At 37.6% G+C, this 260,572-nt stretch overlaps 1 protein-coding gene across 1 annotated transcript; it reads left to right on the forward strand.

Moving 5' to 3' along the window:
- Positions 1 to 40,517: 40,517 nt before the first annotated feature.
- On the forward strand, positions 40,518 to 243,327 carry LOC113080606 (roundabout homolog 1-like). Its single transcript, XM_026252764.1, has 31 exons — positions 40,518 to 40,611; positions 93,762 to 93,848; positions 123,543 to 123,869; positions 198,670 to 198,827; positions 203,585 to 203,705; positions 204,305 to 204,443; positions 204,588 to 204,715; positions 207,272 to 207,280; positions 208,817 to 208,941; positions 209,320 to 209,491; positions 212,316 to 212,521; positions 215,905 to 215,986; positions 216,469 to 216,637; positions 216,930 to 217,096; positions 217,241 to 217,362; positions 218,327 to 218,561; positions 220,174 to 220,295; positions 222,250 to 222,421; positions 225,060 to 225,263; positions 227,534 to 227,560; positions 228,478 to 228,520; positions 229,677 to 229,831; positions 231,723 to 232,085; positions 232,832 to 232,942; positions 235,115 to 235,250; positions 235,974 to 236,213; positions 236,299 to 236,771; positions 237,121 to 237,285; positions 242,054 to 242,338; positions 242,432 to 242,637; positions 243,304 to 243,327. The coding sequence occupies exons 1-31, from the start codon at positions 40,518 to 40,520 to the stop codon at positions 243,316 to 243,318; spliced, it is 5,058 nt and encodes a 1,685-aa protein (XP_026108549.1). The 3' UTR covers positions 243,319 to 243,327.
- The last annotated feature ends 17,245 nt before the right edge of the window (positions 243,328 to 260,572 follow it).

Consider the following 260,572-nt stretch of genomic DNA (forward strand, 5'->3'; position numbering starts at 1 on the left):
CATCCCTTTAATTGATCCACTACTGATACTTTAAGTGTACACTGTAATTTGTATGCATGTATTTATTTATTTTTGAAATTGTAAATTACATAATGATTATTTGTTCAGTACATTTTTAAATTTTATTGGAGCATGTTTATTGGATTATTGGATTAATGTGCGATTTGCCATTTCTTTGTAGCTATATGTTAATGTACTATATCGGTTTCCAAGTATAAATTGCTAGTATTAAAAAAATGACAAAGAAACAGCAGGTAACACATTGAATTAAATGTTACATTTATAAGTAGAAAGACTGAAAAAATATATATATATATTTTTTTACAGTTTATGTTTAAAACAGTGAAATAATTTCTCAAGGCCAGATTTTATTCCTTCTCATAGTGTTATCAGTTTGCCACACCACGTATCCAAATGCCCACGCCAGGATGGCTTTCTAATAATGCCAATGTTTCTGGAAACATCGCAAATCAACATTAGCATCATGGCTGTGGGTTTTACACCAGAAAATGTAAAAATGTAGATAATTATCAGCTGTCACTATAACTTGCCAGATTTGTGTTTTGTGAAACTAGCAATTATTTACGACTAGCATGTTCTACTGGCAAAATGAACATTCATTTTGATATTTCGAGCAAGAAAACATTCCTTCCGTTCAAATTATTTGGCTCAGAGGTTTCAAACCTTTGTTGTTTGTTCAAAGGTTTCGCCTCAGGCGGAGTGATGCGTTCCACTTTACTAGAGGGGAACGTCAGCGTTTTCGCACTTATCTTTTAATCATGTTTGCCTAAAACCTAATTGGAAAAATTATAGGGTCTCAATTTATTTAATGCAGATCTCAGCATAACTCACAGAGGTAACAATCTGTATTTGACCCATATTGTGGAACTGATTCAAATGAGAATGGTATGCAAATTAGAATTGCCTCCAAATGATCAAATTGTGCATTCTAAAATACAGAAATAATTTATTTTAATTTTGAATAGAACTTGAAAAAGACAAGAAAAGCAGACACCTGTTGTGTGACTCACACTTAAATGTTTTGCTGGTCACCTCCTGTGTCACAAGATTTTTGTGTTGAGAATTTGCTTGATCTAAATGGCAAGTGCTTGTATTTAATTTGATTTCTTTGCAAATGCGTGAATTATCTCTGTTTGAGCTCTGTTGAATGCCTGCCTGGAGACGGATGGAAAGAACAATTTGAAAGCTCAAAGCAGAATAATTAATGTTTGCAAGCCAATACAGCATTGATTTTTCTCAAACATTTTAGTTTGGGTTTGTTATAAACATCCAGCTGCAAGTATTACAATTCATAGACCCATGGACTGCTTTTATAGTGCTTTTATGACCTTTTTAGAGTTTAACAAATCGATCTAATGTCATAGTTTTTAACTCTATAGATTAACTTCCACAGAAAATGAACAGAATGGCATGAAGGTGAATAAATAATGACAGGATTTTTATTGTTAGATGTGAGTATTCCTTTAATGTTTTAAAATTCCAACTGACTTTTATTTAATAGAATGTTCAGCATTCAAAAAGTATCTGAAAGAAATTACATGTCTGTAATATTTGCATATTTATTCTGATTGTCCTTCTAGGATCGGTTCAGGTTTTGCTTGTTATGCATTGATTCCCATGCATTCAACGAAACGACAAAAACAAGAAAATGTGTGCTGATTGTCATGACAAAAGCAAATTGTTTTGTGCATTTCCTTCTTACCAAACCAAAGCCTAAAACCTTAGCTTATCGTAACAGTATTTCTTTGGTATTGGTATTCCCTTTAGGCAGTGAAAATCTTATTTCCTCTTGAAAGTTGTATTATTAAACAAAGTTACTGCATCTTAAAAAAGTTGTCTATACATTTTCAATTTCAAAGCTATTGGAACATTTATTAATGATGAAAGGTGCATTTAGTGTTCATAAATTTTGAATTATTTCAATTATTGAGCACTTTACCATAAGTTAGTCCTTTTGACATCCGATCCTGATACTTTTAGTCAAGTTAAATCATTCTACTCAACTGTGTTCTGAAAAGCACATTAAATCTCACTCCTATTGAAGTGTATTAAATAATGGATCTCCTCACCCACCAGCCACTTTTTTACTTAAGTTCTCTCTTTTTCTCGAACGGGCTCTTGCGATCGGAAATGCAGACTCAGGGGTGCCAAGCAAGCCTCTGAACCTCAGTTGGTGAGAGCAGTGGATGGGTCATGGGACGAAGGATTAAAAGACTCTTCCTGACTAGAGGAACTCTCACGTAGACCGGCACACGACGAGTCAGTCGTAGCCTCGGGCAGCTGCTCGTTTGTGGTTTGCCTGATTGAAGAGGAAAGACATGAACTAACAACTGATCTGAAATCCATCAGTAGTTCCAACCGCATCTTTCCAAAGTTTAGATGGGTCTTGAAGGTGAAGTTTCTGACCTTCACATGACAGCTGCGTAATGCACTGTCTAGACTTAATCTAAACGTACATTTGAGTCCTTAGCAATACAGATTCAAAATTGTAATGTGCAATTAATAATTTCTAAAATTCTGTTACAAATTATAATCTATTTAATATCATGTACTGTTTTTCTTTTCCCATTGACCACAAAAGTGAATGGCAACTGGGGTAATCTGGCTAAAATGCTAAAAAGAACTAGTTTGTATGTGGAAACCTGTTTCTGCCACAGTATACAATTCTGACTTTTTTTAAATTGCAAGATTTAAATTTGCAATTCCGAGTTATACATTTGGAATTGCAGGATATAATCTCATAATTGTGAGGGAAAAAAGAATCAGAAATTCAGGTATAACTCTAACTCTAACTCTAATTCTAACTTTTATCTCACAGTTCAAAATTTTTCTCAACATTCTGACTTAATATCTCATAATTCTTTTTTTCCCCCTCCATCTTGGAATTTAACATAAAAAAGGTAATTGCAAACTTTTATCTCATAATATTTTTTTCTCACAATTGATAGATTATATCTCAATTATATATCTTTTCTCTTATAGTTTATAACCCACAATTATGAGTATATGTTATGAGTTTTTATCTTGCAATTCTGACTTTTTTCTCCAGTTTCTATAGTTTCTATTTCACATTTCTTATTTTAAATTAAAAAAATTGGGAGATATAAACTGGAAACTTGCGAGATATGAAAACAAGATTCCATACTGTACATATGACTCATGTGCTATTTGTTTTGGTAATCAAAATTTGATTAATTTCTTTTGAAAATCATCAATTCTGCCATTGATTTAATTTGCACTTCAGTTTGTCACTCTGTGGTCAATAATGAAACACTGCAAGGTTATACAGTTTTCAGTCTGTATATTTGGATATAATATAATACTTTTTTTTCAAGAACTGTATGATTTTGTAGAATATTGAAATAGAAACCACCAGAAGGCCATCCACACTTTGTGAAATCAATGCTGCAACACAATAAATGTATTGTGGTGACTAATTCCTTTGATTTGTGTTTGGCTAACAGGTTTTTTAGCCCATGGGGACAGACGTCTTAATTGGAGAGGATATGGAATTGTAGAGCTGTGAAGATGATGACACGGGCCTCTTCCTCTCCGGTTTGCCTGCAGGGGTCTAGATGATTTCATTCATTTGCAAGTTGGCTGCTGCATTCATGCGGTCCTCCTGTGATGTTTCATTATGTTTTCAAACAGAAGAGCTCTTTGGTATGGAAATAACTTTTCATGGGAAAAATCTCTCTCTTTATGCCTTCAACACACACAATGCAAATGAAACATGAAACCTAAAAAGCAACGTTTCTGTTATATTTTTAGAGAAGCTTTCAGAAGCCATGCTCAGGTGAAAGTAAGACGCAGGAGACTCTGTCTCAAGGTGCAACTGTAAAGGATTTTCCCAAGCAGACTAATTAAAGACATCAGGTTAGCTAGACACATTTGACCAAAAACCAAAAATATATTTTTATATATATATTCAGGAGTTTGTATTAAGTAAAACCGTACCATACTGTTTTTCATGAGCATAACACATTGTGTGGCTTAAATTCTTAACTTAATCACATAATAATAATTTAAACCTAGTACTGTCAGTACTGTAAAGCAACCGCATAGAACACCAAATTGAAAAAAAATATATAATAATATAATAATATTAAAATCATTTTAATTTCCAATTTTAAATTTAATTCTGACAGTTTTGCCCTGAGATATATTTATTAAAATTAAAATCACTTTTTTTTGGCACATCTTTTATGGACACATTTCACTAATGAATTGGGTTTTCGATTTCATTTTTATCTTTTGATTATTGTATTTACAACTGGAAATATATGGAAACATATTTTTCACATGTCAAGTGCTTGCTCTGTGATATAATTCCCCGTTTGATGAACGAAGATGAAACGGTGCCGTTTATCATTACAGTTTCTTTCCCAGCATGCCTTCAAATCTCACACTTTCAGCGTACATTACAGACACAGCCCATCTGCTGAGGTCAAACCTAGAGTCACAGAGCAGAAAGCTGATGAGAGAATAAATTTGTCCCAGTGGGAAAAAGCAGAACTGCATATGTGTGTGTGTGTGTGTGTGTGTGCATGAGTATATACAGACCCTGAGGTGGGAATGCAGGTACACGATACTACCGAGAGTCAGGACGCCCAGGAGTGAACCCAGCTCCAAAGCGCTCTTATTGATGCTGTTGCCACAGAAACCAGGGTCGAAGGGCTCAAGTACACACACACAAAAGCACATCTGTGTTCACCTGTGCGCACACACACACACAGTAATTGTTATTCTCAGGCACTCTCAATTGTCTGCAAATGGGTTAGTGCTTTTAAACAAGAAGCAGGTTTTTGAAGAATCCATTTAGATTTTAAAAGAAGAAGCTACTGTTTGCAACAAAAACCTGAAAGTGACCTGAAATGAGGGGTCAGCTTTTTGTGCCCAGCGAATACGTTTATAGTACTTGTGATTGTGAGATTGAGATCTCTCCCCGCAGTCTAAAACAGAGGGCTGTATGTAACGCCGGGCTGAACATGAAAGTCCTGGTGGAGAGCTCTGTAGGACTCATCCCGCCCGAAGCTGAAACCTGTCTCAGATATTTCAGCTTTGAGTCCCCCATGAGCCCCTTTTCATGTTGGTGCAGTTAAGAGCCTCATAACCCACAGAAGAAAGCATTAAGCTTCCAGCGTGAGAGAGGCTGGGAAAGAAACAGCTTATCAATCACGTCGCCGCTGTACCGGCTCTGGGTGTAATTCTCTATCAGGGGTTTAAAACTTTACAGGTCGTCCAGAAACTAGAATCACTGGCTGGAAGCTTGAGGATTGTTTGGTGTTATATTGGGCAGGTTTGTCTCCCAATGTCCTAGATGCACATAAAGATCTCCCAAATGCAAAAAAAAATAATTCAATTTTTACAGATTTTTATTTTAATCTTAGCAGTCTTTCCCTGAGACAAGAGAACATGAAATATAAAAAAATCTGCTGCATTTTATTTTTCGCTGTACACAATGCATTAAAAAAATTAAAAATAAACAAATAATAAATAAATATATTGATATGATGTCTGATTTGTGATCTAGAAATTATTATTAATTGTATGCAATTTTTGCCCCCAAATAAAATAAAATAATAAAATAATGTAATGAGGGTCTGAAATTTGATTTGATCTGAAAATCAAAAGTTGTGGAGAATATCTTAATCATTTTATGAAATAGCCCCCCTCCCCCAAATAAATTTGACTTATATTTAAAACAAAACAAAACAAATGTATTTATTTACTATTATTTTTTATTTATTATGTATGAAAGTCTAAGACAATACTGAGAAAAGTATTTTTTTTTCCAAATCGTTGTTTATATACAGTTAAAAAATAAAGAAAATCCTGGAGATCTCTGACTTTTAGATGGCACTACTTGTACTTCGTCACACACTCCTCCTCATATGTAGTGCAAAATGTTGGGGGTTATATAAGCATGCAAAAAAAGCATTCATGGATGTGCATGAAAATCGTTGGCATACTTTTTTCACCATGGTATGATTTGGGACGCTCTATTTCTATCCTTTCATGCATGTAGTATGAATTAGTATGCAGCGCCAATCCAGATATCTTTTACTGTTTAATAAGACACTAATAATGATTGTGAATGTGTTCTATTGTGTCCAGGTGCGGTCCTTCGGCCAGGTGGTGGGATCCGTATCTCATGCATATGAATGAGTCTGTTAAAATGGAATTAATATTTTTACCACGTCGTTGCAGGCCTTACGGCATGCAGCTTGGATTTATTGTGACCGAATTCTGTCTCCCCGAAAAACAACATCGACAACAATGCCAGAGAAAAGATGCCAATCTTAACGTCTAACAGGAATTGTGTGAGACAGAAAGAAAGATTGTAGATGAGGTCGAGTGTATTCAGGTATGTGTTTTGTGTGCGTGACCCTTGAGCTCACAGGTCTATTTGAGTCCAACTTTTCGGCGCAAGGATAAAATTGGATCTTATTTGAATACGGTCACTGGGGAGAACAAGCCGACGTTTGCTCAGGTGTTTCATGAATTTAATTTAGTGTTTTAGAGAACATCCAACTGTGCGGCGGAGATGGCAGCCCCAGCTTAGCATGCTGGCGCTGAGGAACTGGCACCACGTCTAAATGACACGGACGTATTGAATGATAAACAGGAGGCGAGCTTTGTATCACTGCAAAACTCTGCTGTTTGGCAGCTCGGATCTGGCAGAGCCAAATTCCAATATGTTTCTCATCTGTCTCATCTCATCTGAGCGGAGAGAGAAAAGGAGACGGGCCGGGAGAGGGAGAGATGAGGTGCAGGTGTTACGGAATAAGATCTGAGATGAAATTCTCAAAGGTCACAACCTGTATATCAACTCCACTCGCAGAAACATTGAGACACCAAGCTAAGTCTCTCACCTCAACTGCCCTTCTCCATCCACTGGAATCCACCGCTCAGAGTGAGCAAATGAGACTGGGAGAGTGGAATCGAGTGTGTGTTTGTGTGTGTGTGTGTGTTTGTGTGTGTGTGTTGCAGCCAGTGGTCTTCTGAAATGAGAAGGCAAAATCTCCTCTCTTTAGTCCAATGGAAATTAATTTTTAATTTCATGTTTACACAGTTTACACAAGTAGAAAGCACACAGAGCATTATTTTACATTGCACATGGGACTCAGTGAGCAACCAGTGCCATATTATATTATGAAAATATTATTTATTAAAACCAGTCTTAAATATTGCTTGAAAATATTAGTTTAATATGAATACAGTGCCAACAACCAGCAAACCACAGGTTTTTATGTACGTATTATTTATATTCAACTTCTTTTTGCATCATTAGTCATCAAATCCTCTGTAAACACCACAAGGGTAAAGAGGGTCACAGCTATGGACATGTAGCTTTAATTTACCTGAGAACCTGTTAAAATCATTCACAGTTCAGTTTGGTTCAAAAGCAACCAAAAGTGGTTTATTTTAACCAGTTTCAACCATTCTGGGACTGACCAGTTGCAAATGTGGTTGATATGAATTTGGGCTAAATGTCTTTAAACTGCAATTCACTTTCAGTGTTTTTCCAGTTCTTTTCTCTTCCTCTGGCCAGTTCAGTTTATCTGTCAGCTCATTGAGATCACAGACACATCTCATATTCAGAATGTTCCTCAATCCTGCGATGTGCTTCAGTCTTGTGTGTACATGCTAAGAGTTCATGTCAACATCAATACTACATTCATATATCATGAGTTGACATTTACACAGCATACGTGAGTAGGCAGAATCATCAGTGTTTCATGGCTGGGGGAAATATGAAGCATCAGAATGCTTTGTACCGCTTATTATGACCTTTGGAGGCTGGGTTCAGACTTCTATTGCTCCAGACGACAGGTTTAGACCTGACCTTTAACCAACTGCTGCCTCCCATCACAAATATTGTCTGGAGCATCATCTGTTGGTTGTCCACTGGTCTTCATGATGTGCCTTTATCAATGTCGTTGTAAAGAATGTTCCATTGTTATTTCTGAGCAATTTACATTTATGCATTTGATCCAAAGCAACATAAACTGCATTCAAGATTTATATTTTTATTAAATTCATGCATTCCCTAGGAATCCAACTCGGTATTGTTTGAGCTACAGGAAGGCTGTTAGAGTATTTCTGGTTAAATGAAACCAGATGAAACACAATAGGCAGGTTTATACATTTATAATCAATAAATACAACTTGTTTCAATCTCTATATATCACTTGTTTCACAGATGGCCATATTAAATCATATTCATACTTTTTTCGCAATGAACAGATTCATGATGATTCAAAGAAGTTTGAATAAATGCATTTTGAAGATATAATTAAATCAAGTAGATGCAAACATTTTTTTGTTTTTGTGAGTGCATAAATCTTACATTTTTTAATGCTCATTTTTGGTTTCAGCTATTTACTTTAATTTCGTGTTTTTTTTTGTCTGCTTGTCATGATTTTTCATTTTGCAATTTCTTTGGCTTTTGGATATGATTTCTGTTAGCATTTTGAATAGCATCAGTAGAAGGACACTTTTGGACCAGATGGTGTAGTTCTGCCTCAGCGGGGGCTAAACAGGGCTTTGACCCCTTGCTTGTGTCCTTGTATTGTTATCCTCCCTATTTGTGCCTCTAGTTCTGGTTTGTTCATCTGTTAGTGGGTTTATAAGTGTCAAAACAGATAAATATTTTTACAGCAGGTTGCTAAAATGTTGTCACATGACCTTGTATGTTGAATTCTACGAGTTGCATCCAGAAAAATAAAAATAGCTTTACATTTTAATCCAATTTTATGTAAAAAATCTCTTCAGTTTTGGTAGCTCAGTTATCCACATTGCATTGTTGTAATTCATATACAGAAAATGTTACTCAGACCTCAAACTATAGCTACTGTATAACCTGCTTAAACTGTATGGAAAAGTCGGCTGGCCAGAATGGTCTTTCTGATGAAGTGTGGGGTGGTGTTGGCGCAGTGGATAAGACACATGTCTTTGGTGTGAGAGACCCGGGTTTGAATCCACTGTGAGACACCAGTGTGTCCCTGAGCAAGACACTTAACCCCTAGTTGTTCCAGAGGCGTGTGACCTCTGACATATATAGCAATTATAAGACTAAATGTCAGCTAAATGAATAAATGTAAATGTAAGTTTGCTGAGCAGATCTCGTTGCCTAAGCTGTTGAAGCAGCAGGATGGGGACAAAGCAGCACACCAGTGTCCCAAACACAACATATGCTGATCTTATCAGCAGGGAGAACCTCGAAATTAGGTTGATTACACACGACTACACCTGCACAACAGAGAACAGTGCTGTTATGGATCTCACAAGTCTTTTAACAAAGACAGTGTTGTGGTGGCACAGGGGTTTGTTTTATTTTCACTCACACACACACAATCACATATAATGGGAAAGAGACTCGTGCTTACTCTGAGACTCTGACCTTGACAAAGAAAAAGAGCTCACTTCAGCAGTTCTCTCCCCGAGTCTCTCATGATCATCTCTACAGCTCTGCTCTCTTTCTCTCCCTCCCTCCACATCTGTCTGTTGTTCTCATCCTCCTGATGCACCAGCACAAAAGCTCTGCCGTGCCCGTGTGTATTTACTCTCTGCACTGCATTTTGCATCTCTGTGTAAATATGTGATTTGCCTTTACACCACTGCATAATGAAACACCACATTACCATGAGCAACACTATATGGAATAATTACTAACTATTGTTAGTTCAGTACTAAAATAATGATTAAAGAACCTTCAAGCTGCATTTTTACATAGGAAAACAAACAAAACTTGTACACAATATTGCCTTTATTCTTCACTGGAAATCTGCCTCTGTGCTATAGCTCTCAAATCCAAATATGGCATCAGGTGTTATGGCCTTTGATGTTAATTAAATCTTTAAGGGAATATTTTATTATACTAAAATTATATTGTTTTATTATTCTTTTACATTTCTGTTTTATTTTGCCATTCTACGTCATATTTTAAGGCATATTTTATTTTATTAAAATTATTCTATTATGTCATATATATATATATATATATATATATATATATATATATATATATATATATATATATATATATATATATTAAAATTGTATTATATTAAATTGTATGTTATTTTGCCATTCTATGAGGTCACATTTTAATGGAATATTTATTTTATTACAAATTATATTTTTTATATTAGCCTATATTAAATTTATATTTTTTATATAAAACATGTTTTTATTTTATTTATTTGTATTTTATTGGTCTATTAAAAAAAAAAAAAGTGACTTCCATAGACCTAAATAGAGCATATTTGTGCAGACTACTTCTACTTATTTGTTTTTGAAGCTAGCAATGAAGACAGCAATGGTCACTAACTATGAACTGTCATTGTATGAAAAAAAAGCTGCTGGAAATACATAAAATTTTTTAAAATGTCTAGCATCTGGGTTAAAAACAATGAGAAGTTGTGTTCATTTTGACAGAAGTTTTATTTTCTGTGAGAACACATCTGTTAAACTATTAAAAGTAGCTCAAGCCTTAAGCACATGCAAATCAACAAAAACGCCCTTGTCACCCACACTCACTCACTCACCCAAAAGCGCTTCCGGGAGACCAAAGTAATATTTCACTTCCTAAAAAGACTAAAATGAGCAACAAATACTGTGTGCCGCCATGAGCACTTCTAGAGAACGCAGTCAAGGGTTCGCCGGCAGTGGATTATGAACGGTGGAAAGGTTTAGTGAGTTGTAATTAAGAGCAGTCTAGGTGGTGACTTGCAGAGCTGAGATAAGAGGGTTTCTGAAGCGCACCGGGTGTAATTAAGTCTATTTGCTGCAGCAGTTAAAGCCTCCAGCCTGTAAACACAACGAATTACACACTCAACTTCCCCTGTGCTTCTAGAAAGTGGAACCAACACGACCAAATTTAAGATTAGCAATGAGCGACAAATATTTGGATTTTATATCATAGAGATATCTTAGAGTAGCCTACTATGTAAATAGCAATCTGCATTAATGCTATAATCATGCAACATCAAAGTGTACCAGACATTTTCTGTTTTTCATAACAAATACTGTCATTTAATTTAGTTAGATTTGATCTAATCATGGTAAATAGCTATTTATGCTTTTACCTGTGATATTACTGTGGAAAAAAACTTCCATAAAGGCAATCTGTATGTGAAATCTGAGTGATGCAGCATTGACTCATTTCTACTTTATACTGAGACTACTTTATACTGAAACACCTGACACGCAGGGGCTCTTGTGATTGTCAGGCAGACTTTTAATGAAAATGATCGGTATTCACATAAACACAAACACACAAATCACCAGTCGAGGCAGACAGCCTTTAAACTCATGCCAATCTGCCTTTTACACACCAGAGATTTATTGAATCTGCAAGACTAGGGGAAAAAAACACCCAGGAAGAAAAGACCCAGCAGGGGTTAAAATCAATCCGCAGATTAGAGTGAGCCGTAAACAGAAAGTGCAAGTGGGAAAAAAGTTTTCCTCAAGTAAGTTTAACTCCATATAATATAACTGGAAAGTCTCCAGCTCTCAGCAGAGGCCTTTAACTCGCCGGTGACTCTGCATCTTATATCTGTAGAGATGATAAATTAGCTCTCATTCAGCATTTCACCCCAGCAGCTCTAATTCATTAGTCTACTTTCTTGTTCCACATCAATACCCACAGTTCATTATCTTCCTCTGGCTGGTCTACATTAGGCAATAGCATGCTAAGGATCTCAAGCGCAGGATGGAGGAAATTGATGCTACACATATACAGACTTTAAACAGAACAAGCTGTACCTGTGTCGAACACCTCAAGAAATTAGCCATCGTGCTTTGGAAATAAAAGATTCCCTAGAATCAAATCAGTCTGGGCATTTTATCCAAATGCTGAGAATATTATTCGAAATAATAATTCAGAGACTCGTGCACATGAATTGCTTATGCACAGATTAAAAAAGATGAAAACCTGTCACCCGGCCCTGCATTATCATTTTAATAACCAAGAAGACACAAGTGAATATGATCAATATAGAGAGCATGTTTGGGAGGAAAGAAAGACTTACACGCAGGGAGAATTGCAGATTGATTCTCAGTAATCATTTATAATCATATTAAATTTTCATGCGAGCAACGGGATGAACTGTTAGGGCATTTGCACAGAAATTGTCTATTTGCATACGCCATCACCATTTCTCAAACATGCACAGATAGACCTAGACTGTGAGCGGCTCCTTGTTTCTGTCGCATCAGCGGATGCACTCAGTCATCCTGAAAAGGTGTTTTAACTAGGTGATTGGATGGCCTTTCCAGGTTGTAGTGCAGGTCTGCGGAGCATGTTTACAGGGGCTGGATCCTCCTCCTCGACAGACCCTCATAAAAACCATAATCCTTTATACTGACAAGGCATTTCGCTGCAGGCCTGACAAATATCTCCCCAATCCATAAAATGCCTGTGTAGGTTTTTCCAGTTGGTACAACAGAAAAGGTTTGTAAACCTGCGGTGCTCCTGGATGCAGGATGTTTAAACCCTTATCTTTGTGCATTGATATTTTGATGGCGTGTTATCTCAACAGGGCTCATGTGAATATTCTATTATTTCTTTGTTTGATGTTGTTGGGCTAACTATTTAATGGGATATGTATTATGAATGAAATGGTTTGACCTGCAGAAGCAATCGGAGCAATCCCCGGGACAGAAAAGGGAAAGGCGGATCAGTGTTTTAACGTAAATGGTAAAAAATCCCACTGAGTAGATGCATGGAATGCTGGGTGTTTTTGAAACTAAATTGCATCTCCTGCGGAGAGTATTAATCAGTCTGTTTACCAGCATCATTCATGCAGTTGATTGGAAGACAATAGGATGCAGCTCAATTTACACCTAATTACTGTTTTAATGTGTGTTATTAAATACATTGCCATGTCCCAATTAGCAGAAGCTGGGCTCATACATCACACTAATTGATATCTAGTGCCTGCTGCACTAGTGGCTGTATTGCAGGAGAATTCCCAGAGTAGCCCACATGGCCACTGAGTAAACGTGTGAACCAAGTTATTGTCATGTTTTTATGTATAGCACCAAAGCCAGGGGCCACAGAGCAAAAATAAGGACTTTTCAAACCAACGCAAAAATAAAATTATTTTTCTAGAAAATTATGTTGATTGAATTATGTTAGATAATTAACAGGGTTTTTTTCATGTGTACTTTTTTAATATTAAATATTCTGTTTATATTATATTTTCATATTATTTTTAGAAATCACCAAAATCTTACCCAAACACTTATCTTGCACTTCATTTTTTTTATTTCTTTATTTTTTTAATAAAATTTTCCTATTCATATTTAACAAATATTAACAAGTTTTACTTCCAGTTTGAATATTTTGAACCTTTTTGAATCTTACTTCCATCACCTACTCTTTACATGCACAAAAAATATATTCTTAAACGCTATGTTAAATGCTATAAAAAATTATTTTAAAAGTAAAGAGAAACATTTGGAGGAGACAACTTTGACACAGTGATGAAAAAAACATAACCTCATGATCTATTTTTAATTCAGTTTAAGATTGTTCAACGACTCTTCCTATAAAAACTATTTGTCACATTATTAAATCTGGTTGTTTTTATTGATATGTGTTAAGGTCTCCACAGAGTGTAGATAATAGGCTCATAAATTAGCACTAACAGTCTCCATCTCCAGTCATGATGATGTCATGCAGCTGTGAGGAAAAAGAGGTAAGAGAGGCCAGATGCTCTATCACCAAAAATAACACAACACTGCTGATGGACAGCTGCGAATAAAGTGCCAGTGCCACTCTAAGACCACTTCGCCCACTGTGATTGTGTTCTCTGTTCATCACCGCAGAAGAAGATAGAGAGGGAACCAATCAATAGCCATTTCACATCTGCACCCTTGATGTGATCCTAATCAAAGGGCAGAACCTCTCTTTCACCTGTCGTTCCTTCACTGACATCAGACCATCCTCTCACGCGGTCTGCTCATCTGTTGCCATGGCTGTGAGTGGGCTTCTGAAAAACAAACATATTATTACACAGACTAAAAACACAATCAATATTGTTAACATGTTTATGCACCGTTGGGCTTGAGAGGGCTAAATATCAGCAAATAGTACAAAGCATGGGATGAATATCTAGTTTAAGGCTTAAAGGGACAGTGAAAATCCTGTTACCGTCTACTCTCGTAATTTGATTCGAACATCAAGATTTGTGGATTTGTTGTTTTATTTTTGTGCACATGCACAAACTTTTATCTCACACATGCTTTTGAGTGTTCAAACATGCTGCATTTTTGTTACACGCAAGAACCAACAACGCAAACAAGTCATTCTAAAACAGCTCTCACTCTAAATTCTGACTGGATGTGCTTCGTTTGAGCACATATACAGTAAGAAGGTGTAAAATAAATGAGAAAAGCAGCTCAGAACATTTGGTCTTTGAAGAATTTCATAAGCAGTGATCAAGTGCATATTGAAATCTTGACTGCAAACACTAGTATTTTTGTGCATCTGAATGCACTTTAAGAAATGGCTGGAATCCTAGAGGAGACATGAGGTTTGCATATTTATTAGAACGGTTTAATAAAATGATCTTATTTGTGATTTTTCTTTTCTAGATAGACAAATAGATGATAGACAGACAGACAGACAGACAGATAGATAGATAGATAGATAGATAGATAGATAGATAGATAGATAGATAGATAGATAGATAGATGAATAAAGAGTTTGTGCAAACATCAGTGTGTTTTTTTTTTTTTGGCATGCTAACCAATCACAGAGCCTGATTTTAATTGATCAGCATATTGAAAGTGTGAGGTGGAAAGAGGCTGCCCTCGATCCAACCCCAGCGCATCCAGAACTTAATCAAATGTATATTAGCACACACAGGCTCTCCAAAATCAACAGCGTAGGCTTTCTTCTTTGATTCCCAAACAACAGATGAATAAGCTGTTGACTCATGTAGGGAGAGGCAGTTCTGCGGCCTTGCATGCGAGCGAGTCAATCCAGACCCTTCAAAGAACTGCATTAGCTTTGAGCTTCTCCACAGCACAATGAAAGCAATTCAGAAACGCTGGTGTTAAAGGAAACCGGCTCACCTGGGACTGGAGTCATCCGTCCCCATTTCCCCAGCTAATAGCTTTTGGTATTGGAAGTTAATTTTGTGTTGGAATTAAATTATATAGCATGTCAAAACAAATTAACGTCCAGTGGCGAGCAGGTGCTTTTGTTGACAGGCCGAGGGAATTTGTAATGTAGTGTAGAAAGCCTCAAATGCATTAGTATTGCGGTCCTGTGAATGATGCTAATACTCCAGGTTTGTCCTCTTCATGTCCTGTCTGTGTACGTGTGGATGTGGTTTTCTGACCTGAAGCACAAACAAACACAAGAGGACCATTATTCAGGATCCATGCTAGGCATCTTTACACAATACAGCCAACTATGATGTTGTTTGACAGAGTAAAAAAAAAAAAAAAAAAAAAAAAAAAAATATATATATATATATATATATATATATATATATATATATATATATATATATATATATATATATATATATAGTAATTTATGGTTGCATATTTTTTTTAAATTCATAATTCTGTTTATTATTTCATGTTTCTAAATTAATAATTTAACATAAAAAATCTATGCATTTCCAAATATTATTTTTGCAGTTTTATTTTCTGTGTAAATGATAAACATGGCATTTTAACTCACACCCAGTCTTGTGTATTCAGACTTTGTCATGCAAAATAAAGTCTGGTCCTCCCTGCAGTTTACTCTGGGTTTAGTCTTCCTCTGCTGAAGGACTGGCATGACAGCTTGCAGCTATTGATTAAGCCTGTGGGACAGCAAAAACAGATTAAGGCTTAAGGGTTTCCATTCAATGAGCCAGACCTTCCAATGGCTCCTGACTAATACAGATTTATTATTTGCAATAAGAGATGATCTGGTACTTTCTCTCCTGATGAAAAGTGATTTGGCTATTTAAAGGAAAAATTCACCCAAAAAGAACAATTAAATAATTTACACTGCAATGCAGTGACAGTTTATAATTTTTAAAGCTCAAAATTTGACAACAACAACAACAAAAACACCATAAAATTTTACATATAACGTGTGAACTAAATTGTCACAGATGGATGGATGGATGAATGGATGGATGGATAGATAGAAGTCAGAGGGTTCGAGGGTGTGAGCGAGAGAGAGAGTACTGGACTGTTTTTGAAGGAAGTATAAACTCTTGAAGCAGCCAGAGGGCTAAAGACTCTCTCTCTCGCTCATTACTCACCAATAATCTACTCTGGCTCCCTGATGAAGGTCACAGTGAGTCCTCTCGTCTGTATCATATCCTCCGTGTCTCTGCATGCATACTAAACACAGTCTCACTTAAAGAGGGGGTACGGAGGGGGGCTAGGGTCACAAGGTCACCATTTGCTCTTTAATTATGCCAACAAAAAAGGCTGACGGTGGAAGGTAAATATAGTCTAATGAAGCTTGGCAGACAGGAAGTAACTATCAGCCTGATGGAATCTGCTCTTTGTGGCTCATCACTGCTGGATGAGTTTAAGAGGACTAATGAGGATATTTAGGAGAGAAAATAATTAGGGAAGGTTTGGAATGAACTGATCGCAAAGCGAGTAAGGATACCTTTTCTTTCATACTAGTTTTCTCCTTTAACTTTCCTATTTGTCAAAAAAATGAAAATCATTTTTGGATCTGATATATGTGTATTTACAGTAGCATCCAAAAGTGTGAGAACACTAGTGAAACCCCATAAAATAATGGATTATATAGACTGTAAAGGTGTGACAGTCACTCACCTGCTTCTTTCTTATTGTCTTTCAACCATAGCCGCACTGTGAGTGGGATTTATTGAGCCTCTACATGGATCAAAATCCTCCTGAGAGAGAGGAGCCATTATGGTGACAGTTTGTGAGGTGCTTTTGACTGATCCATTAAGGTTTGAACTCACACCATGATGTGAGTTTTAATGAGACCGGTTCCATGTCAGGGTCTGGGTCCCCAGCAAAAGCACCTAGGCAGGGATAAAAAGGAAAGACGAAGCATTATAGGCAGAGAAGTTCACATGCGAGATGCACAACCTCCTAATATCCAAAGTCTGACATCCAACTCAAACCGTTCCACGTTTGTCTAAGAATTTCCTTGTCTTAAATTCAGATCTGACAATATTTCTGTTAAATACCAATGTGTCCATCTCAAGCTGGCAGAAGTAAATGAAAGGAAGCCTTTACATAGTCACATTACACTTTTATCTTCAAAGTGCCATGAGAGCCCAGATGGAATAGATCTTGTATTTTGATTGAAATTATTTCATCTCGGCCCATCTGTTTGCTTCCAAGCCTGAACCTCCAGCATGTGTTGCCTTATGCTAGAAGGAAACTCTAAAGATTGTTGCTAAAGAGTTCAGACTTCATGTTTTGCCAAATTTGAATATTTAAACTGACTTACAAAGGTTACATTCGGGAACCTAAGAATCAAAACACATCGATAGCTTGCGTCCAGGTTGTTGTTGATGAAGAACTTGGGTCTCGTCTCCATGGACACTCTCGGATGGAAGCCCATCGAGTCATCTGCAGTGAGAACTTAGCTGTCTCACCCTCTCCCACTAACCAGCTGTCTAACCAACTGCATCAAGCCAGAAGGTTTTCTTTTTTTCTCTCTCTTTGAAATGCACTACATGAAGCTTTTAGATGGAAACTTTGTCCCTACAGAAAAGGCCAGGAAATGAGAATTGTGTTCCTGAATAAACTGGGGTATAGCCTGTGCAAATATCAGCAGGGTGAAAACTTTCACTCCAAGCAATCTCTTGAAAGGATCTCTGGTTTTGATGCAGGTAGGGAGCATTTCAAAGCCCCAAGTAAAAAAACAACATGGGGCCACAAATGTGTGTGGAAGTCCATTTGGATTGCTATTGTAATGCCCTTGACAACTGCTGTCTGGCACACCTGCTCACTGCTCTGCCAATCTGCTTGTCAGCTTTTCCAAATGTTTACATGCATGCAAATTAGTTTTTATGCATGCTTAATAACCTCTTGTCCACTCATAATAATATGATATCAATAACTAATCATCTAAGTTTGAGAAAACAACTCACTTATATCAATTTTGCAACATGTCTTCTTTTGAATTGCGATGAGTATCGGAATTATTATTATTACTTTTTAATGGGGCTTTTATATTTTTCGATTGCCAACTTATGATTGCCAAGATTATTTCGAGTTTAACCGATGTGAAGTTATATGCCAATTTTAGCTATTTTAGAAAGGCTTTGAGCCTGATTCATTGAATCAGAATTTTGTTTGAACTTTTACGACTTTTGACGTAAAGCCTCAAGAAAAAACTGACATTGGGGTCACAGTTGTGTGTGAAAGTTCATGCTAGGTCCCATGTGACCACTGTTACAATGCTCTTGACCACTGTCTGTTTTAACTAACTGCTGTCTAGTAAACTCTCACACAGCTCTGTCAGTCTGTTTGGCATTTTTTTTTCAGTTTGTTTAAATGCATGCAAATTGTTTTAAAGCATGCTAAATAACCATTTGTCCACTCATAATCACATGACATCAATAATTGTCATCTAAAGCTTGAGGAAACAACTCAGTTACATTAACTTCAATTTCTGAAGTCAACTTCAATTATCGTGTCTTCTTTGGAACTCTGATAAGTATCAGAATTATTGGGACTTTTATATTTTTCCAATAGAGGCATTTATGATAGCCAAGATTTTATTAAGTCAGAGAAATTTAGTTTTTTTTGGAAAACTTTTGATGGCATAGCATTTCAAAGCCTCAAGAAAAATAAATATATAATAAAAAATTCTGACATGAGGGCCAAGATTTGTGTGTGGAAGTCCATTTTAAGCTCTGTTTGACTGTTACTGTAATGATCTTCAGCACTGTTTTTACCAGCTGCTGTCTAAAACACCAGCCTGCTGCTCTGCCAGTCTGTTGGCAGCTTCTTGAATTGTTTAAATGCATGCAAATTACTTTTTATGCATCCTAAATAACCGTTTGTCCACTAATAATCATATGACATCAAAAACTGTTATCTAAAGCTTGAGGAAACAACTCACTTGCATCAACTTCAAGACTGTTATTTGTGTCTTCTTTGAAACTGCAACGAGTAGGCGTTATTTATTTATTGGGACTTTTATAGTTTTACTGGCAGTTTTTATTAGGTTCATCAAATTTCTCAGGAGAATCTCGCCCTGAAAGACACAGTATTACTGATATTCACACTCATCCATCATTGTGGCTTGACAAGATGAAAACACTGAGACCCTGAAAGCAATTACTCAATAATGTAGTTACAGCTGCCTAATGTGAGGGACTCAAAACTGGAGGACTACACCAAGCTCAGGGCGCTTCTGATGAAGGTTTTAATCACAGGCGAAGGGACTGACCTGCCTTTGGGGTCGCCAAACATTACATGGGATGGAGTGTCTCTCTATATTTTCAGATGAGGTGAGTGGCAGCACATTGGAAATGACGGGCGTCTCTCCCATTCCCTTTGGATGTGACCCAACTCCTACAATGGTCAGCCCTGGTAAATCTATTGTGTGGGTTGCTGGAGCACAAAGGTCTGTTTAATTCTGTGTGGATCACTTGGTCCTGCCAATGAATGACAAGTTATTGACCCTAAATGCTGTATCTACAAATGGGTTGAACATTTTACAAATAAACAACTTCATGTTGTGGACAAAGACACGTAACAGTGTGAATGACTGAATTCGAAAGTAAGAAAGCTTAATATTAATAAATTAATGTCAGTTCATAATGCATATTCGATTTAGGAGTCACGCTTTTAATTTAACTACATGCCGATGATTAATTACCCTATACACCCATGTCGAAAATGAATTAAACACCCAGTGAATTAATATTTGCGATGTGCAATAAAGACAACATAATTCAATATGCAAAGAAATCGAGAAATCACCATTAATAAACCATTGTTTTACTCATTACAGTTCAAAAGAAGACAGAATGCAAAATCAATGTCAAAATTTGATGTTGATATAGTAAGAGCACTGCTGGCACAACAATATGGTAAAAGACACTGAGGTTCAATCAGTACTGAGATATATTATTGACAGTTTAGTTCATTAGAAAATCTGTAGGGCGTTTATGGTTGCCAAGCAATGTAGCAACTTAGGCCTATACCAAATTCAAACACTTTAAACATGTTTCACTAAATAAGAATTTAGAGTCCATTCACCATTCACTGCTCTTTAATACAGTTTATTAAACCAATGACAACAGTAAAACCTCAAGTGGCTTGCTTAAAAAAAATAAAAAAAATAGAAGAAAAAATGATTGAAAAATTACTGTTCAGAAAAGATTAATTTCTTGTAAAATGCACCCCAGTCATCTTTGTTTTAATTTCAATTTTGAAAAATCATTTTTACAAATAATTTCCTCAAAGCTGCGAGACACACACCAAAAGCCATCTTTTTAGGCCTATTTATAATATTTTACAGCTTTGAGTTTAGATTTATTGTAAGTACGACTAAACTGACAGTTTGATTGCATTCTGTGCATTAGGGTGAATGGATTGTAGAAAAGATGGACGAGTGAAGACGTTTCCCGGATGATATAATGCAATGCTCGCGGTGCAGTAACTCATTAAAGTTTAGTGGCGCTGCGGTTCAGCTTTAGGACCCGGGGAAGCAGAGCACAGTGACAGCGCGTGGAGAGGTCGGTATGCTTTACCGCGTACGCACCGCATCAGCAGCGCATGAGAACGCGCCTAAAGACACTATCCACCGGTACACTCCGGTGCTCGCCTCGCTTTTTTTCTGTGTGGCTGAACTGCCATAGACTAAATCTCACCTTCGTTTCCCAGCGCATCTAAATTTCCAGGTGCTGACGATCCATTGGAAAGTTGCGCGCTGCTCACTAGAGAGATGGAAGAGTAGTTTGACTTCTGTTCTTGGAATTATCACGCATCGGCTGTGATCAGGAAAGTGGGTAAGAGATTCTCTTTTCATAATTGCGTTTTGTGCACTAAGTCCTTTCTGTCAACTTGCATAATTGCTTGCGTTTTGGGGGTGTTCGGATTTGATTTTTGAATAGAAGTGTCTTGAACTGAACTTTCTACTGGATATGTATTGCATGCAACAGAAATTTTGATTAATAAATAAATAAAAATTAGATGCAATCAGTGTTACAATTTTATCAGTCTACAGAAGGATGCCCATGGTTTGGTGCTGCATTTAGGACACTGCATTGAAAGTGGAAAGGTGTTACCTTAGGTATAGGTGTAGCTTTTCTGCCTGATCTCACTTTTCTAATTGTGTCCTAATGTAGTCAGATTGATTTAGGTTGATTGTAGTTGTTGGACTTGGAACATATGAATATAATCATTTGGTTTAGATGTGTGTGTGTGTGCGTGCGTGCGTGTGTGTGTGTGTGTGTGTGTGTGTGTGTGTTTAATATTATTATAAATGGGATGGACTGAAGCACTTATATGCATGGTAGAGATATAGATAATTGACTAGATCACCATAGCTACTGCTATTATCATATGACATAATACAAGCTTTTTAAACTTTGATTGCAATAATTTGATCAAGTAATATGTGATATTCTCAGAGAGAGACACTTGTGATTTAAGTCTGTTTGAATGTCTAATTGCTTCTGCAGAGTAAGGTTTACTATAGACTCATGGCCCTGAGATCAGAATTTTGCTTAGACTTGCAATGAGGAGAACAGTAGACTGCTGAAACAGCGTGCAATTACACTGCTTATTGGTGGTATGCCATTTAACCCACATGTTACAGTATGTATATATATATTTTTTTTCCTCTAAACTAATTAAACCCCAGCAGACAGACATTATTAAAGCTTTAGCCTGCAATTTCACCACAGAATAGCATGCACTTTTCAGACTATTATGATCAATTTGATCTCTTCAAAAACACATTCAATGCATTTTTGGTTTCTGTAAGGGTTTTATCATAAAAATAGGAATGTTAAACTGATATATAGGCATATATTTTAAAGCTATTTAAGAGGTCCGTGTCTCGAGTCAGAACACTCATGTCTTGAGATCATGAAATTGGGAGCTGACTCTGGTGCTGAACATGTGTTGTTTAGCCCTTTTAGACAGATTTTCCATTTTAATTCCTGTTTTGAAGTTGAAATTTAGTTCTTTGTTACATTCTAAGATAGCAGTCATACATATATTTTTGAGCCATTAAAAGTGGCTTGGTGTCTGTAAAACTCCAGACAGAGCATGAGAACAGTCCTCAGTGTGTGAAAGTGAGAGCTGTCCCTACTGAAAGTTTTAAAGAAGAGCCAGGTGTGCTTGGAATACATAGATGTTTTTTTAATGGGTAACGTCCTTCATAAATGTATGAAATGGAGAATACGTCCATGAATTAATCATCGCTCTCAATGTGCCACGTTTGTTTAATCTAGTTATTGGAATATAGTCTTTTGTACTATTCTGCGCTATGCCCAAGAGAAATCAACCCAGTGCGGTCTTTCAATAAAGCTGAAAATATTTCAAATTACAAAATGCATGACCTGCTACAGTTCATTATATATGTAATCAAGCCTCAATTAAAATCGATGGCGAGGAGACATTGAGCTTTGCCATTGTGATTCTTTTCTAATCACAGCGAATGAAAGGCAGCTTCATCAAAGATCAACATTTAATTTTCTTTGCATGAGTATGAAACAGTTCGAGCTCTGAAAAAAAAATAGTGAACAGATGCCACCAAAGTGATTGTATGGCCTCTCATGGCATTTGCATGTGTGTGCATGTGTTAACCACACAAGACATACAGTCTCTAAGGTATTTGGGCTGTCAATTTGATCTCATTTAGTGTTGTTATCCAGCCAGGTGCTGTAATTTAAAATTCATCGTTCCAGCACACTCTTCATTTGATGATAAAGTACTTTTTGGTGCCCTTTTTTGGAGTCTCTCTAGGGGTCCTTTGGCAGCCCAGTAAAGTGTGACCAGTTTTAAGTCCTATGAATTGTATTACTCTGGGTTTCGATTAAAGACTGAATTTGAGGGTTCTGAAGGAAGCAGGTGGACCAGTGGTCTGTAAAATACTCTATTCCTCGCCTCTATCTGGGCTCTTTAGGTGGCTGGACCCATGCGTGACCTCCATAATGTCATGTGTTTCACCTCAGTGAGTTCTTCCCTGGCACGCCAATTTCTAGACAGCATTGCTTGATAGACAGTTCTGGACCAGAGCCAAAGTCGCTAGATTGCCATCTCTTCTTCTATCTCATTTTTCTTCTTTCTACTGTGTGTACGTCCGCAGGAGGTCTGACAGGAATTGTGTGACAGAACAGACTTTGCTTGGCTGGTGGTGTTCGGAAATATAATTTTGTAATCTGACATACACTACATGGCCAAAAATGATATGACCACCCTTAAACATGTAAACATATAATCTATCTAAACATATTTTTAAATGTAATTTAAATATAATTTTCAGCATCATTTCTCCAGTTTTCAGTGTTATCCTTCAGAAATCATTCTAATATGATGATTTGCTGAAACATTTCTTACTATATTATCAGTGTTGAAAACGGTGCTGTTTAAGAATTTTTAGGAACTACTGAAAAATTTTCATTGGTCAACAACTATATCTTAACAGAGCCTATTGTTGAAATGGTAACATCCTGAAATTATTATGGAAATTTGTTAATTTGAGCTGTTTTGCGAGCTTAAGAAGTTGTAACATTGGTGGAAAAGGGCCGTATTGATGATTTGTGTGAACAAAGTCACAATTTTAATGGTTTCAACACATAGGAGGTGAAAGCGCTTTGAGGTAAGAGACATCTGCTGACAGAGTTTGAGCAAATTACTGACACACATAATCCATGCTGTTTACCAAAAATCACAATCATTTTAGTAGTGGAAAGAAATGTAAGATTGGGCAGATGCTTAAGCAAAAGACCAAGTGTATAAAGGAATTTGTCTGCAGATTAAAATTTCCCAAATTATATAGTTTTTCAGTATTTTGTTATGCAGATATAGATGTGTTATGGTAGCAATACAGATGAAATATGCTAAGTTGTTGTACATGGTACTGGAAAAAGTAATCAGTCAATTTTACTGTAATTGGTTGTGTTTCATGTGTGAAAGTGGATAATTATAGAGAATTATAGATAATTGTGTGCCTTAGGGTTGGGCCACAACAGTAATGGCTGACAGACATTACAATGTTGAACCTGTATCGTTCAGAGTTGAAGTTGAAAATATCTAGTGGAAAATGAGAATGTTATGTTTTTAATGCTAATGCTTTCTAATTACAATTAATAAATGTACCTGGATGCACTTTTAGAGGGACGCAAAATAAGTACCAATAAGTACATCACTGCAGTTTCCAAAATAAATGAACACTGGAGGCAGTAAAACTCCTTTTATTCCTTTTCACACAAATGTACAGAATTTCGATTATTAAATTGCGATTTTTGCAAAATCATTCTTATGACTTCAAAACCAATATTAATATCCTGGGAGATTTGTAAACAGATGCTTTTGAATGCTAGTATTTCACATATTGAGCTTCATATCTATGTGTTTTCATAGGTATTCGGTTTGTTCGGTAGCTCACGGAGTAAGAAGATCTACTTGAGAGGCGAGGAGCTCTGGCTCAAATCCTGTCTAACCACGGTTCAACAAAACAGCTCAAATCTGCATATTAGAAAAGTTCAAATGGCACAATTGCATTGGCAAATGTGTTTTTATATCAGTTGAGCATTTGTTAACACTAAACACTTGGTTAACCTAGGCCTTGCCTAACCTGTTAACACTAGGTTTAGGGTTGGGTTTGGTGTAGGGCATATTTCCAACACGATAGAGAATTAACTTTTAGTGACAGTTCTCAGATATTTGAATTCTGAACTGCCATAATATGTACCAGAACTAACATAATAAAAACAGTAATACGTAGCTATATCAACGTCATAAAAACGTGCCAGGTTTCAAGAATGCAACCAGTGTTTTAGCGCTTCTCAGTGGACATTTAACTTTGAAACTGCAGCGAAACGTGCAGTAAGGTACGTAAAAATAGTGTTGCACAAAAAGTGCACAGAGGTACGTTTTTTATGAGACCAGGTTTGTTTTGGCAGATGTCCAGCTAGTGAAAGTAGTTAGGGACTGTGTTTGGGAATCAGGGGTTGGAAAGCAAAAGGTGGTTCTTGAGTGAAACAGTATTAACATGAATTGTATCATCATTCTACACCTGTCTGTGCTCGATACCACACCCCCACGGTCGCCATGCCCCTTGCCACTTCCGATCAGTCTCTGTTGCCCTTTTCTTGGATAAATGCATACAATCCAAAGAGGAAGGCAACTCCAGTCCTCACGACAAATCTGAAGCTTATCACAGAAATTGGATTTTATCCTCCATGCTGCAGCCAATGGGGACGTGCTGATACTGTCTGGTCCGGACCGTGGAGGTTAAATGTCATGAAATGTCTAAGGATTTAGAATTGGAAATGGAAATTTAGCAATTCTACAAAAGCGGGGCACACTGTATGGTCTGTTCTCGGGAAATGACTGGTTATCAGCGGACTTATCGTTCAATAACCACAGACCTGAATAGCCTATGGCTGTTAATAAATCTCGCTCGCCCTCTTTCTCTCCTCTGCACTCGCTCTCTGTCTTTGGGGAATTGTGGAGATAGATTATTTGTTGCGCATGTGGATGTGATCAGATGTCCTCTGGGTAGGTTTGCCTGAATTGTTTCCTGTCTTGTACCGCTGTCCGGAGGAAACCCTGTGTGCGTAACAGATGTCAGAGACCCGGTTTTGTGACCCCTGTGTAAGTGTGTAATCTGAAGGGAAGGCCTGACAGATCGTAGCCCTCACCCTGATGTAGAAAAGTGCCACATATTCTGTCAAGCCCTTAAACAAGCAAACAGAATTGTAGAAAGAATGCATATATGAACTATAAAGTGCTTTTTGTCTGCTGCAATTCTTGATCCAAATAGGGTTAGGAATTTTGAACTCCATTTTAGAACTTTGGTAGAGCATAACAACTTTTACAGAAATATATTGTTTGAATCCAAAATACTTGGACTACAGTGCATAAGTCAAATGGCCCAATTTTTTATGCAATTTTGGATTTTCTCCATTTTGAGCATACTCAAACAGTAAGTGATGGCAAAGTCATGGGTTTCTGTTTCCAATGAATCTAGGATAAATGCATGATGGCGTATTGAAAGCCAAATGCATGTTTATTTTAGATAGACATGGTCACTATTAACTATTTACCTGAATTTTTCCTTTTGTTTTCCATGGGAAATAAGACCTTCCATGACTTTGAGGGAATAAATAATGTCAGAATTTTTATTATTGTTGAATTGTTCCTTTAACCCCAATGCTAACTCTAGTAGAAATGATTTTTTTAAATGTCACATTATGAGATGAAATACAATTAGCTGTAAATATATACAAATTCATAATTAAATAATTTATAAGAATTCGTTAATTAAACAAATGCTCATTATGTCCTTCATTTTGCATAAAAGAGCTTCAATACATATCGTATGAAATCTCTAAGCTGACATATCTTAGTCATTATCTGCTTGTAGTTTATCGTAGCCTTTGGCGCGCCCCACAGCATCACCGTGAGGGATGTGACTGCAAAGTCATCGCACTAAGCACTGAGAATATCATAACAGCATCAGCGGACACCCTACAAACACTAACAGTTTAGAAAAAAAAAGTCCCAGTTTTTTTCATTTGTATCCTCAGCTGAGTGGTGTTTCATAATTTAGCAGGTTTTAATGTCATAAAACAGCTTGGGGCTCAGCAGGGGTTTGGGGAGATAATTGGGGTGTTTTTCATCTTCACTGGTTTTTAATGTGCTTTTTAAGTCAGGACTTTCCTGTGGCCCATGTGAAGTACAGTCAGCGCTTCTCATCTCGGTCTCTGGAGGGGGAAGCGGGTGGTTGTGGGGGGCTCTTTTCAAATGGTCACTCCAGTAGGTGCTTTTCTCTTTCTACAGTCAGGCATGAATTGAAAGAAGCCACTCTTCTTTCAATGACGTCTCTCATTCTGTCAGGCATTAAAAATGTCAGTTTTACCATAAAAATGAAGATTATTGTAATGTAGTTTTGGCACAGTGAACTGTTCCATTACAGACTAGTTGTGCATGATGATGTTGAACTTTTCTAATGTTTTTCTAATTGCTAATTTATTCTCAACTGTTTTTTTTTTTGCACCTCTGTAAAATTAGATGTTCTTAGAGTAGTTTTAATTCATTGTTTTGTGTATACTGTAGGTAGTTTCTTGCAGGCCCACCTTCAAGTCTCTGTCGACTTGCAAATTTATGAGATTTTATTTACCTGTTTTATAAAATTAATAGCCCACCTCTTGTTAACAAGCCATGCAATTCATATTTGTAGCACAAACATGGTTAGTCAAAAAAGGATTTTTCTCATTGCTGCGCCTTGCAGGACATCTTATATTTTGTATGTACTGCTATGTATGTGCCATTTCTGAGAGTGTAAACTCCTCAATGCGTGTGTGCGCTGTCTGTGGTATTTTGTGCTTCACACCACAGTAAATGTGTCAAACAAGGCTTAACTCATATGCTAGACAGCATTTTCTCTAGGGTGTTCAGTACTTCAGTGTTCAGAATTGAATTGAGAATACGTTTAAATTCCAGTTCAATTCCTGATTTTGAACCGACAAAGCAGTAAGAGAAAGAAGTAGAGGTTTATCAATAGGTTATTATGGACAGTCTCTTAATTTTGATCTGGGGACATCTTCCAGTCATCTATACTTAGATCTGTGCTCATTATACTTTCTCTTTGGCTCAGAGTTAATATTTGCATACCGTCTTTCTTATAATTAATGGAAAACACAACGAGTACACAATAGCTCTGCCAACTGGTGCTCATGAATGTCCCAACTGCTGCAATAACAATCAACTGTCATAATAGCAATGCATTAACAGTATCTCAAACGAATTATAATGACAAACACTGTTTTCCAAATCTTAACTAGCCAACTCGCTGCCAGTTTGAGGAGACACTTTGGCTAGTCAGTGTGCCAATTTGTAGTGCAGATGACATGGACAACGCTTTAGTTCTGTGATATTTTTTCCAAATTGTTGGCATGGCAGCTGGTTTCTACAAAGCCTTACAAACATTGCATACTGGGTTTTGTGGTCAGTTGCTTCCCAATTACTCGCTTGCATCTTTTGGTTGAAAACCATTTACTGTTCACCAATGATTGAGTTTGGGTTCTTGCTGCCAATTTGATCTCCATGTCAATTTTTTGCCCGTAGAGCTGATCAAAACTCTGTTAGGCTCTTTGTTGCCAGGTTGGCCTTTTTTTAATTAAACTTACAGTGACGCTACAGCTTTCCTCCACCACTCGCAGTCACATTCTAACACAGCCACAGCAGTGAATCACAGCTTTATTTGAGACAATAAAGTTTGATGTGACAGGTGTACTGCGCAAACTGATAACTCATCCATCAAGTCCAAACCACTCAACACTCACTTTCCTCAAGGTCAGCAAAGAACAACGGGCAGTCACATGTGAACCTCATTCAGCTGCTTGGTTTAATAGGTACAACAGTGTTGGTAAAACATTGAAGTACTTCATCAATTTGCATAGAACTGTTCCTGCAAATAATTTGAAGTGCTTGTATGCACCAAAAACATTTTAAGTAAATTTTGTGCATGGACTCTGAATTTAGACATTTAGGTTCATGTGACATTGAAGTCTGGAGTAATGGTGTTCAAAAATTCAGCTTTGCATCACAGTAATAAATTACATTTTAGAATATATTAAAATAGAGAACATTTATTAAAATTGTAATATTTCACAATATTTTACAGTATTTTTGATCAACTAAATGCAGCTTGATGAGGATTAGAGACTTTCAAAAACATTACATGATTTTACCAACCTCAAACTTTGAGATCAGTAGATCGATTTAGAAGAATCCTTCAGCTTTTGGGATTTAATGCTTTGTAAAAGACCAAACGTAAAGACAAAAGAAGATGAATCACGGAGCATGCATTCAAATCAGAGTGTGCATTCGGTTGAATATGGGTCCTTAGGTTATTGATGCGACTTGTCAATAGTGTAGGTGAATGACTGATTGACTTGGAAATTGTTCTCAGGCCATTTGCATGCAAGTTTAAATCAGCGACTAACAAAGAACAAAAGTTTGGGTTAAAGGTCAGGTGAGGATTATGGGTGAAACTGTTATTCTATCCATCTTTGGCCCTGGGATAAATGCCCCGGATACTTCCAATATTTCCCATTTCTCATTTAATGGAACATCATTTGACATTTGCTACTCAAAATTTGTCAGTATAATGAATGCTCTGCTGTCTGACAAATAGTTCACTGCCCTGAGGTTCTGGCCAGACGTCAATTTCGGTTTGTTAATGGTTGGATTTAATGTCCCCCTCTGTCTCTTTTTTTTTTGGAGTGAGCTGATGGGACCATCCTGCCGTTTGTCTGTAATTACGCCCGGTGTACATCACCCAACCTTTCCCAGCAGGCTTTGGCAGGGATGCTATTATTTTACAAACTGGCCAGCTTTCCCCTTGAGACAGTGTTGTGTTTTAGAGAGACACCTCTGTAAACAGTCCAGTAGTGTCACATAGCCAGACTTTTGACTTGCGACATTTAGTTTGGCCCTTTTTGGAGTTTATTCTGGCCAAGAGACTTTCTGGCCAGCATGTAAAGACTTCAATAAAGACTGTACAGAAAGCGGCAAACAAAATAGCCGAAAATGTATTTCATAGATTTGATTTGGTGAATGCAGTGGAAGAAGGCAATGGACTAAAATGCTTTCTCCTGTTTATTCATTGCACTTTTTTCATTTTTGCAAATATAAAAATATAAAAAGTCATGTTCAACTTGACTTTAGTCTGAAACTTTTTTTTTCAGTGTGCAGACAATAATTCTGATTTTTGGTTTGAATTTGATATTGACATCTGTGTATTATAGTACATTGTAGTGTTTGTAGCTTTTATTTTTATATTTTCAATTTTCCTTTTCATTTTAGTTTTTCTTTTTGTTATTTATTTATTTTACGTTTGCCTTTTTATATTTGTATAATTTATTTAAACTTTTTTTTTTAAATCGTTTTATTTAATTTCAGCTTAATTTCAATGAACGATAATTATTTTGAATAGTTTTAGTTAACACTGTTAACATCTAGTTCTTCAAAACCAGTCATTATTTCAGTCTGGCGCTTTGTGATCAAGACAGATTTTTCTATTCAGAATGCAGTTGGCTTATGAAATGAAGCCACGCCTTTATACAAAACCCCTCCCCAAAGCCACACCCTCCACCGGTTTCCAAAGGAAGTGGTCCACCATAGATGTCCATGGTCAGCATTCACCTTGAAGCCATTTCCGTCATCCCTCCCCCAGATTTTTTTACTTCCAAAAAATTCCTTTCATCCACAACATACTTTAGAAAAGCCCTCCGCCATCTGTAATGCTTTCAATATTTCCTGACATGCTCTATTAGGCCCCTTAATGTAGTATTATAACAAACACAACTGAGATTGGCTACACCGGCCCCCCATCCGTCTGCCTGCGTGTCAGCAAGTCAAACTAAGACGGATGGAGGCCTGCCTCCACCCCAGCTCCTGACCAATGCCTTGGGGCCTCTCCCCTTATTGAAATGACCTAATGTAGATTCAGACTCGACAGGGAGGGATATCTATCTATATCAACCTGCAGGAGACAGAAATGTGTGTGTGTGTGTGGCAGCTTCTTAAAGAAAGAGTTGGGTTGCTGCTGTGTCTTTGTAATTGAAAGCAAAAGAGAAATAACCCTGTGGAACATTAAGCAGGACGCTTGCCTCTGGACACAAGAGGTGGACATAAGGAGAAATGTGAAGAATGAAGGGGACAGGGGTCATAAAATGTATGTCTGTAACACCATGGGTCATTTCATTCATACCTTTGTTATTTTTTGCTTTTGTCATTGGATAAATAAATGGACACATGAAGACGTACAAGTGAAGTATATACCTTGTCAAAACTGATGTGTATTGCTGATGGAGATACTCATTTTGTTGCTTTTGTTGACTCTGAAAGAAGGCTATGGTGATAATGTTAACAAAGATAGCAGTAGCAGCAATGACAAAAGTCTTGCAGTTTGCCGTGTATGTTGTGAATAGGAAATCGAGTTTCATTGATCTGTGGTGGCGTTTTTTATTGTGTTTCAAATGGATTGTTTCATTCAGTTTGTATCAATTCAATTTGATCTTCCAAGGTTGCATTTGGAAATAAACGTCATAACTTTCCTTAAAATATAAATACAGTATATTTGATTTATTACGTTTCATTAAGGCCTTATTTAAACAGGTCTAGCAAAAAATGGTTAAATGCTTGCTTAATGGCTTTCTTTATTTTTAAAGCAAATAAACCAGCAGAACAGTGAATAATTGGATCTGTGATTTGCTTTATGAGTAATCAGTGCTGAGAAATGAATTGAGAACAGAAAAAGAGATCAAAATTGATTTTTAAAATGGGAATTTAAGTGACAAATATATTAACTGAAAAACACAGTTGGCCAGACGAAAACATGTTAGCTTCAACTAAATATAAAATGAATAGTTTATCCAAAGTGAAAGTTCTGTCACCATTTATTCACCGTCATGTCATTCCAAACCTGTGTGATTGTGTTTTGCTGAATATTCACACAACCAAAACATAAGTGAGACCAGAAAATTGACCAAAGAAGCAGCCATGCTGCACACTACATTTTTAAGTCTTCTGAAGCCATACAAAATATCTCTATGCAAGGAGCAGACCAGAACTGAACCTGTAAACATGGCATATTGTATAATAATTGACATCAAACTGGTGATGTGTCTGCTTATGCCAAGTATTCCAAGTGAACCTCTCCATTAGTGTTCTATACAGAAGAAAGAACATCATACACTCTTCAAAATGGGGTTCCTAAAAGAGCCTTCCAGTGAACACTACTTTTTTAGAAGAACCATGGTTTTCTTTCTTTTTAATAATCTAAGGAATCTTTTAGTCATTTGAAATGGTCTTCCAACAGTCTTGAAGGAGTTCCCCGAGAGATGCTTAGCTCTTGTTGACCCTTTTGCCTTCTGTCTGGGGTCCAGCTCACCCCTAAACCATCTCGATTGGGTTCAGGTCCGGTGACTGTGGAGGCCAGGTCATCTGGCGCAGCACCCCATCACCCTGTACTGTAATTCATGTACATCAAATGATCTCAAAAAGAGGAAAAAAGTCCATGTGTAGGCTTAAATATCCTTGACCTCTGCTCCCACATCTTCTCCCAATCTAATTGGGTTTTCTTGGACCTACTCCGTGATCCAAACCTCGCAGTGCAACTTCATACAAGTCTTATTATTATTATCAACAGCGCTTTGAAATCTATTCATAAAAATCACACAGCCACATGAAAGACCAGTATCTCATACAAATAATTTCAATACACAATAGAGAATGACTTGAAGCGTGCATTTTTATTGCCTGCTCTTGACTTCCAGCATTTCGTTTGACTCCAGCTCATCATGGCCTTCTTAAAAAAGGAGTCACATCCACAGCGGTCTCCTCTGATTAATCTACGAATCCTGAAAGCGCATTAAGATGTGATTCATTTCCCACACAAATGCGGCGAGTTCCACACTCTCTTGGCTCAATAACCTGCAACTAATAAGCCAATTTATGATAATATACCATTGGTGAACACAGGCGGAAACTTAATTTTGCCCTTGGAGTGAAATAACGAGAGTTCAGGTGTGACTGCAGGCTTTGTTTATGATCGCAGATATGCAAATGAGGCTTTTGTGTTTTCCTTTGTATTATTGCTCATCAGGAACAATTATGTAGGACACTAGAATGGCCAAGTACCCTCTTCATCTCTCAGGTGTTTTTAATGAGGATCCAACCCTTGATCTGTTAGAGAGCATTTGATTTGGGAAAGGGCTGTTGAAATGTTTCAAGCTGTTTGCGAGCTGGCGAATGGGCGTTTTAAACATGGATATCACATTTTTTAAGCCAAAAAGCAAAGTAAAAAAAAAGCCAAAGCTGTTATGTTCTCTTTTAGTGTAAAACTGCTTAAATAATTGTGTTTTTCGACTGTACATCAGCTTTCTAATTAGCTGAGGCTTATGGGAGGTGTAATCTAAATATCTATTGTTATTAAAATGCATTATCTTTAATTAAGCTTGTGTGATACTGCTTACTGATACCGATAGTGCAGTGTCATTTATTTATGAATAATCTTGTGAATTCATCTGAGGAGCTTAGCAAATCAGTCTGTCTGAGTTAATTATGGTGTACGAATGATATGTTTAATTGTCGGAGCTGAGTTATTCGCTGTGAGATTTCCCTCAGGATTTAGAAATCACATAGACTACTTTTATATCTGTTTTTTTTTTTTTTTTTTTTAGAGCATGTCTATAACCAATGTGAACACTTCTCATTTTCTTTGAATGTGTGACGTCATGCGTTGCCGAACTGAATTGTGGATTTGTCTGCATCGTGCCACTGGCATTGAAAATCTATCAACTTTTCACGCGCCAATGGAGCTGACAGCCAATCAGATCGCCTTATGCAAATAGCCTAGCTCAAGTGTTAACCAATTGCGGTCCAATGTAATTGGCTGTTGTCACTATGACGATCGCATCTGCTCCAAGCTCAGACATGCCCTGCGTTAGAGTTTCATGGAAGAAAATTTATACTGGTTTCGAAAGTAAATTAATTTCTTGCAAAAACTATAAAATAGTGGCTTATAATATCTTTAGATCTTTAGCTTTAGCTTTGCTCATTTTGATGCTCAAGCACATCTTTTGATAATGCAGTTACTATCAAATCACTAAATAATGGGAAACACACAAATCAAAAAAAAAATAATAATAATGTTCCCATGAGGTCCAAATCTTCCAGCATTAAATCTCTTAGAAACAGGAATTTCTAGAACTTACAGACTGATTTTTTTTTGATGATTCCTAGTATTCCTCACACCTTACAGTGAACTTTGTTTCAACTATGACAGCTAAAGTTAAGTCATGTATGTATTTTTAGTGACAGTCACTTGTTTTAAATCATAACATGTCATCCTCCGGTGAGTGCCGGCATGCCGGAGACATCCCGAGTGTTTTCGTAGCGGGACGGTGACAAGTACCAGCGCAGAACAATGACAAGTGGCATTTAGGGATGTGTTTGCAGCGCACTACTCTGGTAATTAACATCGTGCAACCTCCGTGCTTACAAAGCATCGCTCTTAATTAGAGTTATGATTGCAGTAGGGCAAAACCGGCGATCCTTGCTCAGGATAATGACTGCTACAGTCAGAGTGGCAGAAGCTTTATTGTTTGCACGCTGGACTTCTGACATCTGGGATACAAAGCGGCACAATAGAAAGCTAGCATTCTTTGTTCTTTCTCTTGCTGATCCAATCAGAACAGGCAAATAGAGCCCAGGCATCTTCCAAATGAGACCCTCTCTCAGCCTGAGCGGCACAGACACCTTTGAATTGAGCAATAATGTGGAAAATCTCCTTTCTGTTGAAGGATCGCACACATGTCCTGTATCAAGATAAGCTTGTGTGCTGCAGTGAATGCAGCTTTTGAAGGTCATCTTTCCCATAATGCATCTGTCTATAACTCATTTCAATGATAACGACAGTTATCAGTGGTGAAACAGAGTTTTATGTGGAAGCCTTAAGTTTATGTCTCACAATTCAGAATTGCACTTTCCCCCCTTACAGTTCATAGTTTATATTTCACCATTCTCACTTTTTTTCTCACAATTCTGAGAAAGACTAACTAAAAAAAAAAAACAACAACATTAAATTTATGTAATTTTTTTTACATCGAACAATTTTGTGTTTATATCTCTCTGTTTTGACTTTTTTTCTGAGTTTACCTTGCAATTCTGTTGTTTGAATCCACCATTGATATTTCCATGGCTTTAAAGCTTGAAAATAGCATTAAATGTTGTTTCTGGAGCTTTTAGGCAAATTAATTGTCCAGTGACGTCTGTCTTGATGGAGGACAGCTCTTAATTCTGTCATGATTCCCCCATCCTCCTTCTTGGCAGACAGTTGGGACTAATTCATCAAATTTAGCTTGCAGACTGGGGGGACCATGGTTTTCCTCTTCCTCTCCCTGCAGGATATAATCAGCTTTTAATTTCTCCACGAGCCTGCAGACCAAAAGACGGATAACTACGGTTGGTCCCTTCGGTGACTGGGCCTGTCTGCCTCCTTGTTGGCCAGGAATGCTCTGTTGCTTTTGCAGGAAATTAATCGTAATTTTGGCTCGGCCTGCAGTTTCTAATAAGAGGCTTGCATGCACAGACACTGTCAAGTCTTAAGCATAATTTCCCCAAACGTTTCCACCAGGGATACCCAGCGTGTCTTGTTACCCAGGCTTAACAAATCTTTTGAATAAATGTTGGGCTATAAATATATATGAAGAGGTTGATGGTTTTTCCTGTTCATGGTTGATTTCGGTAAATGTAAGCAAGATGGATTATGTTGACTATGCTTTTCATACTATTCTGGACCTTGACAGTGTATTTTACTTGGCAGTCTATGGGACAGTCACAAGCCTCCTGGTTTTCATACAAAACATCTTAAATTGTGTTCCAAAGATGAACAAATCATTTATGGATTTTGAACGACATGGGAGTAAGTGATTAATGACCAAATTTTATTTTTGGGGTGGACAATCCCAAAATGAAAAATCCCTCTCATCCCTTGGAAAAGTAATAGCACACCTTTTCTGAACAAGATGCACAATTCATGTCCTCAGCACCGTTACACTTGCCAAAGTGTTAGGGATTTGTTCAAAGTACAAAGAAAATATATGCTTGCCTTAGCAAAAAGACAGAGAATTTTAAAAATGTTTCCATAGTTTGAACCCAAGTGAAAGCTCTCTCAGCCAGGTTGATATCTCCGACCTTGGTTTTGTAAGCAAAGGCCTGTCACCGTGTTGGGTTGCACTCAAGATTCATAGCGCATTGCCCTTCTTCCATCTTTCTCTGCACAACCCTGCAAGAGTGTGAGAAATGGGTGCTTGAGAACGAGAACGAGTGTGCGTGTGCTCGCATAGCTTGTGCAAGCACATCATGATTAGTGTGTGCTCTCCTGCTGGCCGACAGGAGCTAATATACACTGAGAGGAACAGACGGTGTGGCGTTCCTGCAAAGCGAAGCTGCAGGTTAATCCTTTTATTGTAATGAAGTGGCAGAAATATTAATGCACTGTAAACACAGGATGTTTAAACCCTGTCCGTCATCTTTATGAGGGCGGAGCTGCGTGGAGAAAGCCGAACGGCACCATCCATAACAAACATGACATTGACTCTGCAAAACAGCTGAGCATTCACTTAAGGAGATTGTCCTAACGTCTGCGGCAAAGCCTCGTTCCTTCCTTTTCCATTGCTTGCTCACTTGACTGCATTCACACAATGGATACCGACGGTGTGTTTGTAGTATGTAATGAAGCCTGCTATCCGAATTCGTCTATTCAACAGCTTCTGAGGGGCAATTTTGCCAGAAGACTAGTTGTGGCACATGATTCAGCAGCTCTAGCGCAGAAGCTTCTCCCCCTCCTCCAAACTCATCTCCATGCTCCGCGAGCTTCACTGGCCTCACATGCTGATAACGGATTACAATAATCAAAAAGCTGAATGTCTGAGCATGAAATTGTGTTTGTTCGAACAGTTTGATATTTATTCAGAGGGCTTGTTGGAGAGTGTGCATGGAAATTGAATGCCAGCATAATGTTTAAGACTTTTACTGCATCGTACCACTGTGAGTTAGAGCATTTTTCAAACATATTAATGGATGTTAGAGATTTTATTGATTAAATACGTAAAAAAAAAATACGTTATAGTATAGTTGAGAGTGGATGGGATAAATAGTAAATGACCCTTGTTGCTTGTTTCAGATTTGGGCAAAAATATTAATTTTTTAATGTGACTTGAAATTGGATCGGCCCGACCCAACAAGATTTTGACTTTCCAAAAAGAATTTACTAAATTTAAATTCAAAATAATTTAACAGTCTTTGTTGTAATTTATTTTTCTTTCCCAATTTTGTGGAAAGATCTGGGAAAGCATTCTGTTATTTTTCCACTGTTTCCACATTGTTCCACTGTTATTTGTCTATCTGTTTGGCTGAACAATCATACATCATACAATTCTTTTTGTTGATGCTGGTGGTGCAGAAATGACAGATTACCCATTAAATTACCTTTATCTTAAATAGCTCAATTCAAATTCAGTAATATTAAAGGCATTCTCAATGAAAGTGTCCAGACCTGCTTATGTTGAAGTATTTGTGTTTGCCTCCAGGCCATGGCTCCTCTACGTGATTAAATGCTGCCCAGTCTAAACAACCTGCTTTCAAATTAATGAACAAGGAGGAGAAAAGGCCAGTGGAAATGCAGTGCTGGAGGTTTCACTGAAATGCCTGGAAATCATGAACAATAGGCGAATATGTGTTTACTCACTATCCTGGCTGTAGTCCCGGGGGACAGCATCTGTGTTGTCCAGATAGTGCACAGTGTAGCTCTAAAGCATGAACAAGAAATGAATACGTAAGCGTGCCGCTATAGAATGCTTTGCTCCTTATGGCTTGCATTGCACACTCCTGTCGGCGCATTGCATTATTCCCTTAAAAACGTCTCGGTCAGGCTAATTGAACCACCAGCCACCTTCCCAATAAAAATGCCAGTCCATTGGGAAAAGCCAGTGCTGGGCAAAGATAATGATTGTGATATTGTGCATCTCCGTTTCCTTTCCATTTGGACCATAATGGAAATGGAGGATGATTTAGATTTTTAACAATCGCAGACCACTTTGTTATTCATCTGCTTTGTTCTCCCTTTCCTTCCCCTCCCCAGCTCTCGTAGCATCTGGCTCCCTGGGCTGAAGTTACAGGGAGCTCCTAGGCTAGAAATTGGAAGATGAAAGGCGAGAGATTAAGCTGAAAGGAACAGTGGGTGTTGTCAGAGGTAATCTGAAGTGCATTTGATTTCTCAGAGCCCTCTGAACACTTTCCTGCAATAATTTATCGGCTATATGCCTCCACCTTTAACACGCCAGACGCCCCTCATGAGATGTGAAGAGACCTATTCATGTGGAAATGGTGTCATGTCATGTTGGAAATGAAAGCAGTGTGTAAAGGAAATGACAGTTTAGTCGGTGTCTGCCAAACCTCAAAACAGTACATGAAGGGTCGGGTGGCTTCTGACTTTGTTCACGTCACCCACTATGACAAAAGAAACTCCAGAAGTAGAAGAAAAAGAGATGGGGACACCAAAAGAGCTGCTATTTCTCTCAGAAAGCACTTGTTGTGCATTTGTTAAAACTGAAATGTCTTCATCTATTTCTTGTTGTACCTTTTTTTTATTTTTTCCCCCATTCAAATACAGAGTTTTACTGTGAGTCGGTGAGGTTTGGGCCTGGTTGTGGACTTATTTATTTATATTTTTGGTTAACTCTTTCTATAAGTGTTGATCCACAGAGATCTGTTGTCCAGATGACAGATGGAGGACTCATTCAGGCTGGAATTTGACACGGCATCTTTGTCTGAAATGTTTTTAGAATTTACCTTTACTTTTCATATTTGCATACATGTACATACATGTCTTGCTCATAAATAAGTATGTGTTTGCAAAGATAACCTGGAGAAAAGGGTTTTTGCAGGCTCAGGTCTGTTTGTTGCTGATTGGCCCAATCTATGTGCATGTAATTTGGAAAGAGGATGTCCTACACATTAATCTTCCATTATCTTCAATGGTTATATTCATTAATCAACAGAATTGAATAATTACTCTTAGCTGTCTCCTCTGCCTGAACTCATTGGTGCAGTGTGTCAGATGAGGAGGCCATCTTGGTGTGGCGCACCTCCTCTGACCCGCCGACAGTGGCATCTCACCGCTGGTAATTGGGTGTTTATCTGATCGCTTGTGAAAGACGCTTTTGGCTGCTTATCTGACACAATTATCTGGAAGAATTCAATCCCTCCCTCCTGTGTCCACCACAGAATACTCGGAGGAAGCGGACCTGAGTGTTTAATGAATGAAAGAACCCCAAGAGCTGCAGCTCGCAACTCGCACTCGACCGTCCGGTTTGTAGTGAATGCGTCTGTCATCATGGCATGCAAATTATGCAATTGCTAGGCACAATAATTCTATCAGGCTGCCAGAACACTAGGGAAATAAGAGATGATAAGGTACGATTGTGACAATGAGACGGCCGGTTGCTCCAATCAGATAGTGGAGCTCTAGACTGCTGTTTCAGCTCTGTGGCCAGGAAACAGTCCATTTGGAGACAGGGAGAATGTTTACTGTACGTCCTATGATAAGAGTAGAATAAAGCCTTTCCGTCAACAAGCTTACTCTGTCTACCACAAACAAGACATCATTGTTAAAGAGAATTATGAAGTGTTTTAGAAAAGTAAAGATGTCTGTAAATAAACTTTCAATATTTGATTAATATAAAATTGTAAATTAATTATTTAATTTTATTATTTTTTTATTTTATTTTACATGTAGCAAGTTGATTTGGTTTGTGCAAAGTAATTTCATATTTCTGGATCAGTTGTGTTTTGTCATGCGTTCTCTCATCAGATATAAAAAATATTATTGCATCCAAAGGATGTGATGCTTACTCTTTGATTTTGGGTTTCAGATCGGTCTAGGCTGGCATGCAATCTCAGTGCATTTGTATTCTGCAGATGGTTGTTTAGCGTTACCAACAAATTAATTTTGAACCAACAGGCAATATTCCTACTGGGCATGAGATTTCATATAAGTCTTGAGCATTGATCCACATAAGTTTGGTACATGAGAGAATAGGTTTTTAATCTTTCAGTCTTCTGTATCACAAAATTCACCTCTTTAAATCTGATTGTCTTTTGACACCAGACCTCAATAACTACATTTTCTGTTGATTTAATGCATCTATATTAAGCAAAATATAAAAAATTTAATGATATGTATAATTGACCACCAACCAGTGTTGTTTTTGTATCATTGATATGCTTTTATGTTTTTGTTATTTTGAAATAGATTTTATTTATATTTTCTGTTTTCACTTTCAGTTTATTTAAAAGTTTTATTAATTTTGTTGTATTTGTCATGCTCTTTTTGTTACTAATATACCAACATTTTTTTTTGTGTGTATTCATTATTTATAAATGTTAATTATTTTAGTCCTTAAAGTTAAACTAAATGAAAATTTAATTTTGTTTTGTATTAATTCAGTTAAATGTAAATTCGAAAAAAAAATTCAGTGACATTATTTTAAGTAAAAATATATATATATATTTCTATAGTTTTAGTCAACTACGACAGCCTTGCAAACTAGATATTTTATGTGAAACTGAGTCAATGAATCACTGAATCACTGATTATCTCATCCAAAAATGCATTAACAGAAGTTTTCAGCATTTAATTCCTTTGATTTTCTCTTTCTCTGTCTAGATTTAACTTGGAGACATCCAGGGATGCCAGCTCTGTAAGAATCATGCAGGTCACATGGTCAGGTACCACAGTCCTCATCATTTCCACCTTGCTGCAGTTTGTCCAGTCAGAGCTGTCGGAAGGTCCTTTGGTTCCAGGTAAGCGTGCATGTGCCCTGTGTTTAGTGATTTGATTCCCAGGTTATTCCCAAGCTACGTTGAACAGACACATAAGCCTAATAATTGCATCTGAACTCTAAAAAAAAATACTAAAATAACAGTTGTTTTTTTTGGGAACGCAAAAAATATCCTGACTTTATATTCTGCAGTGCAGGCTTATGTGCTTCTTTTATGTGGCTCTGGTGTGTTTTTCCCACTTCGTCTGTACTTCCAGTCGAATGATGAACTGTCTGTTTGTGTGATGGACACCATTCAAGGGATTGTCAGATCAACTGGTTCTCTATTTCAGGTGAATGATGAATAATGTTAAATGAAAGGAGGAATTCAAGATAAACGACAGACATCAGTCAGGAGTGACTGCTGTGTGACTGTGTTCCTTTATCATGGGTTTAAGAATTGAAGCGGATATATTAACTTGCATGAGTCACATTTGAACCGCTGAGCTTTTAAAGGGACAGTTCACCCCAAAATCATTTACATAGCCTCATGTTGTACCAAACCCATGTGACTTTCTTGATTTAGAGGAAGGTTCTTTTTTTGTCCTGGCTGTTCTTGTATTGAAAGTAAATGGATACTGGTTCTGTGAATCTCCAAAATGACAAAAATGCACCTTAAAATTGAAATAAAAATTGGATACTCATCTTTGACATTTGGAGTTTAGGGTCTGAATGATTTAAAAAATATATTTCTTTATTTTAAAATGTCTCCTATACTCACCAAAGCTGCATTTATCTAATCAAAAATACAGTAATTATTTAAAAAAATTAATTTTACAGTTTTGTGTTGTAATATATTTAAAAATGTAATTTATTCCTGTGATGCAAAGCTGATTTTTTTTTAGCATCATTAATCCAGTCTACAGTGCCATATGATAATTCAGAAATCATAAAAAATTGCAGATTCGTTGCTCAAGAAACATTTCTGATTATTATCAGATTGTGTGATCACAGAAAAAAAATCCACGTGGGTTTGAAATTACATGAAGGTGAATAAACTAAGACAATTATAAATATTCATTGTATGGGAGAACTATTCCTCTAAAGCTACACTTATTTAAAACCTTTTTCCATCTCCTACACCTTAACCTAAGGACACCTGAGTGAGGGTGTCATCAGTTTTTGCATCACTGGCAGCATATTGTTTGTTCCCTGTAAAGCGTAGGTCCTCTACATAGGTAGCTCTTTTTGGTCGTCTGTATCGTCGTTTATAGCCTTTTCCTCCTTAATTCACATCAGCCCGGATGATATCTCCCCAAATCTCCCTGTTATTTAACCATTTTCCTCTTTAATGCTACACACTCCTGTCCAGTATGATTCCCTCTCCTCACTTGTTTACCTTCCCTCCTTCTCATCTCCCTCCGATCCCTCTCCTTTCACCGTATTCCTTTGCCTGCTGCTTTAGAAACAATTTACTTGTCAGCTCAGTCTGTTGGTGTGCGTCTCTCTGGGTTTAATGTTCTTTTCTGGTGTGCTGTTGGAGGCGGCTGTAATTTCAGTCGCGAGCAGGCGTGCGGTGATGCCTTTTGCTCGCTGTGAGCCTGTACTGATAGCTGGAGCCCGATATAGCAGCGTTAATGAACAGGGCTGAGCGAGGCGTATCCTGCCTGAAGTCCAATTCACTCCACCTGATGCGCAGGAACCGCCGCTGAGCTGTAAACAGATGCTGAAGCCCCACAATGAGCAGTGTGCAGCTGAGCATGATGGGTTGCATTCTGCAACCACCTGACAGTCTCAGAGTTTCATTGTTGAAACTGGTTCGTGTTGTGATAGCTGTAGACTAGATTAAGATGCACATTTACGCACAAGTGTCGCTTTTCTATAACAGCTGTAGTCTTTTAATTTCTCTTATCTCTTTGCAGATTTATTTTGAGATAATGACTGTCTAGCTGTACATTATCTCTTATATATAGGTTTGTAAACTGTTTGTTAGTTTTTATACATCGATATCTATAATATCTATGAGAAAGTGAGAAAAGGGGGCCTTGAAGAAGGGGAAAAAAAAATCACAGGTGGACTATGGGTCATTGCTAGATATCTGACCAAATGTATAACACAGCAGATTTGGTAGCTGTGCATCATGGGAGCAGGCACTTGAAGGAGAAGACTTGAAGGCATCCCTCATGCACTGCTGACAGCAGCACTTTGGTCTGCATATGTTCCGTTGCCCTGCCACACCAGGACGCTCCGTCAGTGTCCTACCCTCTGTGATTAAATATGTAGTTAATACAGCGCTATAAGATTATTGAATTACACCACAGCCACTGTGACCTTTTTTGAAATTACAGGGTCAATTGTGCGAGACGACCGCAGCACTTTATAACAGGTGCCGGCTGGAACACAGCCTGAAGGAGAATACATTCACACCGCTGATGACCGGCTCATACTCTCTGAATGCCACTGGAACATTAAATAGCAACAATATCACAGCGGCACTTTCCTGTTTATCACTATTTATTGCCATATCATTATATTCCCTATATTTACACTGTATCACTATATAGCTCCCACATGGGCATTTTACCCAATACTGAAGGGTTTTTCCCTTATTCCTGAGGTAAAATGCAACTGTTACAGCTTTACCCCACGTTTTTTAATATTTGTATGTATTTAAAAGAAAAATAGTGAATTGTGACCAGATTTGAACCTGTATTGCCGACCCAAGCACCATGGCTCAATGCATTAGAAGTGTTTTGTTTTACACCCATCTCTAATATTTTCTAATGGTCACTGTTTGAGTTTTAGCTCATTTCAGCCATTTCTAACCTCTTTAAATGATGTTTGTCGATGTTCTGTTCCAGTTCCTGTTTTTACCCTAGCAAACCATTTTCCCTAGAGGGTTGTGTAAACCAATCACCTCAAAGAAGAAGCCGAGTTTGTCCGATTTCATCCAAGCCATCATCTCCACTTGTTCAGATCCACCATTCACCTAAATGATGTGCAATTTAACCGGTAATGTCCACTCTTGGCACACAGCGCAGGAAAGCTTTTTAGCAATGAGACGGGTACAAATCACAGCACTGAGGGAACGCTTCTCGCAAATGCCCTCACCTCTGAAGAAGAGCAGTTCAACATGACTTTGCACAGCACTTTACAAATTGCCTTGTAATTGTGTTTGTTTGAAGAACGTTGATTTCAGGGCCATATTTTCATTTCTTTTGTAGTCGGAGACAGGGCTATTTTTGAAACACTGGATTGGACCGGGGTTGATATAGACAAATACAGAGGGAACAAATAGAAAATTCTACGAAAGTCATTTAGTGCTGAAATACTAAGCAAGCGTCTCTGTAATTTAGTGAGGAAAACATCTGATATTGAAGATATTTACAGGTTTTCAGGTTTATTAGGAAAGTTCTGTGTTTTGCACGATAAAGCAACAAGTAAAGAAAGCTATCCTTCCCATGTAAATAAGAACATTTAGTTTAGTGAGTTCACTAAATAGTTGTAGTATTCGGACTGCTGTATTTTAGTTCAGAAAGCATGCCTTTTCCTATTTAAAGGACTTTTCTAAAAATATACTGTACTCACCTTCAGATCATCAAAGATAATTAAGTCCATCATTAAAGCTGTTTTAACAGATCGAGCACCTTTATTTATGGATATGCAGTTTAGCTTCACGGGATGTAAATAGAGTTATGTGGATTATTTGTAGATTATTGTGATGCTTTTATTAGCTGTTTGGACTCTCATTCTGACGGCACCCATTAACTAGCAAGTGATCTAATGACAAATTCTATTAATCTATTCAAATGAAGAAGCAAACTCTTCTACATCTGCATTTTAAGGTATAGATGTATGACTGACAGGATATATTCATGACAGGTCCATGAATCTGAGGGATTTGTGCATGCGTGAAATGTTTTTTGAGCATAATTTTCATTACCAGAGTTACCTATTATTTTAGTGAATCAGGAAAAAAAAATGCAAAAGTGCTTGCATAGATGATGCTATATCAGCAGGCACCATTTATGTTTAGTGAAGTGCATTCACACATTAGATGATCTGTACAGATTAATAAAGGACAGGGGCGGATCTACCGGGGTGGCATAGTCTGATGGCAAATGCCACCCTAAAAGAAAGCCTTGCCATCCCTGCTGCCACCCCAGTTGGCAGTAACGAATTAAAGGTTATGGCCAATTTGAAAATTTAAGAGCGCGAATCTTTCATGATTTGTGATGCCGCTCCGAACTCCCGAACTGATTCAAATGATTCGCGATCCCGCTCCGAACTCCCGAACTGATTCAAATGATTTGCGATCCCCAAACTGACTCAAATGATTCACGAACCCGCTTTGAACTCCCGAACTGACTCAAATGATTCGCGAACCCGCTCCGAACTCTCGAATTGATTCAAATGATTCGCGATCCCCATAACTGACTCAAATGATTCGCGATCCCGCTACGAACTCCCGAACTGATTCAAATGATACGCGATCCCCAAACTGACTCAAATGATTCGCGAACCCGCTTTGAACTCCCAAACTGACTCAAATGATTCGCGATCCCCATAACTGACGCCAATGATTCGCGATCCCGCTACGAACTCCCGAACTGATTCAAATGATTCGCGATCCCCATAACTGACTCAAATGATTCGCGAACCCGCTTTGGACTCCCAAACTGACTCAAATGATTCGCGATCCCCATAACTAACTCAATGATTCGCGATCCCGCTCCGAACTCCCAAACTGACTCAAATGATTCGCGATGCCCATTACTGACTCAAATGATTCGCGATCCCGCTACGAACTCCCAAACTGATTCAAATGATTCGCGATCCCCAAACTGACTCAAATGATTCGCGAACCCGCTTTGAACTCCCGAACTGACTCAAATGATTCGCGAACCCGCTCCGAACTCCCGAACTGATTCAGATGGTTTGCGATCCCCAGACTGACTCAAATGATTCGCGAACCCGCTTTGAACTCCCAAACTGACTCAAATGATTCGCGATCGCGCTACGAACTCCCGAACTGATTCAAATGGTTTGCGATCCCCAAACTGACTCAAATGATTCGCGAATCCGCTTTAAACTCCCTAACTGATTCAAATGATTTGCGATCCCCAAAATCTAATAATTTAAAAAGTATTAATATACTGTAATATTTTTGTTGTTGCTGCTATAAAAACAGACTTAAGCCATCAATAGCCTTTAAATGGCTTAAAATGCATTATATAAAAAATAATGAGGCAATAATGATTGGTTAATAATAACACTGTTAAAATACATAATGTAGGCAAATACAAAATAAACAATTTCTGTACATGTTATTACAAACACCATGTGATTGCTGCTGTTACACTTATAGGACAATCAAATCCTTGTTTAGGCTACTGACCAAACATTTCATTCAAATATTCACTAAATATTTCATTTTTGGACACCTTTTTGCTATAGATGACACAGGCTTTATAATTTCTTCAACAAAAAAACGTGCATATCACAACCCTTACAAAAATAAACCATGGTTTTATCATAGTAAAACTGCTTAGTTTCCTTTTGCATGATTTCTGAATGCTTGAGACTATAAAATAAATTAGAGTCATAATAAAGTTATAGCCACAGGTAAATGTCAAGAGCTACAATTGTAATTTGTAAATAATACAATTTATTCATTTAGTTTTTTATTTGATTAAAGTTATTTTTCACCCCCATAGTAGTTTTTTTTTTCCATCATCATATTTGAGGAAGGAGGGCACAACAATACAGTCCTGCTTAGGGCACCCATTTGGCCAGCAGCGGCCCTGGAGGTGTTGTTATACACATCTCTGGGAATGTGTGCTCTACCACACACACACACACACACACACACACACACACACACACTGAAGCACGCGTGGTGTTTTCAGCTCTTCACTATATTGATGCATGATGTATGCTACACATGTGCACGTCATGAGAGGATTTCACCATTTCATTTGATAAAACTATTTGTGCCTATAATGTTTATTTATTAATTATTATTGTCAGCTAATAAAACCTATGCTTCAGGGACCATATTCATATAACATCTAAATCTAAATGTAGCTCTTGACTGGTTGAGTTAGATGACGATTAACACTAAACAGTAGAAAATCAGTTGAGTCTCCCCAGCTGGAAATGGCTGTTAAAATCTTGTGTTTCTTATAATAAATGGACATATTGATAACACTGAACCTTTTATACTGCTCTTAATTACATGTCGATGCATACTGTATGCATTAGTGAGTGTGGCGGTGCTTATGGGGTATGGTCACTTATTCCTTGTATGTTTGTAATGTTTGTTATAACTGTTTCAAATGCAAGACATTGATTTCATGAGATTAAGTTTGTAAATGATAGCCTGTGTCCTTTTTTAGTGTGCACATATACTATTTATCATCAAACTGTGATAACTGTGACTAAATTCAGTATATATACGTCTGCCATATGTTGCCACCCCTCAAAACTTCCTGCCCCCTTCTCGCCACCCTATCAATATTTTTCTAGATCCGCCCCTGATAAAGGATAAAATATCATCTTATGATGCTTGAGTTAGAGACATGCATTTAATGTCAAAGGCCTTTATGATCTATATTTATTGAACGATATGGACTATAGATTAGGATTGTGTAGTGCCATGTCTATGTCATAGCTTAGTAATACCCAAGGGTCTTTGAAATACTCACCAGTCTTGACAGGAATGTACCTTAAGATCAACACACAACATGGACATGCTAACCTTAGCAGGAGCAGGAAAGCAACCTAACAGTGCCAGACTCATGCAGTTATCTCTCTTTGAGAACCAGTGAGTTAACAGGCTTTCCTGTAATTAAGAAAAGGATAAAAAGATGGAGGAATATGAGCCGTCGTTGTGTTTTAAAGTGCTGACAGAACAAACATTTAGAGCCTACACACTGGAGTTATCTTGGGAAATCCTAATAATTTTCTAGATAATCAAGAAAGATGCCTCGTATGCATTCGCTCCTGGAATTCAATTCTGTTTGCAATCGGCTGAGGAAATCTGAAGCAGAAAACATATTTTTACAGATTCAGCGTTGATAAAACATTGATAATATATTCTTTTTATGATCTCATACATACAAATGACACCAACTGGGAATATATACATAAAAATGACAATATCCAACACAGTTCAATTTGTTGGTTAATATTTGTATAACAATACAAATTACTGACTATCACATGAAATAGAAATGGGTGTTTTGTTGCTTGTTTGTTAGCCTTTTGGATATTTACTTGCTATACTCCTTAAAGTGGACAACACTGTGGTACACTAATGTTCAAAAGTCAGTTTTTTCTTTTATAAATTACTATTATTATTCAGCAAAGATGCTATTAATTGATCAAAAGTGATACATTGTTACAAAAGATTTCCATTTCAAATAAATGCTGATCATTTGGACTTTCTAATCATCAAACAATCCTGAAATCGGACTGTTTGATGAATAGAAAAAAATCACAGTTTTCACGAAAATATTAAGCAGCACAACTTTGTTCAACATTGATAATGATAAGTAATGGCTGATGAAAATTCTGTATTGTCATCACAAGAATAAATTGTGTATTAAAAATATATAATAGTTAAAGTAAAATAAATATTTCACAATAGTAATCAGCTTTTACTGTATTTTTGATCAAATAAAATACAGTCTTGAGACTTGTTTTCTTCCCTTGGATTGATTTCTGTTTGTTCATTCATTCACACAGGTTCCTTCAAGTTTTTTTTTTTGAATAATTGGTTATGGGACTGCTTTATCCATCCATGCTTTTCCCCCATTTGCAGTTTGGCCTGTCAAGCATTTGATGAAAATCCTTTTTGGATGTGATATGACACATATCAGCCAAAAGCAGCAGCCACTCACTCATCTCGCTATGGAAGCTGATATTCAGCCATCACGATTTTTCTCTTTTCCATCTCTCCATCGACGTATACCCTGCGGACTCTCACCGTCTCTGTCAGCTCCCAGCAGGCTCTCTGCGGAGCGATGATGACTTATTCCTTGTAGCATTTGTTGTGTCTACAGAAATGATCCCCCCCGTTAAATCGGCACAAGTGAACGGTTTGCGACCGTACTCAAAATATCAAAGCAAAGTGATGAAAATCTCCTCGTTAAACTTCTCAGCTTCTGCAAAATGGTCTTGCCAAGCCAGTCAGTGTGAGTTAGCTACATATGTCTACTGATAATATCAGAAAATAGAGCATGCATTGTTGATTTGAAAGTCTCTGCCGTGGTTTATCTGTCATTGTTGTCAGAGCTTTCAAAAGTAATATATTTAAAGGGACAGTTCATCCAAAAATGACCCTTCTGTCATCATTTACCCACCCTTATGAGCTTTCAAGCTTCAAAAGGAATGCAAAAGTATCATAAAAGTGGTCCATACAACTTGTGCACTGTTCTGAAGTTCATTTGTGAGTGAATTATTCCTTTAAAACTCTTTTTTGTCCGTGTCTTTGTCTTCCATCAAACCTCACCCGCTGAAAACAAAGGACGGACAGGTTAGACAGGACTCTGTGATAGGAAATCCATGAGGTTACGTGCCAGGGTGGCAAATGAGATTCCCTGTCTTTCCGAACCATACATTCTCATCCAAGTATCATGTTTGAGAACATTCATGCCTATTTATTTTGAGAGAGATGTGGGTGTTCGGTTTCTGTCATCTCTGCAGATTTAGTTTGTGTGTGTGCTGTGATTTGCGATTTTCTGAAGAGGCCCACATCCTTGATGCCACCTGCTGTTTCCCAGCATGCATTCATCCTTCTGTGCATCTGAAAGACTCTATGGAATATGAGAGAGAGCTTGGAAATGCACAGAATTTTTATTACCCTGATGCAAAGACCTGCATGAATTTCCATGCTTGTTTAGGATGGTTATGCTGGTTGGTGGACAAACATAGTTATTTTTTGTCGATTTGACTGTAATTCTTCCGTGGAACACAGAAATATTTTTTAAAGAATATTCTAGCCACTCTTTTCAATATAATATAAGTGGATAAAGACTTCAAGACTGTCAAGATCCACAATGACAAAAAGTGGTCCATGTACAGTACTTGATTCCAAGTCTTTTAAATTAATCATAAAATGAGGAACAGTAAAAATTATTGGTCGCTGATTATCTTCTCTAGTAGATTGTTAATTAATCATTCTTTGAGTTGGATCTTTTCAGTGAATCAGTTGATTCAGTTCACAGGGGACTGCTTTTGGGGGATTTTATTTTTTTCATTTTTTATTTTACCATTAGAGATTTTAGATTTTTTTTTATCATAAGGTAATTTGTAAAAAAAAAAAAAAAGCAGAATTCTAACTGCTGTATTTTTGTGTTTATTTTGTTTTTATTCTGAGTTTATGTAAATGTAAATGTGAATATAGTCTTAGATGCTGACATGACAATAAAAAATAGTCCAAATCAGTCCAAAAATACGCCATGACAAGGAAAAAAACGTATATAAGTCGCATTGGACTATAAGTCGCAATTTTTTTAGAACTAAGAACCAAGAGAAAACATTACCGTCTACAGCCGTGAGAGGGCGCCCTATGTCTTCAGTAGTAGTCTACAGGAGCACTGAGCAGCATAGAGCGCCCTCTCATGGCCGTAGATGGTAATGTTTTCCCTTGGTTCATGTCTCTTGGTTCATGTCAAATTAATTTTGATAAATAAGTCGCACATGACTATAAGTCGCAGGACCAGCCAAACTATAAAAAAAAGTGTGACTTATAGTCTGGAAAATACGGTACTACTACTGTTACTACCTGAATTCGACATCCACTTTTCTCCTTCACTATGGTGAAGAGTGGCAAGAAGAAAAAATGTCATACTTTCTTAATTAATTGTTTTATTGATTTAGCAGGAAGTCCACCACCCACGCAGCCGCCTGGTCATGTGATCGTGTAGTTATAGAGTTTTGAATCTTTTCCCATTAGCTGATGAGTGAAGCACATTGATCCCTCTGCGAGGGGATTCATGAATATGTAGTGTTCTTCTAGCAAGGCTTGGTGTGGCCTCTTTTTTTAAAGTGCGGCATTTAGCGCTGCTTTTGAAAGAATCGAATGATGCCAGTTTCCATTTATATCCGTCTTTCTCTTCCTCTCCCAGGTGAGATATTAAAGATGATCTCCGATTTGGCAGCTCTCTTTCTTTTTAAAAGAGAAGCCATTTCAATCCTTTCATTTGTCAATCACAGCTCCGCCACGTCCGGGCCAGGAAATAATTGTCCACGTCTCTCCTCTTCCCTGGAGTGGCCGAGCACTTTAGCATGAGAAAAGAAAGCAAGCAGAGGAGGAGGAACGGAGAGGTGAGGGTGGAATAGATGCATGGCTGCATTGTTTTCATGACTCGATTTATGTTTACTATGCCAGGAGAGTCTCGGTCCGCCAAGGCAATCAGTGAGAGTGTCTCCTTACATTTACAGGAGGGTTTCTGTGTGTGATGCTGAAGCTTCTCACACTTCAACACAATAGCTGTTAGATTTCACCTCCTATCTTAGCTGCTACTCTCCTTCATGTCATTATTGTTTAAATAAAGACGAATATCAGTGATCTAGTTAAACTGTGCAAATAAAAAATGCCATAATTTGATGAATTTTAGTATTCAGTACACCCATTCTGTCATCATTTACTCACCCTCAATTTGTTCCAAACCTGTATGATTTTCTTTCTTCGGTTGAATGTAAAATCTTTTTTATGAATGTTGGTTGACGGTAGCCATATCGTTTTTTTCCCTATAAAGTCAATGGCTACCAGCAAAACTTTCCTTTGTGTTGTTCTAAAACTCTCATGAATCCCTTGACTGGCCTCTATCAGAAAACACATATACTACAATAATAATATTTACAAATACTGCACATTCATTTGATATTTAAAGTGCTTTAATGTATGCTAATCTGCTTGGTGATGCTAGGTGCATGAAAAGGACACACTTATTTTGCATTTTCATGTTTGGTTAAAGGCAGGAACAAAATATGTTACTATTTTCACATTTATGAAGAACAAAATATGTGAAAAAACACATACACTACCATTCAAAAGTTAGGTTGCAGTAAGATTTTAAGATTAAGATTAAGATTTTAATTTAATTTAATTTATTTATTTAGAAAAATACTTATACTTTTATTTGGCAATTTGCAGTGTTACAAACGATTTTTATTTCAAATAAATGCACATTATTTGAGCTCAACATTTCAACATTAAAAAAAATAATAATTTACATTTTTATTTAACTTTTTGTTTTTTTGAGTGCCAAATCAGTATATTCGAATGACTTCTGAATGATCACGTGACACTAGAGTAATGATGCTGAAAATTCAGCTTTGCATCACATGAATGAATAACATTTTAAAATATATTACAATAGAAAAACATTTAACAATTTTCAGCATCTCAGAGCTGCTTTTACAATTCCATACCAATACACAGCTGTTTCTAAAACACACAAACTTGTTGGATTAATCAGTGCTCTTATATTCAGAAGCATCCCCAGCTCTTTTAATTCTATACCAGCATCTACCCCGAAGAGTCTGAGTGTGTGTGTGTGTGTGTAATGTTAAGCATCTGTACACATGCTATGAAATATTGATGTGCATTGTGTCTGTATCTGTTTAATGAGCAGCTCAGGGGTTTGTTTAGTAGCCTGAAGGCTGGATGCTGTACTGATGCACAGAACTTGAGACCTTCCCATCAGCCCTCATCTCTTCTGATCCGTTCTTGGAGTTAATCTGGAGTGGTGCAGCTTTATGAGTCACGAGACTCGAGCGAGCTCTCCAGACCCATGCCGATGGCGACTGGCTCTCTGCTTTCTCCCAAACACTTCAGCTGCAAGCAGTGCTGCTGTTTCATATCGGCTTCTGTTTATTTCCTACAGAACGTGAGTGATATTGTGCTGTTCAGAGGCACAGGCTCATAATGTCTGTTAGGAAATGAAAAATAGAGAGTGAATCATCTGGCTTTATCAGCACTGTGCTGCTGCCTGGCCTTAATCCAATGTATCTCCACCTGAGGTTACATTTACCATTTCTTCAGTAACTCTCTGGGAAAAATTAATTTTAAGTTCTTACAGATGTTTACTCGACCATTATATTTAGTAAACTTTGATTAAAAAGTTTTGATGAAATCATAGAATGAGATAATAGGATTGCTATTTTTAAGTTGGTGTAAGGATGTTTTATGTCCAAGGCCTTGATTTCTTTGTATTAAATAATGGACATGTACAAATTGTCCTAATACCTTTTCATAAAGGGCTTTATCATTAATTTTAATTACTTTTCAAATGCCTTTTATAGGTTTTATTGTGTTACGAGACTCAGACTTTCCATCTTAAACAGTATTATTCAAACAATGCTAAACTAATTAATAATACAACGAATTGATAAATATTGTTTAAAATTTTAATGAATAAAATAACAAAAATATAAAAATACTATATTGAATGAAAAACAAAAAAGGTTTTTTTACAACATTTCTATTTTTTGTTTGTTGAAGTAAAATTGCTAAAAAATTAATAAAAATACTAAAGTATATATTAATAAATGCTATAATAGTATATAAATGCTACTAAATAACAGCATATGAAAATCCATCAAAGAATATGAATTATTTGATCTGAAAGCTCTGGAACAAAGAGTGACAAGCTATTTTAATGTTAATGTGAAAATTATTTTACCAACCTTTGTCAGTGTTGACCGTCCCAGCATGGTGACATCATTTCCACCCATGCAATTTTACAGCTAATTGTTTTTTTTCAAAGGTAAATGTACTTCCAGTAGTTACCAAGGAAACAGCAGCATTAGTGAAGTGCTTGAGATGAAATGAGACATGTGATGTGTCAAGACAACAAAGATAAATCTAGGTAAATATCAGCTGCTCTGAATATTTCTTTAAAGTGTTTTTTTTTTGTGCAGTTTTTGTCAGATTATGCAAAAATATAACAATGTCATTTAATTGTTTGTATTTTAAGATGCATTAAAAATAATTAGTCATTGCAAGACAAAGAAGTTGGCCATTTAAAAAAAAATGCCATTTACATTTCTATTACCATAATTTCCATATTAAAATATATGGAGATGTATGTGAAAATGTAATTTGCTCATGTCGTACATTTTCAGAATTCATGCATGCCCTTATGACTTTGTTCCTAGAGTAAAAAGTGTGTTTTAAGACTGTTTTCTCTTACAGGAGCCAGTGTGCGTATAGTTGAAGTAACCCCCTTGAAAATAATTCCTGCTGTTTACTCTCTCCTGTCTCCCTCGACTGTTACGTTTGAATAACAGCTTATGCATTTTGTGCTAAATTAATCTTATTGTAATCAATGTTGTCATCGCTTCTGTGGAGTCTCGGGACTCAGGTTGCCGTCTGAAAGATTATCTTGATTTGCAGTCGTACCTCTGCTGGTGTAGTCACCCGCAGAATCTTTAATTAAAAAAGATGTTCCCAGTGCGCAAAACACAAGTTTACTTGATCAATGACTCAAGAACAAACTCATTAAAATGCATCTCACCTTGTAGTTATATCTCATTTGTTATCTTATTGTCTCTCTCTTGCTCTCTCAACCCCACAAACGGTCACAAATAACCACAGATAGTCTGGAGCAAAATTCAGCCACCCAATCAAACAGAAAGGTTTCTTATTGATCATTTTGTCCAGTGTGGTTTAATGATCGTCATATTGTATTTGATGGATTCTTGTATGACACAAGATGAAGAAAGATACTTAGAACTAGCGATAAAATAATTGTTTGATATGCCGATGATATGAAATGATAAAACATTGTGAATTTCATGTGATTATTACACTATATATAATCTTAAATACATTGTAAAATATTTTTTGTAGATTGTTGGAGTACATTTTACAAGGAAATACTATTTCTGTTTTAAATGTTTTGTTATGTGTTACTTGCCATTTTTATACTTAGTTATAAAACGGATCGTTCCAGTCCTCGATTCTGATTGGTTGAGTCGCGTTCGAAGCAGTTGTAAATTACACTACAAACATACTCCTTTGTTTACTTCTGTTATAACACACTTCTCGATTGAACTTCAGCATGACATTGGCTTTACAGCAGAGACATAGTGCTGATGAAGACAAAACTTTGCTGAAATGTTATTGGCTCGCATCCCAAATCAGAAGCTCTGAGGGATGTTGAGGATGAGAACTCCACACATCAGTGAGATGAATTTCTGTAGAGATGTCATCATAATCAGGCCCGTAGCATGCTATGAGGCCACCGAGGTCCAGGCCTCGGTAAATTTCTCATGTTCGAAAATAAAAAAAAATTCTGATTGATTAATTTGCTACTAAACTTCTCATATGAATGTCTGAATGCATAATTCAGAATGTTTAGCGTCCGTGGAATGAAAAAAATTTGCTGTGTTGTGAGCGAGAGTCCATAATACTCTGTTATCTCTAACACTAGTGCAGAGATCTGTAGAAGTAACTTAGGGTACAGAATGAAATGAAATACGCAAACAATAGCCATTAAGAAGTCTTATGCTAAGTCATTCAGTATAGTTAAACTTTCACAAATCATGCTATAAACATTCATAAGAGCACTAGACAAAGTTATCAGCTATATAATGGTGATAAATAAAAACAATAACAGCAATATGTATGGTTGCATGAATAGTAAACAACTGATGAAATTATCCACACCATAAATATAGTAAAGTATTGAAGAAATGTCATGCAATATACAGGGTATGATTTAAAAATGAGCATCCCTCCAAAAACATTTACATTTCTGTCTCTTTTCAAGTGTTAGAGTATATAATTAGTTGTATTTATAGGGGTTATTATAGGACAATTCTATAATAAGGGGGTTATTATAGAAACCCACTGGACCTCACTAATTTTCAAAGCCTGACTATGGCCATGATCATAATACTGCAATTAGATTTGAGATCTGGTCTTTTTGCACATACACATGCATGTCAAGACGTGAATTTTATTGTGTGCCATTGTTACTTCACATAGTAAAAAAAACTAATTTAGATATAATTTCTGTCACATCTTTTAGACAAACACTTTAAAACTCTTGTGTGACTAAAATATCAGATTAATATTATAATTTATTTCTGTAAATTGTGTTAATTGGCTCATCAATCTGCAGGGCTTGTCAGTTTGAATGTGAGTGACGCTTGTGACTTTCAGGCAGTAAATATGGCTTGTGAGATGGGATCCGCATGCTTCTATCTGTCCTTCACATTAATGTCACGCTGTCATCTCACTGACGGGCCGCAGAGACACACACAGACAGAGATGGAGAGATAACACAGGTCATCTGTTCTTTCCTGTGTGGTGTGACCAGTGCATTCAGAACTTCTGCCTATTATTGTTCTTTCTGTGCATCTGTGATTTGCGTCACTTTGATCGAAAAGATTTTAAAGGTTTTTAAATATGTTTGTGTTTTAACTTCATGGCATGGCTGACTCACAGTGATATTACAGTATCAATAGCTGTTTTTCCATTCAAAGCTATGAATATAACCCACACACAAAATTAGAATATAGCATAAAACATTTGTAATTAAAGCAGTGTTTCCATCCAATGTGTTCCAGAGAATAAAATTGTAACTTCCTGGGAAGATTGCACACCCTATATTTATATTTAATTTTATATAATTTTATTTTATTTTGTTGGTTTTAGTTAACTGTTATAACCCTGTTGTTTCTACCGGTGGTTTCATAAGGTCTGAGGGCCCACAAGATGGTTCATAATGATTAATCAAATCATTACTTCTGACAAAGATCTTTTTATGACAGATTTTACACTGTTGGTGGGCAATTTCATGGTCTCTCACAAAGCTATGTGTATGGCTTGCTTTATGGGATGACAGGGGAATTAGTTCACGTTTGTTAACCAATACAGTGATTGATTCAGCTGAAATACCGTCTGACTGAGCTGATGGTTTGAATGTTGGCTCACTAATGAGGCAGAGAATCTTTAGAGCGACTCTATGATGTGAAATGTTCAATAAAACACGCTCTACTGAGGGTCTTTCGGCACAGGACTTCTGCCTACACACTGAAAACCCTTACTGTATATTGCGCAGCAGCTCAAATGTGTGTGTGTGTGTGTGTGTAAAGTTTCAGATTTTGAAATTTAGTATGAAATGCTGATGTGCTTTTAAAAGAATATAAACAAAAGCTTCGGAATTTGTTTATGTTTAGGCCTGTGTCGATTAGTTTCTCCTGCTAAGTTTTGTTGTTCCATAAACTAGAATTTTAACACATATGCATACAGTACAGACACACTCATTATGCACACACAAGCCTGTGAATATGCGACTCATAGATGCATGCACACACATACTTAACAAGCTCAGATATACATACAAATCTTGCAAAATCATGTGCACAAAGGTTATTGCTTTTTCAGATTAGTTTTATTTAAATACTAATGTAAATTTTTTGCAGTGGTTTTGGTAGTTGCAGTTCTCTGGAAATATGGCTTGTGCATTTTGATGTATTTTAGAATAAGTTTTAATTTGAGTATTTACAGCCAATTAATTAGATAAGTATGAACCTTACTGTCAGCACTGGAGTGCTCAATGACAATTAGATTTATTTATTAATTTAAATATGGTTACTTAACATAAACATTTACATTAAACACATTTAAGTTAAACATTTTCTTTTTTTACTCAAATAAAATGTCGTTTATTTTAGTTTCCTTTAGACTTGATGCTGCTGGATTTTTTACGTAAGTGAACGTTACTGAATAAGGATTCCTGAAATATCACTTCTGTCTCTGTGGCAGTGCTAGGCTCTATGAACTAAAATTCTGATGCACTTTCAACCTGTCAATCATTTTGCAAGTTCACAGGGAATCACAGATATGAGAAGCAGGAAGTTGTAAGCATTTGTTTGATGTTTGGGTTATAGAAAAGGGGTGTGCAACTTGGTGTTTTAATTTGTTTAAAATTAAAAACCTATATTTGAATGTTATATATTGAGATGTATATTCATATTTCATTTAAATATTTTATTGTATTTTCTGTTTTATTATGCACACATGCAGACTGTGGTGTGTTGTCATGTATGAAGGCTCTTTCCATCCTCCCGGTGTTGCTGTAGTATCAGATGAACTGTGTGGGGTGCTGCTGGGGGTGTTGTGGATGTCAGTCATTGACTGGCCCGGTGAATCTTTCAGCCCACGTGGAGCTTCGATCTGTATGGATTGTGTGTAGGCTGAAGGGTGAAGAACTACAGACTTTTGTAATTCTGGTCATTAATCACGCTGTCACCAGGGGTCCAGGGTGTCATCCTGTCCAGCTCGCCACACACTTACACACAGGTGTTATCCAGCTAAACTTCCGCCGACACTCTCTTTCTCTTTGGCAGAACATCTCTCTGTCCTTTTTGGCAGACCACACACATAAGCCTTGTGTCATCACTTCATCTGTCCTTGGTGTAGCTCAGATAGTGAACAGAGGAGGGCCGGCCGCCCTGTAGCAACCTGACAACTCTGAGTGGATGCCACTTAATGCTGTCCACAAGAAAAAATATACTATAGGGCAGACAGACTTATATGGATAGTGCATCCTAAAATAAATTACAATTTTGACATCATTTACTCATTTTCATGTTGTGACTGAATTTCTTTTATGGAAAACAGGGAACCAGGGTTACTGTACATACGTAATCTTAGATGTTCCTCTTCAGGAGCTTGAGCTGCGTCGAGAACGTTTGGGGAACGGAAATGCCCAAGTCGCCAGACTTTCAAATCTCTGCCTAGTGTGGAAGAGCACAGCTAAAGCAAGAGAAGGAGACAGGAGCCTGACAGAAATCGGGGACAACCCGTCCAATGGCCAACTTCAGAATGAGTGAGTCTTGACCCCCAATAGAGGGGAGATCATAGGACTCGAGGCTTAGGACAGCATCCTGATCACCTCTTAGCATAAGCTTCTTCTGGCCGGAGGCCTCAGCCTCAGCGCACCATGGAGGAAACATGTAACCAGAGGGTCTCTGCCCACTAACTGGCCACCGAGAGGGGCACGGTAGGCCGCCATGGCCACCATGTAGACCTTCAGGGTGGAGTGGGTCAACCCTGCGGAGAGCCTCCATTGGACTGATTACACACGTTATTCAGAAACGTCACGCTGGAGGCGTTCCCCAAACAAAATGTAGTCTATTCTGATATTGTTGCCCCAGCAACTGAATAGTTCATAACAATAGGGCCCAAATGTTAATATTTAAGGAATTTTCCATATTGATTATTCACAGGTGTTTTCCTCATATTTTGAATTGCACATTTTGTTGTTTTTAGACTTAAACAGATGTCTGTAAATTCAACCGATAATGTCCTGGCAGAAAATTGGCAATACCTTTTCCATTTTTTGTTTTGTTTTTGTTTTTATACAGAATTGTTTCTTACAGGTTACTGTATTAATTCATTGTATGTAGAATTTTCATTCTATATCAAGTCATTAGAATTAGAATATATAAGTCCACCAAATTCACTCTTGCAATTTTTTAAAAAGCTGAAGTATCTGGCTCAGGCAAGAATCTATTTGTCTTTGAATCACAGAGTTTTCATCTTTGGATGAACTGCAAGTGCAAATGCAACCATTCACTGTTACTGTGTTGGTTAAAGTGAGAGTTATTAGTCAGTTTTTTTTGCTGAGATGGTCATGTGACCAGCGTATTGTGTTATTGTGCTTTAATTGGAACTGTAAGCCAGCATGGTATTTTGGGATATTTTGGCACTGTAGATGGAGGTTTTTTTGTCTGTGAGTACATGTGTGTGAGTGTGTGTAGGCTTCCACAGCTGTTTTGAGGTAAAGGGCAACACATCTTCACCCTGACGCAGAAAACGCTGACGGTGCACGTGTCACGAAGTCAAGGTTACACGTCTGTGTGTGTTGGCATCACCCGTTTTTCAAGCAGAACATTATTTATTTATTCCACCTATTTATTTGTCTAATAGGTTTTCATTCCTCTGTGATGACCCAGTGATTGTCTGGAATCCCTCAGAGACTATGAGATCAATATGTTGACAGAAGACAAAGACAAGGGCTGTGTGATATGTCTTGACTCAGTACAGATGTGTGTGTGTGTGTGTGTGTGTGTGTGTGTGTGTTTTCATGTAATCATTGTTTAGTTTTTGCTAAAAAAAATGAATCACTGTTGTCATCACTGTTGACTGATTGACTTTCTTCTGTATAACATGAATATATTTTAAAGTCCATTTCAAACATTTTTGTCCATAAAAGTAAATGGGATCCAAAATGAAAGGAGATAATTTCATACTGAGATCTTTGAAATTTGATTTCTGATTCTGATATCTTTTCAAATCTGTTCAAAACAGTTTCAGATGTCTCTTCAGTAGCTCTAGATTAGACATATGACATTATCTGTTTTCAGAAGATAACTACCTTTCTTTTTTCTTTTTGTTGAAAGAAATCAATACTTTTCTCATTCACCAACTGATCAAAAGACTGTCGCAGCACAACAGTTTTTAACTGATAATAACAAGAAATGTTTATTGAGCAGCAAATCAGCATATTAGAAAGATTTCTGAGGATCATGTGACTCTGAAAGCTTGGAGTAATGATCCTGAAAAATCAGCTTTGCTGTGACAGAAATAAATTACATTTTAAAATAGATTTGAACAGAAAATTGTTATTTTAAATGTTAATAATAGTTCATAATTTTACTGTTGTTACTGTATTTTTATCAAATAATTGCATCCTTGGTGAGCAGAAGAGACTTCTTTCAAAAACCAGAAATTGTTTTTTTTTTTTTTATTAATTTCAGAGTACACCTTTAATATTATTGCTGTCTAAAATAAACAATTGAGATATTTTAGAGATCTCATTTATGGTTTTCTTTCCTCCGGGTAAGTCTCTTTTTCATACTCTCATTTACAGACTGATGTGTGAATAGATGTTCTAGACCCTTACACACTTCTCACTCCGTCATGCTCTTATCACATCTTCATTTCTCTGCTGACAAGTGTTTCTCTTCCAATCTCTGACATCACCAGTGTACGAGTCTCCTCTCTACTCAAAGCGCTTCTGAGAATTTGGCCATTCTGTATTGATTCCCCATCAATCAGTGGGCCACTTTGGGGTTCGGCCCAAAAGAATAATCCCTGTGTGTTGAGGGCCAGAATAAGAAGTGAAATTGATGGCAGAGAGGGATCGACTGTCTAGCGCTGGCCTTTGTCTGCACTCGTCTGTAGATCCCCTAGCATCAGGAACCCGTAATGAATCCCTGTTCTGAGAATTTCAATATTGATGAAGATGTTTCTGCTGACAGTGGATTTGACACTTGTACAAAGCATTTAGCCTTTTATATGTCAAATTTATAGTGGAATGCAAAAGCTTGCATTTAAAATGGTGCATTTAAAATCATTTTAATGAAATAATCAAAATACCATAGTAATATATTTCCATAAAAACAGATCAACCCGTGCATGTCTCAACGTCTGAGCAGGCCTTTATGAGTTCATCTATCATTATACTGATATAATTTGAGATTATAACCAACAGGTGGCAAAGTGTGGTGGTCTCACACAAAAGTATAGCACTCTACCTAATGGGATCTGTTGGGAAAGTTGAATTAATGGGTAAATTTAGTGCCATGCAAGGCCTTGCTAGTGTATTTGGTGCAGCATACTCTCTAGGAATCAGCAACAAGTAAAACGCAAGTCAAGCTCTATTGACCACATCTGCAATTACCACAGAAATGAATCAAACTAAATGTGTTTACAATAACACACTTCCAATGGAAGTCATTTTTTGTACTAGCGGGAATTATTTTCATCCTTAAATGCTGTCGATAGAGCTTAACTTGTATTTAACCCAGAATAGTCATCATTTTAATGCTGAAGTGGTTTATTTCACATCATACCTTACTCTGTTAGCCTTGTACAATTAGACTTGACAGCTAATTTAATCTGGATCCAGTGCGCTGATACAGACCTTGGTCCAAAGCTGACACATGCGATGATTTACCACCAATGGTCTGCAGCCTCAGACAGACAGCGGGCTTTTAGTGTATTAACACACAATAGCACGTACCTCAATACAAAGTCTTACTTCAGCACTGAGCTGCCAGCAACACAAATTGAGCAGAATTTTTTAAAGCGACTGACCTGCCGATTCAGCAAGTGAATTGTGGGCAATTTTGTTACCTCGCAGGCCTTTCAAACAATGCAGATACCATTTTGTTCTAGAAGAATTAAGCTAACCGAATGGGACCACTAGCTGGGGGTGTCAAGAAGACAAACGAATACAGAAATTTAAGCCAGGTCCATTTCCACATGGAAATGGTATCTAGAGACATCTCATAAGACCTTTAGCTCAAAAATAATGATCACCTCAGTTTTAAAGGCGGAGACTTAGAGAGACTTTCTCCATTTTTAAAATGAAGCCAATTATCCAGCCTTAAACCACCGTCTGACCCGGGTCTTTCAGTTAAGCATGTGCTCGTACCAGTGTCATGGGTACCCAATTAAGCTAGCCGGGGGAGACAGGTCCTCACTGCTGCTCTCTCACTCCCTTGCTTCCCCATTACGGAGTAAAAAAGTCAGATAGGAGGATGCCTCAGGTGGACTGACCTCCCGACCTGGTGAGGAAGGGGAGCAGTGCTTTCATGAGCCCTAGAGCCTACAAGTACCTGCGGGTTTTGAATTGAGTGTCTGTGAGAGAGAGGAAGATTAAGAGAGGTAAAGAAATAGAGAGAGATAATTCACAAGGGAGGAAGCGAGAGAGAGAAAAAAACAGGCCAATTCAGTGACTTTAGTTTTTCCCTATTTTTATATTTATGGAGTGCACACTTGCACATTTATCAGTGCATTGTCATTTACACTTTTATATAGATTGCTATGTCAAATATCAGTGGCCAAATACACTCTAAAATGATTTGTTAGGGACTACCACATTTAAATGCATGATAGAATACACTGTAAACTATTCATTAGCTCCAGATTCCAAAAATAACATCTAGTATCAGATCTAGTTTATAATTCATCTATAGTTTTGGCAAATGTTATCTTGCAAGTTGGCGTTGGTTGATCATATCTTTATCTTTCCTCCATGCAACGCAAACACAGCATGGGCAGTGATGTCTGATTTGCAACCAAATGACTCTTCTTAGCCATAAAGTTTCATAAAACCACCTCAAACCTGTTTGTGAGTGAACAGTTTAATTATTCAATACCAAGTTCACAAATGACTGCCTAATTGAGCTTAAGTCATTTGTAATTTTTGTTCAATTCTAAATAAACCGGGAATCATTACAGTGATATATACGTTAAATTTGTGAGATTTTGTTTACATTTGTGTTCAAATGACAATGTGTAATTAAAGATACAGTCACAATAAAATTATGTTAAGTGAAATGAATTATATACTAATAATAATAACATTTAAAATGTGATTTAATCTATATTTTATTGATTAGTTTTAAACATATGAGGTCCAATGGCTTGAACAGGACTAAAAATTCTTTGGATTTGAAAGAACCCTTAAACTTAAGTATGAGCAATAAAATAGGGATTCCTTAGCAAAACCCTGTCTGTGTCTAACATTGCAGCAATGATTATTTTATTATATACTGTGCCCAGTGCAACAGTAAAATGAGCAATAAGGAGCCTTTATGGCTAATTTAAGGTGTTATGTACAGCCCTGTTGTTTTCTTAAAGAAACAGAACGCATATAAAACCTTTGGCAGTCATAAAACTCTGCGAATTTATTTTATTTTTGTAAAATTAGCTTCTATGAGAGATCCTACAGTGGGTCTTAACAGAACCTGTGCACATGGTACATGGAGCATGAAGGGTGCAATTCTTGCACACAGAGTTCATCCGTGGCCATAAAATCATATGGCGTGATAAATCCTCCTCTTCCGCAGCCTCGCCTACATGCTTACTCAGTGCTTTTGATCACACGTGGTCCACTTGTCCTTTTCCCTGCTCTCTTTCTCTCTCTTTCTTAGACTCTTTGTCTCTCTCTCTTTCTCCTGGGCCGTCTCTCCATCTGGAAGGATGGCAAACAAGGGCTGGACCTCCATCCCCCATCTGTCTTTCTGGCCAGAGTTTGTTCGGTAAACTCAGAACTAACCATGTAAACAGAGGGCAGCACAGCCGATGGTGGACATCTGTCCAGATGAGCCCAGTGGAGACAGCTGTTGTGTGTTTACTGTTGAGAGTTCTTTTTTCTTCCAGGTGCAGACCCTCCACGCTGGTGCAGACCCTCCCTCAAGGACAGGGCTGCTGAATCTTACTGACCTTGATGTGTGCCTAGAGATTTTTTGTAGCTTTTTAAGGTTGATCATTGTGTTACATTCATGAGAGCTATAAAGAGCAGAGCAGATGACTCCATATGCCAGGGATAGGCAACTCTGTGTCCTGGAGGGCCACTATCCTGCAGAGTTTAGCTTCAGCCCTCATAAAAACTCACCTGCCTGTATCTATCTAGTAATCCTGAAAACACTGATTGCCTTGTTCAGGTGTGTTTAATTAGGGTTGGAGCTAAACTCTGCAGAACAGTGGCCCTCCAGGACCGGAGTTGCCTATTCCTGCCATATGCTTTCGAATCGCCTTCACGTGTTTGTTCGTTCGTTTGACTTGAAGCATTGTGGCGCACTTTGTTTTTTTTTTTGGATCAAGTCAATCGAACAAACAAACACGTGCACATATTTGCATCGCTTTGATTGTTCCCTCTAGATCTCACCTTCTCACACGCAGCCCCACGATTGGTTGATTATGTGCAATACCTGCATGTTATTGGTTTAACTGCTCTGGATGTTTTAGACAATATTAAAATCCTGGCCGGGACGTGTCCCGTATGAACAGTGCATATTGCCACCCTAAATAACAAGGACTTATAACTTATAAAATATCCAAATATATTTGATATAAAATAAAATATAAAATATAAAATGGCAATTGAACAGGTGTACACTTTATACCGACCGTACACTTTATCAGGTATTCCTGTTCAATTGCTTGATAACACAAATTGCTAATCAGCCAATCACTGGGCATCAACTGCATTTAGGCATCTAGATGTGGTGAAGACGATTTGCTGAAGTTCAAACCGAGCATCAGAATGGGGAAGAAATGGGATTTAAGTGACTTTGAACATGGAACGGTTGTTGGTGCCAGACGGGCTGGTCTGAGTATTTCAAAAACTGCTGGTCTACTGGGATTTTCACGCTCCTGTCAGCTAAGAACAGGAACTGGAGGCTACAATTCACACAGGCTCACCAAAATAAGACCATAGAAGACTGGAAAAATGTTGCCTGGTCTAATGAGTCTCGATTTCTGCTGCAACCTTCAGATGGAAGGGTCAGAATTTGGCCTAAAGAACATGAAAGCATGGTTCTATCCTGTCTTGTCTTCATGGTTCAGGCAGCTGGTGGTGGTGTAATGTGTGTGGGATATATTCTTGACACACTTTGGTTAACCCTTAGTACCAATTGAGCATTGTTTAAATGCCACAGCCTTCCTGAGTATTGTTGCTGACCATGTCCATTACTTTATGAACACAGTGTACCCATCTTCTGATGGCTACTTCCAGCAGGATAATGCACCATGTTCCAAAGCTCAAATTATCTCAGACTGGTTTCTTGAACATGACAATGAGTTCACTGTACTCAAATGGCCTCCACAGTCACCAGATCTCAATCCAGTAGAGCAGCTTTGGGATGTGGTGGACAGACAGACATTATTTTGTTGCCGTTGTGACAGAAGAATCCAAGAAAAAGCTCAAGGTTTAGACAAAGTCTCTAAAATGAGGTGAGACTGGAGGAAATTATCATAAAGAGTGCTTGTGACCGCGCTCCCGCTCAAATAGATTCAGAATCTCAGACAGACTGATAGAATCAACAGCGGCATTCTGTATTCTGTAAATGTGGAGGACAAAATCAGCTATAAATATGGATGTCCAACAATCTTTTCTTACCCTCTCCCAAAGACAAAAAAAAAATCCTATTCAGCAAGCTGTGAAGTACAACATTAAAACTAGAAACAGGAGCCCCCAGCCGCGATTAAGCTTCGGCTGAACCATAACCTGGTAATTGTGCTGGACAACTGCGGCCCCATGATGATGATCCAGGGTCGCGTTAGTGAGAGGATGACATGTTTGAGGCAATGAACCAAAAGTCCAAAAAATTAGATGATTCTTGGACACCTTCCTGCACGTCTGGTCCTCTGGACGGTTAGTCAAACCTTAACTGAGCAATTCATTAATGAGGACGCTGAGAGAAATTGGATTCACGCTTGAACAAACAGCCAGCAAACACAACGAGGCTCAGAGACGACGACCCTGCTGCATTTACATAATTTCGAGTTTGGGTTCGGGAATGGTATGATAAAAGTGTCATTAGGTCTTGTGTGACGAATTCGCGAGCGTGAAGATGAATTCTCTGTCGCCTTCCTTTCCACTAATATGCCATAAGACCTAACGTAATGAGTTCAGCTTTCCTATGGTTAATATACCCGTCTAGACGTATTGTCCCCCAAAATACATACCAGTGTTAGTCTTTATTTACAGTATGACCTGCCGTCCCCAGTGTCCTCTCATGTTATAGAATATATGATGTTTATGAGCTAGAAGAGATCGATAATTTAGCACAGAGAACAATATATTGGTAATAGAAGCTCTGCTTTAAGGAAAATCCTTCAGTGTGATATTTTGATTATTTTTTTTATTGCTTCCATATTGTTTTGACAACAAAAAACAATGAAAATGTTGGAAAGAACAACCAAAAGTTCTTTCAAGAGACATCCTCCATGTCTTTAGGTACAGATGACCCGAAGGTTAATGTAATTGCAGTGTTCATGTGCTGTGGCTCTTTCTTATGCAGCGCAGCATCTCACTTTTTGCTACAGGGAAACTTGCTGTTTAATTTCAAGTGTCTCAGAATAAACCTCTTGTTTGCTAAAATACTCAAAGTGTCTGATTCATGCAACCATATGTTTCAGATATGATCCCAGTCCCACCAAGACCACGAATACCAGTGTTTCTTCAATTATAGGCATGTTTATGTCCCAGGGTCTGATTCTGTTAAAACTGGCATATTTAAATTGTTTCTTTGAGGTACATTAAACATAAGGTCTAATTAAAATTCTTGGAATTCTTGGAAGACATAACCACTTTATTTATTGTGTGAAGTGCAGTATATTTATTTACTTATACATTTTCACACATGCATCCTAAATACACAAAATTAAAGTAGTTGTTGTGTGTAGTTATGATGCATACATTTCAGACAAGGAAGATATTTCAAATGTAATTTCCACCACCAATGGTATGAATGGTGATTTGATATGTGATGCAATTAACATTTATTGATACATAGAAAATGACTGAATTCTCCTGTGATGCATCTATATCCACTTTTGGACACTGTTAGTGAAAATATGTGAATCTGAAGACTGTGTTTATTTTCTAACTGTCCACAGGGTCGAAAGTGCCAGTGGTTGGAGAAACACCCATGCATGCACTAATCCTTGTGTTTCACCAGATTCGCTGTGACTTTTTTTCTGGCAGATCTCACCCTATTGTGATTTCTCTGGCTTACACAAGTAGCATTGTCCTCAGTTTTGATCTACAGCCCCAGAAATCTAATGAAACAACAATGGCAAAAAAAAAAAAAAAAACCCTGCCATAATTCCCCTGAATAACACACATTGGTCCTTCTATATCTGTACAGCAAATGTCATCTGGGCAGAGAGCTGTTCCATTCGTCAGTGGAAATGGCCCTAAAGACTACATCTAATGTACATTCAAGTGCAGTTTATTCTTCTTGCAACAGGGACTCAATGACACTTCCAACATCCAATCCGATTATTAAAATGGCTCCTCAAGCCACTCGTGTGTGGCGTCTTTTTTTTTTCATGATTACTGTCGTATCTAAGGCAGTAGCTCAGCAGCAGATGTCAAAGAATCCATTTTAAAAGCTTTGACCTTAACAGAATATGCCAGCAAATAGAGATTCGGCGTCTCCAATGACATTTCCCCGGCTTAGATAATACAATGGCTATAAAACCTATTTGGAATCACCCCTCACGGTTGTGGATTAAGCTGCCCTGCTTGATTAATTTCCCGCCTTAAATCTATCCAAGGGAAAAAATTTTTTGGAGCTTGTGTGGATGTTGAACTCTTTAGGGCAGAATTAGCTCAATGTGGTGGCTTTTGACTGGATTTGTGGTTCCTGGAAATGGGAAAGTTTTTAGGTGAAACAGAAATAGTTAACATTTAATTTAAAGTTTGTTTATATAATATGCAAATTTTGAGTCAAATCAAATGTTGTATTGATTAGCTGCACTGCTTTTGAACTATTTCACCCAAAACAATATATCTGTATTTATTTCCTCTCACAATTCTGGAACCCTGGCTAGTTTATGTTTAAGGGTCAGTATCAATTGTCTTGTCTTGGTTTGACTGTAGAATCATTCGAGCGTTGAGGCCTCTGAGCTCAATCTGGGACATTATTGAGTCTCGCTGTTTTGACACGTGGCTTTATTGAAAAATCCTGAGACAGTTATATCGAAAGGACGTCACTTTAAGAAGTGCCGAGATGGCCGTGTTGGAGAATCTATATCTAATAGGCCAACACAGAGCACACACAATTGAGAAAAATCAATGCCACTTTCACATCTGGCAAAACACTTGGACATACCTAAAGCACTGCTGTCTGTAGGTTTTCATCAGAATGAAGAGGGCTTGAAATGTTGCTGGGCTTTTTTGAGGGATATTAATATACTGTTGGTGTTATCTATCTATCTATCTTGTTGTTTATTGTCCTTCTTACAGGGAGGGTATATATTTATCCGTAACAATATCTCCCTATAAAAGATCGTTCAATGTCATGTTGGGGTCCTTGGGTTATTTTGTGGAATTAACTGGCTGGCTGTACATTTATCATTGACTTATGCATACAGAGAGGAGGAGACAGACTGCACTTGTTTGGGATTCAGATAGCAGTGCTTTAGCTTAACAGGAAGTAGACTGCTCTAGGGAAGCTTCTTGTAAGTTTTAAAACAGCAGGAGTGGACTGACCGCCTGCTCCTGTTCATCTTTCCCTTTCAGAGAGAGATTAGGAGAATCCGAGTTTGAGTCTGAGAAATCCACGCGATGGAGAAAAACCAAGTGTGTAGAAATGAAAAGTGTGAGCTTTTGTCTTGGGTCGGTAGGGAGTCCCCATCCAGCTGCGATGTGTCGACTTCTCCACCCTAGTGTTAATGTCACTTCACTCTACATGGACGCTATTCTAGCCGCAGAAAACGAGGTGATATGGAGGGAAGGATGACGGTCTCAGCTGCAGTGGTGGACGAAGTACACAAATCAAGTACTTGAGTAAAAGTACAGATACGTATAGAAAAATATTACTCCAGTAAAAGTAAAAGTACTACTTTTTCAATTTTACTCAAGTGAAAGTACAAAAGTACTCAATTTTTTATGTACTTAAGTAAAAAAGTACTGAAAGATAGATGTTTGAAATTTTATATAGGCTACTTAATTGAATTTTATACTAGCACATATTTTTTTTAATAATCATACTGCTCAAAATACCTGGGATTTTTTCCAAAATAACCACTATATGGAGTCAAGATATATTTTTGTTGTTGATATGGACTACATTGACGAGAGTAATATTCACTGTGAAGTTTACACTGTGATGTACCTGAGAGAAAACAGAGATGACCATCTGATTTTCACCAGTAAGAAAAAGTATTTTAAAGTTTGTTGTTTTACAGAACATCACAGTAATATATGACATGATAATAAGGCCTGAAGTAAGGAAGAACATTTTAAGGAAAATATAATTATATTTTCATAATGATTTTTTTCTTCTCAAATCTTGTCTGTGGTGTAAAAACACCCTTGGCCAAACGGGGTGCATCTCTTCCCCTCTTTGATAATTACTGTAGTTACCATGCTCTGAACATCACATCCTTTCTTTTGTATCTAGATGTAATATATATATATATATATATATATATATATATATATATATATATATATATATATATATAGGTGGTTGAATAAAAATATTTGGACATTATTTATAAAAAAATTACCTCAAGTTAGCACCAGCAAGCTTGTTAGGTAGACAGTTAGCATCAGCTAACAATATTTACTTATTTTCAGTACGGTTATGAATAAACATTCATGTCTGTCTACTCGTCTAGTTAATCCAAACAATATAACGTTACTGTTGATAAACAATATAAAAACAGACGTCACATAGTAGCATTTTAATAAAACTGTTAATATTTGAATTTGAACATGCACGAGTTATTTTACTTAAACTGTGTTAGTTTAATGTGTGTGTTTTTTTGTTTTGTTTTTTTACCTAAAACATAAGCTGATTGATGTGTCTGCATCGTCTGCACTCGAGCATTTCAGTGGGCTTAAACAGATCACTCTTTACAGCGGATTTAGTTCCCAAACAACGGACAATTTTGACCTAAAAATGATTTTCAGTTACAATAATTAATCCTAAATTTCGACATTAATAACTTACTTTTAGCAACATCAGACGCACCCGCGCTCACAAGATCTCCCGGTTCTTACTGACTCGCACTACACGGTTCATTTGAATCAGCGAGTGGTCGACTCCAGAACAGCTGCAATCGGATCATTCTAATTCGTAAACGAATCGTTTGGTGCGATTCGCGATCCGATTTAAAAGTATATTTTGAAAAGACTCAGTTCGTTCATTATGAATAAGACACCGCTTCTGCGTGTCGGAGCACGTGATATATTATAGGGAGTAACGATGTGTTTTATGAAATGTAGTGAAGTAAAAAGTACGATTTTATGCTTTGGAATGTAGTGAAGTAAAAGTAAAAGTTACTCGAAATAAAACTACTCCAGTAAAGTACAGATACTTGAAAAATGTACTTAAGTACAGTAACGAAGTAAAGCTACTCCGTTACTGTCCACCACTGCTCAGCTGATAACCCTCAGGAGTGGTACATGAGACGGAGCGGGTGGCTGTTAGCTCGGGCGCTGCAGGGTCACGGCCGGCGGGGTCATGCAGGGTGCCACAGGTGGGGTGCGGCTCGGTTGGCACTGATGAAAGAGAAGCGTAATAGATCTGCTCCCTTCCCCCAAGCCTTCTCTGTCCTAAAGCCACCTGAGCAAGTTTAAGATCCCTCCGCTCTCCTCCCCTCTCCAAACCTCCTACTGCGCCTCTCTGTTTCATCTGCCTCCATCTGAGCGAAAGGGAATTTCAGCAGAAATTAGTGTGTGGGTATGTGTGTGTGTGTGTGTGTGTGTGTAAATTGGAGCCAGAAGTTTGAAATCATTCTCTGGATTCATCTGTTAGTATGCTGGTTGTGTGTTGAATAATATTCTTTTGTTTGAATAAACTATGAATAGTATAAATAAGATATACTATTAACGAAAATATATCAATTGTAACATATCTAAACACACACACATATATTTATATTTCATTAATATATATCCAATATACACTGTAAACAATTATTTATTGTAAAATAAAACAAAGATAAAAGATAAAACAATGGAGTATGTTTATAAAGAAAATAATACACACACACACACATACACACACACACACACACACACACATATATATATATATATATATATATATATATATATGCATAACAATTTTTATTTTTTATTATTATTTTTGTCTTGTTTTATTTCATATTTCTTACACTGAACCTGTATTTCTGGCTTGTTTTTAATGAAGGTAAAACACAAAAATGAGTGCAATTACACATGTAATCCAGACAAAGTGCATATAACAACACAAGAGCTTGCTGTTTATCCCATGTGCAGAAATTTGACTTAGTTATGTCTCTAGTCACCCACTGGCCCATTAGGAGTCCATCAAACCAATGTATAAAAACATCCCCCTCCACCCATCCCCTCATGCTATCATGAATTCTCCTCCTGGGCTGCTCCCCGCCCTGCTTGGACCCTTTTAGGGTATGAACTGAAATTCAATCAGATGTTTAATTACATCTTAACACAGGTTCCTCGCAGCTGGCTCCTATTCCCCTGCTTCTGATTAAGGGAATTAGAAAAATGAAATTTATCAGTGGATTTGCATACTGCCACTGAGAAGGACCTGCCAGCACGTCTCAGGATGCTGTTGGGATGTCTCGCCCGGCCAGCCGTTGATCTATGTTTTTCTCTCTCTCTCTACGCCCCTGTAATGCTTCAAATGAGCCATAGGTAAAAAATAGCTGCTGTCTCGCACTGCACACTCAAAGTGCATGTGAATTCTCAAGAGTTTGTGATTATACAAACCCTCCTGTGTGTCACTGAGATTGGTGTAAGTTTTATAATTGTAGTTTTTATAGTTTTATAGTTTAAATAACTTAAAGGCTTAGTTCACCCAAAAATTTTAATTTTTGCCCCCCCATGGCATCCTAGGTGTATATGACTTTCTTCTTTCAGACGAATCCATCTGGAGTTATATTAAAGATAGTCTTTGATCTTTCAAGCTGTTTAATGCAACTTAGCGGGTGTTGCATGCATCAGTCCAAAAGAAGTTAAATAAAAAGCGATATACACATACAGGGATAAGTTTATACAGCTGCACATATGTCTCTCTCCCTGATAGCACACGCACATCACAGAGATGTCTATTTAACATTTGCATGTACTGTATATCTGCAAGACTTTTTTTTGATGAGTTTTTGCTCATCTGCAGTATGTCTATATACGATGTTTCCTGTCAGATGTCAAATAGAGGTTTAGAAAATGTCTTTAAGAAGTTTATGATTTAGAATTGATTTAAAACTGACATCTTAAAGACGTCTAGCAGATGTTTGTACACAGCAGATGATTTCCAGGTGAAGCGATCATTAACAGATGTACGTGTGCTATCTGGGCTGGCACATATGGTTTATGACTTGCTTCCTTCTGTGAATCATAAGAAGATACTTTGAGAATTATATCTCTCTGTTTTTTCTCCCATACAGTGTAAGCCAATGAGCTCCAATCTTCTTTTGTGTTATACAGTTTTGGAATGACATGAGTAAGAAAATGATCAGAGAATTTTCATTTTTGGGTGGACTATCCCTTTAAACGAGTACATTATGAATTTTCATTTTATTTAAGGCTAAGGCTAAGAGGTTAAATAATGAATTATGTCTTTCTATCCTCCATAGCCAAACATTTTAGCTACTTGTTTCTGATGAAAACACCCTCATATCATCCAGGCAACTTGCATCAGATTCAAACTTAAAAATAAAAAAAATAATAGTCTTAAATGTAGCTAAACTTTCTAGTTTTGTTCATGGGGTGCATGTGAAACCCTTTGATGAAGGTTTTTCTCCTGATTGTTTCATTCACAGCGGTTGAACTAAGCCAGTCCCGTCTTATAAAGACTCACCCTCACCGTAGCGCCCCATTGATCCTCCCCTAAATGATTCCTCTGCTCCTCTTCGAGGGCTTACAGGCTTATTGATGAAAGCGAGGTCCTTTGCGTTATGTATTCCAGTTTACCCGGGGTATTTGCATTATGGATGTATGTGTATTTACTTAGCCCAATTAGTCGCTCCATGCGCTAAAGGAGCCATTTTGGATGTTAATTTGAAAACAAACTGCATCAATCATTCACATTCTGCTTTTTGAAGAAGGACGTTAATTAGTCCCAATGAAACTCTATGATTGCCTGTTTAAGGCTGAGGTAATGCTCGGGTTTTCTGTCGAATTCAGTCCATATATATATATGGTGGTACAGAAAGTCTTTTTACATAACCAGTCATTGTATCAAATGCTAATATGGTGTTTTGGTAGTACTGAATTATTGCCATACTTACACCATGGTATTTACATTGCAACTTCCAGAAAATATCATACTTCTGTGTTGCATATCCAAAAACACATTATGAACATTGTATCATCTTTAAAATGTGCTACTTTTTGTAAAAAAATAAGTATAATAATCATATTTTACTGGTCAAAATACACCTAAATCCCAAAATAGCACACAGAATAAAACGTTCCTTCCCATTGTTAACAAAATCTGTGCAGAAATTCATTCTGAGCAGGGAACAGAAATCCTTTGTTGAGTTATTGACTGTAAGTGAGATGCTGCCATCTACCGGTTCAGAGGCGACTTACAGCTGCAGATAGTTGAGGGAACAACCTCACTGACCCTCTGCTGTATGATTGATTAAAAAGTTTTTCAGAGAACACGCTGTCATTGAAAATGCCTTTGAGAACACGATCCTTTGAGGAATTTTTATTCAAAGAGAGCTTTTTGAAGAGCCATTTGCAAATGAAAGGCTCTACTGGGAGTGTATTTTTTCAGCCATATCTAAAGATTATGAGAGTTAAAAGACATCTCTACTGTTCTACATGACAGTGAATGTATTGATATTAGTCTGACAAAGTAATGACTCTCTTTAGACTATTCTTATTTAAAACTACTTTTTTTTTTTTTTTTTTAATAGCTGCTGTCGCCTCAAACACTTTTTAGTAATGCATCCTACACCACAGAGGTGACAGGGGTCCTTTGGTGCAAAAATCCATAATGTGTGCCAAAAAGTAATACTTAGTTTACTTATCTCTGGTGGAGTTATACTTCTTCCTCAACACTGCCATCTGCTGAAACTACTGTAGAAATGGAGAGGATATGTAAAAAAAAAAAAAAAGATAAAGATGGGGAGGATTTTTTTAAATATTGTTTTGCAGTAATATTGTTATTATAAAACAAAATATAATAATTTAATATAACACTATATTTATACTATTGTTTATTTGGGGGGGGGGGGGTAGCTTTTAATCATGTTTTAATTGTAATATATATATTAGAGAGAGAGAGACAGAGACAGAGACAGAGAGGAGGGAGAGAGAGAGAGAGAGAGAGAGAATAATTTGAACATTGCCCTCTGCTGGTCAGACTAATGTTACATAGAGAAACTTATGCTGAGACTGAAAGAAAAGTATTAAAATCTTATATCAAACTGGAATAACTTATGATAAATGTATTTTCTTTATTACTGTGATTTGTTTTAGCAAGTAAATTAAGTTTCACATGAACGCAAATACACTGAGGAAAAAAGATCAGTTTAGCTTCCTGTAGATGCAGACGTACATCCTCCAGCTGTAATTACTCTTACCCACTTCAGAGCAGTAAAGAGAGACGCTAACAGAACTAAATCCGTTCTGCGGGCCGCTAAAGCAGCAGTAAATCTGCCCGTGTGCACAGCGCGGTCTCTCGTTGGGCTCTGGCTCTATTATAAGAAAGCAGACGATGCAGAATTCATCCGAGCAGCAGAGGAAGAGTTTTACACTTCTTCTGCCTCATCACTTCATTCAGGGCAGGTCATCAGTCTCTAACCTGCCATGTTTCATGGCTCTCTATTTAAACCTCTGAAAGAGCGACATTACTTGTTTAAGGTTGAGGGAGTTGCAGCCTAGACTTTCCGAGCAGTTATGTGATATTGTAACCAGCCATTCGCTGAGCTGTTGGTGGAGCTAATTGGTATTTAATAAATGTATATAATTTAGTTTTTACTAATGTTTGTTGATGAACCATTGTGATAATGCTTGCTACAAAACTTGTTTATGAGCTGACAAGCTTTGGTGGCCAAATTACATCTCATCATTCCTTGCAGCAGCACAAGACTGCTAATATGCATAAAGCAAAAATGTAATACTAAATGCACATCAGTTGCTCTTCGTTTTATTGCATTAGTACTAAGAAAGCTTTCTGTCTTCACCAGGAATCCAATTTGTTCACATAAAATTGTGAGTTTAGAAGAACTTCCCAGGAGAACATGAAGGCGGCATTAGATGCAAAGTAGCAGCTTCTAACAATTTCTAACAATTTCCGTTTCAGAGACCTTCAACAGTGTTCGTTTAGTATTCATTAAAGGCACAATATATCAAAACAAAGAAAGATGCAACGGTGGGATTTGCTGTGACTGAGTGTAGAATCATGGGAGTTGTGGTCTTCTTCCCTACAGCCAATGCAATCTGCTGGGATGAGCTAATCATTTATTAACGTAATAGAATGAAGAAGGGTGAGACTGAAAGCCGTTGAAGTGAAACGAATGATGTCTTTCTGAAAACAGGAATGAATTATTAAAAGTCCTAAACCATGATGCCTGGAGTCCAGGTCGTCAGGTTCTTACCCTCTAATTTTACAGATTCTGTGAAAAGAAAAAAGTGACCCCGTTCTTTGTCTCGAAATAAATAAGAAAGGCTTTGTGTAGTGCAAACTATAAAACAGCTCTTGACAATCTAACAAGCCTCATGATTACCCCGCTCACCTCATGAGTAATGGCTGCTGTTTGCCTGGTCTTGCATGCATTAACCTTCAGCCCACATCAGCTGTTAATTGATTCAGGCTCTCTGGAAGTGTTTCAGCCGCTCTGAATGAGGGATGCAGCTGGATGATTGTGGGGACGGAGCTGGTGTAACGTGGGCTCCTCATCTTGCACTAGCCCCGTGATATAATTTTTTAAAATAATATTGTACAGACAGGATAGAACAGTGTAGAGTGATTCCAATCAGGTCACACCACATAATATTGTAGGATTCATCAAATCCATTGCTAATACTTACTTGTGCTGTTGATTTTCTACCAGAAATGATGTCACTTCCTGCAGAATTTCCTGTAGCAGTAAGTGAGGTTGATTTCTGAGAACATAGCAAACACCTGTAAGTTGATTATCAATACAACAATGAAAACATTGTTTCTTTTTGCATGGCAAAAATAGTAAATATATATACATATATATATATATGAGACTTAAAAAAAATGTTATTGTTAAAGCCATTGTCTGTAATAAGATCACAGAGTAAATTTGGTGAAGCCTCATATATATATATTTTACAGCTCAGATGATGGACTGTAAAAAAGGGTGCAAGCAGAGGAAGAGATTGAATTGGAGATGCTGGATTTCCATTCACTCTGTGTGTGTGTGTTGGCGATTGAGCATCTCTAAATCACAATTGTGGAGTTGTGGACAAGGTCAACTGAAGAAAAACTCGGCTGCTTTTCTAGGGAGGCCACAGCTCGCTGCTGTTTTACTTATTGCTTCCAGCCTTTATATCTAAAATAGGTGACGTCCTGCCAAAAAACAATGAATGGTTTCAGGGTCATAATTCAGTTTTTGACTTATTTGCTTCACTCATGCATCCTCATATTATAGATCTCCTGTTTTGATGGTTGTTGAAGGGTTTTGGGCCAACTTTTGTTAAGAAATATTTCTATATCGTACATGTAAATTGTTATGCTGTTTAATTTTCTGTTGACCATTTGAACAAATGTGTCGTGGTTTATATTTTCATCCTCATCGTGGGCAGGTCTTATCTAAAAGTTGCTGTATTACTTGCCAAATGACATTATATTGGCAATGTGACATCTATGGTAACAAAGTAGGCCGCAGGGTCCTTGGCTTCCTCATAAAAGTAATTTCATTGTAGGAGTAATCATTAAAGTTTCATCAAAGCAGGGCTTCATCAGCTGCTAATGTAAGCTCATTTACTTTTTTCATATATTTTCAAGCTATCAATAAATGAAGAAAGGGCTTACAGCATCATGCAGCACTGTCACAAGGATCTAAATGGCATTTTAAGGTGTTGATGTCCATCTCCATTTATTTCACTTGATCAAAGAAACAAGCTGAAATTCTTGATCACACTTCAGCAAGCAGATGTAAGCATGTGGTTTAGTGTTTATCCAGAAATCTATGATTCCTGTTTGGTTAGTTTTTGTGTGTATGTGCAGAGAGTTTTTTGAAAGACAGCATGATATGTATGTATACAGAATATTAGTGGTTAATTAATGTTCCCGGAATCAAAATTAAGCGAAGCTATTGAGCAGCACTTTGTCATTTAAATGGTGTATGTCTGCATGTATGTATGTGCATGGAAGACTCAAAATAATATTACATAGTTAAAAGCTCATCCAAAAAGAAAACACATTTGTGTGTGAACAGGTGTGTGCTGTCTGTGGCAGTGGGCCGTGATGTTTGATGCCTGTGTGGAGCTTGATAGACACGCTTGAGTAACAAATACAACTATAATATGAGAGCATTTTGGGGATACATTTTTTCAAAAACATTGTACTCTCCCAAAACCTAACATTGTTAGAAAATTCAAATATTGCAACTAAAATCACATTGCAATTACAAAGTAGTAAGTTCCCAGGAGGACTGTAAAGAGCATTAATGTGTGAGCCTCTCTCACGTCAGGGAAGCTGTTACTCGCCTGACAAGAGCTGCCTTAATCGAACGTTTGCCACTTGTTAGCTTGAATTGACTTTCTCTCTTATACACACACACACTCTCTCTCTCTCTATCTCACACACACACTCAGTTGCCGTGGCTGCAGGACTCAGCCATCCACTTTTGATTTATCTGCTGTGTTCATATCAACAGAAGCTTCTCCCTGGTGCCTCTGATGAGGCGGCTGTAACAGGGACCGTCGCTGCTGTCCAGAGGTGTAGCAGTGTGCAGATATCTTTCTGACACCTGGCCATGCTGATCACCGACAACTCTCGTCTTCCAAATTGTCCAAATTGGATTTCAACTGGAGCAAGAGTGTGTCTAGAGAGCTGCTCGGCTGGCGTGGTAGTAAATATTCTGGAGTGACTGAGTGGGATGTAAAGATCAGTATTGTGCTGCTGAACCTGGGATTTCTTGACTCATCTTCTTCTGGTTTTAAAGTAGCAGCGTGCAGTTTATAGTGACACTTCTGAAGGGTTATACAGCTGGATGTGATGTGATGTGATGTGAAGCTGCGTGTGGATCTTTCTCTCTGGAGTCATACTGGAATGAAGGCAGTGCTGGTGTTACCCATCGCTCTCCTGCTGCTGGGGTCTGGACTGCGATCGGGCTAAGCTGGGATGGGGACAAGCCAGGGCGAAAAAAGGGTGGGTGGAGATGGAAAGGGGACAGGTCTCGTAAGTAACCGTCCTGCTCTTAATCCCTTTTTTTTGTCCTCAATACATTTTGGGGTGTTCCTGTGCCCTCTTCTTTCAGGATTTGTCATGTTGTTTTACTTTTCTTGCATTGCTGTGGTTTTCTCAGCCTCTGTTGAATGTTTTCTGTTGATTTCCATCATAGTTTTTTGTGTGTGTGTATGTGTGTGTGTGTGTGTGTGTGTGTGTGTGTGTCTTCTGCTATACAAAATACATTTTTAAAATCCCTGAATTTATTTAATTGAAAATGCAAAATATATTTTTTTCATGTGATGCAAACCTGAATTTTCAGCATCATTATTTCAGTCTTCAGTGCCACATGATCCTTTAGAAATCATTCTAATATACTGATGTAGTGCTCAAGTAATATTTCTTATTATTATCAATGTTACAAACAGTTGTGCTGCTTAGTATTTGTGTAGAATATAATGTGATACATTTTAAATACGGAGTGTCTATTTACACTAAATGCAAATAGCCCGCCTTGTTGGCCGAGGCTATTTACACTAACTCCCCACAAACGAGTGATGGGGAAAGTCAATACTATAAAAGACGGCTGTCAGTCATCAGCTCCAGTGGCATAGATGGTACAGTGCGTACAGTATTTAGGGTAGGTGTAGGGAGGGCTTTATTGTCCCAATAAGGTGGCATCCATTTAATAATTTGAATTAAAATGATATAATTTACACTCAATCCATTATTATTGCATACTGTTTTATAATGTACTACTATGATACTGAAGTGCAGTTTTGCCTGTATTTGAGTAGGTATTACAAATAGCAGAAAATCCTGTTATTTTAACAGTGTAAATAGAATGTATTACTGTCTGAACTTAGTGTAAACAGCATATTGTTAAAAATACTGCAAGTTTCACTTAGTGTAAATAGCATCCATCACTATTTGCACTTAGTGTAAATAGCATCTATCCCTGAGAAAATAAACTATTTTTACTTAGTGTAAATAGCCTCTATCATGCAAATAGCCACTGCCTTTTATATACTGTATATTTTCAGGATTATATATATTTTCAGGAACATTCAGGATTATGTGATGAATTTAACATTCAAAATAAATAAATATTTTGTAACAATGTATATGTATTTATTGTCTCTTTTGATCATTGTAATGTGCCCTTTTTGAATAAAAACATTTTTTTTCTTTAATTCCACTGGACAAAATCAGTCCCGCGCCAACATTTTTTTTTTTTTTCAACTGACTGTATTCAGCTTCACACTCCTCATTGAATGTCTTATGACAGATCATCAGTACAGAACCAAACAGAGCAGTCTGTTGTCTAAAGTTCTCCTCTTGCTCTTGTGCGTGATCAGTGATGAGCAGCGTGTGAGAGCCCAGTAAAAGCATGCACACTTAAGACGTCCATTAGTGATGTTTAGATGCAAGTGCAGGGCATAGAAGGCCTGTACTTATCATCAGAACTCTATCAACTCTTAGGATTGTCAGAAGACTCTTTGTGGGGACATTGAATGACTGCCAAAAAGTGTGTTTGAGGATTGCTGATCTGACTCTAATGCTTTTCTAGAGATATCCTGGCAAATGTTATTTTAATATTAAAAGCTGAACTTATTACATGCATAACTATTCAGTTATTTTAGTGTCTCATTCAGCAGCATTACACATATTGGTCCTGTTATGCATTCTTGCATGGACCAAATGTTTTCTGGTCTGGAGGCATCATAAATCATGCGCTGGTTACTGTCTGTGTGGCTCAATGTGGTTTGAGTTGTTTGAGATTCAGCATTTGGGTTCCATGTGGTTTCAAACTTGCGACCATCTGTTTCGTGACCTTTTCTCTCTGTGAACTATGATGGTGTGAAAGCAGAGTCAGGTGCATGCTGGAGAAAAGCTGAAAATATTTAGTGTCAGATTTATTTAGTTATATTTGGTTTATTAGAGTATCATTTGCTATTTTAACATACTAGGAGGACAAGGAGGTTTAGTTTAAGATTAATCATTATGCTGGGTACACACCAAAAGATAATCAGGCTGATTTTGGGCCGATTTCCCCCCTTTCGACAATCCTATCTATGTCCTGATTATCAGATTTTCACTTGGTGTGAGGTGTGTTAAGAGTGTCCGAATCATAAATATTCAACGTTTAATGTTTACGATCAGAAATCCTGATGTGTGGGGGGAACCCCGAGAAAAAACGTGTGCACAATCTGGAGATTATCACGTGAAACGAAACAATATCCAATCAGAAAGCGAATGATCACGTTCTTAGTGTGATGTAAGATCTGATAACAATTATTTAAAGTTTATTTAATAAGGCAATTTCAAAGAGAATAAGATATCTTTTCCAAGAGATAACTGAGAACAAAAATTATAAAAAAAAACATAGCTGTGTGATTTTCTGACCATTGCTCACCTCTAGCTCACTCGGTAACTTGTACAGATCATGTCCCCGCCATCTCAATTACTTTACCCAAACCCTTTTCTTATTTTTCCGTGAATTTTTGTGTGAAAATCATTCCAAACACTATCATTGCAATTTCTTCCTGCATATCATCCGCAATGCTTATTCTGAAGTCTCGCGAGATTTTGCGAGATTTCCTGTGTTCACAGTCGAGACTCTGAATGAAATGTGTTCGTGTGTGGTGTGTTGGTGTATAAATGAACTTTACAAAATTTGTCCACTAACTTGTGTAGATTCAGATTTGGAAAATATAAAACATAAGATTCTATTCAGATATTTTATTTTTACCTAATGCAATTAGAGATTTAACTTTTTAACCTGGCACGGGTCATGATAATGTGATTTCCCATTCATTTTCACCATTAGAATTTTCACCAGCTCCACTATGAATCACATTTCAATCTTTGAATGAAGTACTTTTATTATAGTACTTCAGTGGTAATATAAAACTAAATGTGTATATTATGTTTGTGTGTGTGTGTGTGTGTGTGTGTGTGTTTTGAGAGCATAGGAAGGCCAACTTGATTAAAACAGAAAACTGTCAAAATAAGTTTTTGACATTAACAGATCCGAACTTGAACGTGAAATTGAGAGACATCACAGCACCCTCAGGGGTCACTGAGGAAATGTTCAGAACTGTTACAAACCTTAAAATAAAGATCTTACAGAACCATGGCAGAAAGATAACTAACTAAAAATGAAATGCGGTATGATTCTGCAGAAGAAAACATCATATGTGTGAAATTTATCAGTGGCATTCCTCAGGGCTCTATCCTTGGCCCATTTTCACTTTGATTTACCACAGTGTTGATTTCTACTTTATAAGCGGACTTTCTTTTACTAATGGCTACATTACAGCAGAGAGCTTTTGAAAATAAAATGAGCATCCTTCCATTACCTATCAGAGTTCAGGAAGTGGTATCTGATGTGTGGTCTAATGATGCTCGCTCATAAAATGTCCATTTAGTCGCACATTCTCTAGGCTGCAATAACATGCATGAGCACAGCTCACCTTTAAAAGCGATAACGTCAGCCGTGCTCAGCGGCTTGCAGGTCACTGTCATAACCTGTAGGTAAACTCAAATGCATTGTTAACCAGATAAACACAAACAAACACAATTCTGGCTTGTGTTTTATATGAGGACAAACAGAAAGCGAAAAGAGGACAAGGTGCTCTGGGAAAGTTGAGTGGATGTGATAAATAAAACAAACATACTGTCAGGTCTTGTTCAGACAACAGAGTGAATATTTGATCCTTCTTCTAGAATGTTCTGACTAAAGGTGTATTTTATTTCCCTCGGTGGCTGTCAATTCAGTGATTGCTGAGGAGCAACATGATCTCACTGAGAGAAGAAATGGACACGATTATGACTTGTGAAAGCTCAGGGAATGCATTTGCTTTCGAGAGTGAGAACAAAGGCAGATGCTGTCAATTAATTTTTCTGTATGTATATTCAACTGGCTCTCCCTCAAGGCCTATGTAATTTCTCGCATTACCAAGTCCTTCAAGCAGCTAATGTATCTAAATGTGTACAGTATGAAAGCAGACACTTTTTTTACACTTTCACTTCTACCTGCTTACTTAAACTCAACTTGAAATACATTTTTGTATGTTAGAGCTATGGTGTAGCTTAGTATAGTGTGATAAGTAATTTCTGTGTTAATTATATATTTGAGGTATTTGGCTCACAAGATCACAGTTTATATGTCCTGTAGTGTGCTGTAGGATAAATAATAATAAAAAGCTGATCTAAAAAAAGCTATTCTTCTCTCATTTTAGTGTTAAAAGTACACGATTATTCATATGTTTAGGGTCATTAAGATATGTTTTTAAATACATTAATACTTTTTTTTTTTTTTTAGAAATGGATTAAGTTTATCAAAAGTGACATTTAAAATCACACTTTATATAAAGATAGATATTGTTAAAAAGATTTATAAAAAAAATATTATATGAAACAGTTATTTATTTGTTTGTTTATTTACATATTTATGTATTTATTTTTTATTTACATTACACTTTAATTGTAATTTATTTGTAATTTTTAATTTAAGCTAACAGGTATTAACCTTGCACAACAGTAACATCGATCTACATTTTAATTGGTATTCTATGTGATTGTGTCAGTGTGCTTGAGCAGGTGTGTGTGTGCTGTCTTGTCTTAAATATAGACAATGTGCATTAGAATAATAAAGACCTGTGCAATAGGCCAGCTGCTAATTAAAATAAGGACCCAGATGCACCGTCTCTCATTTTCAGTTTCACGTCTGCTGCTCTTTCATTCACAGTCTCTCTCACTCGCTCTCTCTGTGCTTCAGGAGGTTTGAGGTGTCTTTAATTAGCCAACAATGAGCGTTGAATCTCAATTACTGTACGCTCCACAAGGTCAGAGCTCAGAGTGACTACTGGCGAAGGGCGGCGCATCTGAACCTCACAGCATCTGTGGAACCAATTCGGGCTTTGGACAATTGAAATGAAATGGGTTTTTTAATGAAATTGCTTTTAATTGATCAGATTACCTGGGAAAATCATAGACGTTAGCATTGTGCTTTGTGTAATATCCTGTTGTAGACAGCATAGACATGTTGTTACCAACAGTGACAGACTGATATATCAGACTCAAATTCCCTACTCACATTTTTTTATAAAATACAGAGAGGGTTTTTATAGCTGGACTCTATCTCACGCTTTCCACCGAGAGGAATGTGACTTCGGACTTAGCAGGTTGTGAATCATGGAAGGAATTGAAACTTTCTTGGGCAGGAGCGAAAAAACAGGTGGATTAAGAGGATGAGAGACAGCCAATAAATTAAAGGCTCTGAGAGGCAGTCCATTAGGAAAGGGGGGGGGGGGGGGTGCCTCAGGGGCTCTTGGGATCTGATAGAGGTCATAAGGTCATAAGTCTGCTCAGGAAGGAACTTATGGAGTTCAAAGCAGATCAGAGAGTCCTTTGAAGAAGAGTTTTCTTTCCTTTACGATGCCCTCATTTTCACACATATATGAACACAAATATTGATTGTGCACACATGCACACTGCTGTAAAATACACTGTGTCCCGGTCAAGACACCTTCTCTTGGGATGACACTAACAGGAGAGAAGTGCTCCTCAAAACACATGTTGCTGGTATGTTACTTCTACATTATGATTTTGTTATTTGCTACTTGAATAGGTTTCTTAGATGTTGTTAATTGATCAGCTTTCTCTAACATAGTTTTACATAAAATATTAAGATTATCTTATGAAAGGTGATTCGTTTTCATTTGGCAACTCTGCAATACGACGGGATTATCCATTTCTCATTGGTATTTTCTTTTTATGTCGTATCATTATATTCATTAATTTATTTGAATAAATTTTGTATTTACCTTGATACAATTGTATTTATACATATTTTGTATTATTTTTCAGTTTTATTATTTATTTTTCTTTTTTTTATGTTTTAGTAGTTTTGTGTGTGTGCGTTTCCATATAGTTTTTATTATTATTTATATATTTTTTAGTTATTTTAGGTTTAGTTATTTTAGTACATCAAGTTAAACTAAATTTAAATATTGTAATGTAACTAGCTGAAAGTTTTTTTTTCATAATTAATTTTATTTCTGTTGAATGTAATAGCCCTCATATAGACTTTCCAATTGACATTGAGTGTCCCCACCCCCCCCCCCTTTTTTGTAATAAAATGTCTTGTTTTATTTATTATTATTATTATTTTTTTTTTTTACATTACTTGAATAGGAAGATTTTGACATGCTACATCTCTGACACTAGGGGCAGTATAATTTTTACCTCAAGGTTTAAAGATGAAGTATGTAATCCTACAATTCTCACCAAGAACTGGGGTCAAAATGTGAATTAACATGAGCATCGCTCTACAGTTGAGAATTTGGTGAGATTGTTGTTAGTAAATGCAAACTTGACTTCCTTTCCAACAGGTAAGCCTGGCTAGCCTACTTCCTTGTTTACATGAGCTTTTTAGATATAAGCTAAATTTTACTGGCTGGATTGTTACTGGAGGAGGCAATTGGAGGTATTGGAATTAATCATTATTTTGCTAGTTAGTCAAAACTAAGAGACTGTACACTGAGAAGGTGTGGAAAAGAGTTACAGATTTCAAGGCCTCAGAAATATAGGCATCTCTGTGGAATCCAATTTCTATTAGAGAACGAATCCCGCAGAGTGTGTCTTTGAAATTGTAATTGAAGATTACAACATTATTTCCCCTGTTATATTCCTTCTAGATCACTGGATGTTCACACATAGTTAGATGCTCTGATGTGAAGTTTCAGGACACTAGGCCTTTTATTAGGATATACTTTATAATTCTGAGCACACACCTAAATATGCTTCAGCAATGGAGCGATTCCGTTTTTGGCCACAATAAGGAAAGGACTTTATGACAGAAAAGCCATAAGCTGGTGGTTAAGATGGTGTAGATATAAGGAAATGAATGGCACATTCATGGCACATGGCACAAATGAATGGAAATTCGAGGACAAACAATGGGAGGTGTTGCTTTTCACCGTGGCCTCTCTTTTGTGCTGTTCTAGAGTGAGAGACAGGCAGAAATAAAGCTTTTGTTTTGGCCGATTTCTAATGCAATGGGTTAAGTATTGAAATTGTCGACTGGAGACAGATTTAAATAATTGCGAGACAATTTAAGAAATAAAAGAAACATGGTTAGATCAAAATGAACATCTCATTCTGTTCCTGAAACATAGTCATTTGCAGTAATGTTTTATATTTCCAGAGCTTGCATGAAGGGTCAGAAGGTGAATATTTAACTTGCACTGTAGTTTCTTGCAGTAAATGAGTTTGAGCAGTAATTAATTTGCATATACTTTGAAAAATAAAACTGTAGTATTGTATTTTTTAAATATGAGAAAAATGTAAGTGGCTATTGCTCTCCACCACAATCTGTTTCATAGAAAGTCAGCTATACTAAAACAACAGACATATTATTATTATTATTATTTGTCTTATGTGAATTCTTCTCTTCAAATCAATATGTTTGGTTTAGCCTATGGTATGGGTGTCAAGCCAATCGGCATTCTGGGTACATAACTAATCAACAGCTACCAATAAACAGAGGTGTTTGTTTGTTTGTTTAAATAAATTAATAAATAAATACTGGTCTAAATGCATCAGTATTTCAGATTAGTAAATGACATGCTAATATTTCAGGTTTAGTTTTGTTATAGAATAAATATATCTCTCTCACACACACAGACATATAAATTGTTGCTGTTATTATAAAAATAATAACATTATGAAATATGAAAAAAAATCACAAATGTTATTTTATATTATTTGTTTTGTACATTTTTATATTAGGATAAAATGCACATATTATAGAGTTTTTAACTTCATTGACCAACAAATAAATAAATACATTTTAAAGAATATTATTTAAATAATAAAATGTATTATTATTTTAAAAATATTATTTAATAAAATAGTATTATTTAAAAAAAATGTATGTGTTGAAATGTATGCACATTTTTCATTAAAAATGCTGCAATAAATAAATTAATAAAGTACTTGTAATATAACAGCTTTAAATTCATTAACACAATGTTACTAGAAAATGATGACGTCAATTTTCTAGCTTTTTTCAAATGTATCACAAATAATTTATGCAATTAGTGTGAATTGTGTGATGTCTGTGGGTGAGTGGTGAATTACAGTAGGGCGGAAGTTAACATCTGGTTTGTGATGACACTGTAACCGTCAAGGACATATAATACTGGTATTGTGTGAAACCAGGGATATGAAGAAGTGTGTTTGTAATCATATACACAGGTTAAAAGAGGTCTCCATAACCTGAAGGATCACATCACATCGTATGCATCCTGTATGTCAGCTAAAAACACTGACAGCCGGGTGGAGCACGCTTTCTTCTAATGTTTTCTAATGAGATGCGTCTCATTCTAATGAAATATTTCAATTTGTTTTATGACCTGTAATTATGCTGTCATCAGTCAGCAGTCCCTTCAGCAAAGACTCAAGCAAAAACAAGTTCAGGTTTGATTATGTGATGGGCTTAAAGAGTGCAATGACAAAAGAGGCTTTAGAAAATACAGCATTGTTTTTTTTTTCTGCAAGACAATAAGCTTGCATTTTAAAGATTTTCCCACAGTTTTAACATAATATAAAGAGTGAAAAAACGTTCATTTTTAAGCTGCATTATGAACAGTTAAGTACTACGTTACAGCTTCAGCAACATCAGGTTTAAACAGATCATTTATAACTCTTAAAAATGCACTTTAATGTCTTTAATAAATCACGTCATCATGGCATATTAAATACTTGTGAGTAGACCGCAATCCCATAAAATACTCCTCAGATTTCCATAGAAGACAGATTTCCTTTAGAAGTTCCCCACATCCATATCACTTGTGTTTGTCTTTTTGATAGTTTTATTGTGTCACTGAAATGTTATATGCAAATAATCATAATTGATATAATTTGTTTTATAACTCATAATCTCAGCTTCCCCGACCACCCACAAACGCCTTCCATCTTCCACTGCCCCGGAGCATAAATCATTTATACAGTGTTGATATACTGTGAATTCTTTACAGAGTAATCTTTCAGTAGGAATTACACCCACTCTGTCCCACAGTCCCCTCAGGTTAAAGATGGCAAATCCATTTAACAGCGTCATTCTCCTTCAGCCAAGATCTGTAAGCGAGGAGCTTGAGCTCTGAGACATTATTTCCTGGTATGTTGATAAAACAGAGCAGCGTTTCTCAGAAGGGATGCAAATTCTGCTGTCGAACTGTGGTGTCAGTGAAATGCATATACAGTAGTTCCACAAGTCTGTGCATGTAAAAGTGTGCGGATGTGAATGTTTGTTTGTGAGCCTGGAAAAGGCAGATAGGCTCTTGCTGTTTGTTCAGCTTGCCTGACTCTGGATCAGACGGCTGGTGAACTGTGACCAAAGCTTTCAGCTGAAAAATCACACTCTAATTATTCTTAAAGTGTAAATTATCTGCTCCGTTAGATCCCGTTTTTCATTTGAGTGAATAATTTAAAGAATTTCAGTATTCATTTTATTCTAATAACGTGATCCTTTGAAATCCATGACTGACTGTTAAAGGGCAGTTTATAAAAAAAAAAAAAATGAAAATTATATCATCTTAGGTTATTTATCTTTTTGATCTTAAACGCACACACACACACACAAAACAAAGTACATACCATATTTCAAATCTCATGAATCTTAAGCAATTGTTAATTAAAAATGACATTCTACCTGTATAAATCTTGAGAATTGTATTGTTTGGCTTATTTCTAAACCATTTGCGATGTTAAGGACATGTTGTTTTCCAGTTAGAATGCCACAGAAAGCCTCTATAACAATTATTGAATCATTTCAGGGTAAGTGAGGTTAGTACTGAGAGTATAAGTCATCTATCTTTCACTTTCTCCCTCACACATGCAAATAAGGCCAAGAATGTATCATCATTTAGTAGAGTTTTATTTTTTTTTAAATGAAACCTTGACTCTTTTGCCCACAACAAAGTGCAGCAGTGGTTGAAGATTGATGTGATTCAGACATGAACATGCGGTGGAATAATGCCGCTTCAAAGCCTGGAGCTCTGGTGAATTAGCAGAGGTTCTGTCACACTCTTAATAAATCTAGAAGAATTCCCCTGCTATTGTCATGGTGGCACGCAGCGGCTGTAAGCCTGAAGGAAGCTTGTACTGTTGAAAGCCCTTTTCTAATAGAAATAGAAATTTTGAAAGAACCGTGACCTTGAAGGAATGTACCCTGGACCTCAGAGTTAGTTTTTAGAATGAATGTCTCTGTATGACTATTCTTTATGGAGCAAATGATTATTAACATCATTTTAAAAGAACAACTTTGCACTCACCAAGGCTGTATCTTTTTGATAAAAAATACAGTAAAAACAGTAATATTGCAAAATATTATTAAAGCATCATTACTGATCTTGAGTGTCAAATGCTGATTTGCTGCTCAAGAGACATTTTAGAGTTTTATAAAGATATAAATATGATGCTTAATATTTTTATGGGTTTTTTGTTTTATACATTTTTTTGGGCCAGGAGTTTTTGATTAATCAAAAGTTCAAAAGAACAATGTTTGTTTGAAATAAACATAACCGTGTTAAAAGTCTTAGTCACGTTTGATCAATGTGTCCTTTCTGAAAAATTTTCATTTATTAAAAAAAAAAGTATAATCTTACTAACCCCTATACTTCTGAACAGTTGTGTAACTGGGAAAAAATTAATAATAATAATAATAAAAAAATAATAATAATAATAATATATATATATATATATATATATATATATATATATATATATATATATATATATATATATATATATATATATAGTTACACTTTTACATTTCAAATATATTTTTTATGTACTTTTAACATCTTTTCTTTGACCTCTGTGTCACCTTTTATTCATATTACATTAGAACAACAAAGGAAGCCATTGATTTGTATCAAAAACTTGATTTGAACTTGAGCCAACATAAGCACCAAGGCTCAATTTATCATTTTAGTGACTTGAGAATGGCTTTTAAGTACACAATTACCTTCAGAGACCAAATAAACTTGAAGAAGAACTCAGAGAAAAAACCTTGCAAAGTGTGTCTGTCGGATTGAAGGTGGCTTGTCCTTGTGGCGATCATTAATCATGGCTGTAACTCGGCTTTTATAACGCTGCATTCAACAGCTGTGCCCTTTCACCACAGTCTTCAGGACCTGAAGTGGCTTTTCATTTAGTCGTCACAGAAGAGCTTATTGTACTGAGAGCTTTAACCTCTGTGGCCTGAGCGATGCCCATCATTTGCTCTGTTTAGCTGCATGAGACCTCGCCAGCTGTTCTGACTTTCACAGGCCTGCCACGAGTTTGACGTAGATTGATTGGATTATTCCTAGTGCACTTGAACGCGCGATGACCGCGGTGACTCACTGAGCCACAAGCATTCGCACCGGTGCTATTCAGAAGTTCTCCTTGCAGAATTCCTGATGTTTTTGGACAGCAGTTGTTGGATGTGTTTCAGGTCAGGTGGTCAGCAGATGATTGGACTTGTTTGTTTGGCGTTTGCAAGCTTAGTTGAATATGTGAATAAGCACCTGGATAATACATCCAACCACGTTGCTTAAAATAAATGAGGTTGGGAAGCCCCTCAAAGCTAGTCTGCCTTGCTTTATTTTTGAATTAAGTCATATTGCTTGATTATCAGATGAACAGTCTTAACTTTGCATTAAACCTAATGGTGAGTGAATGTCATTGTCTTATTGCATTGACTGCCATTGAACATTTGAATAATGTACTGGGCATTTACGACACTCAACTGGAAGACTGATTCTAGTGGATATTGCAGTTCAATTTGAATTACTTTTTTTTTAATTAGTCTGACTTTAATTAATTTTACCTTTTATACCAAAATCAAGCAATCATGTTTAAAGGTATCAAACAATATTTAATGTTACTTTTTTTTCTTTTTTTTAGATCCCTTCTTACTGTGATTGGTTTGTAGTTTGAGTGATTATATAAGCACGTTTTGTTTTTTATTTCAGAAAAAGACAGAAAAAACACAAATTATATGTCTTTTAATATCTCATGTATTCATCTTATACATCAGTAAGATTGGAGAACACACTTCTTGCTTTAGGTTCCTGCTTCTTATTTTATTTCTTTACAGAGAAAGTTTTGTCATGATAGCACAGTTTAAAAAAAAAAAAATGCAATTAAAGATTTTTCATAAATTTCCTGGGATATCTGTTTTCTTATACAATAATGTGAATATGTGGAGAACAAATGAAAACTTCTTAACTAGATTCCTTTCTTTTGCCCCCCCCCCCCCCATTAATTATACATCTCTACAATATACTGTTATTGTTTCTATTTATATTTCTCTTAAGGTGCCTTAGGGGAAACATCTGAGACATTTGAACTTTCATTAAAGTTGAAACTTCATTACAACATAACAACGAATTACATTAGGTTTCATAAGCTTCAGAAGAGCAATAAAAAGTGGGCCAATACTAACAACCTCAAGAGCACTCTACTGTAGATATTGAATGTCTATAAACTTTATTTAATATCTAGATGGTCTGATTCTCCTAAGCTCTGCTTATCTCTTTCTTTAGACAAAACAGCAGATTAGAATAGTGTGCACGAGAACTTTAACATTATAAATTTGATTGATTTGATCATTGTTGGATTGTTGCTGGCACAAGCCAGTGAATATGATTATTGCTGCATGTATCATTAAATATGATTAATTTATGGTCTTGACATATCATCTAAACAAGTTTCCAACATGATCCAACATTAGGTATTTTCAGCAAAGTGGGTACATTTTGGATCTAATTGTAATCAGAAGTAGTATGTTCTTCATATGTGTGGTTTCAAAGAGAAAGTATGTTCTCTTCCTCTTTCCTGCAGACCAGCAGCTTTGTCCTTCCACACATTCTTTCAACATAATCTTTGTTAATTTGCAGTCTAGTTGCACTGTTCACATAGTTATTTCTCTCCGCACGTGTTCATTGTGTCCAGCTAAGTTCGATCATGTGACTTAATTAAACCCCTTTCATAAGTCAGGTCCTTTAAGCAGAACTAAAAATGAGAAACTGCAATCAAAAAAAGTGTTAAAGTGTACTGATTAATACTGTGATTCATTTTCTTAACATTTCCCCTGCCCTCTCCTGCCTTGAAAAATAATTAACCGAGTGATGGCGGACTCAACAAATGGCCTTGATTTTTAAAGCCATTGAGATAAACGAACCCAATTACTGTTGTTGTGTTTATGTCTGGGCCCGCTGTTATTGAACTAGTTCATCACCTTCTCCTTAAATCAATAAAGCCAGAAAACGAGAAAGCAGGGTGTGTGTCTGAAAATAAGTGGGCAGCCGGGGCTTTGGGGTGCATGGGGAACATCCTATGTGGACATGTCAGCTAGCCGCATAAGGTTTGGTTTAATTAGCCACCAGGGGAGGAAGGGCGTTTTGGATTGGTTTGTGTGGATCAGGGCCATTTGAATGTGAGGGAGCACCAGGTTTTTGTTTGTGTGTCCTCCAGGGCATCTGGGTACACCACCTGTCAATGAGTTGTGGAGCGTACTTTCTAAACCCTACCATAAATCCCAAATTCTACGGTCTGTGCAGTTTTGGAGCTATAATATTCAAGGTTTCCTTGTCTACATTGATTCCCCATGGGGATATATAATATTTGTAATATTTTATAAATATAATCAAGATTTCTATATATATTTTTTTTTAAGTTGCATGCATATTATCCCAAATAGCTGATCTATAGATGTAAATGTCAATTTTAAGCTTATACATTTGTGTGTAGTTGTCGTGTAGAATTTTGTGAATGTTGGCTATTCCAGTTCTTTGGAATTCTGTGGGTTGAGCAAATTGTGTAGAGACAAGTTTTATGTTTGTCAAGCATGTACAAATTAATTGATTAAAAGCTGTAAATATGTCTGTGCTTGTAGACCTGGTATTAAAATCTTATTTATTGAGTCATTTGCATCACAAAGAGCTCAGGTTTTGGGGTTTGAACAGAAGCGCTAATGGTATGGTGAAGTCAATATGGTGTCTATACACAAACAGACAGACTCAAGTAAATGTGTGAGTTCTACGTGTTTGCATGCATGCTGTTAAATGTTCATAAAGTGTCCTTTTACATTGCTAAAAGTGTACAAATGTTAAAAATGTGCAAACATGTATTTTCACTGCTTTAATGCTTCCAACACAAGCTAGCCAAAAGTCTCATGATGGTCTCGACCTTGAGATTCTGTGAATGTACCCAGCGAGGTGTTTGTTGAGATACTGCCATCTCAGCATAACGCAGGCTAAAAGTGGCATTTCACTAAACGCTTCAACAGAAGCGCTAGCTAGTGTGGCCCAAGTCATAAAACAGGCATTTGAATTCTCCTGAAAATAATTCAAACACTCAGTAATGACTTTAAAATGTTGAAACAGCAGCACTGTTCGTTAGAGAGCTCTAGCGACAGCGTGAACGAAAGGACAGACAGTGGTCACACTTCCCCGAGCTCTAAGTGCTCTCCAATGACTTCCTTTTGTTTTGCCTGTCTGCCTTTTATTCTCTGTAAATTATGTCAATCTTCATTCACGATCCTGATGGTCCTGACAGGATGCTTCCCAGTCATCTGGCCCATTCTGAGCCCCTTTATATTAAACAGGCTCCTTCACCTCCCCTCATCCCAAATTAACCCCATCAGTGCCCAACAATGGAAGTGGGCATGGCTCCATTCTGATTTATCCCACACTTCTCCATGATGGGGGGCATCTGCCACACCCCCTGCCTAGTCCTCCCTTTCTAAACCAGGCATAGAGGAGGCTGTTAGTCCGTCTTCCAGAAAAGCGACGTGCTGATTGAGGAATTAGTTTAGTCAATGACTGTATGTAGAGCTAAATAGGGTGTGTGTCAGTGACTTTGTGTGTGTCGGCCTACTTCTGCCCATGCGCTGCAAGAAGCCACACATTGTCACTCCTCAGACATACACATAGACGATCAAGGCTAACTGCACCTCTTTAGGCCTGTGAAGAGAAGGAAAATGCCACATTTAGGACTTACGCCCTTGGGATTCTCCAATGGATTAATGGCTAACAATTGATTAACACCTCGGAGCTTGAAGATTGAAGTGCTTTCTTGACATCATAATGCAGTTTGGAGATTGCAATTGCAGACCTTTTAAAAGTTGCTGTCTACAGAGCCTAGTGCTCCTCATCTGTTGGTATCAGGGATACTGGGGCGCTAGCATGTTGCCGTTGGCCCAATATTCTTTGCTCGAGGACTTAGAGTCTGTGTTACTTCCAACAGACACGGGGACTCAGGAGGGGACTAGCAATAGGGCCACAGAGGCCCCCACTGCAGAACACGATGACGACAACTCTCTGGGCTATACAGGTACTGCTTCTTATTTCTTACCAAAAAATACTGCTTTGTATTTACCATCGAAGAGCTTCTCTCAAATATCTTATTTACTTTAATTTATTAATTACTTTAAAACATATTTACTCTGTTGTAGGATACTTGCATGAACTTTTGACATTTTTGAAAGATAAATGAGGGGTTGCCTGGTGATAACATGGCGTTTTTATGTAGATATGACACGTTTCTGATCCAATCATTGCAGGTTCTTCTGTAGAGTCTCTTATTCCGCTTGGGTTTTTATGAACTTTGCACAACCTTCACCTTAAGTCTGTCAGTGCATCTGTATTGAGCGACATTTTCCCATTTATAATCTGTTTATGTTCTTTACAAATGTTACTTAAGTCAAGCTGTGGAAATTGGACACCCTTTCTATGTTATTTTCGGAAGATATGCCTGGAACGTTCTGATGCTTATGACACAAAGGTGTAGAGACAGCCAGAACCTCAATTTCCAGATTAAATGCACTCAGATGAAATGAGTCAACCTGCGAGAGGAGATCCCTGACCCTTTTTGCTTAAGTGGAAATAGAGTTCACCTTCTAGGGCCCTGGGGGCCAGAGCAGAGAATCTCCTGCAGTGTGTGTGCTGTTATGTTTGGAGAAAGCTTGCTAACATTCTGAAAGGCGGCTTTGGCTTCGTGGGTGATCCAGTGGAAGATGAGAATAGCTGGTATAGAGCATAGAGAATGACACTACAGCCTCAAGAGAGCACTTTGTTTCACAATTTCACAAGGACAGAGATACTGCCTGGCTGACTGTGGTAGAAAAAAGGTATTGCTTCGAGTATTGCTGTGGACATCTTTCCACTGACTTAGTCTTCCCAAACTCATAATACAGTTACAGAGCTAGAAGTTTGTAATGTTATGTATTGTCAGAAAACACAACAAACTCTTTTTATATGTGTATTCAATTACGTTTAAAACATTTACAGAGCTCTTTATAGAAATTACTCGCTCTGTTTTAGAACCTGTCTTCCCTCGTACACTACTGTTTGGGGTTGGTAGGATTAAAAAAAGTTTTTTACGTTCTTTAAAAAAGTCTGATATTGTGGAATATTATTACAGTTTAAAAATGGCTTTCTATTTTAATAATAGGAATTTTCAGCAGCCGTTACTCCAGTTTTCAGTGTCACATTATCATTTAGAAATCATTTGGATATTATTATTTGTTGTAAAATGTATTACATGTAATGTTCAATACTGGACCAAGAATAGTATATCTGCTATATATCTATATATTTAATTGCTATATGTTAAAGCACTGTACCCCTTCTCTTTTTTCTCCTGTTTTAAAATCAATTGTGCATCACATTTCTGTGACTGTAGAGCGTTCCAGATAAGTCACTTAGGATGTTCCATTTCAGCTAGTGTGTTGTCATAGAAAGTTGCCTATGTAAGTAGTATGAAACAAGGCAGCTGAATAGGCTTTCCAACAGAGCTGTAATCTTTGTAGACTACTTTTGTGCAAAGGATGGCCATGTATTTTTGTCTCGAAACCCCTTAGCTTCAAAAATGAGCATCAAAGTTGCATCATGTTGGATTCATCTTGTATAACTGTTTGTGAAAGCAAACAAATCTCTTGCGAGAGCACTAACAGTCTGTTTATTCCAACAGTCTGTCTTCAAACAGAGACTGTAGGAAAATGTTAGTCCAGACAACTTTTGCATTTCATGTGTATGCTATAAAAGCTTTCCGTACCTCTTATTGAAGACTGAATCTTTGAAATATATTGAAAATCAATTTATTGGGTGGTATGATAAAATATTTCATCTGTTTGTGATATGTAGTCTTCATCTTGATGCAACAGTGCTGCAAATATTATCATACTGTGATGCTTCCAAATGCACCTGGTTTTCTGGGCGGGACAGTCTGAGACTGAATTAGTCCCGTCTCCTGTGCATCCTCATAATGGGGTCCTGCCCAGGCCTTAGAGTCCTGACTTTGAAGGCCCCACAATCATTAGTATGACCTCCTTCCTAATGCCTTGTATTATTAGGGCCATGGCTTCTGCCTCAAGGGCATGCAAATGCAAATCTCCCACATGTTTAGAGTTACATTTTTCCACCCTTCGTGGAACACAAGCACTCTTACAATGGAGCTTATCCACAAAGCGTATTCCCCACAAAGCGTTTGCTTCTCCCAAGGGTGGAAACCATGGCAAATGCGGGTCCTTCCTTTAGGTCCGATCCCACTTGAGATGTAATTACCTCCACCGCAGTCAACCAGAGGGTTTTCGTCACATGAGGAGAGGATGTGGGCTCTTCTTATATTCATTTTCCAATCTCTTTTCATCACAAATCCTGGAGCTTTACTCAGCCCATCTCCCAGGAAATAGGGCCATCAGACTAAACTCTCAATGCTGAACCAGGCTAATTCTGTCCAGAGTGGCTGGAGTGCTGTGGAGAATGAAAGGAGCGGACTTGTTGGAGATAAGAAACTGGTCGTGTTGAGGTTCTCATTATTATGCAACACGTCTGTTTGGCATGGGATAAAGAATTTAAATGTGTTTATTATTGCAGCTGAGATTAGTATGGGTGAAGAAATACAAAATTGTCTCTTTGTTGCCAAATGCTAGCTAAGCGCTATTTGGTACACAAAATTAAATGGCTTTCAAAATTCCAAATAAGTAGTAATTTTTAAGCTTGAGGGAAAAGAATGTTCAACGACCCCCCTTCGGTGTTGAGTCTGGAGGTCCATATGGTCCCCTCATGACTGTCAAATGAGTTTGCACATGACTGGCAGATTAAAAAAAATCTATAAAATACTCTTGCTGGTTCCAAACAAGCATATTCAGAAATGCTGACATGTAGCTTAGAAAAATTCTGACGCACATCTGACTAGCCAATTGGTAGCAACGCTATATTTAAAATGCAATTTCCACATAAATGGCAACCTCTATCAGTTTACTTGAATATGGCAGAAAATCACCCCCCCCCCCCCCCCCCAAAAAAAAAAAAAAATTGAATAACTCAACAAGAGTACTTTAAAACTCTCCAAAACTTCCCAAACAAGAGGGTGGCTGGAGAATTTTGCCATGTGCCATTTGCCAGAGGCAAAGTTATGAAAGTGCATCCAAACAATTGCACATTTTACATTTGCACTGTATTTCTCTCACATGTGGTTTTGTCATGGAGGAGTGAGTTTGTTTAGTCATCACAAGCTGGACTCTCTGCTCGCTGGGGCATGAGAGTACATGGAGGGTGAAAGTTCTCGCTGAGTGTCATAAATCTGCATGGCACCTGCTCCCCCGCACTCCTTCGGCATGTGTTGTGAGGTCAGTGGCACCCCATAAGCTGTACATCATATTTATAGTGCTCATCGCTGCAAACTGCATGTTTTGGCAGCTGACGGCAGCAGGGAGACAGAAAGAACCCTTGCGGTGTTTCTGTCGGTGGAAGGACATGCTTTCAAATGCAGAGGACGTGAGAGAGGGAATGTAAGAAGTTTGGGAGGTTGACCATTGGAGCATGTGGGAAGGAGAGTGAGTTGAAAAGTAACTTTTTTGGGCATTACTGCAGAGATCCATCTCACATGTGAGTTCCAGGTGTTAGACCATGTCAGACATGTTGTAAATCCACCCGTTTGAGGTGCAGATAAATCCGCTTCAGAGAAATATATTAATTCACACACGCAGTAGGAGATGTTTTTGTACGTCAATGTGATTTGGAAAGTAAATGCTCAAGAATATGTCAGTTTCTCCGTAAATCAGAACGAAGCACCGTGTGCATTCCACATAAATTAAATCAAACTGAAATGCAGGGTTTTCAATATATTAGTTAGTCCAGTTGCGTCATTCTAGCCAGTCAAAAGCTACTAGCTCCACTCTGTTAGAATGAACATTTTAGACTCCATTTGAGACTGATTTTCTGGTGCTGAATTAAATGCGGCATCTTGGTTTCTAGGGTTTTTGTAAGCTGGAAAAAGGGTGGAGGCAACTGTCGATGCAACACACCTTTACAAAGGCCAACCAAATTATAGATGCACAACTCTGATGTGTTGAAGTGTGATGACATTCTTCCTTTTGTCCCAAAGATTGGCAGTTAATTCCACTTTCTTTTTTGTTGGTGCTGGAAGACCCTGTGTTTGTATCAAAGGTAACATGGGAACAATCAGCAAAAGTGCCACTTGTTCTTTCTGCATAGTCATGTTTTAATCATTACTTGGGATACATAAGCTTTGATTGAGGAATATCCAGTTGTCCTTGCTGAAGTGTAGTATAAAGTTCCCCAGGTTTGTTCCTGCTCCTGCTCTGTGGGGCTGTGTTAATAATTGAGCAGGACTGCTGGTGAGGGTCTTGTCCAACAGCTTGCGATGCACCGATTGGTCGAATCCCCTGTTGTGAAGGTGGGGAGGGCACATGGAAGCCAAAGACAAAGGCACTACTTGGCTCAGTTTCTCTTAGACAGCTTCTCCTTTCATTTAAGCTTCTCCAACCAGTAAACCAATTAAGCCAATTAGGCATGAAAACACAATGCATCTTGTTCTTGCCAGTCTATATAAATGATATGGGGAGAGCAGCGGGACATGCTTCTTTCTGATGAGGGTAGTTAGAGATTGGGACAAGCTAAAAAAAAAAAGTCCCATAGTCATCTGAGACACCATTGTTTCTTTGTTAATGTATCTGGATCCTGTCGGCCTGTTACTCCTGCTGCACTCATGCATGGCATTGTGCAAATTAGATGTGGTGGCTCGATGTCAGCACATGTTAAACCACATAACCAGTTTAATTAGGTTGTTTCACCAATACACAGGTGAGACACAGATTCATACTGTTGTGCATTTTTAATTGTGATCTTCACCACTCTCATGCCTCAGTCTCTCCCAGTCAATTGCTAGTCTCTGTCTCTAGAAAAGATACTGGGTGCTAAAGGGGATTCAGCCCACGCAGGCGAACAGAAACGCAACAGCCTGTTTACCCACTAGCCAAGCTTTTGTGTCTCCCATTAGCAGCGTAATGCAAAGCTCTTGTTCTTTTGCACTTCCCTCATTTTTTTAATGTTAGTTGTGGCAGAGTTCTACATGGAGGGCCTCTCTGAATGGCAAAACAAAAACAGATTTGTTAAGCTAGCCCCCCAACCCCTCCACCCCCATGTCTAAGCGCACAACACAGGGTTTGCAATCAATGAAGAGAATGTCCTTTTATGCTGTTTTTGTGCAATTCTAGTCCTTCATTCTTTGTGCGCGTTACTGTCTGATGTATTTTTGCATTTTATTGTTTGCCCGAGAAATGTGTAGCTCTGTTGTGCCTCACCTTTCTGAAACTTTTTTTGTCCTTTAAAATATTTCAGCATTGATTAAAAGCATTTTCTTGTTGTTAAAACTTTTTTCGGTTGATGTTTTTGATCTGGTTGCAGCCCTGCTTGGAGGAATCTCAGGGAATGACAGGGGAGCACTTAGCGCCCCACAGTGTTTCCCAGCCAGTGTGGCCTTGTGTCAGAGGTCTAAGGGTAGAAGCTCAGCGACGTCCTCGCAGGATTCACTCCTCGTCTGAGGTCTGAACAGATTTGTCAGTGCCCGTATGGAGCTGCTCTGTATGCATTATGGCAGACAGGCAGCTGTGTGATCTGCATTCCTGTACATCACTGTCTTTCCTTATAGCTGGGTTAATACAGTGACACTGCAGATGATTTGTATCTTCCTGACGACTTTTTTGGATGATCCCCTGAGATTATCTTTTTTTTTTCTTCCTTTGTCCCCTCTTTTATGAGGACAAATAACTCGCTGTAAGAGCTTTTTATGGGATTAGAAAAACATTTTCTCCAAAGACTTTGACCACAGTCATCGCACAATGGTTTAGAATAGGAAGTTAGGTAAAAAACTTTTGAGCATCGTATCTGTTTTCAGCACCTGGAGTGGAAAGGAAGTTTTGAGCATTGTATATTGAATTTTAAATGAAGTCTGTAAGTAAATAAACATGATTTTGTTCCCAAGGACAACATCTGAACATTTTGGTAAGGAATGGTAGAGGATAATATTCGAATAGGGGAGCACTAACAGCCAACAGACAATTTACTACGGTCTTCATCGCACTATAAATTAACTAAATTAGTTCTTTTAAAAGGATTCAGCTGATTAATGCAGTGTTAACAAACAAATCAGCAAAACACCCCTCTAATCTTGCCCAAGCTTTCCTGCATGAAATCCCAAGATGCACTGCTGCTCCCCGGTGAGATAAAAATGTGCCATTTTCCTCTGTCATGTTTGGAAAGCGGGCTTTTCTTCTCTATGGGGGGTATTGTTCATGGAGAATGTTTTTGTTTTAGCCTGTGCTGTTTTGTTAGGTGATGCTGCTTGAAAAGGAGGCGTAAAATAGTCTTAGTCAGGGGGAAAGGGAATGTGTTTCTCTCTCTCTCTCGCTGCGTGTGTCAATCCCTCGCCCCCATACTGATACGTCCCAGGGTTGATGCCCCAGCATGGAGTCTGAAAGGGACCCCTTTTTTTCTTACCCATACAGAAGCATCACAAGACTAGAGAGAACATCCACCAAAACTTGCTTTGAATATCAAACGGAGAATTACAGAGCAAACAGGATAAAGGTTATTATGTGTAAGAGACCCAAAAAAGGGGAGTGGCCCTCGCTGACCATATAGTAGTGTCTATAGTGTCTCTGTTTGCGCCTGGCTCATTAAAAACGTTGTGAGATGAGAAAAAAAGCATCCATGAGAGGGAATGAGGAGGTTTCATTTGGTTTTGGGAAGACTGGGATTAAAAACTGGTATTTAAAGTGTGTTTGGAGTTATAATACGTAATGGATTGTTTTTTGGATGGATTCCAGAAGGTCATCTGATGGAGAAAAGTTAATGTGTTGAAGTATATTCATTTAGCAGCATCATGAGCAAACTTGAAGATAATCTAATAAGTTCAGAAAGCTTCCACCATGGAGGCCATCACTCCGGTTGTTTCTGTTTTGGTGATGTTTGTCGTGATGGGCATCCAACATGGAAGAACTCCAGGAGTCCCTCGTCATGCAAGCCTCAGGAACCCATCAAACCTTTGGTGTAAGCGTCTACGAGGAAGCTCGCTAGGAGCCCATCACGGCCCCACGAGTCCTCGTCCTCACAACAGCAAGGCGCATAAATGCTTCCAGGTCTTCCAGAGTAAGTTCACAATAAATTAATGTGTCTGACATGAGGGTTAGATTAGAATAGAATCATGCCTGGAGTTTTATGAGTTTATATGCCGATTCAAAGTCGATGTACAAGCTGTTTCATGCTGCTCAGAAATGTTGAGCTCTTGATGAGGGTTTAGCACTCAAAGGAACAATGTGTTAAATCAATTAGCTGTTTTTCTTTTCCTTTTTTTTCTTTTTTTTAAGGATTTTGGAAATGCTACACTGGAGGTTTGTTGTAGAGGAACAGGAATATTGTAGTTTGGCTGTCCTTCTGTGTTCTCAGAGGACAGGTGAAGGATGGATGTTTGGCTCAGATGTTGGATCTGACAGCCAACAGCCAACAGCCACTAGTATATGAGGACTGGTGAAGGTCAGGAACTGTTGTTTTGTAGTTTAGGGTTATGCCTGCATAGTGTTTTTGGGTTAATCTATTTTTTTTTTAATTTGGCATACTACCAGTGGAAAGATTAGACACTGCACTGAATTTGTTTCAGATGTTCAAATGTTAATGTCTTTGTTTGTGAAGTTAAAACCTTTGAATCAATAGACTTTAATGCATTTTTAAATTGATAACTTGGAACAGAGAGTGTATTTGTGGTGAAGAATCTAAAATGTTTTTTTTTTTTCACTGCATAATTCCCATGGCATTTGTGTTCTTATTTCATAGTTTTAATACTTTTTCTAAAATGTGGAAACTACTCATTTTCACTGGTACTTCTACACTATATATTAAAAATTTTATTAAGTTGCAAATAAGATAATTATTCATAGTCCTGCCTGCTTTTAACTGTCTTTTATATTAAGAAAAAGGTAAAAGCTCAGGGGCAATTTTAGGATTTGGCTTTAGCTCCTTGCTCGAGCATATTGATGTGGAACAGAGTTTTGCAAGAGGTTGTGCATTTTACTCAAAATTGCATTTTGTCTGTTAGTATATTGGTTGTAGTGGATTATTTGTTTACATGTAATTTTGTTAATTCACTGGAGCTGAAGTGAATTTTGATGAGAAATGCATGTGTGTGCAACAGCTTTGTGTTGATTTTAAGAGGGCCAGTGAAGGAAAACAGGGATGGAAACCTACAAAATAAGGTTTAGGAACATGTATGCAATTGGACATTCATTATAATTAGAATGGACTTTTAGATTTAAGGTATGGAATTGTAAATTCACAAAATTACATCTTTTTTTATGTTCCTATAACTGTATACTTTCATATTCTAAAATCTCTCTTTGAAATTGTCTGCAGTGTACTGGAGACAGCAGAGGGCGCTGTTGGGTTACGGATGACGCGTGTGGCAGCTGAATGCGGAGACTCGCACATGCCTGTACAGCCAATGCTTTAATAAGATTTTTTCTTAAGTAAAACAGAAAAATGTATAAACCACAGCCTTAATAGAGGCATAAGAGTTTAACAAATGCAATTTTGTAGATAAAGACAAACACACCCACGAACCAATTTGAACCCGCTTTTCCAAAATATATGCATATGAACTTCTCCGTAAATCCACGTAAACGCGTCGCCTTTTAAAAAAATCGAGAGCAAATTATTCTGTTTCACAAACGCAGTGAATGCCTTTTAAGCAATTAAAGTTTGATCATACATACTCTTGACTTGAGGAAACCGTTTCTTTCATAGGCGATGCCGCACCGAAGAGGTAAATAATTGTTGCCAGATTTCACTAGAAACCTGTAACAGTGTAAATACACGATTTTATTAATTTCATTAATTTAACTTGCATACAATACACGTTGAGTCTATATTATGTTGAGCTAAACCTTTAAATAAAATGTATTTTTTATAATATATATCCTTTTACAAAAATAATTAAAATTGCTCATATGGCTAATGTATGGAATTCATCTGGAAATAAGACGAAAAAGTAAGCCATATATTTATTTATTTATTTATTATTATTATTATTATTATTTTATATTCTACTAATTGTTTTACATATTTGAGAAATACGAAGTGCACTCGTTTTATTAATAATTTAATTAAAAGACTTTGTGAAAAATTGAAGTCGCTTGTAAGCGGAGCTGGCAACACTGAAGTAAATTCTCCCTAGGAACAATCCATCCTTCAGTCCTCGGAGGGGGAGCCTGGGACATACCATGCCGTTTACTATTCATGCCGTTTGAATGAAGTACCGTTGTTTCAAATCCCCTCAGCCCGAAGTGACGGGGGACCTTAATACATAGATCCTAATATTAAAACACCGAGGGGAAGACCTGAAAGAAGAGAAAAAAAAAAACAAAAGAAGGGAGATATTGGAATTAACTTTGAATTAACAAAGCAATGGAAAAGTGGAAGTGATCTATATTCAATGGACTTCAGTCAGCAAATTGTTCAGCATCAGCTTCTGCTGTTCCAGTGGAAACTGAAGTTTCTGAGTTCGAAATGAATTCTTCACGTTGTTTCTGAATGATGTGACACTGGTCGCTTTTTGTAGGCTGGGGACCTTATTACCTTTAAAACTTTAGAAAAGAGTTCGAGTTCGTTTCTTTTCACTGGCTTTCTATGGGATCTTTTGGGATGCGATCAGCGGATACAAAGTGACCAACTCTGCGCTTGAAGAATTATTATTCTCTGGAGGTCATTTCAAAACATTGCAAGGCTTATTTAAACTTTTTTTTTCGATTGATTTTGAGCTTTTCATTCATTTTGGACTCATGGAGTGCGTGTTTGAAAACAAATAAACTGGATTACTATCAGGCTATTGGAGACCTATATAAAAAATAAAAAAAATCAGCAAATTTGTGGAAAACTAAAGTATTCTGGAAAACCGAAACATATTGGATTTGGATATTATGAAGGATCAAAAACACACAAAAATCTGATTTATTATTATTTTGCGGATTACACACAGCTCTAAAAGCGAATATTTGAACGATGACGGGGAGAGTTGTTGGATTCGTGCTTTTTATCGCAGTTATACACGTTTGCACAGGTACGTACATTTAGAACGAGTACTTTGAGCAAAGTTTCTTTAAAAAAATACACCTTTAGTTGTGGTTTCAGTGAAATGGTGTAACCGCTTGACATTTCCGAGTCTTTCGATGCTGTGGTGAAAAGTTGGTAATTTCCGTACCTGTTAATGTGATTCTGTTTTGTGTCTTAACTGTATCATTTACAAATGCTACTTGACGAAGTTTTCACGAAGTCGTTTTTGTAAACTGTATCCTCACATTTATCAAGCTCTGTTAATGTAACTGAAAGGCATTATCTTGACATGCTTGCTTAAGAATCATAACGTTTACTTTGCTCTAAGATCACGATGTTTCCACAGACTTAAGTGAAGCATACGAGAGCATTAGACTAAGTATCCTGACCGTGCTTGAGGCGTACCTTTTATTTGCCATGGTATTTAAAATCTGTCTTTGAGGAACCTCCAGCCAATTTTTTCACTACTTTTTAAAGTTTTTGCATAGGACGATGTGGACGATGAGAACGGTTTCGTCTTTCCTGATGATGCTCTCCTATAAATCAAAGCTTATGTAATTTTTACTTCAGTCAGCATGAGTTAAAAACAGCGCTCTCTTGGTTCCTGGCTGGAAAAGTCATGTAAATCTTTGGTTAGGAAGTGTGGAACCCTGTAGAAATGTATTTTAATGTATTCTTTGTGCTAAAAATAATTTTGAAGCACCAACTTTGAGGTACATGGTAGATTCCTTGCTTCCTTAATGTTTTTTTGTGGTTATGATAAACCTGTTTGTCTTGTTTTCGTGAATAAGAAAATAATTTGTTGCTTTAACCAAGCATTAGGGCATTGTTCACTTTGGCACTTGAAGTTTATATCATTTTATTATTCCTCCATTCCTTTTATCATATTATATATGTTTTTACATTCACCATTCTCATTGTCAATCATTGACTTTCATTAATGATTAATCATTCAAGTCATAATTTTCTATATTTGTATGCTCTTGTTTCCGGTTGCTTGGTTTAAACCATCCCACAGCTGTGCCGAGGCTATCCCATATTGAGATCCCTGTCCCTCCTTCAGTTTCCAGCCTCTGGCAGGCCCGGGTGAAACTGCTCTGAGCAGAGATTGTGACAGAAACCTTAAGCCGAATGTAATAGACCTGCATAATTCCAGTTGACGTTGCCCCTGATCCTCTTTCTTCACAAATAACTGACTAAAACAAACTCTGAACCTCTTTATCTGCAAACCTAGCGACACTGTCACACATTAAACTGGATTCCCTTTATTTATTTGGGGTTTTGAGCATGTCAGTATAGACCTGGTGCTCACTGCGCTCTGCTTCTTTAAGGAAACTTCCCTGTCAGGCAGGTCCCATTGACTGTGAATGCGACTGTTTGCAATGCTGCTTTAACATGATGATTTAAAGAGACAGTCTGCTTTATGAGCCTGTTATGACTTAAACCGTTGATTGCTTTATTTTATTGCTTTAGTTTGCTTTGTGATTATCCCTGAGCCTGAAGTAATTGTGTTCAAGTTAAAACCTGGAAGAATATACTTTTAAACTCAAGTGAGTAATTTTTTAAAAGTACTTTTTAAATACTTTCTCTTCATTCAGCTTATATTTAGAGACAACTACACTGTAATTCTTTTTCAAAGTTGTAAATAAACGATTATTGGAGTATGTTTTACAAGAAACTACTATTTCAGTCTTCCTACTCAAAAATGTCATGTTTAGTTCAGTCTTTGTCGATTCTTTGTAATGATTTGTGAAATTTACTAGCTATTTCATGGTTATACACCAATTCTTTTTTCAGTGTAAAAGTAAGCTGTTTCTCGCTTGATTTCCTAAATAACTGTATACATAATGGCAGTATTAAAGGTAAGTTGACCCTAAATTGAATTTTTTTTTTTATAATTTACTTACCCTTCTGTTGTTCCTTTTTTTGAACACAAGAAGAGATTTTGAATCCATTGACTTTCATGGTATTTTTCCCCCATACTGTGGAAGTCAGTGGACACCAGCTATTGTTTGGTAACATTCTTCCAAATATCTCTTGTGTTCAACAGAAGAAAGAAACTCATACAGGTTTCAGGTCTCATTGAAGGTTAATAACTGATGACAGAATTTTCATTTTTTGGTGAACTATCCCATTCATTAATTCATTCATCCGTTAATTCATTCACTCATTCATACATGCAGTTTGTTTGAGCATCCCCACAATTCATCATTGGCTCAACCAATGGCATGAGTTTGGGGGTGTGACTATTTGTTTGCTCACCTTATGCCAAACAATGTTTGTCACTTATGGACCAAACACATCAGCTTAAAAATGGTCATGGGACTAACTTTCTGCGATTATGTTGTGCAATTCTGCATACGTGGAGTGAGAGAGAGCATTAGAGTAACTAGATGGATTTACAAATGCAACTGAATAAATAAAACACAACGCAACAAATTACAGACTTTTTATGTCTAGTGATTACAGATGAAGTGATTGCTTGATTAATGTTATCAAGAATAAACAGCTTAAATCATGTCTATCAGCGAGCTGAGACAGAGAGGAGGATTGTCGGATGAAGGAAATTAATTCGGGGAAAAGTATGGACCCTTTTCCCATGTGCCTTGCTTGGATTGAATTGCGATGGAGCTGTTCTGAGAATTAGCTGTGGGCCGCACCACTGCTGAGAGGCATCTGCTCATTGAGGAAACAGTGTAGTGCTTTAACAAGCACCTGTAGGGAGAAAGGTCAAGGGTCATGGTCCGAACTTCATGGTAGGGCTCATCTTCTCTGAGAGATGGAGAAACACAAACTCTTCCTGTTTGTGCTCAGGTACAGAGTTCTGTAATCCTGGATTGTAAAAGTATGTGGTATCATTAGATCTGAAGAAAACCGTGTTGAGGATGGCTTTTGTTTTTGACATAGTGAGCAATTTGAGTCTTAACCACGGAGCTTTACAATCAGCTGGAAGATTTCAAGTGCCGTTGAAGGACATGGCAACAATCCCAACTGTAGATTGACAGAGGAAACGGATGTTTTTGCCCAAGAGCGTTGACACATGAGGAGTTGGTGTTGATTTCTGGCTACTGAGCAGTGTTTTCTGCTTGTGACAATGAATGATGGAGTTGTTCTAATCCTTGTCTGTTGTACAGTGAGGCCTGTGAGGACTTGCTGATTAGCTCATGGCTGTTGTGAGGCTGGGAAATAATAGTTAAGACAGAGCACATCCGTCATGTGGCTCTGATTCATGTTTCACTGCAGGAGCCTATTTTATTACTGTACGTCAAACAGTCCCTAATAAAGGCTCAAATGTCATCTGTGACTGTCAAGAATTCACCAGCTCTTCTATGACCTCTGAAAATCATCAGCACTTAACCCAAAGATGCAATCCGTAATTGATAAAACAGTGGCAATGCAGCAAATAGAGATTTTAAATAGAATAGAGAGCTGTATTGAGGACAAATTAGAGACTGTAAAAACATAAAGTGGCCAATAACATATATATATATATATATATATATATATATATATATATATATATATATATATATATATACACACACATGTATATATATACACACATATATATATACACATTAATATTTTTTCATGTGTATTTTTAATGTGCACCACCACCATTAAGTTTTACCAATTTTTTAATTAGCTTTAAATGGACTTTTGACGTGATAGAAAAGATCAAATAAGCTTCATGCAAAATAATAGTAAAATAATTAGTCAATTATATTGAATCATTGAATACATCCTAGCGTATGTTCTGTATTTTTTGTAAAATCGTTGAGGCATACCATTCATTATCGTTTCACTTGGCATTTCATTGTCAATCAAACAGGTTGAGCCAGGTAGCAGAGATTGTCAACGGAACAAGATAAGCTGTACATGTTTGCATGATGGGTGGCTCTCAATGGATGCACAGAGTATTTGCATCCGTACGGAGTGCCACACATGTTCTCTGATCCTCAGAGTGAGTGTGTCCATATATATGTGTATAAGGCAGTGAGAGCGAGAGAGAGAATAAGAAACAAAAAGAAAGCACGAAGGAATGTCTTGAGAATGCAATCCATCACGTTAACCCCTGCAGTGCGGCGCAGTGGAAGTTGGGATGGATGGTCTCCTAAGTGCAGATAATAAATTGTCAGTGTCTGACGGGGCACAGCAGGCACTGGAGGCCAATTAATGGCCTCTGCTCTCGCAGGTGAGCGATGTATCTGTCTCCAGCGCTCCTTCTCTCTCCGCTCAGGACCTACACGCTGGCCTTGACGACTTACATGTGGCCTAATGAAATGATGTCAAGATGATGAAATCCGTGCATGGTCGCGCTTGCAATAATAACGGTAATAAGAATATCAGCAGCAGCTACAGCTATACTAATAACGATATTGGTAAAAAAAAAGCCAGCTTTGACAAAAACACACCAGTAGTTGCTGCGATTTCCCACCAGGATGTAGTGTTTGAGACCGGGCCAAGGGATTAGTAACCCTGATCCTCACACACCTGTGAAAAATGACAGCGCCCACTGAGCTGTGTGCGCCACGTTCACCTAAATCCCAATTAACGTCTGCCTAAGCCTAATTAGGTGGAATTAAACGACATGGTGCTTCAGATTAGAGGCCGAATGGTGGGTTTACAAATCTGTACAGACTCCGGCGTAATGGCAAGATAGGGTTCCATACCTTTTGTTGATTTTGTTCATTCTCCATGCCATTATTAAAACCATTCTTGCAGCCTCACTAAACATTTAATGAGCATGTGAGAGCTGTTTAATTGGATTAATTAGCAGATGAATACGACATCGATACTTAGTGAATCAGCGTGCCCGATGATAAACTCTTCACAGAGACTTGATGCCCCATACTGGTTTGATTCGAAGCCCCTGGGACGTCCTTTCTGCGACCGCGTCTGTTTGTCTATATCTCTCAGCACTCTTGTGGTATTTTAAACCCTCGAGGAATGCAAGCGTACCCCTTGGGCTGTCACAGGGCCAGCGCGGTGATGAGGGGTAAAGAGCGATGCGGTGTGGTGCTCGCTGCGTTGGACTGTCTGGGAATGAGCTGCAAGATTGTCAGAGACGCTGGAATGACGTTTAAAGGTTGGAAAGTGATGGCTCAATGGTTCTGGGAGGCTTTTTAGACCATGATTATAGGGAAAAGGAGTGTTTAGGATGGCTCTTGGCTTAGATCGCTATCTATTCAAAATGAAAATGAGCAGAGCTGGAACATACGGTTGTGATTAGACCAAAAAAAAAATTGTGTCATCTTGCCTCAATGTTTGTTTATCTGTAATGCAAATAAAATTCGGAGCATTATTGCACAACATTGCACTATTTTTTTAAAGCTTTTCTAATGTGATTTTGAGCAGATTAATGTGGATTTCATGTCGTGAATTTAATATTCATTAAATATGTTTAAAGATTTTATATTTTGACACGTAAAAATTGTCAGACCATTTGAGGGCTTGAAATTTACATTTGGATTTAGATCTCAAATTTTCTGAAACCAAAAACAAATGTGGTTTTGTTTAAATTAATATGAATGTGAAATTCATCATGGTGATCAAGTGAACTTTGCATATAAAACCATGCAAACACATGTAAAACACTGGGTTTACAATCCAAATGTTCCAAAACTACTGAAGCGCATTATTGCACAACATTACAAATTTTTTCAGTTTTTCTTATGCCATCCCAATGTTGTCACTGTTTTGAATGCCCCCCCCCCCCCCCCACACTTATTTTGACTGTTTTTAAGACTTGCCTTTTTGTTGCCAGCCAGTGCGTTGCCTTTGACAGAAAAAGCAAACTGACATGCAGAAAAGCCCAGTGGGGACTGACACGGGGTTCATGCATTGTGTCGTCTCAACGGGGTAATTGTTAGGCCCAGAGAAAGGGGAGGGGCTTTCCATGGAGGACTCGAGGTCTACAATAGCTTCCTCGGGGAGTAAAAAAGCAGACTGAGCTCTGTCCAAAAAACATAAACAGCAAAGAGCTTCTTTTCTGCCACACTTCTATCACACATCTTCTCTACATTCTTGAAAATAAAGGTTCTTTATTGGCATCTAGGTTCTATAAAGAACCTTTAATATCCATTTAACCTTTCCATTCGACAAAATGTTCCTTACAGTGGAGCAGAATTGATTTTTACTCTCGATTTTAAAAAAAAATAACTATTCGATGGAAGGTTATTTGGATAAACCATTCATTTTAAAAATTAAACACAAAAGCAGAGATTTTAGAAATATTTCTTGGGAAGGAAAAGTAAATGCATGAGCATGCATTACTATAAAGGCTATGATTTACGGATTTATGTTGTACAAAGAGACACATCAGGATTTTGGCATGTTTTTCAGTGCTCAGCAGTACTCGTTTTGGGCTCAAGTTATCCCAACTCAGCCTTTGTTGGGTTGAATGAGCTGTAGGCTTGCATGGGTCATTTTACAACTCAAAACCCAGTGTTTCTGAAACCTGAAAGATGGCATTGAAGACCATTCCTTCTCTGAAACCCCCTCCCTTTCCACCTCATTCTCTTTTCGGAGAGGATCAGCTTCCTAGTGGCCATTCTATTCGGGAAAGCTTGGATACACTTTTGAAATGCTAACGCTCTCTTTTGGAGGTGTCGGTCTGGTGGGGAGAGAACAATCAAAAGACTTAAGAGAAGGGAATGAAATTAGCAAGCAAAAAAGATGGTCCGCTAATTAGTAGATTTGAAAACATAGACCCTCCTCCCCCTTCCGTTATGTTCACCTTCACACATACACAGGCTACCTTTGATCCCCCTAAGCCCTGTTGCATTGTGGGTATGTGATTTCCCTCAATTACGGGGTCTTTTGCAGCCCTCCCCCTGCTATTTGTAACTCTGCCCGGTATAATTGGGCTCCTACAGAATACCAAGTCTGCAGAATACAAAAGTTTGCTCATTTGTGACCAGATCAGTTTGATTCAGTTTGGCAGGCGTTGATATAAATGATGTAGATTATATTAAAGATTGTCTCAGGCCCAGACTTTCATATAAATTTGGTGTGCTTTGATTTCCCACCTCATTCTTGAATGCTTTACCTGCTGATGAAGAAGCTTTCAGGCCAATTTGACGAGAGGCTTGATCAGCATCTTAAAGAGCTCCTTGCCCCAGGGCTAATCCCAGAGCAGACACGGTGTAAAGCAGAATAGCGAGCTCCCCAGACAGACGAGTCCTCCAAGAGGAGTAATTATCCAAGGCCTGACCTTGAAATTCTAGCTAAGGAGCTGCTATATAATGTGCTATCATCTCTAGGGTATAATCATGTAAAGGAAGTGAAGGAATTTGATGTGTTTGCTCAACTGTGTATGTGTTTGCAATAATACTTGCATGTGATCATATTAATCTGATCTCTCAAAAGTAGTTTTTAGGTCATTTGAGGCTTAACTTAATATGCATATGTTTTACATATGCATTAAGACATGTATACATTTAGCTAAATACTTAACAAGTTTATAACCTTTTGACACTTAATTATCACATTTTGACACTTAAAATAGTTTTCAGATCATTTGAGGCCATCGTGTGAAACTTTGGATTTGCATGTAAAATGTTCAGAAACTACAGAAAAATCACATGTGATTTTGTGTAAAGGAATGTTAATTTTATGTATTGAACGTAATGTGCATTGTTCCAAAACTACAAAAAAAAATTTATTTTGTGTAAATTGCTGTTAAATTCATAACTTAACATGCTAATTTGCATTTAATGTGCTTAAACATTTTGTATATGTATGAAGTGACAAACATGAAAGCAAATGTGAAGCTAGTTCTGTAAACAAAAGCTTTCATAAAAAAAATAATTGTATAAAAGATGTCAAAAGTATGTTTATGAGTAGATTAAAATAATGAATCCAATTTACCAACCCTCCAATCTAATCCAATCTGAATTTTGCTTACTAACAACATTTGTACAGTTATCAGAAACCAAGCTGAATAAATGTTATGTTCCTGAGGCTTTGTTCACACTGTTCTCAGATATTTGAGGGCTGTGCAACAATAAAAGCCTTAATAGTATAAAGTTAGCGCTGTCTGGCCGCTGGCCAAACAGATCCTGTCATAATCTGTGAACTGTTCTTACACCTATTGTTGTTGCTAACTGAAACGAAGGATTTTGGCTTGGTATTAGAGCCTTCACTAGAGAAACCATTCCTTACGCTCAGATTTCGGGTTGGCCTGAGCTTTGCTGATGTTAAACAAGCTGTCTGGCGAAGGTCCCTGGTGTGGGCACTTCTGCTGCTATGCTGAGGATTATTGCAGCCCTATGTTCCTCTTGCTGTATATCACTTTGAAAGCTTGTGGCATCACAGCTCATTTTCAGATTTGATTTTTTGTTTTCTTCCCCTACGACGTTTAGCTCGGTGATAATAATTATTGTCTCAATAATCACTTTCTCATGCTCCTGGTCCTTGGTTGAAAATACCAGAATGTTAACTTTGCATGGTTTCCATGTTCCTCAACCGCAAGAAATGAGTCAACACAGACACTTTTTAAGAGTTGTTGCACCATGCAATTTATTTATAAAAAGAAACCAGCTGTTCGACTCATGTTTAGTGGCATTTTAGCTGCGTTTTAATCCAGTGATCTTGACATGAAACATGTTTGCTTGGCATGCATGGTACAAACTGCTAATGTGTGGTTTTTAATGCATTCTGGATAGAAAATCTCATCGTGCTCTCAGCGATGATTGGCGGCGTTTAGTCTGCCGCACCCAAATCTTTATATGTGGCATAAAAGAGGGATTTTAATTGAAAGGAGAAATGTCAGCCGTGTTGAAGTGGCATCCTCAGGGGACGAATGACATTCACAGGAGCTCCCGAGTAATTATGGGCAGACAGGAAGTTGTGTGTTTAAATGCGTCCCTGCTTCTTTTATGTGTTCTCAAGCAACTGGAGAGGGAACAAATGTTGTCATGCCGTCTCAGGCGTGGCCGACTGGTTTTGATGCTTACCCGGGGTAGAGTGTCAGTCTTCAAAGCACTGGACGTCTGGGCTTTAAAAGGAATCCACCACTCACAGTTTCGATCTCTCTGAATAATCCACAAAGAATTACGGTCATAAAGTTATAGCACACAATATGCAGTCATAAAGCTGTGAAGAGTCAGTGATTCAATATCAGTGAACCACAGAATGATGCGTTCATCAGATTAGCTGGAATTCCCCGGTCCTATCAGCTGTTAAACATCAGGTTTAAGCAATCATTCGAGCAAAGTCTTCATTACATGGTTGAAATATTAACCCTGATTCACACGCCAACCTGTAATCACACTTGTGCGACCCAGTAGCGAACCCTGAGGCACTCCTACCGGCATTCCGTGTCCTTTTCATGTACAGTCTCCTGAAAACCATTACAGGCCATAAGCCATCAGATAAACGTTGATATGTTACCCAACTTCCATTACACTGCAATCTCATCTGCCATATTCGAAATGATATTTAAAACGCATTAATTTTTTTTTTGCCTTCCATGCTTATGTTTCTGGCAACTTTACAGTCGTTGTTGTTTTTTCTGTCTTGGCATGGAGCCCCAAGTGCCATATTCATCTGTAGGCTGATTGTTCCAAGTGAGGGCTCGGGTCAAGTTGTCTTCCCTCTGAGAGGTGAGATTTGAACAGAAGAAACACACAGAGAATGCTTGACCTTGAGAAAACTCAGATCTGCTCTTGCATCAAATGTGTTTTAATCGTACTTGAAAACATTGTGCAGTGCAGTAGGAAAAAAATGGAAAGGGCCCTAGGCCAAATGTAGAGTATTGTACACATTCAATCAAATATAGAGAGTGGGAATACGCTGGCTATGTATTTGATCTGAAATGGGTTGATTTGTTTATTAAATTTTTAACCAGGACCTGCCATTTCAACCAAAAAGTCATTTTTGTCAAGTACATTCAGAATCTATAATAAATTAATTTTTGAGTTTTGAAGCAGTTCCTTGATGTGGTCAGCTTGAACTAATTTAGATAATTTATTTGATCATTGTTGCGAACAAGTCATTGAAATTTCAATCAGTTTATTGAAGTGGACTGTGAATCATTTAAATTTATTGCAATAGTTGACCTGTATCATTGATGCAAACAATACAACATTTCTATTGATCTTCTGAAGTGGATTAAATTCATTTGCACTGATTGGATCATTAAATTTGATCACTGAGGCAAAATAATAATAATTTTTTGAGTCAGTTTATTGATGTGAATCATCAAATTCATTCACTGATGCAAATAGATTATTGAGTTTTGAACTGATTAATTGAAGTGAACTGTTTGAACTGATTTAAATCATTGATTTGAATTATTGAAGTAAATTAATAATTGAATTTTGAATCAGATTAATTGAAGTTGACTGCTTGAACCTATTGAGATTTAATTAAATCATTGATACAAAGGAGTCATCAAGTTTTAATTCTATTCATTGAAGAAAAGAGATAGAATTTAACTGAATCAGTAGTGTAGACAGAAAAGAGACTCTGGGTGTGCATATGAAAATCTGGATGTGCCACATTTATTGTCATATTACTGTGCAAAATTATGGGATAGTATTTTTGTCGCACTGCTTCCGTCCAACCATACTCCTAGTGGTAATTTGCAGGTCGTGTCAAAATGTGGTTAATTGTTAAATGTAATAATTTTCTTCCAAATACGATAATTTTGAACTTCTGGTACGATACTTGGACATTTCCAATCTGGCAACACTCTGTTGATGTTGGGCCCGGGGAGGGAGAAACATCCTCATCAGGTGTAACGTTATGCCTTGTGTCCAGCTGTCCATCAAGCTAAGCGCTTGTCATATATCACAATTAATATGCAGTGTTTTCAACCACATAATGTTTATTTTAGGTTTCATACATTTAAATATACATAATCACTAGTAAAACAATACATTGGTAGTTTGTAAAATACACACGGATGTCTATTGAAGCAGCAAAAACTAAGTGTAATTTGCCGACGTGTTTTATTCATTTATCAGACAGATGTAGCAGAACAATAAAGTTTACTCTATTCTTCGTCCAGTTCAACAGCCACTTACTTTCATGTATTTAGGGAGAAACTGTGGAATTCAAGTGCTGTATGTTAAATCTGGCTGACAGGACTCTGAACTGCAGCGCTCATCTCGTTATATATATCAAGATAATTTATAAAGGTTTTTAAACGAAGAATCGGAATATCAGATAGTTGACATGGTAAGCAAGTTTGTGTATATATTTTAATAAAAAATGAAAAACGAAATAAAACGAATACCGATACATCTGTTAGTGGCTGCGGTGTGTCACGTGACAATCATGACGCGTCGCCATGGAAACAAGGGATCAGTTAAAATATTTGTAACTTACGCGTTAAAGGGTTGATTTAAATATATATATATTTTCTAAGTAAACAACAATAGCCCAAGTTTAGTAAACATTTTTTATTGAGACTATAAAAAATAATTCTGCATCTATTTTTAGGTGTGCCGGCTGCCACTGTGGGTGGCACAGGCACACCCTGGCACACCCGTGGCTACGCCACTGAACTGAATCATGGTGTGAATCACTGATGCAAACAAATGATTGAGTTTTGAATCAGTTTATTGTAGTGCACAGTTTTTAACTGATTTCAATCATTAAATTGAATAGTTGAAAAGCACTGTGTTTTGAATAAACTGATTCACAATTTCTTTTCTAACTTAGCATCTTTAAGGCCATTTGTTCTACTCATGTTTATATCAGTGCTAGAATTAATTTGCCCTGATTGTTTTCCTTTTTTCCATATAAGAAATTTGAAAGAATGCAGAAGTTGCCAGCTTTAAGTTAGTTGGACTGGGAGGTGAAACTTTGAGATGCACTTGCTCCATCCTGCTGAGTTGATGAGAATCTGGCCTGCGTTTTTGGCATGGGTTTGTAAAGTCTATTTAAAAATGACTAGAACATCCCCTGTTGGGAAATTAATGTTTCACATTCTTAATTTATTCGTGTGTGTGGTTCTCCTGCTAGTGGGAGTTGTCCTGATATACCGTGAAGACATTGGTCAAAGTCACTCGGCTTTGCCTCAATGGGGAAAAACTAAAACACGATGTAACTGGCAGAGTGCTTCACTCACACATCTCCTCTCCCAGTGTGACTCGAAATCTCTTCACCACACACACACACACACACACTGGTTCTTCAGCCTGCGTGCTGGCCCATATTTAATTGCAGATACCATTATTTTGCTTGAGCCTAGTGCACTGCAGATACCATAGTACTGGCATCACATCCATCCCCTGAGAATGAAAGCATTTTCACACACTGAGAAGTATCGTAAATATACACATGAGGGGCTAATTTAATTGTCAGTGACAGTGAGGAAGAGTGACAGTGTCTCTGTGACACTATCAAGTCAGAATATTCCATCCACTGCTGTATCCAAACAGAAGTGGTTACCCTCATCCACTAACAAGGAGCTGAAACCTGCTGCTGTGAATTCTTCCAGGTGAGGACGTGAGGACGACATGTGAATTATTTATATGTGAGGAATATGATGCCTTGTGCATTTCTTTTTTTCTGATTTGTCATTCAGAAGAAGCCAGTATGCGTCAGGGATTTTGTATGACCTGACAGTTTCGAAATGCTGTGCCACTCATAATTACAAAAATATCTCGAAATCAATGTCAGGGTGTTGGATTTCATACTGTTTAAATGTGTATATAGTATGTATAAAGTGCATAGATAGCATGCAGATGTTTTATGCATTAACACTGGATTACCTGAGTGTGTGATTACCTCCAGGGTTTATGCATTTTAGCACACTGTATACTCCCAAAATTCAGTCTATTCAGCTTGACCTTTCTTTTTGCGCTGTCACAAATGAAATAGAATTAATGTAAGCTCAAGCTCTTGACTCAAACTTTGATCAAACTTGAGATGTTTTTACATAAAATTGGATTAAAAAAATAAAAAATGATCTATTATATTACACACAAAGAGGTCACGTGACAAAGTAGCTGTTTGAAATGTTTTGTTACTTTCAAGTGTAATCACATCACATTACCTTAAATAAAAAGGAATGTTAATATCTGGGTAATTTGTCAATTTATCTTGTTTTTTTTTTTTTTAACAAAAAAAATCACTTAATTTTAATTCATTTGCATAATACTGACTTTTATTGTATTGTGTGTATATATATATATATATATATATATATATATATATATATATATATATATATATAATTGTTTATGTTGATAGATAATTAACTATCAGGTCTCATATGCAGGAGTGATGCTCAGAATGACTTCTGAGTGTCACACATCACTATCACACTGTCACGGTGCACGTCCAGCTTCATCTTCTCTCAGGAAAGCCTCAGCCGCTCTCCATCTGTTTCGGGCTGTCTGTTGAGATTGACTGAAGCCAGAGGCAGAGAGACTGCTCTTATTGTTTCAGTCCTCCAGACTGGGGGGCCCCTGGGCAGGATGGGCTGCAGTCTCCCAGAGGAGCCCTGCTTCTCTCTCCGGGCTGCCCCTGACCCCCACAGCCAGAGGAGACCCTGCGGATCTGTTTCACAGCTGACAGAGGACTTCCTCTCCAGGCTCACCTTTGTTCCTGAATTCCTCCGCCGGCCCCAGAAGGGACTCATGAGGATGGACGTTTCGGCTGAGGCTTGAGTTTGAAATATGAGGCCTGGCATCTGTAATCTGAAGAGTTTCAACAGCACATTCTCAAATAACATCAAATGACAGAGAGTGGCAGTTCACTTTTCTGAGCCCTCTGATCTTAAGCCTCGTATATACAGTGTAGATGTCTCTGTCCTTTACGATTGTTAACTGTCAGCTTGTACTTTAGCAAGCTGTCAGACTGTATGAAATGTAGGACTTTGACTAAGCATTTTAATGTTTTTTTTCACTTTCTGAGCTCTCTGACAGACAAAATGCCATCTCACCTTAACCCTAGCAAGATCTTGTGATAATGTGGGCAATGTTTCAAATGCAAAAGAAAACAAAAGAAACTGAATGTCTGGAGTTTGTCAAGGCTAACATTAATTATGTTCTAAATAGAGTAGAAAATACAATATTAGGATACAAGTGAGCATCTTATGTCTTGTTTTTTTTTTCAGTATCGCAGAACAGCTCGGTTTGCAGTAAATGATGCTCCACACAAACTCATTTGTTATTTTAGTATTGTAATTTTACAGTTGTGCTGTAAATGTAGTATTATTATTATTATTATTATTATTAAATTTTTCTTAAATACACCTACATATTTCAAATTTTGTTGAAAATTTTTATTTAGTGATAATAATAATAATATGCTAATAAATCTAAAAATGATAGTAAAATATTTATAAATATATTATACAATTATTTTAAAATATATAAAAATATTTATACATAATTTCAAACTTTTGGGCCAATCTGTGCATCCCACAGCAAACCTGTACTTGTTTTTTTGTTGTTGTTTTTTTATCATAAATCAAAGCCCTAGTCAGTATTGATGTTTTATCTGAAGTTCTCTCATGCTACAAGGCTTTTTTATTCTGTCAGAAATAAGGCTAAGATTCATTGCAAAAGTCATTAATTAGCTCGTACAGTGGGCATTTGACCTTAATTAGTTGGGACATGACAGACAAGAAACGTTGATTGAGTTCTCCGATCTCTAGCATTCAAGCAGATCCACCCTCTGGTTTTTACGACTCTTTGACTCAGTTTTACAACTAGTACAGGTGTTGCTAAGCTATGTCTGTGAAAAGGCTGAATGTGCTTATCTTGTCCAATAAATCCAACTAAATGACCTGATAATCACTGATTAATGGTGTTACAAATAGGCCGCGGCCCTCCGTGGTGCGGCCGTCTTATCTGTGCTCAAATACTCCTATCAGAGTTGGGCCAGCGGTGACTGGAAGCGGTTCTGAAGCAGCAGAGCAGTGTTGTGTGGTGAGTCATGCTTTTCTTTGTTTCAGCGCTGTGCTAAAGGGCATGTTTGCAGGAAAGGGGAATTTTGAGATTCATTAGGGCCTTTGAAAAGTTGCGCATCTATATCTGTACACACTTCAGGCTTGTTTCTTTATCTCCTGAGTCATGATAAGGAAAGATAGAGAGATTTTTACTGCAGAGCACACACAAATAGACGTGGTAAAGTATGGGAAGTCGTGGCCTAGTGGTTAGAGAGTTTAACTACTAGCCCTAGGGTTGTGGGTTCGAATCTCGGGGCGCTGCAGCATAAATGGCTACCCACTACTGTGTGTGTGTGTTCACTGCTGTGTGTGTGCACTTTGGATGGGTTAAATGCAGAGCACCAATTCTGAGTATGGGTCACCATACTTGGCCGATGTCACGTCACACAAGTATCCATGTTTGTGACTCAACAGGAAGTTGATATTATCCATCAGGATTTGATTGCAGTGTGGATATTCTTAATGAAGAATCTTGTGCTCACCAAGGCTGCATTTAATTGATTAGAAATAAAGTAATATTTTTAAATAAATTATTACATTTTAAAATAATTGTAATATGTTTTAAAATTCAATTTATTCCATACATTGCAGCTATTACTTTCCTCTTTGGTTTCATGATCCTTCAGTAATCATTCTTTTTTTTGCTGATTTGCTGTTCAAGAAACATTTCTTATTATTATCAATGTTGAAAACAGTTGTGCTGCTTAATATTTTTGTGGAAACTGTGATATAGATAAAATGTTCAAAAGAAAAGCACTTATTTGAAACTTTTTCAGAAGTCATTTATGTAGTTTTCATAATATGAAGAATATACATATAATAATATATCAGTGTTATTTTAGTATCATTGCGATACTATCATAGATTTATTAATATATATATATATATATATATATATATATATATATATATATATATATATATATATATTACTTTTAGTAATGTTGATGTGTTTTTGTCATTTTATTAGTTTTTTTTATATCTATATACAAAGTTTTATGTTTTATATTCTAGGTTTTTAGATTCATTTTTTTATGTTTTCAGTTTGAAAATTTTAGTTGACTATACAAATAGTATACGAGTATAATTTCTTTCTTTCTTTCTTTCTTCAGTCATTAAATCTCTTTTGCTTTCTTGTTTGATCTGTGGTTCTGGTGTCCAGTGTCTCTCACAGACTCCACTAACCCGCTGTATGACCTTGGCGTCCTCAGGCGATCGGTGTCTGGCTGTAATTCTCTCTCAGTGCCAGGATCTCGTCTCCTCACCGAGAACAGCTCATTTCCATCTAAAGTTAATGCAGCCACTGAAGCTGAACTTATTAAAACTGCCGTGTGACCCCCCCCCCCTCTCTCTCTCTCTCTCTCTCCTCCCCCTCCTCTCTGTGGAAGTAAATGAATTGAACCACACTGAAGGTTGTAATGTAATTGCTCTATGCATGTATATGGCTGTGAGCTGTGTAGATTAACATGGCTGAGAGGTGTGTGGAGTTTTTTAATTGCAAAGGCAGACTAGAGTGAAAGCACCCCACTGGTACGCTCTCTGTTCCTCCCAGGCAACTTGACAAACGTTCACACACACACACTCACACTCACACACACCTAATTGAAGAAGACCTCAGATATAACCATTATAGATCAAACCACTGATTTTTTCCCACCTTCAGGCAGCAGTGCAAGTTACTGTAATGAGAAGTATTTATTTTATTTATTTATTTGAAATGAAATCTATTAAATAATCCTAATAAAGTACATATGAAAAATGTATGTAGTGATAATTTTCAGAATGAAGTCATGTTCAATGAAACATGAATTAAACCTACGTTTCATTGTTCAATAAATCACATTATTTGTGTATGTAAATCATTTTGCATACACACACATGTGCCAAGTGTTTCAAATAATTAATATTTGATAAAAAATTTATTTGGAAAATATTATTACAATACAATGTAAAATACTAGTTTTCTGTTTTAGTATATTTAATGTATTTAATTGTAATATATGTAATTTATTCTTGTGATGCAAATATGAATTTTTCTGCATCATTACTCCAGTTTCCAGTGTCACATGATCATCCAGAAATCATTTCAATATGCTGATTTTCTGCTAAAAAAAATAAAAAATAAAAAATACTTTTCTTATTTTTAACAATGTTAAAACCAGTTGTTTTATTCAAAGGTTTGGGGAAAGTATGAAATATACAGTATATATTTATATATATATATACATCTGTTAACTTTTTATTCATAAGAAATACATGAAAATATGAAAATTTTTACGTTAATGTCATAATGTATGCTATCAATTACTACTATCAAATCTGTCTTCAACCCTGATAAAAATAACTAGTAATCAGTAATTATTATTATTTTTGTATTTTATTTTAAAAGTGGAATTTGCAGTAGTAGGATTGAATGACAGCATTCTTATGTTTGAATCAAATCAAGCAGAGATTTTCCAGCTTGTGTTGAATCCCGTGTCCGAGGTTTTCTCTCCCTTTAATTACCTCCAGTGCAAACCTCCATTGGCTCCCCTCAGCCCGATGAGGAAGAGTGGAGTGATAGAAGGGTAGCGAGACAGATACGGCCTCACATATTGAGTATACTTCATGTGTATGTATCTAGTATGTTTGTGTGTGTTTGTGTGTGTGTGTCAGTCTGAGAGGAGGGAAATGATTCTTGCCCAAGGCAGCGATCGATCAGATCTTAGGTGCAGAAATCCCAGCGTCCCTCCGCTGAGCCCATGGAGCTGATTAGCTCATCTCATATTCTCAGAGCACAGGAGGAAAGAGCATGGAAAAAAATGGAGAGGGGGGGGGGAATGAAAGGCTGCAGGAGACCAAAAACAGTGGACGAGCAAAGGGATGAAAACAGTCAGATGTGGAAATAAACAGATGAAAGGAGTCAGCGGAGCACTGAGAAAGAAATACTGGAAACACAGCTGCTTTTATTTATTATCCACGAAGAGAGTCAGTAGAAAGAATGCTCTTTCCTTTTCTTTTGTGCCATTTTTTCGTCTCATTCACACCATGTATATTATGCTTAAATAAGCTTCACCATGTAATGTGGTGCTGCCCTCAGAAGTACCTCTCATTATTGAGCATATGCAGCATATACACCATATAAAAAAATAAATAAAAGAAGTATGGCTGGTCTCTGGCCGAGAGCGAGAGCAGGGCTTCTGCATTTCAAAGTGCAGTGGGAATATTGCATGTAGTGAGGTCTTCTGACTTTGTGAGTGGACTCGTGAGCACCACGGGAGGAAGAGGAGGAGGAGGAGGGTAGTTTTTCCTTCTCTCCGACTGGATACTTCTCTAAGTCGGACTACTTTAACAGGATCAAAGAGCCGAACCTGAACAGGGTCACTTAATATGCAGATGATCTATCTGAGAGAATCCCCTGAGCCATTTTCTTCCTCTTTTTTTTCACCATCACTCTATTAGAAAACACACACACATAACATTTTCTCTTATTAATTCTATGCATTATAATTATAATAACACTTTTGTATGTACAGCATCAGGTAATTTCTGTACATAAACAGTACTTTCTTATGGCTGCTAGCAGACAATAACCATTATGCATTCACTCTGTGTTGTTTGCAGTAAACTACTGGTAGTATATCGTCCTGTGGGCATGCAGTGTGTTTGTATGCATCAGAAAGCACAGCTCATTATCTACCCATTACATATTTACACCTACTGTAAACATGAGAGCCAACCATTCTCCATAACATGCAAATCAATAAATACATTTCCTCGCTGTCTAATGGAGCTCTAGTTCCTCAGAAGGGCCGGAGGGAGGGATGTTTGGATGTAAGGAACGGGGGATGGGATGGGAGGGAGTGTGAAAAGATGCTGGGCTGGATGAGTGAATTTTGACCCTGAACTGCCAATTAATCCTAGCTCTTTTTAATTGGGGCTGAATGGACTCCAAAGGGCAGTGTTGAGATGCACAGAGACTATATTGTAGCCGTTAGGTATTAAAGATGCAAGACTCATTTGCATATAAATCAGGGTGCAGTTCACTGGTCTCTGAACACAAGCAAATGACTTAAGCCCAGAAAGGCAGATTGGCTGTCTCCAATCTGAGCTACTTTTGTATTTCCCTACGCAGTGACTGTGCTTCCTTCACACTTCCAGCCTTCAAACGCACACACACACATAAACCCACACATGTGTGTCTCTCTGTAATGCCTCTTATCTCCCTTTTCCTCCAGACACCCCCTCATCCCTAACTTTTACAGCCCTCTCATTTCACGTCTTTGATCAGGGAAGTGGCACACCACTGAAATGAAGTAATGAAGGGCTTCGTTCCCTCCCAGAGCTTTTGTGTTAGTCATGTTTGTAGGAGCCTACCAACACCTGCTTCAGGAATTACACACAAATATCTCAAGGAATGGTTCTTTTTGTCATTCATTCACCTCATGCTGTTCCAAACTAGTGGACATTTCTTTCTTTGAAAGGAGATGTTGACACTGCACTTTCCCATACAGTGGAAGTCAATGGTGACCATTTTTTTTTTACATTTAAGAGAAACTTAAATGAAGAGAATCTGTGCATATCACTGAAAAAAATGGTGCAGAAACAGTTTTCACTAAGAAATTGCTATTAAACTTCACAAAGAAATGGAAAGTAGCATATTGTATTGAAGATGAAGTTTTGAATTAGAAAACCTAAATGTTATTTAATCATCTCTCTTTTTTCCAGGGTCCCGTCTGCGGCAGGAAGATTATGCACCCCGCATTGTAGAACACCCCTCTGATCTGATCGTATCTAAGGGTGAACCGGCCACCCTAAACTGCAAGGCGGAGGGTCGTCCCACCCCTACTGTGGAGTGGTACAAGGATGGAGAGCGTGTGGAAACGGACCGGGACAACCCTCGATCCCACCGCATGCTCCTGCCCAGCGGTTCGCTCTTCTTTCTGCGAATCGTACACGGCCGTCGCAGCAAACCCGATGAAGGCTCCTACGTTTGCGTGGCCCGTAACTACCTGGGAGAAGCAGTTAGCCACAACGCCTCACTGGAAGTAGCTAGTAAGTGCACGGCTGGTTTCTTATCGCGCTGGGTTCTTGTGGTTTATGGTATCTACATATAGTGTGCCATATTAAGTTTTTTTTAGATGTGTTTGAATAACATAAGCTTAGCAGTTCAGTTCATGTCGTCTTCCATGAGTGGTTTGAAAGCAGGCCAGTCTTAATTTGGCTTTGTGTTTGTGACTTTCCTGGCCTGGAAGTGAATATAAGAGAGCCTGTAGGCTCTCCAGCTGAATGGAAAGCGTTTCCAGTTTCCTCTTGGGTCTCTGGGTCTCAATGGACTCAGTGGGTCGGATAATCTCGCTGGAGATGGGCAGGATGTGACTGTGCCACTGGACCTGCATGGTGATCCTGATGGAGGAAACAGGCCTGAAGAGAACAGAATAGGTCTCAGTAGGTGGTCATGAGCAATAAAAACTTTAAACGAACTCTCAGTAGTTTGTGATATCTACAGTAGAGATCACAAGATAGCGGTTACCTTTATCTGTTACACTTTATTGATGTGTGCTGTATCTCTCTGTCCAATTGGCATTTTTCATTTGATTCAGGAAGTTATGCATCAACGGGGTCGATTTTGATCCTTTTTAAAAAGGACTCAAGCAGGAACCGTTTTCGTGTACAGACTCAAAGCAGATACTTGAAATGGGCTCATTACTTGTGGTTTTCAGCGATTCTCCTTGGCCTCGGACGTGATGTGCATTACACAGCGTCTCTCTTTAAGCTTGAAAGGACTGATCTCGGATTTCAACCGCTTTTCAAGTATGTCTAGGAGCTGTCACCAACCCTCTTGTTGTAATCTAATCGAGTCAGTGCTGGACCTCGGGGGGTCGAGTCGCTCGTGTAGTGTGTACCAATGGCATTTCTTACTCACTCTTAAGATCTGCTATTAAAAACAGACCTTACACTTATGAAAATGTACTCTAGTTCTTGCATATACTGTATTATAAAAAAAATATTTTTTTTCAGTATTTTTACAATTTATTTTATATAATAAATACATTAAGCGTATGTCATTATATGTGAGCCTGGACAACAAAAGCTTTTTAAAGTCTTAAGTATCAATTAAGTAAAAATTGGGATTTATACAACATCTGGAAGTTGTATAAATAAGCTTTCATTGATGTATGGTTTGTTAGGAGGACAATATTTGCCCGAGATACAACTCAAACTACTAATCAAAAATTACGTTTTGATATATTTATGGTAGGAAATTTACAAAATGTCTTCATGGAACATGATCTTTACTTAATATCCTAATGATTTTTGGCATAAAAGAAAAATTGATAATTTTGACTCATACAATGTTTTTTTGGTTATTGTTACAAATATACCCCAGCGACTTAAGACTGCTTTTTGTGCTCCAGGGTAACATATGTGCTTTTGATGAGACTTGTTTTCAAAAAAAAAAAAAAAAGAAGAAAATGTACAAAATTTACTGAGAGTTATCCTTAAACTAATCTATTTGAGCAAAGGGAGATTTGAGTAAAGATAAATGAACTGAATTCAATTTATATTCTCTGAAAAGATTTTTGAGAGAGTTTTAATATGTTGTAAAACTTTTCATCTAAAGTACATTTTTATTGTTTTCCTTTTAATATTTTATATAAAAGCCTTAAACGCTTATTTAAATCTGGTGATATTTGTAGGGATGCACCGATACCGATACCGGTATCTGGTATCGGCCTCGATACCACATTTTCTAAAGTACTCGTACTCGTTAAAAGTCCCCCGATACCGGGGACCGATACCACGGTCTGAGAAATGTATATGTTTGAGCGGCGTGTAAGGGGTTAATCAAAGGCGCCGATTGCCCGCGCCCAGGCCCCGCCCCGGCTGCAGCTCAGAGCGGGGAGAAGGCGAGGCGAGACAACATGTCAGCCGTGTGGAACTATTTCAAAGTCAATGAAGACGACAAAACAAAGGCGGACTGCAAATTGTGCTCAGCGAAATTGTCCAGAGGAGGCTCAAAAGGTAGCGCATTTAACACAAGTAATTTAATCAAGCACCTAAAATCCCAACATGACAATGAGTACAAAGAGTTTACCCACGCTTCTACACCCACACAACCCACGCTGCAGCAACTCTTGCAAGACGAGAGAAAATGTCCAGAGACAGTCCACGTGCTGTGAAAATAACACAGGCAATTATCGAGTACATTGCATTGAGTGACCAGCCACTCTCGGAGGTAGAAAATGTGGGATTCATGCGTCTCCTCCATGTTTTGGAGCCCAGATATGATGTCCCAAGCCGCCGCTACATGACTGACACAGAGCTGCCTAAACTACACGACTCCGTGAAAAAACACATCCACGGCCTACTGCAAGCCTCCTCTGCGTTTAGTTTCACCACGGATATTTGGACAAGCAGTGTTAGCCCCGTGTCGCTAATTAGCCTAACCTCCCAGTGGATAGACGAGAGTTTCACGCCGCAACGAGCCATATTACATGCGAAACAATTCCGCGGCTCGCACACCAGCCAGGCTATAGCGCATGTGTTTGAGGAAATGCTCCAGACATGGGGTATACCTAAAACATCAGTACATGTTGTGCTTCGTGACAATGCCAAAAACATGATTAAAGCCATGAATGACGCAGGGCTCCCAAGTCTGCCGTGTGTCGCGCACACGCTCCAACTGGCTGTTCACGAGGGCTTATTAGCACAGAGGAGCATAGCTGATGCTATAGCAGTGGGGCGGAAAATAGTTGGGCATTTTAAACATTCCGCCTTAGCCTACTCCCGCCTCGAGGACATTCAGGGACAGCTCAACCAGCCAATAAAGAGACTGCAGCAGGACGTACAGACACGCTGGAACAGCACCTATTACATGCTCCAGTCTCTCATTGAGCAAAAGCGAGTGCTGGGGGTGTATGTGTCCGAGCATGAACTCCCTGGCTATCTCACCGCTCACCAATGGGCTCTTATGGAGAAGACTGTTGCCATCCTCGCCCCCTTTGAGGAACTAACTAAAAAAGTGAGCAGCTACGAAGCACTAGCCTCTGATGTCATCCCAGCTGTGACTGTGCTAGTGAGACTTCTAAACAGAGAAACAGACGAGGACCACGGTGTCAAGACAATGAAAGCAACCTTGCTGGAAGCTGTCAAGAAGCGCTTCAGTGACGTCGAGACCAATCCACTGTACTTCATCTCCACCATACTTGACCCAAGGTAAAGTCTGTGTGCTATTATGATAAACTACAGTACTAAATGTAAGATTAATTTCCATCTGAAATATTATATTATATTTTTGTACTAAATACACAATAAAAAATACAACTAAAATACACAAATACAAATGTATGCAATATATATAATATGAAATATATTTCCCCTATTACTACCAGAAAGCCAAATGGCTGGCATTTATGACAGTGGTTTAGGGGAAACTAAAATCTGTCCTATTTTTCCACATATTAATACATTCATGAATTTTGTTCAGGTATAAAGATCGCTTCTTCTCCAACAACACTGCTCCGGAGGCCAAGCTGCACCTGAAGCAGGAGCTGCAGATGATGTCCAGAGCTGAGGCAGAGGAGAGTCGGGCAGAAGCTGCAGAACCTCCTGCTAAACGGTTCCTCAAGGCCCAGGCCAGCACTAGCAGCAGTCTGGACACTGTATTTGAAGAAATCGCTAAGGAGCAGCCCCAGGCAGCACAGCCGCTGGCAGCAGGTGCTGCCATTGAGCTCGACACATACCTCGGAGAGGCCCCAAGCCCTCGTGAAGACAGTCCTCTGAAGTACTGGGGTGTCAACAAAATTAGGTTCCCCACTTTGGCTAAAATGGCCCAGAAATACCTCTCAGCCCCATGTAGCAGTGTGGAAAGTGAAAGGCTTTTTAGCTCAGTGTCACACATTATAGATGAAAACAGAAACAGGCTGACTGCTGAAAACGCAGAAAAGCTACTTTTCTTAAAAAAAAACCTGCCACTCACTTTTTCTAAATAGGCTCCATTAAGTGAGTCGTCTTAGAATTGATGTTAATACCTACCTCAGTTGCACTATCTGCCGCAGTTCTATGTTGGTGGATGTTGTTAGTTTATTCAAATATTGTGCACTAAATAGCAAAGATGTTTATTAACGCCCCTTGTGTTGTCCAAAGCGGCAGAGTTTACAACAAACTGAAAAAAATACTTGAGTTGCACTGTCACTGTTTAAATTTTTTTTTATAATTATTTATTCTGTAATATTTTGCATACAACATGCTTTTCATTTTAAATAAATGTTCTTAATTCCAAACTAGTCCCTTGTTTTTTTGTTAAATTTATATGACTAAAGCTGTTACCTGTAAATTGAAATCATGTTTTTTTTTTATTAAGTACTCGGTATCGGTATCGGCGAGTACTGAAATGCAAGTACTCGTACTCGTACTCGTACTCCAAAAAAGTGGTATCGGTGCATCCCTAGATATTTGATAGGGTAAGAGAAATAACCTGAATTCAAGATATATTTTTTGAAAGGAAATTTTCTTCTTGCAAAATTTTGCTTCTGAAGTATTTTTTTCCAGTAAATATGTAATATATATATATATATATATATATATATATATATATATATACTTTTTTATAAAAAACTTTTTTTTTTCTATTTATAAATAGTAAGTAATATAACTGAAAATAAAGCTGATTCTTTGACCCTCCAAACATTTAACTATTGGGCCAAAATTCCATGGTTAATACAGTTAATGTTACTTTAGTAAAACCATTGTCGTAAGAGTATCAGTTGTAAAGCTGCAGTGTTTTTATTAGCTTCTGTAGGCCAGTGCTGGTCAAACAGAAACATAAATTTGTATATGTTGAAGTTGGTGGGAAAATGATGTGAGCTCAGAGACTAAAATGTGAGAAAATAGCATGCGGTATATCAAGCAGAGGATGATATACTGTATGCTATTTGTTCTGGAGGCTGCCTTTTTTTTTTTTTTTTGCAAGAACGAAAACAAGAGGTTTGGCGGGCGGGCGGACGACTTGGCCCGACATGAGGAAAAGCTCGGGCTGTTTGGCCACAGCCTTCGGGCTGCTTATTCTGAATGAGGTTCAAACAGGACCATAATGACACAGTGGCAAAGCTCAAAACCCTCACTGCCTGTCCGTCCCCTCCGCCCCCCTGCCCCGCCGCCACGCATGTAATTACCAACCATCATGGAAACCTGCGACAGGAAGGTAGTACAATTCCTGCCTAAACTCCATTTTTCCATCCAACACTAGACAGTCAGTGTCTGAGGCAGAGAGAAATCTATCACTTCTCGGATATCAACACTCACCTTCTTATTCAGACTGACACCAGGAATGTCAGACGTGCTGTCTTCCAACAAAACCGCAGAAAAGGAAGTTAAGACCTCAAAATGTATTTGTTCTGCCTCGCCTGCTCTTACAAGTACATTGTGTACACAATCTTTCCTTTTTCTAAAGTTATTTTAATAATCCCACTTCTACTATCGCCCAACACCCGGCGGACCATAAATCTAATCCAGCTTTCAACAAGCCGTGTCTGGCCAGGCAACGACGCTGAGCGCAGATCTGTTGTGTGTTTATTACTAACTTCACGTACAGTAAAGGCTCTGTGCACCGCGCTGAGGTAAAATAGGTCAATCTGGGCATTCGTTCTGCTCTGTATGCCCTGTGTACATCCCTGAAGTTGAATTTGCTCCTTGTGTTTCCATGTTTTCCTTTCAATATGAAACTTGGAGGATTATAATGCTTCATGTGTCACGCTTTGTTAGAGTATAATGACTCGCAGAGGAACAAAGAATGAGAGAGAGGGGAATGTAAGAAAAGATGGGCCTGGCTTTATCCATAAGAGCTCACTGTTCACCCCGATGGCTCCGGGCCACGTGTTGTGTAATGTGTAGTATTAGCCTGCGTCTTTAAGGATGACAGATGTGTCTGTTGCAGGGTTTCTCGCACTCTAAAAACAGCTGTGAAATGCCGATCAAAGAAAATAGAGTTTTAGGAGCCGCATAAATGACAAAGTGTGATTTTTAAAAGATTGATGGGCAGTATAATGTGTCATTTTATTGTTATGACTACTTACAGTGTGAAACAGGTTAGATAAGTCTGGGGGTTATAACTTTACTCAATCACTAGTTTTACTAGTTTTCCAGTTTAAACGTCTAAAAATGCTTAAACTTGATCAATATTGACAGTGGAGACATTTATAATGTAGTCCAAAAATTGTTGAAAAAAATATTTTCTAATTTTTTGATTCATCAGCAAAAAAAAAAAAAAAAGCTGGAAAATGTTACCTGGAAAATAAGTCGAAAAACCTATTTAGAAGTCATTTTTTTGCACTGTGTGTGTCATATAAGCTAAACTTTTCCCAAAACTCCCTCTTTTTTACCTGTAATAGTTCTGAGAAGTCAGCTTTGTCCTTTATTAGCATGCTAAATAACTGCAGCATGTGGAAAGCCTCTAATTATAGTGTACTATTCCAGTTCTTAGGCTGCGGTGGGAATGTGGATCAGTACGCCAGACCCCGATAACCCCGCCAGGACGCGTGGAACAGTCTATAGCACGCTCTAGTCTTGGGATAAGAGAGACTTATTAATCCAGGAAATCATTCAATAATCTAATTTAAATCTAATTAAAATTATTGAATTTTTTTTTCGTGGGTAAAACTATTTATACCATATATAAGAATTAGTTTTCTAATTCCCAATCTGATGCTGAAGTGATAAGAAAATCACTTTTAAAATGATGTGGACTGTCATTTAGCACATAATTCTCTATGTCGTGGCGATCATGTGAGCATTCAAATCTATTTTATGCCGTTTCCCAGTCCCATTCCAGCATATTCTTCCCATCATTTCCTTTCCATTCTGAATTAGTATTAACAGTAAAAATTCCAAAAAGTCCAAAAAAGTTTTAGGGCTGGTGCGAAGGAGGAGCTGCTGTCGTGACAGACACAAAATCAAGTTGACATTTCGGAGGGGGCCAGTTGGCATTCATCCTTTGAAAAGGGTGGATGACATCCCTCATTATTCCCTCCCAGGATGTTCCCCTCCACTACATCTGTGTGTTCCCATCGTCTTTGATATTCAAACAAACCCGTTTCCATTATAGATTCATCATAGCTGTGCAGAATTCCCTTCCTTGTCCTTTTCCCTTCGCAAGCTCCAGCGTGCTTTCCACTGTTTGCTCTGAGAATATTTCTGTTTCATTAAGTTATTATAAGAGTCACGTTATGAAGACGACAAGGGTTTGCGTCCCGGGAGAGTCCACTTTCGTGTTTCTTTAGTGCAATTATAATGTCCCATGATATTTTCAACCCTCTTCATACCTCTGCTGACATTTCAGAAATTAATTTAATTGTGTTTTTTTTATTTTGTTTGGAGGAGACACGTAGGCGGCAGATATTGGCTCTCAGATTTAGCAGTAAGCTAAGTAGCAGACTTTTCCCCTGAAAATAGTTAAACGCCATATTGTTTCATGGAGAAAATTAACTATATTTGAGATGTATTCCCAACCTGAGAGAAGCAAGAAGACAGGGTTCCTCACATCTGCTTTTGAGAAGTCAGTATGGGTAATCGTCGCAGAACGGCTCTCTTTAATTGGCTGGTGGGTGTGTTTCTCCTTTACCCAGAAGATGCCCAGAAATTACAAGGAAAACTAATCTGCAGTGTTTAATTACAGCACTGAGGAGAGTTACTGACAGACCAGAGAAGATAAGTGCAGGTTCTTCCTGGTTTTGCTATCATGCTCTCATCTCTCTGGAGATCCACACTAGCTCTTGTTTTGTACTCAACCTTATTAACATTAATATGGATAATTGCTTCAACTTCAGGCCCCCGAACCATGCAAGATCTGCCATGCATATTTAGGCATGTGATTTATATATATATATATATATATATATATATATATATATACATACACACACACATATATATATATATATATATATATATATATATATATATATATACAGGTGTATATATATATATATATATATATATATATATATATATATATATATATATACAGGTATATATATATATATATATATATATATATATATATATATATATATATATATATATATATATATATATATATATATATCGGTATATATCCATTATTGGCCGATATAAGATATTTTTATTGGCATTGGCCAATATATTGTATTTATGTAGTTGTTCATGCTCAGTTAAGTGTGATCTTTAGCAATTATCAAAATAATTAATCTATCAAATTTTCATACTTTATAATATTGTGATTTTTATAGTTTTTTATATTCAAACCAAATAGGAAAATTAAATAGTTAATTAAGTAATAAATAGTGAATTACATACATTTAGTTTAAATTTTATAAAATAGCATTATAATAATATTCTTATATGTTATAATTTAAAAATTCACCATTTATCGGTTATTGACAGTAGCGTGGAAATAATTATCACTTATTTCCAGAATTGTTATATTATGCTTCACTAATTGCAGCTGTTGTGATCTCCTCACTAGAGAATTGGAGAATTGTACAGAAAACCAGCGATCTGTGGCTTGAAAGTATAAAGGAATGGCGAGAAGGAGTTTTAGGGCTTTGTTCTGCTTTTGTGGAAGACAAAGATCTCCCACTGCTGAGCTCATAGATGAGGAGAGATGGACGAATGGAAGTAGGGTCGGAAAGTTCACCGCAGTAATGAGAAGTGGCGAGAGCTGGATGGATGGATGACAACTTTAGGATGGATTGCCATGTGGAGGGTAACAGGTCCGGACAGTAATGGTGAGACTCTGGACATGTCATTAGTTTAGTGTGACCTGTCTGTCCTCCTGTATCTGTCCCAGTGCATCCTGGGTGAAGAAATGAGACACTTTAGTGACTAGTTCTGATAACAAATGGGTTATCAGAACTCCCTATATATGTTTAATCTGACTTGGACTACATTGGAAATAAGTGCCTATGCGCTGCATACTGGCTTGTTTAGATGATTGTTAATACACTCAGGTTGCCTCAAGATAGATATGACTGGAGCAACAGTAAAAATCCCCTACCAGCAAAGAAACAGAAAAAGTTTGAGTTATAAAAGAACTCTGTGAGGAGGAAACAATTGCATGGTTTGAACAGATGGTGGATGTTGATCTTCTTTGGGCATCTGGGCTCCGCTTGAAATGGAGGATAGGCAGGTAGATGTGCGCATCGGTGGTAATTAGAGGCCCTCAGCATGACCAGGCATTTCAGACTCGCTTTGATCCCAGGAAATGCGCCGCATCCTCAGACAGGTGGGGATAACTTCTCCTGAGGTCATTTTATGGACTACGGTCAACAGATACAAGGTAAATCCCTCTGGAACCAGCACAAATCATTCCCTCTAGCGTGCAACTTTAATTTATGAAATTGTTATGGTTAAAATCTGGCATTTAATTCCTGTAAAAGACTCTGTAGTTGTTCTGGGATGTCTTTATAGTGGTTCATTTAGAGTCCTGTCCTTCAGCGGTTCAGTTTGTTCTCACACACCTTGTACAGTCTTGAAGGGAGTCGTGCTGACGCAGCGAGTGCCGCCCCATATGGGCCCCGTGCGCCCGTCATGATAAACACAGCGTAGCCGGAACTATTTGGTCCTCCTGTAGCAAGAGCCTTGTAGATATGACCCATGTGATTCAGAGTGATTTCCTCTTGGCTGAACTCCATTTGCGATAAACACGGCTGATTGTACAGTCCCTCTCGGTCGGAGGCCCAGATAGGAAGTGTGTCTCGGAGGCTAATCTCCCCCCCCCCCCCTTCCAAATGAGGACCCAAGTATTAGTCCCGCTGCTGTCTCTAATCCCACACTTCTGATTTGAGAGTCTCCAGTGGCCTTTGGGATTGAGAGGAAAGTGTTTTTCTCTCTTTTTTTCCCCTATGTTTATTTTTTGAAACATCTTTATGATGCTGTCCTGCTCTGCTAAACTTAAGCATTTATTAAAGCTAGGTTAAGCCATCGCTTGAAGCCTTTCAATCAACTATGGAGTCCAGAAAGGATTAACTCATTTCAGAAGATGAGAAATATCAGAGATTTTGAGGCAACAATTTCTTGGTTTTTTTAGAATCAGGCCTCATGTCTTATAAGTGCCATGTATTTTTATCGGATACTCCACTGCTCGTTACTTCCAGCTGGAAAGTTCAGGAATAAGTGATGCAACTAAAGCGTAACTCAGTGGGTTTTTTTCTCTTTTTTATTTTCGTGGACATAATAGTTCATGCATTCCGTCTGCTCTCATTTGCTCACATTCTTGGTTGCCTGTTGGTCTAGCTACTGGCTTTTTTTTTTTTTTTCTTTTTAATAAATGAAGAATAAAATAATAATATAACTTAATAAACCAAATGGATTTCTGACAATAATAGTCTATAAAATAATTAAATATATATTTAATATATATATAGAAATATGATACTTTTCTTTACATATTTATATAAAATTTACATTATTTATTTAAAATATATAAAATATGCTTGCATATTTATTTATTTATTTTAATATATGAAATATTAATTGGGTTTTGGATAGAAATTTGGTTCTAAATATATTAATTTATGCATGTATTTAGTTAGATTCACGAGTCACATGCTAAACATCACAGAAAATCCCAGTTTGACTGATAGATTAATGGTGTTTGCATAGATAGATACATCTCAGAAATGTCAAATTACAGGTTCTTCTCATGTTTCTCGACTCTGTATCGCTAAGTTTTGTTGCAGGAAAGAGATGAAATTATCAAGTCGCTGTCAAGCAGCTAGATGAGCTGTCTGAAAATGTCCCAAACACTCCCAGCAGCCTCCTTTGTCCGCCTTTGTCCGGGTGTGGCTGTGAAACTGTAACATTCCTGCGTAACCCCACACCGCGCGACCATAGAGAAAAGACACAAAGAACATGGATGAAATGACTGAATGGAAGGGGGATAAAGACGAAAGAGCTGTCTGAAAGAAAGCTTTGAACAGGGTTTTTGGGAAAGGTTTCTTTGGGTCCGCCCGGGGTGACTGGACTGATTTAATTTGAGCAGTGCCTGCGGATCAGCTGACGGCACTGATTTGAGGGTCAGTGTGTCAGGCTGTGAGACGCGCGTGAGATTTAAGATTGTTGTGAAGAGCTCGGTTTTGAACCTATAGTCGTACAGACGTCATGTTAAAAACATTTTCTTTGTTAGCCTTTATGTGCATAATATTTCAAAGTACTTAGAAGAACACTAAAAAACATTGTATTGTTGTGGTAAATGTCCCAAAAAAGAGAGAGAAAAAAAAACATATTATATACCCAAACCATAGTAATACCCTGATAAATTAACCCCCTTTATTCAGCAAGGATGTTTAAAGTATATAAAATATGCTTATTTTTTATTATTTTTTAAAAGATGCACTATTACTTCAATTTTGTATAGCAAGTGGATTTTGAATGCATTTATTTATGCATTTAAAAATTTTTTTTATTAAATTTCGTAGTTTATTTTTAATTTATTAAAAATAATTAATGTATTTTAAATATGTTTTAATTTATTGCATTAATTTTAATTAATTTAATCGGACAAGTATTATTATACATATACATTATAATATATATTTTTTTTATTTTAAATGCAATAATCAATGTGTATAAATATTTTTATATAGTATTGATAGTCAATTACACATATTTCTTAGTTGATGAAAATGATGAAACATACATTTAAATTGATTTTTTTTTTATTAAATTGACCAAGAGTCACAGTTAAGACATATAATGTACGATTATACATTATATACATTAATTTACATTAATTATACATATTATATATTATAATGGAAGATTTGTAGATTGGGTCATGCTGCATAAATGATAAATCACCATATAACAACAGAATGACTCAAATGGTAGAGCCAGCCTCAGTATTTCCACAATATTAAAGTTGCAGCCACATTTGGAGCTGACACAGTTATTTGTGTTTTTAAAAAATGCCATGGTAACCACAGTTTCCGGTAGAAAACCGTTTAAAGTTATCGTAAACCCTGCAAAATCATAAATTAGCATGTTGAACCACAGTTTTAAGGCACATACTATAACTGTAGTGCCGGATGTTTTATTGGGACTGGTTTTCAGGTCCACCGGGTGAAGTGAACTTATGTTAATTGAATGCCAGAAATATGTGCAAACACCGGTGGGAAGTGTAATAATATTTGGAGTTCCTCCCCAGTTCTGTGCACCGCAGTGCAGGTGTCCTCAAGGACGCTCTTTGCTTTCCCAACACAGCTGCAGGTTTTGTTGCAGGTGTGTGTGTGTGTGTGTGTGTGTGTGTGTGTCATTGGCCTGCTCTCCCTCATTAGACCCTTTCCAACAGGATTACCAGAGTGCCGAGTCTGCAGGTACTGTTATAAGTTAATTTCACCTGCTGTTTGGGAGCCATAATAGCTTATTGATTGGCTGACAGAGATGCACTGGGGCAGCGTAGAAGGACGTCCGCCGGAGGAGGGAGGAGGGGAGAAGTTAATCGCAGTTGGATGTGGGTGAAGAGAATTCAATCAGACAACCCTCCAAGGCTTAGAAGTGGCGTGTAAATTTGTGTCCACCTCAGTGGATTGGACCTGACTGGAATCTGAGCACTGGCGAAATAGAGGTCCTGAACAGGAAAGTGAGAACCTGTTCGCTCATGTTTAGCATGTTTAATAAGTTCGCTTGGAGGCATTACAGTATATAAACTCCTGTCGTTGATCGCTAAGCTTGCTTGAATAGGTCAGGTGGCCATCTTGGAATTTAACAAATGTTTTCAATTATAAAATGGTAAAATAAATTAGTTTATTATTATTTTATTAGCTTAAATCACACTAAAAGCTAATACATCACTCAGCTCTATTAAATGAAAAGTGGGACTTTCCTACAGAAAATATATATATAAACAATAAAAATATTAATATTTTTATATTTAATATTTTATGTATAATTATTTTTATTTTTTTATTTATAAATTATTAAAAGTCAATGCTTTTTGCCATATTACATTTAATACATATAAAAAAAATTTGTATGTTTTGACTATATTCCAGGGTTTCATTTATTGTAGCCGCTCACAGTAACCCAAAATCTGCTGACTCTCATCGGAAACTCTCTTCCGATAAGCTCCACATCCTGCTTTCTCATCGACAGCTGGCCGCCGCATCAATCTTGTGCATTTGGATGTGTGTGTGTTTTCTCAGAGGAGCCGTGGCCCATTAGCTTGACCTGTCACACACACTTTCCGCCTCCGTTACCTGGAAACTGAACATCTTTATTTGACCGCCCGGAACTGGGTGCCATTCACGGTGCATTTAGCACAGCCGTCTAGCACACAGCCCTATTCGCTCAGACCCGCTTGCCCTTTGACCCGTCTCATCGCTTGCATCGCGTTTGGACGCCGCTGTCTACTCTAAACAGCATGTGCTGTTAAAGGAACCATTCTCCACCCGCGACGGTCCGTTTTTGCTTTCTCATACGTATTCTGGGACTGCTTGTGTCCCTTCCAGGCTGGTGCTTTCCTTCCGGTCTGGCAAATCTCTCCTGTCTGCACGTAAACGCTCTGTTGACACGGACACAAACAGTATGTGATGGCGTAAAGAAAAACGAGGTGAGACCGAGAGGCCCAACACGCAGACCTTGACCCTCCAGCAGACACAACCCTCGATTGGTCATCTCTTATCTTATTGTGATATCAGGGCCAACGAGAGACGTGACCTCTCCGTCACCCTCCGTGATCCCACGACTACCCCTGCCATTCCTTTTAACCGTGCCGCCCAAATGCTTGGATACAAAAACTGTCTAAATCGACCAACTGTCAGAACACGTGGGATATTACCCAGAAACAGCTTGGCACATGGTTCAAAGGCAATCGCAGAAAGAAAACAAATAAGTGGAGGACGATAAGAGCAGTTGTGTAATGCAGTTGGATGTGTGCTACAAGATTTGGGACAAAAACATTCCAAAAACACTGCTATAACTAAGGAAACTAAGCATGATATTTATTAGCAGAGTAGCAACTATTCTTTACATTTTTGAAAATAATGTTATAGTGTTCACGATTATTGTCTATAATGGTAATTTATTTATTTATCTATTTATTTTTATAGCCGAGATGAAGTAGTATTTTATACATACTCAGCACAATTATTTAACATTTATTTTATATTTTAATTAAATTAATTATAACATTAAAACGTTTAAAAATAATTTGAACAATTTTAACAAAATATGATGTGTTTATATATAATTTATGTTAAATACAGTATTATTATTATTGTTGTTATTATTATTATTATTATTATTATTATTATTATTATTATTAGGATCCATTTATATATTGGCACAATTTCAAATATTCCATTAAAATTCGATATTTGCAATGTAACGTATCTGAATGCTAAACTATTATTATGTAAATTATAGGTTTGGGCGCACTGATGTTTGGTTCACTGTATTATTATTTAAAAAAAAAAGTACCAGCTGCGCTGTCAAGTTAGCAAAGCTGGAACTGATGTGTTTTGTGTGTGTGTGTGTGTGTGTGTGTGTGTCTGCACGCACTGGCTTGGTCACTTTAACTGTTTCCTTATACCAGCAGAATCAACACTTATTGTCTTATTAATAATTCATCTCTGTATAAAGGTCTGCTTTTATTTGTGTACACTCACAATGAAAACAAAACATTGTGCTTTTGTAAAGAAAACAAATAGGATGTGGCATTCTGCCATTTGAGTTTCCTTTCTGTGAACAAATTAAGCCTGTCACATAAATGAACTGAAACTCAGTATGTTACGTGTCACACTGTTTATTCCCTTGTTTATCTGTAAACTAAATCAGATATATTTCAATAATTTATTCCTTGTATGTATATATGTACTGCAGAATTTATATATATATATATATATATATATATATATATATATATATATATATATATATATAACATAATGTAATAATATTTAGTATTTTCATATCTACGTGATTTTTTGTTTGTTAAATTTTATTTAAATTATTTTTTTTAAACACACACACATATTTATTAACATTTATATTCAGTTTATATTTTATATTAATATTTTACATAAAATGTGCTCACACTTCATGATTCAGCCAAATGCTTACTGATAAAACCTGTTCTCATTTTAAAATTATTATTATTATTATTATTATTTTGAGTAGCCCTTTCCACTCAGAAATAGGTCACACTGCATGAGTAAAGTGGGCTATGAATTCTGCTTTGTGTTGACTTCAATAGAAATGAAGTTGATAGAACATTAGGAAGATTATTGTACTCGCAGTAGAAGATTTTAACCTGTAGAAACTGTACTGTATTTGAATATTCCCCCAACCAAAATGGAATGTTTGGAAAGCATTTTTAGAACACCAGTTTGTTAGCAGGAGTGAGGGAGTGAGACAGAGAGAAGAAGGGAAAAAAGCTGAGAAGCTTGCTGTGCTTGCATGGAGAAGATAAGAAGACAGGTGGTTTGTAGTCTGATGAAAGAACGTCTGACAGCTGGCAACTCTCAGAACGGCTCGGTCTGTGTGTGTGTTTGCATGTGTGTTTGTGTGTCTGTCTGTATTTGGTGAGTCTCTGTGGGTCTGCCAGCTGAGACACATCCCAGAAGACCCGTCCTCCTGTGTCTCCCTCTCCTCTGGCGTCCCTGGCTCATACCCAGCTAATGCCAGCACCCGCAGACGGTTTAATGTCTGACACCAGATCCGCACAGGAAGGTAAACGGCAAGAAACATCTCATGCTATGTGCTGAACATACAGACACGTTAAAGGGATATTGCACACACACACACACACACAAACAAAATAAGAAAATCTGTCATTATATACTCAATCTCAGGTCGGTTTCACACCGCAAGCGTAGGCGGCACATATTTTTTTCAGCTTGCATGTTAACAAATGAGTGCCTTCACACCAGGGGCAGGAGCAGATCGTGAGCGTCAAGCAGGAGCAGGATGGTAAATTAACTACAAATACACAGCATAGGCATGTCTACTGTGTTTTGACAATAATCAGGTATGTCAGAAAAGATAAAGAAGAATCAAAAATATGTATCGAAGATGTACCCATTTAAACTTGTTTTTAATTAATCAGTTGGGTTTATGAAGTAAAAAAAAAAAAAAAAAACACCAACAAAAAAAATTTAAAAACAGCATGCTCTGTATCAAAGTAAGACTGAAATGACATGACCGGAGCAGTTTTTGATGTTTACCATTTACATGCAAATCCCAAATTATTTTGAGAAAAAAAAAAAAAACAACTTTTTGTCCATACTCTGCAAATGGATTCTTCTTTCTTTCTTTCTTTCTTTCTTTCTTTCTCTCTCTCTCTCTCTCTTTATTTCTTTCTTTTCTTCAGAAGAACGTGCATGCACTTGCACTCTTAAAAAATATATATTTTTATTGCTTTTGATGGTTCCTTTAGCATAGTAAGAGCCTTTCCATTGCACAAAAGGTTCTTTATAATAGAAATTGACATTATTAACATCTGTCTCTTTAAGGGGCGTTGACAGTGATTGGCAGTGACCAGTGTTCATTTTCTGCTATACTCAGAGACATTTGGCTAATGTGAATGTAAGAAGAAGAGTCATTAAGGCTTCTCTCTGTCTGTTTGACGGGTCACTCCAGTGATCTCCAAATACTGCCATTGTGGCGATAGGGTGTTTTGTTTGCCCAGAGGAGATGGCACAAATGGGGCACACGCTGTTATTTGCTGTTGGCAAATAAGTAGAGTCCTGGGCAAGCACAGCGTTGTGTGCTCCACACGACAGATCACAGTGTGCTTCACATACCCTGGCTAAAAAGCTTGAAAGTGCCAGGTCACTTTCAGGCCACAGTCTAAATAAATAATAGCTGTGTAGTTTTAACTGTTACATACATGACTTCTCTTCAATGATGAGAGACTTTAATGTCCAGATTTGCCCTCTGGATATGATGCTTGCTGAAATGGCGTGTGAAGACTTGTCTTTACTATATCAACGTCAGTGGTGTTTTTGTCTCATTTCTCAGGGTGGTCTGTTGGCTCTGTTCGGCAGTTCAAGGGAATAGACAGGACTTAGACTTTGACTTTTTGCCCAGGAGGGCTAGATCACCTGTCCGTGCACAGCTTCAGATGTTTTCCAGGTGCATTCGCTTTATTCTATAAGTAAGTGAACCAAAAATCAGAACAAATGGTGTGGAATTATTTTTTATTTTTATTTTTTTGCTTCCTCTGCATCCACTGTTGCCATCCATTTCTAAGCTTTGTTTAAATGTTTTGAAATAAAAATTTAAATATAGATAAATAAATATTTTCAGATTAGCAGATTACATTTGAATTGTGTTGGACATTGTATTTAATGTGCACTTTTTTATATGAACATTTATGAAATATATGAATGTTATTTATATTGTTCCATGTATTTTTTACATAATTTTTAAATTATTTTTAGAATAATTAAATTTAATTTAATTTTAATTCTTTATTTTAATGTGAAAGTTTATTCAAATGTATAAATATTTACATTTATTATACAATTATTGTAATTATTATTATTATTCTGCTGCTAATACATTATATAAATGATCATAAGAAATGATTAAATTACACATGTATGTATGTTTTTATTATATTATACTATTTATTATTATTATTTGTTATGTTTATAATGTTTTTATGCGTGCATTTTAAAAAATTATATTTAATTTTATTAAATGTAATAGACCAGATTTGGCATGTAAATCGGTGGATAGAAACCTGGCAGCATATTTCCATTCATCCCTTGTACTCAAGTCGTTGTAACCCTGTAAGCGTCCATGAGCGTCCATGTCCGTAATAAATGTTTTGATGAAGGTAATTGCTTGGTCAGACAGTGATTACTAGATGGGGAAAACGAGTCCCACAGAGGACTACACATTCACATGACCAATTTTGAGACCACCATTACATTCATTCACAAGCCAGTGCACCTTTTATACCATCGTATCTCCAGTAGACAGATATTTGCTTAAGGATCCTGCTTTATTAATTTATTTCATTAGATGATACGTTTTGATAAGCCGCCGGGGTTAACCACCCTTGCGTAAATCAATGAGTCCTCAACGCGGGAGAAAAGTGGGTTTCAGTTCGCTCTAGCGTACTAATGAATTGCATATCAGTGTGAAAACAAGAGGATTGACTGGAGATTAGAGAGGAAGATTGGTTTGGCTGTTCCAGCGCTCCGAGTATTGGTCTTTATCGGATAGCTGCTCTCTGCTAGGATATTTATTATTGCTCTCCACACAAACTCCCCAAACACTTACGCCACTGTCAGAGAATCTATGCATTTCATTTCATAAGGGGGTCAGATAAGCCCGAGGGTATAACCCTATCTACATTGCCTTTTTCCCTGACGAGATGAATGCAATACTACAGCGGATAAATGCAAACTGTTTATTGCAAAAATTGAGCTAATCCTGTATTAGCATAAATCACACGCAGTATGGACACGCTTCCTGCTACCTATCACAGCACACTGCATGGTAAGTGTTGACATTATAGTAAAAATATCAGAAATGTAAGACTAAATGCAAGTCTTTAAAATGTGTTTTAGTGTCATTAATTGGTTTATTCTCTGTTTTTCAAGGCCCTGTCTGTTCTGAAACTTCTAGGGCATTAAGAGTCATGACAGACAGAGAAGTGTGTGCTAGACATTGTGATTGTTGGAGAACTGAGTGCCTCTGTCCCGAGGAATCATAGCAGGACAGCTTAACGTGCACAAAAGAGCTACTGTTAGGGATTCACGTATGGCCGTTTTGCTCTGTTTTTATTCATCTGCAGTCGGAGATGACACTGTTATGAAATATCAAGGCCTTCCAACCAGCAGTTTTGATTTCCCGGCCCTTAGGGAATCGAGTACTTAAAGCCAGCTTTGTTCTGGGAAGAGGTCTTTTTTTGGAGTTGTTTCAGCTGTCTGGTTGTTTTAGCAGATCATCTCTTGGTCATTTTGTCTTTAAGCTGTGGAGGGCAGACGGTTGGAGGAGGCTAAGCAGAGTGTCACGCTAGCTCTGCTGTTAGCTGTGTGTATGACAGAGTTTACAGTATGACAGTTTTCCTTAATTAAACTAAGTGAGGCGTCACAAATTGTCATAGTTTTTACCAATGCAATGTACTTCAGGATTACGTATTATACTCATGCACACGTCATTGTAGATGCTATTTTTTTTAAGTTACATTGAAATATTGAAATAATTAGAATTAATCATTTTATTATGCAATATTAGAGAATCACAATTATTGTGCATTTTAAAGTCACATGTTGTCATCCAAACAAGGAATTGTTAAGAGCCGTAATCCTCTGGCTGTTTAATACCTTAAATCAGCAAGACGTGAGCCAGGAGGCAGCCAATGGACATTTTTAAGCTGCAAACAGGCTTAAATTTTGGAGTCGCTGGTTTGTCTCACGGTGACGTTTGTTCCAACAGCTCTGCTATCAGCGCTGTCCGCTCCCTCGGTGTGGATCTGTGTAAGCAGCGGTTTGTGTTAGCACCTGATCTGTCAGTGTGAGGCGAGATAAGGCTGCTCCATCACTCTGCATTGGCAGTGGATGAGGAATTAACACAGACCTGCTGAGGTGTCATCTAATGGCCGCTGTGGGAGCGCTGGCCTGACAACTGCTGTCTGCCGGGGAAACAAGGAACCATTGTGGTACCGCTCTATTTCTGCAGTTGTGTCCATTGTGATGGACAGTCAGAGTTGGAAGGACTTAACTGGAAGAAGATGTGGAGATTGAACCGCAACTGATCAGGAACAGAGGGTCTGTTTTGTAATGAAGCGCCACGACACATGACCCAATGAGTTGTTATGTGCTTAGCCATAAAAAATGACAGCGTGATATAAATACAATCACTTTTTGTCCAGAATAGTTGGGCTTTGTATCCCTGTTGTCTAAGTTCAACTCAACACTCAAAAGTTTTTGCCAGTGTAATGTGCTTTTTTTTTGCCCATTTTTAAAAATGTCACGATTATTAAATATTCCCCATATCACTATTATTTAATATAATATTGTGCACTTTAAATTCTAGTCACAGTATTCACCTCAAGTATTTGATATATTCACGATTATTGTGCTTTTTAAATTTCTACTTCTGTCCTTATTTGCCATCTTAATAAAGTGTTTAAACAAATATGATAAGACGATGAAATAACGGTTTTATTTTATTGTATTCATTTTTTTACCTTATTTTTGTAAATGAAATGAAATTAAATTCACACATTTAGCGGATGCTTTTATCCGAAGTGACTTACAGCTTAGTGTTAGTTAAGTTAGTGTTCCCTGGGAATCGAACCCAAAACCTTTAGCGCTGCTAACGTGATGCTCTACCACTAAGCCACAGGAACACTTTATGTTACATACAATATTTTATATCATATTATAATATTAAAAATATTCAAATTAATCAATATGTAAAATAATACTGATAATTGTGTAATTTCACATTGTCACATTTTGGCATTCAAGTAAGAAGTATAAGCTATTATAACAATACATTTAAATATCTTATTTTATTATTAAAATGGAAGAAATATTTTATGTAAAATATATTTGTATAAAAATAATAAAAATAAAATGTCTTATATATTTACGTTTTATGTTATTTAGTAATATAAAAAAATTACCATTTGTTCATTTATTTATTTATTTATTTGCGCAACCATTCAACACCATTTAGGGCTGCATCGTTCTTGATCAGCGTTAAGATAAACAGACTCTTCTACTAGAAGATCTTCCTCTCTCATGCTTTGCAAACTGTCTGGAGATGTGTTTGTGGACCAAAGTGAGATAGATTAGACCCTTGGGGAAATATTTTCTGCTGAAACCGTGTGTGTGTGTGTGTGTGTGTTTGTGTGCTAATGCTAACGTGAATGTAGCTCCCTAAACTGTGGCCAGTTTCCACAGCCTGACTGGAACCCCTCTGGGAGCGAAGTGTCCGTCATGCAGTGCTACAATCTCTCCACACTGCTGACGGCATCTCTCTCTGATTGGCCCACAAACATTATGTTTCCTGTGTGTATGGTAAGTCAAAAAACAACTGCAAGCTAGCTTATTCATTGCTTTTCCTTTGCTGGGCTTTGTCACTTTACAATAATATTTACTTTGGTAATATTATTTAATGTATTTGAAATCATGAATTAATCAAAAAGAGAGCCACTTAATTCATTAATAAATGAATGTGTGTTTTTGAACACATCACTGAGTGAATGATTCAATGACTCAGTCAGAAAGATAAAACTTGAGTGTCAACAAATTTTTTTATAATATAAATAAATATATAAATATAAAATTCAATGACGTTTAATCTAGATTAATACGTTTTACAATTCATTGTTAGCTTGTGATACTTAATGCATACATTTTTAATTTGCACAAACAATTCACGTTGTATTTGAAAAATAAAATAATACTGCCAATATAATGAAAGACAACTTTAGTGTCATGCCAAACTCTGTTTAATGCTGTTGAGCTAATGAGATGGGTTTATGGTCATCACTTGAACACTGACACAATGGCGTTTCTAGGTGATCCTCAGACAAGCAAACTGTCAGAACATGTCGGAGTTTGCTAGTGGAATCTGAACATGGACTCGAAGCGCTCTTAAGACAGGGTCAGAGACCACCACAATGAAATTAGAGGTGAAGGTTACTCTGTCAGAGTCACGTTTGTCTCTAATGTGTCAGTAATCACAGAGGACTGAAAGCACAGTGAGCTCTTAAATGAATCTAAATTGCAGCACATCATCTACTGGTCCAGACAGCAGGCAGATGCCTTCATCCCGAGAGCGCAGTTATGAGCTAAATGTGCTGTAATGTGCCTCTGGGCATTCTTAAGATAGTATAAATATGTTTTTGTAAGATGTTTACCTGCTTTCAGTCTACAGCACTGTTACGGAGTTAGTTACGGAGGATTTAATTTACTGATCAGGAGGGATTGGGAGATTTTTATCTTGTGTTAAAGTGTTATGGAGGATTTCTTTTATTTTCTTTTATTTTATTTATACTTGGACAACCTGGTCTTTTTGTTAGGATAAAAGGTGTAAATTCAAAATGAATCATCATAATGAATGAATGAAGGTGGCACAACAAGCAATTTAGCTTTTGTAATGAAGATCAAAACAAATGAGAATAATCAATGTGGAAAAAGGTACAAATTAGTAGACAAATTAGTTGAAAAACAGTAGACAATTTGTACCTCATTTTTTTCCCCCACGGCCATGTGCAATTTGGTTTGAATTAATATCTCAAATTACGTCGGTAAAAGACTTCTTTACCTGACTATTCCTGTCCGGCTTAGGTTGAGGTCTTTCTTACCTAATAAGCAGGCTGTGTATTTTAATGAGGTATTGAAATGCACTGTAATTGTAACTCTCTTGGTTTTTGTGTGGTCCTGCTGCTTTCAGTGAGCCACTTCCCAACCCAAGTGTTATCTATCAGCTAGAGAGTTTGCATCTCTCAATCTTCTCGTTTCGTATTCCCTGACCTCTCACCTCAACACCTTTGACCCTCCCATCTCGGTTTAGAAACTATATACAATCTGACAAGCCTAAAAGGGGGTGCTCTCCTCACTTTAATACCGCATGCAACACTTTGACAGGGGAGTGTGAGAGACACTGAAGGATTTAGGGTAATTGTTCCCCCATCCACATGGGACTCCCGAATTTAGTCTTGGGCGACCTTTGACTTGGCAGCTAAGTCTGTTTTCTGTCCTTTGGCTTGACTGAAATGGGGCTGAGGAGGGTGTGGAGTTCATATTTATTTATGTAGCGTGTTCACGGGTTTGTGTGTGTCCCAGACATGGATTATCGATCGGGAGGATCGGGTCTGGTGGAATTCTTCTCCTGGGAGGGTGTAGTGAAGAATGTGTCACGGGGTGATGTTATTTAGGGGTGTTAAGTCCTGCTTGTGTGGGAGATGTCTGGCACGATTAGTGTTCACTTAGCCTGCTGCTCTTTGTATATGTCCGAGGAATGTGCTTTCTGTGTGCGTACAAGTTCTCAGGCAATGTCTCGTTTGTTGCATAGTGCGCAGTGATCTTAATTATCGTGCAAGGTAATTAACTTTTGTGCTGATGACCCCAGTTAAGAGTTCTTACATTGTAACTATCTCAAAGAATGGTGGATAGTTCCAGTATCACAGCAATTTCAGTCTCTTTTGGTTCGTCATCATTTTCCCGGGCAGCATTCGGGCTCAATGCAGGTCAGAGGTCAGATGGATTAATCTGAAAGCCATGGCATTGTTAAGCAAATTCGAATGAATCTCCCTTTTCTATTGCTAAGCAGAAAAAACAACCTGACCACAAAGCAGCATGGGATATCATCCTTTTCAGTGTTGAATTTGATATTCTAGTTCTGGGTGGATGACGTGGCTTTTTCTAATTTGTGCTAAAAGAGACAGTTTAAGTATTTTATTTTTATTTTAGGTTTTTAAACGATTCATTATTTAAATCTGATGATTAAAACGGTGTTTCTTAAAAACGTATAAAGTATTATTCAAATATATTTTATATCATATTATATTGAATTTTTACCTTTGCTTTGCCTACTGTTTTGACTGCCTGAGATATCATTCCATAACTTTAAATAAATTTCGTCAATTAATAATAATAATAATAATAAAAAAATAAAAATCACAAATGCATTAAATGACAAAACATTTATGTTTAAATAAAATGGTTACAATCAATTCATTTTTTTTATGTCAGATTATATATTTTTTGTGTGTATATATATATATATATATATATATATATAGGGTCTGAGTCATTTGTATACAATTTGGTCTGTCCACGTGTGTGTGTGTGTGTGTGTGTGTGATTCTTGATAATGCTCAACAATAAAGGTGAGGCAGAAAAAACATTTCAGAAAGCACACACACACACATGCTGACAGGGAGGGTAGAGAAAAGAATTCGGAAGTCATTTTCAGCAGAACTAGGATGAGAAGCCCTGCTGAGGCAGGTCTGTTGGTATTGTTCTCCAGCAGCCATTCATTTCTAATCATCCTCATGCAGTTGTGTCTTATCTCGCTTTGTTTCCACGTCCTGTTGCTTCAAGCACCTTGTTTCACTGTTTGGATTCAGACTCTTTTATTGTGACGTTTGTCTGTACAATGGCCTTGGGTGAGTAAGGCAAACTGAAGAAAAGATGCAAGCGTGTGTGTGTGTGTGTGTGTGTGCATTAATAGAAAAATTGCAAAGATGCTTGGTGAACAAACAGTCTGAAGCAGGAGGAAGGCATCCAGTCTGCGTTTAATTAATGGCAGGAGTTGCTTTAGTTGGAACTGGGATGTTTGCTTAAAGTTATTTTTGCTCCGTGTGTCACTTCTATCATTGCACGGCTGAAACTAATACTGCGAGCCCACACACAGTTCTCAGAACAGTAGACAGTAAACACTAGACAGTAAACAGTAGACAGTTGACAATTCCAGCAAATGGCCCCCCGTCCTGCCATCCTGCTCTTTCTTTGCTGCCTTCTATCTCTTCCCTGCCAGGTTTTACACATCTGTCCCTGAGATGAGGAGCTGTTGACTCACTCAAGTAACAGATTTATGTCATGTTTAAGTTTGGCAGAGTCGACACCTCTCGTTTTGACAGGAGTTGGTGGGGAGCTGTGAAAGAGGTTTACACATGGCACTCAGGTTACTGACTGCTCTTCAAATAGAGCTGTTTCTGATCAACATCATGACAAATTCCTTTGAAATTCCGTTAGATGAAAAATAATTGGAATATTAATAGAAACTGGCATAACTGACCAGTTAAAACCAGTTATACCATATATAAGGTTTGTTTTGGGCACTATCATCCTGGCTTTTAATATGGTTATGTCGGTTAGTTTGGTCTACATAACAATAACTAGTTTAACCACCTTGTGCTAGTAATAGACATGCAGTACCCATCTAAATCTAGTTAACACAATCTTAAAAAAGAATCATATTCTAGTTATTTTATTAAATTTTTTACTTATTTATTTATTTTTTGACAACCAAAAGTGTTTTTTTGGGGGGGGGGTTTTCCTCAGAAAATATTTTTTGCTTTATTAAAAATATTAATGTAATATTTATATAATATGCAACAACAATAATAATGTACAATAATAATATATAACAATATTTTTTGTTAATGTTTATATATATGATTTATGTACTTAATTTTTCATTTATCACTTTATTCATTACTTTTTTTTATTTTTTCTATCAGATTTTTTCTATTTTCCAACAGTGCCTAACAGTAGAGTCCTATTGGCAGGATCCTTTGGCTAAAAGTCGCCCATCACCGTTCTGTTTCTTCTCCAAATCCCATCGCTCCCCGTGCTCATGTTAGCATCCACACCTGCCAAATGCCTCTCGTGTTCCAGATGCACCTCCATCATCATGCCAAGATTTAGAAGGCTTCATGTGCCATCAGACTAGACCTCTAATGGTTTAACGAGCAGGCTATTAATAAACCCCGTTTACAAATGCACAAATGGCTCACGGAAGAGTCTGAACTCAACAGGGACAGTTATGTGGGACACTGGAGATCTCTTATAGAAATCCGTGCTGAAAGGTAGGCGTGGTGATAGATTGCATCAGTAGATATTCGGTGCGCACTCAAGTCCTCCGCCCCGTATTTTTATCTGTATAGAAAATAAACCCCCTTTAAGAGTGACCCCGTCACCACATGTGTCCACAATGATTCCTTTCAAAGCCGTTAAACCGTGACTGATGTCCTCAGTCAAATCCATGCGGAGCACATGTACAGTTTTCTGATATGTAAAGAATCTGATTTAACACTTTGTCATCCCAAGTGACATTAATGTTTGTGAAGCATGCCGGTTTCTTCTCTGCCGTAAACATGCTACCTGAGCGCCAGTGCGAAGGAATGATTCAAAGGATGAAATCAGAATAACGGTGACAGTAATTTAATGCTGCTGCTATTCTCATCTCATATGATTAGTCCCAGTGTTTCTCTAAAAACAAATCCTCCATGTCTACACATCTACTACATCAATTATTTCTTCTTCTCCCTGGGTTTTGGGTTGTTGTGACCTAACTTTGGACCAGTTAGGCTTGATAATTTTGTTGCCCGGGGATCCAGTGGCCTTCTGTGGGGATCAGCAGACATGGAGTCATGGCCCAGATCCTGTTCTTTAAGGCCAGAGAGAGAGAGAAATATGGCATCTGTCATTAGGGTTTCTAGCTAAGGACACAAAACAGCCGCTGAGGTGCTCTGACAGACACAGAGCAGCTGTGAATGTCATCACAACAGTGCTTGTGTCCGTCTGTGTGTGTATGCGTGTTGGAATCTGTCCTCAGTATTGGCTATGCTGGCACACTGGGGCCCTCTTGTCTTGTTAGAGGGCTGTTGAAGGGTGTTATGTCAAATAAAGGCTGTACCAAAGTGGCCACAGTGCTAGCTAGTCGAAGTAGATATGGAAGATACAACCTGGTTGTGTAGAACTGTAAGTGCTGATTACAGATCTGATTGTTTGGAAACATGTTGCATGGTTTCCAGAGGTTCTGCTGTTGATGCAATAGTTAAACTGTGGTAACTTGGTATTTTCCCTATTGAGGAAACAAAGGCTATTTAAACAGACTGTGTGTAACGATGTCTGGAGAAGATCTGTGAGAGGGAACTCTGTTTACCATGGTAAAATGTGTATGGATAAGGGTTCCATTCAAAAGTCTGAGGTTGGCAAGTGCTTTTTGTGCTTTTGAAAAAATTGTCTTCTGCTCATCAAGGCTGCATTTATGTAATAATAATAAAAAAAAAAACAGTTAAAACACTAGTATTATGAAATATTATAAAATTTGGAAATAACTGCTTTCTATTTGAATATATTTGAATATTTAATTTATTTCTGAGCATCATTACTCCAGTCCTCAGTGTCATAGAACGTTCTAATATGCAGACTGGGTTTTCAATAAAACTCTGTTTAAATTTCTCTACTAAAAACAGTTGTGCTTCTTAATATTTTTGTTAATTTTTTTTAAAATACTTACATTATTATATTTAATGCATTTAAAATATAATAAAAAACATAATAATTAGTCCTTTTTAACTAGTTTTTCCAGTAAAAAAAAAAAATCCTTAATTTTTTCCCTTTACGAGGCAAAATTGATAAGACTTAAAAGGCTAAAGATCTTCCAGTAGTCTGAAAACACTAAATATTGTCATGTTGTCCTTCCTCTTGGGAAATGTTTAAGCATAGAGTGCCAAGATTTTTTTGCCTTTCTGTTTTTTTTTATATAGAGCCACAGGCGTTTAGCAGTCCAAATCAGGCCGAATCCCCATGTGACGTTTGGCATCTCTTCTGTAAAAAAAACTCTAAAGAAAAACAAGAAGAAATTTACAGGGCAGCGACAACTGTGAAATCACGCGAGATGCAGCGAAGCTGGTGGATCAGCAGCCGTCTTTGCTGTTCGAAATCCCTCGTACGATTGTTTCCCATCCATTCCTTGAGTTTGCATAAGACCTGAGTCCTGTCATCCTCCCTTCCCCGTCTCTAAATCACAGCTCCAACAATCCTGTTCTCTCCTCTAGCCTTTAGTGAATGCTGTTCGTACTCTTTTCCCCTCCCATCCTCCCCTTAAAATTCCTAAGCCCTTGACTTCCAGCAGGCCCCTTTGGCTCCAGCTGTGTTTTGCTGATTTCTAATTGATGACTATGGGCCTCTTGTTTTGTCCTGTCATCGGCTGGGGCCATTTCAGAAGAAGTCCTCTCAGCGCTGAAGTGTTTTTGCTCCGGGTCTCCCCGCCTCCCATTCCCGGACCACAATGCCCGTGCCATTACCCCTTCGCCACGCATGTCAACCCTCTGCTAGCTTTATTTAGCATCCGCTGCCCTCCTCTAAGTCCCAGAACCAGTGGAGGACAAGTGTATAAAGAGCAGAGAGGCTATTCATCCCACCTCTCAAGAAGATGGACGAGAAAAAGGCAGCGAGAAGAAAAGTGGGGTTTCGTAAGACAATCGCTCTCGGGCTGGCTGACATTTTTGACTTTTTTTTAGATGTATGAACCGCTGGCTGGTTCATCAGGGTTTTGTATATGCACTCGTACGGCCGGTGGAACGGTTCCAGTGCGAACACAACAATGTTCCTTCTGTTGGTCGGTGTCCCCCGCCGCTGGACGACTGCCCCGAACACATTAACAAACAGCTAAATACAGCTGGATAAAGATCTTCTGTTGTCCCTGACAATAAAAAGTGCCCTGGTTTCAGCTCGGTTCTTGCCAGGTCTTGGCTCCATTTGGCTCTAGAGTTGCCATTACTTAACTGCAGTAAACCGGTGCTGTTGAGGACTGAATGATTAGCTCTGGATATTGAGGGCTGCTTTAGTGTTTTGGCTTTTGGTAGGACTGAACACACTGTTTTTCTGTGATAAAGTCTAAGAGTGAGGCATTCAGGAGCTCAGTTGTTCGCCGTAAGGTCATTAGTGCTTACATAAATGCACAAGCTCATCATATTTTCCAGTTATTTTTTAATTATATGAGTCTTGAAGGGAAGGTCCACTGATTACACAAATAAATGTTTTTACTATCAAGGTTTTTCTTTTTATTGGCGTTCGCCAAAATAAATCTTGCTGATTTTTGCTTGGCAGACAATGAAACATGAAAAATAAAATCTCACTGACTGGCGTTGATAAAGCAACCCGAAACCAGAATATTGTAAACATTTGGGTTTGGGCTTTTTTGTCTTGAACCAGTAAGCAACCACATAGCAATAGACTAGAAACCGCTTGGAACGCCTTAGCAACCACATAACAACACCCTGGAAAGCACCTAGAACACCCAGACAAGTGAGTTCTGCGTGAAAAAGCACTCCGCACATTTCTTTAGAAAACTTTTATTTATTATTATTATTATTTTTTTTTACTTTTTATTTGGGCTGCATGATTATGCCAGAAAACATAATCCCTTGAAATTGTAATTGTGATAATTAATAACGATTATAACAATTTACATTGAATTATGTTTATTATGTTAATTATATTGAATTGAATTAATTCAATCATTCATTCATTCATGTAGTCATTCTAAAAAACTCATTGATTGACTGATTGCTCCAATTGGCTCTAAATTTTGTTGCCATTTTATTTTTATTTTTGGCTCGATCATGATTTCTGTTTGTGAAACCACATATTTACATGCTAATATGTGTATGCAAAGTGAATGAAGACCTAGTTTGTATGAATATAATAGAAATACACCCAATTCAAAATAAATAAAGCATTTAGGTCTTGGAACTTCAACCACAACTGAAAAAAGCATGTCTTTGGAAGTCCTTAATGACTATAATCATTCCCTCATTGGAGGATAGTCATAGTTCTATTAACATTGCACCCGCTGACCGTTGATCTCGCACGCCACACGCCAGGGGCTTTCTCTTTATTACAGCAGCAGCTGACGCTTTCATTTATCTTCCTCAAGAGCGTGGCTCCTCTGTTTACATGCCCTGTGTTCTTTTAATCCATTCTGTCCTTTGTTTGTGGCGGTCCGGAGGAGGCAGCGAGTGAGATACGGAGGCAGCGGGCCGTTTCTCTCGCAGTCCCCGCTGTTCCACTGTCCTGCGTCTGGAGCTTAGAACTGGCAGAGCTCATTATGGACTGATTTAAGGTCTGCCAACACAAACCCAGGGGGCCTGAAACAGCACCGTGTGCAGCACATACCCGGCAATCTCCATCGTGCACACACACACACACACGGGGATCTAACACCTGCAGAAGCTCTGTTGCACACAAAAGCCAGGGCCAGAAAAATGGCCATAGTTTAGCTAGATACATCAGAGGCCCTCGCTGGGTGCCCGGTTTGCCGCCTCTACCTTCCCGCTGTAATGTTTTCCATATAAAAGCATGCAGGAGGAAGGGGGGCGATGTGTGCTGGTGCTCAGGGTCCCACAGCAATGCATGAGGTCTAATCCTCTCATTAAGGGCAGTCGGTGCACGTGGTCAGATGGTGGGCTGGTAGAGTGACAGCGAACATGGACATATGCACACCAACATACATGCACATGCCTGCACCATCCATTACAGATGCAGGTTGCTGGTGTCTTCTGCGTGTTGTCATGGTGAACATTTATGGATAATAAGATCCGTGTGTGGTATGATGTATAGCTATCCCATTTCTGGATACTATCCCTCAAGCAGGTCCTGTCAAATAACGAAATGGTGTTTTGAAAAATAGACGTGCCTCTCCCAGTCCTTAAAATACACTGACAAGGTATTCAATGCATTTAATTCCATTTTCACCATCCGTCTTGTGTTTCTTCCTGCCTATCATTCCTTAACACACCGAGACCTTTCACAAGACACTGATGGACAATATTAGTAGCTCACTCTTCTAGCTTATAGGATTATAAAGAGAGGAAAGTGCTCTTGTAAAAGTGATTCACTGACTATGTAGAAAGAAAGATGATCATGTAATGGAGCATCAGAGCTTTTAACATTCCAGTTATCACCTTTTCGTTCTGCAGCAAAGCGAAGTGCTCATCCACAGTGCCATTGCATTCAGTTTTGTTTAGCTGCAGCTCTTGTGCTTGTTTTGCAGTCGTAACTTTGTGTACGTTGCGACGACAGAAGGTTTTGGCTTCAGGTTATCATGTTTGTCATAATACTGTTTAAAAAATTATTATATATTTGTATATATACATATTTTGTTTGAGTTATTATTGTGCCAAAAAAAATAGAAATAAATAAATAAATAAACCAGACTACACTAAATAAATAAATAAATAATCGTATTGTTTATAAGAAAAGTTGAACAAAAACATGTATCCGTTCCAGTTAGAAAAAAACAATTGTATCAGTCATCACTCTTTTCCTTTGTACAACACTGCAACTGTTTAGTCGCAAATTCACTAATAGGCATAATGTAATGTCTCATCCACGTTTCCGTTCTGTTTGATGTTGCTTAGCTCCGGATCGTGTGCCTGTTTGGCAGTTGCAGCTTTGTGTATGTTGCGACCGGCAGATGGTTTTGGCTTTGAGTTTTGCAGCCCTGTTTTTGGCCTCCACATCTAACCAGACTGAGCGATCCGGGTCACTTTGGAGTTTTTTGCGGACAGCTGTGTTCTGGATTTGGATTTAATGGCAGGCAGATGCTAAGTGGTTCTTTGCTGGGTTGTTGGCTGGTGGGTGAGGCGCTTATGTCTGTTTAGAAGCATCCTGAGAATAATTAAGACTCGAAACATGTGCAATGCGGAGGTATTTCAAGGGAAAGGAACGCGGCAGATTTTGGGGGCGTACACGTGGGCACTTGGTTTGCGTACACAGACTCGCCTTTGTAGCTTGATTGTGTCCTCTTTAAAGTTCACTGGCGTGTGGTGATTTCCACCCTCCCCCTTTTTTTCTTTTTAGGCCCCGTCTTCGCTTAGTGAATCTCGTCGCGTGGCATTTTGATCTAAACCCACGAGCGAATCAAGGCGAGAGAAACCAGGCATCAAATTGAGTAAACGAATTCAACTGCGTTCTGTCAGGCTGATCCAGTGTTATTAGTTGTCTTTCTCAGAGACACGTAATGAGGGCTGACACTCTCTGAACGCGGACGGCATGCCGGGGACCTCCAGGAACCGAAGGGGAGCTCGGTGGATCTCATCAGGGCTAGAAAATGGTTTGTTAAAGATAGACTGTTTTGAGTCCTCTATTAAATTAAAGGTTTCAGCTTGCCTGGGGAACGAAAGAGAGAAGAGTCGATAACCTCTCCCTTCTGTCGTTTGATGGACAGTGCGAGAGCGAACGAGTGGGGGGTGAGAAAGAGGCATGCTCTGAATCCCTATATCATTACACCGAGATAAAAAGAATATTAGATGAGAGGTAGAAAAGATAAGATAGGGAGCAAAAGAGATGAAGGATCGAATGAGAGTGAGAACATTTGTACACAGGGTTGTAATTCTCTATTTAAGAGGTTGGAGTACCCAGTGTGTCGTGTCTCTCTAGGGACTTGCTGAGTGAGTTATGGGTCCATTCTGTGTGTGCTGGCAAATGGAGACGGGGGCCTGAATACAAATAGAACACACAACCTTGACCAGAGCTAAACCGAGAACCTTCAGAGGTGTGAGCCAAAACATGTGGCAACACAGGCTGAGCACGCAAAATGGTAAAAATATTCAGCCTGCAAACAAGCATTGTGTTCTGAGATAAGAAGAAGTGTCCTCAGTCTGGTAGGAAATTGGTAGGAAAGCTCCAAATTTTTCCTAAGCGTTTTTCTGGTTCTGAATAAAATCCAAATATGGGATACAAACAGATTTAGTCATTTGCATACATTGTTAAATATAAAACCATGTCTGCATTTGTGATCGGAGAAATGAAAAACAACAAGCGCTACTCTACACTGCTCAAAACTCGCGTTTGAATCATCAGTGTCAAATTCTTTAAATATGAAAGCGTACTTACAGGCTGTGAGTCAGAAGAGCCAGACTGTACTTACAAAGTTGGAACTGCCCCACTTTATAAAAACAGACACCGTCAGTGTAGGCTACTGGTTCAGAAGACACGTCCTCGTCCTCCGTAAAATGTGCTGTTCACATCTGAATATTTGGGTTGAACTGTGTCTCGAACAGTGTTGTAGATACAACTTAACCACTGAGCAGCGGCAGCAACAATACTACAGTGAGAATAAAAGTTACACCTTCTTTTGCTTGATCATTCGGCTGGTGTTATGCATATCTTCTCACACAGTGACGTAGATGTGGGGGTGTGTTAGAATGAACCGTTTTAGGAGGACGTGGTAGACTATTAACTTTTATAAAGAATATCTCTTTGGATTTGAGACTTTAGTCTTTGCAACTTTACATATCTGATTTATGTAACACTCCAAAGAGAAAGGAAAAATTTTAATCGCATCATATAACCCCTTTAAATAATAATAATAATGTAAAAAAAAAAAAAATGTCATCAGTCCGTTTAATTTTTCAATGTCTCTTTTCCGACCACCTACCTTCAGTCTGGTATATTACACTCACTATTGATGATTTAATTTAAAGAGCCACACAGATGGGAAATCAAAAATTACCTGTATTACAGTGTATGATGTAGCAGTCCATCTGTGTAAACAATGTGCAAATAATGAAACCAAAAAGTACACGATTTATAAAGTTATTGGCTTCTAAAGTAAGGAGTCGACTCTGAATCGCTGAAACGAGTCATTATAGATTTCAAATCTTTTGCCCATCTCTATGTACGTCACTAGGAACACTTTGCATAATAATCTCCGCCTACTGTCTTGAGAGAAACGGAACTCTGACCTGCCCCACCCCCCCACACAGACGCTCTGTTTGGTGTGATAGCATCATGTCGAGGAGAGCGTTTGTTTTATTTTCACTGCCAAAGAATGAAGATCAGAAGAACCAATGGCTAAAATTCATTTTCACCACAATACCAGAGCAGTACAACAAATCCCTTTTGTTGTGTTCACAACATTTCACTGATGACTGCTTTTCTAATCTCGGTGAGTACAGCGGGATTTTCAAAGCGTTTGGCCATAAAAGATGGTTCATTACCAACTTTATTTAGAACAACGAGCAAGTATGATTATGAAGTTATGTGTCTGTTTTCTCCCGAGCGTCTTATCAGTATGTGTGCTGTCTGCAGCCTTTGTTTGTGCTGATCGTCATGTACAAACACGTCATTAAAATGAAGTGTAACTCCGTGAATACTCAAGGAAGAGACATGAGAGAGATATCTATAAAAAACAGATATTCTGTGATAAAGTAATCCATATGATAACAACGCGATGTCTGTTTTTCATGTCTCCCTTCATTATATCTAATGTGACCACGCCCCCGCGCTGAACGCGCTATTCAGATTCAAACTGAAGCGCAGCTTGAATACACCCACACAGAAGAAAAAGCAGCGAGACTGTTCAAGTTTTTTATTTTACTGTTTGCTTTGCGATGAGAGGAATAAGACATAATTCACCCCAAACAGATGCTAACGCATAGTTTACCGTGGAGGTGTGTGCGTAACAACCAATCAAACCTAACTATGTTAGTTGACCAATCAGAACACAGTATGCTACCGAAAGGTGGGGTTTAAGGAAACTGAATCTTTTGAACAGCTTCGCGCGAACCGTTTGGGGATCTCTGAGAATTGAGGTAATTTTAAAATGATATTTTGACAAAATGACAATGTTTTTTAACCTTGGATGGATTTAAACCTAATGTACAGGACTTATAAACAGTGATAGGAAGCTTAGAATTTTCATCTTACTGGCTCTTTAACTCCAGATGGATAAAATCAAGTTCTGTCTTAATTGTGTTCTCATTTATATCCTGTTTCGCTCAGATATGTCAGGTCAATCAAGTAAAAATACATTTGCGAACGGCAGTGTTTACTTAAATTATGCCATCCACCTGTGTGACAGTTTTATTTTAATTGCAGGGTGTTTAGGTAGTTTCATTGTGTGAAGCACATGTTTATTATGCCAACAGTTTTTGGCAGCCAGGCACAAAACTTTCCTGCTGAATACTCAGCAGAAATGAGAACTCTTTCACACTGCACATTTCCATTTGAAAATTAAGACGCAACACATTTCTTGTGTATTTGAATGGCACAGTTACCATTCTCTCCCACTCCTCGCATCCAGAGACGACGAGGTTTTGTTTGTTCATGAGCAAATGCCAGCTACTGCAGAACATCACATGAAACTCTAGACTCTATAAACTCTAAACTACATGCCACATTATTTACTTTATTAATACTGAAATCCCCCTAATATTTCATCTCTGTAACTTTTGTTTGTTTTGAATCTGCAAGCATTTTGATTTTAGGCGAAATAGAAGCTGAAAGCATTGAATTGGATTGGAATCAATGGGATTTTATGAAGTAATGTCATCTTTACTTACAGTATGATGAATTTCTTTGGGATAATTAACGAATGAAGGCTTTAGAGTTTCCATGTAGCACTCATTCATTATTTATAATTTCCGGAATCATGGTTTGTCACAAAATCCACTAGCACATTTATAATTTAGCATGTTCACCTTTGTTCTTTTCATCACTCTTTCGACAGCTCTTTGCAGTCCTTTCTGAGTAAGGGCGAATAAAGCTAAATGTTGACAGATAAGGAAAAACTTCGGATGTGTAGAGATTAATTTGTCATATGTCCTTAGGGTTTCAGTCTGACCTCATGGTGAGCAAAAACAGTGAGCCTTTGCAAATTCCCACATTCACTTTGAATATGTGTTCATCATGTTTAGCTCAACCAGAGTTGTATATTTTGCTGTTTGAATTGAATATGATGAGATAAATCATGGATTTGCGTTGAAGCTTTGCTGGTTGCATGCAAAAACGAACATGTTGCGCAACCAGTGTAGTCCGATTCACGCACAAATGACTCCTATGAACTGGCTTTTTTATTGAATCGTTTATAGATTCGCAGACCGAGCTGAATTCTGTAGGATCACTGAACTTGGCTCACCTTTCTGATATCCATCCATCCCTTTCTTTTCCATCATTCCCTTCATTGAAGAGGTAAAAGTGAGGTCATGAAGCAAATGAAACGCTTTTGTTTGTGAATTATTCTGTTCTGACAAGCCCTGTTTACCTTGATTATAGAGACTTTAATCATTCAGTCTGCCGAAATCCTGCGACTGCTCTCAGGTCAGTGGTTTAGTTCAGAACATTTGTTTTGAGTCTTTGGCTTTGAGAGGAATCGATAAGGTACTTTGGACTAAAGGTTAAGCGTGCTAACAGCAGGCTGATGAATGGCGCTCTCTGCTAATAGCTGAGGAAATACCCTTTCAGCACGTGTCAGGACATGAGTGATTAACTTACATCTAAGCTAGCACAAAGATAAACCCGTTCGAACGGTCTCGCCCTCAACTTGACACACTGACTGAATAAGAGGCTTTGGGATCGTGATATTGCGGCCCAGCCCCCCTTCTCCTCTGCTGTTCGCTCTCATTTGAGCCGTATCTCATTTCTTTAGCATCTGGGTGCCTCTGTCACAAGATGCTATCTCCAGGGAGTCCGTCTCTCCTAGAATGTGCTGATAATGAGCAGCTTTAAACTTCTCATAGGGTTTCAGAGCTGGACGGAAAGTCTTCTTCATAGCATGTGCTTATAGCATATGTCATTTTTTTCTCAGGTGTCTTTGTGAGAGTTTGACTTTGTCATATGACTTGTATGAACATGTTTTATCAGATGGGCAGTATATACATTAGCAGATTTTACATTTTGCTTTCAAAAGAGGATATATGGAGTAATGTGAAAATACAAACACTTATTATTATTATTATTATTATTAATTGTTGAGGGGTTTAAACTGAACTGAAATGTTGATGTTTATTAGTAGATTTTTATTACTATTTTACAGCTTTGAATGTAGGTTTTTTGTTCAAAATATGAAGTTGGAAGTATCCATTTTATAATGTATCTTTATGAATATGTATTTTACTACTACTGCTAATAATAATAATTATTATTATTGTATTTTTTTATTTATTTAACAATTTATTGAATCGTTTAATAAAACATTTAATATAGTTTAAAAATTGTATTATTTGGAATGATTTTACTAAATATATATTTTAACAATTTTATTCAATTTAATTATACATGTTCTTTCTATATACATTTTTTGAAGAAAAAAAAAAGTTTTCTTGAATGCCTAGGTACATGTCGTGATTTATTTATTTTTTATTGCTAGTATACGTCCATCTTCCTCTATAATTTATAACAAAAACTGATAGAGGACTGACAGATCAACCGAACCAGTCTAAGGAGATTTGGTATAAATCTGTGTAAGGAATTTGCTGTTACTTTAAGTGATGTGACATTCAGCCAAGTATGGTGACCCATACTCAGAATTGGTGCTCTGCATTTAACCCATCCAAAGTGCACACACACACAGCAGTGAACACACACACTGTGAACACACACACGGCACAGTGGGCAGCCATTTATGCTGTGGCACCCGGGGAGCAGTTGGGGGTTCGATGCCTTGCTCAAGGGCACCTCAGTCGTGGTATTGCCGGCCCGAAATTCAAACCCACAACCCTAGGGTTAGGAGTCAAACCCTCTAACCAATAGGCCATGACTCCCCCAATCTGTAACCCTGACTGTACAAGTCAGATCCTCTGTGTGTTTCCCTGATCTGCCTGAGGTCTGAACTCAATCAGTGACACTCGAGTCGATGAGTCTTCAGAGCGCTGAAGGGAACGTGAGGAGGTGAAGAGGAGAACGAGAGGCAGACACTGGCTCAAGTCAGTGTTCTCTGATTTACTGCTGGGTTATTGATTTTCAAGCCTCTCTCGTTCTCTTTATCTCCCTCTCTCTCTTTTCTTGGCCGCTCGCTTGTTTCTGGACTCATCAGATTCAGATGAGTCCCATCCCAGCGGAGCGGCTCCGAGCATTGACACGGCTTATTTTCCTCCCTCGTCTCCTCATTCCTCGGCTATGATCTGTATTCAAAACGTTGAGATTTCTCCTGGGGGCTTCGAACAAGGAATATACTGTTACAGGCGAGGAGATGGAAGAAAAAGAATGAGCTGGTGTTACTAGATACCAGTGAAATCAAATCTGTTTGACTTGCCCCTGAGCAACATTCATTTTCCAAAATCGCTGGACTGGCTATGTGGAATGTAGATGGTCTGAAATGTAACATTCTGTCTTCCTGATTGAGAAGTTTGTGTGCGTTAGACACAACAGCAGCAGGTCTGAGATAAGAGCTTCTGTTCGCTCCTCAGCATCTCTGAAGAGTCGATCAGTAATCTCACTCTCCTCCGGATAAGAAAAACAGAGTGACATGACATCATGTCATCCCACAGGAGCATTCTGTGTCTCAGCGCTAACTCTTTCATAGCTCATGGAGATCTCAGTTGTGAAACGAGATCACCTGTTGTTTTTTTAATGTTTTGGTTTTTTTTTCTATTATTTTATTTATTTCTGATTTCATTTTAATTTTAGTTAACATTTTAGTAATTTGTCTTATGTTTTCGTCATTTAGGTAGGTATTTTTAAGTATATATATATATATATATATATATATATATATATATATATATATATATATATATATATATATATATATTATAATCTTTTAAAAATAATTTGTATTTCAGTTTTAGTATCAGTTATTAGTTAATAAATGAAAATGAGAAATGTTTACCTTTACCTGTTTGCCTTTTTTTTGTTAATGTGTGTGTGTATGTTTATGTATATATATATATATATATATATATATATATATATATATATATATATATTTAAACTAGTTAGTTCACAATTTAATTAAGCTTAAACTGATGTACTAAAATAACTAAAATTAAAAACTTAATTATTCAAAACTACACACACACACACACACACACACATGTATATATATATGTATACAATATATGCATATATACAAAAATGACAAAACCACAACTACATTACTAAAACTTTAACTAAAAGTAAAATGAAAACAGAATGTAAAAATAAAAAAATTATTCAACATACTATCAAAAAGTAAAATATTATCTCAATTATACAAAAAATAATGAATAAAGCAGTTGCTGAGTCCCAATTCACCTACTTATACTACGACCTAAAAGTATGTACTTTTTTTGTGAGGAAAAAGTACATACTTTTGAGTGTGTAGCAAAAGAGTATGCACGTTCTGGGACATACTTCGATGACATCATGCAACGTGAACGACAACGTGGTTGCCTAGTTACGCACACCACAACTGTTAATGTTTCATTCATTCTTTATGTCCAATAAAATTTTATTTACTATTCCCATCTTTTTTCTCATCGTTTTTATTCACAATACATTTTACAGTGTGTTCTTCTACCAATTTGAGTAGTGAAGAAGCAGGGGGGCGTCGTCGTAGAACCAAACTTTAATTAGGGTTAAACATTTGAATTCTTACACTTAAAAGCTGAGGGTGCATATCCGCTGCTGCATCCGGCTGCCATGTTTACATCACCGCAAAGCCATCGCAAAGCTCATCCCTCCCGCACGTAATGGGTTGTGGGCAATATTAGCACTTAGAGTGTGCATTGATCTGCACTTCGAATTCTAACTGGAAATAGTAGACCTTCCGGGTATCTTTGGAATACTCTTGTCAACATACTACGATTTGGGACGTACTAATTCTAGTTTCGCATACTATTTAGGACGGATAGTATGCGAATTGGGACTCAGCAAGTGACTTTTTTTATGGTTTATAGTTTATTTAACTATCAAAGCACAGTTTCAAACCTTGTTGAGATGTCTTTTGAAACTGCAGATGGATGTGTGATTGATCATGTCTTAACCTCTGAAGCACGACAGAGTAGATATTTTGAAAAGAAAGTAAGTCACACATGTTTGAAACAACATGAGGGTGAGTAAATGATGATGTATTTCATTTTAGGGTAGACTGTGCCTTTAAGACTTAAGACAGTCTTCATTTGTTCTTCATTTAATCTCATGCATATATTAATGCAGTATGCTTTGTAAGTTTCCTTTGGGATTGCGCTCATGAAATAATAGTGTAATTATTTTCTTCATGATGTATTCCAATTTTAGTTTTTAGTTTAGGCTCAAATATGACTGAAAACTCTCAGTACTCCCTCATAAAACTTCTGATCACAGATGTCGAAAGTTAACATCCCCCTCAGCACTTCAAAGAGTACTCTGTGTGTGTGTGTGTGTGTGTGTGTGTGTGTGTGTGTGAACAAGCAGACAGTAAGGGACAGTAAAAACAAGAGTCTTTTCAGATAAATAAAAGAGAGAGAGAGTAGACAGTAAATGTGGTTTTGTGTCCTCGAGTATTGTGGCAGATGAAAAGCTCTTCAGTAGGGTCGGTTTGTGTCTGTGTTTGTGCTGGTCAGGTTTTGCCAACATTGTGGTGACAAAATGTTTTCACAAGAGTAGTAAAACCTGAAATCCCCTACAATGTAGAGCAAGCCAACAGTTCCTGTGAGGAAAACAGCTTAATAAACATACCAAGTAATGTCTATCAAAACAATAAAAGCTAATGGAAAGCCCCTATCACAATTGTAGAAGTTTGTAGTTTAGGAACTAAATTATTCACAGAATTGAGTTGGAAAAAAAAAAAAACCTTTTGGTAGGTGCTCAAAAGTAAAAATAAATGTTTTTTTCCTATGTATTTATTATTATTATTATTATTATATTTTTTTAGATTTTGAATTTATACTTTTCATTGTTTGGTTTGGAATTTTTTTTCCCCTAATGATAATCTCATAACAGATCTTATTCAGGGTAAAGACCATCTTTAATTTGACACATTTAATTTGTGTGATGTACAATCTTTAAAGAAAAAAGTCTAATTTTACCATTTATTGTACAGTCATATTTTCAGTGTTTCATTTTTTTTGTTTGTTTTACACTAATTGTTCAATCAATAATATACACAGTTCATTCAAAATAACCCTAAAGCTAATAATAGAAAGCTACCCTTGTATCCTCGTTCGATCTGTGGAGCACACAGGCTTTACAGAAAGAGCGCATGGGGGAGGAAACTTAAATGCAATATGGAGACTAATTAGAAGCTCTCTGTGAAGACAAGCTCATTTATCTAACTGCTGAGAGGGACTTCTGTGTCTGTGGGGGGAAACGGGAAGTCACACGGGAGAGGAAGAGGCCAGAACACTCTTGGTATTTGCGTATGTGTGAACTAGAGAGCTCCGTTCGCATCCAACTGAAATAAAAGCAATTCATCTTCAGTTTTTATGTGCAGAGTCCGCCCTACGCAGACTCCCATGATTAAAGAAAAACAAAGAGAGATTCCCCTGTCATCCACAATTCCTCCAGCCATCAGACAGAAACAATTAATGTTTGACCTGGAACCCTTTTTGACAAGATAAGAGATAAAAGATAAGGACCTCGGGAAAAAACAAAGCAAAAGGAATTTGGAATTTGATCCTATATATATATTTTTTCTCGTCTTCTACCCAGAATTATTTTGGGCTAATGGAAGAAAGCATTCCAGAGGTTGGAATTGGGAAAGAGGAATGACCATGATTGTAATAAAATTCGAATTTTTTTTTTAAATACTAAAATTATTAAAAAAATTGTTTTGTAAAAAAAAAAAAAAAAAAAAAGGTAATTGAAATAAAGCCAAAACACAATATAATTATTTATATTAAATGTTAAAAATAAAAAAATTAAAAATAGAAATGCTGCCTTGTCAACTAACTGAAATAATATTGGTAGTAATAGTACTAATAATTATAATGTCAAAAAATGCATGACAAAATTACAAAACAAAAAATACAAATTAAAATGAATACTGAAAATATACAAGTAAAAGTGAATTCAAAATATGAATAAATGCTATAATAATATATGAATAATACTAAAATAACACTATTGGAGTGGTCACATGTGATTTCTTAGACATGGTTGAGTGGTAATGACCTGCCGGGACACACACTAGTCAATCTATCCACATGACATTCCTAGTTACATTCAGAGAAAAGTTGCCCATGCATCCTGGCTTAATTATGTGAGTCCGTGTGTGTGTGTGTGTGTGTGTGTGTCATGCGGGAACAGGTCAGACTGAGATGTTTTTGGTGTCTTAGGGTAAATTGCTCCACTGATTGACGGCTCTCTCCCCCACTCAGGGGTCATTCACGGTCTCCATCCACTTAGCGGCACAGTCTGCCACCCCATTCCCCTGCAAACAGACCAGCGTGGAAGTCTTTGCCCCTCGGAATTCAGAACACACTTGCTGTTATTGATGTGAGGTGTGTGTTTTCAGGTCAAGGGTGACAGCTGCAGGGCCACTGTGCTTCAGGTGTTACGCTGGAACCTGGAGGTCGCGATGTCATGCCCGAAATGGTGGCCAAAGTTATTGGACACACAGGGGTCGAGGGTCATGATGAGGTAGAAGGATATATGTGGAGTTCAGCATCAACATTCACCTGTGTCTGCACATGCTCAAATAAGGTTATTAGCATTTCCTTCAGCCAGTAGTCTGATCAGGAGCATGCATGAGTGATCCAGCTCATTTACAGTCACCAATGGTTTGACTCTTTCTTTACAGAAAACAAACTCCTAATAAAACGCAGGTGCCATTAATAATTATCTTTTCCTTCCCTTCATCCCTTGATCTTCTCTTTGCTCACTTTTATTTCCTTTTTGGAGGTTGGTTTTTTACAGACAGGTCTGTCAGAGTGAGCTTTGAACAAGCACTTGGACAGAGAACAGATGTGTGTTGGATCACAGGAGTTTTTCTGTTTTCATTTCTTCTGTTTTAAAGAGGATTTACAGTCAAATGTCTTATTTGTGATTATCTATCTGTCTGTCTGTCTGTCTGTCTCTCTGTCTGTCTGTCTGTCTAATGCTTTGTCTGTCTGTCTGTCTGTCTAATGCTTTGTCTGTCTCTCCGTCTGTCTAATGCTTTGTCTGTCTGTCTGTCTGTCTAATGCTTTGTCTGTCGTCTGTCTGTCTGTCTGTCTAATGCTTTGTCTGTCTGTCTGTCTAATGCTTTGTCTGTCTCTCCGTCTGTCTAATGCTTTGTCTGTCGTCTGTCTGTCTAATGCTTTATCTGTCGTCTGTCTGTCTAATGCTTTGTCTGTCGTCTGTCTGTCTGTCTGTCTGTCTAATGCTTTGTCTGTCTGTCTGTCTGTCTGTCTGTCTGTCTGTCTGTCTGTCTAATGCTTTGTCTGTCTGTCTGTCTGTCTGTCTGTCTAATGCTTTGTCTGTCTGTCTGTCTGTCTGTCTAATGCTTTGTCTGTCTGTCTGTCTGTCTGTCTGTCTAATGCTTTGTCTGTCTGTCTGTCTGTCTAATGCTTTGTCTGTCTCTCCGTCTGTCTTATGCTTTGTCTGTCATCTGTCTGTCTAATGCTTTGTCTGTCATCTGTCTGTCTAATGCTTTGTCTGTCGTCTGTCTGTCTGTCTGTCTAATGCTTTGTCTCTCTCTCCGTCTGTCTTATGCTGTCTGTCGTCTTTCTGTCTGTCTAATGCTTTGTCTGTCTGTCTGTCTAATGCTTTGTCTGTCTCTCCGTCTGTCTTATGCTTTGTCTGTCGTCTGTCTGTCTGTCTGTCTAATGCTTTGTCTGTCGTCTGTCTGTCTAATGCTTTGTCTGTCGTCTGTCTGTCTGTCTGTCTAATGCTTTGTCTGTCTCTCCGTCTGTCTTATGCTGTCTGTCGTCTTTCTGTCTGTCTAATGCTTTGCCTGTCTGTCTGTCTGTCTGTCTCTCTAATGCTTTGTCTGTCTGTCTGTCTAATGCTTTGTCTGTCGTCTGTCTATCTGATGCTCTAATCTGTTTGCTGTCTGTCTTTCTATCTCTGTTACTATCTCTGTCTATCTAAAGCTCTTTCTGTCTCTCGCTCTGTCTGCCTGTCTCTCTGTCTTATTTTAATGTCATTGCTGTACTAAGGTTTTATTGTGTATTGTAATCCAACACATTCTCATTCTGTTTATTTTAGTATTGGTTTATTGTAAGGAGTTCAGCACAGCGAGGTCTTTCCATCTAGAATCAGGAATGTGGTAATGGATTTTAACAGTGTTCCTCTGTTAGCGCTGACTTCACCATGACAGATTTAAGCTTTGAGCTTCAAACATTGGACTCAGGGCCGGAGACGTGTGTGTGTGTGTGTGTGTCTGCCCATTAACCTGCTGTGTGATGGATGGGACAGGCCTGGGTGAAGGTCGGGGCACTCCGTGTGTTTGCTGTGGGTTTGGGTGGGGATTTGAGCGGAGACAGAGACCTGCTGCTCTCAAACCCGCTGCTAATAAGGTCCACGCTGCAGGGCTCATACTGTCACTCTGTAGGTGGTCTCCCTCGCTCACTCGTTTCACTCTTTTTAATTAATATGATTCCATCGGTTTGGCTTTTTCAATGCTAAGTTGAGAGCTATGAACAGCTCAGTCAATCACATAGGTGCAGACCCTCACTGTCTCTATCAGAAGAAACAGTTATAGGTTACTTATGCCTTTCCTGTGGCAAAAACGCACTATGCAGAGACATAGACAAAAAGCACATCTATACATCAAATACTAAGCATTACAATTTTTTAAATATTTTTTATGATGATCATTAATTAAAATTGTGCCTGTAAGGTCTTGCAACTTTACAAGTACTAAAATATCCAACAAATATATTTTAGATTTGAATAGATTTGCTGGCTAGTGCTAGTTTGGTATTCTTGATTGTAAATATAAGCTAAAAACCAGCACTAAGATGTTAACTAACACTAAGGTCATAAAACTTCTCAGCTAGTCCCGTTTGTTAGGTATCAAGGAACATCTAGACCTCAGTCTATAAGATGCTGAATAACAATCTAAGAAGTTTTGCTAAAGTCTACATTGAGTCTGTAGAGGAGACAGAGATCTCCATCTGCAGTGCCAGATTTGGATAAACCTTAAAAACCATTCGTAAGAAATAAAGAACTCCACAGCAGTGGAAATGGGACACGACTTAGAGTTGAAACTTTACAAAATATGTGCGCATAAAACTGTTCCCTGCTCTGTTCTCTAGTGCCTTTGTCTTTCTTCTGTTCCAGCGAGTGCCGTGGTGCATCTTTTCAGCAGATAAGGATGTTAATTGGACGTGCAAACTTTAGGGAAACTCATGACGGATGTTTTGCTTTTAATCATTTTCTTTGTCGACTCAAGAGCCATTGATGGCTGACAGCACAATGGAGGATTCATAATCTTAATAAAAACTCTCGCAGTGAAATGACTGAGCTGTGCTGTCAACACCTGTGTGCTAGAATGATGATTATTCTTCTTAATTTCCTTGCAGTTTGATAGTTTGTTCATCAGTGTCACGTCAGCGTGTTTTTTTCTTCGTCACGGCAGGCAGCTCTAGGGTTCCTGGAGGGATGCAGTTATAGGAGAACTGCAGGGAGCTGGACCGTATAAGACGAAAGGCCTTGTGAGTGACAGATGGAACATTCTGATCATGTTTCTGTCCATGTAATGGTTTTGCGTCGTTTGGAAAGGCCTGGAATGGATCTAGAGCTTTCAAACATACCCATGTCACCCTCTTCTTTTTATTTGTCTTTCTTAGTCCCTTTATTTTTGAATCAATAACCGAGTGCTCTCTGCTTGCCCTTTTTTCTCTTTCACTCACAAAGCTCTACAGCTTCATTGAAGGAAGCAGAAATGGCTGGAGAGTGATTTATTTATATTTATATGGACTGATGGTTCAAATGTCTTTTTTTCTCATTTCAGTACAAAATGTCTCATTTTGGCTGTCTTTGTGTTGCGAACATGAGATACTGCATCTTCAGTCTTTCTACCTGCTCTGTTCCCAATCCTAGTGCGCTGCCTACTGAGGGAGCATTTTAAGGCATCATATTAGTGCATCATAAAGTTAGGGAGCCTGATTGTGTTTGATTGTGTCAAATTCGAAGACAGCATCACATGTATACTGCATAGAAAATGCAATCCCAGAATGCATTGTCATTTCAGTGTTATGAATGAATATGGTGGATTTTTTATGAATTCATTTCTTTTTAATGATAATTATATTTGCATTTATGCATCTGGCAATTGCACGATTGCTTTTATCCAAAAGTCTCTTCTATTTGTATTACAAGGAATATACACTTCTCAAAAATATGATAAATTAGTCATGGAAACATTTTTTTTTTGTTTTGTTTTTTTCTCATCAAATGAATTTAATCAATTTCACTTTTTAAGTTATACAAGATCCAACTTTATATATATATATGTAAGGAAGAATCATTAGCTCACCAAATTTGGCACAGAGCTTCTGTCTTTTCCTCCTCCAAGACTTCTCTAAACAGACGTGATAGAAATACAGTATGGCTTGAATTATGGCAGGGTGTATTTTGAGAAACGTTTCATTTCATGACAAACAGCCCTTGGAAGTGTTCATTTTACAGTGCAGACAGAATTGTTTCTCAGGACTCCGCTGGATTGATTTATAACTCCGTGCCGTACAATCGCTGTCTGATGGTTGTTCCTGATTCGTACGGATGTCCCGCATTGTTTCATCTATCAGCAAATTATATAAAACCACGCATTTCCAGAGTGCTGCCTCATGCAGAAGTACACTCTTGCTTTCTTTCAGCATTTTAATTTACTCCTGCTGTCAGCCTAAAAAGCCTCGTCTTGGCTCTAGCTAGTTTATTTTTTTTCCTCTTTGAAAACATTAGGCCATTATATGGTCTGCAAGTGCAGCTCTGAGACTGGAGCAGCAGACGTGGTTTGTTGAGTGCTACCAGAGATCGCAACGAGCCAAGAAAGAAGGCCGGCTGGAGGGCTTGAGTAAAGAAGGGGGCAGAAGGGGAAAAAGAAGGACGACAGGAAGAGGGAGGAAGAAATAGAGCAGCGCAGATGCATTATGTGTGCTTGCTGACACACTAAAGATGTGCTCTTCACAGCTAGTGAGGGAATGTGCCCTGCAGCGACTGCACACACTTCAGCAAATGAGCGAGAGCGGGGTAAGATGAGACACATCTAGTTAAGATCTTCTCTAAGCAAGGAGAAATGAGGTAAAACTAATGTTCTTTGTGATATTAGATTTACATTACAAGAATCTATTTTCAATCATTTTAATAGTGAAAATGATTAGGGGACAAAGGGGAGTAAATATATATGCATTAGTACATGATTACACATATATTGAATTGATTTATATATATATATATATATATATATATATATATATATATATATATAATTGCCTGAATAAATTTAAGTTTGACATACAAAATGTACCATATCCCCACAATTTACCCACTGACTTACTTTCCCATATATTTTATAATCGATTTTGTTTGAAATGTTTCTCTCCGTGTGTATGCTAAGGGGAACGCTGATGTTGGTGCATGCCAAAGTGAAGCGATGTTGGATTTGTTTTTGTCTTTGTCTTCTCTTGCCAGCACTCTGTCATGCTCTGTGACATGAAACATTGGTTTTCCGCCATACAGTCTGTTTAGTATGCGGTGCTGGCTTTTGATTGGTTGACCTGGAGTCATGGAAATAAGAGGGCAGTGCTGATTGGCTTGGCCTTTCCTCATTGACTTTTAATTCCCCGCACTGACATTCTGAAAATTGCATCTCCTCGCGTTTTGCTGAAGCACCCTCGCCCAATCACACGACTCTTCTGTGACCAACTGTCAATAACAGCCGAATGCTGATCAAGCACCCAGAATCCTCCCAGGTGAGGGTGAGCCACCACATGACCTCACTCGGCTTACCTGCAAATAATGATATATTAAAGCACAAAGGAGCATAATAACAGGACATGCATTAAGCGTCTGAGCTGGCAGTTCATCGAAGGACAGCCAAGGACACGCCCAGCCCAGAGATTCTTCACAGGATGGGCTATTAAACAGAGGTCGGAGGTCGCGGTGAGCGTGCAGAGGGGTGCTGGTGTTAATTGCGTGGCATGGACGAGCTCTCTGGTGCAGGGCAGCTGTTGGGTATAAACTTTGGCCTTCACAGCAGGAGGCATGACAGGTGCTGCTCGGCCCTCAACCGCCAGACATCTTCTCAAGTTTTTATTTGTTTTGATGAGCTATTTTGAATGTTTTGATTACTTTTAATAGATATGACTTAAACAGCTAGCAGTAATGAACTATATATTTTATAAAGACTTTTTAATTTTTTGTTGTTGTTGTTGTGAGTGGTTAGAATAATAATAAAAATAAAAAAGATAAACAAGCAATAGTAGTAGTAATAATAATAATAACAACAACAAGCATTATAAATATTTATTATTTATATATATATATATATATATATATATATATATATATTATTGTATATATATAAATATATACATTTACATTTACATTTATTTTATTTTAAGTAAAGAAATATTAAATAATTGAATAAATGTAATGTCATATTTTTTACCTGAATAAATTTGCATAAATGACATGCACATTGTAAGTGAAAGTAACAACAAACAACAATAACATTAATAATAATGTTTAATAATGTTGTTGTTAAACTATTTTAATTACCTTAAAATAAATTATTAACATTTTATTTTTCAATATTTTACTTGTACTTATTAATAATTAAAAATATATATTTGTACAACAAATAATAATAAACCGATAATAACAGATAATAACTATATATATATATATATATATATATATATATATATACATGAAAAAAAGCATGTCCCCACAGTTTTTTGGTTCTTCATGAAATTACAGCACTGTCCAGAAAACAGCACAGGAAACTCTCACAGCTGATGCACAGCGTGCATTCCTATGTGTCAGATCAAATGGATGTCTCTATAATTTCCCATAATATTGTTATTTCTGAGGATTCCCTTTGTTTTGTGGAGGTTTTAGGTTGGTTTTCAGCAGCTGATCTTTGGCTATTTCCTGGCCTAGAATGACTCCTAAACCAAAGCCTAAGTCTCCAGAGAAGGAAGAGAGAAAGCAGTTTGCTTATAAACTCTGTCTGCATAGAAGGCATAGTCTCCATTTCTGCGGTGGTGGAAATCACACACTCTGGCTGCAGGCAATGAATCGCAGAGCACTTCCTCTATTTGAAAATGTTACAAGATACTGTTTGGAAGCAAAAGGCCTCAATTAGTCTCAACGTGAACACAATGTTTAGAATTCAATAGGCGATCTGTGAGTAATGACTCTTTATAAAGAAAGAAAACTTGACTGAAGTGTAGATCCGGGGACGTGGTTTCAGTTTGGGAGTTTGTAGAAAAGCATTTCCTGGACGGTTTGTTGCACTTGTATTCGTGTAGGTGTGTGTGAATGTGTTTACACGAGTGTGGGTGTGTGTCGTCTTGATCTTCAGTGCTGAGTCACTGGAATTAAATGCACTTTGTAGGTCACAGACTTTCAGATAGCTGTTTGTTGAACAATTACTACACAAAGACTCTTTATGCATAAGGGCGAGTCGAAATCCCACGGTTGTATTATTTTTGTCTTTCATAGAGACTGCTCTACTTTCAGTTTTCCCAATCAAGAAAGACAGTGATTTAGAAAAATCAGTAAACCAATAGCAGCTGCAGGGATTGATGCGTCTGATAAGGTTATTGATTAATACAGCATATAAGCCATATTTGCAATTAAGCGAGCTGCAAGGTTTTAGAATAAAAATAACAAAAGTGAGTGTACTCTTATTAGAGATGTGAGGAAAAAACATTAGCTGCAACCTTTTATTGCGCTGATGCTTGGCAGCTTTCAAAGGGGTCATATTCTTCACTGTTTCAGCTTTTCCCAGAACTCCTTTTCTTGTATTAGTCAAGGTTTCTTGCACAACAGCAGCTGTAATTTAGTTTTACATGATCGTTTTCCAGCCTTTCTGTAGCCTTAACGTTAAACAGGTTATTTTTAACTTCTATACCTTCAAAATTTTTATATGTCAGTTAAATCTGTTATGATTGGCGGACTGCTATTTCCTGTGAAATGAGTTTGAAAGGCGCACCTTCAGTGTACCAGCTGTCGAAAATGCTCTTTCGCAGCATTTTATTCTCTTGAAGTCCACTTATAAGGTTTATTGCACTGAAAAGAGTCATCGTTTAGTTCTAAATGATCATTTTTTAAACCTTTAACATATTATGTTTTTCTTTTCCTAATGTACCTATAAGATTTCTTTATAACTAACTTACGTCTTTGCATGTTAAATCAATCAAACACATACTAATAGCAAACCGTTTTAAATAGTTTTTTTTTTTTTTTTTTTTTTTTGTGATTTGGAATATTCCAGATTGAATACAATGTCAGACCATCTTATATATATATATATATATATATATATATATATATATATACATATTTATATATACATACATTTTTTTGTCTATTTGATTTTATAACAAAAGTACAAATCAGATTTTTTTTGCTGTTAAGATGCTATTAATAAAGTATAACTTTATATTTGCCATATTCGTGTAATACTAGAGCTGGAGATAATTACATTAAACCTCAGAATCTGGCTTGGGAATATTTTTTTTATGTGGAGATGACAGATGTAAAGCTATAAAACTCATTTCTATATTCCACAGAGGAGATGTTGTTGGATAGTTTTCACCTCTCCTCGATTAGACGTCCCGGTTCACTGCAGTAAATTACACCCCTCTGCCTGGTGCGCTTGTTTGTTTGGGTTGACCTGTGAAATTTCCCTCCCTCCGCCACCGAGTGCCATGCAATTAAAGCCAACAAATTTAGCAGCGATTTTCATCTGGTTTCACAACACTGCTTGGCAAACGACCAGCAAAATGAATGAAGGAATGCAGTACAGATATTGTTCATTTTGATTCATTTTTCAAGCATTTCATAGTTTGATCGCATCCTCAATTTCATACAAAGGAAGCCGAAACTAAACCCGTCCCCTGAGGGCAGAGCATGCAGTTATTTCAGGAGTGGGCCAGGTGGGAATTATTCATTTTTCCAGAGGAGAATCAGCATGTTTTGTCCATTCATCTTCTGCATTAAAGAGCAAGCAGGCCTCATCCGTCACGTTAGACGGATTCTGTGCAGTAAATGAACGTGAGGAAAGACCGGCGTCTCAGCGAGAGAGAAGGAGGGAGGAAAGCTTGACAGGAAGGTGTTTGTGTGTCTGTTAAGGGTCAGTTCTCGGGTGGAATCTTCTATTTTTTGTCACTGATGACCTCTGTGTTTGGTGTGGGCGGCCGCAAGCTAACTGCTGATGTCATAATGTCACGTTCTGCTATAAATCAGCTCTATTACCAACACGCCACACGCCTGGTTACATTTGATTATGAGACATGTAGAACCAACCAACCAGAGGGTGGAGGTGCTTTTTCATCCTGTGTGAAACATCCCTTCCCCCAACGCACACTTTTTTTTTTTTTTTGGTCTATGTATGTTAACTTTCTCCACACTGCTGTGAAAGCCTCAGATAATTGTTTTGGTTCGTGTTTGATTTGTTATAGTTTACTTTAGTTTTCATTTCACCGAGCAGCGGGTGACAGACACACCTGGGTGATAGGGGTCTGTTTGAGGTAACAGGTCAGTTAACTCCTGTGCACAGAGCTAGTGGAGTGGGTTGTAAGATGTCTCAGTTCGGGAGGAGACCTGAGGACAAGCCTCGAAATGAAAGAAAAATAAGCAGGATCCATCTCAGGAGGACAACGTGTCCAGTCATCCAAACCAGATGTGTGTACATCGGCCTCGTCTGGTCGGATCATTGTTTTAGACGATCACTGGTGTCGAGGTGTTCCCTCGAGATAGCAGTAGCTGAGGAGGAGGGCAAGCTAAAAAAGGAGTTATTTTGCTTGTTAATTGTACCGCCCAGGTTGCTGACTTGGGTTTAATTAAAATGAGTGCATTGACAGCCCCTTTCAGAAATCATTCCAGTTTGTTTATACACCACAGACATGAAGCGTATCGTGGTTTTTCACGCACTCTTTGCGAATCTCCACCACACATCAGTGTGTGTAGTCTAAACACACCACTTCAGTGTCGCGTGGACTCGTTGACTAATCCAGACATAAAGAACCCGCGAATCGCAACTTTCATCAAGTCTTGTCATCGTCGCATTTACTTTTGGAACAAATGAGGTCATGGTCCCAGGAAACTGTTCCTCTGGGAGATTAGACAGACCCACCCCGTCCCGTCCCGTCCTGTCCCGTGCCACAACACATGCTTGAGTACCTCAGCCCTGAGACTGAAGCTCATGACGTGCTCCAGGAAGAGTGTGTGGTCTCCTCTTAGAGGAAAACACAGACATGACCTCAGTCATAGATCCCAGAGCAGCGATAGGGTCACCTCTGGGCTCACCTGCTGCGGTTCACTGAGAGAGACGCACGCGTTAGTAATGACGCATTAAAACATACAAGCAAATCACAACTGCAACAGCAATATCAGTCCAACTTTTTAAGCAAATTGGTCATTTTGCATGTAATGCTTTATTACATTAAAATGAATTATACCATTTAATTAATAACATATAATTAATAAAAGCATTTATTTTAATTAAGTTTTATTTAATAATTTTATTGTGCATTACTATTACTATCTTATATTTTGTTTTGATAAAATACCAAAAAATACCTGCTCTTTGAGAAATTATGCTTGAGAAAATGCACTCATATGTATTTTTTTTTTTTTAATTATGAAATTGATTTGACATAAAACTCATGTTGTTTCATAAATCAGTCTGAGGTCAAATTACGTAAAATTTTTCAATGAGAAAAAAAAATTACATTTGGACAACATTTTGTGTCATTTGTCACAATTTTGTTGTACATTTTGACAGTTTTCTTTACAATAAAGTACAACTTGAAGTGTCATGGAACAATTTGTTTTTGAGAAAATATTTCATATAATTTTAGCAGTGTCATTTTGCAAAAGATCAGAATCTTAATGCATTTCCCCCTTTACCTAGTGTACCTAGTAAACAGCACAGTCTAATTGTATTTTTATTATCCTTTTAAAATCTTTTTTTAGTCCCTTCCATATCACACCTGCAGATTGTATAACGGTGGAACAGAGATCTGTGGGTCATGTGAAGCTGTAGCTACTTACATATACACCAGACACCAATTAAGAGGAAATGCAGCATCCTCTATATCTGAAATGCCAACCACAATATGATGAAACATCAGCTTTCCATTGACTGTTCTTCCATTTAGAGTGAATGGGGTTAAAAGGTGTCTGAAATCTCTTGATTTCTCTTTACTTAATCCCTCTTTCTATCTGCTTTATCCGTCTCTCTCACCCGCTAAATAAAATGCCCGAGTAGCTCTTTGACCTTGAGCACCTAATGGATGGAGTGAATGGAATGGGAGGTGTAATGAAGAGAGGAAGGAGGAAATAAAAGAGTGAGGGTTGTTAATCAAGCCCAAATGGTTGATGGAGGATGGGGGCAGTAAAGGAATGGGATGTGGGTGCAGAATGATGGGTATGGCCTACAAACTCATGTGCACTGGTGAGGAAACTACCTTGAATCTAGTGTCCCATTTTAGCAGGTAATGTAATTCAGTTGGAAATGGTGGGAAGCAGAAGCATTTTACTAAATATTTAAATATTTTAGAAACAAAACTCTTTGGAAGACCACAGAAAATGGAGGGAAATGAATCTGTGAATCTGTTTTTTGGACTAGTTTTTCACACAAACTATCTAAACAAAAGTTTTTTCTGTAAAGAATTGGACTTTGTAAGGAGCAATTTAGAAGAGCGTATCTGATCAGTACCTCTGTACTGCTATAAAGCCTGTGAACGGTAACATGTGACTACAGACTGAATTTTGATGACTTTTATCAAATTTTCTAGAAAGTAGCTTGTTACTTTGAAAGCCAGTGAATAAGTATAACACTAATGAATTGTTGCTTAATTAGCAGTGATGCTATTTTTAGCTAGCTAGTACAATCTCCTAGTACTGTCTGTGCAGGTTTATTTGACCCTGTTGCACGCGCACACACACACACACAGTTGTTTTGGAATAATTGTACATCCGATTATGATACAGTAATCGAAAATGCAGTCCAAAGCGGAAAGGAAACAGGAGGGAAAATGTGGCAGAAACATTTCACATTGGAGCGCTGAATTCATTCCAGACAGTTTTGCATGTTTGCATGACAATAAAATGAGCTTTGATAATGAAAAAGCACATAATTAGGGAGTTTATGATGGGTTTCAGCTGGTACACAAACACAGCTGTTTAGATCTACACACACTGGAGTCTGGAATAAAAACATGTTTGCTGTCGAACCATTCAAGACCACCGTTGGTGTTTTCCCTTCGTTTCAGCAGGCTGAGGCGAATGGAATCCCATTCTGATTTATCAAACAAAGCTGAAGCAAATTCCCTCGTTCTGTTACAAGAACACTGGAAAATATTGTAAGTGTGCTGCTGATATACATACTCTTTCTTTGATTCGTTTTTTTTTTAAAGACATTTTAAACTTTCTTGAGGTAATTCTTGCTGGCAGTATTAGAACAAATGAGAACAAATGTATCAACAGGAAGTAGGTTTTCTGGATTACTCCCATTACAGATGTATGCATGATAACACGTGACCCGACCCAATTAATGTCCCTGTGATCAGCATAAACGCACACGCATACAAGTGTCATTTCCCTTGTCTTAATAGACCCAATTACTGAAACTCAACACAAAGCGTTATGTAGAGCTCATTGAGATGGTAATTCTGTTGTTTTGAATGGCTATGCTTCATAATGAAGTAGGAGTGAATTAATTCTACACAAATTACATGCGCTGTGGTGGATTATGCTAATACACTGAAGTGTAATTGTTGGTTTATAGTCTCTGAGGTGGTAGGCAATTTTCAAAAAGTGCTGTTGAACTGGAAATATGTGTATGGATTTATTCATTTATTAAATGTTCAAATCCAGTGCTCAAATGAAATCTTTCAGATGAATAGGTACACTTTGAATTGACATCCTAATGACACATTTTTCATATCCGGGACATTTTTTTAAACAGTTATTAACATCTCAAACAATGGTGCAACCATGATCCTAAGTAATTATCCTCAAAAGATTAAGTTATAATGTTAAATGAGAAAAGCATCAAATAGGCATTACAAAAATTTGCTTTAGAAAGATATATTTTTTTTTTTTTTTTTTTTTTTTTTTCCAACTTACAATTTATTAGACATACATTTTTATTTTTTATTTTTTTTTTTTTTTTATTGAAATTGATTTTTTGAGATATTTACTGACCTTTTGCTGCCCAGATGTGGCATGAATTCATTTAAACAGCAGTTGCATAAATAATTTCATGAAATGACTGAGTTTTAAATGGGTATACCCCTCATTTACACACCCTCATGTTGTTTCAGACCTGTATGACAGACTTTCTTCTTTGGAATATAGAAGAGATCATTTAAGAAATGTATATTTTTTATATATATACAATGGAAGTTAATGGTAACCAAGACTTTTTGGTTACATTCTTCAAAATATCTTTTTATGTTCTGTCTTAAATGTATTATTATTTTACAGTAGTAAACCGATGTGTGTTTTGGCTAAAACTATGGTCACTGTAGTAAGTCTGGTAAGGGTAGACTCATTTTTAGCTGTTCTAAGCATATGTGAGCAGTCTAAACGTATGAGCTCAATATTCTGTGAGTATAACACTGGCACTTGATCTAACACTCACTGCGCTGCAGACTGGTTTGACATGACTAATTAGTGTTCAGCAGTCCTCCATTCCTCTGGATTTAACCCTGACATTGACCAGAGCTCCTCATGATTGACATCATCCAGATCATTCACAAGGAGGGATGGAATTTAAATTCAAGTGCTTCGAGAGACTGAAGGCTTGGAGACCGGTGGTGATTCTGGAGAGCTGAAAAAGGTAAAAAGAAAGCATTCCTGAGCGGAGGTGAGGACGGATCGGATGACTCAGGGTCTCGTGGTGACACCCGCAGTCATGGGGTGTCGGGTTCCAGGCCTGGGAAACAATGACCCTGGCATCTGTCTGGCACGAGGGATTCACAGCGCCGATGGATTGTGTTCCAGTGCTGGTGCTGAGGATGACCACGGCTGCATCGGAATGTCTCTAATGTGATCTGGTATATCCACCTCTCACCCTCCACCGCTCATATGATACCTCAGAGCCTCTTTTATTGGAGAATTTACACAAAACAAGCCCTTACCCTCAAGAAGAGGCTCTTAGGCACTGAGAGGATGCTGGGAAGGTGTTTGACTGAGCTAAAAACCACATGACGTGCTGCTGATTTGACCACATCTGTAGCGTAGATGTAGTTTTGAATATAAAACAGTCCACATTTTAAGGAATTTTGTGTTTTAAAAATAACATAAAAAAATAAAATATATATATATATATATATATATATATATATATATATATTATTTGTTTATTTTTTGTTAAATATAAATAATATTTTCAGATTTTTTTTCAATGTTTCAAAAAGACAATTTATTTATTTATTTATTTAGTAGCCCCCCTCACCCCAGAATATCTTGTTTTACTTGGAATAATATGTCAAATTGTGGTATTAAAATAGATAGCAAATACCATTTTATGTTATAGTGGCACAGTTGTGTACAAACATTTGTTAAACATTTAATCATGAATATTTTTTTGTTATCATTCATAAACATTGCAAAAACATTTCCTGAATGTCATTGTAGCATCCATCATTAAACATTTATTAAATGATTCAGTGTTGAAATGGCATCTTCCAGATAAAAAACATATACTTTGAATCAACGTCCTAGTGACATACTTTTCATATCCACAACATTTTTTAAATGAAATTGATTTAAAAAATATGTATATAATATATTAGTGTCTATCACAACTACCCGTCAACCTGCATTTGTAACATCTGAGATCTTCAGACTTTGATGTGTGATACGCAACATTAACTTTCCACCAACAAACCTCTTGATCACTCATCTGGTTTATGGGTGATTCTCTTGGTTGCTTCCATGAGAATATTCTCCTTCAAGTCCTCCTTTTACACTGACGCAGGAAGTGAGTAAATTAGAGGGCAGTTGCTTCAATTTAAGGCCAGTTAGATGCCTTCCCCTCCCTGAGCTCTGTCTCTGCAGATGTTATCTGTGGAGAAGCACTCAAGAACACTCTTCAAGACAACAGAACCGATTATTGAGTGCGGAAGTCCTCAATTTGTGGGAACAGACCAATATAAACATGTAAAATGGACATTGAAAGGAATGGATAAACAAGCGCTGAGCAGTTTCCTGAATACATTTCAAATGAAGGAAACAAAAGGATCGTTGTTCGGAAACCAGGAGTTATAGTTACTAAGGGCCTTTAGTTTCATTTGGGTAACTTATCATGGATTTTATTAGCATATATATATATATAGATAGATAGATAGATAGATAGATAGATAGATAGATAGATAGATAGATAGATAGATAGATAGATATAGATATAGATGTTGTGTAGACATTTATATATTTAGATGATATTTGTTGATGGATGGTGAGGAGCAGTTGTGTCAATAGATAAAATAAATAAAAAAAACAATATATGCAAGTAGAGAAGAAACATATACAGTATATGAATATGTACAGTAAACCTGGATCTGTGATGAATTGAGGTTTTCTGATTTTTAATGAGAGGCACAATCTTTGGAAATTGGCTCATCATCAGAGAGGTTGGATCTCGAGTCACCTTGGGCTCAGGGTCTTTGCGGTTGTGTTAGAAACACGGATAAGGCCGCGGTCACATCCCCGGTGTGGGACACTGTTCTGTCTCAGCCGTCGGGCTGCGGGCCAAAGGCTCAGGGGTCGATCTCCGGAACTACACTCTTCCATCTGGCTTTCATTGAACTGGAGAAGCTAATAAGCCCATGCTGAAGCTGCTCTGGGACTGAGAGCTTGTTAGGATTTCTTTTTGTCCAACCATCAGCATATAAATTGGTAGGTTTGCTTAATATGTCTTCTTTTGTTTTTAATTGTTCCCAAAATGTTGCTATGCAATTGCTGAGGTTTTGAGCACATTGTTACAATATACCACATACTGTAACAATGTGCTCAACACCTCAGCAATTGCTAAGGTCTTCTGACCAAACGTTCCCATTATCTAGTCTCTACACTGCAAATGCTCATTGAGTATTTTTGTCTTATTTTCCAGTCTAATCCAGTCACACTTTATTTTAATAGTGAGAATTGATCGGTAATCTAAAGTGTTACCACAAAGCTTGGAAGAGCCAGGACAATATTTAATATAACTCTGATTGCATTCGTCTGATAGAAGAAAGTCATATAAACCTAGGATGCCTTGAGGTTGAGAAGATCATTTTTGAGTCAACTATCCCTTTAGGATGTCATTTTTTGCAGTGTATGATATTTAGGATATTCAGGCCTCAATGCAAGTCTATTTTTACTCCTGTTTCATTAATATTACATGTCTCAATGGCTTAGAAAAATAATAGCACAGGTTTGTTGAATGCATTTAGCATTGGTGCATATCTTTGTATGGATCAGTAGTTATGATGTTTGCATTAGCAAGCACCGCTAATAATACACATATACACGTAGAGCTTCAAATGAAACGTGACTTGAGTTCTTCGAGCAGATTGAATGTTGGATGTTCGGTGAAACTGAAAATGGATTCTAAGTAGCAACACCACTAATAATGTACATATATATATATTCAGTTTCACAGAACATCCAACATCCAGTCTGCTCATAGATCTGTTCGAGCAACTCAAGTCACGATTCATTTGAAGCTTCTCCCATGCGCTGAATATGTGATGCTTATCCTCAGAACTATTGAATTCTCTAGGTTTTAGCATGGACTGTTCAAAGCTGAAGTGTGGGATTTTTGTGCACCAAATTGAGTCTCTGCATATTAAGCTCGGATTGGAGACTGTATAACAATGAAGAAATGGCACACTTCACCTTTAAGTGAAACATTATGGCGTGTCTCTGGTGATCAGCTGTAAATGGGGCATCATCACAGCTCTTTTGGCACAGGAACGCACAGGAGAAGGATGTTCAGGAGGTGATATCTCACATTTAGCAGCTCTGCCAGCGATTGAACTCTCTGCTCCGTGTGTGTGTGTGTTTTTCTAGCTACATGCACATGTTTTTTGAATGAATGTCATGCTCCATCCATCTTCCTGAGTTATTTCATTTTCTCTCCATTATTGTAGTTATTGCAGTGAAAATGAAAAACACCTCAGGTCAGGAAATTAGCTTTTCATGTTTTTACCCTACTAGTCTCTCTCTCTCTCTTTCTTTTTTCGTCACTGTCTCTTTATCTCCTTCAGACCCATCAGCATAGTTCAATGATGGAGTTACTTGAATTTCTGACCTCGTCACCTCAGAAGGAAACAGATTTGGAGACAGTGATGAATCCCAGACGGCTGAGGAGCGTGAGATATGATGGAAGTGTGAATGAGCGGCGCTGACGGGTTATGTGTGGACTTCCACAGGGAAGGCTGACGAAGAGTTTTTGTGTTTGCTTAAGAGCCGGTCAGAACTGAAAGGCTGTGATTTTGTGGAGACAGAGACATGGTGGTCCGACTGAGTGCTGTCCAGAACAAAGTCAAGCTGCCAGTCGGTAACCGGCAGAGAGAGGACATGCTAATAACTGTCAACAGTTTGGAGATTGAATCAGGCATGCACAACTTCTAGTCTTCTTTGCAGTACCTTGGCATTTGACACCAAATGGAGGTTTGTGTTTTGTGCTGTGTTCATTTTTGGGTCATAGTTTGTACGTTTCGAGAAAAATATCTTCTAAATGTGTCTCCTAAGTGTTCCTGTAGCTCAACTGGTAGAGCATTGCGTTAGCAAGCAGGCTAGCGCAAGGTTGGGGGTTCAATTCCCCGGGAACACATGATAGGTAAAAATCGATAGCCTGAATGCACTGTAAATCGCTTTGGATAAAAGCGTCTGCTAAATGCATAAATTTAATTTAATTTAATTTAATTTAAATGCAATCAGTATTTCATCATATAACACGATAAAATAATAAATACATTTAAAGAATACATTTTTTTTTATTAAATTTTACAATTTTTTTTATTTTACTTTGATTTAATAAATTTTTATTATATAAAATATTTTTCCCCCTCAATTTGCAAAACTAAACCAAATATTCAGCCTTTTTATTTATTGAATATTATAAAATGTATTTTATTGAAATACATTTTTCACTGCAATTGTCATTTAAGATTTTTTCCCCCCGAAGGAATTGTTAGCTTTAATATTTCACTGTTTTTCTCTTAAAAGTATGTTTTAATTCAAATTGAAAAACCCTTTGCTTATCAACCATTTTTGTGTGCAGCAAGTTAACACTTGTTGCAGTGTGGCATTTTGGCAAAAAAGCTTTGACAAAAACCGAGTTTTTTGTCTTTTTTGTCTGCTTTTTGAAGAAACAAAAGGTTCCTGAAGTCATGAGTTGATAGAGCGTGTCCCAGGATCACTAGAGCTCAGATGAAAGACTTTTGTGTGGACTTATTTAGGGTTTCTTAATCTGTATCTGGACGGATATCTATCAACCAACCCACCGGCCTTATTTACAAGGTCTTCAGGTTGTCATCTCCTGCCCTCATCTCCACATCCCGCTCAGACCTAGAAATCAGAGGCACCATTTCTCATTCAACATCCTTGATGTGAAGAACTCTGGGTGGTCTGAAAAGCATGGGAACAATGTTAGGAAGAGTCGACTATTTTGTCTGAATAATGCACGGGTTATGTATAATCAAAAACCGTAGCTCTTTATTATACAATTTTTCACGGCTGGGCGACATTTAGGTGCGGGAGTGGGAACCGACAAGAGTAAATCCTGCTCATGTAGAGCATTTGAGATCCCGACTGCCTTACTCACGCCAGTACAAACAGAAGTGAAGTCATCTTCACTTTCCCGTCCCGCTAAGAGCAGCACGCTAGTCGGCCAACACAAACAAAACTGCTGGTGACCTCCGGTGCCTGTGAGTTTTTGCCAGACACACTTTTATAGCTCACGTTAATCAGCCTCAAAATCAGTTAAAGTGTTTTATGTGGCCTTTGTGAGTTAGGGATTCGGTTTGAAAAGAATTGGTTTGGATTTAGACAAGCCAACATTTACTCACACGGTGTCCTGAAAATTCTCGAACTCTTGACCAGATTTGAAAGTTCCTTCTGCGGTAACGTCGTGACATCGATAGGTCCCGTTTGAAGAGCAGGTCTCTCGACTTAAACAATGCTTTAAAGAGCGTGCGATCTAATTCACGTCGTCACACGTAGTCTGCGGTCGGCCCGTGACCTCACCGAGTCTCAAAAGCTTTTTCCACTCAAAGGCAGAGATGAAACGGCACTGTGATTGTGGCTGGAGGATGGTGGAGAGCTTCTGAGGGCCTATTCGCTCAGCTATTCACACATCAAAGGTGAACGTCAATGGGCTGCTCCGTATTGTCATCTTCTTTTGTGCCGTGCAGGTGTGCTGCTCCGCTCCAGCAGATGTAGAGCTCCAGATCCTGGGCTTGACAAGAGGAACATATACCCCCCCTTGAGGCATTCAAAAGCAACAGGAGAGGATCAGGTGTTCGGGGCCTGAAATATAACGTGTGGACTGACGGTTTGGGCTTAGTGTTAAATATTTAACTACAGATTTCGCCTGTGGCTTGGGATTGTACTTTATCCTGCTTTGGGAAAGTAGAGCAGCTGGGAGGTTCGTTGCCCCCATGGAGAATTCTTTTTTTTTTTTTTTTGGCCCGCATTTGACTGTATGCAGTGAGGGCTTGTTTTTGTTTTCTTTGTTTAGAGATAGCAAAGGTTGCATCTGCCCTGCTGGAGCGTGTCTGGTCACATCTTCTAGCATTCTGAGCGGAATACAATGTAGCGTTTTAGCTCGCTGATGCGCTATCAGTTCTTTGTTTTCATATTTTGGTGCATCTTTGGAGTTTCTACATGAAACATTGAGGCACTTGAACTGACTCTTTTGGTCTTGGACTGAAATCAGTCTCTTATCTTTTTGCAGCATGTGGAACGCAGCAGAGTTTATCTTTTCCTGTCATCACACTGTTTGTTCTGCTGGCACTGAACAGCCCTTTGGTGAATCTGTATGGTGGCTCTTCATCTCTTCACTGGACTGTTAAATTAGACATAAAAATGTCAGTATATAAATAAATTAGTTTATTGTTTTAGTACTTCCTGTCTTGTTGACCGCCATTAATTGCATTGTGCCATGTCAAGCTCAAGCTAAACTGATAATTTTTTTAGACTTAGTATTATTTTTTTTTCTAATTATAAAAGCATTTTATATATGGAAAAATGTTAAGAATTCAATTTTCCAATTATATATATATATATATATATATATATATATATATAGAGAGAGAGAGAGAGAGAGAGAGAGAGAGAGATATATAGATATAGATATATATACCCTATTGTAAAAACAGCAAATTAGATTCTAATTAAAAAGTTTATTTTAGTTGAATTCTTGAAAGATCGATTAGGTAATTTTATGACTATTATGAGGTTTTTAAAATGAAAAACAAATAAATAATAATAAAAATTTAAATGGAAACTATCATCTTGGGTAACAATGCCAGATACCCAGTGGACATATTTTTAAGGATATTTTAATATACAGGTATCACTTTTTGGTTTAATTTGTTAACATCAGGTAGCTTCATTAATTAACATGAACTAACAACAATAAAATACAATGAAAAAAATATTAAAACATGCATTAATCTGAGTTTGTGTTCATTACAACTGTTACTAATACATTAAGTCAGATGTCATATCTGTTCATATTATTTAACGAAGACGAGTTAATATAAACTTAAAATTAAAAGTTGTATTTTTATTAACTAATATTAACAAAGATGAATAAATGCTTAAAAATGTGTTAAGGTAAACTTGTTGTAAAGTTTACCAGTATACATAATATTAGCTGAAACATACAATTATATAGATAGAGGGGGAAGGAACAAAATACTAGTGTTTTTCTGTGTATTTTCTCTTTAAAATGTTCGTATTTGCTAATACAGCATGGTGATGTTGGGTTGGGGACAGGCCAAAAAGCATATTTAAGATGAAAGAGAAGAAATAATTAATATAAAGTTCCTAGTTCATGTCAGCGTGTTGAGTAATATATAAATGTATATTTATATTAGTATATAGTTCAAGCTGTCATCAGCAATCTCACACAAATGGTTCCGTTTTGTAGAATGAGCCGCATATTTTCTCTAGAATATCAGACTAAATATCAGTCTAATGTTTGGATGAAAGCACATGTTTTCTGCTAATGCCTCCTCTGTTTCTCTCTTCCTGTCCTGGCTTGATAAAAGGCACCAGCGCTCGGGACCGTCCGCTGACAGCAGGCTTACACAGGCCGCTGGAACAAACACTCCGCTACTTTACTTTGGCCAAGGATTTTCTAACATCTGTCGCTCTCTCCATTCATCTTACACTCATTTCATTTCCTCCTCTTTTTTCTCTGTAGCTTTCCAAATGTCATCATCTAACCAGTCGCTGTACACTACATATGTGTTTTACTGTAGTCTTACCATGGCATGTGTGCATTTTTATCTCTTAGTTGTTGTTTTTTTTTTCTTGGAAATGAATGGCTTATGCAATGGTCTTCACTTCCGCTTTATGACACCAAGCCATCTGCACAATGACGATTCGGCAGGACAGAACATCTGCAGTCACCCAAGCAGATTGGAAACAGGCTTTAAAAGAACAGTAGAAGAATCGAAATTGAATTAGCTATCATGATTGCATTATTTAATCTGATTAATATGAGAATTGTCAATTATGTTGAGCATTTTTAGTCAGTATGATGTTTTGTTCATGTGCAAAAAAATCAATGAAATTGGCTGTAAGTATGAGTGGAAAAGCGGGCGATAAAGAGATGTATTTAAATATGCTGGTGCTTCACTGATGTCCCATGTGCTACCTTTGTTTCGAAGGAGAAAACAAGGAATGACATCAGAGGAAAAGCCTGGCTCAGCACCATAAATCTTTAGGAATATTCCGGATTTTAGTAGTCCTACATTTTGGCAGGGCTCTATAGTGCCTGAGGAAAACAAAAAAAAAGAATCGTAGATCATACAGCAGAATGTCTTTACGATGTACAGTAGCAAAGTCCGCCGTAAAACATGAGAAATCTATGGCTTTCCTCAGCGGCGGATTCTGAGATGACCTGCGACCCAGTTTTCCACAGTCTTCCGACATTGTTTGGCTTTGTTGTGGAGCTCCGGGAATATTGTAATGAATTTTGCAATTTCAAAGCAACATGCCTGTTTGCTTGAGATAGAGAATTGCATAAGATAATATTTGTTTTCAGGGTTTATTTGAAAGATTATATTTCGTACCCCACTGGCAAATAGTTTTTTTTTTCTTTTTTCTTTTTTAAAGCATAAATCTAGCTAAATGAAGGACATTAGAGAAGGAAAAAGAGGACAATTGCTTATGAAAAGTTGTTCATTTGGATAGAATCAAGAGAGAAGTAATGTTATGCCTTTTAGAAGAAAAAAGTAAAATAAAAAATGTATAATATTAAAATAATAATTATTATTATTTTTATAGTCATCATTATTTTGTAATACATATTTCTGTCTTGTTTTTCAATGTGCATATCCTCTCTCTCTCTCTCTCTCTCTCTCTCTCTATATATATATATATATATACAGTGGGGATCGAAAGTTTGGGCACCCCTTGCAGAATCTGTGAAAATATGAGTAATTTTCAAAAAATAAGAGAGATCATACTTAATGCATGTTATTTTTTATTTAGTACTGTCCTGAGTAAGATATTGTACATAAAAGATATTCACCCCCCAGTTCTTAATGCATCTTGTTTCCTTCTGGAGCATCAGTGAATGTTTGAATCTTTTTAAATAGTTGTGTTTGAGTCCCTCAAATGTCCTCAGTCTGAAAAGATGTATCTCAAAATCATACAGTCAGGGCTGGAAAGGGTTCAAATATGCAAAGATGCTGGAAAACTGAAGAATCTGCAGGACCTTAAAGATTTTTCTGAAGAACGCTGCTCAGTTTAACTGTTCAGAACAAACAAGGGACTCATGCACAACCATCACAAAACAGAAAGACAGTCGAGGATCATCAGGTAACAGCACACAGTATTAAGAACCAAGGGTTCCCAAACTTTTGAGTGGGGTTATTTTAATAATTTCAGCAATTCTTTTGTCTTGTGGACTAAATGTTAATATCTTTTATGTACAATATCTTACTCAGGACAGTACTAAATAAAAAATAACATGCATTTAGTATGATCTCTCTTATTTTTTGAAAATTACTCATATTTTCACAGATTCTGCAAGGGGTGCCCAAACTTTCGATCCCCACTGTATATATATATATATATGTATATATATATATATATACATATATATACACAGTCTGGTGCAAAAATCTTAGGCCACTAGTATTTTCGTCAACAAAAAATGGTTTTAAGTCAGTTATATCTGTTTTGCTGTAGTGTGTCAGTAGTAAATATCATTTACATTTCCAAACATAATTTTTGCCATTAATTGTAATAATCCGGTGAGATTTTTGTTTGCACAAGGAGTCTGACAGCAGTCAGTGCTCCACACAGAGATCTGATCTCACCATCATCAGTCTGTCTGGAATAACATGAAGAAATAGAACAAACTGAGACAGACTCAATCCAGAAGAACTGTAGCAATGTCTCCAAAATGCTTCAAGAAACCTACAGATACCTGCAAGAATGCATGCAACACTACCATCACATAATATTTCCATCTTTCCACTCTTTTCACATTGCTTTGTCTCTCTCTCTCTCTCTCTCTCTCTCTCTCTCTCTGTCTTAATCCACAGCCATCCTCTCTGAGTCTGAGATCCTTCTTAAAGATAGAGGTTATTCGCACTGTTTCATCTTCCCCAGGCTCATCTGGTAGAGGTTAGCAGGCATGTGGAAGCCATTGGGCTGAAGACCCGGGCTGATCAGAGAAAGATGTGCCTCTCTGGATCTACTGCTGCACATGTTTGAATCCCGGGACCCTTATTTGCTCGGTCTCACTTTTTTAACATTCCTACCCCTCTCATTATCTCATTCCCTCTCCAATTACCCCCATCTCTCTCTCTCTCTCTCTTCTGTAATCTCTCTTTCCTTGTTTGAGAGGTCCTGTGAGGAGTCTTTAGTAAAAAATCTGATAGATTGTTTCAGACAGTCAATCGCACTGTTTGCAGTTTCTTCCTCAGTGGATCTACCCACTTTTGGGTGTTTTTGCACCACCGGAACTGGATGTGAATGCCTTTTTCAAGAACCAAATTAGTTCCTACTCCGGAGCAGGGTCTAACCAGCACAACTGGTACTTCCCGTGACATAAGTATACACTGATTGGCCATACATGCTAGAAAACGCCCTCACCCACCATGATTTAAAATGCTGTGAAAACATAAGTATGTTTAACAGTGATAGATAGACAAATGTTGCACTGCCAGTTGTCATTGGAGATTCTTAGTCCTCCTTTCTGTTCTTTCAATCACTTTACATATACATCGACATTCCATTTCCATGATTGTGAAACCCGCGATACACAACAAAACACAGTTCTTTGTTAACATTATTGAACGTTGCACACAAATGATGTCGCTGTTGCCCAGCTAACATCACTTCCTAGTACACACTCTTGGTGCGGATACAACCCTTAAATGGTACTGGGAAATAGTTCACGCAAAATCGTTCCAGTACTTTTGTACTGTACATTTAGTTTCGGAACTAAAGTGGTGTGAAAGACCCTATGATAACTGGACTCATGAAGTCATGGGACAACAATTTTTGAAACACTGAGGCATTAAATAATGGCTACTGTTTCACATACTATTTTTAAAAACTAGCATGCAATGCTAGTATTGTAAACCGCATTTTTTTTCAGTAAGTAGTAGGCTAAAGTTCCATTCCCAACATAGCCTGAGTGAATATCACTGTCTGTCTTACTGTAACCTTCACACTCTTTGTCACTCTCTCTCTTTTCTCTCTTTGTCTTACAGTATTTTATGACAGTAAAAGCCTGTATTATGTTTCCTACTTATGTGACTGACGTAATCCCAGATTCTCATCTTATTCAGTGCATTACTGTCTGTTACACACTCTCTCCCATTCTCTCTCTCGCACATGGACTGTTCGATTGTTCCAAAAAACAGCTTGCAAAATAATTAGTTACAGATACACATTGCCAAATGGATACAAATGATCTCAACAAACTAAAATCTCAAAACCAGCTTAATTTTTTCCACCAACTGGCTTTAAAATATTTTATAATGTACCACATCTTCCCAGAATTGACTGCTGGAATAATGACCATTCCACTTGAAAGGTATGGCATTAATTTTAGCACACCAATATGAGAAAACGAGGCTTTAAACTTGTGTTGAGAGTCATATGGAATGTTAATACCTCTTAAAATACCTCTTTTACTGTCTTTTATCCTTTGTCTTTTACTGTTTTCCCTTTTTTCTTTATTCTAAATTATTAATTGATCATTAGTAAACTAATTTTTATTTTATTTTATATTTTATGTCATTTTATAAAATAAAATCATGGTGGTAAACGTGTGCACAATCAAATGAACAGAGAACATTAATTTTTTTCATTTTATTTTATTTAAAAAACGGTGTTAAACGAGTTGCACAATCAAAATGAAGAGAGAATATTTTAATTATTTAATTATTTTTATTTAAAAAAAGAACAAGGTGGTAAACTTAAGCTGCACAATCAAAATAAACATTTTAAATTTTATGTAATTTTATTTCATCTTATTTTAGAAAATGAGGCTTAAAACAACGCGTGCATGAACATTTGTCGCATAAAAACAAGTTTTATAATCAGCTATCATAGTAGTAGGAAGGTTAATAAGAGAAAGTATTTGACATTTCTGTTTGGTCGTTTGATTGGTCAAATCCTTGTTGAATACAACTTACTTTATATAACTGAAATGCATAATTTTTCATTAATTTTTTCAAAAATCACTTGCATTCCTTTGTGTAAAATATTTAATTTAACAAATGACTGAGTGCACCTTTAAGAAGACCTCACTGGCTGATCTTCTTAAGGTACTTGGGATATTTTTGCTGAACAAACCGAAAAAATGTAAGAAAAACAAACCAAAGTGGTAACCAGCACTTAGCCGAAACCACAGATCCTTTCTTAGCGATCGCACTGTAACTCAATGTCCTGATATATCACTTTACCCGTCATGCTGCCAAGACTCAGTATTGGCCTTAAGAATAAATAATACATTTGTACTAGCAGCTCACCGCAGTCCCTGATCTCCAGACCCACGTCTCCAGAGTCTTCTGACGGGAAACCAGAACACGGTCGGAGCAAAGCTGGATTAACCCACTCTCCTGCTGCTATGGGACGCACAATCTACTTTTGTATACGTATTTATGTTCATTTTATGTGGATTTATGAAGATCTGTTTGGTGTTTATGGCTTTGGCTCACTAAGACGTGTATCTGTATGTAAGACGATGGAAACAGCACACAGGCTGGATAACTACTACAGCTGTTGGCTTTTCTTGGCACGCTTCCTGCTCCAATCTTTCACACACGCACACATTTATTTCTGCTCGTTACTCATGGTTGCAAATATGTGGAGATGGTTGCCCAAAGCTTGTAGTATCTAATACTTTTGTCTGATTTAGCCTATTTGTTTATGAGTGTAAAAATCTGATTGTTTAAGTATGCAGCAAATGGCTATTTTGGTGCAAAGCATAAGAATAAAGCTCAGAATCAAGCCAATAAACAATACAATTTTATTCCAAACAAAAGAAAACCCAAAACGGCTACTTCTGACCCGTGTCTACACCATTATCTAGCCACAGATGACAACTTGTAGAGTATTGTGTGGTGTGTTACGTATGTAAGTGTGTGTTTCTGAAGACCTCAGGCTTATGTTACGGTCCCTGGGGCTCGATGGCCCTCTGCGTGCGCTCTAGAGGTCGTCCTGCTCGCTGTGCCTTAGGCATTTCTGCTTTATTTTTGAGGAAAATAGCTGGAACAGACAACAGTACGGCTGTGTTCCCACTGACAAGAGCTTTCATTTGCTCAACTGTAGTTTTCTAAACAAATCATCCATTTGTCCCACCGGTTTTGCAAGTAGAAACTGGAGATGAATGTTTAGCTTGAAAAGCTCTAACAAAAACCCAAATGTAGCTGCAAAATTTGTTTAAATCATTGATTAAGGTTTTTTGGGGCTGACGGGTGATCTAAAGTGACTTGAATCATATCATAAATCTACCGCCCATAGCACTCGTGACTTTTGCACATGCAAACACCTTTCACATTTTGATCAGAATATGCTAAATTCTAGTCCAATTTGTCTTCGAATTTCAGACTCATTTTATTCTTGCCGTCCACTAATTGAAACTGTCGTTCGTTGTTCTCCGCTGTGGCGGTTTACCGTCGTAGCTACATGAGGACCTGTCAAATGCTCTGCTGCACTTCTCTCGACAAAAAGCCCTCTACACAAAACACCACCATCACTCAAGTGGGCCGTTATAACTTGTTTGGACAGTATATTTGGAAGCGTTGTGTTATTATTACAACGTTTGTTTACCCCCTCGCCATCAGTGCAACCCTGTTGTTTGATGACGATTGTGAACACACACCCGGCAGCGATTCTGTTAATGACAGCGGACGCTGAGCACTGTGGGAAATGTGACAAAGGCTTGATCAAACTAATAGCTACTTCGTGTTTCGTTTGCCTCCGACGTTAAAAGAAAACGGTTGGGGACCATGCAAACAGTGTGTTTTCAAAACAAGCAAGTTATATCTGATAAATGATATACTACTGTTTGTTTTAGCTCTTTTAAATTGAAAGTTAGCTGAAAATTCTGCTACTTAAGCCAAACCAAACCTGTATGAACACAAAATATATTTTAAAAGTCAATGGGGTTCAAACAACCACGAAAGAAAGTGTTATTTTTTCTGGTTTTAAATGAGAAGTAAATGATGATATAGTTTGAGAACTGTCCATTTTCCCAGAATGCCTTGCTGCAAGCTTAACATGACCCTGAACGTGGGTTGGTGACCTCATGCCGTTCTTCGAGTGCCTACGAACAGCTCTGAGCATGTTAATAAACAGGTCTGTTAAATAGACTCTCTGTCTCTTGCGCTTTTTAGGGTCGCCGTTCTGAATGAGGAAGGGGCTCCTATCAATAGCTGTTTCCTTTCAGGTCCTCTTCCACTAGACTTGATGAATTAGCCCTTTTCTTAGTCCGCCACCATAAAATAACAGGTCACTAAAACCTGACAAGGACTATTAATCAACCGAAACCTTTTCCATTCGATTCCAACTGCATTAATTTGGCATCTCCAGTGACTTGTTAAATGTTTTTCATAATCGTAGCCAGTTAGGCCAAGTTTCAATCCCTTACGCCCACTGAAACGATGTTTCCCTCAAATGTGTTTATTGATAGTAGCGTCATTGTTTAAATCTCTTGATTGGAGCTTCCCTTTTTTTTTCTCTCGTAATCCCTTCTTGCTGGAACCAGCCAGTTGGGGAAAGTTCAGCATAGTCTCCCAAACTCAAGTCTTTTCATCCTGATGTAACTTTTTTTCTCTCTCTCTGTTAACACTCTTTAGCGCTCCCAAATGAGTTACAAGACCCTCTAAATCACCCAAATGAAGTACACTACATGTCCTGTACCGTGTCTACCACCCCTAAAAAACAGGTCACTAGGTAATTGAATAGTTAAGGGAGGACTTGTCCTTCATCAGCACCAAGCAAAGCATATGGCAGTAAAATCCTGCGCCTGCTGTTTCATTTCCACAGGCCCCCTGAAGACTAACAGACCGTGGAGGGGTTGAAAAGAAGCCTTTATTTCCACACACACATATCAGAGAACGGGCTGCGTTTTGAGGTCACTGCGAGAGCAATAGGGGAGATTTGATCTGAAATGCCACTGTCAGCCGTGCTGGTTAATATTTGGGTGCTTTTTTTGGAGTATTCGGTCATTGCTGTTTATGTACGCTCTATGGAACTGTTTACCCCATCGCCAGATGCTGTACACACTCTCGCACATGCTCAATAGAAGTTTTCGATATTGCTTCGTTTCCTTTGAGATCCCACCCTGCGTCCTGTCTCCTCAGAGACACCTGATCCTCACACACCAGACCTTGACTGTCCCACCACATGGGCGCAGGAGCAGGGGGTTAAAGCCCCGTAGCTGGGGGCCTTCCTTCGAGACTCGCCAGGAGAGCAGTATCAGCTGCAGTGAGCTAAAGAGAAAGAGGCAGAGTTGTAAACCCCAGCGGACGCAGCAGCTCCAGGCAGGGTTGGCTCGATGTGAATGCACTAGTGGGTTCGTATCCCCCAATCTCCTCTCAGCTCTCTGCTGCTAATGAGAGCAGCATATCGATCCACTCTTTGAGACTTTAGGCAGGTATAGTATGTCCTCGCTAAAATGTGCAGCATTTCCAGCAGCAAGTTCTGGGCCTCACTGGCACCAGAGACCATGCAAACAGCGGAAAGGGTTGGAGCATTAGGCAGTGATGAATGAGGTGGGCACTCATGATGGTTTGGTGGAAAATAATGGAGGGAGAAACAATGGAGGAGGCATTTGGGGAGGTGGAAGTAAACTAGAGCTTATTGTAGTTTGAATGCCAATGTGGGCTTTATATATTTATATTTGTGCCATTTGTAGCTGATTTTAGGGCTGTAATTTGCATGAAACAATATATTCACATTTATGTGCTTGTGGTTGCCTATCAGGAAGTGATTAGATTGTGAAAAGTGTGCATCACAAACCAGAATGGAGCCAGACTGAACGCTATTAAAAAAAAAAAAAATATGACTAAATAGCTAAATGGCACTGACCAAAAGCCTGTGCAGGCTATGTGACGTCAATGAAATGCAAAGTCATTTTACAGGAGAGCAAGTTATTCTGTTTTCTTGGAAATGTTGTGCAGTGATAAATCATTTGCAAAAAGTATCCATTAAGAAAGTAAATTTAGTTGGGTAGATAATTACTTAAAGATTTAATAACGCTGTTGAATGTGACATGGCAAATAAATAAAAAATAATACTATGCATTTTTATTTTATTATTTTATTCATACAAAATAGTAAATTGAATTATTAGTAAGTTGAATTATTATTATTATTGATAATAATAAATTAATTTAAATATTATTTTGTTTTATTATTCAATGAGTAATTTGAATATTTATTTATTTTGTTATTATTATTTTACTTATTTATTTATTCATTTAATGACAAAGTAGAAGAGTTTTATTATCGGCCCTATATCGTTTATCGGCTATAACAATAATTATTAGTGTGTCAACTAGAATTTAAATCTGGTTCATCTCTATGGTATTTATCAAAAGTACAGTGGTATTGCCATTTGATGCTGTCATTATTTCATGGTGCTGCCACTGTAATTTTTGTAATGGCAGACATACACATAAACATTTTTCTGGCAGATTCGTTCAGCTCTCCATTCTTCAGTACAGTTTCTTTTAGCGGGTGGTCTCAAGTGTTGGATAACCAGCAACTGGCACAACTCCAGCTTCAATCTGACCTGCAATGGTGCGGTGACCCGGGGTGAAGAGAGTGTTCTAAATGAGGTCTCGCTCATATTTGTCATCCCCACATTTTTGTATTATGTTTAGCAGGCACCATGTGGACAGATGATCCGGAAAAGAGAGGAATGTGCGCTGGTGTTCCGTGAGTTCACATCTGGGAATGATTGCATTCACATGCGCACATTGTTCATGTGGAATTGTTCTCGCAAAACTGACGTCCGCATTCTAGTTTCTGTTTCTCCAAATATTCTCACGTTTCCGTAATTTTGTCCCAGTGACATTTCGTCCTGTACGTGATGCTCGGTTGGACAGATGCAAGAAGTTATCGATTGTTTGGGTGAAGTGATTGAACATGATGATGTTCGCAGTTCCTTTTCATTTCTAGAGCAGAATTCCCCATGGTTTGAAACCTGCAAGCCTGAATAGTTTGTTGGACCATATTTCTTTTTGCTGAACACATTGGTTTTGCAGTGGAAAAACAGGTTCTTGCTAGTTGGACTGGTCAATTTTTGTAGTTTTTCTAGTTTAGAACGGCCTATAATTCTATTCTGGCTGTGGTTAGGCAGTCTAGTGTGGACAAACCAGCATCCAAAAACATAAAATATCTAGTCTTTTCACCATGATAATGCTCAGTAAGCATCTAAGCATGTAGATATAGTGATTACAATTCACATTATTCTTATTTAACTGCTGTATTTGGATAATTCCCCATTGTTTCTCTTCAAGAGTATGTAGATTCCCAGTGGAAAAGGCCCACAATCCTGTTCTTGACAAATCTTCCCGTGTCTTTGCCAGCTTTGGGTTTTTTGAAGTGCTTTTTTTAACAAATCTCCAGTTCCCAAGTGGCTCCAGTAGAACACTCCAGAAACCCTCAGTTGGTGGCTCAGCAAAATCCATTTCATTTCCGGCTAACATGGCTCGTACTATCATCTCTCTGTAACCAGCGTGTGGTATTAAATATTCATTTCATTAATGTTGAAGGCATATCAACACAAATCTCATTTTAATTTGACATTGCCACATCTGTTCCGAATTTCTGTGAAGCATGAAGTTCTGCAAATTCTGGAAACTGAACAGCCACATTTAGTTCAATGTGGTGATTTGGATGGCAGTGAAGAAGCTGAGCAGACATGTTTAAACTGTTTATACACCAATGCATCAGTAGTATTTGGTATCATTCAAAAATGATATGGCCTATATTTTAAAACTAATCATGTAATTAAAGGTGATTATTTATTTAATATGTATTTTTTTTACATTTATTTAGGATATACAACCAACATAAGTTAATAAGTTACAATAAGTTACATGTTTTTTCAAAAATCTATAATTTGTGTTTCACAGACAAAAAAAGGTATATTACTTATGTTGGATTAACTCTATAAAGTGAAGTGCTTGACTTCTCTCTCTTTCTCTCTCTTACCATCACTCTTTCTGTCTCACTTCAGTGGTTTATATCATTTCCAGGACTTCCAGACACACACACACACACACACACAGAACTTTCCCCACAAGACCCTGTTAGAGAGGTTATCAAGTTTCTCAGCTCAGGGTGCAAATCAAGCGTGGGCTGGTTTCACACAACTGTACAAACTCAATCCAAGTTTGTTGATCCGGTGAGAAAATCCGAATCCCAGTGCTGATCCACGGACAGCGAACACAGTTCACATTAGACACTGACCCTCATCTCCTTCTCCACCGGCCAGTGATCTTCTGCCCTTCATGTGTGCCGTTCCTCTATAGACTGCCTAATTATGCCGGTCGGGGAAACGAGATGCCTGTTGAAATCCTTGGCTGGAAGGAATGATATGCTTGAGAGATTGTTACAGAAAAGTGACGGAAAAAAGAGAGGGGGAGAGGAGGAGAAGAAATTATTTCCATTTCTTTACACCTCTTTTCAGTGGGGTAAAGGGGGACTTTTACCTGTTGTGACATACAAGCAGTAGAAACTGGAATCATATGGCCAATTAAGTGCTTAAAGTCTTAAAGGAATTTGGAGGCAGTCAGGAGTTCAGGTTACCTTGAGCATCTCACTTTGATCTAGCGCTGAGGTTAATCGTGCCGACGGGAATACGTTCAGGAGCGTGAGAGTTGAAAGAAGTTGTGTTTCTGCCGACTTACACGTACCTGAAATGAAAAGGGGAGAAATACTGATATCTGCTTAATTCTCTGCTTAAGTCTTGAATGAATTGTGCTACAGTACATGTGAATAAAAAATAATAATAATTGTAAAAAAAAAAAAAGTATAGTCAAATATATATATATATATATATATATATATATATATATATATATATATATATATATATATATATATATATATATATATATATATATATATATATATGATGTTTTTGTGCACTTTATATATATCCTTTGTAATAAAGTGCACAAAAACATCAGAAATGTGCGTTTCATAAGCAAAAATGGTTCATTTTGATTTCACAAATTACTGTACAGGTTGGCAGCTGACTAGGTTTTGGAAAATATCTAATTTCAAGTAGCTATGTTTCACCACGTGTGCCTTTCACGTGTCATGTGTATATAATTTAAAGCATTGGACTAATCTAATGTGCTGCTGCACAGTATCTACATGACACTGAAAGGAAAGCTGCCTTGAATTAATGGGAACGCTTTAAGCGAATCCATCAGCAGGCTAACTCTCAAATATACAGCGAGTTTGTGTGAGCAGATATTAGATGTTATTGCACACTTGAGCAGTGGTTGATGAATGATGAATGTTCGATCTTCACTGCTCACTTGTGTCCTGCATTAATATCACTTACATGCAGGAAGAGCACTTTATGTTTCAAACCCTTCTTTGAGTTTTTCTAGCTAATGTAAACAGAAGTTTTAGGTTTAATCTTTGTATGTTTGAAATAGATTAGAGGAGGTTTGTGCTGGGCAAGAGTAGAAAAATATTCCTCTTTTGGTTTCTAATTTGTTATTCCTCTCCTTTAAATATTGACATGAGTGATTTCATGATATAAATTCTGTTCATGTTTACTGATATCTGTTTTTCTTTCTCTCTTTTTATCAGTTCTTCGAGATGATTTCAGACAGAACCCTGTGGATGTGATGGTGGCGGCAGGCGAGCCAGCGGTCATGGAGTGCCAGCCGCCCCGCGGACACCCAGAACCCACCATCTCCTGGAAAAAAGATGGAGTCAACATAGACGACAGAGATGAGAGGATAACGGTAAGGATATCTGACAGTGTTTCCTGTAACCCTGACTGGTTAGTACTGGTTTGGTGCTCAACTAGCTGGTGCAAGAGCCTTGTTTTACACTGGCTGGTTAAAGTTCGCCCAAAAATGGAAAATGAAAAAGTTTGTTTCTTCATAAATCAAAACAGATATGTAGAAATTAAAAATTATATTTCTTGCTCACCAATGTATCCTCTGTAGTGAATGGGTGCCGTCGGAATGAGAGCCCAAACAGTTGATAAAACCATCACAATAATCCACAAGTAATCCACACCACTCCAGTCCATCAATTAAAGTCTAGTGTAGTGAAAAGCTGTATGTTTGTAAGAAACAAGTCCATCATTAATGCTGTGTTCACGCCACATGCGAATAGAGCGTCTGGCGTGAATGAGTTCAATGTTAAGTCAATGCAACGGCGCGTTTACATTTGCATCTGGAGGTCTCGCGGTGCGAATGAGGCGTTTAGCGTGGTGCGGAAGACGCGATTTCGCCTCACTGGTGCGAATTGAGCGTTTCGCATGATACGCACATTAAGCGCGAATGGTGCTTTTTGTGAATTTAAGGGTTTGACACGAATTCGCGTCTGCCGCCAGAGTTGAAAAATTTGAACTTTCCGTCAATTTGCACTGCGTTAACCAATCAGGAGCCTGCTAGGAGTCACTCATTCAACATGGAGGAACGACTGATGTTGTCAGTGAGCAGTCAACCGGAGCTATATGACAAAAGTTCATATTTCTATAGAGACAGGAATAAAAAGGACCTATATACGTATATATAAAACATATTAATAGATGAATTGAATAAAGGCCAAAGATAAGAAACGTTTCATTTTACCCCAAACAAATTATATTTTATCTTGACCCACTAAATAGACATCAGAGTCAGCGGCAAATGTCAGAAGGTCTAGCTGAGGTGAGGCTGCTCTCGGTGGATCCATGATCATGGAGCTCCCGCTGATCGCATCTGAATTCGCGTCTGTTGTGAAGTTAATTTCAAGTGCGAATGAAGCAAATTATCTCAAAATGTTCAAGCGGCAAACTAGATGCGGTAGACGCAAATTTGACGCTATATTTGCCTTTGGTGTGAATACAGCAATTAAGACATTTAAATTTAACCCTTTGACACATATGATCATACCGGTGTAATCACTATATAACGTGCTCAGCACATAGCATACATCACAACTATTAAGTATTTTCAACCATATAATGTTTTATAGTTACACATAAGTATTAGCAAAATGTTCATTTATAGTTTGTAAAATACATGTCTATCGGGAGGATTAATTTCAATGTTGTTAATCCCACAGCTCTGATTTAGCACGAAATAACATGGCGGCACCCATCACCCATTTTAGATCAACTAGCATGGTCATTCTAAAGGTGTTTAAACCAGCAAACACGTTTACTTACACATATTTGAGAATTGTGTAGGATCAGATATTTCATAATATAATTCATACGTTTGTGAACATTTTGAATATCCCATCACAAAACTGACGATTTAAACAAAATTACTGCTTAACTAAAACTTTATTGGAAGACAGTGTAAGTGCTTTAATAAAATTATGGGCTTCACGTTTCAGCGTTGTGCTTGCAAAATGAAACCACATCCCTTCCTCATTTGCAATTTAGAATTACTAACAAAGACCTTCTGATTGTTAATAAAAAGGGACACAGCAAAAAGAAGTTCCCTTGTTTAATGCATGTGGATAACAACTGCTTCTGCTGCATTTTTCGAGCAAATGAAGGCCGATCAGGGCTTCTGCTGATGAGGGTTTAAACTGCGTCACGTCCTACTCTGTCAGGGAAAATTAATGTAGCCCATTCATCTGATTGGAAGGGCATGTGGGAATGAAAGTTTGCCTTCGCAAGCATTCACGAGCCGAAAACTCGCACTCTGCTGATTTAATGAAGTCTTTAAACCAGGGCCACCAATTAGGTTTTTCTAATTAAATGTGTTTGAAATGAAGTAACGGGATCAATCAGGCCTCTTTTGTCGTTAAAAGCGTGATGTTGATGCGCATGTGCTCGTTTTCCATGTGCCTTATGTGTGTAGAATAAAGCTAAAGGTGGTCTGAGTGGGGTTTGTTATTTTTAATCATAGACAGGGTTTCTGTGAATACAAATTCAGTGCTGAGCATTGGCTTAAAAGGCAATAAAGGAATGTGTTACACATTCCAGTGTTCGGACAACATGTAACTAAGATGTTGGTGGAATGCGATTGTGTTGATTATGATGAAACTGAATCAAGAAAGATGAAGTCTGTTGTTGTTGTTACTGCTGGTGTGTGTGTGTGTGTGTGTGTGTGTGTGTAAGTGTATGGTTTATCTCCAGTCTGCAGTCTACAGTGTTGAAGACAATAAACTGTATGGTCATCACACACAACACAAAACACGCACACTAACAAAACAAAGCACCACAACCACCAACACAACAAAGTATATACTTAAAGTATACTATATATAGTATAAAGTATACTATGAGAAAATTTTATAAACTGATGTTCATTAAAACATTGGCTCAACTACATCTCTGCGTACAGTAATGAGCATCAACATTATTCATTTGGTTTGGGTTCCACTGTTATCTCTAAATCAAAGCACTCCAATTTGACCATTAATTGCTTTTCAGCAGTAATTGCTGCAGTCTGCTCTAAAATTAACCATAGCAGTGCGGCACATTGAAGCTGACGCTCCGTATTGTTTCGCAGCGTTTTGTTCTGAGTGTGTGTGATTATCTGGCCTGCTGAATGACTCCACACTGAGAGCCCTGTTCGGATACTTCTGCTCAAGCAGCGTTGCCAATCCACACAAGACAAAAGACATGAGAATAAAGCAATCTCCCAGAGCTCAGACTGATCGCAGCCGTCCTGCTGTTACCTGAGGACGGAGGGAGTGAAGGAGGCTTCATTGACTCTGGACCGAGAGTGAAACGATCCTGCCCTGATGGAACTCAAAATATGTGTATGTGTGCTTGGGATGTTTGGGTAGTTGGATAAGCTGCCTATCTAGACAACAGTTTTTAGGTTTCATGACTTATACCACATGTATTTTTACCAGATAAAGCACCATACATTTCAACAAGCAGCTCACTATCTTTTGAAATGGAGCTCATGTTTTTTCCTGAGGCACATTCTCATTGTTCCTTTGGTTTCAGCCTCTTGTTTACTGTATTTTCACTGCATTCACACACACACACACACACACACACACTTACTCCTACATCTGACCTGACCTTGCCTGCTCTGTGAGTCTTGTGCCGTTTTAGCTGTTAAGCTCTCGCTCAAACAAACAGTAACATAATGACACTTCAAACCCTCTCCAACACCACGGGGTGGCCTAAAAAAACTCACCCTCCTTTCTTCCCCTCCGACCTCTCCTTTGTTTAAAGACTCTTTTCCACCATTAATATTTAGAATTTGCGACAGGACTGAAGAATGCTTCAGATCGTTCTAGAACCTGTCCGGTTTGGAAGTGTTAAGGGATGTCCCATATGACCTGGTGATCCATCCATCCGTTTCTTATCGTTTCTTGGTTAGTTTCCATCCATCCGTCCATGCATTCATCGTTTCTTATGTAGTTTCTGTTTTTTTTTTCCTTCTTTCCTTACTTGCTTCCTTCCTTCCTTACTTCCATCCATCCATCCATCATTTCTTCTGTAGTTTCTTTGTTAGTTTTCATCCATCCAAACATCCATCCACCCATACATCCACTTATCCCTCCCTCCCTCCATTCATTTATTCGGTAGTTTCTTTGTTAGCTTATACTTCCACCCGATCATCCATCATTTCTTCTGTAGTTTCTTTTTAGTTTCAATCCATCCATCCATCCATCCGTTGTTTCTTATGTAGTTTCTTTGTTAGTTTCCCTCCCTCCCTCCCTCCCTCCATTCATCTATCCATCCATCCGTCCATCCATCATTTCTTATGTAGTTTCTTTGTTTTTTTCCTTCCACTCATACATCTACCCCCCCATCCATCCATCCATCCACCCATACATATACCCTTCCCTCCCTCCATCATTTCTTATGTAGTTTCTTTTTGTTTCAATCCATCCAATTTGTCTATTCAATCTATCTCTTTGTGTTTGTCATCTCTTCTACAGTTTTATCTGTCTGTGCATTCATTTATTTAATGAATTTTGAGCTGTGACATCCCGTTTTAGTGCAGAATTGAAGATTGTTTGTGGCATTTGTGCACATGATCTCATAAGTGCATAATCTGACTCTAATTTGAAAATGATGGGATGTACAGCGAATGACTCTGGTCTTTATCACTGAGACTCTGGTTCCACATTCCTCATGTTAACCACAGTCAGATCCAGCCGCTGGACTCAACACTGACCGCAGTGAATGCTAATCAATGAGACATGACATGATCTGCCATAAAGTGAGCCCAGATGTTGACCTGTGTAAGTGGAGGCAGGTAGGGGGCCGCAGGAGAGCTGCCAAATACTGCTCCCCCTCATTGACTCTCGCCGTGTGGTGTCCTGATGCAGGGGTCAGATTTGGTGTGTGTGTGTGTGTGCGATTTTGATCCACTCGGGTTAATGAGGACCCCCAGCTGCCCTTACAATTGCCTGAGAACAAAAAAGACCTCTTTTGGCATGAAATCAGATGCCTGGGAAAATATAAGCTCAGCTGAATAGCCACTACACTCATTTACACACACATTTTTCATATATATATGTATATAAAGCTTTATGAGTTTGACCTTTGATATTTAAATATTACATATTTTCTTTCCTACAGATACGGGGAGGAAAACTAATGATTACCAACACCAGAAAAACGGATGCAGGGAAGTACGTGTGTGTGGGAACCAACATGATGGGGGAACGGGAGAGCGAGATCGCAGAGTTGACCGTTCTTGGTACGATTTTGATATATTTCTGCTTTAATCTGTGTATTTCAATATATCAGATGTCTGATTCTCAGATACTCCGGCACATGATCTGCCTTCTTTACGATGCACGTGTTTATATAACCAGGTTCCCACACAAACCTCTGGTGCATTCGATTGTGGAAACGCATGCAGATGGATTCACTTAAACACACACACACACGTCGTATGAAGTGTTTGTTTATGGGCAGAGCAGGAGAGAGTCCAGATGTTTAGAGTTTGTGTGCTTAGCTGTAGAAAGACTCCAGCGTGTCATTGACCCTGTTTAGGAGACGTGGACCCTTTATTCTCAGTTTGCCAAGAAACAAATACCAGCTCACACTTCACACATCCCTTCATTCCCACATACACCTAAAAATATAAATTCATCTGTCATCCAACACCTTTTCTTATGAAGTGCAATAAAAGTGCTCAGTGCGTGTTAAAATCAACAAACAAACGTTTCTGTCATGCAGGACCTTCCTCATAAGCTGTTCATAAGTAGCCAATCAAATCAGAGAAGGGAATATATCTAAGGGAAGGCTAGGAAACTTCTTGGATTACATAATAAGTTGTGTGTTTGTTGGCAGAGAGGCCCAGTTTTTTGCGAAAGCCGAGCGGTCAGTCTGTTCTGGTGGACCAGAGTGTGGAGTTCAGATGTGAAGCTCAAGGAGACCCCGTGCCCACCATCCGCTGGAGGAAAGAGGACGGAGATCTTCCCAAGGGAAGGTATGAGTGAGAAAGCGTCTGGTTAGTTTATAATAAGAACAATATAATACGAATGGGAAATGCCCAGAAGGAAATAATGGTTTCTGTTCTTTAGAGTAGGAACCTCTTGCATGTGTATTTGTTTGTGTACCGTCATCTTCTCAGGCATGAGATCTGGGAGGACCACACGCTCAAACTGAAGAGACTGACATCGGGAGACGCCGGCACTTACACCTGTCAGGCGGAGAACATGATGGGGAAGACGGAGGCCAGCGCCACCCTCACCGTCCACGGTAAGAACACGCAAACGTGCTGTCACTCATCTCACGCTGCTTGACAAACTGCTTTGATCCTGCCAGCACTTATCTCTAATTTGAAGTAACGATTGCCCTCAGTGGGCGGGAGATTGTGTGTGTGCTTTGACCTGCTTATTCACAGCTGTTAGCTTTCAGACAAACGTTTTTCTGCTTTGACAGCTTGTCAGGTTGCTTTGTCTGACTGGATGCTGGATCATTCTGAATATTCCTTATAATTTTTTCCTAGCTGTAAAAAAAAAAAAAAAAATATATATATATATATATATATATATAACCTTTTTTTTAAACAGCTAGGAAAACAAATATATTAAAAAAAAATTATATATTTCTGTATCCTGTGATTTGCACGAAATGATTTCTGTACTTTTTTCTGACAGAATAATAATATTAGAAATATTCATAATTTATATTAAATATAGATACAATCGGTCAAATTCTGTTGATTTTTATTTTATTTAATCAGTAATCGCAATTCATATTTTATCTTAAACTTGCTCTTCACATTCGTTTTCTTAGTAATCAATTTTCCCAAAAATCTATTAATTAATTATTATTATTATTATTATTATTATTTTAAATGGAAATTATGTTACAACCTTTGTACATTCACATTTTATTTATTAAGAATAATAATTGTTTGTTTTAATTTGATACTTACAATTATTATAATTTAGTGATTAATTAATTTTGTTTAATAATTAGTTAATAAAAATACCACCAGTCCCTAGTGCATAAAATATTTTTAGTAGTAGAAACAGAACACAGTCATGATGTAGATCCATTCAGCTCAGCTCTTTAGAGAACAAATGTCGACATTGTGTCCTGACACCCCTGAGCAGTTTTCTCCTTCTCTCTCCTTTCCTGCTTCGCTTACAGCTTTTACAGGTTTTACCTCTTCCAGAAATTGCTGAATTATTAGTTTACATGTGTGTTTAGTGAGCCAGCAACATTGAAACCAGACTTATAAAGTCCAGTGAAGGGGCTTGTTACTAAACTTGTCTTTGGCACAGCATTGCTTTTCAGATGCCAAGGAATGAGATTCCTCAACCATTTCAAACGATGACTTCGATTAGAGAATGTATTTTGTCTGGTTGCTATTTTGTGGGAATAGCAGGGCTCTGCTTTAAAACCTAGTGAGCTACATTTTCAGCTAGATGGTGTGTTTGAGCATTATAGGTACATTTGAACAGTCAAATGATTCAACAAATGATTAAATGATTTGTCAATTCAACAAAAGCTGTCTAAGTTGATATGCAGTCAAATGCACACAAGCACACAATCTCTGAGATAAGTCATTTCAAGTAAGAGTCAGTTTGCTGTTAAAAGCCATGGAAAGATAATGCTGGGCACAAACCAGGCCTCTCTCAGCTGGCGATTTAGTCATTAGTAGTGATGTATTTGAGGAAAGTGCTAGAATGCCATGCGAGTCCCAGGAGTAGCTACGCTAATGGGCCATGGAAACCAAATGGAGGCGCAACCACTGCCAAAAGAGCAACCGGCCCGTCCAAGTCATGTACTCTTTACCCAGCTGTTCTCAAATACACCGCTTTCCCTCATTTCTCACCCTTCATTTGTGTCTATCTCATAGGATCGACTCCAAATGGGCCGAGTTATTACATTTCAAGTTAAATTTGACCTATTAACTGAGTTTGCTTAACAAATGTTCTTGGTTTCATTGTGTGATTTCTGTATTCTAACGAAACTTAATAGTCTTTCAACAAAATTGAATTTCCATCCTAATTTATTCCAGCTGAATAGTAGGTTGAATTTGGAAATATGTCACTTTAAAGACATTAAATGCCTTTGTGAATGCCGTTTCATGTTGTTTTCAACTTTTATAAAACTGTGTAGGCTACTGGAGAGTTAAAAGAGAGTTTTGTACTGTGTCTGTATATATGCACACACATACATATATTTAAGATTTTTTTTGTTTATATATACAATATTTATAATGTGTGTGTGTGTGTGTGTGTGTGTGTGTATATATATTTCAAATATATACATGTGTGTTTATATATATATATATGTATGTATATATACACAGTACACACACATATATAAATTATATAAACAAAAAACATTTATTTTGGTTGCGATTAAACACGATTAATCGTTTGATAGCACTAGATGTTATGTAAAAAAATACAAAAATGACACACTGCAGCTTTTAAAGGGCCAGACCCCAGGTAACACTAATAAAACTAATAAAATAATAAAATCTTTGGCCAGACCAGAAGAATAAATCCTCCATTCATCCCTCATGCTCACAACTCAAGACTGATAGAATTGTTCTTTTGTGAGGTTTATGCCATATATTTCAGCCTCATGATACATTTACAGCGTGTGTGTGCTTGCCACACCTTATGTTCTGTGTATGTTTTTGCATTTTATTCTCATAAATACATCGCTGCGCTGATTTTGTTCAGTAAACATATCCTGTCATTTTTGCTTCATGTCGTGTGCGGTTTATTTGCGCATCTATCTCATCTGTGTTTTATCATGCTTCTATTTTTTTGTTCTTTCCTCTTTCAGTTGTGTCTGGTAAGTTGCAAATGTCACCCGTCACCATTTTTGGTGCATTGACAGCAACAGGAAGTTGTCAGAACCACCATCCATCCACCTTCCATCCTCCCACCAATCAGCACGCTTGTCTGGGTTGTCACCGGCAACAGTGACAGCACAGCAGGTCTGGGTAAAACTAATGCTCATTCTGAGCGTGCAAGGTAACGTTAAAATCGCCTCATTTTATTCACACTTAGGTGAAAGTTCTTCCTTTATTCCTCTGGACGCATTACAGCTGAATATGATTTGACAGGTTTAAGATTGCTTTGGTAGTTAAAGGAAACCGTCGTAGGGGGTCATGCTTTGTGTCACATATTATGAACATATTCATCCTTATTACAAGCTGAAATAGCTCCATGCTGTTATGGACACTGAAGATGAGTTTGCATCAGAAATCAGCTCCTCTCCACCCTGAAGTTTGTCATTAAGAGAGATGAAAAACCTGCATCCCACACGATGCAGTGTGTCAGTATGGGACAGATGGGCCAAATTTATCACCCAGCTCCATGTAAATTCTATTGCTTTGTGCCCTTGCCCATGCAAATGAAGCAGACGTGGCAGTCATGCCGTTTTTGCATTGCGCCGACATCTGTTTTTATGTTTCATACCTGCACATCCGTCCATTAAACAGCAGTATGACTTTCTCTTTTATGACCTGCCGTTAATGTGACACTGAAGGGTTGAGCTCTGTCGGTCTCCAGTTAATTTATTGTATTCGCAAGAAATTCAACTGATGTCAAAGACCTCCTGATATCAGAATGAGAGATCTGCTTGTTGAGGTTGAAATGCACTTATAAAATTCACAGGCGTTCTTTTCTAGGACCAAAAATATTAATGACACGTGCTCTCTAGAATGAGAATGTCACAGCTGCGTCTGTGACATAAAATAAAGATTATCGACCCAACTAAAAATATAGTTTTAATAGAAAATATGTCAACACAGGAAAGAAAACTGTGCTGTTCAAGTATTTTCATACCATTGTTTAAAGAAATGTTAAAAAATAAATGTTTAGACAGCCATAAATAGAAAATTTTGATAAAATTGCCGTTATTCACTAACATTGGAAGATTACAAATGTTATGTATGTATGTGTGTGTGTGTGTGTGTGTGTATATACAGTATATAAGCAGTACGATTGTTTTCAACATTAATAATAATTAAAAAAGTTTTTTTGCAAATAATCATTTACAAACAATGATTTCTGAACGATCATGTGACTGAAGACTGAAGGAATGATGCTGAAAATTCAGCTTTGCCATTGCAGAAATAAACTAATATAGATATTACACAAGAAAATAGTTATTTTAAATGGATATATTTGCAAGAAAATGATTTTATAAATTACAGTTAAATACTTTATAAAGTAAAAGCTGCACATCTGTTTTACACTGTCTTACCATCACGCTCCATAGACTTCCATTGTAAGTGCATTAATGTGAATGGGTTTTTGTTTGTTTTTACATGCAAGGGTCAAAATCTTTGGTAATTGATTTATTTAACTCTTATTCTTGCAGTTCCTCCCGTGTTTGTGGTGCGACCCAGGAATCAAGTGGTCGGTATGGGTCGCACCGTGACCTTTCAATGCGAAGCCACAGGAAGTCCTCAGCCTGCCATATTTTGGCAGAAAGAAGGCAGTCAGGTGAGAATGTTAGTGTTTTCTTGCAGTACAATGATGCTTCTCCTGAGCACACTTTTACAGTAACGTATAAAATGCTTGGCACTCTTCCCCATTAAAGTCAGTCAGATTTACGAGGCCATCTGCACATTTACACACATCTACACACTCCGCACCTCTAACACACCTCCACTCATCTTGCTTTGATCAATATCTGTCATCACACACTCGGGAATTCAGGCACACCGTGCCAATAGTAAGTGTAAGCGTGCAAGTCCTGACAAGGTGTTTATTTCTCACTCACTGAATATTCTTGGAGTAATTAGTGTTTATGTTTTATATATTTCTATTAATAAAATTCTACCTCTATTCATATATCTTTTTCCTCTGTCCCCTCTCTAGAACCTTCTGTTCTCCTCTCAGCCTCCTCCTCCTTCCAGTCGCTTCTCTGTCTCTCAGACGGGTGATCTGACCATCACAGCGGTGGAGCGTTCGGATGGAGGATACTACAGCTGTCAGGCTCTGAACATCGCTGGCAGTGTGATCACCAAAGCCCTGCTGGAGGTTACAGACGGTGAGATGCACGCACTCAGCACAGATCAGCTCTTAGTCAATGCAAAAGTGCTTATGTGCATGTGCTTTTGCAACTCCGTTTAGGGGAAGAGTTGTCATTTTTATTTATTTATATGTTTTTTAATGAAATATTTTGCACTGATTGCAATACACTGTATTAATAGTTTAATTTTTTTCACATTAAATGCCTTAGGCATCACATTATTTATGGACTTGTTTGTAAAACCCAAATCAACCGTTCCCAGATGGGTATTGTAAAGATAAACGGTGAATTTTATGCTGTTACTCATAGATTTCTGGCTAATAGTTACATGTAGCTATGTCAAATGTTTTGAAATGACAGCACAATGCAGTTCAGAGGTTTTTTTGCCAGGATGCAACTAATTTTACTTTATTATATTTTAATATATATATATATATATATATATATATATATATATATATATATATATATATATATATATATATATATATATATATATATATATATATATATATATTTTATATATATATATATATATTTTATATATATATATATATATATATATTTTTATATATATATATATATTTATATATATATATATATATATATATATATATATATATATATATATATATATATATATTTTTTTTTTTTTTTTGTAAATATAACAAGTGATAAAGTAAGTACTGAACTCAGTAACTCCTCTGAATGATTCTCTGAGCGAAAACTTCTGAGTCTGCAGTGAGTTTTTAGACTGTTTCATTAATCTTTTAGATTGAACGGAAATTTTTTGGGTAAATAGACATCACAGCTCACGCTGTTCATACTTGCATGCAGGAAAATGTTGACATGCATTGTATAAAGGCAAAAAGCTGTTAAATATCAATGGCTGGACTTAAAATTTTGGTTTAAACTTAACCATAGTTTCCATATTCAATGCAAATAACACTATTTTATAAGAAATTCAAACATTACTCCAATACTGATTACTCCATATGTTCAAATAGTCAATATGACACTTGAACAGAATAGTGACGGTTAGGCAATTCATTCTCATCCAACATAATCTCCTATAAGTGCCATTAAAAAAAAAAAAAAAAAACACCAAAGCAAGACAAAGAGAATGAGAGTGAGGTAAAAAAAAAAAAAAAAGATTATTAAGTTGTTTTAGCGCCAATCTGCTCTATGGCCTCACTCTTACAGCGAGCACGGAGCATAATTCCAGGTCTCCGCCGAGATGATCCAGTAATTACAACAACAGTGATGCGAACATGTCATGTGATACATAATCCATCCCTTTGATGGCCTTGCAAAAGTGTTGTAGGGCTTTGAAAACGCGCTGTAGTGGCGGTTATGCAAATTTCAGCCATATAATGCTTCTAGCGTTGTCGAACACAATAAGCTTCGCTGCGTTTATTATAATTAGACGGCCCAGGTCTGCTGTTAGAGAGAAGAGGACACGGCCCGGGGAAATTGTAATAGATGTGGGGCATTTCGGTGTGTTTTAGTGTGGTGTTGATGGCCAGTGTGTGTGTGTGTGTGTGTGTGTAAAGGAGGTTTAGTGCTTTTAAAATGCCGCCGGTATTAATTGCTGGTCTCACTCTGCTACTTCTGTTGACTGATTAGAAAATTGCTTCCAGTTGAAAAAATTGGATTCCATCTCTATTTCTCTCTCTTTGGTTCTTAAAACATGTACTCAGCTCGTTTGTTGCCAGACATTCCACTCTCACTTGCACTTTTTCCTTGGTTACATTTATTTTTATTTGCATTCTTCACTCTCTTTACCTCTGACCATACACGCACTCGCTTCTTATAAAATGTGGAAGGATTTATTTTGGATTTTGGTTTGGAGTCCAGTTGTGTTTCATTATAGTTATTATAATGATATTAGTAGGTCTGGGACAGCTTTAAGACTCTGTGTCTCCTTCTCATTCTGTCTTTCGGTCTCTCAGCTTTAGTTTAATGTAGTTTGGTGCCATTATAGAGCATTTACATTCAGTGTTCCTGTGGCTCAGTGGTAGAGCATTGTGTTAGCAGTGTGAAAGGTTGTGGGTTTGATTCCCAGGGAACACTTTAGGTAATAGATGTTAGCCTGACTGCACTGTAAGTCGCTTTGGATAAAAGCATCTGCTCAATGCATAAAAGAGTTTATATCGTGAAACATTTTGCAGCAAACATTAAGCTGCATGCATAGAATATTTTATTTTATTTTATTTTATTTTGCAAACGCTTTTATTGCTTTTATCTTTATAATTGTATTTGATCTTATTATGTTTTAAAAACAAACAACGGGAAAATAACTATTTATTTATTTATTTATTTATTATGAGGAATACAACAAAGTGATTAATCTTAAAGCGGTTCCGTTTCATTTTATTATTTCATTTTAAAAAAATAAGGCAAAGAAAAAACAACAAGAATAACAAAAATAATGTTAATAATTTGTCATTATTATGAGGAATACAAGAAATTGATTCATCTTAAAGTGATTATTCTATTTTATTTTAGAAATAAAGGCAAGGGAAAAAGGATGAAAAAAAAAAAAAAAAATATATATATATATATATATATATATATATATATATATATATATTAATAATTTGTTATTAATAGTTAATGATTTATTTATTTAGAAATAAAGGGAATGAAAAGAAAGTAACAAGGTCTAGATATTGATAATATAAGTAACAGTGGCATTATAAAATGTAATAAAATATAAACCAAATACAAATAAATAAATATTTGACATTTATAGGAATAAAATGATTTTGTTATTGTTATTATACTTTCATACTCTTAAACAAGGAAGTGACTGGTCTCTCTCCGTCTGTCTCTGTCACAGTGATCTCAGACAGACCTCCACCCATCGTCCGCCAGGGTCCCAGCAACCAGACCGTGGCTGTGGATGGGACGGTGGTCCTGGGATGCCAAGCCACCGGCACGCCGACTCCCACCATCCTGTGGAGGAAAGACGGCGTCCTGGTGTCCACCCACGACTCTCGCCTCAAACAGCTGGACACGGGAGCCCTGCAGATCCGTTACGCAAAGGTACGCTGGCTCTGAGAGCTCAGAACCACATCAAATCTGACATGTTTATCGTGCAGATAGATGTACAGTAACAGGGGACATGACTCCAGTTCATGGGAACCTTTTCTTTTTGTGGATTTATAACTGCTCTCTGACCCTCATGATGCAAACGCTCCCGTGGAGGTATGAGCATGTGATCGTTTGCTCCACCAAACCAACTTGTTTTCCTTAGTAACAGATTTGTGTGGAAGTTTCCATTGCAAACACACCACACAGAACAACTGTTTACAGGGAATCTTGAGCAGTTTTGTGCTGTGCCGCTCGTCTCAGACCCAGCACCTCGCTTTCATTTTTATGAATATTTTATTCATGGAGGTTTCTGAATGCGGCAGGGTGCTTTAATGGATGCGGTTAGCTGCTGTTTCTTTGGCAGATTGTTTTTTTAGGCGTTAGCTGTTTTATTCCTGGATATCTGAGGCAGCACTGCAGGATCCACTGACAGATTCAAAAATCTCAGCTCCCTTTATAAAAAAAATATTTAGATACGTTTGGGTAACATTTCGACAGATTTACCACATACTAGTTTGCAAGAGCATAAATTCCCACAAAATGATTACCATGATAAAATGTGACTTTTTATTAACATTTGTGTTGATTATTTTATTAACCTTGTTAGCTTTATTTAAGTTCATTAATGAGACTCATTAATGAGTACTGAAAATGATTTTCATTTATTATTTTAATTGTTGTAATTAAATTTGATTTAAAACATCATTAAAAAGAAAAAGAAACCTAATTTAAAGGGGCTTTCCCCTTTCTTTAAGCATAAAACTCAATAATTTTGTCAGATTTATGTGAAAAAGAGACTTAACATCTCATTAATGTTTAATATAATATAATATCTCATCTGGCAGTTTGCTTCTCAAGGGAATTGATTGTTTTTTGTTTTTTAATAATTAATCTTTTCTTTTCTTTCCAAGTTTGAACTAGATTTCGAATCCCATATTTACAGTGTGGTTAAATTCTTTGGGGCCTAACAATAAATTCATGAAAAATACAAGTCTAAAGTATTAATGCAGTATAGTCATACTGGGAAATATATTATTATCAATATGATTATTATTATAGAAAACAAATTTAAAGGGGAAACTCTTTTTTTTACTAATTAGGCCAGATTTCTTCAAAAACCAATCTTAATATATCATTTATATTCCATACAATATCGTATTTCATCTGGAAGTGAAACTAAGTAGTTTTAAGGATGTTTAGATGTTTTTATTGGGAAATCAAGTAAAGAAAATATATTATTAGAATATATATTATAAGATTTTTTTTTTTTTTTGAATAAATGCAGTTATTTTTAACCTTTTATTCATCAAATATATTAGACAGCAGAACTGTTTCCAACACTCATAATAAATCAGAATATTAGAATGATTTCTAAATGATCATCTGATAGACTGAATGTTACATGTGACACTGAAGGCTGGAGTAATGATGCTGAAAATTCAGCTTTGCATCACAGGAATAAATAATATTTTTAACCTGTTAAATGTCACCCCGTCCCGTATACGGGACACCTACATTGACTATACTATATTACAATCAAATCTAATCTAATCTTGACAAACTATATATCATTGGAAAGGTCTAAGACTCCCAAATATATATTTTACCAATATTTTTTGTTAAAAATTATGTAGGAAAAGTAATAGATGAATTTATGACAAGAGTGCACCCTCAGAAATCTACATTACAAAAGGAGCTTTGACCTTTGTTTAAAAAAAAAGACTTCCTCGTTGCCTTTTTCTCTATCACATTTTAGAAATCATCAGAAGTTATATATCACTTGAAAACATAAAATCTCAAAATTCATCCTTTAAAACCCATTTTAAAATCAGACATTGCATTACCATGTAAATGGTACATCAAAATCATGTTACAAAATGTTTTCAGTCATGAATTATAAAAATTTAGGTTTGTATCATACACATTCAAGTCTATCTTCAAAAACGTGAGTGACAGTTAACATGTTAAAGTATATTCAAATAGAAAACTATTATTTTAAGTTGTAATAATATATCACAATATTACTGTTTTTTTCTGTATTTTTTTATCAAATAAATGCAGGCTTGATGAGCAGAAGAAACTTCTTTCAAAAACATTAAAATAGTAATGTTTCCAAACTTTTGGTCTGTACTGTATATTTATATAAGAAATGAAAAATGTATATTTAAAAATAATTATATTAATTTCCAGGTTTAAACTAAAAAATTAGAGTCCTGTATTTTCAGTGTGGTCTAATTCTTTGCAGTATAGCTGTGCTGATATAGGATCATGCATCCTTAATTAATCATTGAAATCTGCTAATGATTGCAAAGCATGAATAATATAAGGTTTGTGTGTGTGAGTGAACACAGACATATGTGTGTGTAGTACACCATCAGACAGGCTTTCCTTTCATCCCTCACTAGAACAAACCTCATCGTCTCACACACAGACGGCCAATGTTCAGAGAGCTGTCGCTCAGCAGGTTTTGATGTGTGAAACACACACTCCTGCTGTCACCCCCTTCAGCTGCGAGGGGGAGGGGAGCGTTTCCTGTCCTCGCACACACACACACACTGCACGGGGGTCAAAGGTCCCCGCAGTGTGGGCTGTCAGAATATGACTTTAATTAACATAGATCTCTTACTTGATGATGTCTCGCTTCTTTTAAATAACAGAGGAGAGATAAAGCGAAATGAGGAGATGCATCTTTATCTGTTGTGCTTCGGGCGCTCCGCAGTAATGAACATGTCATTAAGTGAACACACACACACACACACACACCAGTAGCTCCAGATAGACTGTCTATTTCTGGTGCCTGTGTAAATTGACTAACAGATCAGCTGGTGTGTAATGTAAATGTTCTTATATGTATATTATTGTCTCTTACCAAGTTATTTATTCATTCATTCATTTAAATAATAATTTTTTATCACCAAGTAAGTCCTAAAATGATACATTTAATTAATTTTATTATTAATTTTTTTGCTATTTTCTTTGCAAATGCTAGTGGTGCAAAATTCCACATGCAACCTTTACATATTATATATTTATACATCTGATTATTATTAAAAAAAAAAGATTTTCATATATTCTCAATAGTAAACATTGCAAAAATATCTGCTCAACAATTTTAACAACAGTATTACATACAAACAGACAAAAAATGCATCTTCAGCATGAAAGCAATACTCTGAAGAGACATCTTGACAATGTACTCTGTGTATTTGGGTGTGAAATGATACTATAGTGTCAACCTAGGAGTTATTTTGGAGCTGAATGTAGAAAACGTTGTTATTAACGTATATGCATATGTATGTATTTGCATTAATAGAGGAATTTTTTCCTCATTTCAGCTGGGAGACACTGGCATGTACACCTGCACCGCGTCCACCCCCAGCGGAGAGGCGTCGTGGAAAGCTTACCTGGAGGTGCAAGGTACGACAGAGAGACCGAGCACAAGATAACACACGGTAGAGAAACAGATGACAGGAAATTACGTTTAAAATTGAGTTTGAAATTAAACCTTCATCTGGCTGTAGTTGGCTTTTATTAAGTCTTGATTCAAATTGGAGCCACTGCAACAAATAATTTTGTTTCTCAGTATTGTTGTCTTGTTTTATATAAATAACTGAAGGTCCTTAAGGCCAAATACATATATGCTAACATGGTGAGAAAAATAAATGTAATTCAAATGGACAAATAGGCTTAGCATAAAACTTGCAGAATTGTTTAATAAAAAAAAAATTTAAAAAAAAGACTTAATACCTGTGTAATATTTCATAGAATGTTTCATATTGCATATGCTCCTTTGCTTCCCAAGTAAATTGTAGATATTTTTAATTCATTTTAAGGTTATTTAAACTACACAAAAATACTTTCTTTTTGTTCATCAGTTTCTGGTGTGTTTATGGTTTCAGAGTTTGGTGTTCCGGTTCAGCCGGGCCGACCCACAGATCCCAACCTCATCCCCAGCGCCCCCTTCAAACCAGAGGTCACGGATGTCAGCCGCACCTCTATGTCTCTGTCCTGGAAGCCCAACCTGAACGCTGGAGCCACGCCCACCTCCTACGTCATAGAAGCCTTCAGGTGACATCATCAGTTTTGAGCATACTTATCTATCATTGGTCGGTTTGGTGGAACGAGCGTGTTTTACAAACATTTGTAAATAGTGTTAATAGGGAAATGGGGGTTCTGTAAATACCCAGTCCATTTACTGTGGCGTGTCATAAATAATCATACCCATCTCCTTGCTTTCCTGAAAGCCCTGAGTTTGGCGGTAACCTTATTGTTTGGGATAATGTTCGTAGTTGCAATATTTCGCTATAAAGCTTGGGCCACAGGGTAAACTGAAGTTTGATTTGTGTGGTGCGGACGGCAGCCATGCGACGGGGAGCAGCTGGCAGACGCTCGCGGATCACGTGAAGACGGAGAGCTTCGTCCTAAAGGGTCTAAAGCCCAGCGCCATCTATCTGTTCCTGGTGAGAGCGGCTAATGCATACGGCCTGAGTGACCCGAGCCCCATCACCGACGCGGTCAAAACACAAGGTCAGTTCACCTTTTGACCTTAAATACTTAGTTTAAAAAATGACACCTGTAAGTATTCTGAAATGTATCACTCGTTTGTGTATTACTTTGGGCTAGTGGTATTCATATGTGCTTGTGCTCCTTATTTTGTGCTTATGTGAGTAGACGTCCCACCAACCAGTCAGGGAGTGGACCACGGGCAGATCCAGAGGGAGCTGGGAGATGTTGTCATTCACCTCCACAATCCCACGATTCTCTCCTCATCATCTGTCAGAGTACAGTGGACTGTGAGTGCTGCCACATCTTCTTTTAAAGGGACAGTTCACTCAAAAATGAACCTTCTGTTTAAAGTTTAGTCACAGCTTGGCATCTTATTCAAATGATCCCACTGGGAAAATGCAGTTTTAATCAGTGCTTTATCTTGTTTTTCAGTGAAATACTGTATCTAAAGATCCTAAAAGTAAGATATATATTTTATTGAAAATCACAATTTTGTAAGATAATTATTTATTTAAAGGTAATATTTATTCAGTTAAGTATATAACTCAATGGCACATTGCTCTTTATAGTGTTTTAAGCATAAATGGAAATTTTTTCCCCATTTGATGTTGGCACTGAACAAATGCATTTAGTGTTAATTAAACAGTATCCTCTAAACATATGAAGTCGAGGTTAATTCTGTACAGATTTTCACCCCACAAACAGAAATATTCCCAGTATGTTACCTTTTAAAATTTTGGGTCGTTTGCACTTTATACCTATTTAATCGGAAGCAGCTGAAACGACTGCTTTTATTGGGGCAGATCAAGAACTGATTAAAATCTTTACAAGCGTGTACAGTTCTCCTCCCTCCACGGCCACATGGACTGATCCCAGCGCTGAACGCCTCCAATATTAAAATCACTTCACAACAGAAGCTCAAATCTGAATCTTCAATGTTGAGTTTGCATATTAAACCTAGGATTAGTATGTAAATGCATAAATCCACAAAAAAAGGTTTTCTTCCAAAATCTTAGAAATATCAAAATAAAAAAATTAAAATATTTAGGTAAAAACATCAATGCCTGGGATTATAGTTATATGTTTTGTGAACTATGTTAGTATGAAAGATATAATAATGAAGTATAGTTTGGCTGACTAATAACAAGTATAGTAAAACTCACTGTCTTTAAAGCTTCCTGGACAATGCTAAAAAAACGTCTAAGTGTCTAAGTGTTTTTGTGCTTCGGGTTTGCCTGGTTCTTCCTCTAGGTCGAGCAGCAGTCTCAGTACATTCAGGGCTATAAGGTGATGTACCGGCCGTCTCCAGAGGGCGCTCAGCAGCGGGTGGAATGGGCCATGTTTGAGGTTCGAACCCTGGGGGAGAACAGCGCAGTCGTCACCCAGCTCAAGAAGGGCATGACCTATGAGTTCAAAGTCCGACCTTTCTTCAACGAGTTCCAAGGCACAGACAGCGACATCAAAGTGGGCAAGACCCTGGAGGAAGGTGAGGAGTGAGCTTTAAAGCTTAATGTCCCACGATTCCTTTCTCATTCACTTCACAAGAGTCACAATACAAAGTGATATGACGAGAACAGTTGATGCCTTGCATGTCTGAATATCTGGGTTTCAGACATGGTGTTATATATGTATATGTATATATATATATGTGTGTGTGTGTGTGTGTGTGTGTGTGTGTGTGTGTATACGGAAAGTAAAAAAGAATAATCACAGTCCCGGATAAGCAGTGAAAAATGGATGGTTGGATTGATCAAATAAATATAATATTATAAAATGTAAGAAAATGTTATTGAATAATATTTAATTAATATAGAAATATCAATTATTAATGTTTAAACTCACAGTTCTGGCATTATTTGAATTTCTGGATTTGGTTCGATCAAGGTTTTTTGGATTAGGCTAGGGACAAGGTTTCAGTCAGATATTCCATGCTTATATATAAATATATTAAAAATAATAATAATAAAACAATATTTCAGTCAGATTGTTCATGCTTAATTTTGCAATTTTAGGTTCACATATGGTTAAAATCTAATATAAAAATAAAATAATATTATACGTTTGTTTTGGACAAGGTTTTAGTAAGTTTTTTCATGTGCAATTTTTATTTCAGGTTTACATATTGTTTGTTTTTGTGAAAATATATATATACATATATAAAAGATCATACATTGCATAAATTGAATATACATTTTTCTAAATATTTTTGCATTCACATTCCTTGGCGAAATCAATCAGTTTTGCATTTTGCATTTGCGCCTGGGTGTACCTGCTTGGACAGGAAAAAGAAAGACGCTGAGTTTAGATTTGGGTTTGGCTTGATCACATTTACAGGCTACATTCAGGCTTTCTGCGTGCCGTGCAGACCTCTAGAGTAAGAAAGGCTTTCCCCTGCATTCAGTACTTCTCATTTCTGTTAACCTGTGGTCTGCGGCCCACGAGGGGAGGGAGGGCAAAGAAGGCCGTTTAAAACGCTTCACGAAAGCCAAGCTGCCAACGAGAAGCCAAAAACCAAAAGCTCAAACAACTGCTGTGCTAATTGTTCTAAAGGGGGTGGCGTCTGTGGCTCTGGTGAACGCCAGCCATTCGGTTTGCTCCAAATTTGCCTGTGTGTGTGCGCCTGCTTTTTATGTAATTGAAATGCAAAACGTAAAAAAGACAGCAAACACAAAGCAAATGTTTCACTTCAGGGCTTTGTGTTAACATTCATGTATACTGTGGATAAGAGTTATGTGAAGTGAAGTACAGTGAGTGACAACATTGTGTTCAGCTTGAGCTCGAGCATTGGTTCTGCTGGCGTTCGGCACTGGGACGGCCCAGTCATGTCACTTGACAGTCGCCTCGCATTATTTAAGTGCACTAATACCACTGAGTGTGTACTATTAAAATGAGTGCTTACTTGTGCTTCAGAGAACACACACACACACACACACACACATATATATATATATATATATATAGGCCATATGCTTGTGTACATGTTTATGCACACATGCCCATGTGAAATTTAAGGTCTTAAGAAGGCATATATGCTCATGCAAAACACACGTGTATATTGTAAGCTGTGTGTAATATCCCGCTACTGTCTCTTATCGCAGCGCCTAGCGCCGCTCCCAGGGGGGTCACTGTAACAGGAAGTGGAGACAACGGCACAGCTATCCTGGTATCCTGGCAACCGCCCCCAGAGGAGGAGCAGAACGGCATGGTGCAGGAGTATAAGGTACGGACCTGAGGAAACAGACAAAGAGAGAGAGACAAAGGGAGCATGACAAAACAACAGAATGAGGGATGGTAGTAGGAGGAGAAAACGTTATATATATATATATATAAATTATATTTACTGACACTCCATTCATTTTATAACGTTCTGCTGAATGAATGGAGAGTGTAGTGGATAAAAGGCTGATTTTCATTGGGGGGGGATTTTAGATGTTGTGACATACTGCCACCTAGTGGTTCTCCTGGAACATTACCAGATGTTGTGTGTGTGTGTGTGTGAGCTTGTTTATGTGGTTAATGAGGACACAAATTTGTATAATGACATAGGTATGACACAGGTATTACAATGAGGAGGTGGTTTATGAGGACATTTTTTGTGTCCCTGTAATTCAAAACGCTTATAAATCATACAGAATTAGTTATTTTGAAAATCCAAAAATGCACAAAGTTTCCTGTGAGGGTTAGGTTTAGGTGTAGGGTTGGGGTAGGGCAATAGAAAATACAGTTTGTACAGAATAAAACCCATTACGCCTATGGAGAGTCCCCATAAACCACATATACCAACATGTGTGTGTGTGTGTAAATTATGAAATATTATTTTATATATTTTAATTTTTTAGATAGTTTAGTTTGAGAATTGTTTTTTTTTTAGATGCTTTGTGTCTTTTAGTGTCTGCTTTTTGTATTTGTAGTCATACGCAATCACGCATTCTAGCGAATATAATTGCGTCAACAATTTCCTAGCCATATTCCATTCTTTCTCTTTATTTATGTTCTTTCTGGGTATCTTCATTTGCTTTTCATGTCCAAACAAGATAACAGAGCCTATCTCAGCCGATATTCCTCTCAGCTGCTGAAATTTTAATGGCTTTGCGGTGTTTCAGTATTTAGTTCTTTGGTTTGAGTCGTTCAGTCCCAGTTCATTTTCCAGGTAAATGTTTTCAGGCAGTTGAAGGAAGGTAGTGATTAATTTCATGCTTGTTAAATTGGGCAGAGGAGGGTTTTTCGCTAATCACTTTTCTTGTACACTTATTTATTTCTGCTCCATTGTGCCTCAGGAGAACTTCAGAGCATCCTCGCTGGTTACTTCACTTTCTCTCTTTCGACCATAATCCACTTTTTTTTCCTTTTCTGAAGCCTTCAGGGATGTCTAAATCTGGTTAGCATGTCCGAAAAAGGGGATGCCAGCATAGAGAAACATATAAAAAGCATTACATTTTTTTGTGCATCATTATGTAGATCAGTGTTTTATTTTTCATGCATGCGAATGCATCAGACCGGAGACACAAGCTTGTGTGAAAATGTTTGCATTTCGCTGCGTTCCACAGAACTCAGACCTGCAACTTTGAATCATGTGAAACTGTGTAAACTACGGCAGATCGATACGGCACAGTATCACCTCGTCGAAGCTGAATTAAAAGAATATAAAAGTTGTTTTATTTTCAGGACAGTCGTGGATTATTTTCTCACGATAAATATTTGTATGTAACATTGACAAAGTTAGCGAAACAATTCATGTCTATTTGTGCAAATACAAAAGTTTGGACACACTTTACTGCTTCTCATGATCTTATAAAAATATTTTGATTAAAACAGTGTTTAAAAAAATATCTATATTTAAACATGTACTATTAAAGTCTTGTGAAGCATACAGTAATTTCAGTCAGGTGTGTCCAAACCTGTGTAAAAACATATCATTAGTATCTATGCTTCACACGATCTCAATGATAATAATAAATACCAATAGCAATTTCTTAAAGATAGACACTACATAATTTCCCATGCTTGAAGATGATTCAAATATGCAAAATAGTAGCAGGCATGCCCAAACTTGTAGATTATGTTAGTAACACTTAAAAAGGTTCGCTCTTCAGAGCAGATTTGTTATTCAACGTAATTTTTTTTTTTAAATTAAGTGCTAACTGCCTGTCTCCCATCATGTTTTCTTTACACAGATCTGGTGTCTGGGTAACGAAAGCCGATACCACATTAACCGCACGGTGGATGGATCCACACACTCGGTTCTGATTCCCGGCCTGCTCGCGGGGGTCAGGTACAGGGTGGAGGTGGCAGCCAGCACCGGGGCCGGTCCAGGGGTCAAGAGCGAGGCTACGTCCTTCCAGCTGGGTGAGTCGGACCGAGATGTTATTCTGGTTAACCGAGATGCTCGACTCTGCCGGACAGCTGTTATTCAACACTAGCAGCTAAAGAAGAGCTCGGTGTGAATGGTTGATTCTCCTGATAACGGGTTAGAGAATCACAACAAACACTCTGATAGCAGCTACCGGCCCGTTTTAACACCCGACTGTGCTATTATGACTAGAAAGGTTCGTGATAATGGCCGTTATTTAAGTCCTTCTTTTTATAAAACCTACTGTTTAAGCTTGGGAATGGCACAGTTGTAACTTGCCTTGTGGTTAGCCATCAAAAAGTATGTAATTTACAAAAACAGCCTCATCAGAGACTTCATTCTCATCCGAGAATAAAGGAGACGTCAAGTAAAGTGCAGTTTATTTCAGTGCCGCAAAGACTTTAATTGCTTGAAGTTTATTTCTCTATTAACTTGCCGGCTTTAACTTGTTCAGCCTCGAGAAATAGGTGGCAGCGGTTAAACTACACTGAATGGAAGTGATTGTGACACAGCCTGGTGTTGAGCCAGTGCATACAGGTGAACAATAGCCAACCAGTTATGCAAATCTGTTTTTAATAAGATGTCAATCAGAGAGCTGGCAGAGACTAGTTTATAGTCAGTCATTTGACAGAAAGAGATTCAATGGTATTTTGAAACCCTGTTGGATGCAAAAAGAGACTCATACAGTAAAGAAAAACAGATGATCAACTTTTAAACTTTTTTTCATAATTCAAACTATATATATATATATACACAAAAAAAAAAATATATATATATATATATATAAATATATATGTGTGTGTGTGTATATATATACACACAGACACACAAAAACAAAAATTATATATATATATATATATATATATATATATATATATATATAATTTATTTAATTTTGTAGCATATTTCCCACATATCTCACGTATCATACTTCTCTTTTGAAAGGAAGATTTGTTTTTAAATAAATTAATACTTTTATTTTGCGAGGACACATTAAATTGATCAAAAGTAACAGTAATTACTGTTACATTTGTTAAAAAGATTTCAGTTTCAAATAAATAATATTTGAATAATGTATGAATAAAAAGTCAACAAAGGAAAAAATACATCACTTTTTTTTTCTTAAAAAAAATATTAAGCATCATATCTGTTTTTATCATTAATGATGATGTTGATAATAATAATATTAGTAATAAAGAGTTTTTTGAGCAGCAATTATTTTTTTACAGCTTTGATCACAGGAATAAATTACATTTTAAAATATATGAAAATAGAAAAGTTATTTTAAATTGTAATAATACAACATTGTTTTACTGTAATGAAGCCTTGGTGTGAATAAGAGACTAAAAAAATTGTATCGATCCCAACTTTATTTATGTTTGTTTTCATATATTGAAATGAGTAGCATTATATTGCATTCTGGGTAATACCAGTGTTTGTTCCACATTGAAACATGTTTGGTAGCACCGGTTTGAACCGTAACCTCACATACAGAACCACAGAAGAGAGCCGCAGATTTTCAGTGCAGTGTGGGATGAATGCACTCCGCTCCTCTTGAACACAGTGACTGATCTGCTTGCTTTCACTGCCGCCGAGTCTCCTGCTGAGTGTGCTTCTGTGGCCTTCCACCGCCGCCGGGAGCAGAGGACCCAGGTCTCAAAAGCATTTGTCACACCGTGGGCTCTCTCGCATCTCCGCTTCCTACGCACCTGTCCTGGCCTCTCAGCGGAGTCTCAGTCACAACCAAACAACAAACAGAACCTCTGAGACAGGAAGTACAGAGGACAGAGTCACAAAGACAGAGCAGGGAATACAGCGCCGAGCTCGGGCTGTGGGAGAACCTGTTTGCCCCCAGCTGAAAAAGAAGCTGAAACTGAACAGCGTCGAGAAGATGAAAGTGACGCCCACGTGAAAAGATGAAAAAAAAGAAGCGAGTCAACAGAATGAGATTTCTTCTGGGTCGACAGCACTGGTTTCTCTTTAATGTCAAAATAAGAGCGAGGGCACAGAAGGGAAGATGCTTTGTTGGTTGCAGTTCTTTCAGATAACGTCTTGTCATTCATAATTCATCTTTTACATAATATATAAATCACTGAACTCACTTTTCACTGTCTATTCCAATTCTTACTCCACTTTAAAGTCAGTATTTAGCTAAATTCACATTTTAGAATTTATAATTTTATTTTACGTTGAATCTTTATAAGTGTTATTTTGACATGAATAATTATTGCTGCTGTTGTCGTTACTATTATTATTATTAACAAATAAATATTTAGCAAATTTAAAGGAATATTTTGGGTTTAACAAGTTCTGTGACATGCAAAAAAATTGTCTTATGATATAATGTTTATTGATGTTATTTATACATTTATTAATTATATATATATATTTTTTTATTAAGTACAATTATCTTTTAATTGTCTATTAAATTAATTGGCTTTAACATTATATTTATTGATTTTTAATTGTCAATGCATTTTTTTTTTCAAACTGGATTATGTACAAATGATTTTTTTTTTTTCTGAAATTGACAGCTTGCCACAGGTGTATTTAATGTCAAATATTTCTCTACTCATTGCATCAGTGATGTTGTTTATATTCAATATTTGATGAACTTCATCATCTGTTCCTCAGACTCTTCAGGCCGTGTTCTTTCGCCGCCTCTGGGCGAAGACGATACGTTTTCCCAGCAGATCTCAGACGTGGTGCGTCAGCCGGCCTTCATCGCGGGCATCGGCGCGGCCTGCTGGATCATCCTCATGGTCTTCAGCATCTGGCTGTACCGTCACCGTAAGAAGAGGAACGGCCTGAGCAGCAGCTACGCCGGCATCCGCAAAGGTTAAACTTGATTCTTATTTTAGCACCGATGCTATAACTACTGATTTAACAGTGCATTCATATATAATTATTTAAAAACTAAAATATTAAAACATCAGTAGGAGGTTAGTCACACCAACCTAATAATTCTGAATCCCTGAGCTTTCATTAAGGAGGCGTGGCCTGCGTCTCATCTAAAGCTGATCTTTTAATATTGAGCTTGTGTGTTAGTCAGAGGCAGATGTTTAATCGTTTCATTATCAACGATCCTTTCTTTCGCTGGTAGTGTCTCTGGCCTGGAGCTGTGCAGCTGCTTGGGGTTTGCTTTGTAATCTCAGGTTAAATCCCAAACATCAGGCTCTTTTATTAAAGCTTGTATGAGAATGCTTTAGGTTTTGCGCGACTTGCTCCCATTTTCCTAAATTAGATAAGCCCGATCCCTTCCCTTGTTTTTTTTTCCCTGTGCTCCCGTGTTTTAAAAAGCCGTTTCCGCTCGTGACCCTGGTGAATCATGGTCTGAATTCAGAACAGCTTTTGCTTTCTTTCCGTTTTCTCTTTCATCGAGGAGATGACTGAGACGGCGAACGGAACAATGCCGTTTTTCCGATGTGCGTCTCAAGGACATGAGGCTAATGGAATGTTTATTGGCAGGAATCTAAAGGAAGAGATCCAAGCCATTCATTAGCGTTCGCATTCATAGACGCCCAAGGCTGGGCCGCATTCAAGTTAACTGAACGTGTCGACCGCAAGAGCACAGAAAAGCCCAAATGAATGTGTCCATCTTTCAAGGTTGAGAGCACCTGAATTCACTTCGCAGCATGACTCGACAACAACCGCACAAGACTGACAGGCAGCTTTTAAAGAGACCTTCTTTCTAAATGTTAGTGGAATTATATAAATTATATTTTTACAGTACATATCCAGCAGGAAAAATCTTTGAGCCCTAAATTATGCATGAAGGTATAACAATATAGCTTAGAAGGTATGTTGAAAAGTAGTGCTTTTTTACGCCCGCAAAATTAGATTGCAAAAAATGACTTTTGGCACAATTAAGGGCCTTTGCATTGAATTTAGGTTCTGTTGAACTACTTCCTGTGTTACTCTGAAAGCCACAAGAAACACAGGCTGCCATATCTGAACCAGTAGCTGTGAGGCTACATATGCATACACGATAAAACCATCAAAAACTCATCTTTACTCAAAGCACTGCAGACGAGCGCAGCCGATAAATGTGACATTTGAAGAGAACGGCAGCAGCTGACAATTCTAAAGGTTGTTTTCACGTAAATATGCGAAGATGAGAAGGTGAAGACAGCAGGTGTTGAATTATGATGTATGGGTGCCAGAAAAACAATCCTGACACCATCACAAGCAGCAGCTTCCTGCACAGATACTTTGATGTTTCTGATTATTATGAATTCTGACTCCATATTGCTCAGATTGCTTATTGGAGCCTTTGATCAACATGAAAGAAACCAGACTGCACGTCAGACCGAGGGCATATGTTATAATAGATTTAAATTAAAGTTAATGAAGTATACTGTTAGAGCCTGGCATGAATTCACATGGTACATGTTTGGGCTTATTATTATTATATTTAATTGACTTAATTTTTATTATATGAATATAAATGTTTATTTTTAATTATATTAATTGAAAGCACATTTTTATTTTATTTTTTTATAATTGATCGTTAAAATTATATATTTTTAGAATAATATGATATTAAATATTATGACGACTTATGATGTTTAAATATTTAAATTACTAATTTAATGGAGATTTAGCAGCAAGTATCAGTAGATTTTAGCCACACAGAGGGACCAGAATATAGTAAAGTGAGCTTTTTTTTTTTTACTTGGGCTAGTAAACAACATCCCAGAACACCCTAGCAACTGCCAAACAACATGCTTAAATAGCAACCATCTACAAAATCCTAGCACTGTGGTGACATTATCTTCAGAAATTCTGGATATCAATATTTTTCTCTTGTCTCTGATATATATACAATCAATCAGACCCACAAACCCACAACTGTTAAACCACAGAGTTCAGATGACGAGGGGAGTGAAATAACCGATGAGGTTTCAATCTTCGGAGTAATTGGTAACAGACTCGTCACATCAGAGACTGTAAAATATAATCACAAGTGCATTTTTGAAAACTTTTTTCCAATAACTGCATAAATATTTAAGTTTAATGCACAGTACTGCTATGATATTTAATTGAATAATAATTACGAATCTGATGAATAATTAAAGTGCTCTTTTTCTTTCTCTTTGTGTCTGCAGTGCCCTCCTTCACCTTCACCCCCACAGGTAATCACACCCTCCTCACAGCACATATGCACAGAATTCCCACAATCCCTAGAGTGTGACGACTTCCTGCCCACTGGAGTTGGAAAGTCCACGGCAGTATAATGTTTCTCAGCCGTTGTAATGAAGTGTCCCTCAACACACTCCCTTCAGTCACGTTCGTTCTGCACAGCAAATATAGCACAGATGAAGTGTGGGAGACACAGGCTCTCTTTAAAAATACATCTCTCCACAAGAAAAGATCCCCAGTCTGAGTTTACATGGATAATCAAAGAGAACTTCAGCATTAAAAGAAGTACGAAATAAAAGACAGAGAGGGAGGAAATGCTTAAAGAGAAGAGTGCTTGACTAAAGAGGGCTGTTAGAACTGGCAGAGCGGTTGATCAAAGCGCCAGCGCCCACCATAACGCTTCGGAAGCTGTGACATCACAAGTCTCGTGGCCAATTAGACGAAGAGAGCCGCCAGCTAGCGTGAGGACTGAACTTGGATGACTTTTACATACCAGAGAAAGACACTTAGACCCTTTCATTATTTCTCATCTCATGCAATCTTTCTGTAAGCGCTGTTGACTCACCTGGTTATGGGAGGATGAGAGGGGCGGGAAGGATTGAGAAAGAGAAGGCTGGTTTTTAGTAGCAAATGCAACCAACAAGCTTTATTTCCACACGTTCACTGGTTTTGATAAAAAAATACAAGGCCAACAAATCATGCTTAGATTAGCCGGTTAAAGAAATGATTCGCCCTGAAATACAAATCTGCCATCGTTTATTCACCTACATGTTTTCATATTTGTTTTCTTCAGTGGAACATAGGAGGGATTTTTTAGAGAAATGTTTTTTGCCCTTAACAGCAAGATATTTCTTTCATTACATTTTCCATGTTATTTGTCTTCATTAATTGTAATTTTGTTTATCTCCAGTGGCCTATCAGAGAGGAGGAGAAGCCGTCAGCAGTGCTGGAAGGTGAGATGTTGAAAAGAAATCCACTTTTTGTGAAACAAGCCATCAATGTCCATGTGCAGGATGTGTACTGTAGTGTGATTGCATTTTATTGTCACTAGGGGGCATTTTTGTCTTTGCAAAGACACTTTTGGAGGTTGTGCATTGAGATGTAACCCTGCAGAACACAGATGAGACAAAAGCCCTCCACTTCTACCCTGCTAATGCAATAATTTCCAACCGATTCATTCAACTGTTTACACTGGATCATGTGTGCATGTTGGTGCACATGTGCACGTGTCATCTTTGTCCTCATTTGAATAGCTGCAGACGATACTTTGTGTGTGTCTTTCCCTTTATGTTGTCTTTTGGAGTCCAGCTTTTAATCGAGCAGGTCTTCGCCCTTGCCTAAAGGAAAGGTTTAAGCCTTTTGAAGCTAAAGAGTCTGTTAGAAAAATAAAAGAGAGAGACATACCATGCTGCAGGGATATGGAGCGAACTAAGAGAAAAGGAAGCCATGTTTACTTTGAAGCATCACGTTGAAGAATCATTGCTCAAAACTTTTTCTTTGATGTTCTTTTTTTAATGTGTCTTTGATAATCGACCTTGAAAAAAATATTCCCTCCTTTATTTCCTCAGAAGCATTTTAATGTGACATTGTTTTATCATGAAAGCTAACGACCTAACAGAAATCAGTGTTTTAAAATAAATAACTTTACCTGCCAGATTTGATAGAAATAGTTACTAAGGGCACCTAGAGAATTCATATATGCGTTTACCCAGAGCCTCTCCAGCTCTTGAGATCAGGTTGATTGACTGTGACACCCTGGCATGCGCTGAGAGCTCCCAGCTCTTCCTTTGGTGATGACTCGGTTCATTCGTGTTTTTCTTTCCCAGGCTGGAGCAGCAATGTTCTCCAGCGCTTGGGTAAGCCACAAGGAGATCTAGCAGTCACAAGGCCTCGGGGAAACAGTGTCATCAGCCATGAGCGAGTCAAGCAGACTCAATCCATTTAGCACAGATACAGCCTAATGCCCTGAGAGATTAGATGTCCTTATTCATGGCAATAACAGTTCTAAGATAAAACAGAAACAGTACTCAACACAACTGATCATGATCATACGTGTGCATTTACCATTTCCAAGTTAGTAATGGATCACACTGTGTCTGTGTTTTCCAGGCCAGGTTTGTTGAATATGGGTGAACCAGCTACCCAGCCCTGGCTCGCGGACACATGGCCGAACAGCTGCTCCAATCACAATGACTGCCCCATCAACTGCTGCACCGGCAGCAACGGAAACAGTGACAGCAACCTGGCCACCTACAGCCGCCCAGGTGAGTGTGTGTGTGTAGTAGTGTAGTAGTCTACAAAGGCATAATGCTACGCTATATTCAAATTCACAAGTAAGAAAACCCTTGTTATCTGATCTCAGATTTCCAAACGTAACATTTCAGTTTAAAATGCATGGAAGATGATGTGTAAAGAAACCAAATTACAAATATAAGTAGAGATGATTTCAAATTTTTTCCATTTACTCAGTTAGCAAGTGTTAGCAAGTGTCCTCAGTTAGCAGTTTATTCAAAGCGACAAATGAGGAAAAACTCTTCCAGAAGTAATGACGTAAAGAGGTTTTATTATGGTAACTTTGACTACGTGACTCGTTTAATTTGATTTTAAAGCGTTTAACATTAACCTTATACAAAATTGTTTGTGCAACGACGTTTTCATAAATCTTGTTGAAGTTTGGGGTGTTTTAGGGAAAATAAAAGTGGCCGCAGGCTGTAGTCCAGCTAATCCAATCAGCGTCTCATTTCCATACCGCCGTTAGAACCTTTTAATGCAGTTTCTCATAAGTGTTCGCTTATTCTGGAAACCAGGAGCCGTTACAGAGGTCAAAAAAGACCTGAGAGAGAGAAATCAGAGGGGGCGAGGAACGAGAAGGAGTTATGGAGCACCTCCAGGTGGCTTCATTTCAGGAGTCAGCAAGTTTCTTCACAAACAATAGAACACCAGGTTGACTCGCTAGTCCAAAGAGACACACACTGAAAGTGACAAAGTGGTGTTAATATACACAGTCACCCAGATTTCACAAGCAACTCTTAGTTTGGACAGCGGTGTCACTGTTGGTTCATTTAATGATATTTAAATGTCACTACAAGAGCTTATTTGTTCTCAGATATCAGCTGCTGCAACTAAGCCGTTGGCTAGGAGTATTTAATTCATAGAGGAACCCTTAAATGCACCCAATCCTTTTAGGAAATGTCTTTCTATTGAATTAAAAAAAATTAGCTACCATATTCATGGGTAGGCTGAAGAGTAGGCTTTGTGTTTGTTCAGACTGTCTATAGAAACCGTAGATGGGGCTTTTTAACCCAAAAGCTTCACTTTGCATTTGATTTAATGGGAGTGTGTTTTCCCTAACACTAGATTTTATCCCTGTCGCCTTCATCAAAACTGGAATGAAGGATAAATGTTGAGTGATTCTCACAGCATGACGTTTTAAATGCTTGACACCCGCTTGCCTGGTGTGCCAAATACTAAAAAATCTCCAGGATATTAACCGGATCAGTACCCACAGGGCTTCTCTGAAAAGACGTCTTAGTTTGTTTCATTCTATAGGATCTTTTATCATTGATACGTCAACCTTTGAAGTGCAGAGCCGTTCCTTCTTATGGAAACATGAGCCACGCTTGAAATCCGTCCAATGGCAGGCCGCGGTATTTACGCGCCAAGCTTCTCGCTCAGATCCCGGGGAGGATTTGAATATTTTATGAGCCGGGGAAAATTGGATCTGTCAGAGGATGGTCTTTTACAGCGTTCCTCGTTAAGGAGGCTTTTGATTCGGACGTGTTGGAACATCCTGCTTGATGAGCTGGGATGCCTTTCTCGCGGCTGCTCGGGAAACTCAAAGTGACACGCTTGGCTTGTGTCGTAGTCGAGGGAGAGGCTGTAGAGGAGGAGGAGGATCGGAGTGGCAGGGATTCCACATGATCTATCTTTCTGTCTGAAAACATCGTTCTCGTTGGTATAACGCTAATTAGCATATACTTAAACCAACCTAGTGTCTTCTCTCTGTAAATGTTCCCTTATTTTAAAAGCACTTCAGTCTTATCAGTACAACAAAACCAGAACTACAATATATCAGAATCCAGGTTTATCCGTAGATTCTTAAAACATGGTTACTTACTCCTTACAATGGTTACTTAATCCTCTTCTATCGTTCAGCTGACTGCATCGCCAACTACAGCAACCAGATGGACAACAAGGCCACCAACCTACTGGCTCCCGACACGGGCCTTTACAGCGACGTGGACCTCTCCAACAAGATCAATGAGATGAAGACCTTTAACAGCCCCAACCTGAAGGACGGCCGTTTCGTGGGACCTGGCGGTCAGCCTACGCCCTACGCCACCACCCAGCTCATCCAGTCCAGCCTGGCCAACAACAGCGTGAACAGCAGCAGCGGAGGAAGTGCCGATCTTAACGAGAAGCAGAGCTGGAAGAGCAGCCAGGGAACACCTCAAAAACAGCCAGACATCAACACACCACTGCAGTATAACGTCATGGAACAGAACAAACTGAATAAGGGTGAGTTTTGTAATTTACTTGCGGTCCACAAAACGTTTTTGGTGAATTCCGTTTTAAACACTAGATCAAGCTCTTCAGAGAAACGCTTGCCATGTTCTTCTCGGTTTACCATGAAAGTGCATCATCAAATTGCTGCTCTTCTTGTCTTGTTGCTCTATTGTCTCCTCCTATTCAGACCATAATAAAAGCATTACATGATTTTGAATCTTAATAGCCTCCCGTCACGGTTGCTCATATTGTGTTTATGTGTAATTCAACTCTTTGCTCTGCTAGTAAACTTAATCCATATTTATAGCTGTTGTTTTACTGTTTGAATGGGGATGAAGGTAAAGCACAACATCGGATGTCTCAGAACAGTGTGAAGCCAGAGATCTTAGATTACTGTACAAATAAGGGGGAATGTAACTCAAGCTCAAAGCTATCCATTATCTGCTGCTTCATATTGTGTCACTAAAAAGATCATTGTGTTTGCTTTTCGACTCGACTTGCATGAATCTAACTGAGTGTGGGTGTGATATTTCATACTTTGTAGACAATTGAAACCAGTCACCAACAAGTCATAACATGACTGAAACCCGTTTTCCGCTTGAATGTCGACTGTAAAGCGTATGCGAACTTTTATTCGTCAAGTTCAAAATAATTTTTTTTTGTCATTTACTGTGGTATGTGAAGTACTGGTATATAATGCCTCACCCATATGTATAATAAAAACTAAAACTAAAAATCTCTTGACTGCAACCTCTTAGACCACTATCGAGTCGAGGGGCCCATCTCAGGCACCATCCCCTATAACCAGACCCAGGACGTCCTCACAGGAGGAACCTACAGCAGCTCCGACAGGGGGAGCAGCACCTCTGGTAAGATATCCATTCATCCATCCATCCATCCATCCATCCATCTGTCTATCCCTCTAACATATGTCCATCCATCTATCTATCTATCTATCTATCTGTCTGTCTGTCTGTCTGTCTGTCTATCTATTTATCTATCAATCTATCTATCTATCTATCTATCTATCTATCTATCTATCCAACATATGTCCATCCATCCATCTGTCTGTCTATCTATCCATCCAACATATGTCCATCTATCCATCCATCCATCCAACATATGTCCATCCATCCATCCAAAATATGTCCATCCATCCATCCAACATATGTCCATCTATCCATCCATCCAACATATGTCCATCCATCCATCCATCCAACATGCCCATCCATCCATCTATCTATCTGTCTGTCTATCTATCCATCCAACATATGTCCATCTATCCATCCATCCATCCATCCATCCAACATATGTCCATCCATCCATCCAACATATGTCCATCTATCCATCCATCCATCCATCCAACATATGTCCATCCATCCATCCATCCAACATATGTCCATCCATCCATCCAACATATGTCCATCTATCCATCCATCCAACATATGTCCATCCATCCATCCATCCAACATGCCCATCCATCCATCTATCTATCTGTCTGTCTATCTATCCATCCAACATATGTCCATCTATCCATCCATCCATCCATCCATCCAACATATGTCCATCCATCCATCCAACATATGTCCATCTATCCATCCATCCATCCATCCAACATATGTCCATCCATCCATCCATCCAACATATGTCCATCCATCCATCCAAAATATGTCCATCCATCCATCCAACATATGTCCATCCATCCATCCATCCATCCAACATGCCCATCCATCCATCTATCTATCTGTCTGTCTATCTATCCATCCAACATATGTCCATCCATCCAACATATGTCCATCCATCCATCCATCCATCCATCCATCCATCCAACATATGTCCATCCATCCATCCATCCAACATATGTCCATCCATCCATCCATCCATCCAACATGCCCATCCATCCATCTATCTATCTGTCTGTCTATCTATCCATCCAACATATGTCCATCCATCCAACATATGTCCATCCATCCATCCATCCAACATATGTCCATCCATCCATCCATCCAACATATGTCCATCCATCCATCCAACAAACCAAGTTGTCTCACAAACCTAAAGACATCACCTACTAGACGGTTAGCCTGAAATTATTCAATTTTCATTTCCATTGTTTCTGAGCCTTTTCATCACTCAAGAGGCAGTAAATCATATGCAAAACAGGACATTTACAAATCGCTCACTCATTGTTGAGAACCTCAGGGAACAAAGAGAAACATTTACGTCCGAACAAAAGGAGGCGATTCTTCCTCATGATTTCTGAGGTGCAGGAGCACATTTCTTAAATGGCAGCAGCTATCTCTCTCTCAGTCCTTTAGTTAAAACCATGTTCCCTGCAGATTTCTAAGGTCTGCCGCATTTTCCCGGGATATTTCTGATTCGGAGGATATCCCCCTCCCTTTTTGTGATTCACACACAGTCATTAATTACTCCAGCGTTCATCCATCCGACTCAAAGAAAGGGGGATAATGTTGTCAGAAAGCTTGTGTTTGTTGCAGGACAAAGATAAATGAGGCCCATTCTGCGGCGTATGCAAGGCTGCCGGCGTAATGCATCTGATCTATTTTTATATTGTATTTGAAGTTCAGGTAATTAAAGAGAGGGTCCTCACAGCTCATTGGCTCTGAATTTTAATTCCTTTTTGTTAATTGGCCATTCAAAGTTTCTCTTTTTAATGCTCTCTCTACCTCTCCTCTGGGCAATGAAGAGTGTTAGTTTTGAAAAATTAGACTTTTTTTTTTTTTTGATGGAGAGTGCATCACAAATAGAGAGATAATGCACATAAGCATTTTACAGCGCATAAATTATGGTGTGGGTGTCATTAATGTTGCTTCTCCTGAGTGTAAAAGTGCCATTTGTTTCACACATGCCTCAAGCTCAGCAAACAAACCAACTGAAAACAAAATGAACAAGAGCTTATTAAAACATTTTAGTTTGCAATCAAATTAATTTATGAGTTCAGATGGCATTGTGGGCTAGGAGTTGTTATAGCTCTGTTTGTATCACACTGAATGGGCATTTTTTATTTTTCTACTTTACAGGAAGTCAAGGACAGAAAAAAGGTGGGCGAACAACTAAACAGGCCAAACAGAACACAATGAATTGGACCGAACTGTTGCCTTCTCCTCCGGTTAATCTAGCACCGTGTCAGGAATACACCCTCATGATGGACGACAGGTAAGATCAACACACAGGTTTTCACTTAAGCTATGCATGTTTATAAATGTATATCTATTAGGAAGTTTATTCATAGTTTATGTATTTCCTAAGTTTTTACCATTGTAATAATATTATTTACAGTACATACCTATACATACATAGCATATTATATTATGAATTTATATTAATTTCAAATTATATATATATATATATATATATATATATATATATATATATATACACATACATACTTTAAAGTAAAAATTTTATTCATTTAAAAATAAAATTAATTTAATTGTTATTATTAATATGTCATTATTAATTAGTATTAATACATCAATAAAATATTACTATAATACAAATTAAAATAATACAAGATAATATAAAAATACAATTATAAACAATATTGTAATGTTTATACTTTAATAAAATAAACTATCAATTTAAAAATAAAGTAATATTATTACAATTATTAATAAATCAACAAAATATGAAAACAGCAAAAGTAAATTACAATTTAAATTACAAAGATATTTTAAAATAACAAATATAATCACTGTTATATTAAAGACATTTATCTGACAGTTTGTACAGCATCTTTAGTTTACATCAAGTCTTTAGTAAATATGAAATCCTAAAAAGATTACACAAAATACATTAGTGAGATTGCAAGATGTGTTTAAAAATGTCTGTGATTTAAGTTTTTCAGAGAGATCATGTGTTCTTTGGTTCTCTGTTCAGTTATGACACAGATCTGCAGTGCCCTTTGCCGCCGTCTCGTATGTATCTGCAACCTGACGAGCTAGAAGAGGAGGAGGAAGAGGTGGAGCTGGAGCGTGGACCAACACCGCCCGTACGGGGAGCTGCTTCCTCACCTGCCGCTGTGTCCTACAGTCACCAGTCCACCGCGACCCTCACCCCGTCCCCTCAAGAGGAGATGCAGCCAATGCTGCAGGAGAACCCTGACCTACACGAGCGCAGGTACGCAAGCTGCAACAGCTAGACAGTGCTTTTCATTTAAACCATTTCCAGTTTGTTGTATTTGATGTCTGTCGTCCTTCATTAGGCGACTCTTGGTGAGCCCACCTCCTCCACCACGGCCCTTCTCCCCTCCACACACGTACGGCTACATATCCAGCCCCCTGGGTCTTGACACAGACGGTCTGGAGGAAGAAGAAGACGAGGAAGAGGGTGACGAGACGGATGCGGAGGTGGCTCGAGTCCACCAGCTCCACACCCACCCTCACCAGCAGCACTTGCCCCAGCAGAGGGCTCTCCTGCGGGGCCTGGAACAGACCCCGGCCTCCAGCACCTGTGACCTGGAGAGCTCCGTCACCGGGTCTATGATCAACGGCTGGGGCTCGGCTTCAGAGGAGGACAACGCCTCATCAGGTCGCTCCAGCGCCGTCAGCTCATCAGACGGATCTTTCTTTACCGATGCTGATTTCGCCCAGGCTGTAGCAGCTGCAGCAGAATATGCTGGTTTACGAGTGGCAAAGCATCCTGGGAAAGGCCACCATCAGCTACCAGTGTCTGGAGGTACTGAAACGTGTATATGCTTCCTTAATAAATGTTCCCGATGTTAATGTGTGTAATTAAAACAGGCATAACAATATAAATCTACCTTGAATCCATTTTAATGGACAAACTCAATCCCAGCCTACATTATTTTCCTCTGAATATTCCGTTTCACTTGGACATTATGGAAGATATGGAAGTGTCTCACCAAAAGTTCCTAATATTTGCTCATGAGATTAAATGATAATGGTTTTAAATGGTGACACTAACTGTAACGTTATTCATCCTACAGTGGCTGAATTAATTTGTGTTTAATTCTGCGGCCTTTAATTAATAGAGCTGAACTAAGCAAACTCCTCTAATTTGCCAGCAGCACGGAAATACCCAAACCTCCCAGCCGGACACCGTCCAGGCAGCCCAGTGTCCACAGACAGTAACGTTAGCACAGCCCCGGGTCAGAGGAGGCCTCTAAAGAGACAAAAACAACATCCAGCTGCTCAGACAGGCTACCAGCGCCGAGAGGTCTTCACAGAGGGTACGTCCACACTCAATTCTGCTTTCTGTACACGGTCATTAGGGACGACATCATCAATACTAAATACTTAGTGACCTTGTTTGTTTCATATATATATATATATATATATATATATATATATATATATATATATATATATATTCTGCAAAATATTACAATTTATATCAATACACCCAGAAAATTTTTAATGCTACCAAGCATGTTATAATATACATTACAAATTCATAATCCTTTTTAATGATAAAAATAGAAAATATATAATTCATAAATGTAAAAACAATTGATGTAAAAGTTAATTATATAGATAATGAATTTTTTTTAATAAAGAAAAAAAAATAGTATAATTTACTATTAATAAAATATTAAGTTTATGATAAACATTATACTATTTTTAACATTTTAAATGTTTATATTGTTACAAATATTATAATTTTTAAATATAAATTACAATATTTTGGTAACATCCTACTAGTTTTTTTTTATTATTATTTAATTGAATGTTAGAATTTATTTACATTTAACTGCCTTTTTTTTTTTTTTTTTTTTTTTTTAACAAAACTCATCTCATGAGCCTTAAATCCACATAAAAAATTGAAGGAATTCAAAATGATAACTCATAAGTGCAACGCTAATCTGATGTCTTTTTGACAAGTTCATTAAAACCATTTATTAACAAATCGCACCGTACTGGCCCTGGTTCTTGATACCCAATCCTTGGGGTTCATTAAACGTGATCGTATGCATTCATATATAACCTAAAACCTTGATGTTGATTAAAAAGTCCACGGATGGATCATAAAGAGCGAGAGGAGATGGAGAGGGCAGTCTCTAATGAAACTGCAGCAGGTGCCAAAGCTTCACGGAAGCCTTCAGAAAGATCACGTTTGTTGCAGTTCCACAAACATTACACATCCAAACTTTCTGTACGAGCATGTATTTGTGCACACGTTCTCATCTGCTGTGTCTCATCATTGAGTCAAGTTGTCCTTGTGTGTTGACACTGAGATTTAATATCAGTCACACACAGGCCTTGGTTGGCTCTATCAGATCAACAAGCCCCTCTCATCTGTCCTTCACTTTAATCTCTTCCTCCCCCACTTCCAATCTTCTCCGGTATCTCTCTCTCTCGTCTCTGTGTGCTGTTGGCCGCTGAAGAGTTTCTGTTGAATGTGTGATTTGATAGGCCTTCGTTGAGTTACGCTGTGTGGGAGGGTTAAATATGTTTCGCATGGAAAAGGAGGAGGAGGTTGTGCTTTGAATGCATTTCACATAAACACACTCAAAACTAGATCTGATATACATATTGCCTACCAACCACCCAAATAGCAGGCGTCAAACGGACTCCCCCCGCCTCTGTTAATTTTGCTCTTGTTTGCTCAGTGCTTTGGGTGACACCAGGCTTATTATCTCGTCCTCCTCCAACTCCTCTCCAGAAGGCCGCTGTTAACATTTCATCTGTCTCCACTTCTGTCTGGAGAGGAAAGAGCCAGTCTTTTCCAGACATTCATCTGCCATTTGTCTTAGTTTCCTCTTTTTGCAAGTTTCTATTAGAAGTTTGTTTCCAGATTTCAAGAAAAGTTGTCTGCAGGAATGCTAAAGGATGTCTTTGGTTATCAAATGTTTTGAAGCAGATAAGAGAAAATTTGTAAAGTTGCTGAAAAGAAACTGAATAATATATTCAGGTTGAATACATCTCCATGCCTTGAGATTGCTTTAACCCACAGACTAAAAAACACCCCGCGGCAACAGTGTAAATGTAGCCCAATTCTGCGGGAAATCTGACTTGGCAACACTGGTTGGTTGACAAGAATTCAGTTTCTTTCCACTGCAGCCAGGCAAAATGACACTTTAGAATTAAGCTATAAAAATGGGTTTGATGTCTTTGTTTGATTAGGCAATTGAAAATATGTTTTATAAATTAAAATAAAAAAATATATTTCTAAAAAAAATAAAAGTAAATTAATTTATAATTTATGAAAAAATGTTAAAACTAAAATTACCCATTACAATTTACATTAACATTCAAAATCAGTCAACATATTTTATAAGAAATCATAATAAAAAAACTAATGCATTTGAAAAGACATATCCCACTGTTCAAAAGTTCTGGGATGGATTTTTTTTCGTTTTCTTTTTTTTTTATATGATCACCAAGGCTTCGTTTTTTATTTTTATATATACCGTATTTTCCAGACTATAAGTCGCACTTATAGTCAGGTGCGACTTATTTATCAAAATTAATTTGACATGAACCAAGAGAAATGAACCAAGATAAACATTACCGTCTATAGCCGCGAGAGGGCGTTCTATGCTGCTCCGTGCTCCCGTAGTCTACACTGAAAACATATAGCGCCCTCTCGCAGCTGTAGACGGAAATGTTTTCTCTTGGTTCTAAATAAATGCGACTTCTAGTCCATTGCGACTTATATGTTTTTTTTCCTCGTCGTGACGTATTTTTGGACTGATGCGACTTATAGGGGCGGCAGTGGCTCAGTGGTTCATGTAGGTTGTCTACAAACCAAAAGGTTGGTGGTTCAATCCCCGGCTCCACCTGACCAAGTGTCGAGGTGTCCTTGAACAAGACACCTAACCCCAGCTGCTCCCGACAAGCTGGATGGCGCCTTGAATGGCTGGCACCGCAGTCAGTGTATGAATGAGTGTGTGAATGGGTGAATGCGAGGCAAATTGTAAAGCGCTTTGGATGGCCATGTGGTCTGTTGAAAGCGCTATATAAATGCAGTCCATTTACCATTTATACTCAGGTGCGACTTATAGTCTGAAAAATACGGTAATTTTTAAGAATTTATTTTCATATATTTAAAAATGTAAAAAAATTTCTGCATCATAACTATAATAAAAAATATTTACCTTACTGACAACAAATTTTTGAGTGAAAAAAAGGCACTAAACTTCTGTCACGAAAACAAATTCCTTGTATGTGTTAACATACCTGGCAATAAAGCTCATTCTGATTCTAAACATCAATCATTGACATCACATCTAAGCAAGAAAGGCCGTGTTTTACCCTACTGGTAATTTCACAGCAATGCAGGAAGTACTCGCGCAAATGAGGACAGCAGAGCAAGCTGTTGTATAAAGCAGAGAGCCCTCCCTCACTCGTCCTCCCTTCTCGTAAATCTAACAGCTTTCTTCTGCTCCTGTGAAATGCGCCCCGTCTCTCTCACCCTGGCATCGATTCGCCGCCTGACTACTGCAAGACACACAGAGCTTATAAAAACCATCCACGTCCACTGACCCTTCTCGTATTTTGCTGAGTGTCAGAGCGGTGATGAAGGAGCACTAAGCTCTCCCCGACAAAACGAGGCATGCACTCGGTGAAGACGTCGGCTGTGCTTTGACCTTGAATGGGTAAAAATGTTGACGCAGCAACCAAGCACCATTTGAGCACTTTTTAAACTTGTCAACAAAGAGTCTTAGTGACGCAATATTTACGTAACGTGTTTATTTGTGACTGGAGCCTATTGGGATGTCATTTCATATGCATGTTGATGTGTAATTGAATAAGGTTTCAGCATTTCTGGCACAAGTTTACGAAATTCGTCACGCACAGAGCTCGGATGTCTCTTTTAGCCGATGCTATTATAACAAGAACGGGAATGGTAAACAACACTGAATAACTGGCACGGGAAGCATGGAGACATCCAGTGACAGTGATGAACCGTCATTCACAGTTTCTCGACTGACTAGCGGCGCTGCGGTGGGAAAGAGCTCCAACGTGCAGCTGTTTAGAGGGTTGCAACGCAACAGCACAGCTGTGTTTCCACGGCACCTTCCGGGTGCCAGACAAATGAGTTCTGGTGTCAATTAGCTGAATGTCTGCTTCTGAAGGACACTAGCATGTGTGAATATCCACCTTATTTTGCAATGCAGAAGGAAGCTATTTTCATTAAATGTGCGAGACGTCTGATTCATTAGCCACTGAATAACTAAAACAATAACTAGGTGCAGTAACTGCACTACAAACCAATGCATTTATTATTATAATACATTAACCTATGTGCTACATAGAGGTCTGTCAAAATGTGATCATAAAAATATATTTTTGACTGCTTTTACTAACTTTTTTTTTTTTACCAACATAGCTACCAAAAATTGCTTAATTTTCAGGAATGCAACTTTTTTAATCCATTTTTATGCATTATTATTTTTGTGCATGATCATAATTACCGGAGGAAAGCGGTGCCATCAAGTGGAAAATTTTACCATTTAAAAAAAATTCAATTTTTGAAGCCTTACCTAAGAATGCATGATTTTTTTTTTGCTAAAATGGCATTGCGATTAAACGTTGCCGTTTTTTTAGATTTTAATAAGAACATATAATCTTTGTAGTCCTTATTTAAATTTTTTTTTTTTTTTTTTTTTTAAATATGTATATTATATTTGTAATATAAATTAACTTGATCTTTTTTTTTTTTTTTTACCAGATTTGTGAAAGGAAAATTTCAATAAAAGCAAATTTCTGGCTATTTTTAGGCTGTTTGCATCAACACAGCCAGAACTAGCAAAAAAAAAAAAATGATAATAAAAAAGTCCCTAAAGACGCATATGGGTTCAAATAATATGATAACGAACACCAGTTTATATTATCAACAGTATAGCTAAAAATAACACTTGATTCCACACATTCAAGTTACAAATGGCTGCACCTGCTCTTATGGCAAAAATAAGGTAAATGACGAGCTAAAATGTACACTCCCACAACATATCAAACATTCACACAAAATAATTTCTTTTTGTTTGCTCACAGATCTTCCCCCTCCTCCGATTCCTCCTCCAGCCATGCTGAAGTCTCCAACACACCCGGCTAAAACCATCCCAGAGGGCCCACGGGGGGCCATGCCGCCCAGATCCAGTTCTGCTGATGGCAAGGACAAGCGAACGGGTTCGGGCGGACCCAGACCCCGGGATGGTTCGGACACTCGGACCAGCTCTTCAGAACGGAGGGAGGGCCAGGATGTGCAGAAGGGTCAGAGAACTGGGAAAAGCAACAAACAGGATGCCGGTGCAGGCCATAAGAGTCGCCAGCAGCCAGGTACTGCTCTACAGTCCTGTTTTCTCACCTTAAATACTGTGGTAAATAATACTCAAGTTACCTACCTTTCATTTTCATGTCTCTCCGGCTCAGAGGACATCCTACCTTACAGTCGCCCATCTTTCCCAGCCGTCCACAGTCCTCGTGGAGAAAGGGACCCCAGCTCCTCCAGTTCACTGTCCTCTCGAGGATCCGGTGGACGGCGGAGAGGTGAAGGGGCTCCGGGGACCCGCAGAAACCCTGCAGATTTTGGGCTGAACACCATAGGAGCCTTCCAGACAGGAGGGGAGGAGCTTGAGGTGTGTTTTTACTTCTTTTTACATACCTAGGAAAATGAAAGCAATACTTGATTCTGATTGGTCAATAGCAATCTGTGGTCAACCACATTTAGATAGTGACTGCGAAACTGTGTAACTGGACAAGATGCAAACCAGAGCACCGTTAATTTGCAAATCGTGTGATGAATCGTTGTAAATATTGTGAATATTGAAATTCGTTGCCATTTCAGTTAGTTGCTAATGCAACATTTCTCATTTCTGTTTAAGCAAAAAAAAAAAGGAAACATTTTGGTAACACTTAAAAGTATTTATGTGTAATGCGTTATAAAGGGTTAGGGTTAGTATATAGGGTATTATGCATTATAGTTATTCATAAAATGCATTGTAATACAAAATATCTTGTCGTAAGTAATTATAACTGAATTTAAAATGCTTACAGTAACATTGAATTAAATGTATTATCTGTGGTTACAATTCATGAGATTGTACAATGCATTATAAAGTGCATTATAAGGCATAATAAATGCATTAAAATTACTTTTATAATGAATTGACAAATAATTATATATATTATTCGACAATGGAAATTATTGTCAACAATCTTGAAATACATGTTTAAGAAATAAAAAAGGCAAAAAATATGTTTCATTGTATGTTCGCTTTAATGCTTCAGTCTTTTCTTTTCAGATGGTGGAGAGCTGAAGATAAAAATACGTCTGTCTAAAGTTCCTCAGCAACCATCTTCAGCGCAGTTTGACCATCTCGGCGGTATCTTTTACTGAAAACTACCGACATAGAGTCATGTTTGGAAAACTGACCAACCATTCTTCATTTATTTACCTTCATTTTCAATGTGCATTTAAAGAAGAAAAACTAAAAAGTGCATTTGAGAGGGGCTAATGCAGTTTTGTTGTGTTTCCAATGCAATATGGCGTGTCCGTTAGCTCCTGTAATCGATTATGGCTTTGTTCACCCTGGGGAGAAGGTTCTCAGTCAGCTGTTACTGTAATGAAACTCCAGGCACAAAGGGACTGGCTGACATGTACATACACGTGTATACATATCTAACTGTCTTTTATAATCCATCGTGGTACATTCAATTTGTTTTCCTTGGTTTATTTGAATAATTTTTAAATTACGCCAGTTAATATAATTTGTATAATTTTTTTATAGCCCGCCATCCTGGTTGTAAATTGTCCTAGTGTTTAAACTGCCCCAGGAAAAGTGCCACATTTTGAGTTATTGTTTGTTTTTTGTTTTTGTTTTTATAATGCACTGTTATTCTTTTTGTCATTGTCGGTGTTTGTTGTTCTATGTTTGACTTTGGTTTTAAAAGCACAATCACTAAACTTTATTTTGAATCATGTTATCGATTAACCTTTTTGTCTTACGCGAGGGGAGCACGGACGGTACGACAAAAGGCCTCGTTAAACCTGTTGATGTAGGGTTATGAGAAAAGAAAAAGGATAAGCTGTTTACAAACGACAGAATTAATGGAAACGAATCCCTTCATCCTTACCTTTGGTGTCTTTTCCAGATTCTCATTCCAGCTCAAGACTTCCTGCAAAAACGAAATAAATATACAGGAATTAATGCAGGGATGTTATTTTTACGAAAGTATTGCTCCACCTGTGCACTTTCGTTATTAATAAAAAAAAAAAAAAAAAACATTTTGATTTACATATGCACTTAACAGGAAATGGGTGTCGGTTTGAGAATCTGGGGTGGTTGTGATTGGCCGGCTGTCATGGGTTGGTTGTGACGGTCACGATCTAAAAGGGGTGAGGATGTGAGTGTTAATTCATTTGACATCTGCAAGAATTTGTTTCTTAAAACAAAAAAGCATTTTAAAAAAATGAAGAAAAAATAAAATCAAAATACTGAAACTGACCTGCTTGTTTTGTGATTGATACATTCTGATACATCTTGTGACACTTCAACCCATCACCTAGGACACAAGTGGTCAGTGAAAACATTTCATAGGGCCAGCAACACACAAAAACATTAGAATAACATAGGTTGACTAAGAAAATGCATAAGTTGAAAGTTTTAGCCGTAAATCAGTATATACTTTGTTATAGCCATATTAGACTAATTTGTGTAAAAATACCATATTGCCTTTTACATTTACACAAATGATATGGAAAGCATTTTCACAGCTCTTTTAAACATTGATCGTAAAATAAATAGGCATATTCTAACTATGCAAAACTGCACAAGGTTAGATGAATTGTAGTATTTGAATTGAACAATTGTTTTTACTGAATAGAGTCCGTGTGTTCCCAATCTTGTTGCATCCCATCGAGGGCTGGAACTAAAAATTATATATATATATATCAGTTATAATTGATAATGATAATATCAGTTGATTAAAAAAAAATGTATCATGATAAATGTAAAATCTTTATTTCTTTTAAGTTTAAAGGCAGATTTTTGTTTCTAAATGACAGTTGTAGAAAGCAGACCATTAAGTGTGATTTTAAACTATACTCTTTATAGTCAGAACACTTAACATTGTTTAATTATTTACCTTATTTTGCCTTAAAATAAATATCTTAATAAAAAAATTAAAAATCTTGGTATCTGCATGTTCTAATAAGTGCTATAGTTTCAAATCATGAAACAGGTTGTATACATGATTTAGCACACTTTGCAGTGTGGGCTGCAATATTATTATATTACATTTTATTCAGTACATTGAGATGCAGATGTAAACTTATGTTCATTATCAAAAAAACTAACATCTGTAAAAACTATAACAACCTTGTTTTTATATGCTGAAATGTAATTATTCTGAGTTTTATTGAAATTAACCATTGGTCTACCATAGTAGCCCGTCATCCATTTAGATCCTGATAACAACCACCGATATAGCATCTCAACACCACAGTAAAATAATAAAAAATTAGTTTATGTGAAAAACAGTAGTATAAATACATTTAGTGTAGATGCACAAATGCTATAGCTCAATCTTGATTTTGTTCCACTCTTGGCACATAAACATTGGACAATTAACAAACTCTTGGTATTGTTTTATTTAGGAAAACATATTGCGATAATTATCGTTTTATCGCCTAGACCTAATCCCATTTTCTTTTTCTTTTTTTTTACATAAAAATAAAGGTCTCCTAATTAATTTGTCTGATCAGAACCCAAATCCAGCCTCATTATATCAGGTATATCAGTCATTTCAGGCAACCCACTGTCCACTCGATTTTGTGAAGGAACTTTTATTGAGAGCCACTGCACTGATGACAATCATGTACGCGCTCCATTTGAAAATCCTCAGACAAATATTGGGACATACAGAAAGTAAAATGTCAAACGCATGCCTTCTCCTGTGCATCTGCCAGAAGTCTTGGTTGCTGTCAGAAAACGAGAGCAGTTCCCCACAGGTGTTCCCCTATTAAACACCTTTTAAATGAGAACAAATCTGGAGCAGCCAAGAGCTTCCCCTCTAGCTCGATCCATCATTATAATGAGCTAAGGTGTGTATGCTGTGCACAATGAGGCACAGGTGATTAAAGCTGGTACACACACAGACACTGACTCTGCTGCTAGTATTATGAATATATATATATATATACTATATATACAGTATCTGACAACTCTGGGTAAATTGCGAGTCCCTCATTGCTATCAGCTTCACCAAATTCGGGCTGAAAAAGAAAAGGTCTCCTTTATGTGGAAACCGAATGTGCTTGACTAGAAATTGCAAGCTTTTTTATAACATAAATGGAGGTGAGGAAAAAGGAAATGAACAAGCCGTCCAATCTAGCTTTGTTGTGGTGCTGAGAGCTCAAGAGTTAAACGAGATGCTAAATTCGAAGGCTAATACAGGCAAACGTTCAGTTTAACCTAATATCCTTTGTTAGGAAATTCATGTCTGTCTTTTCACCCAAACTGGATTAATTAACCCCACACGCGTATCGGAGGTAATTAAGAGTAACAGCTGTATGTTGTCAGGAAAGCCGTCCTCCTGTCTGCCGCTGCCCACAGAGACCCCGCAGATCAATCCCACCTGCTCACCCACCACCCTCACTCACCCGGGCAATGCACATCTATCCAATTCATTTACAACTTCTCTGGAGAAGAGATGACAGGATTTTAATTCGTGGAGCGAGTTCATTTTCTTTCTTTGTTTCCTCCTTCCTTCACCAAAATAAAGTGAATGGGTGCCGCTGGAGTGAGAGTCCGAACAGCTGCTTAAAAACATCACAGTAATTCACAAGTAATCCACACAACTCAAGCCAATCAATTAACATCTTCTGAAGCTTTTAAGAAACAAATCCATCCTTAAAGGTGTTTTAACTTAAAAACATAGGTTCTAGCCAAAATAATAAACAATTATAATACTTCATCTCTTATTGCCCTTGCAAATTACAATCTACCAGCATATTTGTTTAGAACCATTTTGGACAGTTCTTATATGTAAACAGCACTTGATCTGTGCAGATTTCTGTCCTGATTCAGCCGAGACAACCGTTTCAACCGGAGAAAGCATTATTGTGGACAGAGGACTTATATTTTAGATGATTGCAAGGGTTTGAACTGAAAAACATCTAAATTATGAATTTGTTTCTTACAAACTCAAAGCTGATCACTTCACAAGACATTAATTGATGGACTGGAGTGGTGTGGATTATTGTTATGTTTTTATCAGCTGTTTGGACTTTCGTTCTGACGGCACCCATTCAGAGGATCTGCAGAGGATCCATTGGTGCACAAGAGATCCAATTCTATATTTCTCCAAATCTGTTCTGAGGAAGAAAAACTGCCAGACAATGAGTAAGTTTACAGAATCTTTAACGTTTTTGGAAGAACTTTTGAAATACAGAACTCATTGAAATAATGCTTGCAACTTGATATATTTTATTTAGAATTTTTAGAATTTTATTTAGAGTGTTCCTGCTTTGATTCTTTCATACCATTCCCCCAGCTTATTCCATTCTTCCTTCACATCCTTTTCTTTTTACAGCATGTGTCTCCTGATAAGATGAGACCTTAAAATAACAACAGCTCATCACCCTGGAAAATTTCTCAGAACTTTGTGGAACAAAGTTGTTTTAATTCAATTAAACCGATGCCCGACTGTTCTCCAATCATCTATCTCTCAGCTGTGGTAGTGGTCCTCCCCTGAGTCTCAAATTACAGTTTTTTTTTTTTTTTTTATAACTACATTTTAATAAGTCGTTCCAGTGCTCAGCTCAGCAGAACTCACTCCATCCCTGCTCAGAGCTTACATTTAACTTTGATAAACTTCACCTCTTCTTCCTGCAGTCGGTTCTGCACATCTCACCTCACCTATCCCATCAGCCAGTGAATCACGGACAGTTTTTCATCAGCTTTATTATGAGTTTTCACCGATTACATTATAAGGCTCCATTGCACAGTCAGGAGGATGTTCAGTCAAATTTATGCAACTATCTCCCTGCCAAAAGCACTGGAACGAGCCAAATCGCCAGCGACTGACGGGAAGTTCTGCTCATTCTGCTCTATCTTAAAGGAAAATGAATGGATGAATTATGCATCAAGATGTCTCTATAAACCAATGATTAAAGAGAATGGCATGATTCCTCACAGACCTGCAGTGCCACATGATAATGGTTTCAGACTGAACCTGTTAAATATTACATCCGTTTGCAAAACCCACTAAATGTTGCATAAAAAACAATTCAAGAAATCCTTTCATATCCTTTGTATGTAATCCTTCATGCATTTGTTCATTATTAGATTTATCCATCTCTCCAGTGCCATCAATTAGTGCTAACATTAAAAGTCATTTTTAAGCCACGAGCATTACTAAAGGGAAAATAGATCAGGATGCTCAAACAAACAAAGCCAAAGCTTTTCAGAGAAATCAACCAACAAAACAATTATTTATTCTGAGATCAAATCTTTCCAACAAACGAATATATCTGCCCATCAAGTTAAAGGGCACTTCCAAAACTGATGCTTCAAAAAAAAAAAAAAAAAAAAATGCTAACACTTTAATGTATATATCTATATGACCACCACTTCTGGCCAACAAGTAGGGATGGGAAATACATTTACATTTATGCATTTAGCAGACACTTTTATCCAAAGCGACTTACAGTGCATACAGGCTAAAATTTTTTACATAACGTATTTTCTGGGAATCAAACCCACAACCTCTTGCGCTGCTAACGCAATGCTCTTCCACTGAGCCACAGGCCAAGAAATCTTTTTTTTTTTTTTCTCTTAAGGGGAAGCTGTAGAAACCAGACCATTAATTGCGGTTTTAAACTACTCATTATGCTCAGCACATGACAAACAATTTTCCAGTAATTTTTTCTTAAACTAAATCAATATCTTAATAGAAAATCTCAAAGTCTCATGCATGTTCTAATGAGTTATATAGTTAAAATCATGAATCAAGATCGTGTTGCCTGACTTTGATGATGACTATCTTCAACACAGTTTGCAGTGCAGGCTGCATTATTATTATTATTATTATTATTAGGGGCCAAGCACCGAAGGTGCGAAGGCACCTATTGTGTTTGTTGGCGTTATTATTATTATTATTCTTCCTCTTCTTCTTCCACCCCAAGTCTATGGTAGCCCATAGAACCGATTGCGGGAAAGTTGTATAATTTGGCACACTAATAGAGGACTGTCTGAACATTAACCGTAGCAAATTTGAAGTCTCTAACTCAAACTCTCTAGCGCCACCAATTGTCTAAACTTTCAAAAACTTGATGCTAATAACTCTTGAACCGTAAGCCACAAAATGAAAATTCTTTTTTCCTGTGATTCCTTGGCTCATGCCGAGTCGAAAGGACACCGAAATTCAAAAATCGCAAGGTTTAGTTTTTTCGCTATCGTCAATTGTTCGTAAAACCTACTTTTTCGAACTCGTCCTAGGTCGTTGCACCGATTGTCACGAAAATTGAATCAGATAATCTTCAGACCATGCTGGCAAAAAGTTATGGAATTCAAGTTGATTTCTCAAACCGTTTCCGTATAGCTCATGAACGAATTCTTCGAAAAGCACGCAAATGTGAACGTGAGGCTATATCTCCGCAACGGTTTGGCCTATTGAGACCAATCTTGGTGGGTCTTATAACAACCATTCCCTGGGACTACCTGCAGTGTTTCGGCGCTGTGCCCCCTAGTGGTCAGGAGATATGAAAAATGCATGTTTTTGCTCATAACTTCTGAACGGTTTTGCCAAAAATCACAAAAGTGGTGTCTTTAGATTCAGTGCATCATTCCGAGTCGAATGATACCGAATTTTCCCAATTCGGCCATTTTGGGCGTCGGCCATTTTGAATTTAGTTGTAAATTGCTGTATCTTAAGAATGAAGTTCCGTATCGTTTCGCAAATAATTACAAAAATGTCCGGCTCCATGCCCTGAATGTACACAAAAAAATTGGGGGCAGCGCCACCTTGTGGTCAATAGTTATGACGATTTTTCGAAAAATGCTAATAACTTTTGCATACATTAGCCTATTGTAACAAAGCTGATGTTGATAGATTCCTTGGGTCATGCCGAGAACACCAATACCCCATTTGTCAATTTTGGCAAAATTTCCTGTCCGCCATTTTGATTCATGTTGAAAACCTACTTTTTCGAACTCCTCCTAGACCGTTGCTCAGATTTTCACCAAATTTGATTTGGATCATCTTCAGACCATGCTGGCAAAAAGTTATGGAATTTGTGTCGATACACATAACCGTTTTCAATTAGCGTACCAACGAATTTGCTGGAAAGATGCCAAACTGCATCTGAGGCTGTATCTCTGCAAAGGTTGGAGATATTTACACAAAACTTAATATGTGACATTGTCACATCACATTGACCACGCCACATCATTTTGGTCACAGCGCCACCTATTGGTCAAGAGTAATAAACCAATCAATAACCGCTAATTATTACATTTCCAATAATGCTAATAACTTTTGATTGCATTAGCCTATTATCATGAAACATGTCTCAACATGTTCCTTGGGACATGCCGACAACATACATACCAATTATGTCATATTAAGCAAAACTTCCTGTCCGCCATTTTGATTCATGTTGAAAACCTTTTTTTTTAAACTCATCCTCAACCGTTTGTCTGATTTTCACCAAAATTGAATCAGATCATCTTCAGACCGTGCTGACAAAAAGTTATGGATTTCGTGTCAATAGACGAAACCGTTTTTGTACAGCGCTGCTTCAGATGTCAGGCATCTTCACAAAATGAGTCTGAGGCTATATCTCTGCAAAGCTTTGTTGTAATTAAGCCAAACTCGTGTGTGCCATTGTCTACCATGGAGAATAGGCTCACAGACACTCACACACAGAAATGAAATGGTTCAACTATTATATGAATAATCAATAAGCATGATTACACACACACACACACACACACACACAGAGAAGTACATGCCCACACATTTTGTTGTATGTAGATATTTGAAATAAATTATAGGTGACACACAACTCACAGAAAGACTTCTTTTCTTACATTTCTATGTCAGGTTTCATTGCATTCATATTCTGACAAAATAGTAAACATCTGATATACATGTATGAATAAATTGTTGAACTTTCACTCAATGTGATCTTAAATGCTTGAACAGTAATATTAAATAATAGTAATATATATTTTTCTAAATGAATCAATCATCGAGACAATGAACTGTAATGTTTTAGTCTTTAGTGGGCCCATTAGTGGTCTTCCAGTGACATCTAGTGGTCGTAAATGCAATTTATCATACAACACTGTCTCTTTAACCTTTATAACTGTTATATGTTGTCTTAATTTCATTCCAAAGAAGCATACGCAATTTATGTATAATTTCACAGTCTAGATAATAGTACTGCACTGATTTTAAATAACCTAGATCTGGCTGACAGTAAAAGAATAGAACAGAATTACAGACACACACAAACATGAAATGTTTAAACTAGTATATTAATACTCAATAAGCATGCTTAAGCCCACACACAGATGCACACATTTTGTTATATATATAGATAATTAAAATAAATGATGGGTGATAAAACCTATTGCAAGTCTTCTGTTTTAATGGGCTTCTATGTCATTTTTCAGGTTTCATTGCAATCATAATCTGGCATAATTATAAACATTAGATATATCTGTATGAATAAATTGGTAAACTTTGACTCAATGTGATCTGAAATGCTTGAACAGTAATATTAAATAATAGTAATATACATTTTTTCTAGATGAATCCCTCAACAAGCCCATAAACTGTAATGCTTTAGTCTTTAGTGAGCTCATTAGTGGTCTTCCGGTGACATCTAGTGGTTATAATTGCAATTTTTTATTCAACACTGGGTTTTGAAGCTTTATAAATATTACAGTGTTCTTTTTTACCTAATCTATGTTAAATTTTGCATGATTGTTTAGAAAAAATACAGATCTAATGCATGTGTGATTATATTACCCCTTTTTTTTTTGCAGTTTAATGCCATTCACAACAGAAATCTTTTGTTTTTTAGGCCTGTTTAAATGTTATCTAACCAAAGGACAAAATACAACATATTTTTTCAAAGTTATTGATCTAGAGAGTCCTGAGAATATTATTGCAGTGGTTTGATCAAGACTGAACAAAAAACCAGGTGACCCAAAACATTCAAATTCGTGGACCAATTTTATGAAAAAGGCTATAACTCGGGAACAAAATGAGATATCTTCACCAAACTCAGAACTCATATGCATGAACAAAAACTTTAGTCAAATTATTTTTTTTCCATATCTGCCACTTGGTGGCGCTACAGGATGAAAAAAAAAAATGGCTATAACTAAGCAACCGCTGATCCAATCAACTTGAAAATTGATATGGCCCAATGTGGCATAAGTGTCTATGAGGAATTTGACTTATCTTAAAAAACATGGCCGCCATTGGCCAAACAACTTTAAGCACCTATTTGACAAGGTTAATGGAAGTCGATAGGAACGAAACTCGGTGGGCATGTTCGACTCATTGCCCTAAAGGTCTGTAAGTATTTTGAAAGAAATTGCCCACAACATTGTCACCTCCCACAGAACACAACAAAGCTATTTGATTACAGCACCAACTATTTTCCAAAAATGATAATGCATCATTTTACTGGAGTTTTACTGGCTGTTTCAATTACACTCTTCCAATAATTGCTTTTCTTACTCGTTGCATTTGGTCTGATGCTCCATGCCATGCTTAGCTCCTCGCTGTGGAACTTTTATTAACGATTTTCAGCCATTTCAATTACAATCATTCAATTATTAATTTCATTATTCATTGTTGCATTTGGTCTGATGCTACATATGCTTAGCTCCTGATGTTGCCGCTGGAATGCTTGGCCCCGTGATTGCTGCTTGCAGCTATATTTAGGGGCCAAGCACCGAAGGTGCGAAGGCACCTATTGTGTTTGTTGGCGTTATTAGGGGCCAAGCACCGAAGGTGCGAAGGCACCTATTGTGTTTGTTGGCGTTATTAGGGGCCAAGCACCGAAGGTGCGTAGGACCCTATTGTTTTTGTTGGCGTTCTTATTATTATTATTATTATTATTATTATTATTCTTCCGACTGGGGGTCTATGGCAGCCCATAGAACCGAATGCGGGAAAGTTGTAATGGTTTGACATTGTGATAGAGGACAGTGCCAACATTAAGTACACCAATTTTGGTGTGTCTAAGACATTCCCTCTTGCGCCACCAACTGTCCAAAATTTCACTTTCATTTTGTTAATAACTTTTTGACCGTAAGGCCAATCATCAAAATTCTTTTTTCATCTGATTTCTGAGCTCATGCCGATTCGATTGCGCCCATCAAGTCATTTTCCATCATAGAAATGTGGCCGCCATTTTGAATTTTTTTAAAATCCTACTTTTTCGAACTCGTCCTAGACGGTTTGTCCGATTCACACGAAAATTGAACCAGATCATCTTCAGTCGGTGCTGACCAAAAGTTATGCAAATCAAATTGATTCGTCAAACCGTTTTCGATAGAAGCTCAAACTAATTTTATGTAACTCTTACAAAAACAGTCGTAAGGCTGTATCTCTGCAACGATTTATCATATTCAGACCAAACCTGGTACATGTCATATCAAGCATGTCCTGAGGCTACTTGCTGCGTTTCGGCGCAGTGCCACCTACTGGTCCGGAGATATGAAAAATTGCTATTTTTGCTTATAACTTCTAAACAGTTTGTCCAAAAATCATAAAATTGGTCTTGTTAGATTCAGGGCAACATGCCGAATCGACTGATATCCAATTTTACAATTTTGGCCATTTTCACTGTCGGCCATTTTGAATTTTGTGCTAAAATGCTGTATTTTCAGAACGCATCAACGGATTGTTACGAAACATGGTATGGGTAATCAGCACAATGTCCTGAAGGAGTATGAGAAGTTTCGAAACAGCGCCACCTAGTGGTGATCTTCTTTTTTTAAATGCTTATAACTTTGGGTGTGGTCGACTTATTTTCACGAGACTCATCAAATTGGACTCCTGAAACCTTATTGAGTCCTATGATACCAAACATGCTAGGTTTCGCCTTACGGTTTGTGTAGCGTTGTGATTTAGCGCTTAAAAAACATTTGGCTATATCTTCGAAACCGCTTGTCTGATCGAGACGAAACCACCGTCAGAAGTTCGGAAACATAGGTCGATAGCTATACACCAATGCCCAAATGCAAAAATATTGATAGTAAGGGGTAGTAATATTCAATCAAAGTCAAGAGTCAGTCAATTTTTACGTGTTTTTTCATGTAAATGTCTATAACTCTGAAGTGAATTGAGATATTTTCACCAAAATTGACACGCATATGTATGGGCTCACTCTGATGACACATAAAAAAAATGGTGGGACTGAGCCTCTTGGTGGCGCTATAATAGAACAAAACATGAAATTCTCATTGACTTCAATACAGTTTTGTGAAATAAAATGCTATACTAAACAAATGCATTTGTGTAATATTACGAAACTCAGAATGTGCCAACAACACCATCCCCTGAAGGTACTCAAAATATTTTGAAACAGTGCCACCTAGTGGTCAAAAGTTATAACTCAACTTACATAAAGGCTAATAACTTTTGAAAAGATCTGGCTATTGACATGACGCTGACCTTAATAGATTCCTTGAGTCAGGCCGAGAACATAGATACCAAGTTTTCCTTATTTGGCTGAACTTCTGTCGGCCATTTTGATTAATGTTAAAAACCTACTTTTTCGAACTCCTCCTAGACCGTTAGTCAGACTTTCACCAAATTTGACGTGGATCACCTTCAGACCATGCTGGCAAAATGTTATGGATTTCGTGTCGATATACGAAACGGTTCTCATTTAGCGCATCAACGAATCTGCTGGAAGGGTTCCAAAATGCATTTGAGGCTGTATCTCTGCAAAGCTTTGACATATTTGCACCAAACTTTGTATGTGTCATCGTCACCTCACCCTGACCATTCCAAACTAATTTGGTAACAGCGCCACCTATTGGTTACACGTGATTAGCCAATAAATCCTATTACTAGTTGTTGTGTTTATTGTTTTCAAGCCATTTTGCCTAAAATAATCTTAAAAATGTTTGTATTACTCATTCCTGCCGTTCGTCTGAAGCTTGCTTCTGTAGTGCTTGGCCCCGTTATTGCTGCTTGCAGCTATATTTATTCTTCTTCTTCTTCTTCTTCTTCCGCCGCAAGTCTATGGCAGCCCATAGAACCGTTTGCGGGAAAGTTGTATAATTTGGCACACTGATAGAGGACAGTCCCAACATTAACTATAGCAAATTTGAAGCCTCTAACTCCTACTCTCTAGCGCCACCACTTGTCCAAACTTTCAATGTTTGTATGCTAATAACTTTTGAACCGTAAGCCAGAAAATGGAAATTCTTTTTTCCTCTGAATCCTTGGCTCAAGCCAAGTCGAATGAACCCTAAAATTCAAAAATCGCAAGGTTTAGTTTTTTCGCTATTTTCAACTTTTCGAAAAACTTACTTTTTCGAACTCGTCCTAGATGGTTTGTCCGATTTTCACGAAAATTGGCTCAGATCATCATCAGACCATGCTGGCAAAAAGTTATGGAATTCAAGTTGATTCGTCCAACCGTTCTCGAATGACACGTGAAAAAATATGACGAAAAGCACGCAAAAATACACGTGAGGCTATATCTCCGCAACGGTTTGGCGTATTGAGACCAAACTTGGTGTGTGTTATAATAAGCATGACCTGAGACTACCTGCAGTGTTTCGACACAGCGCCACCTAGTGGTCAGGAGATATGAAAAATGCATATTTTGGCTTATAACTTCTGAATGGTTTGGCCAAAAATTACAAAACTGGTCTCTGTAGATTCAGTGCGTCATGTCGAGTCGATTGATATCCAATTTTCCCGTGTCGGCCATTTTAGGCGTCGGCCATTTTGAATTATGTTTCAAAATGCTGTATTTTTTAACGCATCATCGTATCGTTTCGCAAATAATTACAAAAATATTCGGCTCCATGCCCTGAAGATACTCAAAAAGTTTGGTGGCAGCGCCACCTTGTGGCCAATAGTTATAATGAAATATCACATAAATGCTAATAACTTTTGAATAAATTAGGCTATTAAAATTAAAATGGCCTCCCTATATTCTGTGGGTAAAGCCGAGAGCATTGATACCAATTATGCGAATATTGGCCATACTTCCTGTCCGCCATTTTGATTAATGTTGAAAACCTACTTTTTCGAACTCCTCCTAGACCGTTAGTCCGATTTTCACCAAATTTGACGTGTATCATCTTCAGACCATGCTGGCAAAAAGTTATGGATTTCGTGTCAATATATGAAACGGTTCTCATTAAGCGCATCTACGAATTTGTTGGAAGGGTGCCAAAATGCATTTGAGGCTGTATCTCTGCAACGCTTTGACATATTTACACCAAACTTTGTACGTGTCATCGCTACCTCACACTGACCATGCCACATAAATTTGGTAACAGCGCCACCTATTGGTCAAGAGTAATAAACCATTCATTAACCCATGAATAATTACACTTATAAAATGCTAATAACTTTTTAATGCATTAGCCTATTTGCAACGAAACTGGTCTCAAAATATTCCCTGGTTTATGCCGAAAACATAGATACCAAATATGCCAGATTAAACTGAACTTCCTGTCCGCCATTTTGATTTATGTTGAAAACTTACTTTTTGAACTCCTCATCAGCCGTTAGTCCAATTGTCACCAAATTTAATCAGATGATCTTCAGACTGTGCTGACCAAAAGTTATGAATTTTGTGTCGATAGACAAAACCGTTTTTGCATACCACAGCGACGAACTTGAGGCACAATGACAAAATGACACGAGGCTGTATCTCTGCAATGCTTTGGCATATTAACACCAAACTTTGTGTGTGTCATTGAAAGTCACACAGAGTACACCAAATTGATTTATAACAGTGCCACCTATTGGTCAAATTTGATAAGGCCAAGTTAATCATGCTACTAGAGGTGGTATTTATGATTTTTTTAGCCATTTTAATTACAATAATCCTAAAATTGCTGTTATTGCTCATTAATGCATTTGGTGTGATGCTCCGTGCCATGCTTAGCTCCTACATTTGCCGTTGGAGTGCTTGGCCCCGTAATTGCTGCTTGCAGCTATATTTATTATTATTATTCTTCCGACTGGGGGTCTATGGCAGCCCATAGAACCGAATGCGGGAAAGTTGTAATGGTTTGACATTCTTATAGAGGACAGTGCCCACATTAAGTACACCAATTTTGGTGTGTCTAAGACATTCCCTCTAGCGCCACCAACTGTCCAAAATTTCACTTTAATTTTGTTAATAACTTTTTGACCGTGAGGCCAATCATCAAAATTCTTTTTTCATCTGATTTCTGAGCTCATGCCGATTCGATTGCACCCTAGCAAGTCATTTTCCGTCACATAAATGTGGCCGCCATTTTGAATTTTTTGAAAAACCTACTTTTTCGAACTCGTCCTAGACGGTTTGTCCGATTCACACGAAAATTGAACCACCTCATCTTCAGGAGTGCTGACCAAAAGTTATGCAAATCAAATTGATTCGTCAAACCGTTTCCGATAAACGCTCAAACAAATTTTACGTAACGCTTACAAAAACAGTCGTATGGCTGTATCTCTGCAACGACTTATCCTATTCAGACCAAACTTGGTACATGTCATAACAAGCATGACCTGAGGTGACATTGCTGCGTTTCGGCGCAGCGCCACCTACTGGTCCGGAGATATGAAAAACTGCTATTTTTGCTTATAACTTCTAAACAGTTTGTCCAAAAATCATAATATTGGTCTTGTTAGATTCAGGGCAACATGCCGAGTCGACTGATATCCAATTTTACCATTTCGGCCATTTTGACTGTCGGCCATCTTGAATTTTGTGCTAAAATGCTGTATTTTAAGAACGCATCAACGGATTGTTACGAAACTTGGTATGGGTCATCAGCACAATGTCCTGAAGGAGCGTTGAAAAGTTTCGAAACAGCGCCACCTAGTGGTGATCTTCTTTTTTTAAAATGCTTATAACTTTGGGTGTGGTCGACGTATTTTCACCAGACTCATCAAATTGGACTCCTGAAACCTTATGAGTCCTACAATACCAAAACATGCTAGGTTTCGCTTTACGGTTTGTGTAGCGTTGTGATTTAGCGCTTAAAAAACATTTGGCTATATCTTTGAAACCGCTTGTTTGATCGAGACGAAACCACCGTCAGAAGTTCGGAAACATAGGTCGATAGCTATACGCCAATGCCCAAATGCAAAAATATTGATAGTAAGGGGTAGTACAATTCAATCAAAGTCAAGAGTCAGTCATTTTTTACGTGTTTTTTTCATGTAAATGTCTATAACTCTGAAGTGAATTGAGATATTTTCACCAAAATTGACACGCATATGTATGGGCTCACTCTGATGACACATAAAAAAAATGGTGGGACTGAGCCTCTTGGTGGCGCTATAATAGAACAAAACATGAAATTCCCATTGACTTCAATACAGTTTGTGAAATAAAATGCTATACTAAACAAATGCATTTGGTGTAATATTACGAAACTCAGAATGTGCCAACAACACCATCCCCTGAAGGTACTCAAAATATTTTGAAACAGTGCCACCTAGTGGTCAAAAGTTATAACTCAATTTACATAAAGGCTAATAACTTTTGAAAAGATCTGGCTATTGACATGACGCTGATCTTAATAGATTCCTTGGGTCAGGCCGAGAACATAGATACCAAGTTTTCCTTATTTGGCTGAACTTCCTGTCGCCATTTTGATTAATGTTGAAAACCTACTTTTTCGAACTCCTCCTAGACCGTTAGTCAGATTTTCACCAAATTTGACGTGGATCATCTTCAGACCATGCTGGCAAAATGTTATGGATTTCGTGTCGATATACGAAACGGTTCTCATTTAGCGCATCAACGAATCTGCTGGAAGGGTGCCAAAATGCATTTGAGGCTGTATCTCTCTGCAAAGCTTTGACATATTTGCACCAAACTTTGTATGTGTCATCGTCACCTCACACTGACCATTCCAAACTAATTTGGTAACAGCGCCACCTATTGGTTACACGTGATAAGCCAATAAATCCTATTACTAGTTGTTGTGTTTATTGTTTTCAAGCATTTTGCCTAAAATAATCTTAAAAGGTTTTAATTACTCATTCCTGCCGTTCGTCTGAAGCTTGCTTCTGTAGTGCTTGGCCCGTTATTGCTGCTTGCAGCTATATTTATTAGGGGCCAAGCACCGAAGGTGCGAAGGCACCTATTTGTTTGTTGGCGTTATTATTAGGGGCCAGGCACCGAAGGTGCGAGGCACCTATTGTTTCCGTTGGCGTTATTATTATTCTGCTTCTTCTTCTTCTTCTTCTTCTTCTTCCGCCGCAAGTCTATGGCAGCCATAGAACCGATTGCGGGAAAGTTGTATAATTGGCACACTGATAGAGGACAGTCCCAACATTAACTATAGCAATTTTAAGTCTCTAACTCAACTCTCTAGCGCCACCACTTGTCAAACTTTCAATGTTATATGCTAATACTTTTGAACCGTAAGCCAGAAAATGGAAATTCTTTTTTCCTTTGAATCCTTGGCTCAAGCCAAGTCGAATGAATCCCAAAATTCAAAAATCGCAAGGTTTAGTTTTTTCGCTATTTCAATTTTTTTAAAAAACCTACTTTTTTCGAACTCGTCCTAGACGGTTTAGTCCCGATTGCCACGAAAATTGGCTCAGATCATCTTCAGACCATGCTGGCAAAAGTTATGGAATTAAGTTGATTCGTCCAACCGTTGTCGAATGACACGTAACAAAATTGACGAAAAGCACGCAAAAATGCACTTGAGGCTATATCTCAGCAACGGTTTGGAATATTGAGACCAAACTTGGTGTGTCTTATAATAAGCATGACTGAGACTACTGCAGTGTTTCGACACAGCGCCACCTAGTGGTCAGGAGATATGAAAAATGCATATTTTGGCTTAATATCTTCTGAATGGTTTGGCCAAAAATCACACAACTGGTCTCTTTAGATTCAGTGAGTCATGTCGAGTCGTATGATATGCAAATTTCCCGTGTCGGCCATTTTAGGCGTCGGCCATTTTGAATTATGTTTTAAAATGCTGTATTTTTTTCAACGCAGCAGATCGTATCGTTTCGCAAATAATTACAAAAATATTCGGCTCCATGCCCTGAAGGTACTCAAAAAGTTTGGTGGCAGCGCCACCCTTTGTGTCAAGAGTTATAATGAATTATCACAAAAATGCTAATAACTTTTGAATAAATTAGACTATTAAATTAAAATGGTCTCACTATATCCTGTGTGTCATGCCGAGAGCATTGATACCAATTATGCGAAAATTGGCCATACTTCCTGTCCGCCATTTTGATTAATGTTGAAAACCTACTTTTTCGAACTCCTCCTAGACCGTTAGTCCGATTTTCACCAAATTTGACGTGAATCATCTTCAGACCATGCTG

The sequence above is a fragment of the Carassius auratus genome, unplaced genomic scaffold, assembly GCF_003368295.1.
Source record: "Carassius auratus strain Wakin unplaced genomic scaffold, ASM336829v1 scaf_tig00031797, whole genome shotgun sequence".
NCBI classification, from domain to species: domain Eukaryota; kingdom Metazoa; phylum Chordata; class Actinopteri; order Cypriniformes; family Cyprinidae; genus Carassius; species Carassius auratus.

Bases quoted from the DNA above. Each gene is read 5' to 3' on its own strand.
- LOC113080606 (XM_026252764.1), top strand. From the start codon at position 40,518: ATGCAGGTCACATGGTCAGGTACCACAGTCCTCATCATTTCCACCTTG. The intron at 198,828-203,584 runs GTAAGGATATCT...TCTTTCCTACAG, and splicing joins ACAGAGATGAGAGGATAACG to ATACGGGGAGGAAAACTAAT. The intron at 217,097-217,240 runs GTCAGTTCACCT...TTATGTGAGTAG, and splicing joins CGACGCGGTCAAAACACAAG to ACGTCCCACCAACCAGTCAG.